The sequence below is a fragment of the Sander vitreus genome, chromosome 7 (genome assembly GCF_031162955.1).
Source record: "Sander vitreus isolate 19-12246 chromosome 7, sanVit1, whole genome shotgun sequence".
NCBI classification, from domain to species: Eukaryota; Metazoa; Chordata; class Actinopteri; order Perciformes; family Percidae; genus Sander; species Sander vitreus.
The window spans coordinates 28,015,904-28,255,330 of NC_135861.1; the positions used below are offsets into that span (position 1 = coordinate 28,015,904).

Here is a 239,427-nt window from a genome sequence, read left to right on the forward strand (position 1 = left end):
ATCCTCCTCCACCTTCTGTCTCTTCATCCCTCTGTTTCCACATCACCCCCCCCCCCTCCCCCCCACTCCAAAACACCCGCACCTTTAATCTGACTGTACATGTAATGCCACCACCTTCTCTGAGTGTGCACAAACTTAACATAACGACCACTGGGCTTGTTTTTCTCACAGTTTGACTGACTCGGCTGGTCCCTGCAGGTCAAAATGTCTCCTGTGATAAATTCCTCTCTGAGCTGAACCACCTGTGACCTGCCAGGTCTCTCCGCTCTCACTGACAGTCCCAGATCACTCTGATTGTGATCCCTGAGTGTTTACGACCCGTAATGATGAGGGTTTAACTGTGTGTGTGTGTGTGTGTGTGAGAAAGAGAGAAACAAGGACAGGGAGAGAGCCAGAGTCACAAGGTTGCATACAATGTAAACACATGGGCACTTAGAAATACTCATGAACATACAGTGGTGAAAAAAGTACTCATATCTATTACTTAAAGCGTAACTCTCGCCAAAATGCAACCTAGGGTCTTTTTGTGAATGTACCCGAGTCAAACTTTCGTTTAAAAGCATATTTAGGCTGGAAGCGCCACTTTTAAGATGTACCGTGTTTTCGTTTTTCGGTGCACAAGGGATATACTAAATCTGTGGCTACTTGTTTTGATATCGACTCGTTTTGACTGCCGAGGTGGTAGCGGCCGGAAACAACAAGAGCTACGGTGAGTTGTTCAAAACCTCTCTTTTTAGTAAACTCTGGGTACACAATGTTCTCAATGCTGGAGTTAAGGTGTAGAGCCCCTGGTGATACTTGGAGCAAGGTTTCATGTTGTGCCGAGCCTTCTTAGTGTTTTAAAAATAGCTATTTTGAGGCTAGCATAAAAGTGCCCCTATTACTCCCATTCAAAAGGCCATTTGACCAAAAAACGAAACTACGGTACATCTTAAAAGTGACGCTTCCGTTCTAAATATGCTATTAAACTAAAGTTTGACTCTGGTACATTCACAAAAAGACCCTAGGTTGCATTTTGGCGAGAGTTAAGCTTTAAGTAAAAGTAGCAATACCGCAACGTAAAAATACTCAAATAAAAGTCCTATACTCAAGATTTCACTTAAGTAAAAGTACAAAAGTATTAAAAAAAAGAAAATTTGTTGGGCAGAATGGTTTTAAAGAAATGGTTTCAGAGTATATATATATATATATATTTGGTCCGATACCATCTTTTGCTTCCCGATACCGATTCCGATACCTGAACTTGCGTATCGGCCGATACCGAATACCGATCCGATACCAGTGTGTCATATATTTTATTATGTTTTAAGAACTGTATACTACTATCCCTGTATGGATGTGATATGATTTCTATCTTTGTTGTCAGTCTGGCTCAGGTTAAACTCTTTGTGAAACATGAATGCCCCAGAACTTTCTTTTATTATCTAGTTGACAGTCAGTTATAACGGAAAAAGAACATAAATAAACTACTTTAACTTATTTTTTCTTTAGGGCTTTATTACGTGGTATCGGATCGGTGCATAAACTCCAGTACTTCCCGATACCGATACCAGCATTTTAGGCAGTATCGGAGCCGATACCGATACTGGTATCGGTATCGGAACATCTCTAATATATAGAGGGTTGGGTTAAAATAATCGATTCCCCAATTAAATGAATCTTTGTTTAAGTAATCTGATATCGATAAATAAAATCCTGAAATTGATCTTTTAATTATATGCCGTCAATTTTTAATGTAAACATTAACCGGGTGCATTAGAAAAACATTTGAGGGTTGCTTCTTGCTTGTAAATTGGTCGTAATGTTTTGTTTGTAAAAATCTGAATCTGTAAAGTCACACTAATTGGATTTCCTCAATGAGGGTTTAATACATTCTTCCTCTTCTTCTTCGAACATGTTATCAGTTACTAATCGGGCCAAACACGTAACACCGCTGCCAGGATAATCGGTCTCCCCACACCCAACCTCGCAGAGCTAAACAGTAAGGCCATCACACGCATCGTATAACCTCAACAGGACAGGACATCACTCAGTCAATCAGCACCTTACCCTGCTGCCCTCCGGGCACAGGTAGAGCACTGAGCTGCAGAAGGGCTCACTTGGGGAAAAGGCTAATCCCCGCAGCCACAGGCACCTTAAACAACAGTGGGCACTGTTGTTACTGTGTGCTCTTGTCTGGTGTGCTCAGTGCGGTGGAAAGGAATTTCCCCTTGGGGACAATACGGTCTAAAGTCTTCTTCTTCTGTCAGTTAACTAAGTGTAAACTGGGATGTGAAAATTGCTTTAATGCATCTGTTGGGACACTGCAGCTAATGCTGTTTTTCCTTAAACCGCTGAGGATTCCATCTAAATTAATTTCTCATATCTGATAATTAGAATAAATGAACATTCAATTGTGTTTATTTTCAAATCAAGGCTGTAATGATGTTCACAAAACCCCAGGCCAGGGGAAAAAAAGAAAAAACCTAATTGACTTGACTTTTCTGCTGTATTATATTGAACTATATGTGAACTTACTTTGCCTTATCCCTTAATTCTGTTCTTAACCATTAATTAAAGTAATTTAATAAACCCTGTGATGAATAAGGCACCAGAAACAGGATTTCATGCCTGACTAATTACAGAGTGATATTGAGTTTAACCAGATCTCGGTTGACTCCCTTCCCTAATTTAGTTAAAGCAGGGCGTAAATACTACGCTGTCTACATTGGTGGGCTATTGTTCCGAGATAGCTTAGATAATTGAGAGCTTATCGTAGCTCCCGCCCTGTGTTTCCCCTCAAAGGTTGGGTCAGGGGGTCTACTGCGCTTCCTGTTACTGGAGATTGGATCTAGTCTTCTTGGGCAATCCTGATTAACAGGCAATAACAAATTGTTTCCGGTGGCGGGTTTTCAAAAGAGTCAATTGCTTCTGTGCATCTGCTGCTGCTGATACTGACCCCCCCGCTGATAATTTGCCCCGAGGCCTTCTTCATGCAAACAGGTTTACTGCCTACCTGTATTCACATTCACAAGCCAGTGCTTAGAAGTCCAAACAGAATCACTCAACGATTTCATTCCAGTGCTGCAAACACTACCAATGTAGTACCAACAGCTTTAATGGTGGAAGAAAATAGACCCGGGGCGTAGCAGTTCTTCCTCCTTCTGCATTATTCTGAGGGTGTTGTCCGAGGATGTCCGGTATCTCAGACGAATAATGCTACAGCTTCCTTGTTAACGTATATTTCATCACATGGAGACACCTGGGAAATAACCTGCCATGAAAAAGGATAATGCACCATTACCAAGAAAAGCCTCCAACGTTCCCCTTCTTTTCCACATTAATAACAATCCTATCTGCACGCCACAGTTGGAGGTAAACTTTACATCACAATACATATATGGGTATAAGGTGCATGATATATTATGTAGCAGATAGATCAAACACAAAGTGGAAGTTAGCAGAATAATATCAGCAAAAGGCCAGTGGTGGAACTAAGTACATTTACTCAAGTACTGTACTTAAGTGCAAATTCAAGGTACATACTTTATTTTCCATTTTTCATTTCAATTTGATAGGGACAGACTCTACCACATAGATATTTGATCAACAAATCTCCAATGCACAGCATCACAGCATTTATAGCTATTGCTAATTTCCAATGCCTGTCTCTAGAAGGGCTTTTAAACAGTCATAAAAAACACAAATGAAACAGCCATAATTAAAAACGGACATATAAGCATACTTATATGCTTATATGTACATACCTTTACCACCCCCCCCCCCCCCCCCCATGTCACCCCACCCCTATAAGCGACTACAGGTCTGATTATCAATTAAAAACTATACTTCAGTTCAATTTTTAAAAAAGCTTATGATTTTGTATTGCTTTTAGCTCAACGGGCAGCTCCTTCCATACGTTAGCTCCCTTAATTGAGAAAGATGTCTGGCCAAAGGAGGTTTTTTGGTAAGATACTTTACAGTTGCCTGCGATTGTATTTCTAGTGGACATTCCACTGGCGTGTAATGGTTGCACCATGTCACCGAGAGCCCGAGGAGCCTGTCTATAGCACTTCCTGATGAGATTCGAGTTTGCAAATGCAATGTAGTTGTCAAATCTTAACACGTTCAGGGGCCTCATTTATAAACGTGGCATACGCAAAAGATGACGTACACAGCTCTCTGCGCAAGAATTGGGATTTCTAAAAAACAAACTTCACGGGAGAATGCGCGGCCCTCCACGGATACGCTGACCCAGGCATACGCACAGAAACGGGTGAAATGAGAAACGGCGACACCAATAGCAGATGGATGAAACGGTGTGAAACTGAGACCGTGTAAAATAAATAAAAAATACTGCCTCTCATTAATAATATGAAGAATTCACAATGCCATTCTGACATCTAATAGCCTACAAAAACCAGTTTGAGTTGAAGATATATTTTCAAAAAGAAAACTCAAATATGGGATCTGGTTGGCTTTTTGCCCAATAGACTTGTACTTTACTTGAGTATTTCCATTTTATGCAACCTTCTATTTCTACTATTTGTACTTTTTACTCCCCTGCATGACAGCTTTAGTTACGTTACACGTTACACTTTTTCATACACCTTCCTGTCTAGTGAAAACCATGTATCTCCAAATTTGGTGATTTTGAATTTGAATGTTTCTGATAAACTGAAGGATTAAAAGAATACTTCACCCCCCCACCTAAATGATCATTTGTATATCAGTTACTCACCCTGTGTTACCTGGCTTGAATTCTTTAAACAAAAACTTTGCTTTTCTTGCATGCCTACTCGGGGACTGAAGAATCCAAAAACAGTAAAAGTTCTTCATGAATTGAAGCAATACTCAGCGAACTGACAGCAAAACTACATCGAAACATCTGTTTTCAAATTCTCACACAACACGTGCAGTATAATCCAAGTCTCATTTATCGAATTATCATGCGAGAAAAGTAATGTTTTCTTCAATATTTCAAGGTAACAGAGGTTGAGTAATTGATATATGATCAGTTTTCCTTTAAGTGTTCCTTTGTAGGCTGAGAAAATTCTCCTGCTTCTTAAGCTAAATACATTTTTAAAAAGCCTCTTGGATCAGCTCGTAGACTGTACAATTAGTGAGATGCGATGATTCTTTTATTTATTTATTTTTTTTGTGTGTGTGGATTCGACGATTTTTGACGAGAGAGTGGAGCTGGGGAGGATGACTCCGTCAAGTCAGTGTTTATGGTTTCATGGCACTGTGCTAAGCTAAACGCTAAAGAGGGAAAGCTGCCGATTTTCAACCCTTCTGAAGCAAGTCATCCAGCCGAGATTTACCGGCGGGTAAACATGGACCTCCAGGTACTGGCGCCAATCTGCAAACTTTCCCTTAAAGTGTTCATATTATGCTTTTTGGCTTTTTCCCTTTCCTTTATTGTGTTATATATCTTTTTTTGTGCATGTTATAGGTTTACAAAGTCAAAAAGCCCAAAGTCCCCCCCAAAGGGCCTTACCATCTTCCAGAGAAAACACTGTTCACCAACTGCTCCAAACAGCTCTATTGTAGTCCAGCCTTTACTTCCGTGACGAACATGCGTCACTTTGTAACACACGTTATAATGCTCGCCTAGCTGCTAGCATGGCACGCCCTCATACTCTGCTTCTGACTGGCTAGTAGTCCTTACCAAGGTACTGAGCATGTGCGACTCCCAACAAAGATGAAACAGAAGTGAGATGTCTCACTCTGTAGCTAAAACAGAGGGCTCAACACACAGGGTGAAAAGAGGAGCTGCAGCAATGTGCAGTACAACAAAAATATGGTGTTTTTTGAAAATTAAACCACGTAAACCTATTCTGATATAATTGTAGTGGAATGGCTTCGAATGACGACCGAAAACGCTTGTGTTTTACTGCGAACATTCATTGTTCACTATGCTGCAGTTTTACAAACGAGAAAGAACAACTTAGGCCTGGCGGACACGCTTTTCATCTAGCATCTCACGTGCAGCTCTAAAACTAGCAAGAGTACACAACAGACAACTTCCGTGTAGGCTACTTCAAAATAAAAGCACTTCCTGTGACGGTCTGCAGTAAAACTAAATTACTGTTAAACAAATAAGGTTGTGTACCTTTTAACATATCAGCTGTATCAATCAAGTACTATAAATAATGTAAATAGTGAGTTGACAGAACACTAAACAAGACATTTTTAGGCGTTCCAATATACTTTGATGAAGTGAAAACACACAGTGAGAGGGTCAAAGCTTAGGACAAAAAAACAGATAACACCCAAAAATAATTAATTTGATTTCCTGGCCTTCCTTCCCCTAAGTGGCATTGCCACTTGTCAGGCTGCCATTGCAAATAAGAACATGTTCTTAATGACTCGCTTGAATAAATAAAGGTGAAATAAAAATAAATCAATAAAATAAAAACTACTTCAGGTCTATTTTAACGTACACAGTGCCATGGTGAGCGTTTCTCAGCCTCTATCATGATTGACGATCGGCGTCTAGCCACGCACCTTGAGCATGCCCTGCTTTGTCGTCTATTTCAAAATAAATGGGACCATAATTTACAAAATGAACATCCGTCTGATTTGAGGAAGACTTGAAACTAGCAATTGAGACCATAAACTCATTATGAAAATGTTTACTGATGTAATAAATCAAGTGAGAAGTGGTGTCGTGGAGTATTTTCACAGCGTGGCATTAGGATCTGAACATTAACAGGGGCGATAGTATTAACTGAGGCTGAAAATATCACCGTAGCATCAAATCAAAGAAGAAATATTATCAACACTTTATTTGTTGAACTGACAGCCAACATTGATGAACATCAATTGATGAACATTGCTCCGATTTAACGGCGGAGTATGTTTCACCCTCCATTATTCATGAGGCGCAAATAGAAAGAACACAAAATAGTATCTTTCATATAGATGTTTCCATCTCTAAATAATTTAAACCTCTGCAGCTGAAGTGGTTAAAACAAAACAAATGGAGGCCTCTGTGGGCTGTTGGTGAATTAATGTGACAATCAAGGGCGAGGAGCTTGTTTTAGATAGTATTAATAATCCAGCAGATTTAAAACATTTCAGCTGCCATTAGGGATTCTGCCTATAAGCTATAGATAAATGAGGAGGGCTGTGATGGTCATATTGATCATTTTGAATCCGGTGCGGGCATATTTTTTTAAGAGCAAATTAGGGGGTTGTGGCACACGAGGATCCTCAGTTTGATATGCAAATCAACGTCATCTGAGGCAAATCTTTCTGTGGTGACAGCCCGGTAGCTGCAGATGTTGAACTTGATTCATCATGGCAAATGCATGACAAAGGGTTGGCTCACTCAAAGCTATGCTAATCAACATCAGCACTTCAGCAATCTTCTCCTGAGGGCCACGGTGGCAGGATTTCCACAGTATATAGTTAGATGTGTAGGTGTATCCGTGTGTGTGTGTGTGTGTGTGTGTGTGTGTGTGTGTGTGTGTGTGTGCGTGCGTGCGTGCGTGCGTGTGTGTGTGCGCCGCGTTTCATTGTCAGGATGTGTTAATCAAAAGATTCCCTACTCAGCTGTTGGGCAACGAGAGAAATATTTCTATTTTGACTCAGTTAAGCTCATTAGTAACAGTCTTAAATTGTGTAAGCATGGTGCTCTGAAGCTACAATACAACAGATGAAGCGATGATCTGTGAACAAATAGATCTCCCAATGAATATTACACAAGAGCCTGTAGGATTTACAATGAAATACACACATGCTTTATCCGTTAGGCCCTCAAAGGAGGCTTAAAATACTTATGGAGCCATATCACAATGTTTTTTTAATAAGGCTGAGCACACAAAGCAGTGACGAACGAAAGTGGCATTACCTGTAGTATGGTTGGGGATCAGCATCATTATTCTGTGTCCAGGTGAAATGTGTGCAGAGCAGTATCTCATCAAAACATGCCCTGAATGTCATTGATATTGATTGATCGACATTGAGGTGTTGAAATGAGTTCCTGTCAGAACGGCGCTGAATAGTGATGGAGTCGATTCTCAGCGCTCACTGCAGTGCTTATCAATCCCAAAGGCATGTAAATGCCATCATCTTTTTCCTACTCAATATTCTCATAATACCTTTACATGTCAATACAATGCAAACCATCAATAAAAAGCCCCGAAATGAAAGGGCTGCACCCAACTGTATAAATATGTGAGAGAAGCTCTGTTTGTTGTGGCGTTTGTGCACCAATTTAAATTTAAGACCTTTAAAGACCTTTTTTAACACCACATAAAATTCTACTCAACACCTGTTTTACAATCATACCGGCAAAAGTATGACAGTATAATAAAAAAAAAACTGTTGAGGTGAGATGGTTGAGAATTATGTGTTATTATGTCACGTTTTTCTGTATTTCCCAGCAGCACATAACAGTGATTCCTAATTAAGCTGGACCTGGATCAGCAGCATGAGAAAAAGATGTAGTGAATTAAAGGGGTGGTTCAGAATTTTGGACATAGGACCTCATTTCCAAGTTAGCCAGTGTGTTATTTATCAGTCGAGACAGTTTTCAACACTTTTCATCCAGTCCTTCCAGTTGGTGCTAGGCTAGCGCAAGTCAACAGTATCTGCTAGCCTGCCATTAAAAGCAGTCTTTCACACTCCACAGTACACCCGAGGCAAATAAATTATAACGCCAGACTGTTGATGTAAATGTCTGTTGATAAAATAATGTTAGAAATAAAACTACCCCTGCATCTCAATGATCGCATTACATTTTGAGGGACTAGTTTCTCATCAGCGGCGGAATTTTACTTAGCTCCGTTTAGTAGTACTGCGCCGAAAAGTAAACAGAGAAGCGCACTCCAGTTGGGAAACCTAGTAGCTGCTGGCTTGGACATCAAGACACCGGCGGAGACCCTACTCAACTGGCAAATGTGTAGTGATCATTTTAGACCAGACGACTTTGAAAAACCCCGCAATCTAAAGGACCACAAGTCACTGACAACGAATGCGGTTCCATCTGTCTTTCTAGATGCACCAACAGCTACTGATGAACAGGTAATAACTTTCGGTAGGCTACTCTAGCAAATAAAGCTAGCCTCTTTCATAACGTTAGCCTAGCTGCTACTAATAGATTGAGACTGACAACGTTAGTGGAGATAACGTTAATGTTCAACGCATTGTGGAGAGTGACAACGTTAGCTGACGGTATAGCTACACTCTTGGTAGATACCTGGCTGGGCTAACCGCTAACTTTAGGTAATTGCTGACAGAAACGTCATGTAAGCTCAGACAGTTTACATGCAAATTGCTAGCCCGTGTGCTTTCATGTACCGGTAACGTTATGTGAGTTATAGCCTGGCAGAGTGGAATTAGTTGGAGCTCACAGCGGCAGGTAAATAAACTTGCGTGATTGTCATGTAAACCGGCTTTCTCAGTAGCCTAGGTAATATCACTACGCCGCTGCTGTAGCCTATGCTACCAACTACAGGGAACAAACTATTGCAATGCGATGCAAGGGTAGTTTTAATTATTACATTATTCTATCAACATCATCCCCATGAACATCGATAGTCTGGTGTTATAATTTATTTGCCTCGGATGTACTGTGGAGTGGGTAAGACTGTTTTTAGTGGCAGGCTAGCAGATACTGTTGACTTGCGCTAGCCTAGCACCAGCGAACTCTGCAACTGGAAGGACTGGATGAAGGTCCTATGTACAAAAATTCTGAACCACCCCTTTAACCAATTTTGAAATGTTGAATTAATTTAAGTTTTTGCTGCTATTGGCTGGGGGGCTACACACCCACTGCCCAAAGGTTGGCGCCCAGAAACGACCTGAACACGGCAAAATATTTTTTTTAAATACAGGCAGATACCGACATCGCCACACACTTCTAGTGCTTCATGATGATTGAGAGGGATTACTCTTGTATGAGTCTATACATAGTTTTCTTTAGTAAAATGCTGTAAAAGCAAAACAAACATATCTCACCTAATTTTACATGTCATGTCCTAAACAACCAAACTCAACCTCCCAGCTCAATATAAACTGTACTGTATTTGTCTTAATGTTCTCATGTCTGTTTGTTTTAACACCGTCCAATTGTCCTATGTCTTCTTGTAATGTATTCATTGCACCAATTATTAAAAATAAAAGAAAGCAAGACATACACAGAGAGATCGTATACAGTAACTGGAGCAGCATTTTCTCCACTGTGTACAGTAGATTATTGTAGCAGAGTGCTTCTTTTCAGATCTGATGCCAAATGAAGGCGGAGAGGATTTATGTCTTTGATCTATTGTCTGGGTTTTAGAGAGCGAGAGAGACGTAGAAGGGATCTGCTTTTAAAGTTGTGTGAGGCGTACAAGGAGCATTTTAATGTTTTATATTGCGTTTCCTTTTTTTAAATATTTTTAATACATTATGTATAGCTATTTTCTTTTCATATAAGATGTACTACACAAAATCACCTTTCCAGATCTTATAAACTGCTTTTGTGCATCCACATAAACTTGATTTTTCATTCTAATGTACATTGATTGAAGGTCCCATGTCACGCACATTTTCCAGTTCATATTTGTATTTTAGGTTTCTACTCGAACGTGTTTACGTGCTTTGATGTTCAAAAAACACTTTACTTTTCTCATACCATCTATATTCACCCTCAGTCTGATCTGATTGGTCAGCCTTTCCAGGTCTTCATCATCTGCACTCTCGGAGTCTCTGCACTGTCATTGCAGCCGGGGAATTACTTTAACAACACTGTAGCGGCACTTTCTACCTATTTATAGTATAGTTGTGACATCACACTGTACGGAAGTCCTGTTGGCTCGTTTAAAGGCCCAGTTTCTGAATATGGGCTGTGTGCGTTTTTCTCTGGATTGAGTGTTTTGATACTTTCACAGTATTTATATAGCACCCCGACCTGCTTTATAATAAAAACAAAGACATGGAAATCTCACTTTTTACAATATGGGACCTTTAAAGGTGCCCTGCCACACAAAACCGTTTTTACTTGCATTTTTTGAAATATATTAGGTCCATATGTGTTTGTGTTATGTGGTAAATGTAAAAATGAACTGCTACCTCCTCTGTCAGCTCTAGCCACTGAAAAGAAATGAGCAGCGAAATTAGGCCAATTATAAAGGCTGGTCAGTCTGACATCATGTTGCCTGAGCTCATTACTATTCATGAGCTCGCCCAGTTGCGCTGGGTAAAGGATGATGATAGCCAAGCTCTCATTGGCTAGCTGTTAGCCAATCAGAGTCAAGCAGCCTCTAGTTACACAATCAGGTTGACATTTTAAGGTTTGAGAGAAATATTTTAACAACTATTGGATAGATTGCCATTAAAGTTGGTACACATATTCATGGTGCCCAGAGGATGAATTCTAATTACTTTGATGATCCTCTGAGTCTTCCTCTAGCGCCATGACGTCATGAGGTTGGCTTTGTGGTTTTAAGTAAAATGTCTGAACAACTACTTAGGCCTTTACACACTGGGGACGTTTCTTCTGTGCAATTATTTAGCACATCAATATATTTTTTCAAACTATTGTTTTTGTCATGAGTACTTTGAAACAGAACATGAATATAATGATATGAATAATAAAGTCATTTTTTTGGATACGGGGCCGAGCTTTCTCACCGCAAATAAAGACTTCAACCAATCGCGTTGTGTTGTTTACTTATGAGGATCTTAATACAACAACAGGAGGCTGTATGGACGGCAAACTTTATAAAAACTTTAAACCTTGACAAGGGCAGTGTTTACCAGAGACACTCCGTTCTTACCTTTCACAATAATAGCCCTGGACATATGCAACACTGTACAAATATGCAGTCTATGGTTACACTGTGTAACTGTTTACCAGAGGGATTCAAATTAATTTAGTATTTTGCTAAAAGGAAACTCAATAAAACAGCTTACAGTAGCTTAGTGACAGCACAGGTGCGACAGGGCTGGAGTCTCCAGGGCTAACCCCCGTCACTCCACCCAGCAGCCTGGGAAACGAGACAGGAAACCTCTGTTGGTCTCAAGGAGCCTCAGCATTTATTGGGTCCAAACTGCAGACTCTAGCTACTGTACATTCACTTGATATCCTCACCGCTAAATGTTAACTCTCCTCTGCTCCGGCCGCTCTCTCTCGTCCACTCACACTGCATCCTGTCATTTTCTCTCTCTCTTCAGCAGCGTCCTTAGAAGGACTTCCAACTGTGCCACCGACATGGTAGATGAGCCGGAGCAAATATTTGAACCTTTTGTTGAACAATTGTTGCAAATTTGCATTGCAGTGTGTATGAAGAGTTTCGATGCGAAATATTTGCAGCCGAAGATTTAGCATTTTCCCCCCGTGTGTAAAGGCCTTTTAGTTGTTGTTTTTGACAGTTTCCCTCAAGATGAATTGTAATAACTTTGGTGATCAGATCAAAATTTTAATTACCTGCAAAATTAAAGATGTTCCTATCAGCCTCAGCTGTACTTTGTGTTCACTGCCAATTAGCAAATTTTAGCATGCAAACACGCTAAACTAAGACTGTAAACATAGTCAAACTTTAGACCTGCTAAACATCGACATGTTGACATTGTCCTGGCTGTCATAGCTGTAGACTCTTGTTTTAGCAGTTGTGATATGATCCTGTTACTGTATTTCAACAGTTTGCAGTGGGCTTAAATATTGTTAGCTTAACTCACAATAGTTGTGACATTTTAATAGATATTTTTGCTATATATTTTGGCTGTGTATTATATTTCACACGTACTTTTCATGGTGTGCAAAGCCACAGTCAGCCAAAAACTACTCAGTATGGGAGAAATGACTATATCCTCGTTGTGAGTCATTCAGCGAACTGTCTACCATTGGGTGGTGAGTTGGATCACGTGTGGGGGTGGGCAGCTGCCCGACAGATACTGTGGAAAAATGTAGCCGTTAAGTGCCTGGTGGAGGACTCTGTTTGGATTATTTCAACTCTTAAAAGGATGTATTAATGGCTGAGTGAATAAGGAGATGGATTAATTGAAGCATGGGCTGGCAAGGTTGGTCTGGCGTTTGGTTGACCACTTTGATCCAGACTGAACTATCTCAACAACTATTAAATGGATTGCCATGAAATTTGCTAAAGATATTCATGGTGCCCAGAGAATGAGTCCTAATTACTTTGAGGATCCTCTGAGTTTTCCCTCTAGCACCACCAACAGGCCAAACCTTATTAATAATTAAAAATAATTGGATGCATTGCCATGAAATTTGGTACAGATATTCATGTACCCCACAAGATGAAATGTAATACCTTAAAGCTCCAAGGACTACTACTGCAGCCAGGCTACTTATTTATGGTCTGATAGGTGTGTTAGTAATTGGAGACATTTATAGCCTTGTGTTGAGCAGGTGCCAAACATGGAGCCCGGAAATGATGGAGCATTGTTTTAATTATACAGGCGGAAATGGGATCTAGTCACCACGGCAACTGAACCCAGGTTCCATGTATTAAAGTCAAGGGGTGACATACTTTAGGCATCTCACAAAAGAATATGAACAGTGAAATTCTGTCTCCTACCAAATGTCGGATTCATCCAACTGTAATTTTGACCATTTCACTTGTGTGTAAGTGAGTGAATCAAATAGCTATATCCTTTCAAGCATACTAAAGTGTTAAATTACAATTTAGAGATTTAACAGCCCTCTGAACAATAAAAAGATGAAACACCTGTGCTAAACGTGGGCAAAGTAAATCAGTTTGTCTGTTCAGACACCAGAGGTCTTACTGTCCCTTCTTATCTGATATATTCTCCCTAACCTCAGCTTCCCCAAGCATGAAATGATTTGGGCAGAATGATAGGATGTTTGGCTGTGGAGCAGTAGCGTGAGATTTGTTTCTGTGCAGATAAACACAGCCTTGACTATTGTCTTGGCCGTTGAGAACACTTTTATCTCAATTTCAAAGTGTGCGAGGCAGAAGATAATTATACAAGGAGCAAAACTGGTTCAGCAGTTTGCCAAATTGAGATTTTTGTTTTGACACTGCTCTGCCATCACAAACAGTTATACCTTTTTCGATGTGTTTTAAAAGTCTCATGATCACAACAGGGAAGAAACAAAGATAGAAATACTAACAAAATATCATCAAGGCTAAAAGAAACAACAACAATTTAGGAACATCTTGCTATTATGTAGCTAGGTCTTTTGTATACTCCACATTTAGACTAAAACTTCATAAGTTGTATGTTTTTAAATGCCAAAAACACCTCATTTAAAAACTTTAACACATGTGACATTAGTAAAATGAGGGATAACCAATGTAGCGTTAAGATAGCTTACCGGTATGGCTAATGTTGCTTGGTGACCCACCCAATTTAGTCGTTATGTAACATTATAGAGATCTTGAAAATTTCAATTGGCAGTTAGTTAGAAGGTTAACAAATTGGCTAGCTTACAGCCTTAACTGACATTTGACACGTACATAGAGCATAATTGACACGTATCATTTGTTGAAATGCTCATGCTAAAGTGGAGCTGCAAAGATTAATCGATTAATCGGTTAGTCGTCAACTATTAAATTAATCAGCAACTATTTTGACAATCAATTTATCGGTTTGAGTCATTTTTCATGAAAATTAAAGTAAAAAATTCTCTGATTCCAGCATTTTAAATGTGAATATTCTCTAGTTTCTTCTCTACTCTGTGACAGTTAACTGAATATCTTTGAGTTGTGGAAAAAACAAGACATTTGTCATCTTCATTCATCGTTTTGGGCTTCGGGAAACACTGAACAGTTTATACCATTTTCTGACATTTTTTCAGACCAAACAACTAATCGATTAATCGAGAAAATAATCAACTATTTAAATAATCGTTAATTGCAGCCCTATACATGCTCAAAACAAAACAAAACATAGACAGTTATAGTGCAAAAGAAGTCTCTAAATAAAAGAGACTGCTACCAGCTGGGGTGGACCAAAATAGAGAGCCAAAGTTGTGACGTAGATTAACGCCGAGGCTAACCGTTGTTCCAATGGCCTCGTGATGTTGCCTTGATATTCGGGGCTGGAGTATCTTGGACATCATATATTTTGGAGATTTTGGGGGAGTGAAGAGGACAGAACTAATGGATTTTCTCTGGAAAAAAGGAACATAACTTCTGTTGCATGAACAGTAATTACCGCTTTAGTGCGTAACTTTTTCTATATTAATGAACATCCGTTACATTCAAGCAATTGCCAAATGAGTTGATACAAAGCTAATTAAGAGTATCATCTACATACAACTCTCTCTGTATTTCTCAGCATGGCTGTGTTTAGAAATTGTTGTCGTCCGGCAGAAACTCAAGTGAAGATAATTACCTCTTCTGAAGAGTCCGTCATGTTTTTTTAATCCTGCATCTCCTCCTTGGCTACAAGTAACTAAGTAGTGAGCGATCACGGAAGGCTTGTGTCATGTGGATGCAACAACCGTTTTGTTTTCATTACTTAGAATTCCTCATGGGGACGACAGAACCTACGCACTATAGCTTTAAACTCAACCAGGATTAAAAGATAGTGACTACTAGATTATAAAGTGCCTTTACATTAACTAACTCAGAAAGTGCATTTGGTGTTAAGTTACTCTTTAAAGTAACAATTTTGAGGCTCTCCGTTTTGTTCTCTTTGGCGATAAGCAGTAATTGCAAGTGTGTTTTTGGATCTCACTTTCAGTTGTTTTTGAAGTTTCATCGTCTGTAGTCGTCGCTCTTTTCTTTGTTTGTTTGGCCATAGTAACCGCTTACTCACAACGCTGGCAAAACAGTACGCCGCTTCACACACAAGTGAGTTGAAGAGTGAGTCTGTTGCGTTAGCTCCGCCTACCTTGTCTGGTGGACAGATAGCTTAATGTGTGATGTGGGCTGGATTTTGTTATTTGTATTTATTACAAATGTCAGTGTGATTTTAAATTAGGTTTTATTGCTTCTGGAATAAAACACAGAGGTTCCAGTTTTACTTCAGTGCTGAAGCTTCCCTCTTCAGTAACTAGCAAGTCAAAGAATTCCTTAAACATAACAAATTCTGTACAAATCTAGTCTATATCGATGATCATTTACGGGATTGTTCCGGTGCCGCCAATTGTTCCACTGGATATCCCTCATTTTGGGCCGGATGTCCGTCACCTTCCGCTTTCTGTGTGTTGGCATTCTAAACTCCGGTGGATTTCTGAGGACTATGGTTAACTGCTCCTCAGATCTCTGCAGGGTAAATCCAGACAGCTAGCTAGACTATCTGTCCAATCTGAGTTTTCTATTGCACGACTAAAACAACTTTTGAACAAGCACATGTTCCATCAAAACAAAGTTCCTTCCCAAGGCTATTTTGCAGAGGCACCGTTATTGCATTCGGTGCTTAGCGCCGCCCATGACAATTGCGATTGGTTTAAAGAAATGCCAATAAACCAGAGCACGTTTTTCTCCCATCCTGGAATGTTGTGTGGACTAGCCAGACCCTACAAATCTAATAGTGACCTCTTTTTGTAGCAAAAGGTTCTTCGATTTAACCCTGGGAATTTAAATGTGTTCAAGCAGCCATCCAGCAGGCCACCCCATGGCAGGCTGCAATCTTTGTTTCCCTAATAATCCGTTATGGTCGTCTTCTGCCCACCAACACTCAGTAATCTCCATCCATAATAACACAGCTGCCTCAGAGATGTGGCAGGAGCCCCCAAATCTAAGCGCCTTTGGTGAGTAGGAGGCAAAGCCGTTCTGCGAAAACAGGCTGCGAGCAACATAAGGCTCTCCGGCCCTCCCAGGGTTTAATGTCTTATTATTTTCCGCAGACATGAACCGTTTTGTCAGCAGGGATGCTGCCGCGTTGCTGTCACTTCCTGTGTACACACAGCGAGGGGAGGTGGCAGGCTGAGAAATGAGGGGAAACTGGAGAAAGTCGCTTTTTAAGCCATTCATTTAGTTGACGTGTTATATCTGTGGATTATTTGGGAGGGTGTGGTGAGGGATTTAGTGGGAATTACGATGAAATATGCATACATAAAGCCAAGTGTAGAATTATCCAATTATTTATTTCAGTTGCTGTCACAGTAATGGAGTGTCACCACACATCTGTGGTTCTGTTCAAGTTCTAACACTTTGACTTATTGAATTTCTGTTTTCACACTTTGTTGGATTAGGGCAGTTTGTTCATTTGAACCTGGATGAATCATCATGAGTCCTGGAAACCAGATTAACTGCACGTAATGTGAGCACAGTTAGAACGAACGGTTCGGAGGAACCATTCATTTCTTAATATTCTTTTTTTTTTTTTTTTTGCGCGTCCCGCAGAAAGAGCATGACATCTTTGCAGACGGCTGAATGACTGATTAAAGTGAACTTTGAGTGCACAAAATAATTATGTAAAGCAAGATGTCTAATGCCTACTCTGACACTCTTGAAGTTGTTCACAGTGATAATGAAAATCCATTTTTCTCACAGAACAGTAGTTAACACCCTCTGCTATTTTGTTTGACTGTGACACTCTGTGCCTTGTAGCCCTGGGCCGTCCAGCACTCACGCATAGATTGTAAGCCATTACTGTTGGTACAGATATTCATGGTGCATGATTAATTGGTCGTGTTCGGAGGCAAACTCAACAAGCAGATAGATATGTGAGCAGGCAGTGGGGAGAAAGTAACTGTTTACTCCTTGGGTGAAAGAGGAGACTGGTATCATGATAAATGAAACCACAGAAACATTTTGCTGATGTCTTAGAAAAACGCTGTCTAGGAATCTCCAAACAATATATTTTCTAGGAGGATAAATGGCGTCTAATCTTCCATTTAGGCACTTTGATGGCCTCTGTAATGGCAGTATAAACCATCACGGTCACATTCAATAGGAAAGACTTAGAAGGGACGTTGGGCAGTTTTACTGCCAACGCAAAGAGAAAAGAGCGGAGAGGATTTAGCAAATTCCAACTATATTTCTCTTAGTGTGCACTCAGCAAATGCAGATGTGCCAACAGAAGTAGTGTCCCGCTCATCAGCAGTATGTGATTGGATTAGACTGCAGATTATTATGTAGGCTGGCTGTGTGAGCGCCCGGCAAGCAGATAACCAATGCCTTCAGAAATTATTAATCACAGTAAACCAACTCTAAAGTGTTTTTTTTCCTCCCCAGTGAATACATCAGCAACAGAACGAAAAACATCCTTAAATATAAGATAAAACTATAATATGCAACTGCAAGCACAGCACAGCCAAGACTGATGACTGGGGTTGCAGGAAAAGCGATGAGTTCCTCAGCTACACGGTGCACTTTATGGGAACCAAAAACAAAACAAAGAAACACATTTCAATCTCACCACTGACCATAAGCGGAGTTTGACATTCGAGCCAGGGGGGGCAAAAAAAACAAAAAAAAAAACTCAGTAGAAGCTGAGACCTGGCCTACCACTTGGGGAACACAGCACAAGCACATATGGACAAAACAAACTACATTGTAACAATTTAACAACTTGCCCTTATGAAATCCAATCGCGGCACGGCTGTCTTGGAACGCAATAGACAGACGGTGACAAACTGCCCCGACACTTAAATTCAACTAAAATGTAACCGTGAACAATCAGTGTTGGAGCTCCAGTCTGTTGAGATGCCTCTCCAAACGCAGAAACCAAGCGCAGTGTCACCATAAAACGTTAAGACACGTTAATAAAAAAGATCCGTATTTTGCCGTAATCCAGTGATACGAAAAAAAAGTAATCCACAGCGATCAGGAGATCCACTTCGCCGTTTAAACAATGTGGAATAAAACGTATAAAAGTCCAAATCTACACAAAACGCGCAATCAATTAGTAAGTTGACAGCAAATGTATATACATGGCATTTAGGAAACCTTTATTACAACGTTGGCACGGTAAGATGTCCAGACTACTGCAACAGTCATTTTGAAACGATGCAATTACCCGCTTCAGCCGCAATTACCCGCTTCAGGCCCCCCCCCCCTCGCAAACTCCGCGTATGCCACTGACATGCTGATTATGGTGTTAGTGTTACGATTATGCTTTGCAATTTAGTTTTCTTCTGCCATTCCCCGGCCAGAATTGCTCTGCAATCAGAACGATGTCATGCGATAATGATCAAGACTCTCAGATGAGTGACCACAAATGCGATGTTGTAATTTTCCAGTTTCGTTGTAATCTCAGCAGGGACATGTAAACAGCGGCTGGATGAAAAGAAACGAGCACTTTAAGAACACAACCTCGATGTGTAATTTGGCGTGAACCGTGTTTTACGTGTGAGTCATGATGATGATAATAGTGAACACCAAACGTTTGACAGGGGATTTGTGCTGTGATTAAGAAGCGCATACAGTAATGCCTGATTGAAAGAGGCTCTTTGTGACAGCGCGTGGACAGATGTAGCTGCAGCTCTTGCAACGTGGAACAACAAATGAAATGTGGCTCATGTAGATCACCTTTGAGCACACGGGGAGCCCATTACACTGATCTCCTTCACCACATGATAAACCTCATGGCAGCGACAAGACATTAAATCCTTAACGCACAAACTCTGTGGTGTTGGAGAAATGTGTGGAACACACGGTGAATTGAGTTAGACATGTCGGAAGATGCAACGGGGAGCCACGAAGCAACATTTAAACAGAAAATCTACGTTTGGATTTTTTCTTATAGCAGGAGTGTCACACTGGAAAATGAGAATCACATCAAGGGCCAGACATGTATAGTTTATTAACATGCTTTTATTTAGATAGATAGATAGATAGATAGATAGATAGATAGATAGATAAAGATACTTTATTTATCCAGAAGGAAAATTAAGGAGTCCAGTAGCTTATACACAACATACATACACATAGGCACACAGACATATGACATCCATGCACACATACATAGTACAAAAATACAAATGAAGATATCAATATTGTGCCCTTAGGCCGACCACACACTCCCTGCGTGGCGTGAGCATGTCAGCTGCGTGGCGTGTCCGTTTTTATTTCGGCTCCCATGTTAACAGGTTAGAGCTTCCACACTGCCTGCGTGACACGCACGTCTCAGGCGCGGCTCGAACCGCGCCGAAAACACGTGCATGCTAGAAATAGAACTGACGCCTATTTTTCACGCGCCAACTTGTGTTGGAAGCGTTTCCAGGCAAAATAAAATAGGAAAATATGTTTGTCATTTTGACACGAATACATATTAATAAATGATGATGTTGATGTTTGAACGTCTCTAGGTTTTGACATAAATGCAGATATATATGTAAAAATAATTTAAAAAAAATAGATATGCAAATATTGCAAATATTTTCAAATACAGACTGAAATATTCTGTAGCCTATTTTGCCGTCAATACCGCCGACGTTGTCTTTGCTGTAATCAAGTCAGTATAGATTTATGTTTAACATGAAGTATACTAGTGCTTGAGTGCAGTAAATCAATGGGAAACATACATGTGTACAGACAAGGCTAGCAGCAGCAGCACCGCGTCAGACACGTTTCTGGTGTGTAAAGACAGAAAATTCCACGCAGCCGCCACGCAACAGAAACAGCACGCTCACGCGACGCAGCCAGCGTGTGGCCGGCCTTACAGTAAAGTTAGATTGTAGCATGTTTAAAGGAGCGGTTTGGAAAAAAATGCAGAAAGGTGCAATGGTATCATGGTGCAAGAGAGTGTCAGTGCCTTGCCAGTGCAAATTCTATATCTATTCAAGTACAACAGGCTACACAATATATCAAAAATAGAATACTTATTACTTAACTATACCTAGAAACTAGTAAAAGACTTGAAGAAAAGTTAAAACTCTCCATACAGACAAAAGACAGCGTGGTGTATTGACCATACAGGCAAGCTAGCAAAATGGGCAGATGGCTAATATAGCCAGTAAGGGAGTCAAACAGTACCAATCAGTCCAGTCCAGGTTAGTTTATGTGTGTGTATAAAGGCACCCAGATGAAGGCATGGTGCAGTGTGCAGAGCAGACTTAACACTTAAGTCAGTCACATTTTCATCGAAAAAGTCAAATAGTTTTGACTGCATTATTGAATGTCTCATATAGCCTTCTGGCTTATAGTTTGGTCCACATAAAGCCTTACAAAAGTCAGAACAAAGTTCCTTAGCCATTGTAGAATTTATAAAATCAAGCAAAAAACTATGATTTAAAAGTAGGTTACCACACAGCCGACTCACAGCAACCTGTTTCACAGCCTGAATATGAAAACTCTCTGGTTCTGTTGGGATTTCGGAGTCTCAGAGTCAGCGACTCTGCCAAATTCTGCTTTGCATGTTGCGTAGTTGCAGTTTGAAAAACAGTTTTTCGTTTTTTTTTTTTTTGGTTTGGCACAAAACTAGGCGGGCCAAAATCTATTGTGAGCGAGCCTAAATTGATATGCGGGCTGGATCAAAATTAGTGAGGGGGCCAGATTTGGAACGTGGGCCTTGAGTTTGTCACAAGATACACCTCTTACTCCCAGTGAATCTACCTAATTATAAATAAATAAATGGATATATGGAGTATAACCACCTCCTCAACTACCACTGCATGCTGAATACAAATATTAATTATCTTAGCTGAAATAAATCTGCCCTCAGGTGCTTTTTGCAAGCACTGTAGACAAACATAAATAACCCTGCAAATAAAGATAAAACATTTCTTTGAATGCATAAATAATAAAAAGAGTGCATATTCCAAAAAAAAATAGTTTTGTAACTTTTATGTATCCAGGGAAGGCTTTGTTGATCAGGCCTCAGCAGCATCCTCTCAGTGTGATACAGTTAAGCACAATAAAGATGAGTTTGTTCAATATTTTATGCCGCCGCTACCCAATGTTTTGCTTTTCCCGACAACACCCAGACCCACAAATAATACACTTACTTATTCAACAAGCCCAGGGTGCGCTATTATTGAGCCCTTCAAAGCTGTCACCGCATGGAGAGGCACCGCTGCGCGACAACAAATGTGGAATTCAATTAACCAAAGCACATCTTGACCTTTGCTATCGTAACACCACATAAGAAGGTCGCTATTGTCATGCGTTGTATAACTGTGTCCTATATGCAAGCCCAACTGTTTGCGCAAGTCGGCCTTGTTTTTTCAAACTTCTGCAAGTTTTTCTCCCTATATCAGCAACCCTGTGTTCATAGTCTGCCTCTTCTCACTTTCTCTGTGTTACACCGCTTCACTTCTCTATTGATCAAACTTCTTTACAGGGGGTTTCTTTTACCTACCGTCTCCAGAGAGATGTATTGACGTACAAAGCTGCGGTTTGACATATAAATAATTTACACAGCGTCTGTGCTGTGCCCTTAAAATATGGAACAGAGCACCACAACAAGTGCTCATAAAGCATCAATGTTATAGATGTAACTACGGTCCAGTCGATTTCCTGCTGCACCATGAGAGGCTTTTCTAAGCCAGATGTGTGCGCCTGCTTCGTCTGCCCATAGCAGGAAATAATACGGAAATGAGTTGATTGATTGAGTGATTGATGTCTTGATGAATTTTTTTTTTTAAATGAACTTCATACAGCGCTCGGAGGGGACTACGGTTATTGTTCCATTTGAATTATTTACATCAATCCATGTGTAAATTCAACAATGTTCCAAATTATAGATGAACTGAAAACAAAAATGTATTCCTAATTAATTTGTACATCACTAAATCAAAACACAAACACAAACCATGCTGTGTATTGTAAATAATATATACTTGCAAAAAGGGGCAAAAAATACATTTTCAGTTTAGAAACATTTTAAGTCCCCCCTCTCTTGCCTCACAATAGTTTGGTCCACTGCTTGGTTTTCTACCTTTAAATTAAATTAAGGTAACGTTACACAGAAGTTCGGTGGGACTCGTCAGTAATTAGACTGGCGAGGCTGTTTTATTCACTTTAAACATCGGAAAAATGAATTCTTTTCTCTAATACAGATGATGCTGAGCTGAGAACTGAGCCTCCTAGCAAGCAAGCTAACTAATAACGACAACAAAATTATGTATTTTTCCACGAGTCCACTATGTTAGCAATTATAAAGTTACTTAGCTTGTTTGATAGCTTCTTGGATAGTTAGTTAGCTAGCTTGCTATCCACCCACTGTGCTTTCATGCTACACACTGGTTCCAGAAAATGAGCCGAACACTCTCATCTGGCGAGGGCGCATTCTATGCTGTGAATAGTGTGTGAATGAAACATTAAGTTGTTAAACTTTACTAATTTAGTGGCCAGCTGGTTGGCTAGTTAGTTAGCTAGCTTGCTTGCTAGGAGGCTCAGTTCTCAGTTCAGCATCATCTGTATTAGAGAAAATAGTCACTTGTACAATTGTGGCTGTATTATTTGTGTCCCCTTCAATAATTGCTCTTTAGAAATGTTATGTTTATTGTCCCCCTCATCTGTTGAAATTCATGCCCATGATCTTAAACTTAAGTTGTTTAGATATTAGTTGTAGACACTTACACCTACTAACTGCCAGGAGTTGTGTAGCCAACGGAACTAACGTTAACTGACGAAGCTAACGTTAGCTTGCTAACATTAGCACCCTGACTGAGGAGTGAAATATGAAAGAACGAAGGGAGATGGACGTTTTAAATACAGTTTGAATGGTTTATTATTGTGGAAATATCAATGTGTGAAGCAGGGGTCAGCAACATTAGGCACACATGCCATCATTGGCACATGGTAGTTCAACCAATGGCACACTAGCAATAAGTGTGAAAGAGAGATTTTTTGGAAATGTTCCAAATCCGCATGCCAAGTGACCGCTTTCACAGCCATTGGCAGGAGCACAACCTGTTATTTACAGTAGTTTAATTGACTTTTTCCCCATCCGCATTTACAGACGACCTGCCCTACTCTGCCTCTGTTGGCTAGTGCTCTTTGTACCTTCTTCACAGAATGCGGCGTTAGGCCTGTAATAATTATTACATAATTGTCTAATCGCTGTTTCTTTGTTTTATTTCTCCATGTATGTGCATATAAATAAAACAAAGTCATACCTACATTTAAAAGGTTTAGGAACAATCATAAGTTATGTTAACGCTCACATTAAGTGTTTTCTAGCACTCTGTAGGAGGGACACAAACCTATTGTTTATTTATGAGTAGCTGGTGCAACCCAATCCTGAAGCACAGCATGGGAACTTCAAATTAAAAGCATGTAGAGCCTGATGTAAACAGACAGCCTTGCCAGTACTCAAATATAACCCAAAGTTTTGTTTAGAGCCAGCGCAATTAGTCAGGGATACCCAGAAGCATTATAGTGCCAACATCTTCTTTGTTCCATTATTATTCCATGATTAATCAGAGAGATATTATATTTGTCCTGAGAGCTATTGGGTCAACATGCAAGTTTAGCAATAACATAAAAACTATGGAATGTCTCCATCTAGTGACTAAAAGGGTGTACACATTTATTTTTCTGTCTAACATGCTTTGTGTTCATATCTCTTGTGTGTTCCTGGAGAAACAAGGATCACTCAAAGAAACGGTACAATCTTGGGCTGATGGTAAAACAAATTCCAAGGTTTTTACAATATTTACCAATACGCAAAAGATATTAACATAAGGAGAATGTGGCTCTGTTCTGACTGCAGGATCACACACAAGTATGTTTGATGATCATGTTCGACCGTATCACTGCTATGGTGAACTAAGGATTGAAGCTGCTATAATCAATATTTTTATAATAACAAAACCTCAAATGACTGTGTATATGAAAAGTTGCTCGTAATGGCGAACCCGCAGATATTTATCACTCGACTCTGCAGTTCACTTCAGCTGCACGGAGCTTTATAACTCTCTTTATAACACCACTCTCGCCAGGCAGCTGTTTTTAGCAAAATAAAGTTGTAAAAACCCAGTGTACACTACCTGCTCAGCTCTTAACGACAACCAGTCAAAGTTAGCAGCTAGCTTGTAAACATACAGTGCGTTTACATGCAGTTTAAAAAGAAAATGCTTAATTTAGCTTAACTGAACAGCTTCGGAGTCATTGGAATGGTTATATGACTTTTTTCGAGTTGAATGGTGGTCGTCTCGCTCCCCCCTAGCGCCTGTGAGCAGAAAAACTACCCTTACTTACTACTACCTAACTTTCGGCCAGTCTCGCGATTTAACGAATTGCTTCACGGCACTGCACACATACAGGAACCGGCTAGCTATAAGAACAAGGTAGCGATGGAGTTTTTCACACTATCGTCATGGCTGAGCTGGCAAAAAAGAAGCAGAAAGCTAGGAAAGCATTGTCGGAGGAACAGAGAAAGAGGAAACGGCAGACGGACCGAGCGAGGAGTCAGACACAAGTAAACATAGGAGCTGCCAAATTTCTATTCCGAAGCTATAGGGGGAGCTCTATAGAGAAACCTGCGAGCAAAAAGCGAGAAAACAGCGAAGAAATTGCCAAAACTGCATAGCGTCCCTTTAAGGCAATACCCTGATTTCTCAAACGCCATGTAAACACCTTACCCCGGTTAAAATCGGAGTTGTCATACCCCAGCTAACAGACCTAGAGAACTCCTTCAGTAACCGGAGTATTCCTCCATGTATACACCATGGATGTATTAAGAGAACGGTATACACCTTAACCAGAGTAAGATCAGGTTAAACGTCTGCACATGCTCAGACTGCCCCTCTCTCCACTCTGCTGGAGTGGTTTTTGACCCGGAAATAATACAAATCGTTGCTATGATACAATAAAACGGTGTTGGCCAAATTTGCAGCGGGCCATCGGCAGCAAACAGCCTGCGGTCCATCGGTTTTACTCCCCGCCGAGGCAGCAGTGGACATCTGGAGATGGCTCAACAGATTGTCCATCTCGGGGCTGTCAACACTGTCTCTCTGCAAAATTAACATTAAGTTGTTTAATATTACTAATTTAGTGGCCGGTCGGTAATTTTGACATAGGTCAACTGGAAGAAAAAGCCAGTTGTGCGTTGAAAAAGCGCCTACCTACTGTACCATAGGTAGAGTTACTGCCCCAGGAGTTGTGTGTAGACCAAAAACATGGCTAAAAGGATAGTGAATAGCAGACTTAAATTAAAAAAATAAGGAATAGTTCAACATTTTGGGAAATACACTTGTCCTGACTTTTCATGTTTACACTTTTTTGAACTGATTAAACAAACAAGATACATGGAGCTCTAGAGGTGCTGGTAGGTGGATTTGGTTGCCTTTGGATGGAGCCAGACTAGCCGTTTCCCTCTGTTTTCACTCTTTATGCTAAGCTAAGCTAACCGGTTGCTGGCTGTAGCTTCATAGCTGTCCTAAAGAGAGTGGCATCGATCTTCTTATCTAAATCGCGAGAAAGCAAATAGGTGTATTCCCAAAAAAATGTCAGACTATGTCTATAAACCTATTTGTGGCTAAAGGCTCAAACATGTCCCTGCTCCCTGTGAGAAGGATAACCAAGTGTCATAATCAAAATTGAATTAATAAACCTGTGTCAAGTGACAAGTCAAAAATGTCAGTATTAATTGTGAGAAGACCCTCTGAGTGGCTCATTTTACAGCCCTTTCGTGCACACGTGTCACTGCGACCCCTGTGGAAGATGGCCGTGAGCAGTATCCGCATCTACACTGCCTGAGGGACACAGGGAGGCCAGGGAAAGTTCAGCAGCAGGTCACTCTTAATTGCACTGCAAAGGGCATTTCACTCTTTATTTTACATTTTACATTCTGGGGCCATCATCTATTTCTTGCCTCCACATATCCCCCTCTGAGGGGTGAGCAGCAAAGGTAGATAGATGTACAGGAGTCCTCCGCGGACTGAATGTTAAGCAGTGTGATCGCCTTAGGGGATATTCAGTGTTCTGCCGGTTAACATTGGCTGGAAACACATGATGGATTATTTAATTAATGCATATGAGAATCATCTGAATTTCATATGCATGTTTTGTGGCAGTTCTTTTTTTGTTTAGGCTGAGACAACTTTTTTTTTGTTAACACACAAATATCTTAAAATGCTTATTATAGCACAATATACCTCATTATGAGATTTATTTGCATAATGAATAGGTTGTGAATACTCCATCAAGCAAGTATTTATTTTCCAGATGTGGGCAGTGGGAGAAAGGAAAATGTTGATGAGGCTTTTAATTAAAAAGATGAGAGAGGATGGCAAACACTCGGAGGCTTGATGGAGGACTGGTGGGATTTCATCATTTCAAGCTCAGACTTTTGAATTATGAGTGTGTCGAACTGATTGCACAGCACTTTTTGCAAACACAGTAATGTTCAAAAGATGACTTGAATTACCTTTTTAAAGCCCAAATGCAAGAGATGTTTAAGAGAGTCCTGGAAAATATAAGTGGGGAAGTTTGGTGATGATAATTACCTAATAAGTAAGCGGTCAGTAAGGAAACAGTACAGCTTTATAGCAGCAGGGGCGGAGCCAGACGTTGGAAACATTCGGGCTCAACCCAAACTTTTTTAATGTTTTTTTTTCCTCTCCCATTTACGGCAGCTAAAGGCACTATTTTTCAAGATATTTGTTAATAGAATACCTACAAATCTGTACATCATTTGAGAAAAACATGATTTTCATGAACACATTGTTCTCCAACTGTCTTCATCATTCTGAAACCAGAACGAAACAAATATTAAAGAGTTTTCACTTCTACCACCTAAAAAGAGACACAAAATTGTCTCATGTTACTATTTTTAAGTTAGACTATACATAACATAGGTAGGGTAGGGATTTAACGTAAACAGCATTTCTAATCTTGAAACCTAGTTTTGTTACACTATGCTGGAGTAGAGTTCACAGAATGAATGCTGATATTTCTGTTACGATTAGGGAAATGGCAGACCCAAAAATGCAGAGACAACAGGGCAGTGGTGAGCTTGAGGATTTTATCAAATAAAAAGGGATACAACAAAAGGAGACCTGAAGAAAGCAGTCATGAAATTAATGTGTTTTATATGTGAATATATATATATTTGTTTTGTGTTGCTTGAGTCTGGAATAGAGGATTGTATATCCTGTACCAGACATTTTTTTTCAATACATTTCAATAAACCTGTTGAGGTTTATTAAACTGGCATACCGAGACAAAGGAGGTAGACATACACACACAATGATCTGACAACAGACAAAGACAACACAGAGACTAAATACACAAGGTAACGAGGGTGAAACAAGGGACAAGGTGACACAAGGGCTCAGGAACAGGTGAAACACATCAGGGTGGGGCAGACAAATCACAAAGGCGGGAAAACACAAGGCAGGAAGTAAAACAAGACATGACATGGGAGAAACCGAGACTACAAAATAAAACAGGAAACTGAAGCATAAAACATACACAAGGATGAAAACAGGATAAAACGCAACAGAGAACACAAGAGACAGTAAACGACAAGGAAATGGGGGGAAAAAATGAACACAATAAAACAGGAAAAACTATAACAGAAAATCACAACCATGACAATTTCCCCAGTGATAGAACTTTTGCTCTATTGATTTTCCAGTCCAGTCAGAGAAACTGAGGGGAAATGACACAAAGTTAAAGTTATTTTAAAAACCTTAACCTCCCGGGTCAAAACTGAAAATCACTTTTTCTAAGGTTTTTTGTCTCTTTTGGCGCTTTTTTCAACGTTTTTGGCACTTTTTTGACGTTTAACACTTCTTTTCACTACCATGTATAAACACTACTGACACCAACTCATTACTAGATTTACACTTACAGTATTTTTTGGAATTCATGGTCAATAAAATTATACCTAATTCTTGAGTTAAAAAGCAGATTCATGAATTTAGACTAAAATTAAAGGAGGGATAATCACAGAATGGCATATGTTAACAGTTTCGAAAAATTTCAATTTTTTTTTCAAATGCTAAAAAATTTAACAAAACACACAAAACTCAATGCAAGTATAGATTTTTGTTGTACTTGCGAAGCACGTTGTATGGAATGATCCATATTATTTTTGGGTAATCAAAATCAGGTAGTTGAAATGAAACCCATATTTCTGATATAGACATTTAGACAACAGGTCAAATTTGACCCGAAGACAACACAAGGGTTTAAAAAATTCAGGGCTTTTGAGAAAAAATTCGGGGACTGTGTTCTTTCCTAAATTGACATGTCAGAACATCTTACATCTCCTTTTGACCGGGATTTAACCTTTTTTGTTTCATTCTCCAAAGCTGCCACTAGAGGTCTCCATAACGTTACAAAATGGTTCTATTTTTCCAGAAAGATTCTCTAAAACAAATCACATTAAAACAAACATCCCCATGATCTTTCTTACTGGTTACTTTGCTGTTGATTAATGAGCACTGTCCCTGTAAAATAAACAAATAAATTGAATTCTGACCCATAAGGTCCCAGATGCGGGGAAGCTTGACATGAAAACATTTTGTATTTTCTCCATATTCACAGCTCTAACTAGCCTCTTAGTAAACCTTGAATTTATTCAGTCATGGTCTTGCCTCCTGATGCTTTATAGAAAAAGAGAAACTCCTCACGCAGTCAATTGTTGAACTTTTAAATTATTATTATTATTATTATTATTATTATTATTATGGATTTTTTTTCACTTAAGAAATAACAAATATTAGTTGAAGCTTCTCTTGAACTTGAAACCAGTGAAGCACCAGTACACAGACTGGATGTTGTGTTTGGTTTTGATGGTGGCAATGGTAACTTTGGGAACCTGGAGCGTGATTTCAGACATTGCTAACTGCTAAAAACAAAACCTACGCAATGTTATGTTATTAAATGAGAGTCACTGGTGTAATTAAGCGTGTATTATGGGGACCCTTGCAATTAAAAATGCTTGACAACATTTTCAGGACCATAAATACTTTCTTGCGTTAGCTGAGATTTATGAGTTTCAAATGCTGCGTTCAAGTACTCAAGAGACGAGAAGTTCAGTTTTTCTTTGGTGTCTTGAAACAAAATAATAAACTATTTGCAACATATTTCCCCAACTTTTTACAAAGTTCTTTTTTTATTTCTAGGCTATATTTTGACAATTAGTATTACTAGTATTTTTTATTGTTTTTGTTTAATTTTCATTATTTGTTATTATTTGTATAGTAGCTGTCGTAGTATGACTAGAAGCAAGTTGTTGTGGTTTGTAGGTGTGCTTTTATTTAACATCGAACAGCAGTGTACAGAAATGTGACAGAATGAGTAGAAAATGTAGACTCTATGCCAAACAAACAAATACTTAAACCAATAGTAAAATAACGATCATATACCAGGAATGATTCATCACATACAATTCCTAACAGTTTACTAACCAATGGTTGTCTAGTGTGGGATTGTCTGCGTGTGAAGTTTGATAGTTCCGACAGCCCTTGAAGACAACATTCATTACAGTTGAGGGTATCATGGCGCAGAAGAGGCCGAAGAGATCCGCAGCATCAAACTTTAATTTCAGCTCGATACTACGGCGTTAACTCGTTACACTCTTTAAAATTATTAACATCCGGTAAAGACAAATACTGGTAAGTTGACTAAAACTGTGTTGGCATGTTTTTAAGGTTATTTTCTTCCAAGCGGAGGACAGATTGACAGCAGCAGTAACGTTACGTTATGTCCGATAGGAACATCACGAGCGTTACTAACTTTGTATAAACATGACTTTTATGTTCTTTTAGGCGGTGAATTGAGGGCGTGTTAGTGCTTCTATGCAGACTATACGCTATCATAAACACGAAGTGGCCCTTTTGCACTTACTGTACACGGGTGTTTTGAAAATTGAGTCGATACGTAATGCGGCGGAAAGTTGAGTACAGTTAGCTAGACAGAAGGAACAATTTTTCGTGCGCTGTGTTGTTAGCATTAGTAGCTTTTAGTGACTCTGTGTGTGTCTTTGGGCCTAGCACTGCATCTGAGCTAACGTTATATCTAGCATTAGCTACTATATTTGAATATTATCACGGGCCAAACATGGCTTTGGAAAGAGACGTTTTTTTCTCTGACTGAGGCCTCACTGTGCTCAATAATGTGGACTTGTATGGCTGCATGGCCTGAGCGATGCAAATGTTTATTATAAATTATAATAACCAGTGGTGGAATGTAACTAACGTTAAGTACATTTACTCAATTACTGTAGGCTACTGAAGTAGCTAGCTACACTTTGAGGTACTTGTACTTTGGTATTTCCATTTTATTTCTACTTCTACTCCACGTCATTTATTTATTTATTCATTAGCTTTAGATACTTTGCAGATTTAGATTATTAATACAGGATATAAATCAATCTTTTATGCATTATGATGTGAACACATAAACGCATCACTTATTTTAATCCAGTAATATAATACATATGATTCTGAAATCGATTTATATTATTAATGTCAATGCCGTAATATTGCCTCAGCCTCATAGGCTCTCCCCCACTCCTCTCCTTGTTTTTACGACTAAATTGTTATATTAGCAGCCTATATGTATATTTTTCATGGAAGCGGTCTCAAAAAGTTAGGCAATACTAATAATATGAATATACATTAATAATAATAGATAGTTTTATGTGTATAAATTATGAAAGATAATCTCTGTGGACAGAATATTTGATACAACATGCATTTATTCTTAATCAGTATAGATGTTTACAATATTCGTATACATTGTAAATGCGTTCATGTGGTATTCACAGGCTTACAGTTTAATGTAGGAGACAGCCATTATTATTATTTATTATATCCTTATTTTTATACAAAATTATCTAAAACTACAAAGATGAAATTAAACTTGGCGAATGACTCATGTTTAAATACTGTTAAAACCCCTATTAGTAGTAGAGATGGTCCGATACTATTTTATGCTTCCCGATTCCGATACCTGAACTTGCGTATCGGCCGATACCGAGTACCGATCCGATACCAGTGTGTTATATATTTTATTATGTTTTAACAACTGTATACTACTATCCCTGTATGGATGTGATATTATTTCTATCTTTGTTATCGGTCTGGCTCAGGTTAAACTCTTTGTGAAACATGAATGCCACAGAACTTTCTTTTATTATGCAGTTTGACAGTCAGTTATAATGGAAAAAGAACATAAATAAACTACTTTAACGTATTTTTTCTTTAGGGCTTTATTACGTGGTATCAGATCGGTGCATAAACTCCAGTACTTCCCGATACCAGCGTTTTAGGCAGTATTGGAACATCTCTAGACAAAGGGCAAACATATGGCTAAGATGGCAGGGAACTGCTCCACACTTGACACAGATATCATCCACCTCTGGGTAAATTTCTGAGAGCCTTGATTGCGAAAAATGCAATCTCTGTACCACTTTAAACTGGGGTCATGTCCTTCAGCACCCTCTGGAATGCCGATAACACGCAGATTGCAGCGGCGGGAGCGGGACTCGAGGTCCTCCATCTTATCGGTCATTTGCTTGTTGGATGTAGCTAGATCCTTAACCGCCTTTTCTAGCGAGACGATGTTGTCGCTATACACATTGAGGTGCTGTTCCAACTCAACTATACGGCGGTCTTGCGCTTCAAACTTTGCCGTAAACCCCTCTAAGGAGGCGGCGATGGGTGCAAGGGCAGTATCAATGGCGGATTTTAGCTGACTGGTGATAGCTGTAGTCAGGTCTGACATCAAAACCATGCAGAGATTTTCCAGGTCGACAGGTAGCTTGAGAGACCCTGCTGCGGAGCCATTACCATCCGAGGCGGCAGGACAGGCCGCAGGTGTAGCAGAAGTAGCTTTAGTCTCGTTCCGTCGGCTTTTGGCCGCCATCGATGATTGAAAAAGCAAAAAAAAAGTCTAGTGCGTTTTAGAGTGAGAAAGTATGGGTTTTGTAGGAAATATAGTTAATAGCGTCGGGAGCCTACTCCACTGTGTGCCTCTCGCCTACATGCTCAACCGTAAGTCCATTTTCTTTTGCGGGGTGCGAATGTTCCACCTAAACAACTTCCTTCCGGAGACTATTTTGTAGAGCCACCGTCACTGCGTCCGGAGCTTAGCGCCGGCCAAGACGATTGTGATTGGTTTAAAGAAAAGCCAACAACCCAGTGTTTTTTGTTTTTTTTTCCTCTCCTATACTAGAATGTATAGTGTGGTGTAGCCAGACGTTACTCCACAGCGTTATGGAGTAAGGTCTGGCAATGCGAGAATAACTTGGAACAAGGCTTATCATTGAAACATGAAATACTCTTCGTGATTTATTGTTAAAAAAAGGTCTGAGTATGAGACTAACTTTTTTGCAATGTTTCCAGACTGCATATTCAGAACAAACTTTACACTTCGTTGCAAGAATAACCAGTGTTGCAGTGACTTCTCAGATATAATTGTGGATGGGTGTAGTCTGTATGACTTTGGATTACACCCAAGTGTGATGTAGCGTTGCACAGGAGTGTAATGTGAACTGATGTATTGCATCAGGTGGGGGCATTGCATGGAGCAAACACTAGGTGGCGACACAGTCAGAATTTTCTACTGGGTGTACGTTCACTTTGAGTAAATGTGCTTCTGACATCAAAAAGATAGTTTGGAAAGACGATAGCCGCCTGTATACGAGAATGCGACTGTCTTTATAATCTCTCTTTTTAATAAACTGTCTGTACACTTACAAAGTTCTCAATGCTTCGGTTAACATGTAGGGACCCTCATTATGCTGCCGTTGAAGTGTGGTGATATTTTGAGCCTTTTTAGTGGTATAAATATGTGGTATAATTTGTTTTTACTTTCCCTGTGCCCCGAATACTAGCGTTGTAAGCTAATCAGCGGTCCGCGCTAGCTTGTTTCAAGCTACAAACACATTCGATTAGCATGAAAACATGTCCCAGAGAACGATCAAGTGGGTACACATTTGTTAATAACCCCTACGTTCGTTTTGCGCCGGAATTGTCCTTTAATGTAACTTTTGGGATACATAGTGCACTTTTTAATAAATTAACTTTATCGGTTATCAGGCAAATAAAACGCCAATACAGATAATCTGCAAACTGCCAAAAAACAGCCCGATAATCGGTTTATCCCTAGTCCGTAATGTCTTGTTTTGTCCACAGCACAAATATATTCAGTTTCATAGAGGAGTGAAGAAAATATTCACATTAAAGGAGCTGGATTAACAGGATTTGTATGTTTTTTTCTTAAAATATTACTCAAGTTCATACTCGATTATCAAAATTGTTGGCAATTAATTTAAAAGTTGACAACTAATCGATTAATTAATTCATCTTTGCAGCTTTAGTGCTAACAAAACAGAAAAAATTTATGTAAAAATGTATTTAGTTGAGTACTCAATTCTTTTTAACAAAATGTGCTGTGTGATATTTTTGCATTGCTATTTTGGAATCTGGATATGCGTTTCATATTTTAGTATTGATAAGAACTCACTCACTTACCTGATCTAACATGATCTTTTTCATGCAAAATGTTTCATCTCCCTTTGTGGCCGTTTCTCCGTGTTCATGCACTATGTAGCCATTCTTTTTTTAGGGTACTCTGTTCTGTCCCCATCTTTGTTATTTTCTAATAATTTCACAAAACTGCAAAAAAAAAAAAAAAAAATCAAACCAACACTACATAACATTGTTATTGTAATGACAAGATTTTTTTTTTAATTGTTGCTGAACATCGATTTAGATTTTTTAAATATTTTATGTTAAAATGCAAATCACATTTAATTTCAATGTAAAAACGGCCTCTTGCTCTTTTTGAACAAGACTTCGAAGTCTCAGATCATTCTTTGATTTACTCATTAACTGATGAACTGAACTAATTGTTTGTTTATTTGATGTTTACATTTCACTTGAGCATGAAACCGTTCTCATGTTTCACTTTTGGTTGGGAAGTAACCTTCAGTTTAAGCTATGATCAGTCAGTGCGTTTACATGCCAAACTGATTATATTCGGGTTAAGGCAATACCCCGATTTCCCAAACCCCATATAACACCTTACTCCGGTTAAAATTGGAGTTCTCATAACCCGGTTAACGGAAGCACAGAGCAGCCATGTTGGATTTTGTGGTCTCCCACCTTTCCTTCGGGGGGCGTTCCGCTTGCAATATTCGACTGGGAACTTGTACATTTTGACTTCCACGTCAAATGGAACACAGCACTAGCCTCGTGCTGGCCCCCCTCAGTGGGGGATGAGATGAGTGTGGCGTGGTTGCCTTTTTATGGCCGGGCTCAGCTGTGGAGAACCACGGGGTCACTCCACTCCGGCTGCCTCGGACCCAGCAGCCCGGAGCGACAGCAGTCACAGCAGCTGTCTTGGCGTGGTTGTTAGCCTAGTACACCAATCTGAGCACTGTTGCAGAAAAAAAAAGTCTTCAAGGTTATATGCTTCTTTTCACATACTCTGTCATGTACTAAGTTGATATTCAAAGCAGCCTAAGCTTGACACTTGCAAACTAAGATATTAAATATGAATAGCCAAGGCAATTCTGTACACAGTAAAGCTATTCTACTGAGATGGCAAAAATGCAAAACAGTGTTGAAGCCTGTATGCAAATTGTATTGTGGTGGTAATTCCAAGCTTGCAGCTAGGGGCAATGCTAGCCTTTAAACCAAGAGATAGAGGACACACTGTAAGCAGCTTCATGTAAACTGGGCCTTTTGTTGATTTACCCCTTTCACATGCACAGAACAGCACCTGAATAAACATTATACACTCACTGAAAACTTGGACTCTTGGAAGCCAGGTGGTTTGTCTTTTGAATTGCAATAGAATCCATCCATCCATCCATCCATCTTCGTCCGCTTATCCGGGGTCGGGTCGCGGGGGTAGCAGCTCCAGCAGGGGACCCCAAACTTCCCTTTCCCGAGCCACATTAACCAGCTCCGACTGGGGGATCCCGAGGCGTTCCCAGGCCAGGTTGGAGATATAATCCCTCCACCTAGTCCTGGGTCTTCCCCGGGGCCTCCTCCCAGCTGGACGTGCCTGGAACACCTCCCTAGGGAGGCGCCCAGGGGGCATCCTTACCAGATGCCCGAACCACCTCAACTGGCTCCTTTCGACGCGAAGGAGCAGCGGCTCTACTCCGAGCTCCTCACGGATAACTGAGCTTCTCACCCTATCTCTAAGGAAGACGCCAGCTACCCTCCTGAGGTAACCCATTTCGGCCGCTTGTACCCTGGATCTTGTTCTTTCAGTCATGACCCAGCCTTCATGACCATAGGTGAGGGTAAGAACAAAAACTGACCGGTAGATTGAGAGCTTTGCCTTCTGGCTCAGCTCTCTTTTCGTCACAACGGTGCGGTAAATTGAATGTAATACCGCACCCGCTGTGCCGATTCTCCGACCAATCTCCCGCTCCATTGTCCCCTCACTCGCGAGCAAGACCCCAAGGTACTTGAACTCCTTCACTTGGGGTAATAGAATTGCATGCATAAATGGCGGCATGCGAATAATGCAATTAAAAAGAATTAACGTTTTATGCTCGGCCCTTAATCGCATCGCGATTAACGCGTTAATGCTGACAGCCCTAATATAAAAATATATATATATATATATATATATATATATATATATATATATATATATATATATATATATATATATATATATATGACATTCCCATCAGTCTCAGCTGATCAATTTGTGTTTGGTGTGCTAATTAGCAAATGCTAGCATGCTAACTAAACTAAGAGGGCAACAATTGCAAACATTTTACCTGCTAAACATCAACTTGCTAACCATGTCATTGTGAGCATGTTTGCATCATGCTTACAATAGCATTTAGCATGTCTGTAGACTCTTAGTCTTGTTCCTGGATGTTTTAACGCTGATTCAGTAGGTTCATTTAGTCAGAGAGTTCCTATTTACAGTAGTTCTTCTGATTGTCTGTCTACAGATACACTAGTAACATGGTTCCCAAATACAGTAATAGACAAGGCCAAAAAAGAAAAATTGCAACTTCTGTGTCTGTCACGTGATGCCATGGGGCCCAAAACGATTTTTTTCCATAGAAACCCCCAGTGAAATGATTCGTTTTACCGTATTTGATCCATTAGGTCTGATCATGTTGCAAAGTCTAGAAGAGTCTCACGATTAAATCGTTTAATCCCCATTTAAGTTAGCGGAGCACTAAACCGGAAGTAGCCGGCTCGGCTGGAGGAAGTCTCTAGCGTCTTTGCTCTATGGGCCACACACTGCGGAGATAGTCCCGAGCATCCGGGTAATTTTAGACGTGGCATTTGAACTTAGACCTTCTTATCAACCAATTTAAGGAATAGAAAATAACACCCACCACCTTCCTCTAGACTTTTGTCCTGCTGGATGCCACTAAAGTTCTCTGACACTGTACTCTGCAGTGTTTTTGTCCTGAATATAACTACAGGTCATGAGTTCAGCTCCTGGAGCAGACAGGCTTATACTGTTATAGTAAGTGATTAAAAAGGGCATAGGGTCCATTTCTCTTCGATGCTGGCTCTTACACTGGTCTCTCTGTACTCGTCAGTCATAGCAGTGAGATTGTTTCCACACCTCTACTGTTTCCCTCCCTCTCACCTAACTAGCATAAATTTCTGTCGGCTATTCTTGGATCTGGTTAGGAAACACACCGGTTGTAAGTTGCTCAATACTTCTGACTGTTGCGGTATTAAGCTAAATCATGGCTTTGCTCTTTGTGATAATGTGTATAAAAGATAAAACGGCTAAAACATGTACCTGATGTAATAGTTGACTCCAATTTTTTTCATTCTTTGTAACAGAGGGCAGTAGGAGTAAGAAATCGCATACACAACTGAGTGACAGGAAAGCTCACGTCTATGTAAGGAAATGCCATTATCCCCTCTTAACATAAAGGGAATCACTTACACAGAAGTTACACTGTGCATTTTTGCAGTTACGTGCATGTGTGGGTTGTGAGGTCGTCCTGTCTGCCTTTCAGGAGAGCAGTTTGATCCCTCAGAGGTACAGTATGTGCACCGCTGCATTGTTGAACCCTCGTGTGGAATGTATAGTGCTTTGGCCAGAGGACGAGGGGCTTTATTGCAACCTTTAAACAAATCGCTGTAAGAAGATACCTGTGTATTTTCAGAAGATAATCCTCAGACAATGACAAGATTCCTAGAAAGGCCTTCAACGTAGGTACCTACTAAGTCAATAGCAACTCGTCTTTTACAGTATGTTCTAGTGATGTAACCGGAGTGAATAGCTGAAATGTAATCTCCAATACAGTACAATATCAAAATCCAATATACTTTTGATTAAACAGCCATGAATGATTTAAGCAGTCTTTTCAAAACCTTATCAAGGGACAAGGTAATAGATTATCATGTGGTGTTTCACTAAAATTAGATTTTTTTAAAGATTTTTTGGGGGGCTTTTTCCCTTTATTTGAGGTGATAGTGGATAGGCAGGAAAGGTGGGAGAGAGATGGGGGGGGATGACACGCAGCAAAGGGCCGCAGGTCGGATTCGAACCGGGGCCGCTGCAAAGGACTCAGGACTCCAAATTTTGTTACATTTATGGCCTTAAGACAAAAAATATGAAATATGCAACAAAGTTTCCACATTTAGCACAGGGCTTACAATATTCTTGTATGTTGTATGTTTTTTCAGTCCAAAACTCAAATATATTCAGATTATGGCTTTAGTTATCTATATTGTTGCTGATTGTTTTCTCAATTAATTGATTATTCGTTTCAGTCTATAAAATGTTAGAAAATAATATCAAATGCCCATTACAATACTAGAACTACTAGAACTCCATAGTGATGTCAATTTTTTTTTTCAGTCCAAAACCTAAAGATATTCACTTTGCAATGATATTAAATAGAGAAAAGCAACATATCTTCTGAGAAGCTGGAACAAACGATTAGTCAGTCATCAAAATAGTGTTTATTTTCTGCCTTAATCCAGTGATTACTTCTGCTGTCGCCAGGGGGTACACTTGGAAAGACTGTGGAGCAGCTCAACTAATTTGGGGGGGGAAATAGATTTTTTTTTCAGCTTCACTCTTAAGTAGTAGTACAATTTCTGACCAAACCAACCTAAATATTGACTATTATGAAAAATTTAGCATTATCTATTCTTCTATAATGAATAGTGTTATCCATTTAAAACATACATTGGTAATCAATGAAGGGTTATGTGTATGTATGTTAAACTGACAGGGCTGTGGGGGGTACCTCAGACCAAAAAGGTTGGGAACCACTGCCTTAATCGACTAATCATTGCTGCTCTAGTTCAGTTTACTATAATAATGTAAGACAAGGAAAAGCAGTAAATTGTCAAATTTCAGTAGCTAGAACTCACATATTTACAATTAGTGAATTTCTAACATTTGTAATTGAACACAAAGTGCAGCTAAATCTCATAGCCAACTGTAATGCATGTTAATGTACAATTTTACCATTCGTGCCAGTTCTGAATGTTGATTGAGAGTATAGTTTTTGGCCCTCGAGCCGTCCCTCTTCCTGTTGGTCAGCTGGGATCAGAGCAGGTCTGTGCTACTTTGGTAACCTGACTGCAGAACATTCTGACAGGAAGCTCTGTGGTTTGTTCTGCTGATGGTGGTGAGGAGGCCCGGGCTCAGCTGGCTCCTCTCAAAGACCACTTACTTACGCTGACTGACCACCGAGACATACCAGTGGGGGGGAGAGCATGTTAGGTGTTCTCCCTAAGCCCCCGGCCCCCACCCCCCTACCCACTCTTGCCTGGAAATGGACACTGCTGGTGTATTTATAACCCCTAAGCCCAAGCACGCTCTGTATCTTAAACACAGTAAGAAGCTGGAGCTCAAATGTACCGAGTCACGCTGAGATTCGCTAGATTCTTCTAGACTGTTGTACGAAACGTGCCTGGAGGCGCTCATCAGGTAGGAAAAAGAGCAGTTTTAAGGTTAAATAAAACAGACTAGATTTTTTTGTAAAAAAATATAGCATAGTTTAGTGGGCTGTTATGATTCTTACATGTTTGGTTGTATAGTTTATCAAATAACCACTACTTATCAGTGAAATTAGCTGATGGAAATGAATTTGTTCTTTTGTTTGCTTTTAGGCATTTCATCTGGCGTCAGAGGTTGTAGAAATGTAAATGTATACATCTCTTTTGCTTTTGTTCTTTGCTTTTTTAACTGTAATACTTATATAAATGTTGTTAAATGTTGTTTTAAATGTTTAAATATTGCCATCCTTCCCCATTACTGACCACTGTGTATAGATTTGGTTTTATAGGTTTGACAACATGCTATTAGAGTTGCCACAATTAGTCGGTTACTTGAATCGTCAAGCATCAGAAAATTAATCGTCAGGTACTTTGATAATCTTCAATCATTTATGTAATTCTTCAATCAAAAATGCCCAAAATCCCCCAATGTTTCAGCTCCTCAATTGGGAGGATTTGCTGCATTTCTTGGTCTTAAGTGATTGTAAACTTAATATCTTTGGGTTTCGTACTGTTGCTCTGTCAAAATAAACAATTTGAAGACCTGGGCTTTAGGAATCTGTGATGGGTATTTTTCTCTATTTTGTGACATTTTATAGTTGCGGCCCTACATGGTGTGTAACATATACGTACCACGTGTTGGGTTGGAATTTGATGTATGTTTCTAATGTCTTATCAGTTTTAGACAAAAACATCGTTCTGACCACAACCTCCGGAAACTGAGACACCCAGAGGAGAGATGGAAAAGCCAGTCTTGCAGACACAACCGTCCACCCTGCCTTTCTTCGACACGGCCCATGCCTTCAACCTGCTGCGGGGGATCCATGAACTCCGTGCTGAGCGCAAGTTTTTCGACGTGACTTTGTGTGCCGAGGGCCGCGAGTTCCACTGTCACCGCACAGTGTTGGCCGCTGCCAGCACATACTTCCGGGCCATGTTCGCAGGAACTTTGAGGGAGAGCGTTATGGACCGAGTAGTTCTACACGAGGTGTCAGCCGAGTTATTGGGCCTGCTGGTGGACTTCTGCTACACCGGACGGGTCACCGTCACCCAGGAGAATGTGGACGTCCTGCTGAAGACGGCCGATCTGTTTCAGTTCCCCTCTGTCAAAGAGGCCTGCTGTGCTTTCCTGGAGCAGCGGCTGGACGTTTCCAACTGCTTAGAGATCCAGGACTTTGCCGAGGCCTACGCTTGCCGCGAGCTGGCGACCAGCGCACGCCGCTTTGTCCTCAAAAACATAATGGAGTTGGCCAAAGCGAAGGACTTTGAGCGGTTGCCGTGGAAGCGCCTCTTTGAGTTTCTGTCAGATGACGAGCTTTGCGTGGACAAAGAGGAGGCAGTTTATCAGATCGCCGTGCGCTGGGTGAAGGCTGACCTCAAGCGAAGGCTGCACTACTGGCCCGAGCTCCTACAGCAGGTGCGACTCCCTTTCGTCCGGAGGTTCTTTCTGTTGGCCCACGTGGAGAGCGACCCGCTCGTCTACCTGTCGCCCACCTGCCTCCGCATGGTGAACGAGGCCCGTAGCTTCCAATCCTGCGAGTACGACCGCCACGACAGGCCCTGCCACCGAATGCGGCCGCGGCCGTCCACGGGGCTGGCCGAGATCCTGGTGGTGGTAGGAGGCTGCGACCAGGACTGCGATGAGCTGGTCACAGTGGACTGTTACAACCCCCAGACCGGACAGTGGCGCTACCTGGCCGAGTTCCCCGACCACCTCGGAGGGGGCTACAGCATAGCTGCCCTCGGAAACGATATGTACGTCACAGGTAAGTTATTCAGAGAGAGAACGAGTTATTCAAAAAACCTTTCTACACGGTATAAATATTGAGGTCTTGCATGAAAACTCAATGCAAATTTCCACTAATGATGTTGAAAGTTGAGGAAATCAATAGGAGTATAGAAAATGTATGTATGAAATAGGGCTGTGCAATTATTCAAATTTTGATCGAGATTTCGATTTCGGCTCCTCACGATCACAAAAACAATGTAATCGAGAAAAACACTTATTTTGCACATTACATTTTGCAAGTAAACTATTACTTTGTTGTGAATGAAAAAAAACTGTTAAAATGGAAAAAAGGTTTTAAGGGAAATTTCACAGTTTAAGGTGTTTTCCCGGTTGATTTAACTGTTTCACTGATAATAAAATAATAATAATAATAATTGTGAGCCCTTGTATAAATGTAGCCCAGAGTATAATGTACTTCATCTTGAAGTTAGACTTCAGCTTTATCTGGTGTCCCACTTACTGGAGGACAGGCCACACAGACAGTGTGCAGCGGTTACAGTTGCCGTGTATATGAGAGTCACCGTAATGTGAACACTCCAGTCAGTCGATTTTCATTCCCGCTCCTTCATCTTATGAAATGGCCGTCAGGCTGTGCTTATAAATAAACTGCAGGCTCCTTGGCTAGTGGGTCTCTCTGTGGACGAGGCAAAGGGAGGCAGGACATGGTGTGCTGCCAGGACAGCAGTGGTGTTATCATCTTCATCGTGTTTCCCTTGAGTAATAATCCCAGACCTTGACTCAGAGCTTGTGTCTCCTGCAAGACCTCAAATTTAGCACTGGTAGCTTACTCCTTTGATGACAGAAATAACAGCAGCATATGACTAGATAATGTTGACAGGCAGATTTAGATTGTATGTCATAACCTTTTATTTTACATAAGTATACAGTATAATTGTGTCAAAGTTAGATACAAATGTATTAAGAAGGTACTTAAGGCTTTTTTAAGGGCAACAAAGTAGCAAGTAACAAAGTGTGTGTGTGTGTGTGTGTGTGTATATATATAAGGTACTTAAGGCTTTTTTAAGGGCAACAAAGTAGCAAGTAACAAAGTGTGTGTGTGTGTGTGTGTGTGTATATATATATATATATATATATATATATATATATATATATATATATATATATAAATAATTATTTTTAGTTATTGTGCACAGCAACTAGGGATGCACCGAAAATGAAATAATAATAATATAAGTGAAAAGACTGAATACATTTTACCAAACAATGACGTTTTTGATGACACTATCAGAGTGAAAGGCTCGCACACTTTAAGAATGCAGCAAATATGTCGGCAGTGTGGAAGCACAGTCAAAACTGTCAAAGAAATGGCAATATTTAATGATTCCGATCCTAAATGCGGGAAAAAAAACCCGCATCCAGTAATTGGCCATGTTTTTCATCACATTCAGTTTTGGCTTCGGCCAACAAAATTCATTTCTTTGCACCCCTAGCAGCAACAAATGTAAATCATTGATGCATATTAACCGTAAAGACACTGTCTGTGTCCTCCAGGTGGCTCCGATGGCTCTCGTCTCTACGACGGCGTGTGGCGCTACAAGTCGAGCGTTAACGAGTGGACAGAGGCGGCACCCATGCTGAAGGCCCGCGAGTACCACAGCTCTAGTGTGCTGAAAGGTCAGCTCTATGTGGTGGCGTCGGACAGCACTGAGCGCTACGATCACGCTCTGGACTGCTGGGAGGCCTTACCGCCCATGCTGCACGCCATGGACAACTGCTCGGTCACCACGTGCAGTGGACGTCTGTATGCCATAGGCTCCCTGACCGGGGAGGACACCATGGCCATCCAGAGCTACGATGCAGACTCCAACCACTGGGCCATGGTCAGCTGTGGACAGCTGCCGCCGTGGTCCTTCACACCCAAAACTGTGACCCTCAAAAGCCTCATCTACTTCATCAGGTGAGGAGAAAACATGACTTGAGTATTTCACTTTTATGCTACTTTATACTTCTACTCAACTACATTTGAGTACTTCTTCCACATCTGAACGTCAAAAAGTAACGTTACCTGAAAACAGCGTGCAGTTTCTTTTTAGCATCTCACATCACACTTTCAGTCACTATGACCACTACTACGGTCAGAAACATTGTGGCAAAATATGAACAATAACGTCGCTGTCAACGGGCTTATCTGCTAATGTTAGCTACCGACCGTTATCTTGAAACCATCCAGCAAATAGACGGTACCGTAAGGTGCCGTTACCTGAAACCGGTGATTTAACGTCACCGCTCATTTTGCACACAGTTTAACAACAACAACATTACTAGCTACGTTTTTCATGTTGGTTTTGAGCGGTATACACCCCCACTAACCTGGAAAACTGTTTTAAATCAGTAACGTTAACACAGCGTGTCGGAGGAATACAGCGTCTCCTGCAGCGGGGAGTCAAACGCAGAGGGACCGTCACCGCAGTGTTCGCTAATGTTAGCTTCTTGTCTCATCTGGGGTCTGATGAACAGTAAATTCATCAAATCCAGTGTCTACAACGCTATTTTCCAATAAACTGTAGCTGTCATATTTCACGGGACCCATGTGAGTGCAGATTTCATGTCGCGGCTTTCGTCGTTGCATTTCCCATCTGCAACAATCTTGTTTAATACTGGACCAGTGTCAAAGATTGTTGTTCCCATCAGTCACTTAGACACAAAAACATAGGAAAATAGGGTCCAGGTTGAAAAAAACGGTAGTTACCCTTTAACTTTTTCATTTAGTAAACTATGAGACTCATGTTAGTCTTCTTTTCTGCCCGGTTTCGTACTGTAAGAAATAACGAAACAAGATTGCACTTTATGGAGAATGTGGTGCTTTTGTAAAATACAAAATCAATGTGCAAAATATCTTAATCATGTTATAGAAGTGACAATGCAAAGGTAAAGTTAGTCAGGAGTTAAATATACAGTTAAATTATTATTATTTTAAATGATCTGTCTCACTTACATGTAGAATACTGGGATGTGATTCATTATTTAAAATGAAATGTTTGTATATAGTCCAACGACGCAGTCAGCAAAGTTTGCATGTCCACATTTGAAGTGATGATTGTTTTGGCTGCAGCTTGACTTTGGTGTGTCTCTATTTGTAGGGATGACTCGGCCGAGGTGGATGTTTATAATCCTCAAAAGAACGAGTGGGACAAAATTAGTCCGATGACCCAGGTTTGTATTTCACGTCTGGCACTAGTCTGCCAGCATGATTTATTATTAGTAACTGTTGTGATCTGTAATTCTTCTGACCAGTGAACAGAAGTGTCAACAACACCGCAGTGTGCCCAAAGATGAAAAATAACAACAGCTGCTTGCTGTGCGTCACTAGTTGTTGAATACAGTAAAGGTGATGCGTGAATGAAAGTAGCCTTTTTAATGGCTTCAGTTTGATAACTTCAAGCTGTGTTTGCAGGGAATGTAATTGATTACTGCCTTTTGATAATATGACATCAACCAATCAGACCCAAAACTGTCAAAAGGCAGAAAAAGGTTGTCAGATGAGTCCAAAGTATAGCTAAATAAGTCGATAAATAATCCTATTAGTTGAATAATTAAAAAAGGAGTCTAAAGGTGCAGCCTCTAGCTCACCCTGTAAGAGCGTACGCCCCATGTAGGCTGAGTCCTTTGCAGCGGCGCAGGTTTGAATCCGACCTGCTGCCCTTTGCTGCGTGTCATCTAGGCCTGCACGATATTGGAAAAAACTTACATTGCGATATTTTTTTCTCCTGCGATATATATTGCGATATGAAAAAAAGACAAATTTTTACAAGAGGACATAAATAGCCCTATTTAGAAATACTAAATCATTCTCAACTACTGGGGTGATTTTGTAGGGGAGTGCATCTACAAAGAAAATAAAAAAAGGAAATGTTCTTATGTGAACCAGTCTTTGTTGAACTTTAATGCTTTACAAAAACCAAAGCAAGTAAGCGCTGTGACTACTCTTCTGAAGTGATTTTGGAGAGGGACATTAGGAAGAAATACACTGGTTGACTGACATGACACCATTGCATTCATATATCAATCCAGGCTAAAGTGAATGATATTAATAATGTTGTGGTCGACTAGCGGGGCCTGCCTTGGTTGTTTGATAAAATGATTAAAATTGATCATGATTGTTGGTTTGCTGTGCATGCAGAGCCTGCATGTCACACTCTTCAACAAACTTGTGTATCCAAGAGCACTAAAATCAGTGTAAATTACGTTATATCAGAAACAGACTGCTGTTGTAGACTAGTGTTACGTTTCCAGCGTCGCAGCTCCGAACCATAACGTTAGTTGGGACAGACGCCTTGTTTCTTTAGGCTAACTATGTTAGCTTTAGCCTGGCTGGTAGCAGCTTTCTGCGGTAAAAAATGGCCGGGATACGTCGTGATTACGTTGCATTAATCAGGTGATTTAGTTTAGCTTCATTCCCCATGGAAAAGCATGTGCATCACTGTGTCAGCGGCAGCCGCCGCTGACGGTACTTTTCTACACACAGGAGAGCCTCACTTCCCATAACACCCCCCCCCCTCCCCTCCCGTCGGACTAATGTTACGTCACATGACCACCTTTCTTAAAGGGGAAGGGTCGTCCGGTAACAATCATGTAAAAGGAGAACGGTGAAAGTTTACTTTTTTATCAAGCAGCAAAGAAGTTGTAGCGTCAACATCGCAACGTCCTGCGATGTGACTATCGCGCATGCGCACGTCGCGATGTAGACGATGAAACAAAATATCGTGCAGCCCTAGTGTCATCCCCCGTCTCTCTCCCCCTTTCCTGTCTATCCACTGTCAGAATCTAATAAAGACAAAACCCCCAAAAAAAATTATCTTAAAAAGAATTATAAAGGCTAAGTCCTTTGCAGTGGCGTGGGTTCGACTCTGACCTGCGGCCCGTTGCTGCATGTCATTCTCCCTCTCTTCCCCCTCTCTTTCTCCCCCTTTCATGTCTTCAGCTGTCCTGTCAAAATAAAGGCCCGAAAATGCCCCAAAAATAATAATAATAAAAAAAAAGGAATTATAAAGCTTTTTCATTTTCCTTTGACTTCCTTTCACTTGTATCTTACATTTTCCTACCGTTTGTTCTTGATCTCATTTCTTTTATCCAGGTCCACGTTGGAGGCAGTGTGGCGGCCCTGGGCGGTAAATTGTATGTGTCTGGTGGCTACGACAACACATTTGAGCTGTCGGATGTGGTGGAGGCGTACGACCCGACCACCCGCTCGTGGACTCTTGCCGGACGACTGCCTCAGCCCACATTCTGGCACGGCAGCGTCAGCATATTCCGCCAGTTCATGCCGCAGGTGTCCAGTGCGTTCGAACCCACCGACATACCCGAGTCGAACGCCATCCACCTGCACCGGCACCAGCGCCCACACGCGCTCCACAATCTCAACAACAATCCCATCCAAAACCAGAACCAGGATGTGAACCCGGCGCACTGAGTTTGGGCCCAGAACCCCATGTTGACATTTTCAGTGTGTTCTCCCTCATTGTAGCAGTCTGTTGACTGGCTGAGTTACAAAAGGACCTGGTGTTTCTTAGCCCCGTTTGGTCTCACTGCGTGGGGAGACCGTCCCGGATGGATAGCAAAGTTTAGTCAAAGGTGGGGGAATTTAACCAAATCCAACGGTTAGTGTTCATTCACACTAGATCAGTTGGCCCGGCGATTCGCCGCGGGAATGTGCGGTGGTGAGGAGTATCACTAAAAAAAAAAAAAAAAGGCCCATTTTGTGACATCCTGTTGTATTCTTTAACCACCCCCCCTGAACTGTGCTTTGTGCTGGAGCTTGTTGCAGGAAACGGCTGTTACACAAACTCCTCGCTAAGGTGCAAATGACGGCATACGCTCATTTGCATATTGGTGATGTCATCGTGCAATTATTTGCATAAAGCTTAGTGGATGTCGGTTGCAGCGAGTGATACGTCACAAAAAAAAAAAGAAGCTAAACCTGGAGGTGCATTTTTATAACAATAACCGTGCCCATTTTGAGACAGTCTCTACTGGAAGGCATTCATGGTGTTGCACAAAGCGACAGAAGTAGTTGATGTGTGAAGAATAAAAAAATAGGGCGAGAGAGAGAGGACAGACCATGGCTCTTTTCTCACCTCCACAAATCTGAACAGTCATGGCCTGAAGTGAGTGTGAATGTCAGATCGCCATTTACAGAAATTCTGGGAAGCGTACTGGCAGCCTCATCCTAAAGGTCTTTTCTCCTGTAATACCAAAAATATACTCAATATACAACACTTTCAATGAAGCACAAATGTCACCTTTGTGTTGTTTGTCAAAGTATTTTTTTATTAAGTGCAGCATCTTATTTGCCCCGTTCTGCGTGAAAGGTCCTATGACATGCTGCTTTTTGGCTGCTTTTATATAGGCCTTAGTGGTCCCCTAATACTGTATCTGAAGTCTCTTTTATATAGGCCTTAGTGGTCTCCTAATACTGTATCTGAAGTCTCTTTTATATAGACCTTAGTGGTCCCCTAATACTGTATCTGAAGTCTCTTTTATATAGACCTTAGTGGTCCCCTAATACTGTATCTGAAGTCTCTTTTATATAGGCCTTAGTGGTCCCCTAATACTGTATCTGAAGTCTCTTTTATATAGGCCTTAGTGGTCCCCTAATACTGTATCTGAAGTCTCTTTTATATAGGCCTTAGTGGTCCCCCTAATACTGTATCTGAAGTCTCTTTTATATAGGCCTTAGTGGTCCCCTAATACTGTATCTGAAGTCTCTTTTATATAGGCCTTAGTGGTCCCCTAATACTGTATCTGAAGTCTCTTTTATATAGGCCTTAGTGGTCCCCTAATACTGTATCTGAAGTCTCTTTTATATAGGCCTTAGTGGTCCCCCTAATACTGTATCTGAAGTCTCTTTTATATAGGCCTTAGTGGTCCCCCTAATACTGTATCTGAAGTCTCTTTTATATAGGCCTTAGTGGTCCCCTAATACTGTATCTGAAGTCTCTTTTATATAGGCCTTAGTGGTCCCCTAATACTGTATCTGAAGTCTCTTTTATATAGACCTTAGTGGTCCCTTAATACTGTATCTGAAGTCTCTTTCCCGAAATTCAGCCTAGAATTACAGCCACTAGAGCCAGTCCCACAATGAGCTTTCCGTAGGACGTGCCATTTCTGTGTCTGTAGGTTTAAATGCTATTGAGGAGGAGAGAGGGGGGGCAAGGTGGAGGGTGGGGGTGTGGCCTAGACCAGCTTGCCGGGCAAAGCAGAGAAAGGGGAGGTAACCTTTCCCCTTATGATGACATATAGGGAATAGAGGGATAGAGAAGATACCCATGGCTCGGTTTACACCTATCACCATTTCTAGCCACTGGGGGACCATAGGCAGGCTGGGGGACTCATATTAATGTTAAAAAACCTCATAAAGTGACATTTTCATGCCATTCAGCAGTGATGGGCTTATGACTGCCCCTTGAAAGCAGAAAAAAACACTACGCTTGGTGAGTACAGTGGTAGTGGGTGTTTTCCTCCTCTTGGCCACAAGGGGCAGCAACCAGCCCATTCCACACCTAAAAACAACTTGGAAAAGTGGCACAAAGGTGACATTTATGCTTTATGCTTGTTTCTTAACTGTATGTTTTTGGTGTTACAAGAAAAAAAACACTTCAAGGACGAAGACTTGCTGCTTAACTTCCCGACCTTCGATAAAGAGCAGCACACAGCCACTTCCAGTCCCCAACAGGGCAACAGGTGTTTCTGTGCATACAAAATAGACTGTAATAAAAAGACGGACGACACGTCCCCACTTCCTCCCACGGCACAAAAGTGGAGCCAAAATATCCCGGATACAGGCGTCAGCCATCTTGCAATTTTGGCTGGGGAGCCGCGCTTTCGAAGTCCCGCCCATACACCCGCACGACCAATCGCGAGTCAATCCCAGCTGTCAATCGTGACGTTACACCCTGTTTTTATAGCATCAAATCACTAATAAAAACCAAACTAATCCGAAAAATGCACACTTGAACAAACCTCAGCGTGATCAGAACTTCCTAAAATGACCAAATCCATCTTTGGGAAAAAAATTTATTTGAGGCATGCTTAAAAACTTAAAAATCCCCAAATTGGTCCAGTCGGAACACGAGAAAAAAAGGGTTTTAGGAATTTTATGTTCTAGCAACTGCAAAAATCCCTCCAGTCGGAAAGCGTCTTATGCATCAACTCCTGGTATGGACATCTCTGTGTTAGCAGTGAATTACTTTGGATAGGAAAGTTGTACGAAGCCTTTTGAGGCTCCAGAGGGAGCTGCGCCAAATTTGAGTCAGCGTCGGTTAGGGCTGAATACTACAACTTAAAAAATGAAGAAAAAAACCCCAACTCTGTGTCACCTGACCTCTGCAGCCTGCTCCTCATCTCTGCTTGAGGCTAGCTGCTCGAGCCTACATTAGCCGCTACGAGCCGAACGCACCCAAAACTCCGACAGAACTGTTTCCGGCCGAGTTGCATTGTGGGTGATGTAGGCGTCTAGTTTTAGCGAGGAGGAAGAATGTGGGGAATTAAAAAAAGACAATATCTCTGGTTCTGCTGCATGGAGTTTGAGTCTGTCAGTGTTAACAGTGCAATGCTAAATCGGTGGAGCGGACTTTTTTTTACAATGTGTAGCCCAGAGCAAGAGCCAAATATTTGTTCAGTAACAGCAATCTGTTAACATTCCAAAAACGACGACAATCACAGTTAATATCTAGCACTAAACCGACGTATGGCTTCATAGGGAGGGTTGAAATATCTTGTACTTCAAAGGTGTGCGGAGGAATCTTCTGTCACCATATTGTTTGATTTCAGGATGTTTGCACGCGATGTTGCCTTGTACTGGGTTGATACTCTATTGCTGGTGATATTTAGGCATCTCCTTATGTCACTCCTGACCCTTAAACTGAGTTACAGCAGCCTTTTATAACCACTCGAATGTGCATGAAGAATTTCTTTTTTAGGATTGTATTTACAGATGTTTTCTATTTGTTTATTTATGGATCTCGTTGTGCTGTGGTTGCCTAAGATGTCCCTGCCTGTCATGTTGCAGCAAGAAAAGTAACAGTTGGTCAATGTTGGTGATGAGTCGCCAGTAACTGGAAGTGCAAAAAAGAATCTCAATTTGAGCTTTAATGTTGTTATGACAATGTTGTAGTGTCAATGCATCGTTGTTTTCTTAAGTTTATGACGTTGAATCAGTTTTTGTAGGTACAGTATATTCTTAAGCTCACGTACCGTGTTTGTATAATGTTTACAGTGCGGTTACCATAAACTAAACTGCAGGCAGGCAAGTTCATTCTGCAGTCACATTTGAAAAGCTGTTAGCATGTTGCTAATATACTTCTAATAAACAATGGACAGTAGTTGCAGCTGAGTGTGAAAAGATTTGTATAAAACGTGTGTATCTTTGAGCACTAATGAACTGTTGAATACATTTCCTTCCGCGTAAAATATTTGTAAAGCCTTTTTTTTTTTTTTTATATATTTTCATTCTTCACATCCATGTTTGCGTACTAGCAGTCTTCTTCACTGCCTTTGCGGGAGCATTGCTGCACTTGTGCGTTATCGATCACCCTCATCCTAAAAAAAACCATTGCTCCATACTGCTGCTAGCAGTCAAAAACTTCACTTAGAATAAAATTCTCCTAAATTTCCCTATGGATCAATAAAGTATATCTATCAAAGGTATCTGCTCGATACAACATACAGTAGTATTGTGACATTTTCCGTGACAATACTGTATCAATACACGGCCCCCAAGTATCAATCTTTTATTATATAAATTGCACATGACAATTTAACTTTTTGGTTCTAGAATAATAAAATAATCAATTGCTTTTTCAGTCCACTAGGTAGATGGTGGAGTTGAGTCAAATGAACAAACAGAAATTTACATTTTTTAGATAAAACAGATGTTGACAAAGTTTTCCTTTGAGGACATCAATTTAAGTAGAAGAAATGGTAATAAATTGCAATATATATCGCAGCATAATGTTTTAAAATGGCAATAATATCGTATCGTGGGGCCTCTGGTGATTCCCACCCCTACTAATTATCCGGTTATATTGTCTTTGTTTCATCCATACAAAAACCTTCTCCATAATCCATAATATTTTTCCATAATGTTTCCCCCGGTTAGTCTTTGTGCTAGGCTAAGATGACCGGCGTCAGGCTGTAGCCTTATTTTCAACAGGCAGACTTCACCAGAAAGAACATTAAGAGTATTTCCCAAAAATGTTGAACTATTCCTTTAACACCTTCAGAAACAAAAACTGAGCACCACTGAGGATAATTTATTACTGATGTTCCAGAGTTTAGCTGCAGTAGGCACATCGATAAAAGGAAGCTTAATAAAAATAAAAAATGCAGCGTTCACAAGCATGCAGTTCACTTACTGTTAGCTACTTAAACTATGAGAATGACTTGCTGCTCTTCTTTTGCATGTCTAGAAACTCAACAGTCGCTGACTATGTTGGGGTTTCATCTTTGGATCTGTAAGGCCAAAGGTCCTCCCATCACGTTTAAAGGTTAACTACCGTATTTTTTTCAACCTGGACTCTATTTTCCTTTGTTTTTGTGTCTAAGTGACTGATGGGAACAACAATCTTTGAAATTGGTCCAGTATTAAGTGTGAACGCTGTAACGGGCAGCCACAGACCGGGCTGCAATGTAACCCTAAATGGCAAATGTTCAGCATCAGTTTGGTTCGCTAAAAGTGCTTGTTTTGCCGCTGACAGGCTCAGATTATTATTCTAAGTGTCTGACAACATTATGGAAAGGATCCCTACAGAGATAGACCTTTAAAACCTCTTTGAGACCTTTCTGTTTAAGCAGAAACAGCTCTGAGGTCACTAGCGCTAAACCCACCAGACTCTATTTAAAAAAAACAATACTTTTAGCGTGTACAGAGCCAACATGTTGTTACATGTAAATCGGTAAACTTTGTGTTTTATTTCAACCAAAACTAGAGTTGTGATGGTTGGAAAGTGGAAAGACGACCCAAAACGGCTTTTCATAGTTTTATTTTGTTTCTGTCGACTTTGAATGAAGTGTGTTTTACGATGCTAAAATTACTGTTTATTTACATGGAGTCTGGTAGGTTTAACGAAGGCAAATTCGCAGATATTTTTCTGTTAAAAAAAGGATCTTACTCTTTAACAGAAAGGACAACCTCCTTAGAAATCCTTTCCATAATGGTGTCAGACACTGAGAATATTAATCTGAGCCTGTCGGTGGCAAAGCGAGCACTTTTGTGAAGGTAAATACAAGCTGGACAATTTCCCTATAAACTTACATTGTAGCTTGTTTCGCGATCTTGCTTAATACTGGACCAGTGTCAAAGATTGTTGTTGCCATCAGTCACTCAGACACAAAAACAGGAAAATAGGGTCCAGGTTGAAAGAAACGGTAGTTACCCTTTAAGTCCTTCTCATTAAGGAAGTGGTCTTCACAGTAACTTTAACTCACTGCCCACAGTCTCTGGTCTTTCAGTCCTCAGGTCTTACTCTGGGATAGATTCCCAACCATTCCCTCCGTAACCACCGTGGACTCGTACGCCTCAGTGACCAGCTGCGTTTGCGGCAAGTCTTGTGGCACAGAGAAACTCTCTTCCGCCGCCTCCACGTATCCCGGGTTCTGGTTTGACACCACCTCCTCCATCACCGCGACGCTCGACTTGGTCACCGTGCAACTAGACCTGAGGCCTGTCCCCGCGTCGGCCTCTGGGTTAGTGTTAGAGTCCTGGACGTCGGCAGTCTCCGGGACGAAGTACGTGTCCTCGGCCACCAGCGACTCCTCCACTTCCTTCGTCCCTCCGTTCTCACCAGGACTTATGTCCACAACCTGCACTATCACGTTCCTCAGTTTCCTCTGCCGGGGGTTGTAGTTCTCGGTGCGTTTGTGGATTTGAATGTGCCGACGCAGGTGTGCCTGGAAGAGGGAGCGTGTGGAGATGCGAGGGACAAAGTGAGTCAATCGATTAGTCAAAATAGTAGAATTAATCGTGTACTATTTTGGTAATTCAAATAATTGTACTTTTTCAACAAATACGATGATTTGGTGCTTTTCTTTGTCTTTGTGAATGGAAACTTAATATTTTTGGGTTTTGGACTGTTGGACGAACCAAAAAAAGCCTTAAAAAAAAGTTTAGGTTTGGTTAGAAAGTAAAAGACAGCAACTTCAAAGAAACGGTCACATAACTTAAGTAAAAGATTCACAAATGAAATGTTCCAACTGTCTAACAGTAATATAAATGCAGGGATACCCATAGGGGTGTAACGGTAAACCACGATAACAATTACCGTTTTCATTTCAAATATCATTATGGATTACCACGGTGTGTTAAATCCTTCCCAGCTTCATCCGAGTCTCCTGAAGTTGCCGCGCAGGCGCACTGCGTAGCAAATAAGCTGTTTACATGCTGAACCCTTGTTCCTTTGATGTTAAAAGTTGCACTTTTGATAAGGTTTTGCCTATTTTTTTTTGTAATATAATAAACACTGTTACACTTTTGTAACTATTTCAGCTTGGCTAGGCCTATCAGTGCTTTCTGAACATATTTAACACACTTTTAAAAATACCGCGATAATACAGAAAACCGTGATCATCTTGGTCACTATAACTGTGAGGTTAAAATTTCATACCGTTACATCCCTACCCACGTATGCCTAAATGAAATAAGTAAATACAATTATTAGTGAAATGTGGTTAGGTCTGCACATCTTCTGTTCTAAAAAGAATTTCTTTTTACCAAAGGCATAGAAGCAGTGAGTTAGTTGAGTATGAGTAGGGGGATCTTCTTTTATCTAGACAGACATACACTTTTTTTTTTTGCAACTGTCAGGCCTTGTTGGTGAGGCTGAAAAAACAGTTTTTGTGGCGTGAGGTTTTGAAGCCTCCTGCCAGAAGGGAGGGGTTCTATCAGTTTGTGTCCGGGGCGAGAGGGATCGGCTACAATATACGATAAAACCCCCACCGATATTTTACAGAGCTAAATCAATCAATCCAAAAAGAAACAGGCAGATTAAGCTACAGTGTAACCGATTGCAGCCTTCCCAGTGGGCCTACCTGTCGAGTGAACTTGTAGCCGCAGTCTATACACTCGAACTTCCTCATGCCCTTATGGCGACGCAGGTGAACGCGAAGTTGCTCCCTCGCTGACGGAGGCAAAAACAAACAAGAAGAACCACATTAGCGAGTCCTGAACTCCATGCTCGTCTGGCATCATTGTATAACCAGCGCGGTACATCTTACCTTTGAAGGTTTTCCCACATATGTGGCATGAGTGGGGGCGGCCCTCCTCGTGCTTGCTGGCCTTGTGGCGGACGAGGGCGCCTTTCTCCGTGAAGCGCTGCTCGCAAACGTCGCAGCCAAACGGACGCTCGCCGGTGTGTGTCCGGTGGTGTTTATCTAGACTGGCTGGTATTAAAAAAAAAAAGATAATAATTCATATAATATCTTAATATAAAGTAATCACATAATATCTTTTGGAGTGAGAAACAGTTTGTGTTGGAGAATTGACCCGGCTGCTCAGAGTGTTTGGGTTAATCTATCTATCAGTCTAATCCCGAGGTTTTTAAAGTCTAACACTGCGCCCTCCCCGACTCCCTCACATTCTGAGACTTCATTCTTTCTTTTTTTTTCTTTTTTTAAGTTAATGTTAATGGATTTTGTCACTCTTTATTATTACACTCTTACTTGTATTTGGCGGACAATCATGCTCTAAAAATTTTGGAAGTACAATCCCGTGGGGGACGTAAACGGGAAGTATAATGTATTCAGTGAGTTACACCGCAGGCCCCAATTTAAGCCTGCTTAATTGGCACCATTAAAAATATGATAATTAACTATTACCTATTCTTGTTTACAATGCACCCATGGATGTACGGACAACTATCACCGGATTACTTAAAACTGAAGAAAACTTAAAAATGTGATGATTCTCAGTTAAAGGTGCAGTAGGTAAGCCTTATAAAACTAACTTTCTGTCATATTTGCTGAAACTGACCCTATGTTCCAGTAGAACTACATGAAGCAGGTCATTTAAAAAAAAATCTGGCTCCTCTGGCTCCACCTACAGCCTGTAGTGTGATTTGCAAAAATCCACAGCTCCCTGTTCAGATGCACCAATCAGGGCCGGGCGTTGATTTCTAACTGTGTGTCAATCAACGCATTCATTCTCCCTTGTGGGGGGAGGGGCTTAGGAGACCGTTTTGGGCTTTAGCAGAAAAGTGGGAGGGACTGAGAAGTTGTCGATGTTCAAATTTTTTGGCTAAATCCTGGATCTTCACAATCCTACCTACGGCACCTTTAAGTTCTGGACTTTTTTTTCCTAAGCAGATTTACGGAGATAATGGTCTCCTAGGGAAATGTAAGTCCCACTGAATCTAAAAAAAATGTGTATTGTGTCTGTGTGTTCTGATTGGACTGAGGTATGAGAGAAGGAGTGACATTTTTTTACTCAAATTGCAGCGTTAGGTGTTACTGCACCGCCTCCGTGAGCTGTTTCTGATCTAATCTATTCAACAGAGTGGCGTTGGCAGCGATGAAGGCGGCAGCAGACCGGGGACGACGGCCTTTACCTTGCGTCCTGAAGGTTTTGCCGCAGAGATGACACTGGTATGGCCTCTCACCGCTGTGTATACGCAGATGCATGTTTAGGTTGTTCTTCTGGGAGAATGCGTGGCCACATAAGTTACATACAAAAGGGCGCTCATTTCTGTAAAGCAGAACAAAAACAAACCTGAAACAATCAAATTCTATCACAGATCACAGTTTTTATTTAAACAACAAATGATCTCCAAATGTATAAGTACTCATATTATTTTAGAAGGCAGATTTTATAGTTGTTTGGGCCCTCTATAGAGCTCAACAGTGTGGTTCTGGAATTAAAAATCCCATAGATTTTTTTCCATAAGGATTTTGAATATCAGCCATGAAGTCTAAACCAGTGTTTCTCAAATGGGGGTACGTGTACCCCAAGGGGTACTTTGGAGGACTGCAGGGGGTACGTGAGTTTTTGAAGTTTGTCACTTTTTAAGTCTTTGTCGCTTTTTGTCACTATTTTCGACCTGTTCTTGCCTTCCTTCCTTCCTTTTTTCTACTGTCTTCAAGTTTTTGTCACTTTTTTCGAAGTTTGTCTTCCTTCTTTCTACTGGTTTTTTTTCCAAGTCTGTCGCTTTTTATGAAGTTTTTGTCGCTGTTTTCTAAGTTTTTGAATCTATTTTCCACCTATTCTTGCCTTACTTCCTTCTTTCTACCGACTTTTTACGGGTTTTTAAAAAAGTTTTTGTTGCCTTTTTTCATTACCATTTAAATGTTTTTCAGTTACATGGCTGTTGTTTGGTAAATCTATCGCTGGTCAGGGGATACTTGGCTTTAAAACACAATTCAAATGGGTGGTACATTATTGAAAAAAGTTTGAGAACCACTGGTCTAAACCGTCTAAGGTAGACTGACCACGAGCTACGAGGTTGTTAAACAAACCTTTCTGCTCCTGTAGAAGCTATGAAATCAACCTTGTTTTAAGAAAAACTGGTTTTATTTGGGAGAAAAACGTCACAACACACAATCCTAAGCGTTACAGCGACATCTCTGATTGGTGGAACTTGCGGTTACCATGGAAATGTTTACCGCACCCGCTAACGGCTAGAGCGAGCTGCTACCATTGAAGTCTGTGATCGTTTCCGTACAGTCTTGCACGTTTGACTTTTTTAATCCGTTTTCAAAATTTGTTTTTTTTTTGCGCCGAATCAAATGTTTTATGGTCCCCGTTCATCTCGTAGCTGGTTGGCTTGGCTCCAGACTTTAAACTATTTATAGATAAGCATTTAATGAAACATCAATGGAGATATTGAACGGGGGGGGGGGGGGGGTCAGAACTTGAGTTCTGTGTGTGTGTGGGTGGGGGTCACTGTTGAGCTCTGTTGTGATGGAACAAGTTGTGTAACAGAGAAAAAAGACCATCTCTTGACCTCTACCTGTGAATGGCTTTGATATGCATCTGCAAGCCGTTTCGGCTAGACGCTCGATGGCCACACTCCTCGCACACAAACGGCTTCTCGCCTCGGTGTTTGGCTGCTTCGTGCACACGCAGCTCCGTCCGAGTTAGAAAGGTTTTGGGGCACTGGGGACACTAAAAAGTGAAACGTTGTTTGAAACAGAATCCAAACTACCGGCTTATGCCTTGGGTTCAAATGTGACTTTTAATGAAAATATAAAGGCAACTGTGTGTTCTGCAACACAATTCAAACCATAAGATCCCTATTTACTGTCGGTACATCACCATAAAGTCTAAAGGCCCTATCATGGACCTATCATGCACCCGGCGCAGCACGGCGCAAAAGCTTACGCAAGTGACTTTGCTAGTTTAAGACCGACACAGTTGTCAGTTTCCCGTCCAGCGCCCGCATTGTTTAAATAGCAAATGCACATGCTTCTATTTTTGCGCCCATGGGCGTGCTGGTCTTACAGGGAGGTGTGTTCAGGTGCATTCTTGACGTATTGCTATCTTGAGACAGCGGGAAGTGATCGCGCAAAAACCTGGTCTGAAGTCAATAACGCAGCATTTCATTGTTATTTTAACAGCACATTAGTAAAATGCGCCTTGGCTTGTGCACAACGCTGGCACACTCTGCTTGTTACACACACACACACACACGGGGAAGCTCAGCAGCACACAAACATCCAAAGGATTACAAATAAAAATTATTACGGTGCAAATCTGCCATCATAACAGCAAGGTCCATACGCGCCTGGCTTTTAAAGGGAATGGGAGATGACACTCTGATTGGTTTATTGCATGTTACGCCCAAAACACACCTATGAATTAATGAAGACACTAAGTACAACCCTTTTGAACCACGCGCCCAGCGCACCGACCCTTTTTTCCGCCGTCAAACTAGCAAAAGTGGATTCGGACACGCCCTAAACGCACCTGCGCCAGGCACTTCACGCCGTGCACTTAGATCGTTAAAATAGGGCCCAAAGTCTCATTAAAAGACGATTTAGAAAAACTTACTGCGTGTGGTTTGGGATAACCATGGACCTTCATCATGTGAATTGTCAAGTTTTTCTTGTGCATAAACTGTTCAGGACACGTTGAACACTGAAACGAAAAAAGAAAACGACACACCACGTCAATGAAGATCAATTCAAATCTGAATAGGATTAATGGTGTGCCATATTTGTCCTGTGTTTGTTGGGCTGTACCTTGTGGGGCATGTTTCCTGTGTGGGAGACGACGTGCAACCGTAGCTCTTCTTTTCCTTTAAATGTTGAGGAGCATGTCACGCAGGTGTACGTCTGTAATTGTAACACAGCACAAACACCGACGTTACACTTTCATGGATCTGACATGATAGAGAAGACAGATTTAGAGCTACTCACCTGTACTTTAGCACAGTCTCTGATCTCATGTAGCAAAAGATTCTCCTTCCTGAAGTACCTCTTCCCACATTTAAGGCAACCAAAGGGCCTCTCGCCTGTATGCCGCCTATGAATAATAGATAGATACATAGATAGAATACACTTTATTGTCCCCGAGTGGGAGATTTGTCTTGGGCATAGTGCTTCAATCTGTTGCTTCACAACACAAACATGTCACAGAGAAACCATTCTAAAATCAACATAGGATCAACAAAACATCTTAGGACATGAAGGAAGGCAGTGGTGGGATGTAACTAAGTACATTTACTCAAGTACTATACTGATGTACAAATTGGAGGTACTTGAGTCTTTTCTTTTCATGCCACTTTCTACTTCTTCTCCACTACAGTCATCTGACAGCTTTAGTTACTTTACAAATTAGGTTTTTTGCACACAAAACAGTAGTTTATAAAATATGTTTGATATTAATTTAAACTACAATAAATACAATTAATTTAAACAATATAACGTTTCCAGTCTCTAAAATGTGAGGATTTTTCGGCATTGAGTACTTTTACTTTTAATACTCTAAGTACATTTTCATACTGATACTTAAATACTTTTACTTAAGTAACGCTTTCAATGCAGGACTTTTACTTGTAGCAGAGTATTTTTACAGTGTGGTATTAGTACTTTTTAGGAGTGTGCAAAAAAATCAATTCATATTTGAATCGCGATTCAAGCTCTACCGATTCAAAATTGATTCATAGAATTCCAAAAATATATATATATGTATATATATATATATATATATATATACATATATATATATATATATATATATATATGTATATATATATATATATATATATATATACACATATATATGTATATATATATATGTATATATATATATGTATATATATATATATATATATATGTATATATGTATATATGTATATATATATATATATATATATATATAGATATATCTACATATATATAATCATTTTTGAATCGAAAATCAATTTTGAATCGACTCGTGAGCCTAAAAATCGGAATCGAATCAAATTGTGACGTTTTCTGAATCGTACACCCCTAGTACTTTTACTTAAGAAAAGGATCTGAATTCTTCTTCCACAGAAAATACGCCATCTTAAAAAGTGACTAAGTATTAATGTGCGAGGTGCTGGTGTATTTATTGCTCTTCTCTCTGTTGTGCTAAGATTTACTACTGGAGATCAGCGGCTTGAGAGAGGTTGGGATAAACGATAACTTAAAGCGCCCATATTATGCTCATTTTCAGGTTCATAATTGTATTTTAAGGTTGTACCAGAATAGGTTTACATGGTTTAATTTTCAAAAAACACCATATTTTTGTTGTACTGCACAGCTCTCTGTCACTGCTGCAGATGCTCTTTTCACCTGGTCTCTGTTTTAGCTACAGAGTGAGACCTCTTTTCTTCTTCTTCTTCTGTACTATCTTTGATTGCACTCGCACATGCAGTAGCTCAGATGTAGATCATGTCAGCTAGCTAGCTCCATAGACAGTAAAAGAAAGGCCGTTTCTACAACTTCGGTCAGTTACAAGGCAGGATTATCTGGGAGACTTCTAAATGAGGGCGCACATGTAAGTAGTTCTTTTGGAGATTATGGTGAACTTGTGTGTGTTGTAGCAGTGCTTTGCTATTGAGAACGAGGTAGCATGCTAGCGTTAGCATTAGCATGCTAACGCTACGAGCTAACGGTTGTGGTTAGCCAGCACGTTTCGGCTTGTGACATCTTTGAACAGCTCACCCGGAGACTGAAGGCAGGACACATTCAGAAACCATATCTCACTCAAAACAGCATGGATGGATTTTTTTCAAAGTTGGTATGCGTGTGGAAGCATCAGAGACACAAAAGAACACCCCAAATCCCAGAAAATGTGTTTTTTTCATAATATGGGCACTTTAAGCTTGGAGACACATATACTGGCTATTCTTTCAACAGTAATTTGAAGTAAAATACTGCAGTCGTATGTACCTGTTGTGGACTTTGAGGTAGTATTTGCTCTTGAAGGATTTGTCACAGCTGGGACACTGCACCGAGTCCTTCTTGGAGTCTTCTTCCACAGCCTCGCCATTCTCCTTTCCGTCCGTTTTACTCTGGGCTTTGCGCCTCCGTGCCGTTGAAGTGGACGGGGACAAGGAACTGGGCTCTTCAACGGGTACATACTCCTCATCGGTGTCTTCTTCAGTCATCCTCTCAAAATCCCCCACGTCATCTTCCTCTTCTTCCTCCATTGCCTGGCTAACACCTTTGTCATTAATGTCAACCTGCAAGTCGGTTATCTGCAATATAGCACAAGACAAGTGTAATAATAAACACCAGATACAGTAAAATGTACATTCTTTATTTGCCACTTGTAAATACATTGTACATTCTTTCCTGTGTATTTTTTTGAGTAGGTGTTCTTGTATTTTATTCTATTTATTATATCTTGTATATTCTGTATGTGTGCCTTATATTTGCTGCTGTAGCACAAAAATTTCACAGATTTTCCACACATATTTTCCAGTTTGGGGTCAATAAAATCTGTCCGTCCATCCGTCTGTCTGTCTGTAATCACTATCATAATTAGCAAATGTCCAATCACTGTAATACTCATGTATTTACCTCGTTTTCACCAGTCGGCTGATCTGGGTTTGGGTTCTCCACAACAACATCATCACTTTCTCTCTCTGTGGGAATAAGTGCCGCCTTCTTGCCGGCTTTTTCAGGGACTGTTAAATCAGTGTCGGGGCTTTCATCAGTCACCAGTCGCCTGGGGCCCTTCACTACACGGCCAGAGCGTGTGGTGGTAGTGGTAGTGGTAGTGGCAGCCATGCTAAAATGGGTTAGAGCAGTGTCAAAGCTGGGCTCGTCTTTTGTGATTGTGACCAAGTTCTCTTCTTTGACTGAACAATGAGGGGTCGTATCTGATGTGGACTTCCTAGGTCTGCCTCTTTTGCGCTTAAAAGGCGCAGGATCCACATAAGTGTCCTTGAACTGCTGACAGAGTGTGAGTGCCTCTGGTACACACAGGCTGGTTGCTGCATGCTGCACCTTGTTCAGGTTTTCAGGGTCCAACTTCAGCTCTCCGGTGTAGACAAAGTTCAGGAGCAGCTCCAGGCCGTCGCTGGGGCACTCCTCCAGGCAGAACTCGGTGCACGGTGCCGCGGGCATGTTGGACTGCTGGAACAGTTCACTGAAACAGGCGAGGATGCTGCGATGGGCCAGGTAGACCACCCCGCCTCTCACATTCAACACTGCATCACAAAACCTCCCTACTGCCCTCTGCTGGTTCAGGGAGGACATGACACGCTGGGCATGGTTGCTCTCTGCTGCAGGCATCCCTCCGCTTTCACTGCAGTCTGCAAGAGATATCCATACAATTTATTCCACAACTCTTTGCACTCCCAGGCACAGTTGTACTATTTGTAACCTCTAATACATAGTTTATAGTAACAGTTTGACGGTGTATATAGACCTGGGATTGTTTTTTCATCATTTATTCTCTCAGTTAATCAATTTCTCTATAAAATGTCTGAAAATAGCCCCAGGGGGGGATCTTCAAATTCCTTGTTTTAGCTTACCATCAGTTCAAAACCCCAAAATGTCAAAGAAAAGCAGAAACTGCTCTGAAAAGCGTATATGTAAACAAAATGTATTTTTTTTTTTTTATTGGAAAAATACTGAAGTGGTTAAGAATTATCAAAATAGTTGCAGATATAGGCCTATTTCTGTCGCTCAACTTCAACTCTATAGAGGCTGTATGTTGTGCAATATTGTTATACATATTTAACATGAGAACATAATAATATGAAACATAGAATATCAGAAAAATGGTCATTTGGAATTAATGTTGAAAATTTAGGAAAGCTCGATATCACTTGTATTAGGTTAAGTCACCCATACTTCTTCAAAATGTAGCTAACTGAATTGCATGTGTGTCAATGATAGCTACCACATTAAATATATTATATTATTAAAAGTCTAAACAGTTTCTAGTATATTTTTGCATGAGTTATCATAATTCTACTGGTTGAAAGAGTTTTTCTTAACATTATTGCAAACCCCTAGCTACCTACGCACTTCGACGTTTACTTCCTAGCACATATTTTAAGACGCTCCCTTAGCATGGTACGCACCAGACAGCTGTACGAGTCTCACATCTGCAGTATCGATGAAACTGGTAATTTATCTGTTTAATTGTTGAGAAGCTGCAGCCGCTTCGGGTTTACTGTAAATAGGTTGAAAATGTAGCAAAGCCGCTACGTGCACCTTGTTTTCGTTTCTTGTAGGCCCCTAAAAAACGCAAAAGGAAGAGGATGTGACGCTATTTACGCGACCGAACTCCGGGAAAAATGCTTGTTGTCCATTATTAAACATCAACATGCCCACCAGTGACAATAGAATATCTACAAATATAATTATTAAATGTGGCTACAGTACTTTTTGTTAATTTGTATTTGTGTGTGAGCACGCTAAATAAAGAGCAATAGTTTTGCTTAATAACTTAAACGTAAATGATTAAACTCCGGGTTAAACCATAGTCAACCATTTAGATGCGGCGTCTGTTTGTGGCTCACACATGTACGCTAGCTTGTTAGCACTGCTGTGGTTACAGTTAGCCAGCTCATTGGCTTCACTTTACCAATTGTTAACGCTATCTATTTAATAACACAATTAAGAATCATCTCTACAGTTCCGCGTAGAGTAGCGGCGGTAAGTTTTCTCCGTCTGAATGCAACAGTATTAGCTATCAGTTAGCATAGCTGTAAGTTCTTTTAGGGCTTTGATAACGTTAGGTGCATGGATGGATAAGTGACGTTATTTTAAAATGCATTGTTGTCTGACACCTGGTTTCTCTTTGTAGGGTAGAAACTTAAAAATGTATTAATTACTCAGCCTCACATGTTGAGAAACTAACGTACATTATGAGAAGCATATACAGTTGGCTCGTTTTACGTCTAAGCATGGTTAGCTTAGCTTTCAACTGCTATCAAATTGGCTAATGTGTTTTTTAAAATGTATTGCCAGTGGTGGAAAGTAACCATAAGTACTGTACTTAAGAACAATTTTGGGTTACTTCTACCTATGTATTTCCATTTCGTACTACTTTCTACTCCACTACAATGTTTTCTTATACTTTAGTAAGGCTACTTAGCTAGTAGATAAAAATTAATAATACTAAATATTCATCAACTAATACATTATTATTAGGGGTGTGCAAAAAATCGATTCACATTCATATCGCGATTCAAGCTCTACCGATTCAAAATCGATTCATATTTTTAATTTATGTATTGTATGTATGTCTACTGCAATCACATGGGAAAAGTAACTACATTTACATACTGTGAATCATTTTTTAATCGAATCGAAAAATCAATTTTGAATGGAATCTTGAGCCTAAAAAGCGATATTGAATCGTGACATTTTCTGAATCGTGCACCCCTAATTTTTATAGATTAACATTTAGTTAACCAGCAGTATATAAAGTTGTTAAAATTACCTTCACATTTACCAGCTGTAACAATGACGTGATGAACACATTAAGTTTGATTATTTTGTCAAGTTTTGATTATTTTGATTCATTATTGATCCCTGGAAGCAATTCACTCAGCAGCAGTATTTAAAGTAATTAAAATTATGTACACATTACTACATAAATAATTATAATCCAACAATATATAAATGTGATTCTGTACTTTCGCTTAAGTTTTGAATGCAGGACTATTTTTTTGTTTTGCTGCACTGAAATTGCTACCTTTTACTTTTTTAAGAACTTCTTCCAAAACTGGTTATCACTGAATTAATTAGTGTATGGTAATTTATTGCCATTCGTTGTTCGCAGAGACACCTGGCCTTTTAAGATACTAATTTTCTTGCCTCTGTCTTCGCAGGCTCCCCCGTTTTTGTTTTTCGTCCGCTCCCACATGAATAACTGCTGTTCAGAATCATGAAGGTGAAACCCGCACAGGTTAAGGGCCACGCTAAATCTCAGAAATGGAAGGACGTGAGGGGCAAACGGTCCCGGCCTCCCATCAGTTCCTCAGAGCTCAACTCCAGTTCTGTCATGGCCAGGATGGCGAAGGAGCACCAGGCGTCTGTGAAGAAACAGCCCACCGTCAAGAGATTGAAGAGCAAGGCAAAGCCTGTCTCCGACTCCAAGAAAAACACCCATCAGCCTGCATTTAAGAAATCTCCCACTCAGGCTAATGGAAGTTCAGCGTTTACAATGGACAACGGGTCAAATGACTCGGTGGACTGGAAGGAGTATTCCCAGTCCATTAATGGGAACGGTTTGGCGACCTCAGGGGACAAGCAAGATGTAAGCCCAAGTAGACTGGAGGGAGAGGCTCTCCATTACTGCGCAGAGAGAGATGATCGACAAAACCATGCAGTACTTGTCATGGAGAAGAATCAGGTATGCTTCAGGATATTTTGGTCGAAAATTGTTGCCACTTGCCAGACTTTAAACTTTGTCTGACTCCTGCACACTCCCTGCGTGGCGTGAGCGTGTTAGCTGCGTGTCGTGTCCGTTTTTATTTCGGCTCCCATGTTAACAGGTTAGAGCTTCCACACTGCCTGCGTGACACGCACGTCTCAGGCGCGGCTCGAGCCGCGCCGAAAACGCGTGCATGCTAGAAATAGATCTGCCGCCTATTTTTCACGCGACACGCAAGTGTGTTGGAAGCGTTTCCAGGCAAAATAGAATAGGAAAATATGTTTGTCATTTTGACACAAATACATTTAATAAATGACATTTTGATGCTTGAAAGTCTCTAGGTTTTGACATAAATGCAGATATATATGTAATTAAAAAAAATGAATAATAAATAATTATCGACTTTCAAATATTGCACCTGTCAATACAGAACGAAATATTCTTTAGCCTATTTTGCCGTCAATACTGCCGACATTGTCTTTGCTGTGATCAAGTCAGTATAGATTGTATTTCAATTGGATTCTGATAAAACAATAACATGGACTTTATTGTCTCAGGAAAGGGAATTGAAATATAAAAATATATATATTGAAATACGTGCAAACAAATGTACAAACACAAGAATATTGACAAAATAAAGTTTGAAGAACACGCTATTATTTCATTTTATCAACGGGAAACATACATGTGTACAGAGAAGGCTAGCAGCAGCAGCGCCGCGTCAGACACGTTTCTGGTGCGCAAAGACATAGAAAACGCCACGCAGCCAGTGTGCAGGAGCCCTTATGCATGGTGTCAGGATAAAAAATGTACAATGTTAGGGTTATTAAAAAAAAAAAGTCATCGTAGTCTTTCTGGAACCTTTTAAAGTTACGAGTTAATTACGGTAATTAAGTTAGTTACAGGTTTGAGGAAATACTGACACCTTGGAAGAAGTTTGGTGATGTTGAATCACGTACTCTGTATCTGCTCTACTGCATATATATATAGCAAAACTCAGGATGTTAAATATAGTAAAATGTTAATCAAATAGAATTAAATAAATCATAATGATCAACAGTAAAATGTTGATTAGAAAAGAGTAAAATATAGCACACGTGTCCTTTTTATAAAGCTGAACATTTTGTCATTGAATGGTTTGTGTAGCTGAAAGTATGCAGAAGGATCAGGTATTCGTCTGGATATTTTGGTAAAGATCTGGCAACAATTAGGATTTTTTTTTTTTTATCCATTTATTTGACTGAGAATTCCATTCACTCTCCTGCAGACCCTGTGTTTCCGTGGGAAGTGCTTCTTGACCTGTCTGTATGGTCGGGTAGAAGTGATGGGGTTCACTATTGAAGAGGGCCAGCAGTCCTATCCCCTCTTCTCCCCAGCCTCACATTGTCCACTGACCATCAGAGCACAGGAAAGCTCCGATCACTCCAGAGATGACCGATCGGAGGCTGCACCCATCCTCCGCAAGTACCTGTCAGCAGGTATAAACGCAGTAGCATGCTATGCTGCCGTGTTATTAGAGAGGAATGTTCTCATTGTGCATTCGTTTTAGCATATTTTAGGCTAGGAGTTTTTATTTGGTGACCCAATACCGAGCTGCCTATTAGAAAAACAAATTGTGCCATGGACTGCACTTTTTCTTTGTCCTTTAACCCCTTTTGAATGTGCGTTGCAGCATCACGGAAAAAGTTGCTAAAACGGATTACGTCAAACTCGTCCATCATCCTACTGGAGCCCATGGAGACGCCTCTGACGCGGTTTCTGTCGAGCTTCACAGATCGCAGTGAATTGTTCAGCCCCCCGGTGGTGAGTTGATTGAGTTACCGTCAATATTCACCTAATCACAAGAAATGAAAGCACACTGAATTTGGAATAGAGGGGGAATCAGGAGAGAACAGGAGCCGAAGTCACGTATAGGTTACTGTGTAGGTAATTGTTTTCTTTAGGTTATTTTTGTTCATTGTTGGCTCTTATATGATAAGACAGCTGAAGACAGGAAAGGGGGGAGAAAGAGAGATGAGGAGTGACATGCAGAAAAGGGCAGAGGGTCGGACTCGAACCCCGGGCCGCTGCGGTAAGGACTGAGCCGTAGTACAGGCGCCCCATGTTTGGGTCATTTTTTAAAAGTTATAATCGAAGCTTTTCCCCCCCCGCCCGCTTGTTTGCAGAGTGAACTGATGTCAGCTGTTCTTGACACTCCCCTCAATGGTTTGGGTGTGATTCCCCTGGCCAGAGCCGTCGACGGCCTGAAGATGTCAAACACCTACAGAGAGGCTCTTAACGTGGTCGTCAGCGCCTGTAGAGGTAAGCTCCTTTTTGACACGCACCTCGTTAGGTAAATGTTGTGGCGATTTTACATGTCGCTCTCACGTCTGCAAACATGTTTAAATGCACAGGGAGAAATTAAGTGTCTGCTCCACCTGATTGAGATCACTGGGATGCATTTTTCAGAAAGCATGTGAGCAATTAGAAGTACTAATGTAACATTTTACCAATTCATGTGTGTGTTATGCCAGACATTACAAAACAGGCAGCAGAATGCGTTATCTAAAATTGGTGGGGCGACGTCATGGTTTAGAGGTTAAGACGCAGTGCATGAGCAGCAACGGTTTGAGTCCAGCCGGGGACATTTGTTCTCTCCCTCGTTCCCTGTCTACTATTGCTATCTAATAAAGGCACGCCTCCCAAAAACAAAGGTGAGATTGAGACTTCAAAATCCATCACCGATGCAGCCTGTGAGAGAACAAAAACTCTCCTTCCTTCACATCCTTCAACTTTTGAACATATAACGGACACCTATGTCTGATGAAAAATGCCGTTTACATTATCAGATGGCAGCAATGGTATGCGTTCCATGTCTGATGATGGCTGTACAAACTAACTTCCCATTTGATCCTGCCCTGGCAACTCACTGGACCCATGTCTGTCATTGACAGGGGACATGGATGGCTGTGCAGTTATCCTTGTATGTGGTACCAAGAATGTGGGCAAGTCGACGTTCATCCGCAGCCTCATCAATACCTTACTAAATCAGTAAGTTGTTATCCGTATATATATATTTAATGTAAAATATTTATATTTTATCTACTAGATTTGTAATTGTAGTGCATCCCTTTTAACACAAGTGTGTGTGTCTGTGTGTGTGTGTGTGTGTGTGTGTAGCACTACTGGTGTAGATTATTTGGAAGGGGATCTCGGTCAAACAGAGTTCACTCCCGCTGGTTGCCTTTCTTTGTCGACTGTCAGAGAACCACTTCTGGGTAAGTTGTTTTGTTACTTTCAAGTATTGATAAGTGTTAAAGGAATGGTTCAACATTTCGGGGGAAAAGGCTTTTTTTTCGCTTTCTTGCCGAGAAACCAGGCGAAATAGATCTTGCTCTCTGTCCAACGAAATCTGCCTCCCAGCACCCATGAAACTCAGTAGTTAGCAGGCCCAGTGTGCAGATTCTTTTCAGCTGTGATACAAAATGAAAATTAGCGGACATTTTTTTTTTTTTTGCTTGTGCTGGACGTGTTAACATTCTGAGTTTAATTTTTATTTATTTTTTAATCTGTGGAAGATCTGCGGAAAATTCGAATGCTAATTGCAGGGCCGCACGGAATTCTGCGTCCGCAGATTCCACGTGGCCCTGACGTGAATTAAACTTTTTACGATTACAGGTTGATGTGCCGGACTGTTACATATTTACTGTACAGACGTGACAGTGGTATGGGTCCAAAAAAAGCAAATAAGCATTTTACCCAAAATGTCGAACTGTTCCTATTCTTATTAATCTGTTTTTTTTTCTTCTCCCATTTGCTATTCCTTTACTATTTGTAAAAAAAACATGGGCTTAGTAGATATATGTTGTTATTTTACAGGTCCTCCTTTCACACATCAGTGCACACCAGAGCACATGATCTACTACGGTCATTCGTCGTGCGAGGCGGACTTGGAACGCTACCTGGAATCCCTCAAATCCTTGTGGCGTAGACGCTCCCCGGGCCGAGAGACTCCCGTCATTATCAACACCATGGGCTGGGTCAAAGGTCAGCGCACGCTACCCTCGATGACGGAATACGAAGAACTTTGAAAACGTCCTCGCCGCAAACCGCGTCTGAACGTGTGCTTGTTCTTGGTGGCTGTCCACAGGGTTTGGATTCCAGGTGCTGGTGGACATGATCCGCTTCTTCCCGGTCTCGCACGTGATCCAGCTCGGTCACAGCGGCATCACCCAGTGTCCCGCCCTCACGCCAGAGTTTCTGAGGACGGCACACGGCTGCCAGACGCACCCGCCTGCCCAGACCGCTCTGGACGAGCTCACGGAGAGCCACAGCCCCCCCCGGAGTTACACTCACCTTATTGTACAATCAGAGTTTCAAGGAGTGGGACGCCAAGGAACAGCGTAAGTACACAACGTATCATCCTCCTCTTGTGTTGGCAGTAACGTGTATTAAAAGCTTCCCTTGTTTCATAGTTTTTTTTGTGTGAATGCATTTTATGTGACAGGAAACACCAGCGCACTAATGAGCACCGAGAGCTGTCATTGCTGGCTTACCTGAGTCAGCTGCAGTCTCCGGACCCCGGGCCAATCAGATCGCTGCACAGCCTCACCCCCTACCAGGTACGTCGGGAGTCATGATGCTGCAGCTGTATTCTGGATAGGAGTCACATAGGTTTTTTTAATTATTACCTTGGGAAATTGTTACCAGATTTAAAAAAAAAAAAATTTAATTCATTGTAGCCAATTTGTAGCCAGTTTTTACAGTGTTTCTCTGTAGACCAGAAAGCTGAGCGTTACAATAGTCTAGCATGAAAAAAAGTTTTTGTCATTTGTTTTCTTGCTGAGGGTTAAGTGATGTCTCTCATGTCTAGAGCTCACAGGCGATTAGCTAAGATAAATACCGGAAGTAAGGAACATCAGCTAGCCTGAGCAAGGCTCTGTCCACAGTTTAAAAAATAAATCCCCTACCAGCACCTGTACATTTTCCTTGTCACTGCTGCCAGCCAAGAAATAGTTTCCAGCCTGTAACTCCCCGTAAAACCACAAATTTACCTTCTTTACATTTCAGTCTTGTGTACGAATTTATCAACTAAGACATACTGTGCTAATAAGTATCCAACCATGCTCCCTCTGGCCCATAGGTGCCCCACACGGCAGTATCTTTAGGTGTGATCCATTGCGAGGTAGTGCCCAACCACATGTTTTATGCTGCCAATGCCAGTCTGGTGGGACTCTGCTGCCTGGGAGAGAAAGTGACAAGCAGGGGGGGGCCAGTCCTGCTGTCGCAGGCTCCCATCTGCCCATGTGTGGGCTTCGGTACGTATTCTGCCTGAGCTTTTGTGTGAATGCTCAACTATATATATATATATATATATATATATATATGTGTATATGTATATATGTATATAGTTTGATCCTTTTTAACTGTTGTTTTTTTAATTGACTTTGGCATCACACCTCATTGTTGGGGGTCCCACAAACATCACTGCTGTATGTGTTAAAAATAATAAAATTAATCTATGTACACAGCATATATAAATTTTTTTGTGAATAACATGAAACGTTACCATAAAGTGTTGTGACATTTACCAAATGAGCAAATATTTTACATTTTATATGTTTATATAGGCTATGCTACGAACAAATACACATTTATTTTGACTTCACAAAGAAACTCTTGAGTATGTTATCCTAAATCGTGGTGTTACTTATGTTTGGGTTCATTAGACCTCTGATGAACAAACTCCAAACATTTTCTGCAGCAGACATCAGTTTAAAAATCATGTTTTTAAGCAATTCTCATTAAATGAGCAAAGTTGTGACGCATCAAGGCGATTAAAACAGTCTCGAGTTTAAAGAGGGCCCGGGGGTCTCCAGGGACCCCGAACAGAACATTCGGGCTGAAGTGATGGCCCTTGGTTGTTGAATTGAAATGTCAAATTTCAGTGTGTTTTACATAGAGATGTTCCAATACCGATACCAGTATCGGTATCTGCTCCGATACTGCCTAAACCGCTGGTATCAGGAAGTACTGGAGTTTATGCACCGATCTGATACCACATAATAAAGCCCTAAAGAAAATCTACGTTAAAGTAGTTTATGTTATTTTTCCGTTATAACTGACTGTCAAACTGCATAATAAAAAGAACGTTCTGTGGCATTCATTGTTTGTTTGTTCATGTTTCACAAAGAGTTTAACCTGATCCAGACCGGCAACAAAGATAGAAATCATATCACATCCATACAGGGATAGTAGTATACAGTTGTTAAAACATAATAAAATATATGACCCACTGGTATGGGATCAGTACTCGGTATCGGCCGATACGCAAGTTCAGGTATCGGAATCGGTATCGGGAAGCAAAAAATGGTATCGGACCATCTCTAGTTTTACATGCTAATGTATTCCAGGTGTGCTTCGAGGCATCGACATGGCGCGAGGCCTGTACTTCTTGCTGACCCCTGTAGATCCCTCCGTCCTCCGTAAGGTCAACTGTCTCCTCTTGGGAGCGATCTCGCTGCCTTCCTGCATCTTCACATCACAGGTCAGAAGACCGCTCTGGTCTCTCACAACACACTACACTTCAAACGCATAATTTTTCTCACTTTGGCATATAAAGTGACATATAAAGCTTATTTTAACCGTGTCTTACGGTGTCCAATTTCAGCCTGGCTTTGAAGGAGAGATGCCCTATGTCACTACAGACTACAGTTTTGATCTCACTGGTGCAGGAAAGCTGCGAGTCTTCAAGGGACTGATGAGACCCAGTCAAATGGGGATGCAATGACATTTTCTACACGGCATCGGTTTATTGCCCCTTACCCTTCCTGGCTGGTGTCTCGCGCCAAACCCGTCAGCAATGGCCTTTGAATGTACAGAACTGAAGTTGAGCCGCATCACATACTCTGCAGGAAGAGATGGCTGCCTTCCTATTGCTGGACTTCTACATACAATTGATAGCGCTGTGAAGGAGTATGTGTTTTCTGTCACATGGACAATAATAGGCGTTTTCGGACCGAAAGAAACTTTTTCGTAGTTCTAAGAACACATATCTAATAACCCCAAACACTGTTTTGAGGGACTTTTACTTCAGAGTAGGTACTCTCCCAGCACAAGAGGAACTTTGAGTGAGGTGAGTGTACAGTGATTGGTCGGTCCTGACGCAAGTGTACGTCAATGATCGGTTGAACATGTGAGCCAACGCAGCACTGGGAACCGCCATTTTTAACCGCTAGCTCACTAGCCAGCCACTAAATGAGTAAAATCCAACAACTTAATGCTTCACCCACATCCACTCTTGTCTCAGTGTAGAAAGCACATTGCTATCGCCAGATGAGTGACAAGTTTTTCGGCTCATTTTCTGTAACCAGTGTACAATTAAAAACGTGACCCAATTAGCAAGCTAGCATTGGCTAACTAGACAAACTAGGCATTTCCACCACACTTTCATGCTACACCGGTTACAGAAAAAAAGAGCCGAACAGCAGGCTGTTGGCCAGCATAACGGTCCCTCCTCCTCACTCCCCGCTGCTAGGAGACTAACGTTACTTCGCTGGGAGGAGAGCGGATGCTAGCTAGCTAGCTAACTAGCCTGCTCCAGGGACGGAGCTGCGGGGGAGTGAGGCAGATGGACCGGCTGGCTTACGTCACTTCAGTGTTTCTATTGGCGGTGCGAATGCAAAAGCCCTTAAAGGTATGTAGTTCTCTGGGGAGCTCCCCTGTAGATATTTCCTCTCGGAGAGACCCTAGAACTGTTTGGTTCGAAAACGTCTATTATCACACTTTGTACTTAATTCAAGCTCTTTTTTTTTTTTTTTTTCTAACATCTCTTCTTTGTATAGATGCATTCCAAAGCTGCGAAAGAATTCAAAAACCTGCCAGATATTAAATGAGAAACAACTTTGGTTCAGACTTGTGGTTTTCTTGCTTTAAAGTGCTAAACCCATCTTGATATTAACTTCAGTCATATAGTCATAGATCCATATAGAGTGTAGAAGGCAGAGTTAAGGAGGGATCTTTGACATGACATTTTCTGTGAATCTGAAGCCCTTTTTTTTCATTATTGTGCTTTAATACCAGTCAAAGGTTTTACAGAAATGTCTCTATTTTTACGGTTGACTAACTCTGCATTAACTGCTGTACATTTGATATTGTGTTGTGTTTGGGACAGAAAAAATGTTCGGGCATTTGTAGGTCATTAAAAACTTTTTGTAAATGCAACGCGTTTACAATTTTTTTTTTTTTTTTTTTTGTAGGCCTATGTGGGATATAAAAGATGCCGTTTCAAAACTATTTTGTTCCAAAGTGCTAACTTTTGGACCTCAAGGGGGCAGCAGATGTATGTTGTCACTTTGAAAATGTCTCCAGGGCAGTAATAAGAACTATTAACACACTAGCTTATAATACTTGAAAAACTTCATAATGTTTTAAAAGCAAAGACTAAAGAAATTACAAACCTTATCTGAACAACTTGTAACTATGTACTGTAGACTTTTTTTTTTTTTAAATTATCTGACCGAGAACTGAAGGAGTACTCGGTCGTAAACATCAACTCACACAGGGAAGAATTGCTAATTTGTTAAGTTGGCTGTTTTAACATCCCCTCTCTGCCCCCTCGCTTTTCTTTGTTCGCTGTTCCCTGCCTCTTTATTGAGGGTGGGAGCACACAAACACAACACAGTCACATTTTGGCAGCGTCATTGTTTTGGCTTTGTCAGATCAGATGTTTTCCCATAGACCTCCTGCAAACCAAAGAGAAATCCCACTGTAGAGGTGCCACTAGACAGTCTACACAAACCTGGACGATTACAAATAACATGCATCGGTGAAATGCATTGAATACACATCTAAATGACTTCATAACAATCAAGCAAAACCTACAGACCGTTGTAGTTATAGATGTAGTTCCTTTAACCTTTGGATCTATTTGATGCTCCTGGCATTCTGTAGTTAGTAGTATGTCAAACTTACCTGTGGTTACCTGGCATCAAAGTTGGAAAGAGAAAGCATGTATATAAATCAAATAGAGCGTGAGCTGTCAGCCCCCATTACTGTTCAAAAACAGGATTAGTCGATTATTTGACTAAGTAAGTGATTTTTCAAGCAAAGATACCAAGCGTTCCCCAGCTTCTCGATTGTGCAGATTTTTAGTTTTTCCTAAAACAGCATACATGTGCTATTAATATTCCTTATTAACATGATGCTCCTGGCAGAATCAGTGGTATGTTTAAAGCTTTCAAAAAGTATTACGGTCATCTTGGTTGTGTAGCTCTATTTTAATTTCAAACCACCTGTCATATCACTTATGTCACGTCCCACCCACCCAAACAAACAAGACAAAGACAATTGTGCTGAGTAATGTAACAATGCAGAGGCAGTGTGCCATTATAACCACTCAAATCCCCTGTTGAGTTTAAAAAAATACACTGGAGTAGAGAACTTCCTGAGACTTAGCAGACCGTTTCATCATATGGTTTGATTTTTAAAACTACACAATAATAATGTAATGCCGTGAGGGTGCTTGGGACAAAAATGATCTGCTGGGGGCCTATTAATCCCCCATTTCTCCCACTTTTTGTGCATTGTGTACAACCACAGTTTTGTTTCACGGTAATCAGATTTTCTGTCTTAAAACTATATTTTGGGGTACATGGCTTCTCTTCAAGTTGGACTCTCTGATCAGGCAACAAAGTAGGACCTAAGGGCCCTGAATGTCTGTTGATATTGAATATTAGTAGTGCATATTTTCAGGTTCGCAACCTAAAGCGTTGTTTTCAAAGGCTAGGGGAATATCATTAGCTTATTATTGTATATTATTATTCACGATAACAGCTTACATTAGAAATCTATCTGTTTTGGAACATGGGAGCCAGGGAGTATAAAAGAGTTTAGAATAATGATAGGCACTTTATCCTTTCCTTTATTTGGGGAAGTTTACACTCCAGCAACTCCAGCCAAACTTGCGTTGGATAGTGTAACATTTGTCAAACTCATTGGTTATCCTTAAATTCGTTTTGCTTGTAAAAGTTAAACATAGCTAGGCTACTGTTTGCAAACGCACTAATCTAACATTTTGCTTGTTCAAATTTTTTTTTCAAAAACAGTACAGAATTAAAATCAAATGAAAACATAAAAAATAAAGTGCAGACAGGTCAACCAAAAGTATACAAAGGTAGGTCTATAACTAATAAATAATAATAATAATATTTTTTTAAAGCAACATTATGGACCTTTTTCACAGCAGACATTTTGTTTAGTGAGTCAGCATGCACAACACCAGGGCCTCTCCTAAGTGGAATGCAGCCATCATTAATGGTTTTAGAATACACCTGTGCTTTTCCTACTATGACATGTCAACATGTCTGCCGTGAAAAAGGTCTATACCATGCATGTAGCCATCATGTACATTACTTATTTTATTCCTATAGTCTTAAATGAATCAGCTAGAAACCTTTAAACATTACCCGGAGACAGTTTTCAACCAACTCACAGTTTTATGTCTTTAGCATTAGCTTACATTTAGCTAACTACAGCTAAATCTGTTAGCAATGGCCGTCGTCTCCGTCAAACTCCGGTGTCATTCAGAAATGTAGCTAAGTTTATTGGATAATAATTATTGATGTTGCCCTGGTAAATGTAACATATCTTAATGTATTTGTTAATTATATTTTGTTTCATTAATCTGAAAAGTAACTAAAGTTATTAAACGAATGCAGTGGATTAAATGAATTGTAATGTTGTTAGTATAACCTAGGGTAGGCCTAGTAGAAAATGGAAATATTCAAGTAAAGTACAAGTAGCCTAGCTAGTTAGAAATTGTTCTCGGGTAAATATACTTAGTTACTTTCCACCACTGAAGAAAGATGGTAATTTGAATAATATGTTCTCTCTTTTTGACTATTTTTTTTTTTTTTGGATTTAACTTGGTTGACAGGCATCTGGATGTACTTTGGATAAAATCCCTCAGAAACTGAATGGACTCTGGTTTGTGTGCTTGTTGAGTGTGTCTCTGGCGCCTCTAGCTGCCATACACTGCACAACTTGTGAGAGAAACTGCATCGAGTCTTTTGTGGACCCCGAACCAGCCAGGTTGTCTGAATGAATGGAGAGCCGACGGTTGACCAGAGAGGGCGGCGAGACGACGCGGAGGACTGAATGTGTTCAACTTCAGCAGTCGGTTGAGTAAAGTTGATAGCACGAAGTCCAGCCATGGATTTGCTTCTTTAAAAAGGACACGACTAATGTGTTTTTCCTTCTCGTAATCTCATTCCTACACCAACCGAGCTTCACCAACAGACGTTTGGACGTCGAGGAGCTTTTCTTTTTCGCATGTGTGCAGCCAGCAACAGGTTATTTACAGCTTAGCATGGACTCCAACTTGCAGCCGTACCTCGCTGGTTGATAAACCTGTGTTCATTTTTTTCCGCGGATGCATTTTTGCCACTTTTTGCCGTGCATTCACCGCGATGTGAGTTGCAGTTTTGTGCCCGCCGCCGACCACCGATCCCAACAGGCTGAAGAGGCGTTTTTAAAGGAGAGCGACCGCCGAAATGGGAAGCAAGTGAGAATGCCATAGAGAGGACTGCTTCATTAAACATCGCTGGGTGATTAGCGCTGATCCTGCAACACACACCGACAGACGGACCTGCGAGGGAGCTGCTGTTGGTGTAGGGTTTATTTTCTCTCCCGAGAAGGACTGCATGCATAGATGGTGCCAAACAAGTGGACCATGAATTCAGTTCTGCACAAATCGCCACCGAGGAGCTGGCTTGGTCTCAGATTACGTCTCAGTAAGTACACATTTCATAAAGTCATTTCACTGATATGATCTCTCTTTCCATATCAATGCCACGCTGTTGCATAGGTCAGCATCATAACATGAGTCACCTGAACGCTTTGTTCTGTACTGAAAACACCTTGTGTAATTCATCCTGCGCATTGAGTTTCTCCTAAAGAAGACTTTGATCTTCAGGCTCCAGATCTTTGTTTAATGCCGCCCCCCCCCTACCTTCCATCATCAAAGTTAATAGCTGGATTTGGCGAGTGACCTGAGCAATCATCCCAGCTGGAGGCAGGGGTATTTTTGTCAGACAGTACACAGTGATCTGAAGTCCCCCCTCATGATGAAGGCTCAGCAGCATGTACACTCAGATGATAGATTATTAGCTCTTGTAAATCTCTAACCAACATTATTTATTGTGTTTTTCCTCCCCGGCCTGCCATCTGTGCTCTCCTCTTTCTTTCCCAGCTCATAATTCACATCAAAGTTAATTTTTTTTAATATGTAGACTTTCCTAGGGCTGAAACTAGCAATTGTTTCCCCAAGTAGGCATGGTTAAGTGATTTGTTATTCCTAAAACCTAAAGAGAATGGGTTTACAATAATATTAGACTAATAAAAAAAGTTTTTTTTTTGTGGACATTTCTCCTTTAAAAAAAATGACAAACGATTATAGACTGATCAAAATATGTGCAGATTAATATTCTGTTAGTCGTCTAATTGACTACTCGACTTATTGTTTTGGCTTCAGACCCAGCAATCTCTCTCTGGCAGTCTTTACATGTGTGATGTATATGCATTGCGGGCAGTTCATGGGTCCATACTGTAAGCATGGAGTTAAAGTTTAGCAGCCTTAATTGGTTGAGTCTGGAACCCTTCAATGTTCCAGGCCACCAGAGTCTTAAGCCTGTCTTAAACACACTGGTCTAATCTGGGACCATATGTCTTGTCTGGTCTCTGTCCACCACGGGAAAAAAAAACAACCACAGACTAGAAACCCCAGCTCTTACTTTCTTTTGATGAACTATTAGGATGTTAAAGTGTCGCTCATCATAAAAAAGAACATCTGTAGATAGGCTTCATGAAGGTCTGGCTTAAATGAATGATTTCATCAACGGGGTTTGGTTAGTGTAAGTTTATAGTCCAACACTTTATTTTCGTCAGTTGATGCTCAGATATGTTCATGTTGGAACATTATTGGTATGTTTGCAGGTTAATGCCACTTTCAAGTTGTCAATCTCACCACCAGGTCCATTTAGTAGCTGTTCCGGAGCTTTCGATCATGTCACGTGAACCTCATATGGAGTTTTCCCTGCAGGAATGGAATTAGATGCTTCTTAGCACTTAGCAGTTGGGCTTTTCAGCTGAGGTTCAAAGTGTTTTTTTTTTCTTTTTCTTTTTTTTGACCTTGGAAATGGCAGTTGAGAAGGGAAAAAAAAAAAAAGTCTCTCCACAAGGCCCATTTAGAAGAGAGTTTGCCAAAAAATCAGCAGACGGAGTTTGCATGGAATTATCAGTGTTCAAATTTCATCAATCGCATTTTGTTGTTGTTGAAGGACTTGTGGCCCATGTTGGCATTAAAGATGAGGTTCATTTTGGTACATCATCTGAGAAAAGAGTCTGATCACATGAGTTTGTGATCGAAAGCTCCAAAAGAGTTACTAAAATGAACTTGTAGTAATGGGATGGGTTTTTTTTTAAGCAGAATTGTGGAGGTTTTATTACGAAAAGGCTGCCGAGCTCTGAGGGAACATTTGGAGTGTTTAGTCTTCCTGCTGCAACGCTCAAGCCTGACGTGTGTGTGTGTGTGTGTGTGTGTGTGTGTGTGTGTGTGTGTGTGTGTGTGTCTGTCTGTCTCGTGGCTTGTTACAGTTCAAACTTCCTTTTTCAGACTGTCTCTCCATTGTTCCACTTTTTCCCCGACACTAATTTCCTTTCTCTTTTCCACTCTTTGCATTTCTGCCTTTTCCTGATTTCGCTCCGGGTCACAGTTTTTGCTCTGCCTTTTAGTTTCTCTCTATCTCTCTCTTTCAACTGCTCAGGAATTAATGTCACAGCTTCATGTGCAACGTGCACCTCATTTTAATATTTCTTTTGCACAGCAACTTCCTCTTTAAAACCGCTTAGAGACCGCAGGTTGCATCCCAGTAAATACTGGTCTACCTTGCAATGCAGCTTGTTTTTTTCCCCCTCTGGTTGAATGTAATATGTGTTACAGACTGTAATGGGGAAACAAATCAAGCACTGATGCAATGACTTTGATCCTATTTCTTGTGTCTGACAGTATTTCCCTTCCTCGCATCTCTTAATTTCTGTACTGTGCTTCCTGTATGTGGATTTCACTCCAGCAGGGAGTGCAAAAGGTCTTGTGACACAAACAATTCCCTATTTTATTTTAATGCACAACCATCAGACATAAGCTACATGCATTTGGAAAAAGAATAATATTGAGCCCTTGTTATTTGAATGCTGCTGTTCTAGTGCCACTTTTGTTTTGACCTCTGGTCCGTTATCTTTTAGTCCTCAATGTACTTTCTTATTAGCCTAGAAATCTAGACGCACCGTAGCGGCAGCAAATGCAATTTGCAGCCAGGGTCAGTCTAGCAACCCTTCCGTCAGCTTGCGAGCTGGAAAAGCCAAACTCTAGCCGGGCCAATCACTTCGTGTATAGAGTCGGTGGGCGGACTTAACATAATGACGGCAGAGTTGTGATGGTTCGGGTGAATTCTTGAAAACAAAAGAAGATGGCGGCTGCTGCTACTGGCGAACAGCGGTCTTTCGAATCGGCTTTGGCCGCGACTCTGGAAGACTTGGAGTTAAGCTTTTCTTTGAGAAAAGAACAAAAAACGGCACTGAAGTCATTCTTAAAAAAGGAAGATGTGTTCGGAGTTTTGCCGACCGGATACGGAAAAAGTTAAATCTATAAACAAGCTCCGCTCCCTTCTTTGTTGCGATATCATGACGTCACATTTGTGCGCGCCAGGTTGGAAGTTGTACTGAACGTTTTACTCCTCAGTGCTGTGGAGAGAGCTGAAAATGCGAGACTAAATCCAGCCTAACAAATGCGAAGATTTGCTGCTTTCCTTTTTGTTCTCTAAAATTGTAAACAGAAAACAGCTTCTTTAGAAATAGAATATAAGACGTCAGCTTGCCTTTTTTGAGATTTATTTTGCAGTTTTTAGTCACAGATGAAGTCATTATAAACATGCTCACAGCTGGAGGCCAGCTTCCCCCCACGTATCTTTTCCGATCATCCCTTTCTCTCTTACAAAGGGCTGCCAGGACACTTGGAAATGGCTGATAGTAAACAGAAGCTGAGACTGTTCTAATACTCCTGACTTTTCGGCTCTTATTACCCTCATTCGCAGCACTTTGTATAGCTGTTATTCCCTGTTTTGTGGGACATTGCTTCACAACAGTAGACATGTTTTTTGGGTTCAAATTTCAGATGGCATACTGTCTTTTTTTTATTTTTTATTATTATTATTCTTTGTCCTCTTCCTATTCTGCTGATCTGCATCATCAGACTGAGAACAAACTTTTGGGCTCTGCTTTGCATTTTCATTTAATGTGCATACAGAATCAACCTTGTACAGGCGTGTAAACATGGTCATTGGTCAGTGTTATCTTTACATTTGGTCTAAGGTTTAACCAATATGATCCAATAAAACCCATTGTTTGTCCCCCCCCCCCAGTGTTGCTGCTGCTCCTCGTCATACTGTGCAGCAGATAATTAGAGGGGCTATGTTAAGGTCACATGCGCCTTCTTTAACTTGAGAAACATTAACGGCAAAAGTTTATCTCTGAATGTGTCCTTCCACACTCGTAACCTCCACCCTGGCTAAATGGCTGTTTATGCGTATTGCAACCCTCCACATGACAATAACTGTACTTTTAAGGAAATAAGTGTTTTTGATTCCTGTTCACTCTGTTATTGGCTTCTCAACGGCAGCCCCCACTGCAATTTCATCCAGATTGTTTCAATTATGGGATTATTCATATCAACAAGTTGAAGAGGGGTTGTTGGTCCCTGCTGGTTTAAGGATGGACAGTTAAATTACATGATGCCTCATAGTAATTCACTCGCTGGGGGGGTGGTCCTGCACACCCTCTTCTTGCAGCAAGTTTCCGATGGTTGATGTAGCAGTGTTAATGTTATCATTAGAAGAAAATAGTGGAATATAATCTGTTGATAATATGGTAAAAACCCACCATTTTTGAGGTTGTATTTTATATTTAGGTAACCAATCCCATCTTGGATTTAGATGTATTAAATCTTGCTGATTGTGGCATGCCGTTAAGCTGATTACAGAGTTGGTCGGTCCACCACTTTGGTCCAGACTGAAATAACTTTTGGAGGGATTATCATGGAATTTGATACAGACATTCATGTCCCCCTCATGATAAACTGTAATAACTTTGGTGATCCTCTAACCTCTAACGTATCGATCTCCGTCATCTGGTCAAAATGTTTAACTTGTCCAATACTTTTAATTTATTACCAATTACCTGTAAAACTACTGCAAATCACGTTGGCCTCATCTTAACGTTGTGTTTAGTGCTAATTAGCAAATGTTAACATGATAACACCCATAAAGATGGTTGACTAAAAAAACATTACATCCGCTATAGGTATTAAAAATTATACCTTGGCGGCAATTTGTTGTTTTCATTATGGATTAATCTGTAGATTATTTTCAGGTGTAAAGAAAGAAATAAAATCACAATTTTTCAGAATTTCCAAAAGCCCAACGTGACCTCTTTAAATGTCGTGTTTTGTTCGACCAATAGTGCAACACTCGTCACATTGGAGCAGCTTGAGCAAGTTGAATAGTTATTTGGCATTTTCGTTTGAAATGTGACTTAAATGAACAAAATATGATCAAATTAGATGCAGATTAGTCTTTATCAACCTTTCCTGGGATTGTTCAGGTGCCGCCGCATATTACGCCGGATGTCTTTCATTTCGGCCGGATTTCCGCCACCTTCCTCTTTCTTTGTGTTGGCATTCTAAACTCCGGTGGATTTCTGAGGACTATGGTTAACTGCTCCTCAGATCTCTGCAGGGTAAATCCAGACAGCTAGCTAGACTATCTGTCCAATCTCAGTTTTCTGTTACACGACTAAAAACAACTTTTGAACATAGACAATTCTTTTTTTAATCTTCTGTCGATCAATTAATCGTTTCGGCTCTCCACTATACTTGCTAAAGATGTTGGCATTGTCATCATGAGCATGTTAGCATGCTGACGTTATCATTAAGCTCCAAGCACCACTGTGTCTGCACGGCTGCAGACTCTTAGTCTTGTTAGCAGCAATTTGGCAGTTATTATGCTGATGAATAAATGACCAGGCACAGGCTGTACTCATTACTCTCTGCATCTGAGATAGAGACACAGACAGTCTGGCTGGAAGAAGTTTTTTCAAGATCATATTTTTGGGCATTTTTTAGGCCTTTAATTCCACAGGACAGATGAAGACATGAAAGGGGAGAGAGAAGGGGAATGACATGCAGCAAAGGGCCGCAGGTCGGAATCGAACCTGCGGTGGCTGCGTCAAGGAGTGAACCTCTATACATATGTGCACCTGCTCTACCAACTGAGCTAACCCGGAGACTGGAAGAGAAGTCTTAAACCACTCCTCGTCTTCGCTTTGCCGGTGAAGAGTTAACCTCGGCCTGTTTGATGGGCCACCTTGCTAAATATAACCCCAAACCTCCTCCACACGGGCACGCACAAGCCTTCAACTGCACTCCCTCTGTCAACACTCTGGCTCTCACACTTTTCTCCCCCCGCGGCGCACACACTTCGACAGGCTCATTTACAGTCTTGTCGTGCTGCACCCGCTAACACCCGCTCGTTTCTCAACACACCATTAATACTTTAGTGAGTGTGATTCTGTTGAGAAGCCAGTTCATTCAAGCTCGCCGCACTTGGTTATTTCTGTCTCGCACCAAAACAAATTACAGGTAGTTTAGCCAACTTTTTATTTTGTTATGGTGAATGCTCAGTGCAGGAAAAAAAACATTTGTGATAAAGAACTCCAGTTTTTCTTTCAAATATTTTAGGTGTGTTTACTGTCAAACCTATGCTATATTAAATGATCCTTTTTGACAGTTTGGGAAATATGTTCATCCACCTTCTTGCCAAGAGTTAGATGACAAGTTTCATACTACTGCCGACGCTTCCGTCACTTCCAGTCTTTATGCTAAGCTAAGCTAACCATCTCCTGGCTGTAGCTTCATATTTAAAGCTACATTGTGTAAGAATTTCTCCCATCTTGCAGTGAACTTGTATATGACAACCAACTGAATATTACTTTCTAGCCCTTCCCATTCCGTGCGCGTTCTAACTCCTACGGTGCCCGAACCCAAAATTAGCTCTTAGTATCTCTATCGTTTATACGAGCTGTTCTAGCCACTCCAATATTAACTTTGGTCTTGTTGCTTTGCCTGTCGCGTTGTCGTTTTTTAATTCTCTTTTTCGCTTCCTTAGCAACTCCGTTACATGTCCTCGGGAATAGGCGTGATCCTCCATCTTCAACAGGCTTTCAAATCTGCCGACAGTCGCGAGTAATCTCCGGGCTGCCATTCGTCACGGTGCCACTGAGTGTAAAAGCGCGAAAGGCGGAGGTATGTACCTTTTTGGCTAATGAATTTGAAAGATGGAGGCGCAACATGGCGGCCGCCATTCGAGCGACTCGCTCGTATGTATTCTGAACGATTCTGAATGGCAGATTCTACGCTTACGAGAATACTTTGATTAGTTGGTGGATGTAATTACGCATTAATGAGCACATATTTGTGAAAGAACAAAGGAGTTTTTGCTAAGAATCAACTCAAAAAATTACACAATGGAGGTTTAACGGACAGAAATGAGAGTGGTATCAATCTTCTCATCAAACTCCTAATCCGTGAATATCTGTATTTCCCAAAATGTCAAACTGTTCCCTAAATGTCCTGGAGCTTTTCTGTAGGATAATAATACTGAGCTGCTCCTCCCATCATCTTTATAGCACTAGAAGACAAGCCCCAGTGAATACGTATGCTTCTTAGTGAGCCATTACCCAATGTCAGTAGAAAGCAGGTTAAGGGCCTGTGTTCAGGATTGTACTGTAGAGATGCATGCTATGGTTCTGGTATAGAGATGATGTTTGTCCTCAGCTGCTGGATGCCACATTTGGAATAACTTGACACTGTTATCTGATCTAATGATCTAAGTTATCTTTGTTGTTGTTGTTGTAAGGGGGATAAGAAGGTCTCATAACAGGTTGGATTGCACATTATTTGGAACGCCTAGTCATTTTACACATGGCGTTCAGTTTGGTCTTCATGAGAAGCACTATTTCCTTATGTCTTCTGTGGTTCTGGTGGCGCTTTCAAAAGTTAAAATAAATAACCCTGGTGATGTCATAGTGATGTCATCTCAGGAGGCCTGCGTTATACCCTGGCAGTGTTGGGGGTTTGAAAGATGAGGGTGTTTGTTTAGGAGGCAGGCAGGGTCTGATTAAATTATCAGTTGCATTATGGGAAATGTAGCATCCAGTGTTTTTGGAGCCTTCGGAGATTGTTCTTAACATATTGACAAATACAGAGATGTGTGGAGCTGATAGTCTTAATTAACTTTTGTATCGACTCATTGGGCAATGGCTTGAATGTAACGGACGTTCATTAATACAAAATAGTTGCGCGCTATAGCTTGACAGGTATTCAGAACTTTGGAATACATGTAGTTTGTTGGTGGTGGTAAAAGTAGCTTCACCTACATCCTGGTTGTGATTAGGGCTGCACGATATGAGGAAAATATGCAATCTGCGATAACGTTGTTGAATATGGCGATAACGATATTACTTGCGATAAATAAACCAGACTGATCTCATGAAGTGGCGTATGTATGACACGCCAATTCGTATGCCATTATTGGCGTGTTATCAAGACGCATACTCGCTTTGTAGCGTGTAGCTCAAAATGCGTACAGATAACACGCCACTTGGCTTAAGAAAGTGGGCGTGTATTTTTACGCGAAGTCATGATGTCACGTTGAATAAACAGATCTTAAAGTGTACTCAGTTCTGCAGCTTTCAGTATTCTGCTAAAATAAAACAAATTGCTTGTTAGATTTAAAACAAGTGAAAGGAAATCATTTCCAACATTCTTTTATTGACCAAATTGAACATTGAATTGAATATAAAAGCCACCATTTAAAAAAAGAGACATTTTAAAGTGTAGTTTTCTGCTGATATTTTCTTTTAACAAAAAAAAAAATCTCTAATCGCGATATGTCGCATCCTTTTGCGATGTGTTTATTGCGGCAGTTGATATCGCGATGACGATAAAAAAAACGATATATTGTGCAGCCCTGTTTGTGATTATTATACCTTTTGGCTCTCTAATGGAAGACTGGACCTAGACCATGTCAGACAGTGCACCCTGGGCCAGCACACAGCTGCCAGATACGAGTTGGTGTTTTCATTGTAAAGAGTCCATTCCTAAATGAATGTAATAAGATTTCTTTGTTTTTATAAGCTAAATATATTTAGTCTGAGATCAGCTCAAAGTGCATTTGAATGTCAGTGCCATAATAGAGGCAGGTACTTTCTGGCCTTTCTTTTTTCATTAAAAGGTGATCTGATGGAAGATGATGAAAGCGAAGCCTCTGTTTCTGCACTAGGTGGAAATTGGCCCTCGTATTTGCAGCCCAGTTCTCATGCTGCATGACTGCTCTCTTCATTAAAAGGGAAGCCGCGTGCTCAAAGCTGCTTCAGATTATTACCATATGTCTGCAAAGCCCAGAGCTGAGCAGCAAACCGGCTCCCATCCTACCCTCTAATTTCTTATCCCAAAATTGGACATGTGGGTCGCTGTGTGTGACAACGTCCCTCCCTTCCCCCGGCCGGTGCCGCATATTCTCACAGTATTTCTTTCTCCTATTTTAGACGCATAATAGCAGTGCGTCATCCTTTAAGCAACCCTGGGGAAAATATTATGCCTCAACTTGAGATATCTAACTGCATGTTTGAACTCATTTTCAGATATTAGAGAAGTGGAAGCGCTTTGTCTCAGATAAGAATCTTATGACGGTCATTTGGTGTTTCTCATCTCCGAGAGGCCAATGTGTGCATTGTACCTCCGCAGAAATAGCTGAGCTCAGTCATCACAGAGCTGGCACATTCATAAAAAGGAATAAATCTGTCCGGAGACATAAAGGGCGCGGGCACTAATTAATGCAGAAAAATGTCAGCCTCTTACGGTTTGCGCAAAACATAAAGCAAGTCTCTGGATGTAGGAGGAGGTTTTAAAAGAGATCTTTGTGTCACCCAGAGTGCCCGTCCCAGCATGCAACTCACCTCTGCATGAATACAACACTTGTCTGATGGAGTGGGCAGAAAGCCCCCCTATCGCCAGGAGATCCTACACAGGGCTTTAACATGGGCAGCTTGCCTCGCACTCAAGTTTTGTACAGTTTGAGAAACTTTGCCATGGATAAAGTCGAGGCTCAGGGAAGGCAGCAGGCAGAGGACATAACACTTGCTGGTGGAGATAAGTTTCCAACACCTTTTTAGCAGTGGGTCGTCTGTAATTTAGTCAGGAATAGCTCTCTTAAATGGATTAGAAGAAGGCAGCATTTGGTGCGTGACTTTCAGTGGACGATTAGTGGGGAACTTAAAAATCGACACAATCAATCGGAAGAGGCATTTGACGCTGATGTGGAGAGACGTATTAGAAAAGAAGTGCGGCCTGTTCTGTCACCTGTTGCCTACTTTTAAAACGTGCCTGTTAAAACCTCGATGGCAGCGGTGAAGCTTATCCCAGGTTTAGAATCAATAATATGTTCCCCTGGAGATGTAACGGATTGGACTTGAGGTGAGCCAGTTTGCTCACGTGGACCGGCCTTGAAATGGAATCAGACTTGGACAGAAGGTTCAAAGCAAAGTGTTTTGTGGCTTACAGCTGGATGAGGTCATTGTGCAGGTGGAGGGTGAACGTGAAGACATTGGCAGTTGGTGGAGTTTAAAGTTGAGTTGGTCTGGCAGGTTTGATATTCTAAAGATGGTTGGTGAGAAAGGGTGTATTAACTGTCTGCAGAAATTCCGATTGTCATGTTTTGTGTGGGGTTTCAAGGGCTGGTTAGACACTTTGTATGAGTGCAATTTTAGGGTTATGAGTTGAATAGTTAGATTATATATTAATTGCCATATAGCTGGTTGAAGAACTCATAATGTTCCTGTACTGGAAGAAGCGTGGACTGTATGAGCTGGAGGCCCTGCCACCCTCTCTCACTGAAGTGGGAATAGAGCGCTACTCCTGGTCCTCATCGCTGGACGCCATCCATGATCTGTGTGGTAAGCTGGGGGTACTGGGAGGATCACTAAGGGGTGTGTATGTGTATGTGTGTGTGTGTGTGTGCGCCATGAAACAGGAGGCCGGGCAGTTGGTTTGCGTTTGTCCATCCTATTTTTTATTATTTGCCGTTGGTTAAAATTGAAATAGCAAAAACTACAGGTAAATAAAATATATTAAAATGTACATGGCAGTTTTTTTTTTTCTGAATAAACAAGTAGGATAGTTCCATTGATGTAGAATTGTGTGCTAACTCTTTAGATCAGCCTACTGACCATCAAAGCTCTGTCAGGCTGGAATCTCCACATTTAATTTTTTTCTATTATTAAAAAATAGTGTTTCTCCCTTCAGAGCATAACATACTATATATTTAAAGTACTCATTATATGCAGTTATTTCTCCTCGCTTGTAAGTAGAACTGAATGGTGTTTGGATCTATGGTACTGCGTGAAACTGGACATTGAGATTAGTAGATAAATAGTTTTTTGACTCAACCACGACTTTGGTCCAGACTGAAAAAGCTATTAGGTGAATTGTCATTACATTTTGTACATTTTGTAAATTGGATTTTCATGGTTCCCAGAGGACAAAGCCTACTAACGTTTGGTGATCACCTGACTTTTCCTCTAGCGCCACCACGTGGTTGGCATTTTTGGCTTTTAGTGAAATGGGTTAACTGTTAGATTGGATGGATTGGCATGACATTTGGTACAGAAATTCATGCTCACCTCAGGATTAGTCTGGCATTGCCAGTCCTTCCTCCACAGCGGTGCGGAGGAAGGTCTGTCTAGTCCACACAACGGTCCGGGATGGGAGAAAAACGTCCTATGGTTTATTGGCATTTCTTTAAACCAATCACAATCGTCTTGGGCGGTGTTTAGCCCCCGGGTGCAGCGACCGTGCCTCTGCAAAAGGCAGATATCAAAAATTTTACCTTTTTGATATCCTGTTGCAAATCTCTCAATGTTATTCCATTATTCAGCATAATGGGCTTTCCGACTGGAGGGATTTTTGCAGTTCTTAGAACTAAACGTTCCTAGAACACTTTTTTCGTCGTGTTCTGACAAGAAAAATTTGGGGATTTTTAAGTTCCTCTGGCCGCTGTAGCGTACTTTTTTAGCTCCTACTTCAGAGCAGGGTCTTTTCCCTTTTCCTAGGTGTACTTGATTGGTCGAACTTATAAGTAACGCCCACTGTCAACTCGGAACTTGCAGACAGAGCAACAACCAACAACGGGACATTTTTAACAATTTTCACCATCTTATTTATCATTAAATTCACTTCTGACAACGTTTTAGGCGAGAAATTAACTGTTTAGATTTCAACTCTAGGCAGTCTTGCGTAAATTGATGCCGAATTGACAATTTGCTTCAAAGTTTTCGGCGTTGAGAAGCTCGATGAAGTGAGGCGACAGCCAGCAAGCGCCTGCCCCGGCCTCTAGCTCGTCGCTCGGCCAGTCTTGCTCAGACACCTCGCGGTAAGCTGGAGATGTCTCAGACCGCTCTCGTAAATAAGAGGCTTTTATTTCGCCGTTTAAGGTTCGTTTGTTTAAATATCACAACACATGTCCATCATAAGATTAACGGGAACCTGTGGTTAACTGTATTTTCCGAGTTAAACACCACAAGCGTGTTCTGCGGCTCGCCGGCCGTAACACACACACACACACACACACACACACACACACATACATACGTCCACAGCGCAGCAGGCAGAGGCGGGGTCTGTTCCAAGTATAATAAAGCCGTCTGTGTTGAGCAAAACATTACGTGAATTACTACAAGAATGGACGGAATGCTGCTTTGTTGTTGTTGTTGTATGTGGCGCTAAGGTCTAGTGACGATGCTATAAAGACCGTTGCCATGCTTGCGTCACTCCCTTACCCCTCCTACCAGTCCCTATGGCCACTTGGCCAGTGGGAATGCAAATGGTAAAAAAGGATTTGGGGGGAGAGTAGTTCTTAGAACTGCTTAGAAGTGTACTTTTCCTCTAAAAAGTACAAGTACTATCTGGTCGGAAAGCACCTACTATGTAAAAAGAAACCAAAACCTTGTGTGTAGTTCAGACCTGCTCCACTAAGTCTCATCCTTATTCATCTAACATGATGTGTAACATTCAACATGGATCAGACATTACTTCACATTGTTATATGTAACTTTTCTGCGAGCAGATGATCTGGTTGACTTGCACTTCGGAGCTAAGGATTTAAGCACCATCATGGAAAGGTTTTTTTTCATTTTCCATTGCTCTGTTCGTCCGTGGAAAGCACTCAGTGACTTGGCATGAAGACAGCCTTACATGAGAGAGACGAGAGGGAAAGAGCGGATGAGACCAGCGCCACAGATGAAATATTTACCACTGAAGAAGTGCATAGCTGAACTGAAATGCCTCCCTGTCTCCGCTCAGGGCTTTTTTTGACGTGGCACAGGGGCACTTGCTTTCCGCTGTGCCGCCCGATTTATGCCATTAGTGAAGGGGAAGTGATAACACCGGGCCATGGAGGAATGTCCTTCATCCTCTCCTCTCTGCCAGCCAGCCGCTTGGAAATCCGGCTACTTTCTGGTCAGCTTAAGGAAGGTGTCTGCTGAGGCAGACCTGTTTGGCAGAGACCGAAAAGAGGAATGCCACAGAGGGAACAGTGAGGCTTTGATCCTTATCTTTTCACCATCTCTGTAATTAAGCCCTGAGCTTCTACTGAAAACATTTGACAACTCTGTTGGAGCACACAGCCTTGGAGCTCCTCAGCTGAAAGATACTTTTCCTTTCTCCAACACGATAGATTCCGTCCCAAGAATCAGTCCTCAGAATCGGCCCCAAAACTCATTTCTCTTGTTTATATTTTATTATAAGAGTCAACTTCTTTTCCCAGTCAATTCAGGCCGTCCTCCCATCCCTTGGTTGTAGGCAGTGATGTAGGTGTGATCACATTATCCCAATTAAGGTGTGTTCCCACTGTCCCACATCATATATTTACAATAATTCACACCAGGTATCTTGGGGCTAGGAATAACGTGGACGCCTTTATAAACTAATCAAATAAAAGGATTATTTGATAATTCAAATAATTGTTAGTTGAAGCCCCAGGTCATTTCACTGGCAATACATATTACACTATTTTTATTTGGATAAGTATGAATATGAGAAGAAGTTGATTTCTTATTCTACCACATCATTTAGGCCGGTCGACCTCACCAAATATCAATACCATGATGATTTTACATACCACTGTTTACCATACATTGATATATTTGTATCAATATGTATGTGTATGTATGTATAACAAAAAATATGTGCCGTATTCTCTCTCTCTCTCTCTCTCTCTCTCTCTCTCTCTCTCTCTCTCTCTCTCTCTCTCTCTCCCTCTCTCTCTCTCTCTCCCCCCGAGAGGCACATAGTGTGCTGTAACTGACCCTGCACCCTTATAGCCTTGAGGATGGGACTGTGGGCGGATTGTCTATTTAAGGTGTCATACAAAGTTGCCAAAAAAGATTAGCAGTACAATTAATCTAAGAATTCTGCACTGCTTTCCGCGCGTGGACTCACCACCCCTGGGTCAGCTACCACCGCAAATGGAATCTAATTCTGTGGGAAACACTGCATACTGTATTAATACTGATAATGAGAACATGCTTTAGTGATGTTATTGTTTACTACCATAAGGGCCCACCAACAACTTTATTTCTGCATATTGCATGCTGCTTTGCTTTGTTCTTGTGAAGATGTTGAATTAAAGCAGGAGGCTGCATGTCGACTGTTTGTTGGGATTCTTTTTTTAGCTGACTGCTCTTAAAAGCACACGAGGAAAGCTTTTGTTGAATTGTCCCTCATGAACAAAATGAGGTTGTTTGGCGCTACCTAATTTGGCCAGTCCAAAATATCCCCTGTATACAAGCACACACTGGCATTCCTTAGGTCATACTTAGCCACGGGTGCCAGTAACAGCAGAACATGCTCCTGTTTTTCTTGGAAGTTAGCACCAATAAAGCCCATAAAAAGAATGGTCTGACACAAAAGGCCACACTCTTATATAATAATCAGCACGTACTTGAGACCAATTACTGTACTATCTGGCATTAATGCCCTATGAAATTCAAGATATGCAGTAATCCCCGCATGACCCCTCTTAAATATGGTGACAGGGGATTGAGTTCTACCTTAATGTAGCTAAAAGTCATGTAGATAGCAGTGTATTTCCTAGGTTTGTGGAAAACCTAGGTGCAAATATTTGCCCGGGGGTTTAGAGGTCCCCCATCAAGAAAATGTTACATTTTTCAATTTAAAAAATGCAATTTCACATCCTTTTGGACCATTATTATTACCATAGCTGTGCCTGAATCATTGGGAAATGCTGGAGCAGATAATAAATAAATACCACTCAAAAAGCTTAAAGACAAAACTTGTTAAAGAAGTCCACTGGGGATTACAGAAAAGTCCTTGAGTTAGTTTTGATGCTCACATTGATTTTACATTCATTCGGCTTAGGTGGTGCCCCAAACGCCAGATATGCATGGAGAGACGTGAGAAAGCTGTATTTTCTTTCCTTGACACTTGAATAATTCCAAAATGAGTCTGCAGAATTAATCATATTATTTGAGCTCCTCCATCTTATGAATTGAACATTTTCGACTGCGCCGCCACGCCTCTGGAACAGTTTACACTTGTTGTTCTGTGGTTTTTCATTTTTCTACATGGGGACCTTGGGTTCGCTCAGATGTGGTGGGGGGAGGGAGACAGATGCAGGGAGGGGGTAGGAGAGTGTGTGATGCACATGTGTGTGATTTAACCACCATGGCGGTAAAACAACATTAAGCAGGAGGGCTGTGTCGTGCCCCCGCTGCCACTGAACCCTCAACATTAGAAACAGCTGCAACCTGCTCGTGTTTTAACGTCTGCTCACTGGGCCCAGACTCATTCACCTGGAGAGGACTACTGCGGGGGTTCAGGAGTTAAGTGTGATTTGATGGGGGGGAAATGCAACGCTGCCAAGCCACGGCAGAGTGGCGCGCATCGGCGCGACGTGTAGTTAAATTTTTCGAGAGGTGCACGTCGGGCTACGGCGTAGGGTCCGTGTCTCCACGTACCTACGTACATACCCACGGCGTAGATTTAACGCAGAAGCATAAATCACTCTTAAAGGTCTGGGTTATTTTTTTATTTAACAACAGCCTTTTCAGGTGTCAGTATTCACCAAGTTTGATTTGTTAGATACAAATACTGTAGGTTTTCGTGTGACACATAACAAAAAAATTCCACAAAGCGTTTATTTCTTCTGTCATAAACATTTTGTAAGTAAGACTTTCTTCAGTGTTGACACAAAGCTGAGCATATTACCTGCTGTCTACATCTGTGCCTGGCGGCCCTGCTGTCTCTCCTAGAGTCAGATGAGAAGCTCTAATTTCCCTGAATTTAGTCTAATCGATTATTATTAATTTTTTCACACTTAATTAAAACGTTTTAAATTCCATCAAAATAATCTTTAGAACTAGACACTCTACTATAACATACTACAGTATAACAATAATAATGATGTCTATATCTTCATATCTATATTTTCTTTTTAAAAGCCCAGTGTGTAACGTGTTTAGTTGTTCATTATCAAAAATCTGTGTTGCCCGTTCACAAATATGAATATTTACCACCACCATCAATTCCAAGTATTCTTTTTTGGCTTGAAATTTAACATTTGCATTCGCATGAACTGGAGTAGACCCTCCATATTCATGCGCCATCTTGAAATATGTTAGCCGGTAAGGGACATACAGGACGTACTGCTCCGCCTTTCGCGTTTTCGCTGTCGCATGATAAACTCACAGGTGCTGCTAATGCTGCTGATGGGTATCGTCGCTTCCCGGCCCCGGCAAGTTTGAAGAAGGAAACATGGAGGACTAGCCTAGAAATCTAGACGCATCCTAGCGGCAGCAAATGTAATTTGCAGCCAGGGTCAACATCTTGATGTGGGTCTGGCTTGTCAGGCTAATAGAGGACCACATGTATTAAAAATCCAAATTTCAGGAACAGGAGTCTTCTTGGCCCAGAAAAAGAAAAAGGATATTGAAAAAAGACCGGCTTTTTGAAGCGTGAAGGCTACCGTATCTGTAATACGTTAATACGTACTTTGAACTGTCTGGCGTGATATATGATCTCAACGCTAGATGGGAGAAATTCCTACACATTGGACCTTTTAATATACAGTTACATAATCTTTGTAGAGACAAAGGTTATGTGATAGAGGGCTTGTAGTATATTTCATACATTAATCTTCATTTTGAACTTATTTAACAATGGCTTGTGCATGGAACATTTTTTACACATCAAGGAAATTTTCGGAAGTTACACGGAAGTATTTGCTCCCTCCCTTCTTGCTCAGGCCTATTGATCGGTCCATCTATTAACAAAACTCTGCATTCCGACCTGCCTTTCTTCCCTTCTGACCTTCCTGTCTGCTCATTCCATATTTATGTATTGTGTCCGTCTGTCTGTCGGCTACCTCAACATGTGCTGATACCTTTGCCAGATTTCAGAGGCCGTATGCCATCCCGCCTGCCTGCCATCTGTGAGCGTCTCCCAGGAGTCTTTTCACAGTGATCTCCTGGCGAGGATGTGTCTGGTAGAGCCCGACCAATAAAGGATTTTTACGGCCGATATCGATACAAATATTTGGTGATTAAAAATCCGATATATCTGCCTATATATATTTTATTTTATTTTTTTAAATCCAGAAACGCGTAACAAAAAAAGATTTCCCTAACATTAGTTATTTGTAGTTATTTGAGTCCTCACTAAAATAATATGATAATGCAGTTTAAAAATAAACTTTTTAGTTTTATTGTCACAACAGAACAGAGGAACATCAAAATATATGAAAGTTCTGATAAATAAAATGTATAAAAATACAAACTTAAGATTAGGGTTGTGCCCATTGTTCATGTGCCCATGTGCCCATTGGTCGTCTGCTATTTCATCACAAAATTCACATCTGAGATTTTTTTAATGCGAGAAATCAACTATGTAGAGCTCAAATATGGGCCGTTTTACGAAAAGTGATGGCTAATTGCCAATTTGGTACGACTGTGTCGGATTACAGAAGCTCCACAGTCTGACGTGACAGCCGGCCGGTGCCTGCCGGTGTCGCTGGCTTGCCGGTCGGCCTGTCCACCTTCACAGACCCGCTCTGAGCTGGCTGGAGCTCTATCAGGAGACTCGCGGACAAGAGCCGTTTAGTTCCCCCGATCGTTTGTTTAAATAACACAACACACATATCCATTATAAGATTAACTGGAACCTGTGGGTTTTCAAAGTTATAATGCTCCACAAGAGATTGCGGGCGTAACGTAACAAGCTCGCTGACCGGGCTGTCATTCACACACCGGCCACGGAGCAGGCAGAGGAGAGGGAGAGCAGCGTCTGACAGGGCAGAGAGACACCCGTCTCCCTTTGACAGTCTTGTAAATAAATTATAATATGTATATTAGAGCTGTCAGTCTTCCTCTATCATAGGCGCCGATTTATGTTTTCCTCCGTGGGTGCTCACAGACGCACGCCCTTTTTAAAAAATAAATAAAGTAGTCAAATTTTTTTTGCATTTCATAGGAAATGGACAGCGGTCAACACACACGCCTATTAACTCGATAATAAAGCCGTAAAGTAGGCCATCTTTCAACTCAGGACTGCGCCACTTCTCACAAATACAGATAGGATTGGAGATGAGAAGTTTAACTGAGACGTAACTGCGATCAGCTTTTCAGTTTTTAAGTAGAAAAAAAATATTTATGTAAAGAGATGTAGTCAAATAAAAAGAGCTTCTCAGTAATATCGGCCCGCCAATATATTGGTCGGGCTCTAGTTTCTAGTATGTAGAGGGAGGGAGTGGGCGAAGGTACGATGTATAAACAAGGAGAGGAGTTGAAGCCTGAGCAAACAACAGAATAAGTTCACCCTCTCTCTTCATGTGCCATGATGAGATCTCACCGTGGACGTAGGATTTCACCAAATAGAAGGCAGAGTGAAGCATTCTTAACATTCCGCATAAAAGCAACGCGTTTGCCTCAGCCTTTCCCCACCTAAATATGGCGTTCTGGCGAGGCTCAGAGGGAAGCGGAGGTGTGAGGGGAGATGAAGAGTATGACGAGATAATAGACTTGGTTGAACTCTACGGTAGTTTTGATATTGGATTGCATCTCGGATCAAAAGGGTGCAGCTCTTTAGCCTTCATCCAAACGTACAGGTGCAATCCATCGCTCACTAAGCTAGTCCACTGGATGCATGCAGTTTACAATGATGGCGGCAACTGATTTATAGGGTTGGGTACCGAAACCCGGTTCCACAGTTCTGGTAGGAATCGGACCAGATTAGAACGCAAATTTCGGTTCCACTTAAATGTGTCGACTGAAATATCTTCCCTCTGTCGCTCCGAAACGGACGTAAAAATATCACACTTTCTCGGTAGTCTACTGTTAGCTAGCTACCATAAATGTAGGCTACTTTTAAAATGCCCCCAAAATATGGTCATTTTTCTGCAAAAGAACTGCTAAAGTTTGAAGCTGGTTTAGTTAGCATGCCAACTCAACATTTATTTTGTTGTTACTTGTTAATAGTGTAACTGTTACCCAACCCTACTAATTTACCACTCAGAAATCAAAGTAATATTTGAAACAATTGTTCCTTGACTTCAGACAACAGCAGGCCTCTCATCGTTAGTCAGCGACAGTCGATATTTGTCGGCTGAAATCACGAGTGTTGCTTGCAGATTTGGTTAGTTGTAGCTGGCGAGCTAATTGAGCTCAGTGGGTGTGTTGAAACTCTTTCCCCGGCTGACACTTTTAATGGTTCCATCTAACTAGTCAGCCCTTCATTTTTATTTGGATGAGTATGAATATTAGAAGAAGTTGATTTATTATTCTAGCAAGTCATGTATGCCTGATTCCAGCTAACTAATCAGAGACCTGCAAACGGGTCTGCAATATGTATTTGATGGCCATGCATACACGTTATCAATGCTAATTTGGTGTTGTGAGACAAGGTAACACACAAGGTAAACGATAATAAAATAATATAATAAATAATAATAAAACACAAATCATCACGTGAGAAGCTGAAGGCCACCTGTTTTTTTGCTTGATAAATGACTTGAGAATTGTTGTTGGTTCGTTTTCTGATCGATCTATGTGATCAATAGACAAATTGTCTCAGTGCTAGAATGCTTTCACATCCCTGTTGTAACTAGCACACATGGGAGGTTTTGACAGCAAAGCCAATGCAAGAACAAGAACCCTGACTCATTTCCACTTTAAAATCCCACTCCTAATTGCATTATGGTTACAAAATGAGGAAGTGGAGATTGACAAGTTGGAATACTTGGTACATCTTGCATGTTGGAGTGATTCATTTGGAACTTGGCTCGCTGCTCTGGCTTATTTATGAGTGTCTAATGGGTCTTTGCCCCAGGCGGTGTCTCTCTGTGGCGAGCAAGCAAGCAAGCCAGCAGAGAGCTGCGTAGATGGGATGCTCCACTGTCTCTTTAGTGTGCAAGCTCATTGTCTGCTGTCACGTGTGTTCCTGTATAGAGTGTGTGTGTGTGTGTGTGCGCGCGCACGCGCTTGTGTTTGCTTTTGGCTTAATCAGCACTGCTGAGTTGGAATTCCAGTTCATCAGGGAGAGAGAGCGAGAGAGAGAGAAAGAGGGAGAGTCAGCAAGATATGAGCAAGTAGGAGATAAGATAAGCAGATAATGCAATGACTTAACAATATATGTGAGGGTCTAATAGTGAAGCAAGGGCTGAGAGTCTAAGGAAAGGCTTGCGTTTAGGACAGCGGGACATGCAGTGGATTTGAGGTTATGGCTCAGTGAGAGTTTATTTAAATCAAGTCCGAATGAAGGACGAGTAACCCATAACGTAACCCATGCAGCCATGTTCCTTCGTGTTGCCTCCACTGCTTATTTGACATGGCAAGCGTAAAGCTTTAGTGCATAACTTGTTTATATTAATGAACATCCGTTACATTAAGCCATTGCAAATGAGTTGATGCAATACTAATTAATACACTCGGCTCCACAAAACTCAGTGTTTCCTCTATGATGTTATTTGAAAATGGCGGCCCGCCACAGCAAAATTTCTGCCGCCATGGTATCAGAAATAGGGCAGACGCGCAATGTAGTCGCGGTTGCCTTTTAAATGATCCTGCCTGTTGGAAAGCCTGTCCACGCCCCCCGCAGGTGGACGGCGATACTGCAGTCTGACGTCGGTTGAGTGAGCGGCACTGCGCTTTGATGTCTGTAGAGAGGCAGCAGACTTTTTATTTATTCCTTTTCTTCATTCTGTCTGGTTTGTGCGTTCGTGAGGAAAACGTGAGTATTGTCCATGTGGAGTTTGTTGTGTGACACCATGCAGGACAAATATATTATCTGTATAGTTTAACTATTTAGATCGAAGTTATGGCAGGAGTTGTCATGAAAGCCTTATTTTCCTTGCTCCACGGCACACTCGTTAGTCTATTTAGCTAATCATCGCCGTTCATATTTGATAACGCCGGTTTATATCACACTGTATGTGTGCTCTGAGTGTTTCTATGTTAAAGTTACCTTTTATAATATAGTGTAGGAGGTTATTGTGAAGTGAATCTCCGTTTCTATGCTCTGTAGGCTATGTGCATTTAACCACCTCGTGATATTTTCAACGCTCCATGTCTGCAGCCTACTTGTAACATTGGTAACAGCTACAGCTAATAAGTTATAGCTGCTGCTTTTAGTTCACTTAGTAACTATATTAACCACTGTTGATTCCTATAACATTCATAATTATTAGTATAGCTGCCCCCACTGCTAAAAACAATCCTAAAGGATCACTGCCACACTCTCTGTATGTCTCAGTATGGCTGTGTTCGGAAGATTGTGTCGTCTGGCGACTTCTGCGCGTAGATACTCAAGTGAAGATAATTACCTATTCTGAAGAGTCCATGTTTTTTTGATCCTCAGTGTCCTCCTTGGCTACTAGCAACTGTGTGGTGGAGGGGTGTGGGGGGCACGTGCGCGATTATGGAAGGCTTGCATTATGTGGATGCGCCGACAATTATGTTGTCATTACTTTGAATTCCTCATGGGGGGACAGAAACTACGCGCTATAGCTTTAAAGATGACTTGTCAGATTTGCTGTCATGTTATTGTATGGAAGTTGCGTTTCACAAATCCACAATTTCTTCCATCTAGTGTCAAATCCCGAATGCTTACTGGCATTAATCGTTCAGAACGTGGTGACAGTGGTTGTGACTGAACGCCCCCCCCCAACTGGAACACAAGGCATGGCCTGTTGTGCTTATAAACTGCATTTAGATTTTTTATATTTCATAAACGTTTTTTCTATGTTACAATAGTTTGAATATTGAATTAAAAGTCACAGCCCTAGTTGAGGTTGGGTCCTGATAACTGGTTCTTTTGAATCTATTTCCAAATTGGTAAAATGCGCAGATTTGTGTATTAATACAAATAAAAGTAATTTAGCTAAATAGCAAATGTAATCTACCTGATACATTTTAGTTGTCAGAATGCCAGTCTTCAAGTTGAGTTTTTGCGCTTTATTTTGTGGCCTCTTGGGTGCAGAGGAAACAAGCTGTACATACAACATTGACATGTTATCACATTTTAAGTGAATAAAGCTAACTTGTTAGCAAACAGCTGCTTATTGACACATTTAGCAGATGCAGAGCGACGTTAGCATTTTTTTGTTCCCGTCCAGCCTCTGAATGTAAGTAACCAGTGAGGTCTCACTGTGGTAAAGAAGAAGTTCTTCCTCTTTGGGAAACACTCCATAAAAGCTGGAGGCTCCTTGTGCAGCCTGCTGCTTGTAAACCCCGGGGGAGCTGTTAGCTCGAGGCCCGCTAGCCACAGCCTCGGCCTGTTCCCAGCACAGCACAGACACGGGAGAGACTTTCTTTTCCCGGAAGCTGTTGAAAGTTTGACATAATGCGCTCTGCCTCGGTGGAATTGTTGAATGGTGTTCAAAAAGGCTTTTTAGCCGTGCTGGTGTCAGTCCACCACTTTGGAGACTAAAATATCTCAACAACTATTTAAAGGATTGGCCTGAAATTTGGTACAGACATTCATTGTCCACAGAGGATGAATCCGACTGACTTTGGTGATTTCCTGAATTTTTCTAGCACCACCAGCAAGCCAAAGCCTTCACTTCTTCAATTCTGTGGCGTATCTTAAGTCTGTACAGACTTTGTGGTTCCCGGATGATGAATCCTCCTGACCTTTCCTTTAGCGCCACTAGCTGGTTGACGTTTTGGGCTCTTAGTGAAATGTCTAGACAACTATAATCTTTGATGATTCCTTAACTGTTCTTAGAGCTGATTACATGATTGGTCCGCATACAGTAAAGGCAATGAGTCTGTTACACCTTATGGCGTTTTTCCATTACATGGTACCTGCTCGACTCGCCTCGACTCTAATCGCCTTTTTTGGTTTTCCATAATGAAGTAAAGTCCCTGGTACTTGTTTTAGTATAACCTTGATGTAGTATCACAACGTTTTGAGTGCAGCATCCGGGTACTTGTAGTGCACTGCATTTTGCCATACTTGTATGCTTATACTTATGCCATACGTCAGTGTGAACTATGCACTCCAAATAGCAAGTGTAAATACAAGTGCGCGATTTGAGACATGGGACTACTCTTGACTCCCATTGAGCAAATCCACTGCAGACAAGTTGACCCTTCCCTTCCCAGTGGGGAAGCCTTGGGCTCTGTGGTATGCACCAATTACAGTGTTTTTCCCTCTTCCCTGTGAGAACCCTTGACCTGTGAGTGTAGCTGTAGCCAAGTGGATGACTCAAGGTGACTTGTTTCCATGCGCCGGCCAGAGGCCCAGAGAAAGCCCTCGGCTCTTTCACCATTTCTTTCACGGTGAGAAATTATTGTTTGCAGTTGGCCTTAAAGTTCAGCCGCTAAGTGACTTCATTTTCTCGCGGCAGCCCTTCTCTATTACTGATGATGTTGTAATGATATATCATTTGTGGCTTGGCGAAAATAGGGACAGGGGACATTACAGCGAACAGGTTATCTGAGCCAGCTGGAAAGGGTTTTGCTACAAAGCCCTGTCATGCCCAGAAACGGGAGACTTTTTGCAACAAGCACTTTTACCGTCTGTCCATAGCCGCACCCCCCTCTCTTGTTCTTACTTTCTCCTTCCTGCACGTGCATTCTCTGTTTTTCTCATTAGGCAGACAGATAAATATCGGTGCTCTGTTATGATATCTTTATCGTGTGTGTACATGTAGACGTAAACACTGCCTTTTATCATACCCTCAACGCAGTGTAGGCCAACTAGTCAAGTAGGTTTTTTGTAAGGTTTATTTGACAGTGGTGATTTGTTTTTGTGGAGAACCGCGAGCTTACCCACGACGAGTGCACTCTGGTACAGAAAGCAGAATGGGGCTTCCTCTCATTCGCTTCCATTTTCTTGCCGTCTCTTTGGTCGTTATTCATTTCTCTCTGATCTCCTCCCAACAGCGCACTCCCCCCCCCCCTTTTTTCCTCTTTGTTTACCTTTTCTTCAAGAAATCTCTTTAACCAGACTTCTCCTTTTTCATTTTATGACATGGCTCCTTGGTCTCTATTACTGCGTGAGAGTGATTCTTGTGTCTCATACAGTCACTCTCTCACTCCGTCCTTATATAAACACAGGCAGTGGCTTAATGTCTTCGTGTCTACAATATGTTTTTACAGCTTCACGAAGACAGGTGTGTTAATGGATGTGTAGCTGGCTGGGTGGCTGCTGTAGTGTTTTAGTGACAAAGAGAGATGGTTTATTGACTGGTGTGTTCTGTTTCAGATGAGAAGCCCGTCCAGGAGGAGGACTGGGTGGGTTGCCAGCATCCTCAGTGTCCGGAGCGCCGGAGGGCCTCTAAGGTAAGACCATAAACCCTTAAACCTGCCAGGTCAACTAAAAGAAGGACTGTGATGTCAGTCCAGAGTGTCTTCATATCCTGGAAAATCAAAGTTGACTTAAAGTCTCACTGAAAGCAATAGTTTAAATCTTGTTTGTTTAACCTGGATTCAGCATGTTTTGTTATTTTTTGACAGAGCCAGGCTAGCTGTTTCCCAACCTTTTCCAGTGTTTAAGCTAAGTTAACCAACTGTTGGCAGACATGAGAGTGATTTTGATCTTCTCATCTAACACTGCGCCAGAAAATGATCAAAGGTCCCATGGCATGAAAATGTCACTTTATGAGGTTTTTTTTAACATTAATATGAGTCCCCCAGCCTGCCTATGGTCCCCCAGTGGCTAGAAATGTTGATAGGTGTAAACCGAGCCCTGGGTATCCTGCACTGCCTTTGAGAAAATGAAAGCTCAGATGGGCCGATCTGGAATCTTCCCTTTATGACATCATAAGGAGGAAGGTTACCGCCCCTTTCTCTGCTTTGCCCGCCCAGAGAATTTGGCCCACCAATGAGAGAGAGGCATCATGGCTTGAAAACAAGCAAAGTGGCAGTTGGTCATGGCCACCTTTTTTTCTTGTGACAAATCAACTCAGTCACATAGACCCCATTATGTATGTATATAATTAAGACAGTTGTGGTAGAGTGGTTTTCATCTGTTAAGGTGGCGATTTAAAAAAAAAAAAAAAAAAGGTGTGTTTTTAACTATCGTTGGACATTTTATAAAGAGAGAGAGACACACACACATTGTACACATTTACGTTAAAATGACAAGCGCCTGTAGCGGCCATAGAGTCTTATCCGCCGGGAGAAAAGGGGGAAATGGCGTGATGTTGTTAAAGAGTCACACGGCCTGCAGGGAGAGGAGGTAGGGGTGGTTGAATGGGTTAACAAAAGTCAGACTTAGCCATGGGTTTCCTGTTTCCTACTGACAGGCAACGTTGGTTTCCCTAATCTTAACCAAGTGTTATTATTGTGACCATGATGACAAACGTCCCCTGTCCTTAACCAAGGAGTAATTTTAACCCAAACCATGATCTATCCTTACCCTAACCTAGTCGCTTTGTGCCTAAAACTAACCAAACTGCGACCTAAAGTGCTTGTTCCGCAACAGTGATTTGTGATTGTTTTGGGAGGCACTGACAAATGATGTCGTCCTAACTATAGAGACATCAGAGGGCAATTACAGTCATCGTAGTAATTTGCAAGACTTGTTGTGCTATTACATGGAACAATTTCAAATGGAGGGGCCAGGCTGGGGCGACGTGCCATTTTAGGGGTCCCAAATACATTATGCACAAGTGTTACATACCACCAACCCTCCATAGGTTTGGTTCTGCAAAAGACTTACAATACATACATAACAATAAACACATTCAATTGAAATTGAATTCACACTCATTCAGTGTTAACCTACATTTTATTTATCATTGGACATGAATAATATCCTCTTTGGGGATAAAGATGAGGTTAAAAATGTTTACCAGAGGGAGGTCTACCCCCCCGACCCCCAACCAATAAACCACCACATCATTTTTACTATCCCTTAAACAGGAACTGAAAATGAAGATGCACGCACCATGACTTTGTCCCCATAACCTGTCCCTCGTCGGATGTACCCAGAACTTACTGCATCTCTCTTACTGTATGTTGCATTGCAACACAGTGAAGGCCAAGCAGTGCAGCGAAGCTGCCATTTTTTCTTTTAGGTGTTAAAAGGGGGCGGGGGGGGGGGCGAGTGTCTGGACTCTGTGCCTGCCCGCTAGACTGTGAAATGAATTATTCCTTTGAAGCCACCACTGGTTTCTGAAAACAGGGGTCTGGCCAGAAGAGAAACTGACATAGTGTCTGGTCTGGTCTGTTTTGGTTTTGTCGACTCCCTAGTACCGCCACTAGAGGAAAGCATTAGACCGGATTTTCCCCATTTAAATCAAGATGTTGTCCCCTTCTGTCCTCTTAGTGGAAACAATGGAAAGGGAAAACGACAGAGAGAAAAGTGCATTTAGTCGGCAGTGAGACAGGCGGTTAAATATAGTTTTTCTCCATGGCAACTGCGAATAATAAAATGGGGGAAGAAGAGAGAGCCACAGAGCTTAAACGTGAACTATCCTCTCCCTGCTCCTCACATTATTGAGTCTCCCAAACCCCACTTTTCCTGAAAGACATTTGAGCCTATGAGGCTTCTCTCACATGCCACGGTCCCTCCTTTTTTAGTAGTGAATGAGGCAGAAGGTGAATTCATGAGCTGCAGTATGTCATCTGAAAGTATGCAATAGTGTTTATATGAGCTGCTGTGTGGCCTGGCGTGTGTGGGGAGGGCGTCAGACATGCACAAAGCATGTCTGACGCCACCTGTCTCCTTGGTCAGGGTTGATGTTATTATGTAAGGGGACTAGGGAAAGACTTGTAGCCAAGTGTGGACTGGGATACACTATGATGGAACTAAACCTGACACTTTATAAGTCACAGTAATAACGATCAATTTGGAACAATGTTCCAACAATCAGCAATTTTAGTTGCTTACGTTTCAATTTGGGTTCTAATCTGTGCCATGAAATGACCAACTTCTTCTCTTTCTCTGGGGACTACAAAGTTAAACTTCACAACCACACTCCTGCTCTCCCTCTGACAGATCAGATAGAGACTCAGCCAAAGGCGGGAGTCTGGCACGACCACCTCCGATTGGCCAACACTAGGTTTCTGTTAACCCTTTCCTTGACTGGGTTACAGGTGCATAGCATCGGCGACAGCTACACAGGATATTAAACCTGTTTCAAGCCCTTTGAACCTGTAATTGTTTGTCTTCTGTCACTAACTGACACGTTCGCAAACTAACTTGAAGCACTAGAATTGATTTAAAAAAAAAAAAGAAATGTAGGGTGGCTAAGATGGCTTGAGCCCCCCTAAATCGCCCATGATCATGACCATTTCACTGTTTCTTGTCTGTGTCGTCGGTAAGCAGAGTCAAAGGAAAGACCTTCAAGGAAAATATTAAGTTTTTAGATTTATTAGTCGGCTTTTAGAACTCAAAGTATTTCATTGCGTCAGTGTTTTTTTCCACACTTACTCTTCATTGCCTTACCCCACAGTGATCTTTTCTATCCTAGTAAAGGAGGGGGTTATCGGGAGATAAGCTAAAGATTAATATTTCTGGTGATTTTAGTACTTTGAGGTGTGATGTAAGAACAGTGACAGGATGAGTCATGAAAGTTTGGGCATTTCCAGACTATAATAAAATAAAAATATATTGTGCAATGTAATCATTTCTGACATTCTGACATCATTTCTCATTTAGCTCAATCCTATTGGGCTGTTGCTCAAGAGTTGTACATGCATTGCCTGTAACAAGCTTTAAACAGCAGGGGGCGATGTCATTTTAAACCTGACCTGAAGTACAGTGCAGGGCTCGCTCTGTTGCCTATTCCCCTCCAGAGCTCACTCACTCTGCCTTTGCTGCACAAGTGAGAGGCACATTTCTAGGAAAAATGGGAACATAAATATAACTTTTGCCCACTCCACCCACCAAACAGATTTAGAAGGCATATTTCCTCATAAATTGAAAAAAAAAAACATTAAACTTTTATATTTCACTTTTAAGAGGATTTTTTTATACCAATAGTCTCTTTGATATGCTGACAGCTTGGCAGCAGGACACAGAGTAGACACGCATGCACGCACACACGCACACACACACACACACACACACACACACACACACACACACACACACACACACACACACACACACACACACACAGAGACAGTCTGTCTGTCTCTGTCTGACAAACAGGTAATCTTAGGCCAGTCCTGCACTGCATTCAAACCTCATGTAGTCCTCGAGTCAAATTTAACCAGTTTTTAAAACAATTCTTCCTGAAATAGTTTTGCTCTCTGTTGTTTGTGAATAAAATTGCATCAGTTAATTTTGACTTGGGGATATCCTGGCTAATATTTGACATATACCAGTATTTTATAATCCAAAACAAATAATAATTGCTCCTCATTCTGTCATTAGGTCAAATTAAATGTAAATGACTATTGACCATGAATGTAAAACTAGTTGGAATGAAGTTGGCTAAAAAGGTGTAACACACAATTAAAGCGTTATAAATTATGCTTTTTCTGTGCTTTTATAAACAAGCAAACCAGACCACGACCAGGGAGCGACAACAAGTGCATGGTCAACAGGAAGACAACCTGAGAGTTAAACCTTTTTATTCCTAGACAGGCCTGCCTTTGGTCGTTCACTGCCATAGATCATCTCTTGGCAGCTCTGCGTCTCTTCTAGTCGCAGCATGACTGGCCTGGAACGGAATGGGTTCACCTGCACCATAGCTTACAGAAATCACACCAGGTGTCACACTCCGTGCATGTCGTAGCTCAGCGCTGTCACCACATTACACAGCAGCTCTCAAAAAGGTTACTTAGAAGGCTTTTGGATGGCCCGACACATGTGTTTCCAAGAGGGCTTACTGGCGTGTTTGGATACTTTGCTGTGGGTTTCTGCAAGTCACTGGGATTTCAAATGAGCCTGCAGGTGTCCAAGTGGAAGATGACGGCCAAAACCAGACATAGTTCTTGACTGAGTTGGTGGGATTGATTTCAGATTATGCTGGTTAGCGCTCAGTGCTAGTCTGAGCTTGCTCCCTGGATCTAAACTCCCAGAGAAGGGCTTATTATACCCTTCTCCCTCCCTCCTCTTTGCTTCTATCCCCGTCTTCTTCATTTCCCTCCCTCAGCTTTGATAAGACAGGACCAGACAAGACAAACCGAAAGGTGTGGGTCGCCTTGGCAACGGCCCCTCCCTGCCCAAACAGCTGGAGGCAGAGGAATAATGTGAAGAGAGTTGGGGTTAGACAGAAACACAAAGGATAAGGAGACGTTTCAGCCAGTCAGCTGGCTTTAACTTTTGGTTTAGTTTAAAAGTTTAAAGTTTTTAGTTTTCTTTCCCTGTAAGTGAATTTCCACCCACCTGTTTTTGTTTTTATGCACAATTTTCAATCATAAAAACGGAAAACTACAGTGGACTAGAGTGGAAACTACACAAATTTGAAAACAAAAAACACGTACAACATTGCAAAAAAGACTTGACTGTGTCATAAGACTTATTTGTCACTTCAGGGTTTCCGCGGGGTCTTCAAAAGTCTAAAGAAGACTAACATTTCAAAATCAAAATTTTAGGCCTTAAAAAGTCTTAAAGGGGCGTTATGCAGTTTTGGTAATTTCTTCGCTATTTTCTCACTTTTTGCTCGCAGGTTTCTCTGTAGAGCTCCCCCTACAGCTTCGGAATAGATATTTGGCAGCTCCTATGTTTATTCGTGTCTGACTTGGTCCGTCTGCCGTTTCCTCTTTCTCTGTTCCTCCGACAATGCTTTCCTAGCTTTCTGCTTCTTTTTTGCCGGCTCAGCCATGACGATAGTGTGAAAAACTCCATCGCAACCTTGTTCTTATAGCTAGCCGATTCCTGGGTGACGGTGTGTATGTGTGCAGTGCCGTGAAGCAATTCGTTATCGCGAGACCTGATTTCACGCGATACTTCCTGACGCTCGCCAACCCAAAGTTGCAAGGGTGGTTTTTCCACTCACAGGCACTTAGGGGGGAGCGAGACGACCACGATTTAACCCGAAAAAAAGTCATATAACCATTTCAATGACTCCGAAGCTGTTCAGTTAAGGTAAATTGAGCTAAAAAAAACCCGGAATAGTTCCCCTTTAAATTCGCAAGTATTGTGTTCTAGGTCTCAAATAATTATATATACAGGTCTTAATTTTACGACATCCATGTAACGCTACCTCTAATGCTCATTGAAATGTTCCCGCAGCGCTTTAGAATGTTTTATTTTTTATTTTATTTTGTGGTGTTGTAGTTCTCTTTGTCTCTAGTCCAAATATAATTCACTGTATTACGACTACAAATGAGACCAACATGCAACTTATATTGCATATGAAGCAAAACATAAATTCCATATTTCCATCTTTGTTTCTACCGTTTGAGATTTGACTGGCACTCTTTTAACTACGTCATCTCGTTCAAATGTTCTTTCGCAGATTTTTCGGCAAATCTGTGCTACATTTCGATGGAAACCTGGCTTGTGTTTGTCTGATGCTGTCACTCGCTCCTCACCCCTGTTGTGTTTTTGGTTTTGGTCGGCTTTTATTCTCTCTTTTTGTCCCTCTCTTTTGTCCCATTCAGTCGCATATTATGAGTAATCCTTTGCTGATGTTTTAGAGGAAGTAATATATTAGTCAGACAAGCACAGACGCACCCGCGTGATATACTTCACACAGAATCACCTTATTACTAGTGGCTGAATCATTCAATCTTTACTGTAGCTGTGCTCCCTATTTTATAGTCCTCCACTTGCATTTTCTTTTCATGCCAGTTTTTTTTGTGTGTGCTATTTTACGAATACAGACAAACTTTCCTTTCCACTGTCCTGCTTGGCTGAACATCTCACCTTACTGACACTGACAGGGACCTGCTAAGGCTGCTAAGTAAACACTCACAGTGGGCTGGATGCCCACTTTCTGTCTGTGTCAAGGTGCTGAAGACTGCAAGGTCTACGTGGCATTTCCTGGAAGAGATGGCTTCAATTCTGGGGGCCCTATTTTAACGATCTAAGTGCACAGTGTGAAACACCTGGCGCATGTACGTTTAGGGCGTGTACGTGCACTTTAGCTAGTTTGACGGCGGAAAAAAGGGTCCATGCGCCAGGCGCATGGTTCAAAAGGGTTGGTCTTAGTGTCTTCATTAATTCATAGGTGTGTTTTGGGCGTAACATGCAATAAACCAATCAGAGTGTCATCTCCTGGACGGGAAATTGACAACTGCGTCGGTCTTAATCTAGCAAAGACGCTTGCGTCGGGCACTGACACCCTCCTATATGTCTGGTCGTAGTCCACCCTTCAGCCTGCAGGGATTCACTTTTCTGCCCGGTGGAAGCAGTCGGTCACTCAGCATGTTTGGACTGTAGCACCGTTTAAAACCGCTGCATGCATCCTCTTAAGTTTACCTGCCTCTCCTCATTCTTTTTGTGGTTATGCTATGTTCTTTTTTCTCAGTCTTCCCTACCATAATAAGGTATGGGCGCAGCACCCCAAGCCGTTTACGGCACCACCTAAGCCGAAGTGAGCGTCGAAACTTAAACTAAATGACTTTTGTCAGTTCTAATGATTGCAGTTTGTCCCCAGTGGACTGCTTTAGCAAGTTTTGTCTTTACTGTAAGCTTGTTGTGTTTTTGTTTTGTTTGTTTTTTTAGGCTTTTATGGCCTTTATTGACAGGATAGCTTGAAGACAGAGAGGGGGTACGACATGCAGCAAAGGGCCGCGGGTTGGATTTGAACCTGTGACCGCTGCCAAGGACTAAGCCTACATGGGGCACACACTCTACTGGGTCGCCCCTGTCTTTAAGCTTTTAGGAGTTCTATTTGTTATCTGTCAGAGGCTGATATCTAACAGAGGCTGACGACTCTGAGAGAGTAACTCATTTTCTGTTGGATCGCTATCACCTAACCTTAACAGAGAGGTGGATATATGACATTGGTCCAGTGAAAATACAAAACGGAGCACCCAGAGTATTTCGTGCATGTAGTTTTGCTTAAGCTTTTCCAACGTTTTAGACAGATATATACAAAATGATGTGAAATTGCATTTATTTTTAAATTGAAAATGTTACATTTTCTTGAGGGAGGACCCCCTAAAACCCACCTAAGTCTTCTACACACCTAGGGAAAACACTGTTTCTTGCCCTTTTCCTCTTTGTGCAAATGTTTCCATCTTTTAAAAGTAAGCTGCCACAGTTGATTTGTTTCAGAACAGGAAAATACAGTATGTTCAACAGTTCTGCTTGATTTCTACCCACATGTATTTCTCCCAGCTTGTATTCTACTTGAGTAACATCAGTGGCTGCAGACTACAGAGTCTTTTAAATTCGTTTTCTGGGAAAGAGAAGTAACAGGATGTGACCTCAGCTATAACTGTGAAGGTCTTGGAAAGTTGACTTTATGAAGTAATGCAAGCCCACTAATGGAAACGGTGGTCTGCAATGCTCTGATGACTCTGGAGTCATTTAGACAGTGGAGCGGAGGAAAAGTTACCTAATCACTTTTCAACATGATGCTGACTGTCGGGATACTCTGGTGTTAATTTGTTTATTAGGGAAGGGTGAGCGTGCATGCTCTTTTCCATTTCATTCCCCTCTTTCACATCTGCAGACATACTCCTTCAAACACAGCAGCATCTCACTAGACAGATTTTCTGCTGCTAGACTGACGAGAAGTTCAGGCTTAATTGCCTACGCAGTTATTACCGAAAAGACTTCATACAGGGTTCTTCTATAAAGGAAGCAGCTGTAGGAACACATTTTGTAAGCAATACAGTCTTGAGTTAAAAACTCACTCGAGTGCTGTGTGATGAAGGTAGCTGCATGCTTAGATGTGGTAATATAAGGCTCATCATTCTGTTATTACTGGCTGCCTGCCTGAGCATGGTGAGTCTTACTGCTACAGTTTGGTCATAGTTGGACTATTTGCAGTGCATGTCAGTGTTGATAATTTTCTCCGTTTCATTCATCATGACATAGTTCAACATCTAAACGATTGGTAGATTTTTGATTATTTACTGGAGGAACACGTGGAATGTTTTAGGTACCGTTTACATTTTTACCGGTACCGACCTGAAATTGGGTTCCAGTACCCAACGGTACCTTTTTTTTTCGGTACTTTCCCTCTGTAATAACAAAAAATTAATTTCAGTTGTAAGAATAATTCCAAACCTATTTCCCCTATTTACTTAGACCATTTTGGTATTTATTTAGAACATTTTAACACTCCACACAAAATAAAACCACTCCCTCTCCCCTCCCAAACCCGTCCCTACAACCTATTACATCTAATAACGATTCAATTCTGTGCACCCAGGGAAAGTGATCCTAGGCAGTGGCTTCTATGTGAGGGTTGCATTCGGAAGAAAAATGGACTCTTGACGGTCTTCCCTTGCATTTAACATATTGTTTTTGGTTCACCATCTGAGTTTGTTTACCTCATATTTTTGATGCAGTAATCAGCTTTGTGAGTTTACAGTAGGTTGACTTGTCACCACCCATTATTGAGCCATCATGCAAATAATTGTACTACATGTGAAAGACTGAATTGATCATCAGGCTTGCGTAAGAATGAGCTTTTGTTTTTTGAGTGCCAGCTGGCCTCGTTGTACCCACGTCAGCTGATAAGTTTTTCTTCTTAAGTGTATGTAATATCCTGTGTTCAGTCATTGATATTTTCCATGTTTATTTGGACATTTCTCTCCAGTGGAGGAACACTGTTAGATATTGGATCCCAGCAGGCTACAACAGGCTAAGCAGCTCACTCTTGTACAAACACCACACAGACCTCATCAGCTGTGAACCAATCACAGAAGCTGTACTTTTCCAGTCCTATGGAATGTGATGGTCCAGAAACAGAGGCTGACGACTCTGAGAGGGTGACTCATTTTCTGTCGGATCGCTATCACCTAACCTTAACAGAGCGGTGGATATATGACATTGGTCCAGTGAAAATACAAAACGGAGCACCCAGAGTATTTCGTGCATGTAGTTTTGCTTAAGCTTTTCCAACGTTTTTAGACAGATATATACAAAATGATGTGAAATTGCATTTATTTTTTAAATTGAAAATGTTACAGTATTTCGTGCATGTAGTTTTGTTTGGTTTTGATTCTGACTAATTCGGTTTGGCACAGTGTTTTCTTCGAAGTCTATTCATTATTTACATGAAAACGTAACTTATTTTTCTTTGTTGTAAGATGCCCCGATGAGTTTCCTGATCAAATACTGACCCCAAATAATAATGGAAATGTGGAAAAAGGGCATATTTGTCCATTAGGGTTAGTGGAAAGGAAGTCAGTTTGACCAGCATCCTGCAATAACAAAAAAGCTGGACATTGACTTATGCGTATCCATATATATAGTGTCTCGTCAGGAAAGTACAAACGCAAGTAAAGGAGTTGTACCTGTGACGCCAGTTCAACCCCCCAGGAGCATCCCAGTCAGGAAGCAGCATCACGGCAGACAGGGGGAATAACAGGAAGAGGGTACCTGATTGGCGCTCCAATGGAAACGGCCTTGTATGAGCCGACCAATATAGCTGGGGTTCAAAGACTTAAGAGAAGGCCCCCAGTGAGGAGATGGATTGAGAAAACAACCGTCCTAAATCCCTCGCATGCGAAGAGTCTTCCCATGGCAAACCCCACTAATTGTTGGTTTGCTCCGAGTGTTTTGAGAACCTAAACAACCGCTGCTTAATGAAATGCTGTGAGAACTGCAGTCTGCAATGCTTGGTTAGAGAGGCGATAATAAGCTTTGAAAGATCTCCAATTCCGAACGTGTTATTATGGCTGTGGAAGCGTGCTCTCTAAATCACTCTTAACCGAAGCCAGCCACGAAACCGTGGAACGTGCAGCAGCATCATCACGGGCAAAACTATTTTTTCTCTTTTTCTCACATCGACTTGCTTGTCCTTGTTATCTTCATGCTCACATTTCCCTTTGATTTCCCCCCTTATCTCACCGCTCCCTTGAAGACTTGAAATAATTCCGAGCTTGTGGTTATTGAGGGGTTAATGCCACGGTCAGGCATCAAGGGAAGGGCACTCGTGTTCAGCCCTCCAACAATGGCAGTGCCAGTGGGGTCTAATCCTTGAAGATAATTGCATCGCTGCTGTCTATTCCTTTAAATATAGCCTCCCCTAATCAAGGCTGACAGTGGGGGGCGGCGGGGCAGACATGGATTCAACAGGTCGCCTTGTTTTGAAGACAAGACATGGAGGGGGGGTTTGGGCATTAAAACTCACCCACCTCACCTCCCCCTCCCTTATCTTACTCCACACACGCGGCCCCCAGCCTCAGGGGCTTGAATTGTTTTTGTGAGCTAGTTAATTGTGGGGGATTTAAACATGGTTGATCTCGGATTAACCTGAATGACAAAAGAACAGAGGTAGTGGGCTGAGTGTTTGTGGTCAACGCAACAGACTGTAACGGGACGTTCGGCTATAAATCATACTTGCTCTTACGTCAAACACCCACACAACACTGTACTCTCCCACACAAGAGCTGCAAGTAATGATTATTTTCATATTCTGATTTATGTGCTGATTGCAGAAAAATGGCAAATCCTGACATTTTAGAATCTGGAATTAGAGAATGGTTTGTTTAAAGGGGTATTTCAGTGATTGAGTATTACATTTCTGTAAAGTTGGTTGACTTCTGAGAGACAGATTAAATAAAAAGAATCGTCAGAGGCCGAGATATCTCGACTTTTAGTCCCAAGCTTTCAAAAACACTTGTGGGTCTCTTTATTAGACCCTCCCCGCTTGGCAAACGTCAACGTTTTTCAAACTCCACACTTTAAGTTTGTAACGCAAGTAGGGCAACTATTGTTTTCATTATTGATTAAATTATGTTCTCATGAATTGTTTAGCCATGTACAACATCAAGCAGCTTGTTTTAGCCAACCAGCAGTCCGAAACCAAAATAATATTACATTTTTTATCATATATGATAACAGCATGCAGCAAGTCCTCATATTTGAGAGGCATCGTTTGTATATATTTGGCATCTTTTCGTTACACCATTCATTGATTGTCAAAATAGTTGCTGATTAATTATCTCTTGATCTACAAGTCAGTTAATCAATCGTTGCAGCTCTAAATTAAGGCTTTCTGTTGTAAATGTGTAGTCTTCAAGCAAAAGCCCCAGGGTTATTTCCAAGCGGCAGCTTTTGGGCCTGAGAAGTAAAGCCAATGCGGAAGTGCCTAAAACCTGTATTCTCTCTAATTTCCAGCAGGGGTGACTCCACTGGCTCCATAATGACTTCTGTTTCTATAGAAATGACTCTACTTCTGTCTTGATTTATTACCTCGGGAAACATTTTCAAATCGAGATTATGGTCTCAATCGCTAGTTTCACTGTTCATTTTGTAAATTTTGTTCCCATATATTTTAAAATAGAAAATAAAGCAGGGCATGCTTAAGGGGCGTGGCTACACGCCAACCTTTCAATCATGATGGAGACTTAGCAATGCTAACCATGGCACTGAGTACATTAAAAGCCATTAACTTGTTTTTGCGTGTTGTCCATGTTTTCTTAAACTTTGACTTTCGCACTGTGTTTTTGCTTCATCAAAGTTAATTGGAACACTTTGGTCGCCTAGAAATGTCTTGTTCAGCGTTCCGCTAATAATGCTAGCTAGCCAGCATCATCGTTAGATGGTAACTTAAGAAAAAGTCTGCCGATTTTCATCCAGCTCTGTGTACATGCTGATGAACGGGACCAGTACCTGGGGGTCCGTGTTTACCCACCAAAAAAAACCCTCTGCTAGATGATTTGCGTTAGAAGGGTTGAAAATCTGCGACTTTCTCCCTTTTAGCATTTAACTTGGCGCTGCACCATTGAAACCATACACAACACTTGCTTAGATGCGTCATTCTCCCCAGCTTTTCCCCTTTTGTCCAAATATACTTCTGGTTCCAAAATACCAAGATGGCAATGGCAAAAATTCAAACTCGTGCCTTCATAACAGCAGTCCACAAACCAATGGGTGACGTCACCAATGCTAAGTCCATTCTTTATATGCAGTCTATGGTTACCTCCAATTATAGAGAGATAACCTTGATGACATCACTGTAAGTAAGTACATTTTATTTATACAGCGCTTTTCACAGACACGGTCACAAAGTGCTTTACAATGTGCATAGACAATAAAAACATGGTAAAAATAGTCAATAGAATAAAATACAAATACAACAAACAATTATCAAATAAATAAAAGACATAGGCTACCCAAAAGCTAGCCTGAACAGGTGAGTCTTCACTTGTCCCTTAAAACAGTCCACATTCTCAGCAAACCTAATGCTGGTAGGTAGTGCATTCCAGAGTCTGGGTGCCATAGCCTCAAAAGCTCTATCCCCACATGTCTTCAGACGAGTGCGTGGCGTGGATAGCAGATTTAGTTTGACAGACCTGAGAGACCGGGAGGGGGTGTGTAAGTGAATTATGTTGGCAAGATAATCAGGGGTCTGACCATGTAGAGCCCTATAGGTTATGGTGAGAATTTTGAATTGGATCTTGTAGGTTACAGGAAGCCAGTGAAGGGAGTAGAGTAAAGGGGTGGTATGGGTGCGCCTGTTTGATCTAGTAAGAAGCCTAGCAGCAGTGTTTTGAATGGATTGCAGGTGGTGAAGGACAGATTTATTGAGTGAGGAGAAAAGTGAATTGCAATAGTCAATACGGGAGGAAATGAAGGCATGGATGAGAATCTCCAGTTCTAACTGAGAGACCACAGCCCTTAATTTGCTAATATTGCGTAAGTGAAAAAAACAGGATTTGGTCAATGATTTGATGTGAGTTTCAAAAGATAAGGATTTGTCAAATGTCACCCCAAGGTTCCTTAGACTGGGCCGGACCGCAGATGACAAAGGCCCAATTTTTCTGCTTGATCAGAGGAATAGCACTGTCTGGCGCTATGATTAAAACCTCAGTCTTATCTGGGTTCAGCTGCAAAAAGCTTTCAACCATCCAGTTGTTTATAGCGTCTATGCAATCTAGGAGCCTAATAAGTTTGGATGTCTCATTTTGCCTAAAAGTAAAATGGAGCTGTATGTCATCTGCATAAAAAAAAGACATAAATTGCAAATAATCTGACCTAGAGGCAACATATATAAAATGAATAATATAGGGCCCAACACTGAACCCTGTGGAACACCACAAGACAGGGGCGATGATGCAGAATGGCAATCCCCAATAGAGACATCAAAAGTTCTATCTGAGAGATAGGATGCAAACCAGTCCAAGGCCACACCTGATATGCCCACCCATTCATGTAATCTCTTAATCATGATATGGTGGTTGACTGTATCGAAGGCAGAACTGAGGTCTAAAAGTACTAACAGTGAGCATAGACCTATGTCTGAGGCCATCTGAAGGTCATTATGGACTCTCACCAGGGCCGTCTCAGTAGAATGTCTCTTCCTATAGCCTGACTGAAATTTGTCATATATCTCCAAATTCTCTAAAACAGCTGTAAGTTGATTAGCCACTTTTCGATAATTTTGGACAACAATGGCAGCTTTGAAATGGGGCGATACACTGTTGGGTCCAAATTAGGCTTCTTTAATATAGGTTGGATAGTGGCATGTTTAAAATAGGACGGGACACAGCCTGTGGCCAATGTGGAGTTGACAATAGCTACTATACTAGGGCCAATGGCAGGAAGTGCTTTTGAAAATAATGAGGGTGGTATTATATCCAGTTGACAAAAGGACATTTTCATTTTCTTGGTCAAGTTTAGCAACTCCTGGAGGCTGATTGGTTGGAAAGATTCAATGGTAATAGGCCTAGGTGAAGAAAGGCAGTCTACATGAAGGTGTGGCCCAGGCTGAATATTTGATCTAATAGACTCTACCTTATCAATAAAAAATGACAGCAGCCTATTACTGTCATCTTGCGAGCATATTGTTGTCACAGTGGCAGGAGGAGAGACAATATTATTTATAGCATCAAATAAAACCTTGGGGTTTGTCTTGGAAGAAGAGATTGAATTAGAAAAATAGGCCGACCTGGAATTCTTAACTAAATTATTAAAATCCTGCATAAGCTCCTTAAGATGCAGACGGTGTACTTCAAGCCCAGTGGATTTCCACAGGTGTTCAGTCCTACGGCACCTCCTCCTTAGACAACGCACATCGTCCATCATCCAAGGCGAGGCGTTACAGATGGGCTTAGATTTTAACTTTAAAGGAGCCACTTCGTCCAACACAGAAGAGCAGAGGTCATTAAAAGATTGCATTAAGAGCTCAACATCATTACCCATAGTATTAAAATCACAGCCAAACCGGGAGATAAATTGCTCAACAGTTGTTTGAGTAATAATGCGCCGACATGTCGAACGTTTCCGGCAGGGGGGATCAGCAATGGTAGAGAGATTAAAAAAGATACACTTGTGGTCACTAATCAACATATCCTCACAGCATATAGAATTAACCTCCAGACCTAGTGTGAAAACAAGGTCTAATGTATGACCACCAGCATGTGTGGGCCCGTGAACATGCTGCTTTAGATTGTGTGAGTCAGTAATACTAAGGAAATCTTTTGCAGCATGGTTATCGGCAACGTCAGTGTGCAGGTTAAAAGCCCCAACCATTAATGGCTTTTCAAATTTAATAACCGATGACATAAAGTCTGTGAACACGGATAAAAACTGCCCAGCAGGACCAGGGGGGCGATAAATAAGAATGCAGTAGAACGGCTTTATCCGACCAACTCTAGTGATTTGCAGTTCAAAAGAGGAGAAAGTTTCCACGCTCACCAGCTGACGGGGATAGATGTTTTCTCCATACTATGGCAAGTCCTCCGCCGCGGCCAGACAGACGCGGGGATCCTGTAACATCATGAAAGTTATTTCCCCCCCAAATGTGACAAAGCTCCTCGAGAAGACATTGCAAAACTGTTTTCATAAGTGCACTGTAACGCTTTGGCTACATTGAACGCGTAACGTATGCTGACCATTAGCAGAACGTATGAGCCGCGGAATGTATGTTTTAACTGGCTACACCTGCTGCGCACACACGGCGATTGTGCGAGACGGAGAGCTTTTGCTTTGGGATTGTTGTTGTTTCTTCCGTATTTTGGAGCCGGCACAGTGCTGTGAAAACGTCGATTTACTGTCAGCTGTTATCAGAGGACGCAGGTGAGGCAAACGAAATAAAAACAGAAACTCTCAAAACCAAACTGCCATATGCTCACCGACAGTCATTAAGTCATTTCCTGTATATCCCTAGTTTAATTAAAAAGAAATATAGACACTTTAGGATCCATTTCTGTGTAAAAGGGCCACACGCACCTCGCGTCAAAAATATAAATAGACGACTGTCCTATTTTTACGCTTGTAGAGCGGATCTCCACGGTGCATACGCACCACTACGCGCTGCTCTCGTGTCCAGTGTAGCCAGTTTCACTGATTATAGTGGAAGCGTAGTTTTGAAGCGTCCACTCCGCGTACATTGCACGTGCAATGTAGCCAGCCCGTAAGAAGTAATAACACTTGTGGATTTCCCCTTTTGGAAAAGTACTCAAAGGATTAATAGATCAATTAAATTAAATACATTTTTGGTCAATTGACTAATCTTGTAAGCGACGCATCGTTTCACCACTACACCATACCAAAGGCATTTATTTTGTATGCAGTAATGGAACATCAGGTATTTTGTTGTTGTTGTTGAAACTATGAAATCTAACTTGTTTTTTCGTTTATCTGTTTTTTTATTTCAAAACTGATCCGGACTGAACAGAAGGTAAACTGACTGTGGTTATATAAATATGTGTATTGTACTGTTCACGTGTTGGTTGTGTTTGAACACATTTACTTCCCACTGTGACCCCGGTTAGCACTTTTGAAGAAACCCAAACTCCCTGGTTTAACCCTAATGTCACCCCTGAGTCAAAGTTCAAATGACGGCGAGCAGGAGAGTTTAGCACATGACATGAATAAGAAAAAGAAAAAAATACATTGGTTTATGTCTGGATCAGCCGAAATATCACAGAACTGTACGTCAGATGGGAAAAAAAAACCTCTGATTCTCAGGAGAGAAGAGCTCATTTTCAGTGGGAGTTTACATGAATCAGCCAGGATGTGTGTGAGCTTGTGGGAGTGTGATTGAGCAGGTAGGCGTGGTTGATGGTTTTCAGTCTGTTTATGTGCGCTTCCCAGTAGACTGCTGTAGTAAACAGAGCGAGCCTCTCAGGTCTGTCATGTTCTTTGGCCTCTTAGATGAACTCCATCCGCTGTTTTCACCCCGAAGATCGGTTTCATTTTGAAACTCACTGAAACACACACACACACACACACACACACACACACACACACACACACACACACACACACACTCTCTCTCTCTCTCTCTCTCTCTCTCTCTCTCTCTCTCTCTCTCTCTCTCTCTCTCTCTCTCTCTCTCTCATCTGAGGGACTACAGAGCAAGTACGATCTGGGTTGGAACTAAAACTTTCACCACCTGCTATCTGTTGGAGATATTTGTTTCTTCCACTGAAATTCAAAGCAGTTGCCTTGCCTGGGAAGTGGAGTTTTCTATGGTAGGTAAATATAATGTAAAAAAAACCAATCTTTTCTCTAGGCCTGCATGATAAATCGTTCTAAAATCGCGATCTCGATTCACCCCTGTTCGCGATTGAATTTTTAAATGACTTCAATTTCTTTTTCTATGTTTATAGGCTTGTGGGGATGCGCAATGTGCTATAGGTGCCAATAGAAAATCGCCGAATCGTGCAGGCCTACTATTCTCTTGTATTTTAGTGTGGCAGCACTTTTATTAAAGATTATATGAAGTGCTAAGAGTATGTTGCTGGAGAAACGATATGTCATGTCTTGTTGCGGTTTCCGTTCATTCTGTGTAAAAGCAAAGGATAGCAGGACTAAAGTAGGATTTGTTTTCATCTAATCTAATCTCCATTAATTTATTAATTGTTAGGTCTACAAAACATCAGAAAATCGCAACAAACTTCAACAAATGCCGATTTTTGTTCAACCGACAGAACACTAAGATATTGAATTGATTATATTGTAAAACGAGGGTAAAAAAACGAATTGATTATCGAAACCGTTGCCGATTAATTTTCTGTTGATCGACTTCTTCTGTCTGTGTGAGGCTGTGAAGGTAGGCATGTTCACGTCTGTGCAGACCAGCTGTTTAAGTCAGTTTTTCTTCCTTTTTTCTATTTCTTATATGAAAAGACCACCTCCTTTCAATATCCGCCATCCCAAATAAGAAGTGGTTTCCAAAATCAATTCTAATTCAACCCTCATGTTGTCCTCGGGTCAAATTTGACCCGTTTTCAAAGTTTCTAAATCAGAGATATGGCTTTCTTTTCAACCAAATTTCCCAAAAATAACATGGATGGTTCCATCCGCTAATTGATGATCACTACTTTTATGGTCTACCCGGGTGAAAATTTGTGATCATCCATAAACATATGTTTCTCTGACCTCAACTATTAGTCAAGATAATTCCTAATTTCTGCTCATTTTACTCAAAAATTACCGATAATTTCATGTAAATGATGTTTATTCACCATCAATTCCATAAAGAAGTGTAAAACTAGTGGTAACAACTTATGATGTTGGCTAAAAAGATATAACATACAATTGGATAATCATTAAGAGGCTACTTTATGCTTTATAAACAAGCAAACCAAACCGGAGGACAGCAAGTGCATGGTTGATGGGAAGACAACACAAAGGTTTACTTGGAATGCCCCCCCCCCCCCACACACACACACACCTTTCACTTCCTCCTTTTTTGGTCTTGTTCACCACCCTCCTCTCTTCTCCGGCCCTGAAGCTATGGATAAGAAGGCTGGTTGCGTCACAGTCCAGCCAAACTTCTCTGTTAGAGCAGAGAGAGACCAGCTGCTGGTGAGTGGTGCTTTTCTTCTGTAGTCGTAATGATCACCCCAAACTGTGTTTAGTTTGTCAGCGCTAAGAGGATTTAGTGGTGTTTCTCATCTGAAGAGTTGGCTCGAGGGTTAGGGTTAGGTATAAGAAAGGTTATCTCCATGACTTCCCCCTCTCCGTCCAACGACTGAGCGGTTAATGGGTTAGGGATTATTATTAGGGTTAGAGGTGAGGGTGTTTCTCAGTGATGACACTGTCACAGTGGCATGTGTCATTTGGGTGTCATGTAAATATTTGACTGCGCTGCGGAGAATCGAAAAAAATTAAAGAAAATTTCACTTTTGCTTTAACAATTATTCCAAATACAATTTTTAAAAGATATAAATGAATACATTCCTGTTTAAAAAAAAAACAAAAAAAAACAAAAACACCATATCCAGTTTAGTATCCATGAGTTGTGGAAGATGAGGAGGTAATATTTTTTGTGGGCAAACACTGGCTTGCGTGTTGAAACATAGTCTGCTTCACAAGAACATTATTTAGCGTATTCCCTGCGAGCATGTTTGTTCCTGAGTTGTTGTTTTTTTTTTGTGGCAGTTGCTCAAACGTGGAGTGCCTGTGCTGTCGATGGATGGAGTCTGATTTCACCTTGTTTCCGTAGTACTCTGCTCTATGTGATAGTGGCAGCCAGGGACAAAAAGACAACGGAGGACCGTGATTCACTGGAGATTTTGGGAGGCAACACAACTGTAATTTGCATATTCATTAGCCCGAAGAGGAAATGCAAATGAAAAAATAGCTTCTGCCGTGTTGCAGCATGAATATGAAAGTGTGTTAATAATACAAAATGAGCCCATTTCTCCTTAATGTCTATCATGTGTAATCTGGAAAAAGCCGTCCCCATCCATCACTGTGAGTCACTGTGCAGAGGAGGACATTATGAAATGTTGCGTACAGTTACTCAGTCGGTGGTCTATCTGGTGTACGAATACCATGGAACAAGCAGATTAGTCACAAAAACTGATGGACTGATGAGTCTGATATACCTGTATATGTTTTTTTTTGGGGGGGTGGTGGGGGTGGGTAATTCCAATCATATTTCTGATTTATCACAACTTGGATTTTGTGGAAATAGTATTGTTGGACGTGCCAAGTTAATTACTGAGTAAATCCGCGATGTAAAAACAAGTCTGAAAGGGTGAAAAACATGATCATACAAAGTTGTTTTGAAGATAAAACAAAAGCCAAACATTACCCTTACTTTTCACGTACTTCACAGTTTACAGAGCTCGATGGTGTTTTTTGTCGCCAACGTCGCCTTCCAGGCAGCTAACCCTAACCTTACTCCTAAACATAACCATTGCCACGCTGCCTGGAAGGCGACTTTGGGGGCAAAAAACACCAAACACCGTTTACAGACCGACTTAGTCTTCTTGTGATGGTTTATTACCACTTTAACAGTTGCGCTTACTTTCAGTTTTATCCCCAAATAAAGTGATTTAGGTAAACTGAGTAATGTTGGTCGTATGGCTTAGCAACTGTAACTTTCTCCACGTGTTTAATTGGTCCAAACAGAGCAATACTACTTGGTATGTAAAGAGTTTGGAGGGTTTTTTATATATATATATATAATTTTTTATTTTTTTATTATTTTTTGGGCATTTTAGGCCTTTATTTGTGTTGGACAGTTACACTTGAGAGGGGGGGAATGACATGCAGCAGTGCCGCCGGTCAGAGTCAAACCCGCGACTGCTCCGTCGAGGAGTAAACCTCTATATATGGGTGTCCGCTCTACCAGGTGAGCTAACCAGGCGCCCTTCAAGTATATACTCGGACCCTTTTGTTGGAGATCTAGTTTTTAACATGAGTTAGCTAGTTGGCTAGCTAGCTGACAAAATGTGTCGGTTGTCGTTTGAGCTAATAAAACTGACAGTTACCGGCCAGAAATAAAGAAGCCTGCTTTTGTGGTACCATTATGTCTTAAGTATACTTGTTTAGAGTGGTAAATCCATCACTGTTACCATTGTAAACTATGTGCCATGCCAACCCGTTCTCGGTCCCAACTCGTCAAATACTGGTCCGTGGCTCCTAGCGTCAGACACCGACGCAAAAATCACCCTTTAGCACCTTTATGGAACGCACCCGGTGGAGCAACAGCCTGACCACGGCGCTGTCAGATGACATAGTATTTAGAGCGATAACGCTAGCGAGTAGTATGAAAGACCGAAAATCCACGTAAGGAGGAAGGTTTGAGTGGTGGATGGGTCAAACAACACAGGACTTTTGGTAATCTTTTCCTAAACCTGAAGCTGCCCAAGCTATGACACCAAAGGGCTAGATGGCTAAAGGAGAGTTTTTGCGTCAGTAACAAACGCCAAAGGCACATGACCAAGTGTAGCCTTTTGACACGCAGGGGAGTGAGAACACACACACACACACACACACACACACACACACACACACACACGCTGCTCTCTCCTGGGAGGATGAAAAACAACAAGTGCCTCTGTAAGAGTACATCCACATGTGTGTGAACTGCGTCAGGACTGTATGGTACCAGAACAAGGGAGAGTCGGTTAATAGGGAACAGGCATTCAGTGAGGCAGGCAGTTTTGTTGCATAACAGCCGCAGTAAAAAAAACCATGCCCTGGCTCTCCTCCTCTCCAGAGGACAGATGGCGGCAGAAGAAAGCGAGCGTGCGCGCGGCGGCTCTCTCCCATGCCACTCCTCAACAGATGCACTGCTTATTTATTGAAAAATAAATCAGACTCGGGGCCAGGCCTGCCCAGGCTCCCCCTTTGATCTGCTGCAGCCTCGCTGGGCGCTGGTTTTAATCCCACCTGCTGGGCCTCAGCTAATGGCAACCCTGCGTAATGTTTAGGAAAGCAGGCCCTCTCCAGCACTCACATATGGGGCCGTGGGCTCTGCTCCAGGAGGAAAAACAAAATTGGCTTTTAAGAAAAAGGTAGCAAAAAAAAAAAAGCAACATGTAGCAGAGTTTGACCCGGTGTCAGTGTCTGTCAGCTTGGCTTGATGAAAAGCACGCTCGCTCTGCAGGCATTTAGCTCTTTGACAATCAATCCTGCTTAATGCTAGGGCTGCACGATACAAGGAAAATATGCAAAAACATTGTTGAATATCGCGCTAACAATATTACTTGAGATTAAATAAACAGATCTTAAAGTGTACTCAGTTCTGCTGCTTTTAGTATTCTGCTAAAATACAACAAATTGCTTGTTGAATTTTAAACAAATGAAAGGAAATCATTCCCAACATTCTTTTATTGAACAAACTAAGCATTGCATTGACTATAAAAGGCACCAAAGAAAGATAGCTACATTTTAATGTGCAGTTTTCTGCGGATATTTTCTTTCAACTGACACAAAAACTCTGTCAAAAAATAGTGTCTTTCGCAATATGTCGCAGCCTTTCACGATGCGTTTATTGCGGCAGTTGATATATTGTACATCCCTGCGTAATGCAATAGCAGATATTGTTTGTTGCAGTTAAGAACTAACCAACGTCTGGACAGCACAGTTGTATGCAAGAAGGTGAGTGGCTGGAGAGAACGTAACTGACAGCGTCTGATTGGTGGGTTAAGAAGATGGGTGTCGTTATACAATATTGATATAATCTGGCAAAACGCATCTTCTCCTTCTTAAAGGCTACTAAACAGTGACGCAATCTCATTCTCTATACTTATTTGAACCCTCCAGCAGTTTAATAACCCCAAACCGCTTCCTCTTGCAACCTCTAACATATCGGCATTAATACTGTTATTTTGCAACAACTTAAATAACAATGTTTTAATTGATTAAGAAAATTAAAAAAGCCAAACATTTCAATCCAATCTGACATTTCTGTTACACGACTAAAACAACTTTTGAACGTACACACGTTCCACCAAAACAAGTTCCTTCCTGAGGCTATTTGGCAGCGGCACCGTGGTTCCGTTTGACGCTTGGCGCCGCCCATGGCGATTGTGATTGGTTTAAAGAAATGTCAATAAACCAGAGCATGTTTTTCTCCCATCCTGGAATGCTGTGTGGACTAGCCAGACCCTCCTCCGCAGCGCTGTGGAGGAAGGTCTGGCAATGCGAGACTACAGTAAAATGAGCTTGTGAAATATTTAGCTTTATTTGCATAAGACATGGTTTGGTACAACTGTGCTTGTATAGTCTATGCACTCTGGTCTGTACTGTATTGATGTATGCACAGGTCAGAGGTCAGAACATTATTGTATTAGTCTGGAAATGAGACGAGTAGTTGTCTTCCCATTGGCCGTAGACGATGAACCACTGATGATGTGTACTTGTGTCTTGAGGTTTGGGTTGTCTTTGATTAGTTTGAGGTTATAGACGGGTATGAGTTGCTCTCACCAAAGTCTGTCTGGATGTTTGACTTCACTGCACTTTGATTATTTGAACAAGACGGTGCATGACTCTGCCTTGTCTGGTTGCTAACCAATCAATTTCGTGCGTAGGTGTGTTCATTGGGATGCATTTTTGGTGTGTTTTGGTGAGAGAAAACAGGCCAGGCTGTTGTTTGTTTTTTTGTTGTTGTTTTTTTGTCTTACGTTCTGTGGTCTCTGTTGATGCTTTTAAAAAGCAGCTGAAGACTCAACGTGTTTAAACTGGCTTTTGTCTCACGTTTGTAATTCTGTGTTTTTCAGTCTTTCATTTTTTATTTCCCATTGGTATTTTATTTCTCTTTTGCTTGCTCATTTTACTGTTTGAGTCTTATTTTAACAACATTTCATGGGAAGCACATTGTGACTTTGTCTGTAAGAGGTGCCATATCAAATAAATCTATTATTTTTTGAAAGAAAAGATGGGGCGAGACTAGAGGTTGACTTGAAGCTATGTGTGCCGACTCCTCCAGCCCCTCGTGACTGATGAGGAGCGGCGTCAACGCTAACATAACTTACTGCTGAGGACAATCTCCTCCAGTTGCCAAATCAGTGATGACTTTCGTGTTAGGACAGGACCTTTCAAAAGACTGGTTTTTCTGTAAGAGTGGAGTAATGGTAAACATTAAAGTTGGCCCGGGTAATTAAACACAGTGTAGCTGGATGTCACCCGCAGTCTCAACAAAGACTGAGACCTTTCTGCGTCGGACAGTTTGTTGGCCCAAACAACACGGTTTGAGCTCAACTTAACCAAACGGTGTCCTCCATTGTCCCCAATATGATGCATTAATCACACTGTTGTGTTGTGTGTTGATTCAGGTTTGCTTTGATTTCATGTTTTCTATAGTGTGTGTGTGTGTGTAAGTGTGAGTGGAGGCTGATGATGGTCGCTTGGAACAATGACGGGGAATAGAGTTTGCTCTGTGGGTGTGGGCACCACTATGACAAACAGCTGTGTGTGTGTGTGTGTGTGTGTGTGTGTGTGTGTGTGTGTGTGTGTGTGTGTGTTATGGAGCAATACATTCTCCATTCTGCATTTTCTGCTTTCAGTCAGAAAACTGATAATGTAGACAACGTCAGCGGTACCGTATAAACAGAAAATATGTAGGTGAATCATTGGTATAAAAAAATATTGATTCTAGGGAAAAGAATCGATTTTAAAACTTAAAAAAATAAAAAATCACAATAGACGATTTTTTTCCCCACCGGTACAGTAGAGTTGGTTTCCAAGAGTCGATTCCATTTTGGAAGCAGTCCTCGTTACTTAGATTTGTTAAGCTCTGATGCCAACAAATCTCCTATTTAGCTCTCCTTCCTCTTTGTTATTAGACAAGCGCAATGTAAAAAACGTTGCATCTCATTTTGAGCATGCACTGAGCGTTGCTTGCACTGATAAAAAATCACCAACATCAGATTATATTAACGTTGATTCCAGGGATGCACCAAACCCAGGATTCGGGTTCGGATTCGGCCGAATATTGGGCTTTTTGACGGGGTTCGGTTTCTGCCGAACCTTAGAATTTATTTCTACCGAACCCTGCGCTTGCACTACGCGCGCTACGCTGGTCGACGTAATGACGCCGCCGTAGATTATGGGAATGTGTTTACGTAGGTGGACCGTTCAATACAGTAGGCTGTGAGAAAGTGAAAATGGAACTCGTGAACAGAAGAAGTGTTGTTTGGCAGTACTTTCAGTCAAAAGACGGCGCTCAAGTCCAGCTACGTGTTCAATTTGCAATGCCGATTTGTCTCGTGGTGGCAAGGACCCTAAACAATACACAACATCGCCGCTGTTAAAACATTTGAGTATGAAACCTCCGAAAGAATATGAGTTGTGCATGAAGGAATCTACAGACAGCAGCCAAAATGCAGCAACTTTAGGTACATTACATACATTAATGTGTAATGGACTGAGGATGGGAGTAGGATTCGGTATTCAGTTTTGGATTCGGCAGAATCTTAACCAGTGGATTCTAGGGCTGAACGATTAATTGCATTTGCGATAATATCGCGATATGTTAAAACGCGATTTCCTAATCGCAAAGGCTAACGCTACGCCGTACCTTGAGCAGATGTCTGTCATTCAAACAACTGAGTTGTAGTTTAAAACTTTTACAGCCATTTTAATAAAATGAAGGGTTTTATTCGGGCTCGAGTCCATACATGCAGTTAATGGATACAGGCACGCAGAACTGAAGGCTCGGTTAGCAACGATTAGCTCTGATTAGCGGTTAGCTCCAGTTAGCGGTTAGCTCCGTTATAAAGATATGGAGTGGAGGAGCTGCCACTGAGAGGGGTAACAACCAGACTCTGATAAATGACGTTCGGGGAGCTTTCACAGCAGCGTGGCCGCGGTGTTTCAACAGTTTTATTAGTACAGTTAATCCCACGGCAAGAACACCAGCAACTAGCTAACGTAACGATAGCCTCTCTGAGCAAGTGCAACGTTGACGGTGTCATGTACACGGCACGCAACTTCTGATGAGGGGCTGGATACAGCTCCTCTCTGTGCACTGTAAAAGAAATACACTGTGTGTGTGTGTGTGTGTGTGTGTGTGTGTGTATATATGTGTGTGTGTGTGTGTGTATATATATGTATATATGTATGTATATGTATATATATATATACTTATTTAACGGTCTAGTGTGTAATTGTGTGTTGTTCATACTATAAAATGATTTATTGTTTGTCTTTGTTGAATAATACAGAAGACAAAGAACTTAAAACAATGATCGAATCGCAATATTTGGCAAAAGAAAATCGCAATTAGATTATTTTCAAAAATCATTCAGCCCTAGTGGATTTGGTATTCGGCCGAACCCCAAAAATCTGGATTCGGTGCATCCCTAGTTGATTCCATCATGTCTAAAATAAAACTGTCTGGTTAATGTGCTCTCTTCAAGCTGGTGTCTGGACTGGGCCTAGCTGGGTCGATTGTTCCCGTAGAAAAGCTCAGGGAAGTGACTGCGCTGCTCTTTAACCAGATGTACATTTGCCAAACCAACCACTTAGTCCTCGTCCTTAAAGTCTTTTCTCTCTCCAATAAAAGCATAAATCTCACCTTTTGTGAGCTTTTCTATGGGAACCATCCGGGACCAATGGGGCTACACAAGGACAAAGTTTTGCAACTGTATGTTTTGTAGTTCAATACAACAGAGTGGTTCCTCTTCTCTACAGAAATAATCTAGCTGACTGCATTATGTCGGCATCAGGGGAATCATATCCTATCAAAACAGTTCTTCATCGACACTAGAGACAAAGTGTAAGAGTCAGTCAGGATACAGCTGTTATTTCCATGTGTCCTAATGCATTTAATCAGTATTCCATATTTTGTTCTGCTCATCTCGTTTTCAGCTTTTTTGCTAAAATCACTAAAAACCTGCCAACAAGCTGCGGTACGGCTCAAAATTGAATCTTTGAATTTCAGTTACTTACAGGTGTTGAAAACGTAACCTAATTAGATTTGATAAGTGATTCGGATTTCGATAAAATGCTATTGAACTCTATCAAGCTTTACACAACGGAACAAGGAAAGCCTGTTGTCTCTCTGAAGATACACCATGGCACTTGGCTGTGAGAGAAACTGCAGCCTACGGTTCACATACACCCCCCCCTCTTCACTCTTCAAACACGCACGCATGCACACGGTGATGCATGCTATTACACAAGTGCTAGGTGTGCTCTGGCAGGACAAGCTGTTCCGGAGGAGGGCTGAATGTGGTTTTAGGGCAGGGGGGGGAGGAATGCAGTAAATTTGGAAACGGATAGGAGGTCTGATCCAGCATAGTTTTGGAGATCGAGAGATCATTACTGAGCAGATTCTTTGCCTGCTCTTCAAAGCAGCCGTGTGATCGATGAACACTGTATCCCATCGAATCAGATCTGTAATCCGAGTTTGAATGTATCTGCAGCCTTTTCCTCAATGCGTCATATAATTTCATACACCGAGACTGATTACCCACAGATTTTCCTGTTCCCAGCGAGGATGCATCAGGCAGTCCAAACGTATTAAAGAAATTGTCCTTGGGAGACAAAATTGTGTGACAGTGGTGAGGATGTCGCAGCCAAACTGAACTGCCAGGCTGTTGCTCCAAAAGCCACAAGTCCCATCCTTAATTATAAATCATGTTTAAGACATTTGAATCTGAAGTTAATAATGGTTCCCCAGTTTTAATGTCTTTAGCATCAGCTGTGTGACGTTAGTCAGTGCCAGTGGGTGCAGTAAGTGCTTTAAAGTGTGTTGCCTTCATATGTTGCGTGCCGAGGTTGAAGGATGAAGGTAAAGGTAAGAATCCTGATTCACCTCAATAGACTTCAATCATGGGGCAACCCAGAGTGTTCGCCCCATGTAGGCATGGCCCCGGGTTCGAATCTGGCCCGCAGCCTTTTTCTGCATGTCATCCCCCTGCTCTCTCTCTACCTCCCCTTTCCTGTCTTCAAGCAATCCTGTCAATTAAAAGGCCATGAAACCCCCCCCCAAAAAAAAAAATCTTTAAAAATAAAGAAGACGTCACTTATATACTTCCGCGCAAGAATACCTTTATTACAGCTGAGCGACTCGTGTGCTGCTCATGGATGACAGAGAACGCTGGCCAAGAATGGAAATACACTCCAGCTTGTGTGTGTGTGTGTGTGTGTGTGTGTGTGAGAGAACAAGGGTGCATAAGCAGGTGCCACGTGGCATTGGATGTGCTAAGCCAAGACAAAGGGCCGCCGTGGGGTCAGTCTGTGTTTTCAGCTGTTGGGGAGGGGGATGAAGGTGGGGCTTTGTGTGTGTGTGTTCATCTACAGTCACTTGTGCCCCCCAAACCTCTCCGCTAATCCGGCCAGACACACGCGACACACACACACATGACACATGTTGTATCACAGCAATCATACACTCAGTATGAGGCACGCGTGGCCTCCTGTCAGCTGTCCTGCACGCTCACATTCCCTTACAGTCAGTTTCACTCTCGCACTCCTCTTCGTTCTAGGAAAACTGATCCAGAAACAGGCATGAGTCTGGTCGTCCTCGTGCCCACGTATCAATCATCCCTCTCACTGATAGGAATGTTTAGTATTGCAAAAATCCCTGTTGCACATATCCTGAGCTAAAGTTATTTTAGGGTCATATTTTCAGGTATCTGTCTTTGATGTAAGATTACACGCTTTGTTTGAGGTTTTTTTTCCGTTTGGTGCTTTTTGAGCCTTTTCTTCATCCTGTGATGCACTCGTTTGTCTTGGCTAAAGCGTCAGATATTTTCAGCTGGAATGTGAACGCCACAACTTGATAGTGAGGAAGACCTATTGTCTAAATATGGCATCTGATTTGCTCGTATTTCTCTGGCCCGGCCGTCTGTCTCCACACCTCATGGAGAACATAGCACCTCTGTGCGATGGGACTTTTGACTCTGCTGCACCAAAATGTGCGCGCACATGCGTTGACGTTGATTTCAGAGAGGCATATGTAGGCAATGTTGTAACAGATTTCTGTGACTTGTTTGCTTCTGCCCTGAAGCTGTCTCTTTGGCAGCATGGTCCTTCTGTGGTAAATCAAGCTCAGTGACTCAGTCGGGGGTGAGACACTTTACTTCTCTGTACCTGCAACTTGTCATATATGTCATCAACTGCAACGATTGAGTTTTCACACTTTTTTCCATTATCCTCCTTTGCTGTAGTCATTACTCAGTGAGCACAAGACTGAACAGGACCTCAGTTTGTTTAAAAAAAACAAAACACAGAACACACCACTTGTTCCAGACTAGGGGTTTCACAGAATAGTCGACTATTCGAATAATTAACATGGTGCAGTAATGGCAATGGATCAGATATGTGTGTAAATACATCAGATATGCAGCAGGGGGTGGGTAAACAAGTCATAGTTGTTCTGTGTGACTTAAGTTGGCATAGAGCGGCACAAAGAGACATTGTGCTAACCGCAACCGGGCTCCTACACCAACCAGGAGTGCCAAATGAGGATAAATGAAGACTGTAGTGACAGCGAGTAACTGAGTAGCATTGTCATTGTGTGCATGCAAACAGATGACACTAGCATTTAGGTGCCGCAGTACAGTCTGTCTACAGTCCAGAGCCACGGAGCCACTGACGTGGCTGCAGATCTTATTTTGATAGATTTGGCCGTTATTCCTATCAGTAATAATAACATTTGAGTGGTCTGGCTGCCGTATACATTTCTTGCCATATCACACATTGTTGTAGTGGTGCCACCGTGTCCCCAGATCTCAGCAACTACTTTACTATTTTTACACTGTTGTGCAGTGACTTTGGGGAGTGTTTAAAAGAATCGATTTCTCACTGAATTCTTGACGCTATCGTGACTGATAGAAATGAGCTACAACTATGAGAATTAGTTAACAACATACAAGTTGTAATACACTGGAATTATCCTAGAATGCAGTTGTTCGTACTGGAGGAGAGCCAGTCACAGTAAACAAGGCCATTCTCTCAGTCTCTTTCTATTTAAAACCTCTCCCTGGTTGGTTGGTGGCTTTGTCTGGATATAATGACCATGGGTGCATGAGAGAAAGGGAGGAGTCAGTGCTGGTGGTGGCAGAGGAGAAGACCCTGACTTGTGGCGCTCATAGCCAGGCTGTTTAATCGCAGCAGGACCATCGGATGGCTTTGACAGAGCACAGGCACCAATTAGGCTGCAAGATTAGGGGGGCTTTATACTTCAGAATAGCTTCTGGATGGACCTTTTTTTTTCTTCTTCTTCCTCTTCTTCCTTCCTGCCTTGGGTTTATATCTTTACTGGGACTCCTCACCCTCCCATAACCTTATCCCTCCTTCCGTCCCTCCCTCCTTCTGTCCCCCTCCAGCCCTGCAACCTGCTCCTTAAAGTCTGCGATTATACCTGGCTAGACATTGAGAGGAGTGGATTAATAAGGCAGCTCGTCAGTGTGGCTTGACGTGGGGGACAGTGCAGAGTGAATAAGCAGGCCAGCACAGTGGCAAATTGGATGCTTATTGGGTTCCTGGGTGCCTGCTGGCATGGATATGGAGCCGGATTGCAGGAGTGGGGGAGACTCATACTCCAATCTGCAGAATATGACGGTAGAGTACCAGGAGAGGAGACGGAGAGTCATTTGTATTGAAATCTGAGTTACTGGATTGTACTTAAACTTTGTTATGTGTAGCTAGAGCATGTGGCAGTATATTTACTTCAGACAGGCCTATATAAAAGTGTTTTTATTGAGGAGATGACGTCTTAACTTTTGCATATCTACAGTTGTTTTGTTTACATGAAAGCTGGACTCAAACCCCTGTTGTGCACACATTTACAAACACACACACACATATGCACAGACATGCTGCTCCTCCTGAGTACATGGGAACAATGACAGGAAGTACATTAGCAGGACCGCCATTGTATCTCCCCATACATCCTCGCTTCCTGAGCAGGGTGTGGGTGATGGTGCTGGGGGACACAGGGTGGAGAGGGGACACTCCTGAGGTGAGGGAAAGAGCAGCAGTGGGGGGGGTATTCGGATCTGTCTGGGCCGAGACAGAGAAATCCTTAATCCTGCAGCCTTCTGCTGCCTGTCGCCTCGGCTCTGGAGCTTTTGGAGCTATGCGGTCTGGAAGCCCAGTTAACTGGCCTGTGGTCAGTTTCGTTGTTTCACGATTACGGAGGGTAAGCTGGTCCCAGATCAGCACACAAGGTGAAAAACTAACTTTAAGTCCAATTAGTTGTCATCCCACAGAGGGGACAGATGGCGGGAAGGTGGGAGTCACCAAACCTCAGGAATGCCCCTGGCAGCCTCTGTGGATATTTAATTGTGGCAGAAACAATAGTCAGCCAGGGAGCTGTTTATTGTAAATGTGTGTGTGACTGTTTTACCATTTTCACTTTGGCCCAGTCTTTCCGAAATGTTTTTTTGTTTGTATTTTAAGGCAGGGACTTTGTGTACTTGGCAGTTATGTAATCTAACTTTCTCCTTTTTTGTCCTCGTTTTCCTCCTCTGTGTCTGCGTTTAGGTTTGCCACCACCCAGACTGCCAAGACCTGAATAACAAAAGCCCCCTTCACCTGTGCGAGTCATGTGACTCGCACAGCCACTCAGAGAACACAGACAACATGCACTTTGATCGGCACCCCCGATTTGACTTACAACCTCAAGGTAAATGCGCTTTGTTTCTTTATTTGGGTAACCCCCCCTCTCACAGTGATGTCATACCCATTGCATCATCACAGGATCTTACTGTGTAAATATCAAAGACACTGAATGTTTATTGTTGTCTAAGGGGCCATCCACATGGAGACGTTTTTTGGTGCAAACGCACATTTTTAGCATCGTTTGGGGCCCTCGTCCACATGAATCCAGTAAATGCACTGCCTGAAAACGCACTTTTTTGAAACCGGGTCCCAAGGTGAAAAAATTCGAAAACGGCTCTCTTTTGGCTTTGTCTGGATGGCTATTTATCGTATCGATGATGTCATCACCACACCCCTCGACCTCGTACCTGCAGTCCCGCACTAGTGCACGACCACACACGACTGCGGTGAAACTAAGCAAGCGTATCCCATGTCAATGATCAGACCAGCTCACTTCATCTAGCTAAATAGTTTGTCTCTGCTCCCTGACACTTCCCTCTGCCGGTCCTGGATTCTACACAAGATATATTGCTAACGTTATGTAGCTAACGTTAAACATCGCTAAAGTAGCTGACCGCTACAGCAGCGACGTAACGTTAACGTTAGCCGCTATGGTTAGCTAGCTGTTTATAAAGTGGAAGCTAGCTAGCTAATCTGTCTGCTTATCAACTCGTTGAACGGATTATAGTAACTTTTACCACGGCTTATTGTAGAAAAGCTACTGCAAGAAAAACGTGTAGATTATCAAAAAGACATTGGATCATTGATGTTTGTTTGACTGCCGATGTTAGCTAGTTAGCAGAGCTAACGTTAGCGCGCTAACGTTAGCTCTGCCAGCTAGCCCGCTGCAGTCATGTCCGATGGCAGACAGAATTGCAAAATAAAAAGCAATCCGACAGCACATTATACAATGTAAACAAAGATTTCCTTGCGGAGGCCTTTATAAAATGAGGAGTGGTGAAAGTTATTATAGTCCATGGATGTATTAAGAGATGGTTAGTCTAGCTAGTCATGTTATGATGGGAAGTTAACTCTTCTCCGTGTTTTGGTGAATTTCTGTGGCAGAAACAGCGCTGTTTCTGCCTATAGGCCTGGAATATGAAGTAGCGCGTTGAGTCATTTACACCTGGATCGTATGGATGCAAAAATCCTTGAAACAAATCCAGGGAAGACGGGTAAAAAAAAAAAAAGATTGTTTAACACTGTACTTGTCAATTCTGCAGTATGTGCCAGACACAAGAATTCGAAAATACATTTCTCTCCAACCCAAAGTACAGGAGATAAACGATAAGTAATGTATACAATACAATAAATGCATTCTAAATAGTGCAATATTAAGGCAAAAACCAAACGGTATAGAAAACAAAACAAGAAATATAAATAAAATGAAAGAAAAAAGTGTTTCTAGGAGTATTTTATAAAGTGGCCGGTGCTGTTCCTGATGGGGGGGAGTGGGGAGGGTTCTTTAACATATGTACAATTTTGAATTTTAGTGCAATATCCAAATCGCAAGGGGGGGGTTATATTTGTTAAAGGCAAAATATGTGTCGAACCATTCTGAATGAAGTGTTGTGGTGCTGCAGAGACGTCACGGCCTACAAATCCTATCCTACAGACTTTTAATTTGAATATTTTTCAATGAAAAATACAGAATATATAATGATACAAAATCATATCGTGAATCATATCGCAGTCGCAATATCAGTCAAAAATAATCGCAATTAGATACCTTCCTCATATCGTGGCGCCCTAGCTGAACTCCTGTTGTGATGGTTATTAAAGGGTTGGTTCATCCAAATAATAATAACAATAAACTTATTTCTCACTTACCTTGAGTCCTAACTAAGCCAGAAAATCAACCAGTTACTATTTAGTTTCACCTCATTCAGTCAACCTAACATTGTGTTCATGTTTGCAAACTGTAAGCGAGAAGGCTAAATGAGACTTGCAATAATGCAGTCAAAACGATTTGACTTTTTTTCGATGAAATAAAAGCATGTCAAGAAACTATACGTCTGGCCCTTGATGTGATTCTCACTTTCCGGTGTGGCCCGTAGTGAAATTAAGTTTGACGCCCCTGCTCTACGGCAGAGATTGAAAGATTGATATTAAAGTTTGCCGTAGTTGTGATCCAGCAGAAGGGTTGACTGCTGTGTTTTCTTGACTTTCAGCCTCCATCCTGGCTCGGAACGTGTCCACGCGCTCCTGTCCCCCGCGCACCAGCCCCCCCTCCGACCTGGAGGAAGAGGACGAGGGGAGCAATGAGCGCGGGTCGGTAACCCTTCCGTTACAGTGTGCATGTATTCCTGCCTGTCAGTAGAGCTCTTGTCTTTTTCACACTGGAGGATACATTACAGCCATGAAATGCGTGTGTGTCATGACAGTTTGATCACTTTGAGTCTCCATGGTCACATCAAGCAGTTCCTCATATGTTGGATATGTTAAAAGGTATGATAATGATGATGTGTGTGTGTGTGTGTGTGTGTGTGTGTGTGTGACTGTTTGTGCAGGGAGCATAAAACAGGGGGGATGAAGTTGGTGAAAAAGAAGCCACGGAGACGGCACACTGATGTAAGTAATCATACAGATACAGGGGCTGCAGGCAGGGTGCAACATAAAAAATCCCCCCCACCCCCAGACTTCCTGGAAGGAGTCTACAGCTTTTTCCACATAAATGTTTGTGTATTTGTGTTGTGTAACAGTATTTGAAAATGAGAAAAAAGTGTCGCACACTCTGGCTCCATATGCGTATCTCTATTTATTCTGACAACGTTTCGTCCCTAAGGCCTTCTTCAAATCAACCCAGGGGGTGCGTTACTTTTCTATATCATATGGGTCAACAGTATTTGTCACTTGTTTTGTGACTCCCGAGTTATTTGTAGAGCCATATGTTTTCACAAATGGTGTGCGAAACAAGCAAAGAGTTGTGCAACACAAAAGCAGCCATCATTCTTCCCTGCAACACTGATATAACGGAATAGTATCTCCCAGGCTGCTGTGTGCCTGAGTCAGGCAGCCCCCACCCCCCGTGGATCTGCTGAAAGCACACATACAGCCCGAGCCCGGGGCGGGCCTCACCTGTGTAAACTAACAGTGTGTCTGTTCCCCCTGCAGGACCCCAGTAAGGAGTGCTTCAGCCTTAAGTTTGATCTCAGCGTGGACATAAACACAGAAATTGTACCTGCGATGAAAAAGAAAACCTTGAGGTAAGAGAGGAGGACACATACAATGTTTTGCAAGAGTTTGACATCAACCATTAGGGCTGGGACGATCTGCTTTCATGATATGTGGGTGGCGATTGAGATTTTCATTTGTTGCGATTCTAGAAGTATTGCGATTCGATAATATTGAGTATTGCGATTTTTTTCCTTCTTTTAACGAAACCAAAAGTTGAATAATACACTTCTGGGGACAATATATCATGAGACATGTCTTAAAAACGAATTGTTCATCACGTGTCAGTCAGTCTGACATTTACTTCATTTGTAAAGAAGAACGTAACATGGATTTTCTGCATTTTCTGCTTTCGCTCTGTTTTGCCAGAAACTGATATGATGAAAAAAATCACGATACATACATGAATCGATTTATTTATTTATTTTTTTTACCACCCCTGTGAACCCTAATGATCTTTTCTCTCTGTGTTACCAGAGAGGTTCTAGGTCCGGTGTTTGAGAGGAACGGCATTGAGCTGTCCCGGGTCGACCTGTTCCTGGATCAGTCCAACACGCCGCTGTCCCTCAACTTTGAGGCCTACCGTTTCGGAGGACACTACCTGAAAGTCAAAGGTAAAAAAAAATATAAAAAAAACACACACTGGAACCCGTACACGGATTACAGCACAGAATGAACCCCACCTTGCAATAATCCAGCCGTGGTGCCTGATTTATCACTGCAGACTCAGACTGTCTGAAATGTCACTTCAGAGAAACGCAGGTGTGAAATGTGCGGTTTTATTGGACACACATTGAGGGAGAGAGACAATCCAGATCCAAGCGGTCAGAAAACGGCAGACTTATATAAACTCTTCAGCACCAGCGGGACAGAATATTGTAAAAAATTAGGAGATTTGTTATAAACTTACTTCACAGAAACTCTTTATTCAAAGATAAAAGAGAGAAACAGTGTGAACACTCTTTTAGACACTTTCTTTTCGTTTGTTGCTTTTTCCCCACGTTATGCTTGTTTTTTGGGGGGGTTTTTTTACGTTTCTGTCACTTATTTCAACGTTTTTTGGCACTTTTTTTTCCATTAACACCAGTATATTCACCACTAGACCTATTTATTTGCACTAGTTTTACACTTATTTTTTGGAATTCATGGTCAATAAATCTCATTTATATGAAATGTTAAAAGAAAAAAAGCAGAAATTCTGAATGATTTTGACTAATGGTTAAGATCAGAGGAATTGAAGGTAATGGATAATCACAGATCTGTCAAAGTTTAGTCAGGATAATGCTACAAAATTAAATAAATAAAAAAAACAACCCAAAATGCCATGAAAATAGAGATCTGATCCTTAACTTCCTTTGTGAGGAGCGTCTTATGGAACCATCCATGTTATTTTGGGGACAATTTGGTTAAAAGAAACCCAAATTTATGATATAGAAACTTTAAAAACTTGGACAACATGAGGGTTAATGGCTCACAGCAGGTCCAGTCCAGTGCGAGAAGTTTGAAGCAGCCAGTAGAATATTATTAAGTCGCCGTTTTATACATATATTATTATCTGCGTACAACAATAATTTAGTCAAAGGAGTTTAAAAGTTTGAGTCAGATTCTCCCAGGTTAATTTTGAACTTGTTTAGTCACTGATCTTTTTGTTGAGGTTACATCTGGCTGTTCAACTAATATTCCCTCACATATAGCCTTCCTCATGCAGAATATATTCTCACTTACACTTCCAAAAGTGTCTTCTATTCAACCAATATGTCAGCAGCAGCAACAGAAATGTCTTTCGTTTGCACTTTTGCACGTTAATTTCCTGTCATGTGCAACATGTGTCAAAGCAGCCCAGCATCAGATGTTATTAGCTGCACTTGCAACTATGCAAATCAGAAGAACCGCTGGGCTCATTTATATCTTTAGTCTTCAAAACTAAGGTTTATTTGCTGTATTTGTGTTTTTTATCTTTTGTTCATTATATGCATGCATAATAGTTTAAATACAAGTAAAGTGTTCTGCATTGGGCAGAGAAATGGAGAGGATTTTCCCAAGAAAGAAAGGATTAACACTTTTCTTTGGAACCTTTTTTTCTTTTGCTCTATTGTTTTATTTTTCAGTGTGTGCTGATAAATGACAACAACTGCTGGTCAGCATTTGAGTCGTTGAGTCTGCCTTTTCTAACGTATTTCTAATGAAACAATCGCACCATGAACTGGCGAAATAAATGAAAATGGCTGCAACAGAACGTGTTGTCTCACGCTGTTCATAGGTAGCCTTTCAGTCTTGTACCGCGGTGTGTTTTAGACGTCACGCCATTCTTATCTGTGTCCCTTTTTAACAATGACTGAGCAGCACAGATGGCAGAGGCCAGTTTCCTCTCCCGGCCGTGTTTCTGACCAGGAGGAAAAAGGAGTGGACTGTATCCTTTTTTAGCTCAATCTTAAAAGTTGAAAGTAGCATCTCCTCGGGGCTCCGTCTAACCCCTCACCCTGCCCTCAGGGCTGTATCGCTGTTTCAGAGCAGAGCGGAGAAAGGAGCGACATTTGACTTCATGTCTCACTCACCGGTAAGCAAACGGCTAATATTGGTAACACTTTACTTGACGGTATCTACATAAGAGTGACATGACACAGTCATGACACATGAACCCTAACTTGTCATGACAAAAACCGAATGACACTTACTAAAAGAAGCGTTATGTCATAAACGTTTATGACTTGTTTATAATGTTATATATTTATAATGTTTATGACACGTTCATGACAGTATCATGTCACTCTTCTGTATCTACATACCATCAAGTAAAGTGTAACCCTAATATTATCTATTAGGACATATGAATGTTTAAAACAAACACGACTACTGTAAGCAATGCGGCGCCAACGCGCACTGAGCTCAGGCTCGTACATGGGAGGGGTAGAGTACGCGCAGCGGGGCGAGGAGGCATTTCATTGGTTCTTTCCAAGCGGGCAGCGAGGCTGTGATTGGTGGGCATTTTTACAGGATTACAGCAGCTACAGGTGACGGATCTTTTTCGCTCCTTTTTCAGAGCCCTGAAGTTATTTATTGCTGTCGGGGTGTAAAGACCATTTCAAACTATATATATATAAAAGTGTACATTGGAAATAGTTCCCAACCCTGCCTTTTAAGATTCCCAATCTTAATAATGCAGTAGCAGCAGGATTACCGGTACCTTGCTAGCTTTCTTTCCCATGATGCCTCAGTGGAAACTGGGGGATGGTGCCTCTGCTCTGAGATCGCTGCAGTTCCACTTGCTGCAGTTTGTGGATCAAAGGCCCATTTAAGCCTTCCATAAAAGAGATCCAATGCCATGACTAATTGCTATTCTTTTGAAATTGTCCCCCTCCCAAGGCGTACCTCTTGACCGCAGCCTGAGGTTATATGAAACGCAGAGGTCGAGGGCAAACGCTCCACAGCTGTTCAGGCACGTGGTCGGACGGGGTTAAGAGGTTTTCATGCAGACGATGACTGAGAATTTATATTCTGTTCTATATTGTTAACACTTTCAATCAAATCTTTATTTTTTTTTTCCCTAAGCTTTATCAGATATTAAAGCAGCTATAATCAGTATTTTTGTATTCCCAATGGATAGCATAACTACTTGTATGTGAAAGGTGTCGCTCGTAGTCATTTTCATTTATTTAATTATTTGCGCAATAAAATCAAGGCAACACAACAAGGAAAAGAAAAGGAAAATTGTGCAGGTGAGATTAAGAAAACCCTTAGGGGCTTATAGAAGGAATCTCTGAAAAAGAATATAGATACATTGAGGATGTGTGGACTTAATGCCACAGACACACACACACACACACACACTCTGTAGTTCCCTTCAGCTACATGAAGCAGTTCATCGTGTTTCAGCTCATTGGTTTGGTTTTTATAGCCCGCACCTTTTAATGTTTTTGCTCACTCACACAGCTTGTTGTTTAGCGTCGTTTTTATGGAAAAAGCTGAATGCTACCTGCTCAGCAGCAAATAGCAGACAGATAAAGTTAGTGACTAGGGGATGGACATAGTGGAGCATTCAGCAGCTAAAGAGACAGACATTTCCCTCTGGAGTTATTGGAGACCAAAAACTTAAATTCATCAGGTGGACAGAAACACGGCTCAGGATGGATTATAATGTTGCTCTGCATCGGCTGGATGTGTAAATAGAATAACAGTTTGATAACAAGTTTGCCATATCAGTGTCCGTTTTGTGTCAAAAACTTGTTTCTGCTGCCCCCTATGTGGCCAAAGAAATATTTTCTTACAGGTTTAAGTCCACATTTGTCCTGTTTTGGTTGGTATTATTCCCTCTTGTTACTTATTGGAGCCTATTAAAGGAATAAACCTTCAAGAACAAAACAGCAAGCGTGGCTTAGAGCGAAACAGAAAAGTGAACTGGAAAAGAAAGCATTTTCTGGACATTTTGACCATAGTGATAAATCATACAGATCATAAATAAATAACGGTTTTTGAGGGCTGTGCAAGTTTTACAAGATTCCCTTTTTCCCCAGACTGCTCAACCTCTCTGTGTTTATTTTATTCAGCGCGGCTCGGTGATGAGCTGAAGGTGGAGCAGGGTGTGAAGGACTTGCGCTCGCTCAGTCTGCCCAACATGAAGCCCTCTGGCGGTCAGAGCCCCTACATCCTCACCCCAGGCAGCGAGAGGGTGGAGCACGGATCTCTGGGACGCAGAGAAAGCGTGGATCTGCTGGTGAGTTTCATGTGGCCAAACAGGACGGTAGTATCACTTGACGGTGGATATAATATTGCTCATTGTTTGTTAAGGATCCCCATTAGTCATCACCGTGGTGAAGACTATTCTTCCTGGGGTTCAACACAAGACGAACATAAACAAATATTATAAACCAACATACATATTGCTATATCAGAACAATGAAAAGCTCTTGAATTTTATAAAACAAAAGGCATTATATTTGTGACGCGGCAGCTCACAACTGTCTCTCAGACTCATCAAACCAAAAATAAACCCCCCCCTTTAAACCACACACAAACACAGACACACCCAGTGACTCGCACTGTTTTGCCACACCCTTTACTTTTTTTTTTCCATAACTTCACCTCCTCTTTCTTCACTCCCATGATGCTTTGGGCCAGAGTAGTATCTCACGGTAATCCCACCATGACCTCATCGTATTGCATTACCTTTATCTGCCCAGCACAACCCTGGGAATGTATTTTTGGGATTTCCGCTTCAGTCTTCTGCCAGCTGTGTGTGTGTGTGTGTGTGTGTGTGTGTGTGTGTGTCTTTGTGTGCACACTCGTGCACGTGCGTGCCAGCCTGCGAGATGCTGCCAAATGAAACCCTCGAGTCTCATATGCTGGTGATGAGTTCACTCAGAAACTCTCTGTGCCACTTCAGCACTTCCTGCAGCTACAGGAAGTGGTTGTTTTGTTGATGATGAGGGACGCTGAGAGGCTGGCTCAGACCTGGAGGATCTGGATCCACTCGGCTGCGAAACATGGAGCGTGGAAACGGAGCAGACAGTCATCAGGTTCATGTTGTGGCACATAATAACTCACGGGCAGGGACATGGGCAGTTGTTGGCTCTTAAAGGTGATGACGCTGTCTTTCCGCATGCCTCTTTGGATTAGTTTTAGCAATAAGACACGTTGGCCCATAATCCCTTCAGCTGCAACCAACAATTATTTTTGATTATTGCTTTATCTGTTGATTATTTATTTTGATTAGCGAAAAAAAAATGTCCTTCACCCGTTCCCAGAGCCCGAAGTGACACATTGAGTGTTTGCAATGCCCTGCCCACCTTAGTTGCTTTTGCTATACTGTAGTGCATTTTCAGGCTATATCCAAACCGGACATTTTCATGTTTTTTTTTAAAGCGTTTTGAAAGAAAAATGATCTCCGTCCACTCAAACGTTTTAGCTGGTAGCAGAACTAATCTTCGTCCATATTCATAGTTTTCACGTGAAGTCACGGCAAGATTAGTTCTGCTACCGAGCTAACACCGTACAGTCTATGGCTAAAACGCGTGTGTGGGCGGAGATCGTTTAAAAAAAAGAAAAAAATTCAAAACCATGAATTAACACGCCTGACAACGCATATCACATGACCATTCCCATACACTTTGCGTAAACAGGAAGCAGATTGTTACTCTTTTGTTAAAAAAAAAAAATATCATGGATGTAGAAGTACAAACTACACAACATATTTTGAAGAAAGAACAACAATGGTGAACAGTAAGAGCAGGGATTTAATTAGCTTGGAGCGAAGACGAGGTGGAACTGTTTACTGAAAGGTATGTAACCCTACATGCAGGCAGAGACCCTCATTCATGCTTTCATAACCTCCAGTTTGGACCACTGCAATGGAGTCCTGTCTGGGGTCCCCCGCAAAACCCTAGACAGGCCCCAGTGTGTCCATACCAGCCCTCATCCACCTTCACTGGCTCCCAATTAAGTCCCGCATCACATATAAAATTCTCCTTCTCACCTACAAACCCCTCCATGCCCTGGCCCCACAGTACCTCTCCGACCACCTCCATCCATACACCCCCACCCCGAAACCTGCAGTCCTCAAACACTGGCCTGCCCCACACCAGACTCTGTACCTTCGGAGACAGAGCCTTTAGTGTTGCAGCCCCATCCCTCTGCAACACCCTCCCTGCAGATATTCGAAAAGCTACATCCCTGGACATTTTTAAGAAAACTCCTGAAACACCACCGGTTTACCACAGCCTACAACCTCCCTTAGCTTAGCCACAGTAACTCTGTAAAGTGGCCCTGGGTTTCATGACAGGTGCTATATAAACAAAAGTTGTTGTAGTTGTTGTTGTTGTTATTATTATTACCTAACCGATAAGACTGACTTGCGTTGTTGTTACCAAAGCTCTCCGTTTGGGTGTGGAAAAAAAGACAAACATTTTTTTTTCCAAGTCTGTGATATTTTCCAAAGCGCCTACACGGAAGAATTGTTGGATGTGCAAATTGTGTCTTCTTCGACTTATGGTTGCTAAGCTATGATTGGACAATCGCTGTTTAGGGGAGAGGAGTATCAAACGGAACAATAGCTTGTTTCGTCGTAACCCAAAGATATTCCATTTACAGAGAGAATAGCAGCTTTATTTCCAACAGCTTCACTGGGCTCACTGGGATGGCTTGCTCTACACCGGTAACACAATGTTCAACAGTTGAATATTTTATAATAAAAATTCGATATAGATGAACAATTGACATTGCTTCCTCTGCATGACAGTACCGTCACTGAAGAGGAGCTGAGCAAAGTGGTTACTTAGCAACATCGGGTCCCGTAGGACCAGTGATTTGTGTTTGTTTGTGTTGTATTGTCACCGGCGTGTATTATTGCCAGATGTTGAACAGCTGCTCAAACTTGAATCACCATAATGCCGTCATCCACGGGCCCTCTGGTAGCACGAGTGCCTACATTTACATACTACAGATATGAAGTCTTTAAAAACAAAAACTCGATCCATTCCATATTGGATCACATCCTGGACACATGAACACTCTTCTATGTGCTGCGATGTTTGCATCACTGCCGCTGCTGCTGTGTTCATGGATGCGGTGATCACCTCTTTAGTTTACACTTGATTTACCATTAAAACTGTCTTGTGTTGGTACATCATTGGAAAAAAAAATGATGAGAACCACTGTCTTAACCTAAAGTATAAGTGCCAATCTCTTTGTGATAAACTGCCCCAAACTGTAGTTTTCGTTTGGGAAGTGTCTTCTCATTTTCGGCGTTCGCTCAGGTTTAGGCTTTGAGCTTGTGAGCAGCTGCTCTGTTACGTGCTTGAAACAAGTCATTGGTTGGGAAACACCCTTGGGACAAGTCTAGACCCACTTCCAGGTGAGTTTAATTGTGTGTGTGCGTGTGTGTATGTGCACACACTGTAAACGGACTTGTTGATATCATCGTTGCTTTGGGCGAGGCACTGAGGTTACTCATTAAGCGAGGCATAAACACTGGAGGTTGCTGAGGAAAGCAGAGTTTTAGTCATACAGTATCTGACCTGCTGCCGCTGCGTGGAATTTGTCGTATTTTATTTATTTTTGTGCCTTAAAACTACCGACACTGTGATTCCTTTCAAGGGATTTTGCCAAAGAATGACAATGTAGCCACACTGCAGTATGCTAATGACTTGTCAGGTTTATTGACTGAAATGTGGAGAGAGTGATGTCCTCAGGGGGGCAGTGGTGTGCTGCTTCTGATGCTCTGATGGAAGCTGCTGCATCTGTTGGATATCTGTGAACATACATTGAGCTTCTGACTGTTAGTGTTATCTGCACTGTTGCACTCTGCGCCATAGCTGTATGGAGTTACAAAAGATATTTCTGTGGAGCTAAAACAATCGGTTGATTCATCGATTAGTCGACAGAAAATGGGACTTCACTTGGATGTTTGAGCTTCACTGTGCAGAATGGTGGCTGTGCAGTTTGATGCCAGAAGGCTGTTTTATCTGCTGAAGGGGGAAGGTTTCTGTGCACTCACCTTAAATCTAAAGCTGAAGACATGTACGTGCAGGATTTTGTGACAGCCAATCATGGTCCTGTATACAACTTACACACGTGTGATGTGGAAACTTGAAGTGCACATACATTGAGAATGAACTTTTTAGTGAAGTAGGAGACGTCCGGCAGTTTTGCATATTCATTGAGTCTGGATTCAACAATGAGGGAGAAGATGCAATTTTTTAAAGAATTTTTGTCAAGGTATTTGTACTTTTTTTGTGGATAAATATATCGGACACAAATAATTTTTTTCAAAGCAGCGTATTTTTTTTATGTCTTTTTATGAGAGGATCTTTTAAGCAAAAAAATCCCTGGTTTGAACTTCTCAAATGTCAACATTTACCCTTTCTTTTATTATAGTAAATATATAAGGGAATGTATTATTATAGTTAACTACTAATATATTTGGATGTTTGACTGCTGGTCAGGCAAAACAATCAATATGAATATGTCATATTGGATATTTTGTAGGCCAACATTGGTTAATCGAAAGTATTCAGCCGAAGTGTTTGAATAATAAAAAGAATCGTGAGTTGCTGCCCCACATTTTTCTGTCTTTGTGTTTGAGAATGACTCGTACATTATTACACTGTCAGAGTCTCCTGCTGCCATAGAGCTCATGCTCACTGAAGTCTATTGGATACTTTTGTCTTTAACAGACTCGACAGCAGAGCCCCGGTGATCCGTGTTGGGTGCCAGCCCATATTTTATGAAAGCTATTTGGAGGACAAAAGCTCTACTTGGACATGTGGGCACCGAGTGCGGTCTTTGAGTTTCTATGGCAGCAGCTTTGGCACTCGCCATTAAACGCATGCGTGCCTGCTTTTTATGGAATCAAGGGCTTTGCTCAAAGAAGTTCAGATATTTGCCTAGTGACCGGATTCATGGCCTGGCATGGCAGCGGCTTGTGCCAGGCTTTAGAGGAAACGCAGCCAAGTCCTGTCCTTTTCTGTATAGAGTTACTCTTTTGTTTCAATGGGCTATTTCAAGTTTTTTATTGCGTGCATGTTACATTTTATAGACTCTGGCAGCATTGTGAGAGGCTGCAGAGAGCTTTGATGATCCAACTTGATTATTTCACAACGGGGAGCCTCGGCCAAGCTTTGCGATTGGTCGAAGACGCATTCCAACCTTGCTGATAGTTCCCACAATGCACCGCTTCCCCTTACAATACCAGCAGTCTATCAATTGACCTAAAACAAGTTCAACTTTTAATCCGCATGGCTTCAGTGTGCAATTAGAAAAACACATTTATATCCTCAAATTAAAAAAAACTCAACATCCTGTATTTGACATTGTTGAGTGGATGAGATCCACATTCATCCGGGAATCATGTTTTGCTGCAGCGTTCATTTTAACCAAAGTAAAACTAAAATCTGTAAGCTGGGATCCCCCTTCTGTATACGCTGTAGTAGCTGTGACTCATTTTAACTGGTGAAGTCATGTATCCCCGGGGTCAGGGCTCAGGATGTTTTAGGTCCATATGCAGAGCATTATGACGTCAGGTTGGAGCAAAAATGAAACTTTATACACAGGGTACTTAAAAAATATCTGCATTGCTGTTACAGTATTACAGCAGCTTTTGGAAACACACTGTTCAAGCACTGGCTTGTGTTTCCTTTTTCCTGAGAACAGAAACTGCAGGTTTTACAGTCGTCAAAGATAAGATAAGTCATAAAGATAACTCAACCGTCTGGGACCGTGTGATTTTCAGTAGGCACGTACAGTATATTGACCCTCGCGCTCTGACAGCTTTTATATGTAACACACGACTATCAGTTGCCATAGCATGCTAAAAACAACAAAGTGGCGGGCCAACTCTGGTGCTCTGTCTCTGAATCCAGTTAAATACATAAAACCCATACAACAGGGTACACTTACAGTAAGATGATTTGATCCAGAGATTGGCCAGGATCACATTACAGTTTGCAGATGGATGCTTTTGGCTTTCCCAGGGAGTTAATGTCAGGTAATGGATCCTCCATGTTTCATCAGGCATCCCATAATGCACTCCTCCATCACAGAAAGGGAAGGCCTTATAAACTAAACTCTAGAGAGAGGACCTCAATACTTGTGTGGTACCAACTGAAATGTGTCTAAGTTTTTCTGCACCACAAAGAAGCCATTGAATTTCTAGTCAGATTTGTAATCTTTTTTTACCTATATTAAGATTAGGTGGTTCCGATCTACCAACCTATCGATCAAGATTTTGCCAATTTTCTTTAAGATATATATTATATTAGATACTGTATTGCGATTGACATTTGACTTTTTTTTTTTTTTTAAATAAAGCTGTATTTACACAAAGTATTTTGCTGTCGTTCCTGAAACTCAGATGTCGTGTCCTCATTGACTTGTTAAATGACTTAAAGCTACATTGTGTAAGAATTTCTCCCATCTAGCAGTGAAATTGTATATGACAACCAACTGAATATTACTTTCTAACCCCTCCCATTCCAATCGCGATTTAAGTCCTACGGTGGCCGAACCCGAAATTGGCTCTTAGTATCTCCATCGTTTACACGCAGCTGTTCTAGCCGCTCCAATATTAACTTTGGTCTTGTTGCTTTGCCTGTCGCGTTGTCGTTTTTTAATTCTCTTTTTCGCTTCCCTGGCGAGTAATCTCCCGGCTAGCATTCGTCACGGTGCCACTGAGTGTAAAGTTAATTGTGGGTAACAATGTGGGTTTAATAACTTGTTTTTGTTGCTTTATTAGAGCTGAAATAATCAATTGATTAGTCGATCATCAGAAAATTGTCGGTTTTTGTCCTCTTTTTTTTAAAAACAAAATACCCACCATTCTCAATTTCTATCTTCTCAAATGAGAATTTGCTGCCTTTGTCTTACGTTAAAGTTAACTGAATTGGGGGGTTTTAGGCTGGTGGTGGTTGTTGTTGAAGCAAGATCTTTCGAGACGTCACCTTTGGTTTTTAGGGAATTCAGATTGTGAGCTGTTTGAGATTGTGTGAAAATGTGGTTTCCCACCCCACACACACACACACACACACACACACACGCGCGCGCACTATTTCCTGACAATTTATAGATCAAACGATGAATTGATGAATCATAACAATGATCTGAATCCTTAGTTTCGGTCGTACTGTGTGATGTTTTCACACGCCGGAATATTTGCAGAGACTGCTGGCTTTGCCTCGAGCGTGGACGAGTTTGTTATGAAACATACAGGGGAGGTTGATGATGTTGTTTTTTTTTTATAATAGATAAGGACTCGCTGAAATACAGTCGATGACAAAAGCTCCAAAAAAAGCCCTCGGTGCTGACACTGATAACATTTCAGCTGGCGAGACAGTGAAAAGAATGGCAAGTGTCTCGTCTTCTTACTGAGAAATGCACTGAACCCGAAACAGAGTGGCACATGCGTTTTCTTCACCACCGAGGCACTGGGTCTGTGCTTTGAATTATATTGTATTCATGTAGTAGAATTTGGCTCCCACAATGCTCTCAGTGTGCTTTGTTTGGGAAGGCGGAAGACGTTTGGCAGAGGCAATTGTCATTATTTATTTCCTCTTTTTCAAACTGGGTCATACAGAATGTTTATCCCCCATCTGCATTACACAACTGTGGATGGTAATGCGTGGACATTGTTCCAAAGCAGGGCTATCGCAACCAACAACAGCCTCTTCTTCTCTCTACTATTTGGCCTCTCTGATAGCTCACATTGGGGGCAATTGTCGACGAACACAGAGCCACTTTGAATGACAATGGATGAATGAGCGGCAGTCACACGGGCCTTCATTGAACTGAAACATGAGGTGTTCCACACAACAGTCAGTATAGTTTGTTAATAGAGTGAGAAGTATCGGGGATTGAGTTGATAAGGTCTTTGACATAAATGTTAGACTAAGAGTTTGCTTTCAAGTGTGCATGCAGTTTAATTGTAACCCCGGATCAGTGCTAGTATGTAAAGTCAGAACTGACAGAAGACATGTGAGTTGTACCGTAATACAATATAGAAATGTTTGTATATAAACTAGATTCATTTTAGTACATCAGAGCTGCAGCGATTTGTCGATTTAATCAGTTAATCAGAAAATGAAGCTGCGACTGTTTTCAATCAATGTGTCGTCATTTTTCAAGCAAAAAAAAAAAAGAAAAAAAGAAAAAAAAGTCAGCTTCTCCAATCTGATGATTTGCTGCATTTCTCAGTTTGATATTCTTGTAAACTGAATATCTAAGGGCTCTGGATTGTTGGTCGGACAAAACATGATGTCTGAAGACATTTATTTCAAACTCTGGGAAACTGTGATTGAAGTTTTTCACGTTTTGCGCAAGATTAAATAGCTTCAAATATTTCATTTAATAACTGATCATTATTGAAAATGCAACTCGCTCCCTCTTGAGTTACTGTTCTAATATTAGAATAAATTAACACATTTCGGTAACACTTTACGTGAAGGTATCTACATAAGAGTGACATGACACTGTCATTAACACATGAACCCTAACCATAACTTACTAAAAGAAGCGTTCTGTCATAAAAGTTTATGGCTTGCTTATAATGTTTATGACACTCTTATGCAGATACCTTCAAGTAAAGTGTAACCCACATTTCTAATGAGTGAATTATCCAGTCTCTGTGTGTGAAGAATTAAGATGAGTCATATTTTGTCAGCACACACTGTTATTAAACTAATTATCAATAAAGTGCTGGGAGACTATTATTTATTCCCCATATGGCGTGGGAGGAGCTACATGCTGAGAAGGCTGAGGAGGTGTGTGTGTGCTGGAAAAGGTGTGTGTGGTTGGTGTGTGTGTGTGTGTGTGTGTGTGTGTGTGTAAAGACAAAGAGCTTCCCCTGATGCCTATGAAGGTGGAGATTACTGCAGGGTGAACAATCACCTTTTCTACTACTTATTTGTGTGACCGTTGGCCTGCAGTACACACAGTATCTGCAGTGAAGTAGCTGCGATGCTTTTTGTCTGCATTGTGATATCCTGGAAATGGATTCTTCTTGACTTTTGTAATTACCTCTGAGCTTTTGTTTTTACTCAGTCTGCCTCCTTTTTTTTTTTTTATATTTGGGGATTTTTTTCCCTGTTTTGTTCTGTGGAAACATGGTTCGTTTTGCTCATCTGTCATCGTCGCGCAGCTGGGACCTGCTGCATGTGGACTCGGAGATTCCTGAGTCACCTCCTGCTGAAACGAAAGCGACGCCGAATGACTGTCAGGTGAGACGTTTGCAGACACGTCTGTGTGCAGCGCTAGGGCTGATGTTGTGGTTTGATAAAGTAGCCGTTTTTGGCTGCTTCTGTTGGCAGTAGCAATCATGTTTTGGAGCTGCGACAGTTATTAGTCGATCGAAAAGAAACATTTTGATTCATAATTTGTGGTTTATATAAAAGGCATTTTTATTTTGGAGAAATAACAACAAAAAAACATTTGTTGGTTCTAGCTTCTCAAATATTAGGATTTTCCGTGTCATACATACAGTAAACTGAATATGTTTGGGCTTTTGAAGACGTCACCTTGGGCTGTGGGAAATTAAAACGGGAGGCCACTTTTCACTTATTGTCTAACATTTGACGTACCAAACGATTAAGCACTTGATCCGTAATGAAAATAATTGTTAGGTGTAGGCCTTACATATTTGAACTTGATTCATCTTTGACCTAATTTAATGTCCCATACAAAAAAACAAAAGATCAACCGTTATCCTTTTTGTTTTGTTTTCACCAATCTAATCTGCTCTGCTGGAGCATCATGTTTGTGTATTGGCTGAGGTGTGATGGCGGCTGAGATCTCATTATGTTAGCTGCTATGATGATTGGGGGGGTCAAGTTAAAAGGAGCAAAGTCTCATCTCTCACCTCGGGCTGAAAGCTTGTGGTTGTTTTTGTGGCACTTCATCAGGTCTTCGTTATTGGAATTGAAACGGCCGCGAATCATCTTAACGTTGTTGATTCTTTAAAAAAATGACTTTTTTATAAACGGGCTTTTAGTTAGATGAGGGGTTTTATTGCGGTCTGATTTTATGTTCTTATGTTTTCCGTTGTGTTCTTATGTCTTTTATTTATTGCACTTTGTGATTTTTATCTGGTAAAAGTGATATATAAATAAATACTTACTTACTTCCTTACATGTATTGACCACCGAGGGGGGGTTTATTTTAGTTTCCATTTCCTGGTTTTGTGTGTCTGTGTGTCCAGGCTTTCAGGAAGGACAGTGTCACGCTGCTTTCCCATCGTTAATCAACCCACCTGATCAAGGCGAGTTGTTATCAGTTAACTAACATAAAAGGGGGGGGGGGCAGAAAGAGAAGTGTGGGGGCTTTGCTTGTTTTCTGTCACCACTTATTTTAATACAATCCCTCCCCATTTAAAGATTTTCTCCTTTCCAGGCCAAGGTTAATGCCACAAACCCCGGTGATAAGATAAGGCTGTGAGGGGACACAAGGCTTGATATCGTTAGTGTGACTGACGATATCCCCCCCCACACACACACACACACACACACACACACACACACACACACACACTGCACCGGTCGCAGTCCCCACAACGAGTAACGGAAGAGAGCTAACTAACCTCTGTCCGGAGTGACACGTTTACACAGGAGGAACAAGGGAAACCTTGTAAACATAATTAGTTAGACAGACACTATATACACGGCTTAGAGTTTACTATGAGGGTGTATTCGCTTCGGCTGAAGTAAATTGTTTTAGTGTTATTACCCGCAGAAATATAATCGTTATTAAAATGACTAGTTTTAGGCTTCAACAATTAATTTTTTTCCCCCGGTGAATTGTTTAGTCTGTCAAATGTCAGCTACATTGTGAAAAATGCCCATTGCAGGTTCTGAGAGCACAAGGAGACGTCTTCAAATTGCTTGTTTTGTCTGACCAACAGTTAAAAAAACACCCCAGAGATATTCAGTTCACAAAGATGTTTTAAAAACGGCACATTTGTAAAGCTGGAACCGGAGATTAAACAATCCAAACGATTGATGGATTGTCATAATAGTCTGATCTGTCGATCAACTACAAGTAGCTTCACCTCTGCAACGTTTCCCTACTTTTCTGCTGCTCCTGAAGGAGGTAATGTGCTTGTGCTTATCTGCCGGGGATAAGCAGCTTATTAAATGTGCTGAAACATGCAAGTAAACAAAGGGAATTTCCCGTCTGGTCATTATCGGGGGCATTTCTTTCTCGTTCCTTGTTTTGGCCAGCTAGCATGGCATTGTTCGAAGGTCTCCAGGCAAAACAGTGATTTGAGATAGCGCAAAGAATAGTGGAGCAACTTCAAATAAGAGTTCAGAATGAAGCGTCCAGTCTGTTTACAGTCGCCCTGTAATTGTCGTGGTTTTTTTTTTATTCAGGTAATTGCTTGGACTGAAAGCTAACTTTGCACAAGTAGTGAGTGGTTAGTTGTTGAGACTGACCTAAAGAGAACCGGGATGTGTGTTTGAACCAGGGAGCTCCCTACAAGCTGTCACCCAGACTCCACCTCCAAATATTCAGATCAGCCATCCTTTTTTTTTCCCTTTTTTTTTTTTTTTTTCTCGCCCCAGCCCTGCCTCCTCTTTCCTGCCCAACACAATGAGGCAGGATCCTCCTGGTTGCTATGACTTCGGGCCAGTGTCTGTATGAAATGCAACCACTGACTGTTTGGACAGCAGGGCAGGACAGAGACACATCCCCGTTCAAAGAGAAGCTGCTGTCGGGCACGGCAGGACGCGGCCGCCAGACACCGCAACACCAACCCTGTCAGCTGGAACGGGTGACGCCTCAAGACCGAATGAAGTTCAACACAAGTCTCTTGACGGGGGGGAAATAATAGTAACGTGGCGGTGTTACAGTCGTCACTCAGCTGCTCGGACTGATTCGGCGTCATAAGTCGGCAAGCCGTGGATGCGTGCGTTTTATCACAGTGGATGTGGAAAGAGAGCGAGAGACAGAGGAGGCGAGAAGCTGAGAGAGCGCAGCAGCTGGTTCCAGAATGGGCTGCGATCCATGAATCCAATTGAAGGATTAGGATGGTTTTTGTTACTTTTGACATGCCTCTGGCTTCAATGGTGAGCACTGTTAACGTGGTGGGAAACTGTCGGTCGCTTCTATCCCTGTGTCCTTTTTTTTAAATTAGACTTCCTGGCCTTTCTCTGATTCTTTAGGAAACTAGTTTCTCAGTAAAGATGCTTGCTTTCTCGATCTGTAACTGCAGTACATTTATTTTTTTTAAGTTTGTCAGATTTTTATTCACAAAACACTAATTAGACAGCATTTTTCTCTTTCTCACATCTGTTTTAAATCTTTCGAGGTATGAGCCAGCTCTTTGCAGAGTGCTGTCAGGTACCGCGAACACTCAACGACTAAAACTAACCAGGTTTCAGTTTGCCCGGCGGTGGGCTTCCCCCTGTTTGTCCATGGAGACTGAACACTTCCTGACACCTGTGTCCTTGGCCAGTTGGCCAGATTTCCCCCCTAAAAAAAAAAAATCCGTAAATGGATCCAGGCTTGTTTCCCTTTCACCGCAGCGACTTTCAATTTGTCCCTTTCCCTCTAGTTTGGGTGTTAAAGCCAACATGTCAAGCTTTAAGTCACTTTCCTCTTCGGCCATTATCGTTTAGAAAAAGATAAAAGGACTAAAAGCTATTCAAAACCTGTAGGAGGGACCCCCCCCCCCCCACTCAGATTTACTATCTTGTTATGCAACTCTTGTGTGCCTTTACTCTAGTGAAGTGGTTTCACAAAGGAGAATTTGACCAGAGCTATTAATAACTTTTAAGTGATATACTTTAATAAGTCTTTATCTGAAGTGTAAGGGAAGGTGTTTACCTCTAGTAGCTGTGATGCACAACCTCAGAAGCCTTTTCCGTCTAGTTTGTGCAGTTTGTCTCCATGTATTCAAAGCTTGACTGTCCTGTTGTTGTCCCCCTTATTTTTCCACTTCCAGTTTGATGTTCTGCGTGTTCTTTCTGTCCAGCCTCCTTAATTCAGACGATGGAAGAGAGGGGTCAGTTAAAAATATTGATATGCTCATCTTTTAGTTATTACCACAGGCTTACAGCAATAATATTGCAATAAGCTTTACCAGCGGCGGCGAGTGCTTTGCAGACTTTCTGTGGCCGAGTGGCATTTTGACAAGGACGTAGACTGCGTGGAATGAAAGAGACGTGAAGAAGATCTCCGTTTCTGCTGCGTCAATTTTAATGACTTGACTTTTTGTTTCAAACTGTCCATCACAAGTCCAACAATGGTATCCGAGTGCAATGCTAAACCAGTGTAGAGTAGGGCAGGGCGGTATGGAGAAAATAAGATGTCATGATATTTTTGACCGAATACCTCGGTATCGATACTGCAAGCGATAAATTTCGGATTGACTATGGGTGCTTTAACAAAATATTTGCACAAGAGATTTTTTGATAATAATCATAAGATATACTTTATGTCCCCGAAGGGAAATTTGTTTTGGACAGTGTCCGTTCCGCAGTTTTACAAAGACAACACAACATACAGAAAAGAAGCATCTTTCAACACATACTCTCATGCAACACACAACATGCTCTCATATACATTGGACAGGTCCCTATATAGTAAGCACATTAACTCCTTCTTTCAGTGGCAGTTGTCGGCTGCATTCTCCGCAATAAGTATATATCGTGACTATATGGCAAATAATAGAACAGCTAGAACAGTCTGGTAAGTTACTTACTGCGATGCAGCTTGTAAAACCAGGAAAAGACACTTATGCTATATCACGATATTCAAAATCGAAGAGGATTTCGATATCAATATAATATCGATATATGGCCCAGCCCTAATGTAATGTTAGAAGGCCTTTTAACCAGTCTCATGATGTGTTATTTACTGTATTGATATAATTTGATATGTGTCATTTAAGGACCTCCTTTGAAACCTATACGTGTTTTGGTTGCATTTTTTGTGTGTGTGTGGAGGAAGGGGGTGATCGGTGAAAGAATTTCGTTGGAATGGCCGATCAGTTTCAGCAACAGTGTCAGTGTCCTGGAATGTAAGTTCCTTGTCACTGTGTTTGAAGTGTGGGGGGGGGTGGGTCAGTGGCCTGACTCCCCAGCAGCAGATTCCTCACTCTAACGGCAAAAACAACTGCTTCCTCAGATACTGAGGTGGCCCCTGTTTGTTTGCTTTGCCGCTGCTCATAAAGTGGACAGAGATTTCATGAGTGAGGCTGCGCGGCAGGGCCTGCTGACAGGGTAACAATGGAGGGGAGGGGGGGGGGACAATGGCCAGACTCTGGCTGTCTGTTCTTATGGAACAACCTCCCGCCTGCTCCTTGTGATGTAATGAGCATGCACCGCGAGGAAGTGGCAGTCCTTCCCTCTCCTGTTTGTGTCTGATCATTAGGGTAGCTTTAACGGTCCTGCTGATGTCATCCCTCGCCCAGAATTCCCCTCTGATTTCCTGTTTATCCTGTCCTTGTATGTTTCTCTCTTTCCTTCATTGTCTCTTTCCTTTCCGTCCGACTGGAAACTTCTGTCCCTCTTGAGGTGGCAAAATCCCTCAAGCCTTCTCTGCCTCATGTCTTCTTTCATTTTCTGTTATTTAAGTTCCTTTTTACACGTTGTAAATGTCTGTCCTCCTCTCCGACTTGCAGGGTCAGGCTCGACGGAGGAAGAACATGACAGAGTTCCTGGGAGAGACGAATATTCCTACCCCGGAATCTCTGGGACAGATCGGTGGCTCTCTGCCCGGCATCGGGGGCGGTCCTGACAGCTGGAAGAACCGCGCCGCCAGTCGCTTCAGTGGCTTCTTCAGCTCCAACGCTGGAGCGGGGCCCTTTGGCAAGGTAACACCGATCAGACAAAGATCACATGAAATATAAGAGAGAGCGGTTTTAAAGCAAAGTGGTGCACTTTCTCTTGGCTGTTAAACAGAAATTGTAAAAGCAGTCGGGAGCTCAGATTTCTTTTCTAAACAAACATTAAAAGCAAAGAAAACAGTAGCAGGCAGCAGTGGGAGGGGCTCGGGAGGCTGTATCCCCCCGAGTTCTGGTGAGGTAATTTCCCTTCAAAGTCTCGTGTTGTTGGCTCACATACTTTCCTCTGGAAATGAGTAGGTGGAGGAAAAGCCTCCCTCAATTATATCTAACGTTTTCTTGAATTTAAAAACTCTGCTTACTCACACAAAAGCTTAAAGGAATAGTTTACGTTTTAGGAAAATCACTTATATGCTTCTTTTTTTTTTGTGCTGAGTTATATGAGAAGATTGCTACTTCTCTCGTCTGGCCAACAGTCAACTAACTTAGCTTAGCATAAAGACTGGAAGCAGGGGGAAACAGCTAGCCTGGCTCTGTCTAAAGGTAACCACGTCTGCCTTCCAGCACCTCTAAAGCTCACTATTTACCAAGAAAGCGAAATCACAAAGTGTCAAACTTTTCCTTTAAATTCTGTATCAGAGGTTTTCAACAATAATAATCATCATTGTTTATTCTAATAAAGCGCACACCACACACACGCCCACACGCTCCCATTGTATCGCCCCTCCTGAGGTCACATCCTGCACAGTAGCAGATGTCAGACGGAGACAGTATCTGTCAGTCACCTGTCAACGCCTGTCTTGTCTCTATTCACCCTAAACGTCCCCCTTAACCCCTCCAGGGCCAGAGATCCTTCACCAGGACCTGGACCTCCTGCACCCTCCATATTGTAGGGATGAACCACTGTCAGTCCCTCCTTTCACAAATTCACAAAACTTTGAAGAGAAGTGCTAATCTCGGAGCACTTTACTCCTAAATCGGTCGTACAGTTTCTCACCCATTAATGGACGTAGAACAGTATGTTTTCGAAAGGTTTCACCACCCATGAACCACTGGTCCATCTTCCCCCTCCACGCTGTAGCTTCTGCCCCCACTCCCTAGTCTGCCCCCACTCCCTAGTCACTCTATTGTTAAAGTGGTCTCAATGCACAGAGCTCATTTTCATAACTACGTAAGGGCTGCCAGACTGAACAAAGGCCTGAATGGCAGCTCCTGTTGGATTTAAGAATTACGGCGCCAGTAAGAGCAGGATTTATATGCTAATGCTTGGACTCATCTTTACTTACAGTTTGAGTGTGACAATAAAATTGAAACACAAAGGACAGAAATGCACAGTTAGTTTTGTATCTCTTCTCGCTGTCATGCCGTTAACCTCGTTTAAACTAATTAGGCTCTTAATGGTTTGTGTGTCATGGCAGGAGGCGGACCGTCTGGAGCTGCTCCAGAGCAAGCTCCACTCCTACATGATGTTCGGGCTGCCCAAGGTGCCGCGGCAGCTCTCCTTCCACCAGGACTCGTGGGAGGAGGAGGAGGAGGCGACAGACCTGGCCCTGGAGGACAGTTGGCAGAAGCTGCTGGACAACCCCGAGGTACAGCACACACACGCCGGGGGGGGGGGGGGGGGATTGTGTATACACAGACTGGAAGCTAAAATCAAATTAAAAAAAAACGTGGGGAAAGCAATTCATTGAGCTAAGATTATAAGCAAAAATGAAGAATTATGTTCTTTTGATGTGTGAAACTTCCGAGGTATTGTGCCTTCTTTCAATACTCATTTCACACACATTTCAAATTAAAAATAAAAGAACACGTTCAACTAATACAACTAATTTGCTAGGGACTGCAGTTGAAAATAAGCCTGCATGGCTAAATCTGGCACATTTACATGTTGGACTCTGTGCTCATGTGCATTGTCCCTTTTTAAGTAAAGAAATCTAAGGGACTGTAAGAAAATGATTGGTGTGGGAAATACAAAAGCAAGAGCCTCCACAGCATTATTAATATTTTATTTGCACCTTTCCTTGACATCTAGCTATCTATCTATCTAATATGTGATTAACCATTTATAACTGAAAAGAGACAAAGTAAAAAGACTGGTTTAAGAAAATGGTTTACCCTAATTGTAAAACCTAACATTCAACCTTGAAATGTTAATTCAAAAATCATTTTCATTATTTATACATTTGATCCTTTTTTACAATTATTTTCTTATTATTTTAAGTGAGAATTGATATAAAATGATAGGATCCTCCCCTACTCTCCCAAAAAAGTCAGACTAACCCTCCTTCAGCATAAAGAAAACGTGCATTACCCTTCCAGCCCTACCTAATAATTTTCATGCAATCCCTTATGAATGTTCACATAAACCAAAAATTCACTGGCAGCTGATTACTACAGGCGTACTGGCATCCTGCTTCTCGGTATGCGCCTGTCTCCTACTTCCTTATCATGTGTCTTTGTCACGCCTGCCCTGCCCTGATGCCTGTTTCCCAGAATTCTGCTTATAACGCGGTTTACTATTGCACTGCTGTCCGTACCAGCACATAAATGATAACAGCCGTCGCACGCTGTCTTGTGACTACCACCTGTTAATGTGTACATGAATAATCAGGACAGCGATATCGTCACTCAGCTGCTGTACAGTGCCGCGTACTGGATGTGCTCTCACCCCCGACAGTTAGTTACATAAGCCACATTACCGACTTGATGGCTTAAACCGATGCTGTCCAGTAATAAAGTTGGTAATGTGAGTAACTGGAAATGACCAGAACAAGTTATTTTTGTTTTTGAGAGCATGAATTAAACATTTTCTTTATATGACGCATCCCTCATGGCATGACTCAACAACAGCGTCTAACAGCACAATATATTGACCTCGTGCAAATGTGAATAGCCTCAAATAAACAATGGAAATTATATATATATATATAGTCAAATCAAGTCAAATCTGAAACTTGTTCAAACTACTTTTATAAACTATGGTTTGTCACAAACCATGACATAAAGGGCAGCGGCGAGAATAAATGATTATAATTAAGTTCACAATATTCACAGATTCTTTCATCTTTATCCACCTCTCTGTATCGTCCAGTTTCAAAATGTAGTGGCTATATACATTGTCTTATCTGTGCACAGAGGGATCTCTTACCTTCAGGCAAATTATACTTAACATATTTTTCACATTCTTACACAAACAATATCTTCTGCACTTTGGCTTTTGCACGATAAGCGGATGTTCCGACCGACATTAGCAAAGGATTTCAATGAGACCACTGTGTTTGCACAGCGGGGCTGCAGACACAGAGGGCTCTTTATTACATACTTTATTCTGATGGCTGTTATAAATTACTCTGCCTCTATAGTATTCACTGTAGGTAGGGTCATCAATTTTGCTAGACGGGATTTCGGCGCACTTAGATCTTGACCTGATATTAACGGGTGAAATGTTACAGTCAGTGCACTACAGTTTATTTCACAGCTATGGACATTTGTGACATTCAGTCATGAGAAAACTCTGTGAATGTATTTGTTATATTTATTAATATACTGTATCTGTGTTTGTGTGTGCAGACATTGACAAGGCGACAGTTCCACCAGCAGGAGGCGATATGGGAGCTGCTGCAGACGGAGGCTACCTACATAAAGAAACTCCGAGTCATCACCGATGTAAGTGCAAACTACTGTAAAGATCATGTACTGATACAAGTCTGGCTGTTGTGTAAGACAAACCGGCTTCTGTGCTGAGGTAGATAGAAACACAATGAACCTGTTTTTAAGGTCTAACAATAGACACGGCTCAGTAAAGCCGCCCACACATGATTCGTGGTAAAAGCGCTCTGTGCTGGCTGTGCCATTGTTTTCCTATGGGCAGAGCCCAACTAGGCGGAGCGCTACCCTTGGAGTGGCGCACCACTCGAAACTGCAACTGCAAATTTGTTCAACTTTGACTTCGGATGCCGCTGATCTTTCAAAGCGCAACCAATGAGATTTTAGGAGGACGTCAAACTGATTCTTGTTCAACCCTGAAAAATGATTGGAACCTCTCGTCGTGGCACCTTAGCTCTCTAACCAAGTTATCTGAATCCGTCTGAATTCAACCGCAATTGCCAGGGTGTTCTTTAGAATTAAACTCGTATACGTTGTACAATTAAACCATATACTGTATAAAATAACAGGGTTTCCCCCAGTGTATTGCAGGCCCCCCACCAGGCCTAAGCCACTGTCAATTATTTTTTTAATCTATTTTTAAGACGTGTTTTTAACTACAGTTACAGCGGGGCGGCTCGGTTGGAAACTTGGACATAGTCATATTTTCAAATCTTATCAAATGTTAGCTTTTAGCATTGACTTGATGTAGAGCCCATATGGAATCTCTCCTGTAGGTTTTTTGGCTTTAAAGGCTTTATGTCAGCGTAGTGTCTTAAAAGAAAATGTATGAACTCCTATTCTTTCGTATCACCCTCTACAGCTGTTCCTGTGTGGGCTGCTGAACCTGCAGGAGTGCGGTCTGCTGATGGAGGTGGAGCCCGCCAAGTTGTTCAGTAACATCCAGGAGATAGTCCGCCTCCACACAGCCCTGTGGAACCAGGTCATGCTGCCCGTCCTGGAGAAGGCCAGGCAGGGCCGCACTCTGCTCGACCCCACGGACCTTTACCACGGCTTCCGGACGGTCAGTTGGAAAACACATTGTAAAATATATACCAATATCGCCACAGGTACCGCAAAGAAAGGGTTATCAAGGAACCATGACCCTGTGGACTTTACTACACAGCGCTGATCAGTTTGGGGCTTTGTTAACCAGGCTAATGAGTCATTTAAAGGAGAATTCCGGCCAGTTTTTTTTACATTAATCTTGATCGCTATAGCTACGCGAGTACTTTCGATAGAAAAAACCCCGACCCGAATCAGTGCAGGTAACACGGAGAAGCTGCAGCTACGTACTACAAGCGTCCCCTGAGCTAAAACGGCAGTGGTCGGGGCAAGTTTTAGAGTGCCTTTGTGCCTCTTAACAGACACAAAATGCAATTAATATGTCTGTGCCACATGAACAGGGCCCTTACGTGTCAACAAGATGCGTTTTCAACTCAGACATTGTTTAAATTCACCTACCCTGGTCCCTGTCTCGATCCTTCCGGTAGCTAGCTTGCCCTGCTAGCTGATAATTGTTAGCCGTTAGCTGCTAGCTGCCGTCCGGTGAGTGTATTCAGACAGGCTTCTGTGATAATCATCCCAATAACAATCCATGGAGCGGCGGTGGTGTGGCTATGTCCTCCAGAGGACAGGTCATGTCACGTCTTGAAGTGTATTCCCCCCCTAAAATAAACAGTAGTGCGGTAGTAGCTGTTAGCCGCCCTCCGGTGAGTGTGTACAGCCAGATAGCCGTTAGCTGCTAGCTGCCAGGCTTCTGTGATAATCATCCCAATAAAAATCCACGGAGCGCCTGGTGGTTGTCCTGCATAGGACAGATGTAACTACATGGAAACGGGATAAACAATGTCTGTGGCTTGCACAGTAATAGCGTTACTGAAGCTTAGCTGTAGCATCGCGCTGTCTCCTGGGAATTCAGTTGTAGCAGGAAAAGGTAAACAGTAGTGTGCAGATTGGAGCGTAGTGTGTGAAGAGCGGAGTTGTTTATAAGGGAAGAAGCTTGGAGTAACGTAACTATGGAGAATATAGCAGATATACAACACACGGAAGAGCCTTTTGAGTTTGATGGGCGTCCTTATTTATTTGAACTGCTCATTTTATAAAAGTTAATGCATTTCTGTAGATTAAACTACCAAACACTATATCAAGTAGTTCAAATTGGCGTCACTGAATAACAATAAAAAAATACTGCTTACATTATCACAACTATAAGCCAATTGTGATATAATACTATTTATACTTTTGTACGTTTTGCTGATAATACTTCTGTACCTTTACTTGAGTCACATTTTGAATACAAAAAGAATTTAAAGAATAATTTTTAGAGATTGGAGTACATTTACTTCAAGGATCTGAATACTTCCTACACAGCTGTATTATTCAATGATGTTTTCAGTTATATTTCTGACTTTGATAACCTTGCAACGTTTTTGAGATGCATGAACCTAAATACCACATACTGTTTACAGGGGCCAAATGTTTATCACAGTTTTGTGTGAATGCAACATGAAAAATTAACGTTATCTGAAACAGAACCTTAATATGAGCCAGTACCCAGGATACCCTGCAAATGCACATTTCAGAGCTACACAGTCTCTCTTCATTTTGGCACAATACAGTGTTGGCTTTAGACTGAGTCCTAACTAAATGTTTTTTCCTCATGTAGATGTTGGTAATATCTCTGACGCATGTCTCTGTTTATTGTGTGTGTTCAGTTTGGCTCCAGGTTCCAGCCCTACATCCTTTACTGCATGGAGGAGGAGGGCTTGATGGAGAACATGCGCACGCTTCTCAGGGACAATGAGCTCTTCAGGACCTACGTCACGGTTAGTCCTCTCTCGCCTTAAAACTGATCCCAGATACAAGAAGCACTCTCCTCGTTCGTTGTCTTCATATATTCATATCTTTTGCCTCACTAAATGTTTGATTTCCTGTCTTTGTCTGACTCAATTCAGTGGGCAGAGACCCATAAGCAGTGTAACCGCCTAAAGCTGCCCGACATGTTGGCGAAGCCTCACCAGAGACTGACCAAATATCCACTCCTACTGAAGAGTGTTCTCAAGAAGACGGACGAGCCGTCGGCCCGCGACATTGTCAACAGCATGGTAAGGACAGTGGTGCAATGTAACTACGCACATTTACTTAAGTACAAGAACCTCAAATTTGTACTGGAGTACTTCTGTTTTGTACTTCGCGAGGAAGGAAATATTAAAACTTGAATTCACTGCATTCATTGGACAGCTTTAGTTACTGGTTACTTAACAAATTTTTGCACACAAAACATTTGCTGCTTTTCCTTGAATTTAGGACTGTTGGTTGGACAAAACAAACAATGTGAAGGTGTCATTGAGATGGCATATATATATATAATCATTTTTACAAACCAAACAATCAGTAAATGGAGAAAAGTATTCATTTCAAAATGAGCTCCACCTCCAACAGTTAAATCCTGCTTTTACATTCATGCATACATAATAATCTAATGATATAATGTAATATATAAGAGGCACTAATATAATATGATGTAATAACAACAATCACAGAGGACTTTGTCTGTATTGAGTACCTTTACCGCTAATACTTTAAGTACATTTCCCTGATTATACTTAAGTAACATTTTCAAAGCAGGACTTTTACTTGTAACAGAGTATTTTTAGTGTGGTATTGGATCGGAATACTTTGTGTAGGATGAAGAAAAGTGGATAACGTGATGCTTTTCCATTCGCCACAGAAGAATGTCTGACCATGTACTTCTGTGTTTTTCCTCCTTAAGGTGGCTGCGGTAGAGGGCTTCATCAACAGCGTGGAGTCCCGGATGCGACAGCGTCAGGAGCAACAGAAGCTGGCCACCATTTCTGCCCGTATAGACTCCTACGAGGCTGTGGAGGGCAGCAGTGAAGAAGTGGAGAAGGTAAGAAACAATTTATGGGAGCTCCAAATATTTTTCCACGTCTCCTTCGGGGGAAAAAAAGCCCTGTCAGATATGAGACTTCATGTAAGATGTCCTATATTAAATATCCTTTTCCTGCCTTTCAGTAAGACATATTGTCAATAGGAAAAAAGTGATTAAATGTGACATTATGGCTGGTGAAGGATGTGCAATATCTGGTACGGCATTGTGTGTCAGTTATTAATCATAGCATGAGTTAATGGGAAATGTGCAATCTGGGTAGAATATGTGCAATATGAGGGGGAGGAGGTGCAGTAGGTTCTCTTGTGTGTGTGTGTTAGTTAGTTATAGTCATGGATGTATTAAGAGGTTATAGTGCGATGTGTCACCTTTTTTGTTCTCTCGGCTGCCCGAGACAAATTTCTTCAATAAAAGGCGTAATTTATTTCCGCTTCGTGCTATTTTGTCTTTTTCCTGTCAGATCCTCAAGGAGTACAACCGCTTCGACCTCATGGCTCCCATGAGAGGAATCTCCTCGGAGGAGACGCGACAGCTGCATCTTGAGGGAGCGCTGAGGATGAAAGAGGGCAAAGACAGTAGGGTAAGAGTGACTCACACTGCTGCTTGTAAACACATGATGAGCGCTTCTTATCTTTATAGTCTACATCTGGTTCCTTTACTCTCGCTTCACAGTCGCCTCACATTTCACATAAAATGGTGGACCCCGTAGAACAAAAAGAAAATGTTTCGGTCAGATCTGTGATGAGTTTCTCTTCCTTTTAGATGGATGTCTATTGTGTCCTGTTCACCGACCTGCTGCTGATTACCAAGCCAGTGAAACGAGTGGAGAAAGTCAAAATCATCCGCCAGCCTCTCCTCATTCACAATGTCGTCTGTAAGGAGCTCAAAGACCCTGGTGAGTCATAATTGAGACATATTATTGATAAATATATTCATGGAGCTGCAAAGATTAATCGATTTTTTTTTAGTCATTTTTTTATGAAAAATAAAGGTAAGGTTTCTCTGATTCCAGCTTTTTAAATGTGAACATTTTCTAGTTTCTTCTCTCCTCTGTGACAGTAAACTGAATATCTTTGAGTTGTGGATAAAACAAGACATTTGTCTTAGGCTTTGGAAAACACTGATCGACATTTTTCATCATTTTCTGACATTTTAAAGACCAAACAACAAGTCCATTAATGGAGAAAATAATCATTGCATATATCTTAAAAGCATTGGCAGAAATCAGCCTTATTTTGGGGGAAAGTTGGAAAAAATGCTAATATGAAACATTTGAGAAGCTTTAGATTTAACTTGATAAATGTATTGCTTACCTTATTAGATTTGCTTCAGTGTGAATGAGCTGCAGTTACTGACTGAAGCTTCAATAATAGAACTGCCACCAATTATTAACAGCTACGTCATTCAACTGAATGGCATGAAACTGGCTGTGACTTCTTTCCAGTTAATGCTGACTTTTTTTTGGGTGTGCTTTATGTCTCTGTAGGCTCCTTCATCCTCATCTACCTCAATGAGTTTAAGAGTGCAGTGGCAGCCTACACTTTCCAAGCCAACAGCGCCACCCAGGGGCGGAGCTGGGTCGATGCAATCTGCAATGTCCAGGTTGGAGAGCCAGTTCAGTTCTCTCATTAAATGTCAAACTCATGGTGGAGCTGGGAGGGAAATAAGATTCCGAGACTTACAGTGGCTGTATTAATGACCCTGCAGAACCAGCTCCAGAAGCTTCGCACTGAGGAGGTCCTCCGCCAGCAGAACAGTCTGAAGACGTGTACACCGCGCGAGGAAGACGAGAGCAGCAACTCCACCACAAGTTCCCCGTGCATGAGGCACAAAGACCAGGAGAACTCAAGGTACTCCAATGTACAACGCACCTGTAAGAAATGACTAATGCCTGCAATTGTGAATGCAATTGCATTAGGGCTGGGCAAGATGGAGAAAATCAGATATCACAATATTATATATAGACCAAAATACCTTGATGTCGATATTGCACGGTGCTTTCACAAAATATTTTCACAATTAGATTTTCGATAAATAATCGACAGTAATGTGGATCTAATGACTAAGTGTAACAGTAGAACAACTAGGACAGGCTGGTAAGTTCAGAAAATGACTTTACTGTAACGAAGCCTTTAAAACCAGGAAAAAAAAAAAACAACCCTTACCATATAACGATATCCAGTCTCATTTCGATATAATCGATATATTGCCCAGCCCTAAACTGCATCATTCAAAAAAATAGCAAATTACACCCACTTGCTTGTTTTCTTTAGTTTAGATAGTGGTAGTTTTTAAGCCTAACGATCCAGTTAACTAACCAAACCTCTCCTTTTAGCCAATCGGATGGTTCCACTGAGACCCTGTCGGTGATGGACATCGACGAACCAGGCGAACACCAGCATCCTTCCCCCAACAAGGGAACCGGTAAGAATGACACGTGTGAGGTCCAGCAGTCTCAGCCCACGAGCCCCCACCGAGTTCACTCCAGACTCTACACTGAGCACGATCGAGAGGCGGGGCCTGAGGGCGAGGAGGAGATGGACCCCCAGTGTCGCTCGCTTTCCATGGACAGCGCCTACGGTACCCTCTCCCCCGAGTCCCTACTGAGAGAACTCCAGCCTCAGCCGGGCCAAAGCGAAGGTGAGGACGTGGAGCAGGAAGAGACAGAAATAGCGGAGGATGAAGAGGAGGAGGAGGAGGAGGATGATGATGATGCTGCCTCACTGGGGTCCCAGCTGTCGGTAGTCCAATCCTTTAAACCCCGCCGGCGGCCTCATGTTCAGCCGCGACTCCACTGCCTCCAGAATCTGTCCTTATCCCGCTCTGAGGACAATCTGCTGCAGCGCCTCCACGCTAAAAGCACCATCTCCCACACGCACTCCCTCAGATCCGAGGCGCAGGACCAATCCCAACGTAGGGACGTGAAGACATCGCCGCTGGCACACAGTAAGAGCCTGACGGAGTTGGGCCAAAACTGCATGGAGCCGTTTTCCAGTGACCTGGACCAGTCTGACGACTGCTTGAGCATGAGCATGCCCTCAGACAAACTGTGCGCCGCCATGCATGAGCACACGGCGCCCGCGGGACCATGCGAGGGCGACGGTCAGTCCCAAAGCAACAGCTTAGACGGGGAGGTGGCTCCGTCCGCCTGCGTAGAAAGGAAAAACGAGTCAACAGGCGCCGGTGATTCGGGGGAAATGTCACCTAAAAAGAGGAAATCCCCAGCCCAGCAGCACAAGAAACTGACACTGGCTCAGCTGTATAGGATACGCACCACTCTGGTCCTCAACTCCACACTTACTGCATCGTAAGTCATTACTTCTGTAAAACCAGTTCAGGGATTATACTCAGTCAGTAGTTTGAGAATGGACTTGTTCGTTTTCTTGCTAAGTTATATGAGACGATCGATACCACTCTCATGTCTGTACGGTAAATATGAAGCAACCGCCGGCTCTGCTCTAAGGTCACACAATATGCCTACCAGCAAAAGGTCCCTATTAACACGCTATATCTTGTTTGTGTAACGCAAGGCTCCAGGAAGAAAACTGCATCAATCTACAACTCGTCATTTTTTAACTCTTTGGCTTTTGGTACGAATTAAACAAACGAGATATTACCGTGTTAGTGAGCTTTAGAGGTGCTGGTAGGTGGATTGTGTTAGCGTTTGGACAGAGCCAGGCTAGCTGTTTGCACTCGTTGTGCTAAGCTAAGCTGCTGCTGGCTATAGCCTCATATTTAGAGGTACAGACATGAGTGGGATCAAGCTCCCCTTTTAACATTTGGTAAGAAAGCAAAGACGTGCATGTTGAACTATTCCCCTGACCATTTAATTTGGTTGTCGATTTAGCATTTTCTTACTTTAGGGAATGTGTATTAATGTTTTTTTTTTTTTGTCTTTTCTTGTTCCCAGGGAGGTATAACCACTCTTCCAAACAGCTGACCAGTGGCATGCGGGCATAATAAGGAACAACACTTGTGCTTCGATGGACTGTATTTCTTGAGACACAAATGCACTCTCTCTCGTGTTGTCCTCTCCCTTCTGGTTGCTTTTTGGACACTGATCGTACCAATTTTTGCATTTCAACATTTTCTTCTTTGCTCTTGCATTGGTTTCCGTATTCATCGCGTGGAAGGGAGAGGCTGAGAGACATTAACTGCTTGCACTTTGCAATGGAAGTAGCATTATAGGGGCTGGGACCTTAAGGTGGACTGTGGAGCTGAGTCCTGCATCTTCTGCCGCTCAGTTACCCGAGTCAAAGAGAGAAGGAACACTACGTTTTGAAAATGCCCTCTACGTGTGGCAAAAAAATAAATACTGCACCTAGGACGACGTCCTAATATTTATACTACTCCTGGTTTGCTTTAACAAAAGAAAAAAGAAAAAATTGCACAGTTATCTGTTAAGTAGAAGAATCACTAAAAGGAGTGAATATACATTTACAGTCACACAATGAATTGTTTGCTGTTTGTGTGAGTGAGTCTGTCTTGTGTTTGAATGATAACATGGTCCTCAATTCCTGACTGAACCAATTCCCATCTCCTGTGAATACGCTAACACACCCAAAGATGGAAGGAGATTCCCAAGAAGAAAAAAAATAAAATGCACCCAAAAAAAAAAGGAGGTCCAATACAGCCAATCATGTTTCAACACACAGATGGACTTCCTTCCTCACTGTTACTCTTGGTTGAACTAACGCCAATTGGTATGTTACACTAATGAGTTGATTTCCTAAAATAAAACAATGACTGAATATGAGTTGTTTTGAGGAACTTCCTGCACTGTCTATATGTATATATTATGGCTTGAGTGTGCACTCAACTTTTGGGGGGGCCTAAATGTATCAAAACTACACGAGCGTTAGCGTGGTCGTAGGAAAATGAAAAGAAGTCTACACTTGAGTAATGCCTGTGTATTTCATTAGTGTACACTAAAAACCACTTGAACAACAATGGTTGGGTTGGATATTCTGTAATGAGTGAATCAGTTGTTTTTCCAGGAGATTTACTTAACATTCAGCTTTTCAGATCAGTGAGTCATAACCTTACTCCAATTGCCCAAACCAAATAGGCTAACTGTTTAGTTTTTTTTTGTTAATGTGTAATATTTATTATGCCTGCTATGTTTTATATATAAGATATTTATATTATTTGCTTCAATGATTTGTACATTTTTATGTTGATGTAGTCTTAATATTTTTCTTTTCTTGCCAGGCATGAATGTGCTATGAACCAAAATCATGTGTTTCCTCTTTCAGGAATGATGTTAAAGTGTCTTACAGAATAAAAACGCTAAAATACTTTATCCCTCTTTTTAATGGTTTAATCCATTGTAATGGAGTGGTTCGAGGGGAAAGGCTGAATCTGAATTATCATCATTATTATAGTATTAAGCACTAAAAACTACATGAACTGGTCGCCATGCTCTCATCTATCATGTTTTTGACGCAGACGGCAGGTGGCAAACTAATGTGTTTAAGGGAGGTGAAGAAGAATGACACCAGACAGGTCGTGACCACATGTGACAGTGAGTCATTGGATTGAATGAATGGCCCCTTTTCTGTTTCTGACATACTAGAAATTACTTTTATCACTTTTTTCGGCATACTACAACTTTTTAATTACTTTTTTCCGACATACTATGACTTTCATCATTTTTATCGACATGCCATACTATGACTTTAATTACTTTTTTCGACATACTATGACTTTTTTCGACATTCTATACAATTACTTTTTTATCACTTTCGGCATACCATACTATGACTTGATTACTTTGACATACTATACTATGACTTTAATTACTTTTTTCGACATACTATGACTTTTTTTCCCCGACATACTATACGATGACTTTTTTTTCAACATACTATACTATGACTACTTTTTTCGACATTCTATACAAATACTTTTTTATCACTTTCGGCATACTATACTATGAATTTTATCACTTTTTTCTACATACAATACTATGACTATCACTTTTTGCGACATTCTATACAATTATACATCGACATACTAAACTATGAATTTTTCTACTTACTATACTATGACTTTTTTTCGTAATACTATGACTTTTTTATCACTTTTTCGACATACTATGACTTTTTATCACTTTTTTCGACATACTATGACTTTTTATCACTTTTTTCGACATACTATACTATGAATTTTTCTACTTACTATACTATGACTTATCACGTTTTTCGACGTACTATACTATGATTTTTTTTTTCAACATACTATACTAAGACGAGAGAGGAAAGTATTGCTGGACAGGTGTCTTGCATTCAACAAAGCGGCCAGCAGCATCACAACAGTCTCAGTATCCACAGGAAGATACATCAGGATAACCACAGTGATCTGGGAGCTGACACAAGAAACACTTCACTCTAATGGAGGACATTATCTGGACAAGTTGTGTAAAAAGTTTCTACTTTGTGCGTTATATGATCTACATTTCATTGTCCAGTTCATATGAATAAACCGCTTTATTGTTGTAATTTTTTTATTCAGTGGTAAGGCTCTCTTACAATAACTTTATGTAGTTACACTTTATTAAACAGGTGATATGAAAAACATTTGATTTCATGTGAAGAAAGGTCTTTTAATGACTTTCTGACATACTATACTATGACTTTATCATATTTTTTGACATACTATGTTATGACTTTTTCCATCACTTTTTGACATACTATATGCTATGACTTTATCACTTTTTGACATACTATACTATGACTTTTTTATCACTTTTTTTCGACATACTATACTATGACTTTTATCACTTTTTCGACATACTATACTATGACTTTTTTATCACTTTTTTTCGACATACTATACTATGACTTTTTATCACTTTTTTCGACATACTATACTATGACTATACTTTTTCGACATACTATACTATGACTTTTATGACTTTTTTTCGACATACTATACTATGACTTTTATACTTTTTTCGACATACTATACTATGACTTTTTTATTACTTTTTTTACTATACTATGACTTTTTATCACTTTTTTCGACATACTATGACTTTTTCGACATACTATGCTATGACTTTAATTTCTTTTTTAGACATACACTGACTTTTCTCTTTACTATACTATGGCTTTTTTAATCACTTTTTCATCATACTATAGTATGACTTTATCACCTTTTTCGACATACTATACTATGCCTTTTTAATTACTTTTTACTATGACTTTCATCATTTTTATCGACATACCATACTATGACTTGATTACTTTTTTGACATACTATACTATTACTTTAATTACTTTTTTCGACATACTATGACTTTTTTTCCCGACATACTATACGATGACTTTTTTTCAACATACTATGACTACTTTTATTACTTTTTTCGACATTCTATACAATTACTTTTTTTTTTTTATCACTTTCGGCATACTATACTATGAATTTTATCACTTTTTTCTACATACAATACTATGACTATCACTTTTTGCGACATTCTATACAATTATACATCGACATACAATTAAACTATCAATTTTTCTACTTACTATACTATGACTTTTTTTCGTAATACTATGATTTTTTATCACTTTTTCGACATACTATGACTTTTTATCACTTTTTTCGACATACTATACTATGACTATCACTTTTTGCGACATTCTATACAATTATACATCGACATACAATCAAACTATGAACATTTTTCTACTTACTATACTATGACTTATCACGTTTTTCGACGTACTATACTATGATTTTTTTTTTCAACATACTATACTAAGACGAGAGAGGAAAGTATTGCTGGACAGGTGTCTTGCATTCAACAAAGCGGCCAGCAGCATCACAACAGTCTCAGTATCCACAGGAAGATACATCAGGATAACCACAGTGATCTGGGAGCTGACACAAGAAACACTTCACTCTAATGGAGGACATTATCTGGACAAGTTGTGTAAAAAGTTTCTACTTTGTGCGTTATATGATCTACATTTCATTGTCCAGTTCATATGAATAAACCGCTTTATTGTTGTAATTTTTTTATTCAGTGGTAAGGCTCTCTTACAATAACTTTATGTAGTTACACTTTATTAAACAGGTGATATGAAAAACATTTGATTTCATGTGAAGAAAGGTCTTTTAATGACTTTCTGACATACTATACTATGACTTTATCATATTTTTTGACATACTATGTTATGACTTTTTCCATCACTTTTTGACATACTATATGCTATGACTTTATCACTTTTTGACATACTATATGCTATGACTTTATCACTTTTTGACATACTATATGCTATGACTTTATCACTTTTTGACATACTATATGCTATGACTTTATCACTTTTTGACATACTATATGCTATGACTTTATCACTTTTTTTCGACATACTATATTATGACTTTATCACTTTTTGACATACTATATGCTATGACTTTATCACTTTTTTTCGACATACTATATGCTATGACTTTATCACTTTTTGACATACTATATGCTATGACTTTATCACTTTTTGACATACTATATGCTATGACTTTATCACTTTTTTTCGACATACTATATTATGACATCTATACTGTGACATACTATGACTTTTTAATTACTTTTTACTATGACTTTATCACTTTTTTCTACATACTATACTATGACTTTTATCACTTTTTTCGACATACTATACTATGACTTTAATTTCTTTTTTAGACATACACTATGACTTTTTTCTCTTTACTATACTATGGCTTTATCACTTTTGACACTGTACCATGACTTTATTACTTTTTTCATCATACTATAGAATGACTATCACCTTTTTCGACATACTATGACTTTTTAATTACTTTTTTCTACATACTATGCCTTTTTAATTACTTTTTTGACATACTATATGCTATGACATTATCACTTTTTTGACATACTATACTATGACTTTTTAATTACTTTTTTCGACATACTATACTATGACTTTTTTTCGTAATACTATACTATGACTTTTTTCAACATACTATACTATGACTTTATTTGGACATTCTATACAATTACTTTTTTTAATCACTTTTTTTCAACATACTATAACTTTCAACATATATTATATTATGACTTATCTATACTATGACTTTATCACTTTTTGTGACATACTATACTATGACCTTTATCACTTTTTTTTCCACATACTATGACTTTTTAATTACTTTTTACTATGACTTTCATCATTTTTATCGACATACTATACTATGACTTTTATCACTTTTTTCAACATACTATGACTTTCGACATACTATACTATGACTTTAATTTCTTTTTCAGACATACACTATGACTTTTTTCTCTTTACTATGGCTTTTTTACACTTTGACACTGTACCATGACTATTACTTTTTTCGACATAATATAGTATGACCTTTTATCACCTTTTTCGACATACTATGACTTTTTTTTATCACTTTTTGACATACTATGACTTTTTTTTTATCACTTTTTGACATACTAGACTATGACTTTTTTTTTATCACTTTTTGACATACTATACTATGACTTTAATTACTTTTTTCGACATACTATACTATGACTTTATTTGGACATTCTATACAATTACTTTTTTCGACATACTATACTATGACTTTTTCGACATACTGTACTATGGCTTTTTTAAATCACTTTTTCAACACTGTACCATGACTTTATTCGACATACTATAGTATGACTATCACCTTTTTCGACATACTATGACTTTTTTTCGTAATACTATGACTTTTTTTTGTAATACTATGACTTTTTTTCGTAATACTATGACTTTTTTTTAAAATCACTTTTTCGACATACTATACTATGACTTTATCACTTTTTCAACATACTATATTATGACTTTTATCTATACTATGACTTTTTTTCCCCACATACTATACTATGACTTTTATCACTTTTTGACATACTATGACTTTTTTTTAAATCACTTTTTGACATACTATACTATGACTTTCATCATTTTTATCGACATACCATACTATGACTTTTTAATCACTTTTTTCTACATACTATACTATGCCTTTTTAATTACTTTTTTGACATACTATATGCTATGACTTTATCACTTTTTTCGACATACTATATTATGAGCTTTTTTCTACATAGTATAATATGGCTTTTTTATGACTTTTTTCGACACACTATACTATGACTTTATTACTTTCGACATACTATGCTATAACTATCACTTTTTTCGACATATTATACTATGACTTTTTTCTCGACATACTATACTATGACTTTTTTAATCACTTTTTTTGATATACTATACTTTTTTTTTTTCACGACGAGACGAGAGAGCAAAGCATTGCTGTCTCACACAGTCTCAGTATCCACAGGAAGATACATCAGGATAACCACAGTGATCTGGGAGCTGACACAAGAAACACTTCACTCTAATGGAGGACATTATCTGACATCGTATTTCATAAGAATAAAGTGCTTCATCTATGTCATTTTTCAATTAAGTAGTAAGGCTCCTGTGGTGACATGTTCTTTTACAAAAACCTTATGTAGTTACACTTTATTAAACAAATGAGTGAAAAACTCATATGTAGAAGGGTATAATACTGTCTGATCAGTATTGGAACATCTCTAGTATATTACACCATAAAGTCATAAAAAAGTAATCGAATATGTGGAAAAAAGTAATACAAAGTCAAAGTATCGTATGTCGAAAAACTCTCAAAGTCATACTGTAGTATTTCATAAAAAGTCATATCCATATTGTCTATATTTAGTGTATGTACGCATGTGTGTATGTCCCTATGAAAGTAAAAGTAAAAGTATTAACACCACAGTCTAGAAATACTCCATGAAATCACATATTTTGTCCAGTCATATGTCTGGTCCGAGAAAGTTCAAATCTGGCCCGTCTCTGTAACAAAGTGTCCAACAGATACGTTGGATGTGACGTGACGCAGGGCAGAGCCTGATGGCCGACAGTAACATCATAGCCTAGGTGTATTTACAGGTGATTATATCAGCTAATCGGTGGATTACAGCATGTTGAGTCCACACAAGCTCCTAAGCTTGCGGGAAAAGACAGTGCGGTCCTGTGGGATTTTATGTTTAATCCGGTCCCAGAATACAGCGGCCCCTCCCGCGCTCACATCTGGCCCGTCGGGATTTACTCTTGTAATCCTCGATTTTAAAACAATTTTATTATGCTTTATCGCTGATACGCTGGACTTTAATTATTCAAATGCAGCTTTCTGTTTACGCAATGAAGTAATTATTCATTACACATCCTTGTTCTATTAGCCTTCACTAAGTAAGTAATGAGGCTGGCTGCATTCCATAGATTATTTTCAGGTATGTGATGTTATTGTGACCTGGTGTCTATCTGGTACATTTAAACCATCCAAGGAAGGGTTAAAATACCTTTAACCTTTAACTGGACTTGGTTAAAGTTGTGCTCCGAAGACATTTCGTGCTCCAAAGAGGTTTCATCACTCATCCGAGAGACTCCTACAAAAAGAGGAGACAAAACGTCTATGGAGCACCTTTAACCAAGTCTAGTTCTTCAAGAAGTCTCTTGGATGAGCGGCGTAACGTCTTCGGAGCACCTTTAACCAAATCCAGTTTCCCCTGATTTCAACCCTAAAAACGAGTGACTTTCATTTCGGAGAAACGGAGACTCTGGATATTTGTGCTTATAGAATTGCAACATTTTCACACATTGCATACTCCAGGGGCGTTTCTAGGATGAGACTTTTAGGGGGGGCTCAGCCCCTTATGAGAATGTGATACGGATACAGTGCTTTGCAAAAGTGTTGACCCCCCCACCGCTAAATCAGTAATTTCATTAACCAATAATCTCTGCGCTAGCTACTGACCGACAACGTCAGCTAACGTTTTTCGACACTATTAACACTATGATGGAACTAAACCTGACACTTTATAAGTCACAGTAATAACGATCAATTTGGAACAATGTTCTAACAATCAGCAATTTTAGTTGCTCAAGTTTCAATTTGGGTTCTAATCTGTGCCACGAAATGACCAACTTCTTCTCTTTCTCTGGGGACTACAAAGTTAAACTTCACAACCACACTCCTGCTCTCCCTCTGACAGATCAGATAGAGACTCAGCCAAAGGCGGGAGTCTGGCACGACCACCTCCGATTGGCCAACACTAGGTTTCTGTTAACCCTTTCCTTGACTGGGTTACAGGTGCATAGCATCGGCGACAGCTACACAGGATATTAAACCTGTTTCAAGCCCTTTGAACCTGTAATTGTTTGTCTTCTGTCACTAACTGACACGTTCGCAAACTAACTTGAAGCACTAGAATTGATTTAAATAAGTTTTTTATTATTATAATTTTTAGGGGGGCTGAGATGAAATTTAGGGGGGCTTGAGCCCCACTAAAAAGGGTCTAAAATCACCAGTGGCATATACTCTCCCTTTTTGTTCACGTATGTGTCATGTGCACTCCTCTGCATGACGTCTGATAGATATGTACACTGCATACAGATGGGTCAGGGATGGGGTTAACACCACCTGCTGTGGCAGATGTCAAAAACCATGCTGTAAAAAATGTCCGATTAACACAAAAGGGGCACTTTGGCAAATCCTGATTATAGGAGCACTTTCATTTATTAAACTCTGGCAATCCCCTGTACTCTTTTTTTAAGCGGGGATTAAAACCAGGTAGACACCATTGTCTATCTAAACAATCCCTCCTTAAGCTCTAGCTGTTTCCTGGTGCCCTGGCTGGCTGGCTGGCTGGCTGGTTGGTTGCCTCCCTGTAATCTCAGTAGGGGCTTATAGGTCACTACAACCACTACACATTCCCATTCATCAACATCATCCCCTTTAGAGAGCCTAGGTGATTGGATTTAGGACATGTTTTACAGGGGCAGAAAAAAGACAACAGCAAACTAAAGCGTGTTTACAAGAGCTGTGCTGTGAAAAGGCCCATGGACGAGTGACAGCCATATGGAATGGATAACCCTGTGAACATCTGTCCTCGATCAGTACCACGCACTGCCATTGCACTGGTGGCTTTGACCTTCACATGGTGCACAAGATCATCTGGCCCTTTCTGCTCTCCTGAAAACAGCATTCAGCAGACAAGCAGCGACCGAGAAACCCGTCTGGTATGTGGAACACAGCGATGATGGAGAGTTCACAGTTAAACACCAAGTTTCTGATTAGTGGACACATTTTACAAATTCTTAGATTCAGAATAAATGCCAGTCTTTAGATTCAAGCAATTCACACCGTTTTTTTTTTTTTAACTCAGTCCTCTTGAAATCTCTACTTAAACCTCACTTTTATTATTAGGGATTTATTTTGGGATTAATTATTATTATTAGTTATTACTGTAAAGCACTTTGCAACTTTGTTTTGAAATGTGCTATATAAATAAAGTCAGTTATATAATTATATTTTTTATTATTATTATTATTATTATTATTAATAACTGAGAAATTAAACGCAAAATACCAACAATCTTTGCAGCTAATACTAATATATATTTGGGAGTTTATATCACCCAATTAATTTTATTTTTAAACACAACAATCTTAATAAATGGATTTCTTAGATTATTTTTTTTATTTATTTTGTTTTAAGAGCTCTCTGGTGGACGAACTTACGTGATGGAGACTTTTCCAAATGACCTCAAACTTAACTCTGGCATTTCGGTTTAAACTGCAATAAGCCAATATCAGCCTGGCCAAAATAGTCAGCGTTGCTCATACTGAACTGACCATTTAAAGGTTCTGTACTCGATATTCATTTATATATATATATATATATATATATATATATATATATATATATATATATATATATATATATATATATATATATATATAGCAGCAAACAAATATTTGCCATGTAAAGACATAGTGGAGTAATGGCATCCTGAGCAGAGAATGAAGTCACACTCCCTCTGTGTGTGTGCTGTAATCCGAGCCACTCTGTTCTGTTCTGCATGTGTGCCCTGAAAAAACACAGGGTTAAGTTTACTCAGTCTAAAGCACTTCAGGTTATTGCATTATTGCTACATCTTTCAGTGGTGGAAAGTAAACTTACATTTATTCAAGTACTGTAATTAAGCACAACCTTGAGGTACATGCACTTTAATTAAGTATTTCCATGTAATGGTATTTTATACTAGGACTGTGTATTGGCAAGAATCTGGCGGTACGATACGTATCACGATACATGGCTCACGATTCAATATATTGCAATATATTTCGATACTGTGCGTAAGGCGACATATTGGAATTTTTTTTTAACTATAATTTTAGAAAAACTAAATATAAAAAAAAGACATGATGTGCATAAAAGTCAAAGAAGTTTACTTTAGGTAAACAATTCAGTACACAGAAAATCAAAGTGCCAGTTTGGGATTGTGGTTCACAGGTTCTTAGTGAGCTAATGTTTATATGCTAAAGTAGGTCAAAGTTCAGCCATAGCTACATCGTTAGCTTCTAGCAAAAGGTCAGGCACTGCTAGGCACTGTTAGGCAAGGACACTAGTGGTGGGTCTCAGCATAGCCATCTAGCTGTAGGGAGTTTAAACACAACATAAATGTGAACCACTGTCTTACATGAATATTTTTGCATGTAAAAATCAATATTGTATTTTGAAAATCGATTGTATCAATTTTTTCCTACACCCCTATTTTATACATCTATTTCATTACATTTCAGAGGGGAATATTACACTTTTTACTCCACATTTATTTGGCAGGTGCAAATACTAGTTACTTCCTTTTATATAGTTTACAAACAAAAAACAAAACAAAAAATCATGATAATCTTACAAAATACAACACATTACCAATGGTTCAGAACCTTTTTGGCTTGTGTCTGTCAATGGGTCATAGCACGTCCACCAAAGAGAAAGACATCTCCTCTAAGCGTCTCACATGGTTTCATGTCAACAACTGCCTAAAGAGGTGAACGTGTCCAATGTTTCACAAAAAAAAAGCAGAGATTACAGAAAAGTGAATAAGAAAAGAAAAAGATATGGGTATCAGAACTTTGTTTTTTCTTCTTTCCTGCAACATTAATCATTTCCTGAGCCCTCAGATTTATCTTGTGACCCTGTTGCCCGATCCCAAGGTTGGGAACCACTGAAATGAACTAACTGTATCTAAAATCGACAAACTAGCTCCACCTCGACCAGCTACAATGGTAAAATGCCATTTATGAATCAGTATTTAACATCTAATAGTGTAATATCTCAGTCTCAATCTCCAATTTTCTGCAAAATGAGTACTTTCACTTTTAATACGTACTCTGTGTGTGTGTGTGTGTGTGTGTATATATATATATATAATTAGCTGATAGTTCAGTACTTTTATTTAAGAAGGATTTTACATGCAGAACTGTAGGTTTACATTTTCATATTGGTACTTTTACTCAAGTAAAAGAATCTGAGTACTTCGTCCACCATAGGCCTGAGCTATTGACAAAATGTCCCCCCCCCCCTTAACAGTAGTAGCAAGGTGATAATGTATTGCCAGCTGCTCTCTGACATAAATTCATTCCACAAAGACGTGGCATATGCTCAAGGATCAAATGTCTTTATCCTGGTAAAAGTTGCCGTTTTCTAAATTGAAAGAGCATAAGGTCCCACTTTCACGCGACAATGTAAACGCCTCACCTCAATAATTGTATCAGCTTATAAGAAGCTTACTGTAATTACAATATTGTCGTCTTAGTGCAGCAGCCGAAAACATGAAATACAAATCACCCATTTCTAAATTAAATGCAAACTCGTTCAAAGAGAAGCTATACTAGAGGAGGAGAGAGGGATTAATGTGTATTTCAGCACATTTAATATTTACAGCACAATCACACAATTAATCTGACAATGTGTTCTGTATCTAATACCTGAACTGACTGGGCCTCCACCATTATCACTGGTGTGCACAGGGAGGTGGGAGAAGCAGGAGTGGGGGCTCGGTGGGGGTTGTTTACAAGTGTGATCCAAATGCAACCCATCCACCCACCCTGCAAAGGCGAATATCTGCACTTAAAACAACTTTCACTTTTGAAAGTTTGATTCTCATTGTGGCAACTGCGGTTTATAGATCTAAATGTCTAAAATAGTAGGTTGAAATGTTGTTGAAATGGGCCATTCTGCTTAATGACTACTTTTACTTTTTGTACTTTAGGTATAATTTGAGGCTAATACTTTTGTGCTTTTACTTGTTTGAATGCAGGACCTTTACTTGTTACAGAGTAATTCTACACTGTGGTATTGCTACTTCTACTTGGGTCATTCCTGTAATGTAGCAACAATTCTGTCCCCATGACTGACTTCCTCATGTTTTCTTTAAAATGTGTCAAATATTTATAACAAGTGGCTTGAATGACCTTTATCACATAAAAAGAATAATGCACATTAAAAATACTTTTAGTACTTCGAATTCAATTTTACCATGTCCCCAGTGAAAAGTAATCACTTCTTCAAGAACTATAAGACATAATATCAATATCATTATAAAATACTCAAAATATTATTTAATACTTTTTAGGCAATGTTAAACTCTCTCTGATTATATATTAGAAAGAACTATAGTTTTATTTCATTGTTTTACCTATTTTTTTTTATTTTTTTTTTAAACTGTCCCTGAAGTCATTTCCCACCCTGTTAGTTTGTAGTTTTCCGCCTTCCAAAAAAAGAAGAAGACTACAGTTCCATTGAAACCATTTTCAGGAAGTGACATCTTTTTTTGGAGGGAACTCAAAATTTAGGGTGAGCACAACTTTTACTTTTTTCCATGTTTCATGATGTTAAGGCTAACTTAGCTCACGTTTTCCCAGCCTGTTATATAAATAAACTATAAACCGGTAATGCCTTTCATTGGCTAATGCGTTTTCCTGACAGTCGTGTAATAAACATGAAAAATACATATATTATTTGTTCAAATGTTTTTGAGAAACAAAATGTTGCTGCATAACCGGAATGACTCACTTAAATAAAAAGTAGTAAAATGACTTGTTCCACCACTGAATACATTTGGAGAAGAACTACATAGATAGGCATAGGCCTACTACCATAAAACTGCTCTTAACGTTACTACGTGAATGTGAGACGTTCACGATCACCTCCAGTAAGGAGTATGCCGCGCACACGCTTTAGGTATGGCGCATTTCAACAAAGACAATAAGTGGTGGACTAAAAGCTACAAAAAAAACCTGATTGTAGCAGCTACATCCGAACGCTGAGGTTGAGGGGTAAAAAAAATAAGATGCTGGTGTCTTTAAAGGGTTAACAGGAGGAGGCGCAGCAGCGGTCAGCTCGTCTGGGTGGAGTGAAGTTTAGATATAAACTACTACAACAAATTAGCCAAGAGGACTGCATTATGGCTGGGGAGAAAATACCAAGAGAATAGAAAACCATCTTCAAAACAGAATCCCTGTCGCTACAAAGACGTTATAAACACTGAGCGGAGATGGGTGATGTGAGCGAAGAGTCGCTGCTGGATTATTTCTACTCCACGGGAGGCAGCTCAGGCAGAGTCAAAAATGCAGATTTACTGAAGACATTTAAGCCCTTTATTGGCCACAGTGACTTGCAGTTACGTGGTAAGTAGCGAGTCGTTGTCTCGTGGATTCAGATGGGTGAAAATATTAACCCGAAAAATGGCGAAATGTGATGCGCTCGCATTAGTGCTCGGTACTGTGAGATTGCACAAATTCAATTCACCCCACTACTCATATATATATAGTTGGACTAACATGATTCATTTAGGCCTATTTAAAAGCAACATTCATCAGTCTGCTCTAACACACGGCTTTTTTTTTTTTTTATATCCTTTCAGTGTTCCGCTGTTGTAAAGCAGACATCTGGTTTGCATTAAAAGCCCCTCCATACATCTAGCTACAGTTTCAGCTGGAATTGTGTCATTTCCTCCCCCAGGCCACTTGTATCTGCCTGGTAACTGAGCACAGGACCTGAACACAAACCCATCACCGACATGTGTGTCACCACCATACAAGAAGGCCCAGTGGCTCCTCAGACACAGCTGTGGTCTTTCAGCAAAATGAGAAATAATTACTATGTGCTATAAATTCACTATTTTCCACTATTTGCTGAAAAGATGTTTGCCTGTGTGACTCCCTGCTGTTCTTCTCCACCCACATGCTTATGCAACTGTTCTGACTGCTTAGGCTACATAGAAATTCCTCTCATATTTGGCTTTTTTAGACAAATGTTTTTGGGTGTTAACGTTATTAACACCTAGCTAATGCAATCTAACAGCCCTGTAATAAAGCCTGTCCATCCCACTTTAAAGCTACACTATGTAACTTTTAAAAACAATAACGCAATCTTCCTGTTACAAAAGTTCAAAAGTTGAATTAAAAAGCAATAAAATGCAGTATTGCTCAGCTACACTCAGGAGTTATGTGGCTACAGACTTAACTTGGTCTTTGTTGTCCTTGTTTTTTAGCCGTTTGTCTATTTTCTGATTGAGAGCAACCAAAACCCAGAGTCAAATTACTTGTATGTGCACATGCACACATACTGTATATGCCCAATCACTTCAGGAGGCTAGCTAGAGCTGCAACAAATAGCCATCAATTATTTAATGGGAAGAAAATTCATTGGCAGCAATGATTTCCAATCAATCATTTTCAAGGGAAAAAAAGCCATCATTTAAATGGTTACAGGTACTCAAATGCTTTTCTTGTTCTTACATTATAGTAAATTTGAGGCTTTATAAAACAAACCCTAAACAAAACAGACATGTTTCTTAACTGTTCTCTTCGATGTTTTACACACCAAACTTAATCAATCAATTGAGAGAATAATCATTAGATAAATCTATTAAAAAAAAAAGAAAGAATTGTTAGTTGCGCTAAAGTTAGCTAACTTTAGATAGATATTGTTTTGTACCTGACCTCACTGAAGTTTGCTAACTTTTCCCCCACTTGTGTTACTGTTGTACTACATCTTAACCATTTCAAGGATTTGTCACAAAAGTAAAACCAATAGTAAACACATTACAGTATCTAAAGCCTGCTAATATTAGCCAACGTTAGCCACCAGAAGCTATTGGTCACACCAGACCAAGTAAAGGTTGTAGCAACGTGCATTAGCTGAGCAATATTGCATTGTATTGCTTATAAATTCAACTATTTGGATTTGTGACACAAATATTGTGTCATTTATTCCTTCAAAAGTAACAGTCTGGTGGAATGGACAAGATTTATTGCAGTGCTGTTGTATTAGCTTGCCTTAGTTTTAGCTATAGGTGTACCTAAAGTAGAAATGTCCCATTGAAACCCTTTAAAGACAAAGCACACTTCACTAGCTATTGACAGTTTAACTGCAAAATATATTTGGCCCACAATACAAACAAGCTTGTAATGATTCAAGTGTACCTTTACTTTTGGCACCGCCTGACATGCAAACATATTTTAACCTCCCTAAATGATTATCCAAAGTGACCTTGTATTGCCATTGCCAGCATGTACTGTCCAGATGCTATGTAAGCACTGCAGTTGTTGACAGAGGTTTAGAGAGCTGCCTTGATTCTCTGCCATCTGACATGTCTGTCCAATTAGAAAAGTGCTTCCCAGACATTTGAAGTCTGTCGTAGCATGTGGTTGCAGATTTCGATGTCGTAATTGTGATGATCGTGTTTTAATCACAATTAAGTCCACATGCATGACTGGATGTAGACCTCTAATGGGGTTGCTTTTTCATCAGACTGGAAAACTGGGGCATGGTGGGAGTATAGCGGTGTTGGGGGGCGGGGGCGGGGGTGCATGCACACGTGTGAGGTCCTTGTTTGTGCAGACCTTTGGCTAATAAATAACTAGCATTTATACTGTGTTACTCACGTTGGTGAGCAAGGAATTCTTTTGTTGAGACAGATGTAAGTGGCTGCTTCCTTTGGCTTTCCTGTTGTTGTTGAACGTGAGTGGTGCAACTATCTTACTACAAATGTTCTTTCCGTCCGCATCAGGAAAGGGAAACACTTCAATTGTCCTGAGCTGCATGCCCATGTACACCTATGCATTAATGGAATACCTATGCCTGGAAAATTCCTCTTGTTTAGCCAACCTGGCTGCTCTTAATCACGCAGTCTGCACATATGTGCTCACTGCTGTAAACTAAAGAGGAAAGCATTATCTGATGAGGTTTATCAGCTGGTCAGCTGTAGTTTGTTTGCTTCCCACAGGAAAGATTTTATTTAGGTCTTGTGAGGGTCAGGTTTTTTGCCTTTGGGGATGCACTGTGACGTGTTTGGATCTTTGTTGCAGGGGAACATCTTTCCTCTGAAGCTTGGTGTGCTGTGATTTCGTTGACGCAACCGTTTCTTTACAATATAAGCTGCATCTAGCTTTGTCAGCTAAACAGATACGGCAGCAGAACTCCTTCCTTTTACTGCCTCAGAAACACAAATCAGCAAATTCTCCTGCAGACTGTAGCTCAACAACCCCACATCAATTGTAAACAGACACCATTACATTCTAGTTGCATCTGCATCTGGAAATACTTAATGTGTTTTTATAGTAAATCAAACTCTTTTTATCCCCGTCTATTTCTGTCACCCACATAAGGCAGTTTTGTGCACTTCCTTTTCACCCTCACTGGCATTTGTGGGTGTTGGAACCAGTGGTGTAGTCTATGGGATATGCAGGTTTACACAGTATACCCACTAAGAAATCTCCAGGATTTCCATATACCCACTTAAAGAACGTGCAATGATACACAACAATATAGTTGTAACAGAGTTTTCACTTCAGATATTTGCATTCACAAATACGGGGTTGAGTAATGGGACAGCAAACTAAACTAACACTGCAGAACAAGTAGAGAGATCTTTCTTATCTTTCATCGACCTGCACCTCGCTGAGCGCTGTGCGTAGTGTGTGCGTAGCGGCCAAATGCTCCGCCTACACTAACGCCAGTATCCTCCCTTCACCGCACATTTTTTAAATTAAAAAATAGCCCCTCATCATCACATACCCTTCACCATACCTAAAGATTGGCATGGTTTTATTTCAGTTAGCCTAATAGCTGGTTTGATTTGCATTGAGATATGATTTTATGGAAAGTACCCCATGCCAATCTCTAGGTATGGTGTACTGACTTATGCCCCCTGTATTTTAAAGAAGAACATTTATTTATTTACGATACATTATACATTCATAAAGAAAATTGGTGTCCTTAAAGGTTGGATTTTTCCTCTTTTTTTTTTTAATTAAGGCATTAAGATCAATTTCCCAAAGATGATTTTTTTATTTCTCTTTTTAGTCAACTTTAGCGTGGGATCATAAACTTATGAGTGCCACTGGTTGGAACCACTTATGTTTCGACTGAATGTGAGAAATTAAAAGCTATATTTAGTTCTTACTTCAAATATTTTTTTCCCCTGCAGCTAAATACAGAGAGGAATTCAAGCTCATCATTGACCGAATTGCTGTGGTGAAGTCAGAGAATGTGAGTAAAATATTTTTACCTTTTGTGGAAAAAGCTCTGCTGCCGTATATTCTTTACTCATGTCTCACCACTGTGGCATAAACAGGCAAATAGATCACCGTTATGAAGGGTTCCAGCAAAACCATCACGACGTATTAAGGAGTCATCTAATCTTTGATTTTTGTTTTAAAGAACTCTTTGTACCCACTGGTTTCCCCCAAGGGATTGCAGCTGCAGTTTTCATTTTCCTTGAAACTATTTTTACAACGCATTTTCACATATTGACAAAATGAATCAACAGTAGAACTGGTGCTGCCACAATTTAGGTTTAAAGTAACTAATCTGACTTGTGATCCCCGAATAATTGGATTCAAAGGGCATTAGAGATGTGAGGTACAGCAGTATCTTTATATAAAAAAGTAAAGTTGTGTCTATGTCTTTACACAAAAAAAGTTAAAATGACCTACTTAAAAATGAGATTCCTTGTTTTCTATAATATATGCCAATACTGTTCCATTTTACTAGACACAAGAGTACGCATAAAAAACACACAACTTCTTGTGAGAAAGACAGTATAGCCTAACCTACATGACTGTTTTTGACTGTGGATTTTTCGTCTTTTCAAATGCACATTGTGCAAACCGACTGCATTTGTCGCAGGGTGAGAAGTATCTTGTCCTAAAGAAGAAATACAGACAAATGCTGCATGAACGAGACACCAAACATCACGGGACCGACGGTGATGGACAGAGCGGTTCGAGCCTGGCCAGAGCTCCGGCGACCGTACAGTGGGACGCGGCGGACGCCTCGGCTTCTTCTCATCCACAACAGGATGAGCAGACGTCATGTGGAGGGCCCGACGGTGCTGCAGAGGTGAATTTAAAGATCAGCTCGCTATTCTATTCTCTTCCATCTGTAAAAACTAAAACTGTGGGCCAAGCTGCTATGATTCAGCAACAACTCTGGTTTGCTGATCCTGCTATCACCCCAGCACAGTGTTTACTCTTTATGTGACTGACGCATTTATTTCTAAACAGGGCCATCTTTGTGTCCTCTGCCTTTTCACAGCCATGTGTCAGCATTTAATCAGAGTTTACACAGAGAAATATGGTGGAACAGAAAAATGCTCTGTTACTGGAGCAAGTTAGCCACTGTGAGAAGAAAGAGAAGGTCAAAGGGCTTATCATGTCTTTACATAAAAAGGCAGAGCTGTTTAATGCGTAGAAGCACTTGACTGAAAATAAACATTATGTGCGTGTTTAATGCACAATAATCCTCTGGACGTACTTTTACATATTGTTCCTGCAATAAACTTGAGCATGTAATAGATAGATAGATAGATTTGAAAGATTAAATGTATGTTATGCTGCTGGTGTAATGTCCTCACACATGATTTGCTTAAACAGGCACTAAAAACAAACATTATTTATCCACACCCAGATGGTGCAGCAGCGGGGGGGGGGAAGAGAAAGCTAAGTGCTAACACTGTCCGTTATCCTCAGCCAGAACTTCACACAGATAAATGTTGGGCCTCAGATGACACATTGGAGCAGTGAAAGTTTAAATGTATAGCACATAATGTCTGTACTCCTGTAGGACCAGCAGACAGGAACAGCCGTCATGCAGCCCACTCTACTGCAACTTCCTGTTATCCAAACCCAGGGACCCTCGGCACAAAGCAACGGGAACGATGAGCTGGACAAAGACTCGGGGTCAAAGGTGACAATTTGGCTATAAGAGAGGCAGTGCTTGGATATTGGGCCGGTACTCGCTGGCACAGAGTATGTACTGCAAACTCTTCATTCTGTGCACTGCCACTTACACTACCAGTGGTTGTAGGTATGCATGTTGTATTTCATTTTAAAAGGCAGGGTTGGTAACTATTTCCAATATACACTTTTTTATATCATGTTTGAAATGGTCTTTACACCCCGACAACAACAAATAACTTCAGGGCTCTGAAAAAAGAGCAGAAAAGATCCGTCACCTGTAGCTGCTGTAATCCTGTAAAAATGCCCACCAATCACAGCCTCGCTGCCCGCTTGGAAAGAACCAATGAAATGTCTCCTCGCCCCGCTGCGCGTAATCTACCCCTCCCGAGTACGAGTGTGATGATATTAGCCGTTTGCTTGCCGGTGACTGAGACATGAAGTAAAACGTCGGTCCCGAGCGGTGCTCGTGCACGTTTGTGTCAGGGAGAGGGGTTAGCAAAGCCCAGAGGAGATTCTACTTTCAAATCTTGTGAACATTACCAACCCTGCCTTTTTTTTTTTTTTTTTTTGATAGGACAGATTAGGTAAGGAAAAACGGGAGAGAGGGACATGCAGCAGAGGGCCACAGGTCAGAACCGAACCCACGGTTCACCCACGATTAAGCCTCTGTACATAGGGCGCAGGCTCAACCAGGTCAGCTAACCGGGCGCCCCCAACCCTGCCTTTAAGGCTGAAGATCTATCATTGCTTTTCTGGCCAAACAAGGCTGGAAAAGAGGCAGAAATATGATGCTGATAGGAAACGATGAGTCGATTAGTGGATCCACAGAAAATGAATGACACAATTTTGTTAATCATAATTTTGCTCGTCTCAAAAGTCACACTGGTAATAGTCATCATAGACGATTTTTTGAAGCTGCTCTATACGTATGGTATTTGTGACGTAACATCATAGCATGCTGTGTTTGTGATTCACGCTTTTTTACAATCATTATTAAAAAGCCGATGATTTCCAACCCCAGGGTATTTGGAAAGACTTGCGAGTAGCTCAATTAATTTGAAAAAAAAAAAAAAAAAAGAACGAATTACGATTTGCTAAAAGAAGTATTTCCACATATACACAAACACACAATTAGGATTACAAATGTGAGAATTTTAAGTATATTTATTGTCACAATAACCAATAAACTACCAGCTACGGTAAGACGACTGCACCTCCCAGACAACCTGAATCAGTTGTAAAACCTGTAAAACCAATTAGCAAGCAAGCAGAGACGTCGAAATAGAAAAATAAAAGTTATGAATGTTTAGTGTCTGCCACTCCAAGAGGTAGTAATATGAATACAAACTTTACCAAAGCTACTGAAAAAAAAAACAGACAATATAGGACCTCTGTGTCTCGTATGAATAAAATATATATCATTAATAGTGTTGAGTAACTTCAAATTCACTTTAAATTCCATTCAAAGTTTAAGTGTGGTGCTATTTTGAGCCTTGTTAGTGGTGTAGAAATAGTGATTTACCCTGTTCCCCGAAAGCTAGCGTTAGCAGCTAAACACCGGTTTGCGGTAGCTAGTTTCAAGCTACAGACACAGTCGATTAGCATGAAAACAGATCCCAGAGAACGTTTGACTCGGTACACGTGTGTTATTAACCCCTAGGTTCATTTTGCGCCGGAATTGTCCTTTAATATCCTGTCATTCTGAAAGTTATTTAGATGAAAACTACATTTAAATTTGTTTAATTACCTATGACTGTACGTGCTCAGAGGAAGGGCACAACTTGGACCTAGACAAAATGAAATACAGTAGATTATCTCCTAGGTTCATTAGAGGTAAATAGACTGACTTCCAGGTCACTCTAGTGGTTCCTCCTTTTACCCACCAGGTGGTGCTAAGTAAATTACCTGGATTTGCAACCCACAGTATGTTGAATTTGAGTGGGAGGAGGACCCTTTGGGGGGAGAATCTGCATTTAAATTAAGCTTTCTGTTGTTATGTTAAGCAGCAACATGTTGGAACTCATTACAAAGATAATAATCATTTGTGCCCATTAAAGAGATTGAGATCAATCCCAGAGAAAGATATGTGGCTTCCCTTGATGGCCTACACAATAGACAGATGAAATATGTTGAAGTGTGTTAATATAGCACCAGCAATCAGATTAAGTGCGTTTGCTAAGGTATTAGTCACACCATTGAACTTTGTATTTAGGACACCCAGTGTTGACGGTTGTTTCACATTACAGAAGCTACCTGGCTGCTTTCTTAATCACAACACCTGAGGCTGTAAGCTTTGTTGATAGGAACTGGCATTTATAATGTCGTGCTTTTAAATGCAGGATGGCTCTATGGAGCTCCTTTAAGTTTAGCTTTAAATCAGAAGGAGAGCATTGTCCTTATCTGGTATCTGAGTTTGTATTTTGGTCCTTCAGAGAAGAGTCAGCTGTGGTCAGCTTGAATTACAATGGATTCCAATTAGACCTCAAAAGATAGCGCCGATATATCCCTATCGGCATGTAAGTACAAATAAACTGCAGTACATGAATGCCAAAGATATTTAATAGGGCATTTTGAAATGGTTGTCTCCATTACATATTTGTCCTCCAGAAAGAGAACAGACGTTTATTCTTGGACTAAAGAAAATGTGGTAACACTTTACTTGAAGGTATCTACATAAGAGTGACATGGCACTGTCATGAACACATGACACTCTCATGACACAGTCATGACACATGAACTCTAACCCTAACTATGACTTGTCATGACAAAAACTGAATGACACTTACTAAAGGAAGCGTAATGTCATAAACGTTTATGACTTGTTTATAATGTTTATAACACGTTCGTGACAGTGTCGTGTCACTCTTAGCTACAGATAACTTCAAGTAAAGTGTAACCGAAAATGTTTGAGTGCATCTCTTTGTCTCAGTTCTTTAAAAAAAAAAAATGTTTTGGGGTCCTTACCAAATGTTTGTTTAGGTTATGTGTGGTAATGTTGCATTTTAAAAACAAGATGGAAAAAAAGGCGTACAAAAAAGGTACAGGTGGTAGATCACGCTGCAAGAGTGCTTTGAGAAGCTTCTGTGGATGTTTTGGCCATTTTTTCCTCCAGCTGTAAAACCTGTTACCATAGAGATCCAATGTAACGGAGATGAATTCAAGCTACAGCTACAGTTCCCTGTTTAGGACAACCAGCTTTGAACAGCCATCTTTCAGACTGTGGGAGATTAGCATGTGAGATTAATTCATTTTGGTTATTGTCACTTTGACTATAGTCAAATATCATGGAATTGTCGGTTGGTGGTCCGCCACTTTGGCCCAGACTGAAATATCTTAACTATTGGATGGCGTGCCATAAAAATGTGTACAGACATTCACGATCCCCAGAGGATGAATCCTACTGGTGACCCCCTGAACTTTCCTCTTGCGCCACCATGAGGTTGACATTTATGGTTTTGAGTGAAATGTCTTGATAACTATTGGATCGATTACCATGAAGTTTGGCCCCTCAGGATAAAGCTTAGATCGGGCCCAAAAAAATCAAGCCCGACCCTACCTGAGCCCGTGCACGTTGTGTCCGAGCCCGGCCCGACACATACTGTAATTATGAGCCCGATTGTTGATTTAAACCCGACAATTCTTTAATACGTGGGCCGTTATAACTTACGTTCTCAACTACAGTTCCGAGTTGTTTGAACTACAGAAATCTGTTTAGAATTATCTTAATGAATACCGGTAATGCAACAAGGACGAAGCATGTAAACTGCGTTGTGTGTCCTTCGCCGCGGTCTGCATGCTGACGCACTGGCCGACAACGCGCCGGAAATAGGAGAGACCATATCTGCTGCTAAAGGACTCCTGGTTGCGCAATTATCGAAGACGATAGAGATACGGGAGACACGATTTAGCACAGTTTACCTCACACTCAAGTCAGTGCAGGACACATACCCAGAGCTACGGGAGAAGCTGGAGAGGCATAGCTTTCTCCCCACCCAATTAGGCTAATAAAGTAATGATAAAAAAAAAAAAAAACACAAATGCTTGATCAAGGGCCTGGCCCGAGGATAGTGGCGGAAAATATGGGCCCGGCCCCGCCTGCGGGTCGGATCAAGTTCGGGCTCGGGCAGAGAATCTAAACTCTACCTCAGGATAAATTGTAATTACGTAATCCCCAACTATTTTAATAACTGATTCATGGTTTCATTTATCAAGCATAAATGCCAAACATTTGTTCGTTCTAGTTTCTTTGTTTTATATTATTATAAAATCGGTTTTGGACTGTTGGTCGACAAAACCTTGAAGACATCGTGAGATGTGCAACTTTTCAGTATTTTCTGACAGTTTAAAGACGAGATGAATAACAGTTGCAGCCCTTGCACTTGTTGTAACCTCTCAGTCTTTAACTTCATGCCCAACAATGTTTTTTTTCTGGTTGTTATTATTGGTCTCCACCAAAAGTGCAGCACGTGCCAGAGTGGAATAGGCTGGATAAATACAATCCCTCCACTTTTCATGTTAAGCACGCTGACATGTGGCAGTTTGTGCATGAGACTTGAAAGAGCTGAGTGTTTTAACATCATGTCTCCGTTTGATCTCAGCGCAATTTGCAATCAAGTCAAGAAAGAAGAAAAAACCTCTCACATAAATCAGCCACAGTGACACTTTTATACACTGCCAGACGGCTGTGTTCATTATCTTTTAGAGTTTTTGTCTTGACCCTTTGAGACCGAAATGGTGACAAAAACACATGGCCTGACTGTAGGCGTGTTGTTTTTTTGCTTAATTGTTAATTGGATTGTTATTCATTACCCCTTATGTGTGAAACCGGCACCTTTGTCTCGCTGACTCATTACCTCTTTATCCGTCTGACACCCTTTGGTCACGTCTCGTCAGCTGGAAAACATCACAGCAGTGTGACCAGTGTGTGAAAGTGGATATGTGTGTGTGTGTGTGTGTGTGTGTGTGTGTACCCTGTGATGCTGCGACCATTATGACTGATACAGTACAGTTAACTTACGGTCACCGCTGAGTCACCGTTTTTTTTCTGTCTTTCAGTCCGAGTCAGAGCAAGACGAGGAGTCTACGGGCAGTATGGGCTCCGCTGCCGTCGCTGTAAGTGCTTTTTTACTTCTTCTTCCTATGGTTTTATTATGGCTTTCTTATTACAAAAGGCTTAGAGGGGCTATAGTTAAAACATCTAAAGTCTCCAGAGTCTGAGTTTCTCGGTTCTCTTAATGATAGATGACCGTTAGGGTTTGGTCTTGGGCATACACATCCACTCTCCCTGTGGTGTCGCTACCTGTTCCCTTTAAACCAATAACAGAAGTAAAAGTGTAAACTGTGTGATCATGGGTGTCTCCCACTATGTATGAGTTGGATGTGACTCATTTATAGGAAATGGATTAGAGGTTTTGTAGCTTCAAGCACTATCAAAAGAGCCCACAACAGGATGTGGACAGTAGGATGTGTGTGTGTGTGTGTGTGTGTGTGTGTGTGTTCTTGTTTAACTATATTCGTGGGGTCCAAAAACCGGGAATACAGTATACTTGTGGGGTCTGGACAGCTTTGTGGGGCCAAAATGCTGGACCACACAACTTTAAAGGGCTGTTTGAGGGTTAAGACTTGGTTTTAGGATTAGGGTTAGAATTAGGTTATAGTTAGGGTGAGGGTAAGGGTTAAGGTTAGGCATTTAGTTGTGATGGTTAAGGTCAGGGTAAGGGGTTAGGGAATGCATTATGTCAATGACGGGTCCCCACAAAGATTTGTGTTTGTGTGTGTGTGCACGTCTGAGCTCCCTCTCCCCTCTCTGTATAGCTGGATCCTATAGAGAAAGAGTGGATCTACTCGGCTGCAGGTGCTCGAGTCCCTGACCTCTCTCAGCTGCTCAGACAGGACCCCTCGCTGGCAAACAAGAAGGTAGCGTCGCCCTAAATTACCAAGGGATGTTATATTTTTGGCTGGCTGTAATAATAACATCTGGGAATGTGTCGATATCAACATCATAAAGTCTGATGGGGCAAGTAACAAAAGCAGTAAAACGATCATACAGTTCGGACAAGGATAGCCAAACTGGTTTTAGATAATCTGGCGAAACTGCTGAACTTAATTTAGTACCTCTACTATAGCTTCACTATCACTAGCTGCCAAAACAGTCTGGGACTAGTATTTCCAATGGTTCAGGAACTATCAGGCTGCAGTTTAAACTCTGCTGATAGGTCAACTTTTACAACTCGAGTTCAACTTCATTCACAAATTAAGGAAGTACTGAGTATCTCTAGCCTAGAAATCTAGACGCACCCTAGCGGCAGCCAGGTTCATCTAGCAACTCTGTTGGCTTGCGAGCTGGAAAAACCAAACTCTAGTCAGGCCAATCACATTGTGTATAGAGTCGGTGGGCGGGCTTAACACAATGACGGCAGAGTTGCGACGGTTCCGCGTGAATTCCCTGCTACTTGAAAACAAAAGAAGATGGCTGCTGCTGCTGCTGGCGAACAGCGGTCTTTGGAATCGGCTTTGGCCGCGACTCTGGAAGACTTGGAGTTAAGCTTTTCTTTGAGAAAAGAACAAAGAACGGCAAACGAACTATCAACTAGCGTTGCTCTGCCTGGTTGTGGCTTTATTCTATTGCGTGCAGAGGGAATTTGAAAGACAACCGTTTATCCCGCCCCTCGGATTGAGCCCTGCCAATGGTGAGTTCCCAGACCCAACATCTTGATGTGGGTCTGGCTTGTCAGGCTAGAGTATCTCTAGTGTCAGTATCACATTTCCTGTGATGTTTATTGACATTTAAAACAAACGTTACGGCTTTCCGACTGGTTTTAAAAGAAAAAAAGAGCAAGAAAGTGAATGAGAGAGAGAGAGGGAGCGGCGATGAGAAGTTAAAGTGAGTCAACAAGAGGAATAAAACTGAATTTGCTCATCATTTCAGGGTGATTACAATCTACAGATGAAATAAATACAGATTGTATTGCTACTGGGGAGGGAGGAGCTTTCAGTCCCCTTTCGTCACGCAACAGTACATACAAAGAACATGATGTGGCGTCATGTTTTTGTTTCTGTGTGAAAATTAAGTGTAAGAGTGTCGTTTATATATAAAAAAAAATAAATAAAAAAAGTCATCAGTCTAATTTCCCTAATCTTCACGCAAACAGGAATGCACTAAAAGGGACTTCTAAGTTCCTAGTTTAGTTCATTCGGTTGGACTTCGATACAATGGTGATGCCCTGTTCTCAGATCTCAGCGATCACTTTGGTGGGTGCAGTGTTCCCGAAACTGTCCTAGGTTGTAATAAATCGTAACCATCTTTTAAAGTAACAGGAATATATAGTGAACAAAACAAAAGACACTTTTTCCAATATATATATAAATGTGGTTGGATACATGGTTTCACTAAAATTTGCTTTTGCCTCTCTTTTTTCAAATCAGGACTTCACCTCGGTGAGTATTTCATATGTCACAGGTTGCATGTTGTGGTGCAGTTATGTCACTTATTGTTACACGATTTTGGTCTGACTTAAAGCTTCTTATTTTCTCATTTTGACACAACGTGGCTCCCGACTCTGTGACCGTGACCATCCTTCTCAGGGGGTAAGTTTTCATCATTGTGTAATTATAACTGAACTCTGCCTACTGTAGCCCGTTGGAACTACTTGCATTGAAACCGACTGAATGAAAAAGTATTTCAGCTCTGCGTTTCTTGATCTTTCATCTGTGATTGCGTCACTCACAGTGCGATACTCGCTCTCGGACTCGCCGCGTTTTGCTTGTGTAACTTTCACAAGCTCATTCTGCCGAGACCTTTCCCTTAATAGTATTCTGAGAACCCTGTGTTAAAACATCCAGATCATGCATTTCAAAGGTCCACTATCAAAAGGATTATGAAAGATAGCTTTTTAGCTCCTGTGCCCCCCTGACAACCCAAATCCTTTTATTTGTCTCCCTGTGCGCTTAAGAGATTTGAGCTCATGTTTGTTGTCCCTCCCCTGTGTCACAGTTCTCACACTGTCCTGTGGCCATGTGCAGACCACCTTCTAAGAGTAGCCCTAAGCCTCTGCCATCCCCACCCGGACAAGATAGCATGGCCGCCATTGAAGTGTAGGGAGATGCTGGGGAAGGGGGGGGGAGATTAAGGAGAGTCTTAATGCCCCCCAAAGACTTCACCCACTTAAAGATAATCTGAAAGTAATAGAGCAGGCTGGGATTAATTGTAGAACAATGCTGGTTGTGTCTCTGGGAAGGTGCTAAATCCCCCTCAGGCCTCTTTGATGTTCCCTTTAGCCCTCAGCCTTTCCCCGTTTCGCAAAAGGTGGATGCATTTCCAAAGATAACGTACAGAGATACGGAGAATCACAAGACTCCTGAGAACCAGTCTTTTAAAACCAGGAGGTATCATATTTGATCTGCATGTGTCACGTCCTCACTGTGCTCAACAGAAGTTAAGTGTACCAAATACCAGGCTCTAGTTCACGTGTTTGACCAGGACTGAAGGGATTACTCTTCATCCTGGGAGGACTTAAGTGTTTCCTGTTCTGACCGAATGTTTGTTGGGATCAGGCGTTTTTTTAATTTTTTTTTTATAGATATGCGCTTCAAACGGCCGTTTTAAAACGTGAAGTTGCTTGGAAAGTGAAGACAGGTCGGGACACCTAGATCTCACCTCACGCAAACACCTCTCACTCCAAAGTCTCACGCTTTTTTCCTTCTTCTCTTCCCGCTTCTCGTCGGGACGTGGGCCTCCGTTCCTGCTGTGACTTTCGGACTTCCTCTGCCACACAGTTTGTAAGTACATCATTAGCCCATCACTCCCCTCTGACTTTCCTCCCCATCAAGTGTCAGGAACACTGGCCATTGTGTTGGCCGTTGATGGGCAGCCCTCTTTGGCCACCACTTCCCTCACTGGGGAGCGCGTGGCAGGGACAGGGACGTCCCTGAGTGATTAGACAGGTGGTGGGGGGGGCTGGCCACCCCAGTGGGCAGGAACAGAAGCGCAGGAAGGGAAGACGCAGCATCCTGTTCGGCCTCGTCCATCACTCCCGCACACCGGGAGACCCGCCGAGCCGCCTGTCAAACAGCCCTTTGACCAATCTGTCTTAAGATGCGACAGGGGACAGACAAAAGAGATGGAGATACTTGACCAGACAGCATCTATCACAATCTGTCTTCCAGACGCCCGACACCCAGGAGGCGTAGCTACCTATCGCTCCCTCAGTCCCTTCAGTGGACACAAGCAGACATTTTTCCTCTCTCGCCAGCTGTTGGACAGGCTCGTAGTGCCACGATTAGCACAATTAGTGTCATAGCATCTAAAAACAAAAGGACCTGTGTGTTGTTCGAGCAGCGTGCGAGCCCCAGTTTGTGCCTCGTGTATTATTATCACATTCACAGAGCTAAACATCTGTTTGTCTGCTAAATAGATGCCCGGTGATTGTCGTCGAACAACACTTACAGCTGTTCTGAGGGTAGTTCCAGAATCCTCAAAGACTTTTCTAACCCCGGGGATGAAAAAAATTATTCTGTCCGTCATAAGAAAAAACAAACATTTTAACCCGTTTCTTGGGGTGCGACTGCATTTCCTAATCCAGGCACGGAAACATATGCTCTCATTTATTTTGTACAACACATGAAAAATATGAACCCATTATTTTGTAAAAAAATACAACATCCATATAGACAACAATCACTGATAGTAAAATGTTTACATTTTGGTTCATATTGAATAAATTAAAGCAAGGACATTATTCCCAGATGCCATCTTTGTTTGGATTAACTGAAAAGGGGCACAATTTGAGAACGGGTTCAAAGTCTTAATAATGTTTCGGTCAGACGGTTTGAAAAGTCTTTGAGGATTCTGGAAAACACCTTACAAACATCGCTACGTTTTGTGTTTTTCAAAGAATTAAATTTTTTTTTTTTTTTCGGAATGCTTAGCTCTGTGACTCAGATGTAATGGTACCAACAGACAGATTTTTTTATTAAGGACATTATTTGAACAAGGTGTGATTCTGTTTAGCTGTAAAAAAATGATTTAAAATGTTATGGAAATTAACGTAATGCCCCAAAATCTTTGAAATTACTTGAACTAAAAATCTGTTGGCCGTTGAAAACCTCTATCTATAATCTTTTTTTAATCGTCCAATCAAGAGATGTTAAACATAAAATAACTAGAAGGGCTAGGGGGATCTCACAATGTTAACAAATTTGTCTATCTGCTACACCCATTGCCCATACTACACCGTTCCAAGTTTTATGAAAATGGGGCCAGTAGTTTTTCCGTGATCCTGCCGACAACCAGACAAACAAAGTGACCCAACCGTACAAACCCAACGCATAACCTCCTCGGCGAAAGTAACAACGATTGAGGTTGTAAGGTTTTCATCTATCCGCGCGGTTAATATGTAATTGTGAAATGGTTACCGTTTGATTCACTGTGTTTCAGACTCAAAAGGGAGTGGAGTGGACGTGGTAACTTAGCCAACATCTGCACCCAACGCTCTGCTTTCACCTGTTGATAGCCCATAATTACGCAGCGTAAAGAGTGCAGGAAAAAACGGTGGAGATCACAGTTCTAGTGCGACAGGTGGATGTGGTTTGCATGCGTTTTCAGCGTGTCTTGTACATACATCTGTCTATTATTCTCACATCTACACACACGTTTGAGTATCTTTGCGCGTGTGTGTGTGTGTGTGTATATATGTATGTATGTATGTATGTATGTATCTCTATGAGTGTTGTGTCGCGGGGGCCTGCGTTTCCCTGCTTGACGTGTGCTGACAGTAGTGCGCTGATGTCTGGGTGGGTCTCCACTCTGCAGGTCACACTAACATCATCAATCTTCCCCCCGGTGACAGGCGGCCGGGCCCCCCAACTGTGGGCACAGTGCGGTGTTGTTTTGTAATTAGGGTCTGTTAGATGGCAGGAAACCATCTCTCCATCCCTCCTTCTCACCATCCCTCCGTCCGTCCACTCCCCTCCGTGCGCAGCTGGCCCCTCGGCCCTCACACGGCCAATAAGAAGCTGCCCCACTCAGCTTAGACAACTTGGAATGACGCTACAGCAATTACCATACCCGACAATAGTACAGTACATTGTAAAGGGAGAAGTGCATTTTAGGGCTGTGTAATTAATCAAATTTTGATCGCGATTTTGGCTCATGACGATCACAAAAACAATGCAATCGAGAATTTTGAACACATGGTTTTGCGAGTAAACTCTTATTTATTCTCGTGTTCGGATTGACAGATGTGATAAATTTATTTCGATCAAAGTTATTTATTTTTTTCCTTTAATTTGTATTTTACTCGTTTTCAAAAAGGATTGTGAACAGTTGAGCTTATTTTGTGTTTATTATTTTATACGGTTTCATTTTTATATATATTTAAAAGGGGAATTCAAAGAGTTCAAGGGGAAAAAGTATTTAATCAGTTCAAAGTGTTTTCACTGTTGATTTCTTGAACTGTTTCACTGGGTTGTTTTTTGAAGTTCAGTAAACGCAACATCCTTCCAAAAGTCAACGAGTGATCGGGTTAAATAATCGGGACTTCAACATTGACCAAAATAACAGCGATTATGATTTTTTCCAGAATCGAGCAGCCCCGTTATAAATGACTCTTCTTTCCTCATTGCACACAGACCGCTCTGCACTGGGCTGCTAAACATGGCAACAAGGACATGGCCTCTCTGGTGGCTGATGCAGGCGCTGATGTCAACACCAAATCAGTGAGTGCATTTTTATTGTTTTCAATTTTACAATGATTTTCAAAATCAGTGTTTCCCAAAGCCCAAGATGACGTCCTCAGATGTTTTTATAAAATATTCACATTTAAGAAGCTGGAATCAGAGAATATTTATATTTCTTTCATAAAAAAATAACTCAAACCAATTAATCGACTATCAAAATAGTTGCCTATTCATTTAAAAGTCACAAAATCGATTCATCTTTGCAGCTCTAATATCCAGTACAGCTGCTGTTATAAGAAATTGAAACCTATGGGATTTTTATAAAGCTAAACAATTACTTGTTAGCATACAAAAAAAAAAAAAAACAAAAAAAAAAACACACTACAGCTCCCATGAGAATACACCAGCACAGCAGCACATACTTGCATCACAGTAACTGGTTTTCTTTCACATCACCAACAACACTCTCCTCTAAAGTCATTTTTCCAACTTTGTAGCCGTAATCTCTGCCGTCCAAAAAACGTTCCCAGCGTTCAGTCATCTCTGTCCTGCTGTCTGAGCCAACTACGACCCATCGACTCCCTCATGGGCTAGTCTCTTTCGTCGAGCTGAGACGTTTATACCGCAATAGTCTAGGGCAGGGGGTGTCAAACTCAATTTCACTTAGGGTCACACTGGAAAATGAGAAGGACATCAGGGGCCAGACATTTATAGTTTATGGACATGCTTTTATTAATCAAAAGTCAAATATCATTGACTGTATTAATTGCATGTCTCATATAGCCTTCTCAAGTACAATTTGGTCCACATAAAGCCCTACAAAAGTTAGCAAAAGTTTCTTAGCCGTCATAGAGTTTAGAAAATCAAGCAAAATAAGGCCTTTCACAGCCCGATATGCAAACTCTCTGGTTCTGTGGGAATTTCTGAGTCTCAAAGTCAGCCAAATTCTGCTTTGAGTGTCGCATAATTGCAGTTTGAAAAACAGTTTCCCGTCTCTCTGGTTTGGCACGCAACCGGGCAACAACATTTATTGTGAACCTAAATTGATATGCGGGCAGGATAAAAATTTGCGAGGGGACGGATCTGGCCCACGGGCCTTGAGTTTGACACGTGTGGTCTAGGGTTTATGGGAAATAGAGTTCATTAATGGCTGCAAATAAACAACAATATTAGATTGTTTTTGTTTTAACTCACCGTCTTTATCTATACATATGGAGTCAAAAAGACGCTGTTCCAAGGCTGGATTCGCAATTATTTGAATTATTAAAAATTGCGATTTTGAATGAGGTTTTCTTACTTTTAGAACCCAAGGTTCCAGTGTTACTGCGACTCTTTTTTTAAACCTTGCTTGCCTGATAACCTGCTCTCATTTTTCACACTCCATGCCCTCAGTTTGTACCACTGACTTAAGGTCAAATATTTGAGAACTGTAGTACTTTCCATGATGAGTAAACCGAACTTTACGTGTCAAATCGGGGTAGTGCCCTTTTAATTCTTTGACGCACCGATCACCGATTTATTCGTGGTTTTCTTCTTTCTTGCAGCATGTGAGTACCCAGGTGTTTATCAGGAGGTGATGGGCATGTACAGTAAGTTGTTTGACTTGAACTTGTAACAACGGGACAACACGGCTGCTGGTTCCTTCTCCTGCGCCCCTGGGTGATGTAATGTTCCTCAATGATCCAGCTGTGCAAATGTATCACAGCAGCACGTGTTGTGGGCCTGCAGAAGTGCTCCGCTAATAAATCATGTCATGTCACGTTAATTGTTTCCCAAAACGGTGTGTCTGTGCGCCAGCATGCACAACTCTAGAACTAAGCAATTTTCAGCGAATTACCAGGCAATTATGTTTTTATCATTATCTTATGTTTCCATAACCTTTGCTAATTTGTGTATTTTTTTTTCTTCCACGCTGTTTTCATTGGCTGCGTTTGGGCCTGGGAAACTCTAGGGGGTAGGTACTAAACTCTTCCAGCACTTTGCCACAGTTATTCCCTTTTGAACTTAACAAAAAGTAAAAAAAAAAAGTAAAAAAAAATACATTTTAAATCTCCTTGTATGTGTTAATGACGTGACTGTTGAGGGTGTGTTTGCATGTCACGTGACATCACCAGTCTGAATACATGTTAATGAATAATTAACATGTCTTTATGCATGCTTTCCTTTTCTTTCACTCTTTTGTTTTTGTTCTGCAGGGATACACACCTTTACACATTGCAGCGTTACATGGTCATCGGCATATTCTAGACCTGCTCATAGTGACATATGGTAAAAACTGCTTTCATTTAAACTACATAGCACCGCCTTTAATGCACAATAGTGTTGTTCAGGTCCGTCTGTACTTTGAGTTGTAGATCAAATACATAATTGAAGAATTTGAGTTGTATATGAAAAATCCTAATTTTGTATCTCATCTGAACATTATTCAAAATGTAAGCATCGTAACTAGTAAAGCAACCTTGAACTCACAAACTTGATTTAATGTAAAATACATGAGTTTACGATGTAAGTGCAGTCAAATCGGTTTAAGAGTGGCAGTGGGTGGTTTTGTTTACCTTTGGATTATGGATTGTTTCTCAAAGCATTAGGTGGAAGGTGGAAGTGAAGTAGCTCGCCTGCCTTCCATGACTAGTCTGCGTTTTCAGAGATTTTATTTGTCTCTTATCAGGGGCCAAAGAAAATTTAAGGGACTACAGCGGCCATCTTGCCTGCCATTATCTGAACATCAAAGAACCAGAGGGTCCAGAGGAAGACTGCGAGCTGCGTGAGTGCCTCGTACTTTCGCTGCTCAATTGCAATTCATTTGATGGATAATAGCTGTCAAAATCGTATTAATGCTACAAGTAACGTTTTATAAATGTGTTTTAAATGTATTACTTTGGTGGTTTTAGGTTGTTCCTTTTTATATTTGTGTTGTATTTCACTACGTTAAGCCATTCCCTGAAGCACCTGTTACTGTGGAATTAAAACACGCGATAGAAAGAAATTTTAGAAAGAAGAGCTGACCAACGTACTGACAGTGAAGCTTTTTGTTTGGAAAACGAGTCACGGGCTCACGTCTGTCATGATGACTTAGGCACTGGATACAATGTTAGAGTTAGAAGTCTTTGAATTGATATGTCTTTGTTACGGCTGAAGTTGTCTGAAGTACTAAATACATTTGTAAAACAAAGTAAAAATGTAAATTTAAAAAGAACAGTTGGTTACACTTTACTTGAAGGTATCTACATAAGAGTGACATGACACTGTCGTGAACGTGCCATAAACATTATAAACAAGTCATAAACGTTTATGACATAATGCTTCTTTTAGTAAGTGTCATTCGGTTTTTGTCATGACGAGTCATAGTTAGGGTTAAGGTTAGGGTTCATGTGTCATGACAGTGTCATGTCTTCATGACAGTGTCATGTCACTCTTATGCAGATACCTTCAAGTACAGTGTTACCGAAAAGTTCAGCATTTGGGTTTTTTCTATGTTGAAAGTTAGACGAGAAGATCGATACCGCTCTCATGTATGTAGGCAAACAATACAATGAAAAGATTGATATTACTGTCATACCCCTGTCTTTTGAACACAAAGCCGGTTAGCTTAGCATGACAACAGGAAGCAGGGGGAAACAGCTAGCATGGCTCTGCCCAAAAGGTAACAAAATCTGCTAACCAGCGCCTCTTCTTACCTCTATTAATGATTTTATTTCGAGATTAAAATGATTAAGATTAGCGAGGGGTTGTAGTGACTCTTGGCTGTACATTTTAATCCATTCTGCATACTGGGGTCCCTAAACAGTCTTGGAATTGCATAAATTGGGTCCGACTGGAGAGGTGAGACTCTTGTGGATTCAATAAGCCCAGTTGTGTTCATGTGCGATGATGTTAGTTCCCAAAGTAGCCATTTCAGTAGCCGCAAACTAGAGACGTAGGGCAATTCAGAGGGTGTATGGCTTTCCTAAAGCCTGTTTTACAGTTCTGTGGAGGCTCCACGCAGAGCTTTCTCCGTAGCCTACGTAAGTGGCCTGATGTTTATACTTGTGCGCTGGTGTGTGCGTCGAGCCGGCGTGTGTGTGTGTGGGGAGTGGGTGATAGAGCGAGGGAGAAGTGAGAGAGTGACGGCCATTACCTCCGGAGCGAGTACCGGCTCTAGAGTCATAGTGAGAGAAACAAAGTGTCTCCCCTGTGTTTTCTGACCAAAAAAAATTAAATTCTTTCCTTGTCAAATGTGTGTTGAATGTAAACTCCTCTTAGAATGTCACCATTTAATGTGAATTCATCTGAGAATGTTCTTAAATAAAAGGAACTCTATCTAGTGATTGGTCCATCCCTGCTATATGTCGTCATCCAAAATCCCGTTTGTGGCCCAGCAAAGTCTCGCCAATCATCTCGAAGACTGACACTTAACATATACTCCTTCACTTAACGTACGTGCTTGATAACTAACTTTTAAGCGCAGCTTTGAGCCAAGACTTCATTTTTTTACTCTTAAGTCAATTCTTAGCAGTGTTCTTGTGAGTAATTATCAGAGGCTTGATAAATACGGACCCAGATTATTATGGGATGGATTCAAATGTAACCGATTTCACCGCTTCATTCTGTGAACTCTCCTCTAGCATACTATACAGTAACTAAAATAGGTTTCAGCATTAGTAATGCTGTTTACGTCAGATTCCTACCACACCTCTGTTATTTAACTTAAAAATAGTCCATGTTTGCCTCTCTTTAGGTGGCAGGAGTGAAAGTCATCCTAAATATGTGTTGTGTTCTGGTTTCAGAATGATTGAAGACAGGTGGAGAACAACTAGATAGAAAATAGGACATAGGCTCTACGGGATGATTTCTTTCTTGGCCTCTATCATGTTTTTCCCAAATGATGTACAGAATTTTAAGCATTCTATTATCAAATGGATTCAAAAATGTGTTGCCGTAAATGGATAAAAAAAAAAATTAAAAAAAAAATTCCCGGGGTATCATGCCCCCGGACCTCCCCTAGGTTTGGGCTGAGCCCTAAATATTTCTAACATCTGGCTCCGCCCCTGGTTTTTCCTAATCGTTTCACTTTTGTTTCTTGGGATGTCAGATTTTCAAGTCACTCAGGCCAGAGAACGGAACAGGAACAGGAAGTTGGTATCGCTGTTTCACTCCAAGAAGAAGTGGGGCTCAGCAGAGGAGCTGGCTCCGATAGAGGAGGAGAGGACGGCCTCACATCAGCTCATCCTTCCTGCATTCAGACCCAGAAAATTCTCCCGCTGAGAAAAACCAGACACGGGGAACGATTTCTGCTCTCCTACACTAACACATCCACTTAATCCTTACATGCGTATGTAGTTACACACATGATGTAAACATATGTATGGAAGCGTTAATGTGCATACTTGTAATGTACACAAACATCGACACCGCTTACAGACACAATCCCCCGCCCGTTTGCCGATGCACCTACACAGCTCATCCCAGTACTGAACACAGATGCTTTAACAGGGACTAGGTGTTGCAGATGCTTATATGTGTATTATCAATATTTATACTGACCATAAAGTATTTCTTGAAGCCTTTAAATTTTTAAATGAACGTTGCTATATGTCACTAATGCCTTAATAAGCTTGGGTCGCATGGATCTTTTCAACTTGTCATCGCCTTTTGATTTAAAGTGAGCAACAACTGGACTCCAGAGGTGTCCAGATTCGCTTTCAGAGTCTGTGTAAAGAATACGGTTTGAGATATTCTGCTTTAAAAGAACCAGACTTATCCTTTAAAAAAAAATAAAAAAATAAAAAGGAGCACACTGGTGGTTTGTACGTTTTGGCCTATTAAAAATCAGTTGTACTATCATTTGTACTTAATGCTGAACATTTTCCAAAACATACCACAAGTAGTTTGACTGATTTTCTACCTTTCACACAGCTGTAGAGTTAGATCGATGTCACTATGGCATTATAACACAATTGCAGAGACACTGTAAGTAATCCATTATGGGGGGGGATGTTGTACTGAATTCATTATTCTAAAAATCACAATTACTCTGTCAACTAAGGGACTGTAAGAAAGTTATTAATGTAGGGAGGGGGGTGAACCTTCCTGTTTAAACCAGCAAGACCCTTCAGTGTTTTTAATAACTTATTTGGATTTAGAAAAGAAACCCTGCACAGCCCCCTTCCCTACAATATCTTAAAATAATACATCATTGATACAACTCCATTCACCATTAAAAACTAAAAATGACAAAACAAAGAATTTAACATGGTGGACCCCAACCTTTCCATTTAACCTTAATATGTTAATGGCATAATCATTTTCACTATTTTTGCATTTGATCCTTTTGATATACAATTAATCTTCAAGGAAAACTTTAAAAGTTCCTCCCCTGCTCTCCCAATGCACCACCCACCAGCAATAAGAAAAAAAATACATAACCCTCCTCCTTTCCTGACCCGCCTCCCTCCATCTTTTTTGCACAGTCCTGAATGGCAATGAAAGTCTCGTTGACAGCCGAGTTTGTGATGCAACAAAACCGTTGGGTTAGTTTGTGTTTGCTTATTGTTTTATTTCTGGTGGATTGTGAATGCAGCGCTGCTTGGCAGCAAATTTCTCCAATATTAGATAATGTCCATGAATGCACTAGAGCGGTCCAGCTTCCTTTCGAATATTTAATGCTCAAATGCAACCTGTTATAAATATGTACTACACTACTCAGGTTTATGCATTGTCAATGCCACAATAAGCATGTGGTTGTTGTTACATGTTTTGTCCACTAGAGGGACTTCCAACGTTAGCCAGGCCTTGACCTACGTCACGGCGCATTGCATTTCTGGCACGCCGCTCTCGGTTGACATTATATTCCAACACGCACACAGCGACAAACACAAGTCAACAGAGAACTCTGTAATGAAACATTATCTACACTAACAAGTGTAGTGAAGGGGCTCAGTTGTAAAGCTAACGTTGCTCGGTTAGCACAATGACATGTTAGAAAGCACAGCCGAAACGATTTGTCATAAACTAAGTAACAATAGTGTTAACCACGATGCCAACGGCATTGATAACTAAGCCAAACGGTGCTGTTACTACTATTTTAGTGATTTAAAAGCAACCTGTTTCTTGCAGATTGTCACGTTACTGAGAATCCAACTGTTGGAAGGTAATATATGAAGAAGTCGAAGCTAACTGACAGCTGTAGGGCAGCTAACAAACTTTAGCCGTCTCCGTGAAGCTCCCAGCTAAGCTCCTATAACTCGCGACACAGTTATGAAACCAGAACGAGCCAACTATTGATAACCTAAGCATTTTGGCTCGGTGGATGTCGATTTTAAAGTCACGTTAAAACTATTTGCCGTCCTTCTTCCGATTTCCAGCCGCAGCCTGTCACTCCCCCCTGTACTGACGTTACTCGGTAGGTAGTGTTACTTCACAATGCCTTGTGTTTCTCACTCCCGTAACTTGTTGTTCATCAGACATGACAAGAGGGAGATTAGCTAACGTTAGCCAACCTATTTATAGAAAAAAAAAAAAAAAAAAAAGCAATCACATTTGAATGGTAATTCCAGCATTCGAATAGTATTGATGTTTTTACTATTCAAATTATATTCGACTTTCGGAATTAGTTCCAACAGCCCTCGAATGCACCAGCAACGAACCCAGCTTGAAGATCAATGAGACAATAGTCTACATCCATGACGTTCCACTTCCGGGATTGCTCCGGTGCTTCAGGAAATTCCGCCGGATGCATGTATTTTCACCGATGTCCGTTTCCTTCCTCTTTGTGTCGGCGTTCTAAACTCCGGTGGATTTCTGAGGACTGTGGTTAACTGCTCCTCAGATCTCTGCAGGGTAAATCCAGACAGCTAGCCTGACTATCTGTCCAATCTCAGTTTTTTCTCGCATGACTACTTTTCTGTGCGGAGCTCAGCGCCGCCCATGACGATTGTGATTGGTTAAAAGAAATGCCAATAAACGTTTTTCTCCCATCCCAGAATGCTGTGTGGACTAGCCAGACCCTCCTGCGCTCTGCAGCGTGTGGATGGTCTGGCAAAGTGAGACTAATGAGACAATAACAGAAGTTTGACAGATAGATGGATAAAGCAACAAACAGCAACATACCGGTTAGCCATTTCAAGCTACATTCAGTTGAAAGTTATTTTTCAAACAAACGCAAATGAGTCTAAAAAGTTACACTACACTTTGCTAAAGGTTTGGCCGTAGTGTAAAGTGTTTGCAATTAGTAGCCTAGCTTCAAACGTTCAAAACCCATCAGTGTGTTACTTTATCTGAGCCAATGAGACATTCCATTTGGTTTGATTTTTCATCGCTATGTCTAACGCTAATACAGTTTGGATTCAATGCCAGTTGGAGGGTGTGGTCACTCAGCCACCTTCAATAGACTCTAAATGTCTGTCGTATAATGGCTGATTTTCTGTCACGCTGCAGTCTGTCTGTGCTTGCCAATTGTTGGCACGACGTTTGCCACTGATGTGTTTTTTTGACCGATGCAGTAGGAGCACAGATAATAGCCGACTCATAATCTGGTAAATTTGTGTCAAAGTGGCGGATTGTTTTTTAAAATTTGTCCCCCCCCCCTCACCCCATGTTCTAAAGTGCTAGGTTAACTTTTGAAAAAGACATTTGCACTACTACATTTATGTTTGCTTCAGGCATCACTTTTCATTTGTAAAAGATGTTCTTTGTAACCATTTGTTTGTAATTTAGTCCCATTTGTTAAAGTTAACGCTCAAGCCAACAGTATAATCCAAAGTGAAAAACTTGCCTCCATTACTGTTGCACAATATGTATATATAATGATGAAGATATTTTGGTATTAAACTGTATTTTATATCAAACTGTATATAGCTGTGTTTTATTCCTCATCCACGCGGTTACTTTTGCACCTGCATTGTTCACTGTGAACACAGTTGAAAGTCATTGTGTTTCTACTACATCAAACTCCAATCTCTGCTCTGAGTGACTCGGCTGCTCACACACAGAGTTTCTCCTTATACAAAGCAGGGAAGAAGAACAACTTGTGATAATGCTTTTTTCCTTTCTTCCTTTCAATACAATAACCCTATTTTAAGCTGCCTTTGATCTTACTTTAACTACCTGACTTTGTGGGCTACAGATGGAGTAAATATGGGGCCTGCTAGCTCGCCATACGGCTTTAGACCTTAATTCCTGATTAGCTGAAAAGGGCAGCACTTGCTTTTGGGTCTTGGATATCAGACGACACAGAGGGGAACAGAGGCGAGTGTTTTTGTGCTTCATTTTTGAAGCGAGGATGTTTGGGGGATAAGAGGGAGTTTCTGTAATAGATACTTATCTTACTGCCCTCAAGCCCCTCAAACAAAGTCCCCCTCTGAAGAGATTATAACCCAGGGAGGGCACATTAACTCTAATCCGATGCTTTGAGGCCTCGCACCCCCATACCACCCTCTGCCCCACTTATTTCAACCCTTCTGTTGTTGGGGGGCTACCTTGTATCTAGTGCATGTATGAGTAAGAGGGAGGGAAGGAGGGACTGTTTCAATAGCACGCTGACTCTAATGAAAAGCATTGAGGGGTGCATACTGCTGTGTAACTGATTCCTCTCTCTGAAGAGATTAGGCGCTACATTGTTGGTTCAGTTGCTCATTTCCATGAGAGCACAGCCTCCCACCAGCGGCTGCTTGGCTTTGTTATTTTGAGTTGGAAAACACAGAGCCCAATGTCCGGGGCTTCCTTGTTACCATTGTTTTACAAATAGGCCAAAATGTAGATGTCACGTCACAGATGCCCAATAACCTCATTAGCTGCTCTCTGTGAGGCTATACAGAGAAAATAATAGATGCGTGAACTTCAGTTTGTTCAACTGTATGGAGATTCTGCGTAACACTGAGACATTAATACTCTTAAAACTAGGGATGCACCCATATGAAAATGTTTGGCTGATACCCATAACATTGGTGTTAATGTTAACAATGACCAATACCGGTGTGATTGCAGACATATTGTGCATCCCTACTTAAAACCATTTGTTTCAATAGAAATAGAACAATGGAATTAGATAGATGTGCAGGAGAAACTGTAGCGGTATAATAACTTTTATAGAGGAAAAAGGCAACACTTTAAGTCCCCCATTCCAAGCAGTATATAAAACATGTAATACATGGTTTATAACTCTATAATGTAGCTGTATACAGACATACATGCTTATTAATGTATTAGTTATACCGTATGACTTCTCCTGTGGACACCCATAGGTGGAGGCTGCTGTAGAAGCAGATAATAATAAATAACATTTATCTTAAACGGAAAAGTTATAATTGGTTGACCTGAGCTGCATAGAAGTATATTATAGTGTTTTATATGGTTTGTATAATATGAATGCAGACTTAAAGTAAAGTGTTATTGGTAAATAACTGAATTGTATTAAGATAAATGCAAAGATTTCCCCATTTCACTTTGAAATGTCATCCCTGCCTTCATTCAAATCTACATACAGCCTGCAGCTGAGGTGGAGAAAGGGGATGCAGCGAGATAATCACTTTTCGCCACTGCATCGCTCAGAAATAGCCTGTATGTACATACTGTATGTGCAGGAAACCTACAGCTCTCTCTGGCTGCTTCCTACGTCAGTATGGATATAGTCTATATGGACCACGTTCCACTTCCAGGATTGTTCAGGTGACTGTCCCTCATTTCAGCCGGATGTCCGTCACCTTCCTCTTTCTTTGTGTTGGAATTCTAAACTCCGGTGGATTTCTGAGGACTAACTAACTGCTCCTCAGACTCCTCAGTTTTCTGTTGCACGACTGAAACAACTTCTGAACGTACACGTTCCACAAAAAACAAGTTCCTTCCCGAGGCTATTTTGCATACCGGAATGCTGTGTGGGCTAGCCAGACCCTCCTCCGCAGCGCTGTGGAGGAAGATCTGGCAATGAGAGACTAGTATGGATAGAAAAGGGAACAAGCCCTGAGCTATGCCTCCAGGCTCATGAATCTTTAGACCTTAAGACATCAGCTGATGTGTAGAAAAAGGGTGCAGCGAGCCAACAAGCTGATCTGGAACAACGAGCACACCGTGGAGGCCGCTCTGACCGGGCTCCAGCCAACTGGGCCAGGGCTCTATAGCCGAGCGATCCTGGGGGGACCCAGCGCCCAGCCAACCCACCAAGCAGAGCCCGACACAGGGAGACAACCAGCAGCAGCACCAGCTGTCACACCGGCCATCACGGCCTAACCAACGCCGGCTGTCACTCACCCAGCGGAGGGCCGTCAATCACGCTGCACCCAGGAGGGAGCTGGGAGGCGGGCCACTGTCCGGCCCTAAACAAAGACATACTTACATTTGCAAGCGCTTTCAGCGCCACTACTATTTTGAAAGAATGATAGAGTGGCCCTGATAAGAGTAATGACAAAGGACAAAGAGTGGAAGGGGGTCTGGGGAAGAGGGGGTCAGATAGTAAGGAGGTGGGAGAGCTTGATAACATTCACACTTTGCTTACATCTGTCCATTTGTGTTGTCGGCCCCCAGGACAATCTCATTAGGGAGTTCTGCTTGGAGACCATCATACGTGTGTTGTCAAATGATTTCTCTGTGCATCTCACGATGTAAATTGTCCTTTTGAAATTTGAGCTTTAAAACGTTTTCTTGGTTGGGTTTTTTTTTTAAATCTGTTATAGGTCTATATCAAATGCTCTGTCAAAAAATCTGAAAACACATTTTAGATACACAATTTGTATCCTTTCATTTAGCTTTTATACGTCTAAGCACTTTTCACAGGATATACTTAAAATAAATAACTATTTCCCCCTCATCTGGCTCAGTTTCTATAAGCCTCTCTGTCAACTTTCTCCCCTTTCAGTATCTGGTGCTGTAAAAAAAATAAACTAACAAGCAATAGGTGTTGAGGACTCTGTGGATTCTCTTTAGGCTTTTGTTGTCCTGTTCACACCTACCTATGAGCCATTCTAATGGCATGTTTAGTCCCTTTGTCGGCTTGCTTTGCCTGTAATTGAGGTCCCATACCTTTTGTCCTGACCTGCTCATTAGCACCTTGCACCATCGTCCTGCATCTTTATTCAAAACCGGGGCCATACTTCACTTAACTGTCTGTGTAGCGAGTTCTAATGTGGAACATGCAGACGATTTGTAGATAAAAGGCAAGTATACAGCACTATTTCAATGCATCTTTTAGTGGTGGGGGAGGGGGGTTGGGATCGTTTCACGTATATGTATCTTGATTTTTTTCGCCGACGATTTTTCAAATCAATTCGTTTCCCTACGTTATGTTCTCCTTTACAAATGAAGTAAAAGTCAGACTGACGTGATGTGCATTCTTCTTAGTAAACAATCATTTTTTAGACATGTTTCATGACATACTGTCTCTGGAAGTGGATTATTCAACTTTTGGTTTTGTCAAAGAAGGAAAAAGAAAATCGCAGTACTAAATACTCAAATCAAATTGCAATACTAGAATCCCAATCAATGAAAATCGCAATACAAATCCATCGGGCGCCCATGTATCGTGAAAGCAAATCCAGTCGGGACAAAGGCATATCGTCCCAGCCCTAGAATCTGAGGGGCTATCAGGGATTAAGGTAATTTCCTCCTCTTTGCTATCTCGTATTGCATCTCTCTGGGTACTGAGGACTATCCATTTGGTCACTTCTCTCTCCTGTAAACGACTGACATCCTAACGGCAAACAGCACAAACTCGACCTGTCAGAGCAAGACCAACACCTGCATTGTGGCCGAGCTGCCAAAAGAGGAAGAGAATGAAAAGAAGTTCTACAGGAGGGGACAAAGGCCGCTGCCCTGAGCTGTTTGTGTTGGGAGATGTCGACTACTGATGCCATAAGCCTCCTTCTCTTTGCACTCTGCTGGCCCATTGTTGCTCCTGTTCAAATTTGCTTTAGGTTCTCTGGACCCCACCCAAATACATTCCTCCTTTACCACTTTTTTTTTTTTTCTGTGGCTACTCCAGTATCTCTCTCTCTCTTCACATTTGGGCCCATGATTGATGATGACTGGGTACCCTCAATGATATGACATAATATTAGAAGCACCTCTTAGGAGAACAATGCTATAGGAGCAAAGTGGGAGAAACAAAACAGGAGAGGTCGTCATTCAATTATTCTGCCAACTATCGGTTTGATGAAACAACTAAAAATCAACACAATTGTGGAGAAAAATGCCCAAATTAAAAAAAAAAAAAAAAAAGATATTTAGTTTATTATTATTACTATACATGACAGATGCAGCAAATCGTTCCATTTGAATAGCTGGAACTTGGTCACGTGCTGCATGTTTTTCACTGTTAATGCTTTAAAACAAAAATCAGAATCGATTATTCTCATCAAAGCAGTTGCAGATTATTCTTCAAGTCGATTAATCCGTTATGCTTCCAGAAAGGCTGAGGTGGTCTCGGACGGTGCATTTCAAATACACGATAGTATCGACACCAATAGAAATCACATTGTATTACATTACATGGCTCCGATCGATGGCCCGATCGAAGAGATCAAGTCCCCCTGTAACGCTCCTGTCTTCCAGCGGTTGAAGTGGTTTTGTTGTAGGAGAGAACCGAAATCTGCCCGGTGAGACAAATAACTACTATGTATTCATTCCTTCACATTGTCGGATAATTCAATCCTATTCCATTGTGGAAATGGTTTTAACCCGCACAACTTTCTGTGAGCATCAAAGGGTAAGATTAGTGTATCCAGAGTGACCAAATTCCTTTTTAATCAGTTCATTATTAGGAGATTTCGCTTTCACACTATTTTCTAGGTTAATAGATTTACAATTTGTGTCATTTTGCAACTTGCGTGTGTCCATTTCATACAGGATAACCCGATACACTTCAACCACAGCCAACACCTCTCTAAACGGTCCCAACAACATCATAGCCTTTATTAAGGAGTTTATAGCAGGACTACTGCATTAGACAGCTACAGTAGGTGTACACTAAGTGTACATAGTTTCACTTTCTCCCCACAATTAAATTTGCCAGCTTTTAAACCGTTTCAAGAAATTATGAGTCTGCTGGTGTAACACGTAAAGTTAGACTCATGCACATGCTCAGATTTGTGAATGTGTGCGTGTGTGCGTACATGTTAGGCTAATGTGAGGCTTAAATATGAGAAATAGAGACCATTAGTTCATAAGACTGCAACTTGTAGCCGACATACAGGCATTATTTATAACACTGAGGGCCAATGCGTGTCTTTTAAAAAAAAAAAACCTATGTGAGACATGATAGTCAAGCAAGAGAAAGCGTGCCTCGTGATACTCCATTCTGCTTTAAGAATGCTCAGATTTTAAAAAGAGTTTCATCAAAAGCAAAAGGTAGAAAAAGTTACAACTAATAAAAACAGCACCGTGAGCCAAATGTATGGGTTTCAGCTCTCAGTGGTTCAGTCAATAAATTGACAAATTTAAAAAAAAAAAAAGTATGGCTCTGAGGCTGAACTGTTGTGGATGTATTCATTTTCTCAATTCATTTATGAAAGAACTGCAAGAAGTTGATTTCTGAGAATGGAACCACTCTTTCCGCATGAGACACGTTTACGCGTGCTTAAAAACTACAGGCTATCCGCTTTGGAGAGTAAAGAGAACATTGTCAGTCAGAAACCCAAAAACTGGTTTTTGGCCGAGACGGCCACTTCAGAAATGGTGAAGAAACCTCTGGACAATATCTACCACCCGGCCGGGAAACTGTGGGCTGAGTGGGCTTCAAGAAACGGACTGTTTGTTCCGTCATGTTACACCACTCATGGAATTGTCTAAGTGGGTATTTAGACACAAATTAAGAGACGTTTTCCACATCCTTTGCAGCTTTTGAAATGGAAAAATTGGACATCTATATTTGGGGTTTTGAATAAAATGCAACCGAAGACGAAAAAAAAAAAAAAAAAAAAAAACACTGAAACATAGGCTAAGTAAGAATCAATTCAAAACGACTGCAAATGGGATGAATGTAATGTTTTGGGTTTCTAGGAATCATCCAAGCACCTTTTGACACTTCTTTAATACCGTTACTCAGTATACAAAAGCACCGATGCTATCACCACCAGCACTAAAAACTGTTCATATAATACTCCAAATTATGCGAGATAAGAGAGTCCCTTGAACCCAAACACTGAGCTTAACTGTGGCTCTTTTGAAGGGCATGAAGGTGTTGGGGGGGAATAAGAAGTGTAATCTTCTCTTATCTCCAACAACCCCCACACACACACACACACAGAGTTCTGTTATCTCACAATTATCATATACATTAGTCAACACCTGTTTCACTTAACCTCGTTTAATTAGGGCCATTGAAACGCTGCGCCTCACTCAAAACAATGCCATCCGACATGATAAAGGCCAGTTTGTTATGGTTCAGTCAATAAAAAAAAAAAAAAAAATAAAAAAAAAATGGTATGGTTCTGAGGCTGAACTGCTGTGGTTGTATTCATTTTCTCAATTCTTCTTCAAAGAACTGCGAGAAGTTGATTTCTGAGAATGGAACCACTCTTTCCGCGTGAGACACGTGCTTAAAACCTATAGGCCATTTGATTTGTTTATTCGCGTAATTCAGTGCGATTGATTTGGTTAATTCAATTCACAAAACTACAGATGTGCAGGCGATGAAGTGTCAAGAGGTGAGTGTAGAGGCTGGCGGGATGTTGGTGACTGAATTCAGGTCACTTTCTAAGCTCTCCGCCGATTAGTGCGAGACGTGCGAGGTGTTAAATTCGTCATAAAAAAAGAATGACACCACACTGGTGTAAGCTTTCCAAAAAAGTTAAATAAAATAAAATGAAACTGAAATCACGTCGCAAATGTAATGTGGTAAGCAGGCCATCATTTTTTTAAAAACTCTGTCTTCTGTTTAAACTGAAATATTAAAAAAAAAAAAGGTCAACATTAGAAAAATCTAAACCTAAAAGGCTATTTCTGACAAAATATAAGATGCTTTAAGTTGTGAGATGGAGCTGATGGTTCATTCCGAGTTGTTCAGCTCTACAAAAGAAAAAAGGTTGCATTTGAATTGTAACTTAAGTTCTCTTCAGAAATCAGTCTCTGTGATGCGATAAGAAGCACATGTTTAGCCTCTCCACGAAAACGCTAAAAGGAACAGCGGAGGGCTTCTTTGATCGGATTTGTTGCCAGTGAAAGATGTGGATCTTTTGAACGTAGCTGTCAGTCACTAGCAGTGGGACCTCCCCCTGCGAACCCACGCTGGCAGCTGGGTGTGTATAAATAGATCCAGGAGGCTGGATTGCCACTCAAACTCGAATAGCTGGGACGCAGGAAAGATGCCCGCATCGCAAACTGGAATTGGCAGCTTTTTCTTGGAGCGGAACCTCAGCATGGCGACTGGATATCATCAGATCCCGCTGCTGGGATGCCCGCCGGGTGTGCAGCAACAGCAGCAGCAGGCTCAGCATCTGGCAGCGATGGCAGCTGGAATTCCCATAACATACTCAGGACTCCAGGGATACAACTTCATCCCCTACCCACACCACAGGCACATCACACACATGGTGAGTTGATCATTCACAAAATAATTTAGTCGCTACATGAAAAGCTCGAGTAGAATCCTTACAACCTATTTTTTAACTAATACGTGTGTAGAATGTGCGCTTGAGACGCTGAACAACAACTCATCTAGGAAGACTTTATTCTCACAGTTGTACTGAAGTTACGTTAGCCTCCAAAGCCTGAAAAAGTTCCTGAGTTCAGAGGGATTTCCCCTTCATTACATGTCTGTCTATAAACGTATAGCTCACTGATTTGAGCGCTCTGGGTCAAGGGTCGCCAAATCCGTGCGTAATTGCGCACAATCGAAATTCCATTGCTCGCTCTTACGTTGCTTCTCTCTGTTTTCCAGAACAACGCTTTCGACTTGAAGGCCGCCTCTCCCTACCACCACGCGCTCCTGGCTCGCGGGGGGGCTTTCTATCCCCCGTACCGCCCCGGAGCAGCCGAGGATCCCGGCAGGGTCGCCAAAGTGGCCACCCGAGAGAGCACCGGGGCGCTGAAGGCCTGGCTCAACGAGCACCTGAAGAACCCGTATCCGACCAAGGGCGAGAAGATCATGCTCGCCATCATCACTAAAATGAGCCTGACGCAGGTCTCCACCTGGTTCGCCAACGCACGGCGACGCCTGAAGAAGGAGAACCGGGTGAGCTGGGCGTGTAAGGGGAAGTCAGACGAGGAGGACGATGAGCAGGAGGAAGAGAGCGACGACGCAGACACGTCCGCGCACACCTGTCATCTGGATGAGCGGGATGAGGAAGAGCGTCAAAGTGACCGCGGAGACACCGATGCGCACGCCGAGAGCGCGTCGGACAGCTCAGCGTCGGTGGACGCGCGCTTGGAGATGCCGAAGCAGCCAAGCAGCGAGCACGAAGACAGAGAACTTGCACTTGTCAAGAAAGTTGAAAAGAGTGACTCTGATCACACGCTATCCGCTTTGGAGAGTAAAGAGAACATTGTCAGTCAGAAACCCAAAATCTGGTCTTTGGCCGAGACGGCCACTTCAGAAACGGTGAAGAAACCTCTGGACAATATCTACCACCCGGCCGGGAAACTGTGGGCTGAGTGGGCTTCAAGAAACGGACTGTTTGTTCCGTCATGTTACACCACTCATGGAATTGTCTAAGCGGGTATTTAGACACAAATTAAGAGACGTTTTCCACATCCTTTGCACTTTAAAAAAGAACCTCAGGGATTTTTATTCCTGAAGTTTGCAGTGAAATTTAAAATCCGTTTTGAGACCAAAGATTAAAACATGTTATTGTAAATAAATGTAGATGTATTTTTTTCATCACCAACATGTAAATTATGTGTCCTCTGTCTATTCACGAAGAACTATTTTTGCTTAAATAAAGATCAGCTTCTAGCGAAATCATGACGTGTATTACCGGTGTTTATTTGACGTTTAGGCAGTACTATATTTAGTTTACTTTGCATAAATGGAAATCTATATAAGATTTGTTTTCTTATTTGATGTGGAAGCCTAAACTATCAAATATGAAGCTCCAATATGTATAGGGGTCTTGCACAGAAGGTATATTTTTTAACATCCACTTAATTCTCACGAAAGACCAAAATTAAAATCGGCTTATTCATGTAAATTGGATGAGTACAAAGAGAGTAATGGCCTTACTTTGCATATCAAACCCAAATCTAATAAATCGCGTTTTTAGTCAGCGTGTTGCTGGGTAATCCCTGCTTGAACCATTTCAGACCTAAGTTGATATAGTTTATATTAGCCTTTCCCCTCCTCAGGTACAATATATAATTCACTTCACATTAGGCAGCATTTGCAGGCTCAAAAGTCTGTTAAGGTTTTAGTAACGTTTAGGGCCTGGCAGAGGGATTCTTTACTAGGACTCTCACAGGTTTCCATGTAAATTCATAGAGCTGTACCTCCATTAATCCGGGGATAATGAGCATGTCCCTGGGAGCGCTGTGGCCTCGCCTTGTGGCCTCACCTCTCCATGCAAATCCCTACAAACAGGAACACACAGAGGGCACGGCTTAGTTCTGATCCGAGCCTCTTTTCCTCACAGCAAACAGATGAATACAAAAGAATATCCTTGCGTGAAACTTCAATGTTTAGAGCTACTGGTAGGTAAAACTCTCTTTTTGAGTTGGACTTTTACAGAGCATACTTAATGACACTTGTCTACTCTTTACATTTCCTGTTTCAGGCTCAAGGAATATAATCATGGATGTATTATCACACCGCAGAATATAGGGCTGCAAGGTATACGTGCAGTTTAGTGTTCCAAATTCCCCATACAATGTCCTTAATTAATTATGAACCTGCTAAACCACCTATACTACCCTAACCCTTACCTGTCTCAAATAAGACCCTCATCATTTGGGACACTCAGTTTTTGGAAAATAATTTGGGACACTAAACTAAGTAGTAAGCCGGGCTGCAAAATTAGTCGCAATTTTATTGAAATCGCAATGTGGACTAGTGCAATATCCAAATCAGCTATTCTGAATGAAGTATTGTGGTGCTGCAGAGGCGTCACTGCCTACAAATCCTATCCTACAGACACAAATCACACCATAATCATTTTAATTTGTTTGATGAAAATGATCCAAAAACGATCACTCTCCAATATCGTGAATCATATCGCAATCGCAATATCAGTCAAAAATAATCGCAATAAGATATTTTCCTCATATCGTGCATCCCTAATATAACAGAGCAAGGGGACACTGTAGAGATCATAAACAATTTGATGAGCTGAACAACAGTCTACAGTGAACCTCTAGCACCCCCGTGAGGAAGTCCGGAGTACAACACGACTTATTCCATCAGACCAGGTGGTTTCAATCTATGGGGGGCGAGGTGAATGCGACAGGTGCATGCCGGTGTTCGCTAATTGTCGACTCGTAATACAGTCAAATGAGAAGGCCTACACGTTATTTTAGATTCATAGGACTTACAGTTTCCGAGGACATCATAATCTCCGATGTGCATTTTGAATAAACGTCCATAAATCCGCTTTGAAATCACTGACGCTCCTTATAACGGCAAATCTTGCCTGAGAATCTTCACGTTTTAAGTTTTCTTTAGGATCACAGTAATCCAGTGAGAGTTGTCCGTACGTCCGTGGGTTCAATGCAAACAGGAACTGTTTGTATCTAATTCGGCATACTTTTAATGCTGCCAGTATCGCAACAAACACAGGAAAAAATAAAAATAAATAAATGATTGGGGTCAAGTTGTAGCTCACAGCATCTCACTGAATCCATGGAAAACAATTGTACTTCCTCTTAATATGCCCCAAAGCATTATGGGTCTCTGACGCAGTTTCGATGTCATCTACATACTTTGAAAACTCCTGCAGTTGATAGACCAGTATCCACCAGCAGGACAAAAATAAACACTCCCATGATTTAACATGAGTTGCATACATTTTAATGCAAGTAAAAAGGCTTTTAAATGACATGCTGTTTCCATGCACAATTATCTTCATAACACACCTTTGTACCTTGTGCAAATGTAAACAAGTAGCCTATACTTATTATGTACTGTTTGTAAGTGTAAGTGTAAGTAAAATTAGCATACAATTAATAAAAACTGCTACCAACCTCAAAACGAATGCAGTCAAGCCATGCATACTGTAGTATGTCACTAATGCATCTAATATCTTTACATATAACATCATCTTGTAAACACATTATTTAAATTCACAACACTACTATATACATCTTCAGCGGGGGAACTATCTACAAAAGGAAACATGGGGCAACAATACACAACAGGTTACAGTCATAATTACAGTACATGCTGTACTGTCGGCAATGATCTTATACCTCTTTCACACCACTGACCAGTTGGGCTTTCCAGTCGGCTTCACGACTCATTTAGATAAAAAAAAAGAAGAGATTTGCGCTACCCAGCAGCTGCACTGAACTGCATCAGTATGTATAAACTTTTTATACGTACTGATGCTGGGTTTTTAAAAGGCAGCTTTGCCTGTAAAACTCCGCTACCGCTGTGCATATGGCAGACTAGTTGAACATCCGGGCCCTAGCTGTCAGAAATGAATTGAACCGGTCCGCTCTGCTGTTGTTGAAGCTGCCTGTGAAAATCCTACTTTTATACAGCCTATGGTGAAAACTCAGCGTAAAGCACGGCGAGACAAAATGTATGTTGTTGCGTTTCCAAATCGGCGGCAACCTGTTGACGACTGCCCCACTGTCATTTCCAACCAATCGCATCAATCGTCCCGCCCCAGCTGGTGGTGACCCAGGTTGTGCGCAATTCACATTGAAATCGACCCTAATCTACACTGATCAAACCCACCTGGCCACTTGGGTCACCAAGCCGAGTAGATCGAGGAGGGTTACCCCATTCAAAAAGCACAGTCGACCTGGGTATTACCCTGATTAAGCCATTGGTGTGAAAGGGGTATTTAGTAACCGCAGCTGTCTGGAAATGTATGCGGTTGGGATTCCTGTCGGGAGAGGACTGACGATTTCCCATATTCCTCAGTCACCAACTTTCCGTTCTCAGTGAGAACTAGACCTGCTGACATCTCCTGGCTCGGCTGGTCCTCGTTTTCCTCCGGTGGCCCCGCACCACTCTCCTGCGAGGACTGCAGCTCAGGCAGCTTCATGGACTCCTCCTCAGTAGCATCAGTTGGGTTTGTTATCAGCACTTTGGTTTCCCGCAGTGGCTGCCTTTCATCTCCGAAACATGATCCGACACAGACCTAAAAGGGTAAAATAGGATTAAAATGGAGAAATATTAGAAATGTAGAAAAGTGTGTTTACATGCACTGTATTATTTAGATCACTCCACTTGGGAACTTCCAAGTAAACACAAAACCTGGTTTCCTTTTTTTCAGGTTAAGGGATTAAGAATAACACTGTACTGTAGACTCTAAATTAAATGGTCATTTTAATAAAAGTTTGACATTTTGGGAACTATGCTTATTTGCTTTCTTGTCGAGAATTAGATGAGATGATCCATACAGTACTACTCTCATGCCTGTATGCTTAATATGAAGCTAGTGCCGGCAGGAAGTTAGCTTAGCATAACGACTGGAAACATATAGGAAAACAGCTAGCCTGGCTCCATCCAAAGGTAAACAAAACACAACTTTTTTTTAGAGTTCAGTTCAGCCACGGATTAAATAAATGACACCGGCGTTTAGTGAGACTAGCTGGTTCCCCTGTTTCCAGCCTTTATGCTAAGATAAGCTAGTATGCAGATATTAGTGATATATAAAGGAGCCGCAGCACCATTTTACAACAAATGCCTTATCGCGCTGATGTGACCGAGCCCGACCCGAACATCATTTGTAAATATCTGTCCGAACCCGGCCCGGCCCGTCGGGTATCCATCCTCTAGCAACAATGATTTCCAACGTAATCATTCACAGTATATTGTCTTGTTTTAAAGTGCAATTCATTGGATTGTTTACAGAATATTACTGGTAACGTTAGTCAGTTTACTGCAGTCTACAAAGCACACGAAAATCAATTTACCTTTACCTTTCCTCGTGCATCTCCTTGTTTAGGTAACACAGAAGGAAGAAAAACACAGAGCATTAGTACATCAAGCGCATTACTGAAACTTGAACTCAATACATATATTATAAGAGAGAGCATTTAGATCACAGCATACCTTTGTATAGACACCACCCAATTACAAGTAAGACTAAAACCCCAATCACCAGAGCCGGAACAATGATCAGAACATTGTGCCCCCTTGAGATTGCCTCTGCAATACAAGAAAAAGAGAAGAAAAAAAAACATTAACAAGGGCTGTGTAATTAATCACATTTTGATCGTGATTTTGATTTTGGCTCCTAACCATCACAAAAACAATGTCATCAACTTTACGCATTACATTTTGCAAGTAAACTCTTATTTTTCAGAGGGGAAATTCAATAAAGTTCAACAGGGAAAAGTATTAAAGGGAACTTTCACAGTTCAAGGTGTTTCATGGTTGACTTGTTTAACGTTTTACGTCACTGAAAATAAGCTTTTTATATCTCTTTTGGCCTCGACTCAAACTAAAAGGTGACAGTTGCAGTCCACACCAGCTGCCTTTAGATATCAGATGTACTTCCTGTATTTCTGTTTTTCAATCTAGGCTAAAGACACATTTTTTATTCACAGGCCTTTTTCACACACTAATCTCTCAATCTGTTATCATGTCTATGATTCTGTAATTGTAAATTGCTGCCTGTTGTTGTCGTTGGGATGTTCTTTTTGTGTTTTCTTTCTACTTTTTCCACTTTTTTTTTATACAGCGCTATGGTCAGCTTAAGCTGTGTTTAAATGTGCTATATCTGTGTGTTATAAACGTCACTATATCTGCCAAACATTTGCATTCTAGTAGAGGAAGCACGAATAAGAAGATGTGAAGATTCTCAGGGACTCCACACTTTTAAATGATTGAATGAAGTGATTATTTAGTAGGGCTGGGCGATATGGAGAAAAATCAAATATCACGATATTTTTGACCAAATACCTCGATATCGATACCGCAACGATATTGTAGTGTTGACTATTGGTGCTTTCACAAAATATTTACACAATGAGATTTTTGATAAATAATCATCAGTAATGTGAACATAAGGACTAAGTGGGTAAAGGCAAATAATAGAACAGTTACAACAGTCTGGTAAGTTCAGAAAATGACATCACTTTACTGTAATGCAGCCTTTAAAACTAGGAAAAGACACTCATATCACGATATTGATATAATATCGATATATTGCCCAGCCCTATTCTTTAGCCATTAATACACAGTGGCGTCTACACAAGAATGTAAACCGTGCGGAGGTGAAAGCTTCTAATCCCACAGTCTAAACCACAGACCAACATAGATTTATGTGATGTACTGTCGCAGCGCCTCTGCAGTTTCGTTTTGAGCAAGACAGTGGTAACCACACAGCTGCAGGCGGCAAGAGAGCTTAAGGTGGGAAACCGTTACCATTTATCAGCCTACGCAGAACTTACCGCAGATGTTGTCAGATATGTCTGTTCCGCTTTGTTGAATATAGGATCGACTCTCACATCTGCAAATATATTTCACAGTGTTAAAGGATATGCCTGGTTTCAGATTTAGGTGATTTGTCCTGAAGTGTCCTATTCCACTCCTATTTAAAACATACTGACAGTGAATTGAATTGGGTACTCTGTGAAAAGTGACAATAATTTATGAACAGCGGTAGCAGCACTACAAAAACACAAAAAAAAAGTCTCAATACTTATTGCCCCAGTTTACAAATGAATCTTGTTATGCCGATACGTTACAGCCAACAAGCCTTCATCACAGCAGCACCAGAGTGGTATCCTCCCCTTTTGATAGAGAATGAGCAATCATCCCTTCCACACTCATAAATAATATACCACAGAATACAAACACACATCAAATCCCACCCGGAAACCATAATATCTGGTAGAAAAAGTGACATAGTTCTACAACCTAAATACAGTTTGAGGCCCTACTTGCAGGACTCAACATTTCGGCAAATGTGCTTTCTTACAGATGGTTGGATAAAAAGATCAATACCACTGTCATATCTGGCCAACTGGTTAGCATAGCTTAGCATAAAAAGTGGAATTGGGGGAAACAGCTAGCCTGGCTCTGTCCAAACACCAAAGGTAACAAAATTCCCCTACCAGCGCCTCTAAAGCTCACTGATTAATACGTTATATCTTATTTGTTTAAAAATGACACGTTGTTGATTCACGAGGGGTTATGTGCTGGACTATTTCTTGGTGTGCTGCTGGACAAAGATTCATATTTAACATACAGATACAAGGGTGGTATTGATCTTTTCATTGAACGTTCTGTGAAAAGGGGATTTCCCAAATGATTCCCTTTAATAGGGACTTATGAAACTAACCGTATTTAGAGTAAAAGGTAAGCTCGAGGGAGACTGTAACTTGTAAACTTAAATACGGAAAAATAACTTCCATGTTGAAGAAAAGTGGTGGTGCTCTAATGAGGGTTTTTTTGTGTTTTCTAGGGGTGCACCATTCCGAAAATGTTACGATTCGATATCAATTTTTAGGCTCAAGGTTCGATTCAAAATCGATTTTCGATTCAAAAACGATTCTTGATTAAAAAAACAATTCACAGTATGTAAATGTAGTTACTTTTCCCATGTGATTGCAGTAGACAAAATAAAAAAAACTTAAATAAAAAAATATGAATCGATTTGTGGAATTCTATCGGTAGAGCTTGAATTGCGATACGAATGTGAATCGATTTTTTTGCACCCCCCCTAGTGTTTTCAGAGCACTGCTTTCACAGTTCATATGTAGGCTACATGTATTGGGAGTTACAGGACTACAGTTGAAAATTAGCCGGCTGGCTAACACTGGCACATTTACAGAAATGTTGATTAATGTGTGTGTTGTCCTTTATAAATAAAGAATCTGAATCAGTTCCATTAGACCACAATTTGTTTGTTTACAATAACTTCCGGGTAGAAAACTCCTGTACATACAATTTTCAATTGTGCACTGAGGAACAACTGGATATTCTCTCATCTCCTTCACAGAAAATGCACGTTTGATGCTTTCATATGTCAACACTTTCACTAACATTAGGTAGGAGAGCTAGTTTATATGTTGGGAGAAAATGACACCACCTAAACCAGCAGTCAGTCCAACCGTTGGTGAGATGTCGCTGTTCGGAACACTAGATTTGGTTTATCAAAGACGCTAGTGAAGCCACACAGTACAGAAAATAAGCACAGCAGAGACCACAGATACGTCTGACCTCTGTGTTTTACTATATACTGTTTCTTTAAACGTTACGGCTGAAAATGACAACAGAAATAAACAGATTTGCCGATTGCACGTATCTTGCACATATCTTCGATTAAAAAAAGGGTGGTGATTTTTGTGTTAGCGCTAAGTCATAGTGAGTCGTCAATACTTACACTTTCCATTTCATACAGACACTGCGCCATGAGCTTTCGTTGGAAAATGTGCCTTCAGGACATTTCTGACACACTGTGTCCTCCGTATGGGTGCCTAAAAAACAGAGTGCGATAGATTCAGCAAATTGTCAAAACAAAGCTGATCACTCTTTATGTTCAGTATTTAAAAGGAAAAAGATGTGCCATACCTATGTGTTGAGCCCCATGTCCTGGTTTACAGGTTGTGTGTGACACGCAGGTTATGCATTCTTTACTGGAGCAGTGGAATCCCTCTTTACACATGCAGGAGCTTTGTTTCTTCTTGCTCTTGTGGACAACAACCTGAAAGTTTTTATCTGAAAGAAGAATGGACACGAGTCGTACACTGTGTAACATCAAACTAAAATCCATCGGTATATAGTATAGGAACAGTTTGGTTTCATTTGTCTTACTTGGGTCACAGTATGGCTGACGTTGACACTTGGTTTCCTTTGTGTATTCGTCCTGATATTCATTATCTCCACATTCTATGCACTGAGGATCCCAACAAGAGCTGGAGGAGGACGATGACGACATTCTGGTCCCTGAAAAACATAGTGTTGCGTCATAACAACTGTAGATCTGTGCAGTATTATAGTATTTGTCTCAAATAGATGTAGTAAATGGGAACCAGTGGCTTAAATGAATAGTTTGACATTTTGGGAAATACGCTTCCCGAGAGTTGGATGAAAAGATTGATACCACTCGCGTGTCTGTCCGTTAAATACAAAGCTACAGCCAGAATACAGATAGTTTAGCTTCACGTAAAGACTGGAAACAGGGGGAAACAGCTAGTCTGGCTCTGACTCCAAGTGGACATCTTAAAATGTCTTGTTTGTTCCACCAAAAGACCAAAGTACCCCAAAGATTATTGCATCACAGTGATATAAATAAAATCCTCTGATTTGAGAAGCATACATTAATTGATTAATCAACAAATCATCTCAGCTCTACCTAGATACAGCTTTATATTTAACATACAGGAATGAGAGTGGTATCGATTCTTCTCCTCTAAGTCTTGGCTAAGTTAAGTGCTGTGGACATTAGGATGGGGAAAGAAAAAGCCAACGCAGGAAAAGAGAGAAGCTAAGAGAAAGCAAAAGTAAATGTGTTTAGTATCAGTATTGATTTGATGCTTTTTGGGAAAAGATCAGAGAAAAGTTACCTTGAAACATGCTGCCTTTTGCCATCTTTGTCTTCTACATACAGTTAATGTTTATTAAGCTCATGTAGCTATTGGAGGAGTTAATTCCATTTACACCTAGATATAAGTGGCTCCCAGTTGTTCATGTTTTGTCTTATAAGAGCCCTTTCTCTACTTGAGTCAGTGAACGGGACACCAGTGAGTCTCCCTGTGACTGCAACAATAGAATAATAAAAAATAACATGTTCCGAGATTATTTTGAATTACGCAAACAAAGGTGTTGCAGTGGTCCCGCACCCTGTCGGTCAACCTTCCCTGGATCTAATCCTCCCGTGCCTCAATCCATTATCTGATCATAGGAATGATCAGGAAATAGTCAGAGAAAGACTGCACAAAAGATGCAGAGTTTTAGAAGTTGTGTGTACGTACCTGGACCACACATTTTGCAGCATTGGCCATTCAACTCATATTCAGTTAGTGGGTCACACTGGGGCTGAGCAGCGGTCATCGCCTGCAAAACAAACAAGTGTGTGACATAAGATGTAGTCAGGCCTCGTTTCCTCTGTAGTGATGGTGTTGTGTCTCACATAGACAAGAAGAAATGGACACAGCGACGTCATAGACTTCAACGGAGACCAGTGAAGGATATTAGAAGCACTTTTCCGGTGATGGCTGAGCGTTACTGTGCAGCCTCAAACTGAGCTTGACGACGCAGATAAGACGTGAGCAACCTGTCTGAAATCTGAATCATTCCCAATCTTGCAGAGACGGAGAGCGTGAGTAGGTGCTGTCCATGAGCAAAACGTTGCTGAAATATTTTGTTCCGATGCTTTCATGGACTCTCTATGGGCTTCTCTCTTGACTGTACAGTATGCCTCCACGTCCCCCCGATTGCCTGCGAGCTTCTCCTGTACTATACGGTAATTTCTCTACTGTGCGACAGTAAGTCACGTGGTTATGACACAATCGTTAGCCTATTTTTACAAAAACGGCTGCTACGGGGCCATAACGTGAGATACAAGGTAATGGAGCCTTTTATACATTTTCATGTTTCTTTAGAAATAAACAATGGAAAAATAGAGTCTTTAAACGCTTCAGATGCAAAGTTACTCGCTGATAAAGTGATGCCAAAATGAATGGGAGTCAATGGAATGCTAGCGGAAGGTGATGGCTTGTTAAGGACCTTGCACACTGCTCCAACAAACGCCAACAACATTCTAAAGTTGGCAACTGTTGGCAATTGTCAGTTGGTAGTCTTTAGAATGTTCATAAAACCAACTGCCAGTCCACACTGCCCAGACAGTAACAGACAAGACTGACTTTTGTCACCTAGTCCTACCTTTTCTTATTTGAGTTTTGGTTTAATAACATCATGGATGAAGTGGAGACCTTGTTGAATGTGGCCAAAGTAGTTATGGTCTACCTGGCCTGTAAAGCTGCTACAGGAGAGACGGCAATCAAGACGAGCCAGGAGGAGACTGTGGTGTAAACCTTGGATATTGTGACATGCAAAACAGGGTGTCTATCCTAACTTGTGTCAAGAACTTCGCTCAGAAGATACTCCAGCTTTTGCGAATTTTGCCCATTTTGCTCCTCAAGCTTTTGAGGAATTACTCACTGTGGTTACTCCACTAATTGCCAGAAAAAAAAAACACTCATAAATAGAGACAGCATTTCGAGCTGTTTGCCGTTTGTTGGAAAATGGGCTACATTGGTCTGACATTCTACAACTCCACCAGACCAGACATGTCAAACTCTAACAACTGCATCCAACAAACGCCAACAAACACAGACGGCCGGCCCACACTGACCCAACTGTTGGTGTTTGTTGGCGTTTGTTGGAGCAGTGTGCAAGCTCCTTTGCCTCAGAAACTCCCCATAGGAGGTACGCTTTCCGGATGCTCGCTTATACCCCTTTGGTTGTTTCTTCCTGTCATCACTGTTGGTTCACTTCCTCTAATCGCTTACTGGGCGTGGTGGAAAGTACCAAACAACTTGACAGCTAGGTGCTTTTCGTTCTTTCTTTTACCTTTTTATTTTTTGCTATTAATATCAATACTTTGCGTATAAGGATTCAGAAAAAAAAAGGCATGTGATTACATTTCACCGCAAACATAAGTCTCCTCACTAGTGCGAGGAAAACGAAAGTGAAAGGAACTTTGAACAAACGTGTGTCATAGGCTGTAGCCTTGAAATAAAACTTCGTCTAGAATATAAGATTAAACTATTTCGGAATAAAAGATGTCTAGAATGAACTAAAAGTAGCACAATTTATAGCAAACGATCACACGACTAGACGATAAAGGGTATTGCAGCTACTTTCAGTTATCACCAGTCACAATTTCTTTTTTTTTTTTTCTTTTTTTACAACGAAATGCATTTATCGGTTTAAAGTTACTTACCACAAAGCCCATCAGCAGCAATGCATGCATCTTACTGAAGTGTGCTGACATCATGTTGTCGCTCTCCGCTACCACGCAGTCTGTCTGTGTCTGTAGCGATCTGTAAGACCGTCTGCCTCTTCTACTAACATGAAGGGAAGGGAGGGGCTGCGCGAGGCGAGGGAGGGGGGTTTCCTCTTCACTTGACCATTTCCTGTAAATGATTCGTGACGTAGCCTACCATCAGTTTGGTTTCTAAAATGTCCTTAAATATCATACCCCAGCCACGACATGAAAGCTTGTGGTTGATTTAGACTAGGTCATTATTAAAGTTCAGTATATCAGTGGTGGAAGTAGAAGTAGCCTATACTCTTTTATCACAGTGTGTAAATACTCCAATACAAGTAGAATACAAGTCCTGTATATAAAATGTATAGGCTCCTTGAGTAAAAAGAACTATAACTTAAAACTACTACTAAGAAGAGGACTGCTCCCTGTCAGTGTTGCGTTATGATATGTCATTATATTATTGATGTGTAAGCATCTTTTTACGGTTGCAGTTGGCTGAGGTGGATCTAATTTGAAGTTTTATTCATCTATGTAATCTAGTTTAGTCTACAGCAACGCATTATATTTAATACACTCATTGTATATTTTGTATTTAAAATGTAAATCTGCAAAGAAACCAGTAACTGTATAGCTGCAAATACATGTAATGCAGTAAAAAGCACAATATTCCCCTCTGACAGTAGAGCTACAGAGTCGCACAGAACGGGAATACTCAAGTAAGTACTTCCCAAAGGGAAAACAATATAAAGTCATCACATGTATTACTGTATTCTCAAGCTGTATGGCTTCTTAGGAAATGTATGACCGATTGTTGTCATTGTTCTCGGTCACACCTGCTCTACTGTAGAGCCTGAAACTACCCCCAGATTGAGGGATTCCCCAAAAAGTTTTCATGGGGGGGTTTCCCATATGGTCACTTAAGTAACTTCTGGCGAAGGTGCGCCTCTTATGATCAGACATGCGTACTGACCATTTACTGTGCTTTAAAATGGGTTTATTTTCGATGTGTGCACAGGGAAGGACACTCTTATTAGGAACCCGTTGGAATCCCCAGCGAGGTAAAAGGTTATAACAAATGAAATGCGCATGGCAAATTAAGTGCGCAAGCTTTTCGGCTCCACCCGGTACATGTGCCGTAATTGCAAGAACAGCGCAATCAAAACAAAATCTTGAATGGCAGCTGGTTGGACTCGGTTCTACCAAATCAAATAGGGGCGTGGAGCTTACTTGATCGCGTTTTAACCCTTTTATGGTGTTCGGGTCTGTGGGACCCGTTTTCAATGTTTGCTTAAAGAAAAATTATGCTATTTATTATTTCTTCTAACTCAAATGTATTGGCCTTGGCTCATTTTCTGTGAAGAACATAAAAAATAACTTATTTTCAATGACTGCACACGGTACCCACACACACACACACACACACACACACACACACACACACACACACAACTATTACATATGAGGTGTTCGGGTCTACTGACTTAATTGTAGGTGCAATGAAACCACGTTGTCTTTCTGCACCTGCTACTCCCACACAAAGTTACAAAATTGTTACATTTCAAGCACGTTCACTTTCAATAAGCGCCAATAATGATCAAAAATCTTGTTCATATTTTTTTTAAACTTTTTTTTTATAATTGAATTTTTTGTTTTGAGAAAAAAACAATCGGGAAAAGCGACAAAAGTCTTGAAAAAGACGACCAAAACGTTGAAAAAACTTTGACCCAAAAAAACAAAAAGTTGACGGGTAAGACAAACAAAGGGTTAATGGCATATTTACAGGACAGTGATGTTGTACTTCCCCCTCATATCAGATCTTAGGTTTTGTTAATTGTTTCAGTAGAATTCAGACTTCACCTTTCATGCTATTCCCGGTTGTGTGATCTCTTATCATTCCTGTCGCAGAAGATCCACCTGTGAGAGGCAGAGGCATTTTGAAGTCTTAATTATACAGTAGCAATGGGACCTGGAGACATTTTCCCCCTCTAAATTTGAGTGTTTTTTTTTCTTCTTTAGTACTGACATTTATGTGCCTATACTTTTTGTGTGCATTTTCTTGTATTAGACTTGCCCAACTTGTCATATATTAATAAAATATTCTGAACACAGAGTGAGGCTGGGGAGGAAGGGTGGGTGAAGGGGTAAAATGTAAAATATTAATCACTTTTTACTACACATTTTCCAATTTTCTTGAACAAATAGTCAGTCTAATGCATTCCTAGTGATGTGCTTCTCTCTTCCTACATAAAAAAAATACTTATTTGACCATTTTTTTAAATTTCAGTCAGTAGACTTTTCATACTGTAAAGTTCTGCACACTTTTGCTGTTGGGTACATTAATGAAAGTACTAAACGACACTGTTGTTGGTATGGGTAAGGTCCCTGGGCATGTCGGAAAACACAACTGACAACTGTTCATTGTCACGTATTCATTGTTTTTGGCTTCCTCGTGTTGTTCTGTTAGTGTTTTGTCTTTTGTCTTGCAATAAAATAAAATAAAAACTGTACATGAAAGTTTTTGTGATTTCTACAGTCAGATTCTGTCCTGTGTACAGAGAAAGCAGCTAACCTTTTTTTCTTATTAAATTCGTATTTCGCCACTGTCGCACTTAATGCTTGCTCTTGGGGGAATTACTGGAATTGTTGGGTCTTTGTAAATTATAGAGTGTGGTCTAGACCTACTCTATCTGTAAAGTGTCTTGAGATAACTCTTGTTATGATTCGATACCATAAATAAAAGTGAATTTCATGAGTATAGACAAACACATTCTGAGTAGGAATCCATGGGAGATATAAATTGCATTAGTGTATTATGATGGGCATTGGGAAGGAGCTGCAGGTTTCTTAGGCTGAATCCCATTTCTCTATTACCCCTACCCCTTAGCCCTTGGCCCTAGAAAAACGAGGGGTAAGGGGTAGGGGTGAAAACATACCCCTATGAAATGGGACGCCACTTGGTTACATCATCATACATACTTAGGTCTGTTTGCAATACATATTTGTATACACACTGCATGGTGTGTTGTATAGGCTCTCTGTTTCAGTTATCACTGTCATTGATGTTCAGAAACACTTTCTTTGTTAACAAAAAGCTGTCTTTATTGCCCGATAAAGTAAACACTACAGGCAAAAACATGTTATATTACAGAACCACTATCAACTATTTAACTTACATGTCACACACATATAAAGAAGGCACTCAAATGTATAAAACTCAAAAAAGACACACAAGACCACAAACAAACAAAAACCTACAGCTATTCTGAAATTCCAGACCCCAGTCTGATGTCTGTTGGCCAGTAACCTTTCCCCTCCATACCCCATTTCCTTCATTAGTGTCCTGTATCATGACCAACAACAATGTACAGGTGCATGAACAGGGGTTTAACAAACTGAGTGTAACCCTGATGTCTGAGTTGATTTACCCTGAGATGGGAAGTTGGGTATTTTCGGGAGTTTTCGGTTCCAGAACAGCTGATATGAGTTGGTTCAATCAACTCCGAGTATGTTTATGCGCGTGCACCACCACAATAAAAAGGCAGTATGAATGGAGCCATGATACTACAATTCACCATGGTAACAACCACAAACAAACGGGTCGGCGGAAATACTCATGTGCACAAACAATGAGTTTGAACATGTATTTCGTTAAAAAAGCAAGACAGCGGCTGCTGCTGCAACAGAGAGAGAATTGGTGTGGGAGAAATTTGCTGCTCGAGTCAATGCGTAAGCATTAACAGTGTATTACTTTCATATTTAATCACAGCTAACTGATAGCTAATATTACTGGTGAAAGCTGGAATTGCATTACAACTATAATTTCATTTAGGTGCAATCCTGCGGGCGAAAAAGTAAGCTATACTAATCCCATTCTGAGGCTGCAGCACCATGATCATTAACAGAACTATAATTTGTAATCATTTCTTTATTTTTAATGGCTCTCACTGGTTTGTGTCCAGGGAACAATACAAAACACGTTTAAAAAACGTTTCAGAGCGAGTCACACTTTTCTGACGGCTACAGTGGCTTTACTATTACAGTATGATCCGCATCACCAATAAAGAAAACTGCCGTTTGCAAAACACGTAATGCGACACAAATAATCTGCTTGGATGTTAAAGCATGTCCACGGTGGTGGATGTTAGTGATATGAGGACGGATAAGGTATCTACATATCTGATGGACTGTGAAAAAATGTGGAAATGAAAATACATTTAGTCGGGACTCAATATCATCTCCCGACGTAAACTCTCTGTGAAGTAATACAGCTTTTTCATCAACGGGATCGTCGACAAAAGGACATGACATGTTTGAGAAAAAAACGTTTTATAATCTGCCTAACAATACGTTTTATTTATTAAATGTTTATTCATGCAGATAACAAACTGCATTAAAATGCGCCTGATACAGACTGAATGAATGAATGAGGAAATGAGTGAGAAGAAACCTCGAGTTTCTCTCAGTCTCCTCCCTTGAAGAAAACCTGCTCCCGACCAGGTTAGGTTCACAGACTCTGAGGTTAAGTTACCTCTCTTTCTGAAACAGAAAACCCAGAGTTTCCCTCATCTCAGGGTTAACAAACTCAGAGTTTTCACTAAACCTGCTTTCTGAAACGGAGCCCAGGAATGAATTACACATGTTTACAATAATACAGTACCAATACAATAATGAATGGCTACAACACTAATACTTACATTTATGGATCGCTCTGGTCGATGGGGCAGCCATGTTCCTTGTTGCGCAATGAATCTGGATAGCCCTTGCTGTTCAAGTAAGCTCGCGTCCTTGCTTGGCATTAAGGGGTATATAGCCCTTCCCCTTAGCCCTACCCCTCGACCAAAATGAGTATTGGGACAGCACTTACTCTCTCGGGAGCGCGCAAACCAAGGGCTAGGGGTAAGGGGTAGGGGTAAGATAGAGAAATGAGATTCAGCCTTAGCCCTCTCTGCTGGGTAAAACAGGGTGAGGAGCATATCAAACTGACTGGAAATGTTTGCAGAGAAAACCTGTGTGTTACTGTGGGTGTGGCCGAACAGCCACTACCTGATGTGTAACCTGAACTAAAAAAAGGCAGTGGTAGTTACAAATCACAGCACTCGCTTCCTTCACAAAGTCAGAGGAGCAGATCTCCGTTTGGGTTCTTGCATGACGGAAAAACAAAATCTTTGCTATAAAAGAGGATTAATTTCATGGACTGAGCGGTTGCATGGATGTTTCCCGTGAAATCTGAACAGTTATGATGCCAAATTTAGGATCAAAGAAGAAAGACAATCTATCTAGAATGGACAGATACACTGAGGACCTGCCACAGGTAAGATTTCAGTTTACATGCATAGACAAGGAAGCAAGCATCAAGCAATACATTCTTTTAAATAGCAAATGTCAAGTTCTAATTCACCACGAATAAGTGTAAGTGTAAAACCAATGCTTCTGCAGATCAGCCCTCTTCGCTTTCATTACTGTCACATCTGTGCAGCAAGAGGACTTTGGGTTTATGGGCGTCTCTCAACTATTCACTACTTCCTCAATTTAACCCAACTTCCCTGTTGTAGTAGTAGTTTCTCACAACGAAACACATATTTACAGACAGGTAATGACTGATTTAAGGAAGACAATATGTTCCTGTAATGCATGCATCTTACAGATGCTGATTATACTGTGCAACACAGTGGTTCCTCTTTATAATTCCAGTGAGCTCAGTCTGACTTATCTTGTGTCTTTTATCACTCATCATGCATAATCTAAAAGAACACTGAAGCAGTGAAATATTGCTAAAGCAAAATACTGCATGTCAGCTAAATGGAAAAGCCCTAAAGAAGGTTTGAAATTGTCTTTGTAGTAGTACTCCATATGTTATTCGTTTGTTTACCAAATGCAACACTTTACGGGGATAGATTTAGTCACACGAATATGCATATTTTGGGAAATATTCACCAAAATTCTTCACATACAGTATACTTAGTTCACAATAGGGCTTAACCTCATGAAACATGAAAAGAAAGAAAATTGACCTAACAATTTCCACATAATACAATGTATCTCTATTTGCCGTGTTGCCGTGCCTTCAGTTGAGCAATGAGATGCAGCTGAGCATCATGAACAAGGTGAAGAACGGAGAGTTGTCCATCGAGGATGCCCTAAACCAGGCCAGGGAGCAGCTGGTCAAACACAAGAACCTGGCTGAAGAGGTACCACGATTTTAAACCAAGATTTCTCAATAGGTTGTGGGCTGCGATCTCAAAGCTATCATGTTGGCCTGAGTTTGAGTATGGCGTAGTTTTCTACTCTATTTTTTAGGAAAATGGGGGACTAGGCGTTTGGTTCTGGTAAGGTAGCACGCAGAACGAACCAGATCAGTTAAGTTGACCAAAACAATGAGCTGAAAGACACTTCGGTTTACAACCTTTCCCCAACTCCACATACACATACACACATTAAAGTGGTATCAATCTTTTCTGTTAACGCTCTGCCACTTTGACATGTAATCAGTTTAAATACATTATTTGTATGTTGCTTTGCGAATGACCTACTTGTAAACCTGTCTTGTTAACATATTATTGAGCTGCTCAGCCTGCTGGATTGGTTTTAAAAATAATTGGACAGTTTGATTTGCCCATAGAAGGAATGTGGCTGACTTTTGTTCTACGCCTGTCTAGCAGGAAACACTTGAACGAAAAAAGATTACTGTCCTAAATATCTTTTTACATTGTTCACTGAAAGGGGTTTTCCCATTAGGTATTCATATCTAACATTTGAGCATTTTTGGCTGTTTTTGCAGGAACCTGAACCCTCACAGTGCAACTTCAGCGTTTACAAGCACAACCACTACAGGTGGCAGAAGCGAGTTCTTCAGGTGAGTTTAAAAAAAAAAAAAAAACAAGATTAAAGGTGCCCTGCCACACAAAAACGTTTTTCCTTGTATTTTTTGAAATATGTTAGGTCCATATGTGTTTGTGTTATGTCGTGAATGTGAAAATGAACTGCTACCTCCTCTGTCAGCTCTAGCCACTGAAAAGAAATAAGTGGAGAAATCAGGCCAATTATAAAAGCTGGTCAGTCTGACGTGGTGTTGCCTGAGCTCATTACTATTTGTGAGCTCGCCCAGTTGCGCTGGGTAAAGGATGCTGATAGCCAGGCTCTCATTGGCTAGCTGTTAGCTAGTCAGAGTCAAGCAGCTTAGCTCGTTGAATATTAATGAGGACTGGCACAAATCGAGCTGAGTCTTCCTGCAGGCTTTCTATACCACGCTAGAATGGCTTGAAACAAGGTAACCAAGGCATTTTTTTCCACAAAAAATGTTACAAAGTCCATGGTAGAACTTCAGACACTACCACAAAGTAATGAAATACGTGTGGCAGGGCACCTTTACGATCAAACAGCCATGCTAGCCGCTCTGGGAAGCTGTATTAAGCACAGCGGTGCTTTGCGGTTCAGCATGCTAATACAACAATGCTAACATGATGTTTAGCAGGTATAATGTGTACCATGTTCACCATCTTAGTTAACAACATTTGCTAATTTGCACTAAACACAAAGCACATCTGAGGCTGATTGGAATGTCTTTAGTTTTGCAGGTTTTGGGGTCAGAAACCAAAGCATTGGACACATTAAAATTGACCTGATAAGGTACTACGGTATATGAAAAATGAATCCAATAATGACCACAGTGGTTACAATTCATCCAGAGGGGTGCATGAATGTGTGAACCTGATTTAAAGAGGTAAAGTCAGAGGACCAACAAAACCAGTACAGGCTTCATCCTCTGGGGACCATGAACTTCTGTAAAAACTTTTATGGCAATCCGTCCAACAGTTTTTGAGATATTTCAACGTGGATCAGCTCGCTAGCGTGGCTGAAAAGACTATATCACATGCTCAAGTATGCTCATTTTCACTGTGTTACAATAGATGTAATATAACCTCTCTCATTGTGACCAACCCAGATTGATTTCAAGACCAAAATGCTGTGCAGCATCAGTAAAGGAATCGTAAAGCGACAACTTCCCTTTTCCATTGTCAAGAGTTGTGATGATGGAGTGGGTTCCAGGTTTTCCATTTCCTTTAAAGGACATCATGATTATGATTTAGAGGCCACTTCGCTGGAGGACAAACACAAGGTGAATATTACACTGACAGTTCTTTCATTTAAATGGTAAAAGGATTTAATTTGGGTGGAGCTGCCGTGCAAGGTGCTGGCCTGCTTTTTGGGAGCAACTTTGGGTTCATTGTCTTGCTCAAGAACACTTTGACATGCAGACAGGCCGGAGTTGAAACCACCAACCTTGTTATTAAAGGACGACCCGCTTTACCTACAAGTCCTCCAAATCATACGTCCAAATAGGCTGTTTATTCCTACCCTCTGATATGACCCATAGAAGCATTTTCATAAATTAGCACCCCTAGCACCTAGCAGTAAGAGGAAATAACAGGAGCGTTTTCTGTTTTTCGTGTCTAAACTTAACGGTCGCGGTTTAAACAAGCTAATGTTGTGAAACGGTTGCAGTTTGTTTATGTTTGGGCAACAAAACCATTGACTTAAAAGATCGTGGTTTGGGTTAAAATCAGCACATTTGTTGCGTTACTGCGTTTGTCCGAGTTACAAAGAAAAAGAAAACACGGAGAAGGAATTTTCCTTCATTGATTCCATTATTATACTCAGTCAGTACAACTCTGTAAGGCATTAGTCATTTACGTTAAAACAATTTGTGCTAAGAGGAGCAAAGATGTACTTGTATTACGATGTATTACTTTGTGGCCAGTTATTTTTGAAGCTTTCCTTGGGACTTTTTCATACTGGTGATCGTCTCTTTTTGAGCAGATGATGCAGCTTGTGAATCAGATCATTTATGGGAACATATACAATGATCCTGAAGAGGAGGATGCAGAAACATTTCAGCAGCCTCAAGCATCACAAAATCTTCGGGAAGGTGTCTTGTTACTGCACAGAGGTGGCCTGGCATCATTCAGATGGGTGAAGTACGGACGTGTCCTTGTTATTGTGAAGCTGCTGTTAGAAAACAGATACACAACGAATGTGCAGCAAAGTTAGTGATGAGAAATGATTTGTGGCCACATGTTCACACCCACATTCGCAGTTACAAATACATATATATTTTTTTTATCAGGACTGTGAATTTTAGCAGGTTTTGAGTTTGTTTTATTCTCACACTGTGGAAGTGAAAAACCAAAACCCCTCTCCAGACATATCTGACATATTCGTTCACAAAAAAACTTCAATGAACTAGTTAAAAAGTCTTAAAATGACATCTTCTCCTTCTCCCTCATTGAAAAGTCCTACGTGAAAAGTCTCATACTTCACTGAAAAAGTCAATTCTCGGTGTTGCATGTGTTTCACATGTGTAAATTGCATACTGGACCACAAGTTTAGAGATTTAAGGTGGCCAGAGAGAAAAGACTCCCCCTTCAGCAGATGAATGTAAAAAACAGCCAAAAACAGCTAACCTGGCTCTGTCCAACAGTAACGAGATCAGTCCACCAATAATTAATTGAACAGAAATGTCCAATAAGGTTTAAGGTCGTTTATAAACAGTGTCAGCTTTACATTGTTAGTCCACCAGCTATTGGTTCAATAGTAAATATTGAAATCCGGTGTTGGTAGTACAAAACAGTAAACTACATGGATTTCAACTGCAGAAACAGTAGGCCTATATGACAGTCAGTATACAGTACAAACTGAATACACTTGGTATGTAGTGTGTTCTTGGGACACAGCTCAGGTCCTGTTGTCGTGGCATACATCACCCTCTCCATTGTGTTCCAGATATGAGGTCCAGCTCCACCTAGGTCAGCTGACACTGATCCCCTTCAGGGGACAAGGCCCCACTGACGGCGAGGTGACATCCACGGTGCCCGTTTCCATCGTGGTTCACCTGTCAGACGGCGACACCAGCGTACAGAAACCTCACAGCTTGGACACTTTCACCCTGATCACCCACAAAAATGAGTACCAGTGAGTGAGATGATTATTAAGATGTGGAAATAGAGAGCAAGCGGTTAATGGATTCTGTCCATCACATTAGCCCTTTGTCTTCAAATTAATTCACAGCCTTGTAATAGTGTGTAATTTCAGTCTCTTCTGCAATGCATTGAACATTTTTTTTTAAATATTGTTGCACTTATGATGCAGCCTTGTTTGAGTAATAATGTCATAAATATAGGCCTTGAGGGTTAATTGCCAAAGTTCTATCAGCTAATGAGGGAAATTAAATATTGTGGATTTATTGCAGGTTCCGGGTGCCTGTACCAGATCAAGCATGTCCCCCTGAGGCTGTCCAGAGGGAGCGAGATGCTTGGGTCCAGGCCATTGACAAACTGTGTTTAGACTGGAAGAGGAAGTCAAAGGGCGAACACATGTTTGTGGAAACAAAGGGTCCACAACATCTCAGCATAGCCGAAGAGACAGAGGACACTGACACAGATCTTGAGTCAAGCGGTGGACTGGGTGGTATAAATATGACTTGTCCTCCAGTTGATTATGAAAATTCCACCTCTGGCAGTGGAGACAATTTATCAGCCGGTGACACGAGTCAAAGTCATCCCTCAGCCGGTTTTATAAAGCCTGTTCCTAAACCTCGCAGCATGAAGAACACTGCTGTTATCAAGCCTGATATTTTGCCTCCCTTATCTTCTCCCACCTCCCCTCAACCCTCAACCTCCAACACTGCCCTCACATCCTCTTCCAAAGTCCCAGAGACTCCTAACCATGAATCAGGCTCGTCAGTTGTGAAAGGGCCTCCACCGCCGATCATCCCAACCCCCCCCCCCCCCCCACCTTTTGCCTTCAAATTCCCGATGCAGTTAGGAAAACCATGCACCAAGGCTTTCCACTGGGACCTAGTCACCTCAGAGAAGGTAACACTTGTCAGTTAAGATGTCATTCATCAGAAGACACAAAATGACCCATATTTTTACATTTAGGTATGCAGCTTACAAAGTGTCTCATTAGTGGGAATTATTCATGTTTAAATGCAGTGTTTAATTATTGTGGAAGCCGCTGAAAGCAGTTTCAGCTTAGTTTTACTTCATTATTCCTCGCATTGCATCATTGCTGGGAATTATTCTTTGTTTTCTCTGTCAGTGATTGCTTCCCCCAGTGTTGCTCTTTTGTAATGTTAACATTGATTTCCTCGTATAATGGAGTTGTCTCACTCCTGAATTAATTTGTTTCTTGGCAGATTGCAAAATCATTTTGGGTACAAGAAAGCACCAGGAGGATTGAAATCGACACATCGCGCTTATATGAGCAATTTTCCGTTAAAGATCTGGGGACGTTTGGCGCGGCTGAGCCGACCAACACGCAGCATATTATGCTCAACCAGAAGATTGCACACAACTTCAGTGAGTAGCTCAACAATGTGTTTAATAATGAGTGAAATTTTCACGTTGTAATGAAAAGGCATTCTTCTGGATTAAGTCAAATAAAGGAGCTTATTCCTTCAGTAAATTAGAAGGGCTGGTGTGAAATAAAACCAGCAGAGGGAAGCACTACATAAAAAGAGTATCCAGGATCTCTGCAGAAGCAGTGTTAATGGTGTACTCTTTCATTTTCATGAATTAGACTTTAATTGCCCAATTAAAAGCAAGCGGACCTGGAATCTCTTTAAGGGAAGGTCCTATAACTGCTGCCATTTTGCTCTTTAAAAACGGATGGTTGAGACTGTTATGATGTCACAGCTGCTGTAAGGGCAGAGAATGTACCTCCTATGTGTCTGCAGGGGGCGGTGTGTGACCAGTCCTGCAGTGCCACAACTGCCCATGCAATCTGCAGAGCTATTGTGAAGTGGAACATATTCTTTATCTAATGGCTTTTCACTTTTGATTAACTGAGTGTACGTGGCTTGTATGTGTTAAGAGCCAAGCCAGGGAAGAACATCTCCAAAGCTGCAACAGGCGCAGACACTGTGGGCTGCTAAATGCAATCAGTGAGAGTGTGCAGACCGGCGACATAATTAGAGTTCACATGTTCATAAAATATGGATAGGGGATCTGAGGGACAACGACAGTGATTTCCTCTCTTGATACAGAATATCCCAGTATTCGGAGTTTGTGCTCCTCCCTGACCTGGAAACTTTGGTTGTGTCAGGAGCAGGAGCTGAGTGATGACAGCCTGCAGGCAACCTGAGGCCACGCATCTTTCGGTTGCAAGCTTTAGAACAATGTAGACATTTGAAGAACAAGGGGAATTCTGTCTCTCCAACTCTCTCCTAACACTGATATAGAAAGTGACATCAAGCAGTGGCGGTGGAAGTATTCAGATCCTTTTCTTTAATGAAAGTAGGGTTAGGGATAAAGCCCGAAAATCTGCGTAGGGACTTTGGTTGGGGTGGTGGATGGGTCAAACGATACAGGACTTTCACCCAGGAGACCGGGGATCGTGTCCCGCGTGTCACGTTTCCTAAACCCAACCATCGCTTTCTTCTTTTCCTAAACCCAACCCCGTTATTGTTTTCCTAAACCCAACCGTCCCGTTCTTCTTTTCCTAAACCCAACCCCGTTATTGTTTTACTAAACCCAACCATCCGAAAAGACATGATGTCTGTGTCTTGATAACACGCCAAAATGGCATACGAATTGGCGTGCCATACATATGCCACTTATTGAGATCAGTCTGCAACCCGTCTGCTGTATACGGCGTAGAGATACACGCGGATAGCTGCTCAAAATGCAACGTGCTGTATACGGCGTAGACATACATGCAGATAGCTCAAAATGCGTACAGATAACACATGCAAAAAGCATGATGCAAAAATACTCCATTACAAGTCAAAGTATTCAGTATCAGCAAAGTGTAATTACACTATCAAAAGTAAAAGTTTCCATAATCCAGATAATACTATTATATATTATGTTATTGGATTATTATTGTGGATGCATTCATTGTAATAGCTGGTCAAGGTGAAGCTAATTTGAACAAGATTTTCCTTTTTGTTGTAGTGAAGTATAAAGTAGTACAAAATGCTAATACTCAAATACCTGTAATTTGAATTTAAGTACGGTACTTAAGTAAATGAACTTACATACCATTACACCACTGTAGTTGTATTGGCCTTTACTATAAACAATTGAAAAGACAATCAATAAGAGCTTTTTAAAACAATAAACAGAATCAGACCAAAGGTGATAACTGCCTGTTTTCACCTCAGGATTCAGATTCCATAGCCATGTATGAAAAGAAAAATGTTTCTCTCCTTCTCTCACACACACACACACACACACACACACACACACACACACACACACACACACACACACACACACACACACACACACACACAC

General features: G+C 41.1%; 8 protein-coding genes across 16 annotated transcripts in view; 6 read left to right on the forward strand and 2 right to left on the reverse strand.

The window, feature by feature from the left end:
- The first annotated feature begins 30,233 nt into the window (after positions 1 to 30,233).
- Positions 30,234 to 48,167, forward strand: klhl21 (kelch-like family member 21). The gene is made up of 5 exons (XM_078255782.1): positions 30,234 to 30,370; positions 40,404 to 41,490; positions 43,026 to 43,431; positions 44,615 to 44,687; positions 46,609 to 48,167. Exons 2-5 carry the CDS (start codon positions 40,464 to 40,466, stop codon positions 46,942 to 46,944), a joined length of 1,842 nt encoding a protein of 613 aa, XP_078111908.1. The 5' UTR covers positions 30,234 to 30,370; positions 40,404 to 40,463; the 3' UTR covers positions 46,945 to 48,167.
- Positions 48,168 to 51,247: 3,080 nt separating this feature from the next.
- Positions 51,248 to 63,188, reverse strand: zbtb48 (zinc finger and BTB domain containing 48). The gene is made up of 11 exons (XM_078255783.1): positions 63,029 to 63,188; positions 61,515 to 62,251; positions 60,882 to 61,189; positions 58,878 to 58,983; positions 58,701 to 58,793; positions 58,510 to 58,596; positions 57,470 to 57,624; positions 56,072 to 56,208; positions 54,744 to 54,908; positions 54,558 to 54,646; positions 51,248 to 53,420 (listed from the first exon to the last, which is right to left on the reverse strand). Exons 2-11 carry the CDS (start codon positions 62,229 to 62,231, stop codon positions 52,986 to 52,988), a joined length of 2,292 nt encoding a protein of 763 aa, XP_078111909.1. The 5' UTR covers positions 62,232 to 62,251; positions 63,029 to 63,188; the 3' UTR covers positions 51,248 to 52,985.
- On the forward strand, positions 63,054 to 73,217 carry nol9 (nucleolar protein 9). Of its 2 annotated transcripts, none has more exons than XM_078255785.1 (13): positions 63,054 to 63,072; positions 64,787 to 65,310; positions 66,599 to 66,809; positions 67,004 to 67,134; positions 67,497 to 67,632; positions 68,265 to 68,361; positions 68,491 to 68,588; positions 69,190 to 69,357; positions 69,461 to 69,713; positions 69,818 to 69,932; positions 70,454 to 70,628; positions 71,724 to 71,857; positions 71,981 to 73,217. In XM_078255785.1, exons 2-13 carry the CDS (start codon positions 64,843 to 64,845, stop codon positions 72,098 to 72,100), a joined length of 2,106 nt encoding a protein of 701 aa, XP_078111911.1. In that variant the 5' UTR covers positions 63,054 to 63,072; positions 64,787 to 64,842; the 3' UTR covers positions 72,101 to 73,217. The 2 variants fall into 2 exon arrangements, with proteins under 2 accessions (XP_078111911.1, XP_078111910.1); XM_078255784.1 differs by lacking the exon at positions 63,054 to 63,072 and adding an exon at positions 63,261 to 63,605.
- Positions 73,218 to 76,389: 3,172 nt separating this feature from the next.
- Positions 76,390 to 167,620, forward strand: plekhg5b (pleckstrin homology domain containing, family G (with RhoGef domain) member 5b). Of its 4 annotated transcripts, none has more exons than XM_078255787.1 (21): positions 76,390 to 77,102; positions 101,255 to 101,331; positions 132,209 to 132,350; positions 134,497 to 134,596; positions 134,836 to 134,896; positions 135,440 to 135,531; positions 135,977 to 136,113; positions 140,044 to 140,210; positions 154,599 to 154,790; positions 156,179 to 156,349; positions 158,331 to 158,426; positions 159,229 to 159,429; positions 161,123 to 161,233; positions 161,363 to 161,512; positions 162,181 to 162,318; positions 162,779 to 162,898; positions 163,081 to 163,213; positions 163,805 to 163,920; positions 164,026 to 164,168; positions 164,654 to 165,625; positions 166,229 to 167,620. In XM_078255787.1, exons 1-21 carry the CDS (start codon positions 77,021 to 77,023, stop codon positions 166,236 to 166,238), a joined length of 3,411 nt encoding a protein of 1,136 aa, XP_078111913.1. In that variant the 5' UTR covers positions 76,390 to 77,020; the 3' UTR covers positions 166,239 to 167,620. The 4 variants fall into 4 exon arrangements, with proteins under 4 accessions (XP_078111913.1, XP_078111914.1, XP_078111915.1 ...); XM_078255788.1 differs by lacking the exons at positions 76,390 to 77,102; positions 101,255 to 101,331 and adding exons at positions 118,130 to 118,500; positions 131,050 to 131,284; XM_078255789.1 differs by lacking the exons at positions 76,390 to 77,102; positions 101,255 to 101,331 and adding an exon at positions 118,130 to 118,500.
- Positions 167,621 to 179,567: 11,947 nt separating this feature from the next.
- On the forward strand, positions 179,568 to 205,948 carry LOC144521287 (uncharacterized). Its single transcript, XM_078255791.1, has 11 exons — positions 179,568 to 179,888; positions 183,695 to 183,756; positions 184,396 to 184,608; positions 185,332 to 185,454; positions 190,503 to 190,559; positions 191,262 to 191,363; positions 192,873 to 192,899; positions 197,076 to 197,168; positions 199,319 to 199,391; positions 199,792 to 199,887; positions 202,195 to 205,948. The coding sequence occupies exons 1-11, from the start codon at positions 179,756 to 179,758 to the stop codon at positions 202,365 to 202,367; spliced, it is 1,152 nt and encodes a 383-aa protein (XP_078111917.1). The 5' UTR covers positions 179,568 to 179,755; the 3' UTR covers positions 202,368 to 205,948.
- A 7,497-nt stretch (positions 205,949 to 213,445) lies between these two features.
- irx7 (iroquois homeobox 7) lies at positions 213,446 to 214,853 on the forward strand. Its single transcript, XM_078253892.1, has 2 exons — positions 213,446 to 213,619; positions 213,931 to 214,853. The coding sequence occupies exons 1-2, from the start codon at positions 213,446 to 213,448 to the stop codon at positions 214,738 to 214,740; spliced, it is 984 nt and encodes a 327-aa protein (XP_078110018.1). The 3' UTR covers positions 214,741 to 214,853.
- Positions 214,854 to 217,000: 2,147 nt separating this feature from the next.
- On the reverse strand, positions 217,001 to 231,076 carry cd40 (CD40 molecule, TNF receptor superfamily member 5). 5 transcript variants are annotated; one of them, XM_078255795.1, is made up of 10 exons: positions 230,827 to 231,076; positions 226,085 to 226,277; positions 224,112 to 224,193; positions 222,952 to 223,083; positions 222,709 to 222,855; positions 222,521 to 222,614; positions 220,584 to 220,642; positions 219,241 to 219,336; positions 219,108 to 219,133; positions 217,001 to 218,323 (listed from the first exon to the last, which is right to left on the reverse strand). In XM_078255795.1, coding segments are annotated over exons 1-10 (1,131 nt in total). In that variant the 5' UTR covers positions 230,829 to 231,076; the 3' UTR covers positions 217,001 to 218,023. The 5 variants fall into 5 exon arrangements, with proteins under 5 accessions (XP_078111921.1, XP_078111923.1, XP_078111919.1 ...); XM_078255797.1 differs by having other exon boundaries at positions 219,108 to 219,124; positions 230,827 to 231,075; XM_078255793.1 differs by having other exon boundaries at positions 219,102 to 219,133; positions 230,827 to 231,075.
- A 113-nt stretch (positions 231,077 to 231,189) lies between these two features.
- LOC144521288 (uncharacterized) overlaps positions 231,190 to 239,427 on the forward strand; it is a 40,623-nt gene continuing 32,385 nt past the window's right edge. Inside the window, exons 1-8 of the mRNA XM_078255792.1 lie at positions 231,190 to 231,443; positions 232,201 to 232,320; positions 232,911 to 232,985; positions 234,075 to 234,248; positions 234,950 to 235,107; positions 235,913 to 236,101; positions 236,379 to 237,003; positions 237,327 to 237,489. Coding sequence (XP_078111918.1) covers positions 231,369 to 231,443; positions 232,201 to 232,320; positions 232,911 to 232,985; positions 234,075 to 234,248; positions 234,950 to 235,107; positions 235,913 to 236,101; positions 236,379 to 237,003; positions 237,327 to 237,489 — 1,579 coding nt within the window. The 5' untranslated portion in view covers positions 231,190 to 231,368. The remainder of the gene's footprint in view (positions 231,444 to 232,200; positions 232,321 to 232,910; positions 232,986 to 234,074; positions 234,249 to 234,949; positions 235,108 to 235,912; positions 236,102 to 236,378; positions 237,004 to 237,326; positions 237,490 to 239,427) is intronic.

Bases quoted from the DNA above. Each gene is read 5' to 3' on its own strand.
- klhl21 (XM_078255782.1), top strand. From the start codon at position 40,464: ATGGAAAAGCCAGTCTTGCAGACACAACCGTCCACCCTGCCTTTCTTC. The intron at 41,491-43,025 runs GTAAGTTATTCA...TGTGTCCTCCAG, and splicing joins AAACGATATGTACGTCACAG to GTGGCTCCGATGGCTCTCGT. The intron at 43,432-44,614 runs GTGAGGAGAAAA...CTCTATTTGTAG, and splicing joins AGCCTCATCTACTTCATCAG to GGATGACTCGGCCGAGGTGG.
- zbtb48 (XM_078255783.1), bottom strand. From the start codon at position 62,231: ATGCCTGCAGCAGAGAGCAACCATGCCCAGCGTGTCATGTCCTCCCTG. The intron at 58,597-58,700 runs GTACAGCCCAAC...TTTTCGTTTCAG, and splicing joins CAGGAAACATGCCCCACAAG to TGTTCAACGTGTCCTGAACA. The intron at 54,909-56,071 runs GTAAAGGCCGTC...TTTTAATACCAG, and splicing joins CAAAACCTTCAGGACGCAAG to CCAGTCTAGATAAACACCAC.
- nol9 (XM_078255785.1), top strand. From the start codon at position 64,843: ATGAAGGTGAAACCCGCACAGGTTAAGGGCCACGCTAAATCTCAGAAA. The intron at 65,311-66,598 runs GTATGCTTCAGG...ACTCTCCTGCAG, and splicing joins TTGTCATGGAGAAGAATCAG to ACCCTGTGTTTCCGTGGGAA. The intron at 68,589-69,189 runs GTAAGTTGTTTT...GTTATTTTACAG, and splicing joins TGTCAGAGAACCACTTCTGG to GTCCTCCTTTCACACATCAG.
- plekhg5b (XM_078255787.1), top strand. From the start codon at position 77,021: ATGGTGCCAAACAAGTGGACCATGAATTCAGTTCTGCACAAATCGCCA. The intron at 159,430-161,122 runs GTCAGTTGGAAA...GTGTGTGTTCAG, and splicing joins TTTACCACGGCTTCCGGACG to TTTGGCTCCAGGTTCCAGCC. The intron at 162,899-163,080 runs GTAAGAGTGACT...TCTTCCTTTTAG, and splicing joins AAGAGGGCAAAGACAGTAGG to ATGGATGTCTATTGTGTCCT.
- LOC144521287 (XM_078255791.1), top strand. From the start codon at position 179,756: ATGGGTGATGTGAGCGAAGAGTCGCTGCTGGATTATTTCTACTCCACG. The intron at 184,609-185,331 runs GTGAATTTAAAG...GTACTCCTGTAG, and splicing joins GGCCCGACGGTGCTGCAGAG to GACCAGCAGACAGGAACAGC. The intron at 191,364-192,872 runs GTAGCGTCGCCC...TTTTCAAATCAG, and splicing joins CCTCGCTGGCAAACAAGAAG to GACTTCACCTCGGTGAGTAT.
- irx7 (XM_078253892.1), top strand. From the start codon at position 213,446: ATGGCGACTGGATATCATCAGATCCCGCTGCTGGGATGCCCGCCGGGT. The intron at 213,620-213,930 runs GTGAGTTGATCA...ATCGAAATTCCA, and splicing joins ACAGGCACATCACACACATG to TTGCTCGCTCTTACGTTGCT.
- cd40 (XM_078255793.1), bottom strand. The intron at 222,856-222,951 runs GTAAGACAAATG...TTCTTCTTTCAG, and splicing joins TCAGCCATACTGTGACCCAA to ATAAAAACTTTCAGGTTGTT. The intron at 222,615-222,708 runs GTATGGCACATC...TCTGTTTTTTAG, and splicing joins ACATGGGGCTCAACACATAG to GCACCCATACGGAGGACACA.